General features: G+C 40.2%; 3 protein-coding genes and 2 long non-coding RNA genes across 13 annotated transcripts; 3 read left to right on the top strand and 2 right to left on the bottom strand.

Moving 5' to 3' along the window:
- The first annotated feature begins 40,142 nt into the window (after positions 1-40,142).
- NRBF2 (nuclear receptor binding factor 2) lies at positions 40,143-55,429 on the top strand. Of its 4 annotated transcripts, none has more exons than XM_062633982.1 (4): positions 40,143-40,366; positions 51,115-51,199; positions 52,715-52,755; positions 53,887-55,429. In XM_062633982.1, exons 1-4 carry the CDS (start codon positions 40,313-40,315, stop codon positions 54,601-54,603), a joined length of 897 nt encoding a protein of 298 aa, XP_062489966.1. In that variant the 5' UTR covers positions 40,143-40,312; the 3' UTR covers positions 54,604-55,429. The 4 variants fall into 4 exon arrangements, with proteins under 4 accessions (XP_062489966.1, XP_062489969.1, XP_062489967.1 ...); XM_062633986.1 differs by lacking the exon at positions 40,143-40,366 and adding an exon at positions 40,529-40,823; XM_062633985.1 differs by lacking the exon at positions 52,715-52,755 and having other exon boundaries at positions 40,314-40,366.
- A 7,734-nt stretch (positions 55,430-63,163) lies between these two features.
- On the bottom strand, positions 63,164-227,593 carry JMJD1C (jumonji domain containing 1C). 5 transcript variants are annotated; one of them, XM_062633977.1, is made up of 26 exons: positions 227,203-227,593; positions 172,455-172,619; positions 119,359-119,472; positions 102,331-102,436; positions 97,426-97,550; positions 96,024-96,167; positions 95,721-95,907; positions 93,961-95,633; positions 90,692-90,864; positions 88,176-90,382; positions 85,070-85,271; positions 83,140-83,354; positions 81,975-82,127; positions 79,093-79,182; positions 77,604-77,731; positions 77,207-77,420; positions 76,502-76,716; positions 75,779-76,057; positions 75,239-75,407; positions 74,748-74,838; positions 74,508-74,638; positions 73,243-73,365; positions 72,062-72,201; positions 69,876-70,052; positions 64,418-64,549; positions 63,164-64,069 (listed from the first exon to the last, which is right to left on the bottom strand). In XM_062633977.1, exons 1-26 carry the CDS (start codon positions 227,359-227,361, stop codon positions 63,980-63,982), a joined length of 7,602 nt encoding a protein of 2,533 aa, XP_062489961.1. In that variant the 5' UTR covers positions 227,362-227,593; the 3' UTR covers positions 63,164-63,979. The 5 variants fall into 5 exon arrangements, with proteins under 5 accessions (XP_062489961.1, XP_062489962.1, XP_062489965.1 ...); XM_062633978.1 differs by lacking the exons at positions 172,455-172,619; positions 227,203-227,593 and adding an exon at positions 161,413-161,677; XM_062633981.1 differs by lacking the exons at positions 172,455-172,619; positions 227,203-227,593 and adding an exon at positions 124,541-124,771.
- Positions 227,594-236,062: 8,469 nt separating this feature from the next.
- LOC134171587 (uncharacterized) lies at positions 236,063-237,424 on the top strand. The gene is made up of 2 exons (XR_009967671.1): positions 236,063-237,178; positions 237,269-237,424. It is a non-coding gene; the product is annotated as an uncharacterized LOC134171587 (long non-coding RNA).
- A 4,623-nt stretch (positions 237,425-242,047) lies between these two features.
- LOC134171586 (uncharacterized) lies at positions 242,048-245,615 on the bottom strand. Of its 2 annotated transcripts, XR_009967669.1 has the most exons (4): positions 245,462-245,615; positions 245,142-245,303; positions 244,488-244,615; positions 242,048-242,823 (listed from the first exon to the last, which is right to left on the bottom strand). It is a non-coding gene; the product is annotated as an uncharacterized LOC134171586 (long non-coding RNA). The 2 variants fall into 2 exon arrangements; XR_009967670.1 differs by having other exon boundaries at positions 245,142-245,615.
- Positions 245,616-245,857: 242 nt separating this feature from the next.
- REEP3 (receptor accessory protein 3) lies at positions 245,858-287,822 on the top strand. Its single transcript, XM_062633976.1, has 8 exons — positions 245,858-245,942; positions 268,102-268,174; positions 273,634-273,710; positions 274,222-274,342; positions 275,615-275,728; positions 283,025-283,172; positions 285,645-285,796; positions 286,572-287,822. Exons 1-8 carry the CDS (start codon positions 245,911-245,913, stop codon positions 286,626-286,628), a joined length of 774 nt encoding a protein of 257 aa, XP_062489960.1. The 5' UTR covers positions 245,858-245,910; the 3' UTR covers positions 286,629-287,822.
- Positions 287,823-288,334: the final 512 nt, after the last annotated feature.

Below are 288,334 nucleotides of genomic sequence, written 5' to 3'. Positions count from 1 at the left end.
GGTGCCTTTTATGCACAACGCACCAAAATTATTTCCATGCTTTAAAAATTAACTTACATTTCACTGAAAAATGGAAAGCCTATGGTTACATACAAAGTCCACCTGATTTTGTAGCTTGGTTAAAAAACAGTGACCATGACAATATGGTGATGACATATTAACTCAGTTTTATGATGCACTAAATAGAGCTTGAGTAAACAAAAATAATCATGAAGGGAAAAGTTTAATGCTAAAAAGCATCCAACACAAGAGCATTTTTCCTATTGCAGTTCTCAAAGCTTTTGAGGCTGCAGGGACCACCTGGCCCCAGAATACTATTCACAGCCCTTGGGAGCCACCACCACCCCATCAAATACAGGACTGGGTGCAGTAAATGGACACCATGCTGACATCCCAATCATAAAATCGGCTAGGTTGGAAAAGACCTTTAGGATCATCAGGCTCAACCTTTACCCCAGGACTGCCAAGACCACCTCTAACCCATGTCACTGAAGGCATCATCTTCCACTTCCAGGGACAGCAATTCCACCACTTCCATGGGCACCCTTTTCCAATGCCTGGTCACCCTCTCTGTGAAGAAATTTTTCCTAATATCCAATCTAAGTCTCCCTAGTACAGCTTCGGGAGGTTTCCTCTTGTCCTATCACTTGTTACCTGGGAGAAAAGATTGACCCCCACCTCAGTACAACCTCCTTTCAGGTAGTTGTAGAGAAAGGTAAGGTCCCCCTTTCAGAACCTTCTCTTCTCCAGACTAAACAACCCCAGCTTCCTCAGCCGCTCCTCATAAGACTCTCACCAGCTTTGTTGCCCTTCTCTAGACCCACTCCAGCACCGAGTCCCTTGAATCCCCAGGAATCCCTGGCTCATGTCCTTTGCTGACTGCTGCTCCACTATGCTGGCCATGGGATGGCATGGGAAGGGAAGCACCAAGAGGGAAGGGGTCTTCAAATAGCTATACCATGCCATTATCTTTGCCATTTTCTTAGGTTTCATGAAAAAAAACCTGCAGCCAACCTGGTGAATTTTATCTGAAGCATCCACAAGCCCTAAAAATGCAATTAAATTCTTTCCTATAGTACTTTGTTCTGCATAAGTCTCTAAATCTCTGTTATTGTCTAGGATTTCATTGATTTTTAGAATTTATGTACACCGATAAACAAGTGGTTGCAAAAGACTGAAACAGCTGGGATATAACATGAGTCATATTAATTGGCAAAACATGAATACTGTGAGTGACAAGTGTTTTACAGCCAGGTTTTTCTGACAATGCAGAGTAAGTGCAAAGAAGGGCCAAGACTAGAACTGCCAGAAAAGGCTCCTTCTTTGTGTGTCCCAGGCAACTCCTGGAAGAAAACTCTTGCTGATTGCAAGACCTGGCTCTCAAGGCTTCATCCTGCTTTTAGTCCAAGCCTTCCATTTTGGACTATACAGTTACTCAGGTTTGCAAAAGGCAAAAGACTCATGTTTGCATATGCCCACCCCCATCTACGGAGGTGCACTGGGAGACAAAAATAGGAGGTGCTTCACAGCCACAAACTGTAATTTGGCTCTGCATATGCAACCAAGTAGGTGAGAAATCTCATAGCTATAGCAAGTGATATTGCCAGGTCTTGTGATGTTACTAAAAGCCACGTGTGTTTCGGTGCTTTTCCTCAAGGTGCTGCTCCCTGTTAGAGGTATGTTGTTCTGGAAAAATCCCTACATTCTTTGGTAATGCTGCCAGGCAGCAAATCTGAACTTGGTGAGAAATGTTAGAGACTTTGCAGAAGCTCTGTGGAGCATGCGCAAATAAACCCTCAAACAACTCCTTTTCAAAATCTTACTGTTTTTTTAAGCTTGCTTTTTCTGCCTCCTGCTCCCCCCCTCCCCACCCCCCAGCCTCCCCCCCCCTCCTTGTTTGACTCATGATGTCATCAGAATTGAAAAGATGGTGATGCAGCTTAGAAGAGCAGTTGTTAGCACATCACCTACCACCCATGCCTGCATACTTGGGGTGGACATGGGCCTGTATACAAACTTATGGATGCGACTGCTGGCCTGTCTTATCTCTCCTTCCTCCCCCGACATGTCCTAGCTCAGGCCCCGGGACAATAAAGGGCATGCAGGCTGCTTTTTTACTCTTTGAAACACCCCCGGAGAATCATTCCCAGGCAGAGGAATGCTCACTATGGCCATACCCAGTTGAGCTAGAATAGCAGGTCTGCATGACAAAACTCTTCTTAAAGCTATCCCATTCACCACTGTTATTTACTTGCCTTAGATTTCTTGCCTTTCACTTCCTGCATGTGGAGAAGGTGTGGAGCACAGCCCTTGTGAATCAGGGTAAAAAACACAAAAAGAAGGGCTTTTTACTCAAAAATTAAGAATGCTTTCCGTTAAACATACAACCACCTAAGACCTTGACTGCATTTTCTTCAGGTTTCACTAAGCCTAGCTGTGATGCTCTTCAAGCCATTTCCACCCACAGTTACCCACCCATCCACCCTTTCTTACACATATAATAAAACAAACAGTAAGCATTCAAAAAAGTATCGTTTCACCATGTCACTCAGAGTTACCCTGTCACATTTGTGAGTCTGCCTGTCAGAACAGAGATGCTGCAAGTTTACCTGAATGCTCACAGTCAGTAATTTCATGACTGGAGGCTGTGAATTGCAAATAATGCAAGTACTAAAAATCATAACCCAGTGCCAGCTGCCCTGTAGGAGGGACTATAAACTCTGCAGCCAGAGTAAACAGCAGGATACTTTGAGTGACCACTGCTTCATCCTCCCACACATATCTTATTCATCTTGTCTCCTTTTGATGACATTAAAAGCTGCTCTAGCATAAAAAGAAATATTAATCTGCAAGAGAAATATGAAGAGCAATTTAATACTCAGGCAAGCTAACAGATCTGGAATGATGGCATAGCTGTTACTGTCATCAACCAGCTTTCTAACTGAACCAAAGTTTTGGTAACTTATGATTGTCAAAGGAATACAGAAGTAGAGGAATATATGGAATATTTATATGAATTTTCACGTGACTCAAAGAGGTGCAAAATTAACTGTACTGTATTAGATAGTTGTATTTAAGCCATTGTGCAGAAGACACAAGCAAAGCAAAGCTTGTGTCTCGTTTTCCATGGTTTTGAATATCATCATTCCCCTTTCTCAGAGGTTATTGAAAATCATTACTGCTTGACTTGAAGTGTTGGTGCAAATACAAAGGAGAAATGAGATGCTGAACTGCTCCTACCTTCCAAGCAGCCAGGCAGGTGTTTTTGAATGAATAGCAGAAAGTTCTGCTGCTAAACCTGTAACACGGTTAGTGTGGACACGTAACAAGGGACTCTTTACAAAACCTCTCCACCAACCTTTGCCAAAGAACCAATTCCTCTGTTAGACCAGCACAAATCCAATGACTTAACTGGTCTAATTTTCAGGATACACCAGTAGGATACCCAAGGCAGGCCCACAGTTACCAGCTCAGTTAAACTCTGGTGAGGAAAAAGCCCATGCAATCTTCAGAAGAAACCGAAACAAAGGCTCAGCAGCCAGCCATTGTGGCTTTAACTAATCAGAGAGAAACCACCTGCAGGAATACCCCCTTTTCTGTTTACTCCCAGCAGAACCTTCCAAATGATGATTAATCACTGAATAAACTGAACAACTGACAATGACATAATGACAAAGGGAAGGCAGAGAGGGGCACCAGCAATGGTGGATGTGGCTCAAGCATGGGTGAGTGGAATGGCCAAAGAAGATGGATGGCCTGAAAACGCTTGACACTTAAGTATCTCCTATGTAGCAGGAGGATGGCTATGCTAAAGGGAGCTGCCAACTTCAAGCAAATAATGCTCTGCACAACAAGCTGACACACTTCCTTCAGCTGTCAGCAGCAATGCAGAGGGGCAGCTTCCTCAGGAACAAACTAATGAGGCTTTTAATTGGGATGTGAAGCCCCGATAATAACAGAAGTAAGAGGTACTGTAAATGACAGGATAATCCATTACAGTGGAAAGCATTGTGAATGTTTTCCTTATTATATCCACAGATTATCCTAACTATGTCCCTACTAATTTGAAAAATGATGAATCATAGGGTTCAAACAGGGCTCAGATGAGTCAATTAGACTAAGTAGTGATATCAAAAGCTCATATTTTCTGCACTTAGGAATCAAGCATATTTTGCCTAACAACAAACAAAAATGAGCCGCGTTTTACACTCTCAGTTGACCAAGTCATTAGCAACGTGGAAGAATACTTCTTTAAATTTTCCATTTTTTTTCCAGTGTTCTTGCCCCCATAGAATCCTTTCTGTCAGACGTTTATTAGCAGGAAAAACATTTGCAGGAAATGAATTATTATCTTGCAGCATTCTGCTGATTCCACTTCTAACTTCATCAGTTCAGGGTTAGTTTAGGCATTTCAGCAAATATCAATGTAACGAGAAAACTTTGACTGCTATTAGCCAAACTCTGCACATTCAGTACTCAGACCAAAACTGAGCTCCAGTGTACAACTGGGGTATCACTTTTTCTCTCCTTATGCACAAAATGCTCTCTCTGAAGTTGAAATGCAACTGATGTAAGATTAAGCCTTTGGGACACATTCACCATACATTGTGGTTTGGGCAGTTATTTACACTAATGCAGAATTACTAGGTAAATCTTCACACCCATCAGGAGATACATGGGCATTAAGCACCTTACTGTCTATGAAAACATGGTTGATAGATCACCTGATTTGAAAGGTGCTTTTTACTGAAGAAAGAAAGATTGTCTGGCTCAATGTTGTGTCAGGTTTGCAGTGCGTGAAGCAAGTAGCAAAATTCAAATAATGTCAATAGGAGCACATCCTCTTCCATTTATCTTGTGATTAGCTTTGTTTGATCTCAAGTTTGATCAAGTCTCAGATGCTCTTATTTTAGCTTCAGGTTCAGTTAGAGCATTTTCTATTTTGAATTACTTCACTGAAAGCAGGAGTATCTCCACGTATCTGAAAACTACTGTGAATATTTTTTATATCCCAAAAGGCCTTTTTTTTTAAGGGGAAAACATTCACAAACCACTTCAGCTACTCAGAATATAAATTAAGTCCAATCTCATTCCAATGATGGCAATTTGCATTTTCTCTCTCACTGATTTAACAGAAAACAGACAATAAAGATGAGAGCTACTGCAATGATGCATCTGCACTTCCAGACGTTAGCCTGTGTCAGTATTTTTATAGTATACTTGGCCAATGGTTTAGTAAAATTTAGTTTTCCCTACGATTTTCTATAAAATGTCTCTGTCATCAGATGCAGATTTAGAAATATCTTAGCTTTGAAAAAAGAAAAAAAAAAAAACAACCCAGACATTTAAGGACAGAGACATTTATACAAACACAAAGTAATTTTCTGGGGGCTGAAACCACCATCCAGGAGCCTTTATCATTACAAAACTGGGATCTTGTCAAATTGCCCAGAAAAGGACTTGCTCAGAGTACCTTTCTGTAACAAGCAAAGCAGAGACTATTTCTTCTGTACAATACTCCTTCTTAGAACCACAGGTGGATTAATTACATGTAATAGCATGCATTTCTATGCAATAAGCTTGCAGTTGCCAAATACACAAAACTGTACTGAGAAGCCTTCATCGCTCCACCTTCTCAGTAGTATAGGCATTTTGTAGCTTTCCTGTTTAAGCTGCTTTACAAGAGGGGGGCAGAGAAAAGTGAGAGCATAAACTGTAGTGTAGCATTTAAAGTATGTCTTGGAGCATAGTCATTGCTCAAGGACTAGTTGTATATTCTGCATATGACATCCCAGGTCCAGCTCAGACACTACTCCTTCTGTGGCCTAAGCCCATTTTAAAGACAGGGTTTGGTTCCCAGCCTCACTTATGAACTTTCAGAAATTTTATCTGCCTTTAATTTCCGTGTTACAGGACTGCCAGTACTTCCCACGAACACTGCTACATACCCTGGAAGAGTTCCTGAATCTAAGCGTGTACATCTTCAATTTCATATTTTCATGCTGCCATATTTGTTCCATTCCTCCAGTATATCAAATGCTTCCTCATGACAGCTGTCCTGCATGTTATCACCAGCTAACTGCACAAGCACCTTCATGTTTCACAGTAACTGTTTTTATCAGTCAAAATTCACATCAATTACAATAGCTGGTCAAACTTCTCCATTTGAAACCATTCTTTCCCTTTCACTGGTACAAACAGTCAGTGCTAATTCTCATTGAAGTTCTCCCACATCAACTGGATTCTCACCTCAAACCTTTCAAACTCTCCAGTAATTCCGAGGAGTCTTAACTCTTAACAAGAATTGAGTTTATGAAATCATCTAGAAGTCTTGGACCCCAACATTGTATCCCCCAACTGCTTTGCACAGTCCTTTGTCAAAGGACAACACGTAAATTTGAGGTCATGCAACGTTAAAGGTACAACTTTTCCTACAGAAAGGAATATTTCATTTTCAGCTCTGCCCAGACACTAGTAACTGTTGCCAAATTTGCTAAATATATTTTCTCTACACTGACATCTATTACAGCACAGACTTCTCCGCAGATTTTTTTGAATACCAGCCTATGATCTCTGCCGTCCTCTCTCAGAGACAATCATTATACACAAGCTCACCAGCTGCAGCTTCCTAATGCTATTTTTCTTCACATTCATGCTCCTACATCTGTATTTTTTACCTCCCCCCCCCCACACACACCAGTTCTTTTTCAATGTCTGTTTTGAACAAATATTTTGCTTATTTTCTTTAGATTTTGTATACATACTTCTTTTTATCCAAACAGGATCAGGAGATGAAGATAAAATCCTTTGAGGAAAAGCTTTCCGTCTGTATTTATTCTCACTTGTTATTTTGCATAGCTCTCTTCAGAAAAAAAGTTCTGGTGACCTTTGAAATGTACAGATAATTTAAAAGGGTCAGCCACAGACAAGGTTAGAAAATTTGTGAACAGGCAGGGAAGAGCAGATAATTTGATTTGTTACTGTTCCTTCATTTTCTTTAGATACTTCTTCTCTAAATTCTTACAAAAACATACATCCCAGTGAGTGAGGAAATAGAAGAGAAATAGGAAAGTACAGACAGTGCATTTTCCCTTCTAAATGTTTAAAACTCTTGTGCTGTTTCTTTGCAACAGTGGAGATTGATGTCTTTTTTAGGATAATGCTTCAAGGAACTACATTACAAAAAATACCGGCTTCCTTTCAGCTAGTTCTCTGCATGTGGCAGGATATTGGTAAAAATCAGCAAATTTGGGATGTTAATGTTCAACCAGGTACAGTGAAGGGTGCAAAGCACTTAAAGACAGATCAGCTTGACAGACTCGGCACTCTAGCCTATTTAGCCAGGCATGTACTTCAGTTGTAAGTTGCCTTGTTTAATTAGCTGCTGAGGTGTTCCATCTTCATCCCTACTGCCTCATGCCTCATAGGTCGTAGAAGCAATCACTGCTTGGGACTATGACAGAGCAGGGCTTGATTGTTCTACAAGTTGTCCCATGGATGGGGACCAGACACTGTTCATTAACCATTAACTTTGCAGTTCTTAGCATCAGGTTTTTTTCTTTCAGTGATGCTAAGATAGACATTTCAGAAAGATCTGAAATGTTGTGTAGAAGATGACAGATTGCTTTGTGTATTTTAAAAAGGGCTGATCACAGCAGGCTCTACCACCAGTTTAAGAATGAGAAAAACATAGGGATGGCGGAACTTCTATGAGACTTTTAAAAAATACATACACACACACAAGCACATTTGAAATTAGTATAGAGATGTCTCCATTGAACGTATTTCTAATGAAATACGTATGCAGGTTTAAAGCATACCTTGTTGAAAAACTGCTGCAAAACCAGTTCTTGGCAACCAGAAAAATTCATTAGTCCATAGGTTTATGTTGCTTTTACAGAGGGAAAAAGAGATACTTGCAGAAAAAAAGGTAGAGGCAGACTGCTCTGAACTAGCTGCAGAAACCATGCTGAAGACACATGTGCATCTTAAAATATGTATGTCCTGTGTTCACTGCAAAATCACTTGGAATCTTTTGCACCATTGCCTCTTTCCATTTTGAATTACCACCACAATTTAATTCTCAGATGTTTCAAGAGGAGTTCTGGGAGCTCTGTTTTATGGTATTTAGTTTTCTTTATGAGCTTAGGTTATGCATTTAGGTTATTTTGGTTATTAGTTAGTTAACAGTCTAGACTTTTATACCTATCCTTTGCTCCTGACTCCAAATAACTAACCAATTTTCATTAGTGCCTGTGAAAACACCTTTAGTCCAGTGCTGGCTATTACAGTTTCACAATATGTGTCAGTTTTAACTGTTCAGATTAGTAAGCCTGCTCTCCTGACCTCTGAGCTTTCTTTATCCATCTTTCAAGAAAGCATTGCAGAGAAGGGCACAAGAATCAAGCCCTGTTATTGCCACAAAGGCTTCAAATTTCTTCAACCACTTCAATTTGTGGTTAGGCTCACTGAGATCACAGAAGAGCACAGACCTCTGGTGGTGATGGGCACTTAGTGCTGGGCAGAGATCCACATTTTATGATCCCATTTACGTGGGTTTAGAGCATGGTGGAGCTGACATGTTGATTTATAACAGCCCAAGGGAGATTAATTCATGTCAGAGCTCAGAGCTGAACATGAAAACGGCCAACGTGGTGTTTTAACCAGGCCATGTCAGGTAGGGCCTCCAGACATCTCACTCCTATTGACCAGAGAAATCAAATGACAACACTGAAAAGGTACTCATCTACCTAAAAGGAGTCAGCTTAATTTTCTCAATTTAATATCTCCCTTCATTTGTTTAGGAAGATGGGGATATTGCTCTGCTTCCTCCCAGATGTGTCAATAACTCACCAGACAGCAGGGATGAAAACACTGCCATGTTCAGCTGCCCATCACACACCTCTGTGAGTAGCAGCAGCACCAGCCCTTCAGCTGTCACAGCTCATACCCAGTGTGTCCACTGAAAGCAAACCTATCGAAGAGGATTTCACCTATTCAATTTGTCCCACAAGCCATCAGTTTCACAAGCTTAGTGCTTAGTAACAGCTGTAAGACACTCAAGAAACTACTGCCTTCTGGCATGGCACCTGCCATGCAAGCACTTCCTAGTCATTACATGGCGCACACAGCCCTGTAACTACAGAAGGACCTAAGGTCACAGGTAGGCTATCTGTACAAGTGAGGAGACCCCATTCCCTGAGCTCTTTACTCTTGCCTCCCTAGTCAACAATAACTTGAGTGTACTGAATTTCAGGAACACACTAAAGAATCCTTCCATTTACCAAGCCCTCACAGAGGCAATTTTTAAGATTCTTGAAAGTTTTTGCAAGTTATTTTTCACCTTCCCCCCCTACACACACACTCCCCCCCCCCCCCAGTCCTTTAACTGACACAGAATGAAAGTTGTGTGATTACATGTGCCTGGAAAGGATGGAAGGAGCTATTTTTAACTGTATCACTTGCTTTTAATTCCATCATTCGATTAGACATATATTTTAGCTTCAGGAAACTTTCTTTTCAAGAGGTGAAGTGCCAGCACAGTACACTAGCAGAACCATTAGCTGTCAAAATAAAACAGGCTTCATATTTACAGAACAACAAGATCAACTACACGCAACAGAAATAAGACGGCAGTGCACTTTTGCTTATCGGCAGCTAGTGCAGTGTTTTCTGTATTAAATTTAATAGGCATTTTACATGGGATGTCAGATATTTCTGTCTCTGCAAATAGGGCTCTTTCCTTAAAAAAAAAAAAAAAAGAAAAAAAGAAAAAAAATTAGGTTTCCTGCTGCTTATATAGGGAGATCATTGAGGAACAGCTTAGAACTGCAGTCTTACACTAGCAAAGACTAGGTAGTCATCATTTTTAAAAACAATGTCACAAAAGCTATTTCGACATTGTCACTCTTAAGAATAATTAGTTTCCATCAAAGCAACAGATTATCTGTTCATGTTGTCCACTGGGTCATTACAATGGGCAACCAATACAGATAAATGGTATCTAATCTTTTCTGCTCTTCTATTGGACTGATTGATGGTTATAACTTCTCCAATATTATAAGGCAGAAAAATTATGCTGACATTTAGAAGCAAAAGCACAGAAAGATAAAACTAAGTACAAAGCACATCCAACACCATATAAAAAAAAAAAAAAAGACAAATAGAACAGAAAAACAAATGACAATTAAGCCAAAAGAGAATTATAGAGGGGAACAGCTATACGTTGTGGGTGGCAAGGAGCTCAATTAATTATAGAACATGAAGGGAAATCCAGGCATTTCCATTAGATGTTATTAAAAGACATATTGACTGAGATTTCTTTACATGTTATGCCTTAGAAGAAGACAAAAGGATTTCCCTAGTATTGATTTGTTCCTGGAACTGGTCGACTTTAAGACATGAAGAATAACATAATGAGAGGTGGCTGGGTAGCAAACAAGAATGAATGAATTGCTGCCACTGACACTCATATTTGTGAGCTTCCATATATTATTGCCTTTTTCAATTTAGCATTTTTTCATATTGCTTGTCAGAAACCACTAAACTGCAAGACATGCTCTAAACTAAAAAACATAGTCTTAGAATCATAGAATACCAGGTTGTGAGGTGACCTCAAGGATCATCCGGTTCAACATTTCTTGGCAAAAGCAGAGTCTAGACAAGCTGGCCAGCATCCTTGCCCAGCTGAATCTTACAAGTGTCCAATGCTGAGGAATCCACCACTTCCTTGGGGAGATTATTCCAATGGCTCATTGTTCTCAGACATTTTCCACTTGTGTCCAACCAGACTCTCCCCAGGAGTTACTTGTAACCATTATCCCTCATCTTTTCCATGGGACTTGTTGTAAAAGGGGAATCTTCATCTTGTTTGTTGCCACCCTTTAAATACAGGAACATGGTGGTAATTTCACCGCTGAGCCTTCTTTTCTCAAGTCTAAACAAACCCAGTTCTCGCAGATTTTCCTCATAGATCAGGCTTCCCAGTCCTTTGATCATCTTTGTGGCCCTTCTCGGGACCCTTTCCAAACCTGTCCACATCTTTTTTGTAGACTGGGGAACAAACATGAACTCAGTATTCCAGGCATGGCCTGGCAAGCACAGAGAATAGTGGTATAATGACTTCTTTATCTCTGCTGGTGATGCCCTTATTGATGTAACCCAGCACCCTGTTGGCTTTCTTTGCTGCAGTAGCACACTGCTCACTCATATTGAGCTGCTTGTCCCCCATGTCCTTTTGCACAGAGCTGCTCCCCAGCCAGGTAGATCCCAGCCTGTGCTGCAGTCCTGGATTGTGTTTACCCAGGTGCAAGACCTTGAACTTGTCCTTGTAAAACTTCATGAGGTCCATGTCTATCCAGCTTTTCCTGCAGGATGGCTCTCCTGTTGGAAGCATCTGCTTCCCCACTCAGTTTAGTGTCATTGGCAAACTTGTTCAGGGTACAGCTGGTCCCATCTTCCAGATCACTTATGAAGATATTAAGCAGCTTTGGGCCCAATATGGATCCCTGGGACCTCACTAGTGACAGGTCAGTAGTTTGAAAAGAAGCTATTTACCACCCCCCTCAGGGCACAGCCTGTCAGCCAGTTCCCCCACACACCACACAGATCACTTAGTTCAGACCACACCATAGTTTCCCTAGGAGGAGGCTGTGGGAAACCGCACTGAAAGCCTTGTGGAAATCCAGGTAGACAATGTCACTGCACTCCTCATATCATGCAAGCAGGTTACTTTGACATCGATGGGATCAGGTTTGTCAAGTATGGTTTGCTCTTGGTCAATCCATGCTGGCTTTTCACACTCCCATGCTTCACTTGACTTGTGAAAATTCCCAGGAGGAATCGTTCCATAACTTTTCCAGGGACTGAAGACCAATGGGCGTGTAAATTCCCAGATCCTCCTTTAAGACCTTCTTGTAGAAGGGGGTGACTTAGGTGTCTTCTAGTCTTCTGGGATGTCCCCAGTCTCCACAGCTTCTCAAAGATTACGGAGAGTAGTCTCCCAGTGGTACAAGCCAGCTCTCTTAACACCTCCAGGTGGATATTGTCAAGGCCCATGGATTTGTAGGGGTCAAGCTCCTATAATAGTTCATGTATAAACTACTCCTTCGCTAATGGTGGGTCTGTGTTTGCACCAACCTGGATTTTTGTTCCTGAGGCCTGAGGCTCAAGATCTTTTTAAACAATTTAAAATGTTACAAGTGTTGCTCATACAGGCTGTATCACTCCTGAGGGACAATTACAATATGTAACAGCTAAAGTAATGATATTTTAAATATTAACCTATGCATATCAGGTTAATACATGTTGTAGTTTAAACCCAGGTAGCAACGAAGTACCACACAGCCACTCACACCCCCCACACACACACCTCTTCCTGGGCGGATGAAAAGAAGAACAGAAAGAATGTAAACCCCATGGGTTGAGATGAAAACAGTTTAATAACTAAAGTACAATATAATACTACTAGTAATAATAATAACAATGGCAGTAACAAGGGAAGAGAATATAAAACTAAAAGGGGAAAGGAAAAGAAACCAATAAACAAAAGTGATGCACAATACAACTGCTCACCACCTGACCAATACCCACCCCCACCTGAGCAGCAGTCATTCTCTTTCGGGTAATTCCCCCAGTTTATATATTGGGCATGACATGCTGTGGTATGGAATACCCCTTTTACTAGTTTGTGTCAGGCGTCCTGTCTCTGCTCCCTCCCAGCTCCCCATGCCCCTCCTCCCTGGCAGAGCACGAGAGACTGGAAAGTCCTTGGTCAGGATAGGTGCTACTCAGTGTCGTGGTTTAAAACCAGTCAGGCAGCTCGTTCACTCACTCCCCCCCCCTTCTTTCCCTCCCCCTACTCCCAGAGGGACAGAGAGGAGAATCAAAAAGGATGCAACTCCCATGGAATGAGATAAGAACAGTTTAGTAACTAAGGTGTAACACAAATCACTACTGCTACCACCAATAATAATGATAAAGGAAATAACAAGGGAAGAGAATACAACACCTCATCACCAGCCGACCGATAACTCGCCCCCCCAGCCCAACCAAGCACCAACCCTGCAGAATACCAGCCCTTCTGGGTAGCTCCCAGTTACATCCTGGGCATGACGTGCTGTGTTATGGAATACCTCTTTGGTCAGTCTGGGTCAGGTGTCCAGTCTCTGCTTCCTCCCGGCTTCCCCTCCTCCCTGGCAGAGCATGAGGCTCACAAAGTCCTTGGCCAAAACAAAACATTGATGTTATCAGCTGTGTTCCCAGGACGAAAGTCAAAACACAGCACTGCACCAGCTACCAAGAAGGAGAGAAATGACTGCTACTGCTAAACCCAGGACACTCAGTAACACCTAAAATATTGGTGTGTTATCAGCATTGAGCAACACCTAAAACATTGGTGTGTTATCAGCATTGTTCTCAAACTAAAGCCAAATCACAGTACTGCATCAGCTACTAGGAAGAAAATCAACTCTGACCCAGCTGAAACTAGGACAACACAGATACCTGCAGCTAAATAGCATGATACAACATAAATCTTTGGAATAAATTGGAAAAGTATATGCACGAGTTCCAAAGCCTATGTTTCAAAATGACTAAATTATATCATGTGATATCTTGAAAAGGGAATTTCCCATTGCAAAGTTCTGCTTAAGTCAATATAATGCTATAGATTTTGACAGCAAGTCATTTTGTTTATTTTCTTTAACTGTATCCTAAGGCATTAGGATATACTTGAGTCTGGTTTGTTTTATTTTAAATAGAAATTGTCCAAAGCAAGTCTCTGACATAGAAAAAAATATCATGTTATTTCTCCAGGTACACAATAATTTGGTAATAACTTCTAACTGTAAAAAAATTTGGTACTAGTATTAATTTACAAAAGGCAAGGATTGAAATCTGAAGCTCTAGTGCTTTTGTCAAAGTTCCATAAATGTTACTCTCCAAAATTTTTATTTTTGTTTGGTATGTTTTTTTCCTTTAGGCTATCAAATAACTTCAGGGTTGGGCTAACTATGAGATGGATAAAAGAGATCAGTCTTTCACTTAACCAGTAGTAAATAGTAAGGCTTATCCCACTTCTCCAAAGCAAAAGCAAATCCAAATCTGCTCTGAAATTTGGAGCTAATCTGGGCCGCTAATAGAAGTACCTTTAGAAAAAGCAGAAATTTCAATGTGGCACTGGCTGGAAGGGGCTTGTGCCTTTGAAAAGTGCAATTATCTTCCCATTCTTTTCTCTCTTCTTTTCTCCATGTAACTCCCTATATACATAACCTGAGGGTTTTTTACTCTTTATCACCAAGCACTCCTATGAACTAGAACTTGTGCAAAATCCTGGCTTTGTGCTACCTGTTCAAGCAAATGGGATAATATGATTTCAAGTCTGAGTATTAGCTCTTCCTCTCAATGGCTCAAATAATAATGCTTAAGCTTCTTCAATAAGCCCTCTATTTTTAGGAAATAATGGAATCAGAATAGAAAGACGAAACTTTCCACAAATGAAGACCCAGATACAACACAGATTAAGTCAATCAAAATCCTTCAAGATTTTTTTTAACAATTCACTTTGATTTTTTAAAATCAATTTAAATTCCTAAGTGAAAACTCACTTGGACTAAAAATGTAACATTTAATTTTAAAAATATCCAAAGAAATAAATCCAGAGTTTCAAGCTTTTTCTGTATTTTTTAAACAAACACTGTGATAAGATTATCCTTTCTTATTAAAAAAAAAAAAAAAAAGGCAGCTTTCATATCACACTCTCATTTTCTGGGGAAAAAAATATGAAATAATATTGACGGCTTCTTCTAATAAACAATGGGACCTTTTCTGTCAATTGTGCAAATCAAGGGGGATCTATTATTTATCACTCTACTTGTTATTAGTAAATTTCAAGACATGATAATGCTCTAATGTTACATGTGATATCACTGAGTGAATGAATGCAAAGTAGGAGGATAAGAAACTGTTTTATCTAGTTTTTCTTCCCTTCTGTTGTCTGTTTATGCTGTGACATTTTCTTGTTTTAGCTCTCTTCTGCTTCTTTGGAAATTAAATGAGATACAGTATCTCAGAGACTACTGGCACTTATGGATTAGTGAGACTAGCATAAAATCAATTAGCTAGTGAGGAAAAAAGAAACTAATTGCCTGAATTTAATAAAAAAAAAAATAGAATTATAAAGTGCTAAAAAAAAATCACCAAAGGTGAGGTTTGATAAAGAACAGTGGGCCTTGGAAACTCAAGACAAGAGAAGGTGCAGGCAAAGCTTCTCTCTTGAATTACAGGGACAAGAAGAATGGATCAAGGAATGGTGGGGATGTAATGACATTGACAGAGCAGCAGCCTCCTGTATTCATCCTCACCAGCAATCTGCCAGCTGGCACCAACATTTTCTAAACATATTCAGGATACTCAGAACAAGATGTTAAAAGCAATGTATTGTACTCGGTTTGTACCAGGGAACCACAGACGTATTCCACCTGGATGCCAGAACACTTAAGTCTCGTGTGTTGTGCATGGGAAAACTATATTTGGAAACCCATTCTGACAACTACATTTGAGTTGTTCACTGCCTGAGCTCAGCTTTTATCAGTTTGAAGAAGAATGAATCTATCTAAAGCTCATAAAAAGGAAAAGGGTGTTTGTGCTGTGATGTACCTTTGCCAGCATCTATTCAAGTTTATCACATAGGTACTTAGACTGTGAATTTGGAGATCCTGTGAGAGAAAGAGCTACAAGCATAGGTACGTACTTTCCTATGCAAGTTGTTAAACTAATCTGAAGCTCTAGATTGTCATCTACTTTAGAAAGAACTCTATTTAAGTCTCTGATATACTATTTATTTTGATGAAATGATTTGGAGTTTAATCTTGTACTCAGAATGCACTACTCCACACTGTACTCTGCTTTGTTCAAGTTTAAAAGGTAATTTTGTAGTTTCATCTAAAGGGGTACAAATAAGCAACCTGTAGAAGATCACTACAGAAAAAGCAAAAAAAAAAGCTTTTCTTTTCTATAGATTTAGAGATCCAAATAAAAAGTCACCAGTAAGTCATGTAAAATTCTCTAGGCTGATCACAGACTCCCAACTGCCAAGGAAAATATCATGTAGCAAATTAGGCAAAACTTTTCTTTGCTGTGTCCTGTACAATGGTAAGCAAAACAGTACTATGTGAGCCACACTTCTGATGACTGCATGCCTGGGAAAGACAGAGTTGCAGAAGCAGCAGACTTCACAAGTCTTCATCCTCTTGTTCCCTAGCAGAGCTGATGAAAGGCAATGTAGTGCATTTGTATGTGAGTATCCATGCAGTGGATCATCTAGTCAGTCTTGCCCACAGAGCCCACAGGCTCAGGAAGCATTAGATTCCTATCATCCAGGTTTTCAGGTTAGTATACAAAATACAGAGAGAAGAAGGCTACCAAGACACATCCAGACTGTTTAAATTTAAGCACCTGACTTAAATGCAGTAAGTTATACTCCAAGGGCATCCTTCTTCAACTACATATGCAGAGAATTTGCCTGTCTCGGCTCAAATCTAAGATCCAAGTGGTATATGTGTGTTCCCCAGAGTACCCCAAAAGAAAGACAAGGTGCTACTTACAGCTGCTAGCCACTTGCATAGACAAAGTTGCACCATCTTTTTTCTTTGAGACTCTCTCAGGACAATGGGTCACAGCACTCCCAAACAGGCTGGTAGAAGGACCACAAAGCATGCGGAAAAGGGATTAGCAGTTCCTTCACCTTAAAAGTACTAGCTCTAGGTCCTTCATATAAAGACCTTTAATGGTCCAGAATTCTCTCTGATCCAAATACTTCACGAGCACAGACACCCAGATAGCCCAGGTGAAACTCAGGCTGGCCTAATGTGACTCCAGCTGTAAGTACTCTGAAATATATACAAAGTGAATGCCTGCAGCAGATGGCATGGATATCATAACCTGTAAGGATTTTTTTCACGGGTCAGAATAGTGCAAAACCTGCAATGAGTAATTCACCAACTCCAGCACACCAGTTTACAGGGAGGTGGCTTAGACATAGAGTCCCCGGTACCTCATTGTTTCATCTTTCTGCAGGCCAGGGCAAAAGGCATAAAGAGCCAGTTCTGTGATTTCCTTCTAACTTTGTGAACAAACAGCTCTCTCAAGATCACCATTCCTGCCTTCAGCTAGCACTGAATGTACTGTCATTTGCAAAAGGTCAAGCTAGATTCAACTGTGATTAATTCAATGAGTAGTTTGATTTTTACATTTACTGCCACACTTCAAAGCAAGAACTAAGAACACACTGCAAACACAACTCTTCCCATCAAACTATTCCATAACTTATGATTACAGAAAAAATTAAAGTTCCTTGTTTGAAACCAGATGCGTTTTCAAGAGCTCTTCTACCTGATTTTGTGCCTGCACACTTCAGATGTATCTGCATGCTACATGCTGAGAACAGCTTACATGCTGCAGTCATGGGGGAAACCGTTCCTCAGTTCCAAACTAACAGGCAGTGAGCAAAACCTGACTTTTCAGGTATGAAGGATATAAACATTCCTGAGATAGGAAACTTAAGTGCTTGACTGTAAGAGCAACATGAGACAAAAGGCTAGTTTATTAGTAAATTAAATTTACATAAGACATGCTTAATAACATCTACACCTAGAAATTTTTGAGAAATATATACATTTTTATTGAAAGTGGCCCATTTGAAAGGAAAGATGGTTTTGATTAACATTTCTAAGCTCAAGATAAAAGCCTCCAAAAAGACTTCTAAACAGAGACAGTGGATACTTGAACAGCTAAAGAGCTTTACCTTACCAACCAAAGCAATTCAGGGAAACAAGTGCTCAAATCAGGATTGACATGAGAAAAAAAATTAATTGAAAATTGAAAACATTTATTACTTGTAGCTTCGACTACTCCATGACAGCTGTCTTCACTGAACCAAACTGCTCTCCTTGCAAACAGAAGTATCAGCCATGCAATACTTCTGTGTGTAAGAGACATTTGCTCTTTGCCTGGGAACCCATCCTGGCTGGACAGGGCCTTGAGCAACCTAATCTAGTGGAAGGTGTGCCTGCCCACAGCAGGGGGATTGGAACTAGATTATCTTAAAGTCTTTTCCAACCCTAACTATTCTATGATTCTATAGTGCCTTTAAATGCAATTCACAAACCACTTTGACTCTGGGATGCTGAAAGTCTGGAAGAATGAGAAGAGTGGCAATAGAAGACTGCAGTGATTTTTTATTTTTATTTTTCTCAGGAAAGTAAGATCCAGGTCTAATATTTTAATACTGTATTAGTAGTTCTTAGAACCTTTGAAGAAGTTTTGTTTTTCTATGGTTGACAGACACAGAGAGCAACTGGAAGAACATTGTGTGTAGATGCAAAATGTATCACAAATTGCCACCTAGCCACAGACATGGCATTAAGCAGTATTCTAAAGTGAGATCTGTATCCTTGCATTTCAGTAACTAAAATCTTACCTACTTAGCAAATCTTAATATGATAGAAGTCATTAAGTTCCTCAGGAGTCATCAGTGTTCCCTGAGTAGATGCTGTAAGGTTTTTTAGTAATTATTTTTGCAGTGCTATCACTGGGACTTCAGAGACACTAACACGATCAACCTATGTAACACATTAGTCGAAACAAGCTGTAACATATTCAGGTGTAATTTACACAGAAAAGACAAAAGACTACATCAAAACACTTCATCACTGTTCCCCCAAGTAACTATATAATTCGGAATGTCCCAGAGCATGTTTGCAACAATACATCTACACAGAGAGCTTAGCCCACACTCAATCTCAAACTTTTCTTCACACACCCTGCATAAAAGCCTTAAATCTTAATTCACAGAGCTTGCTCTCTTGCCTGCTGGGAATACTGAACTAAAATTCAGGACTGGGGCTCCTTGGTGTTCCGCATTATGGAAGGTGAATGCAAAAAGTAGCCAGACTTGAATTCTGAGCAGGAAATCCTGCTCATATTTGCTCATTTGAAAATTAGTTCTAAAAACAAAACCTACCTAAATGAACATCTCTGCCTCCCATTCTCTTTCTGTAACTGACTCAGACTCTAGCCTTCCATTTGAGAGGTTCACTAGAGGCTAGAGTATTGCCTCTTTCTTTACATCTGCTGACAGTTACTTTTTTCTTTATCCACTTATTTCAAGCTGTGAAGAATGTCCAGTTAGACATTTATTGCAAGAAATGTAAAAGATACCAGAATTACAGACTGACACATTGCAGGTTATAATTGAAAGACTCAATGGAGAATCTCACAATTAAATAAGAAATACTTACGAAGAAGCAGAATTTGACAAGGTCATTTTTGTCAAAGCATCATATTTGAAGCAGTGGAAAAAGCACTATCCTCGGCACTGGGAAATTTTGTCCAGCAAGATAGAATCTTAACTTTCTTACCCTATGACTGAAATTCTTCAGTTACCTCCACAGAGCTATGCTGCTTTCAGAGCCTGGACAATTTTCAGAATCATTCATTGGCACAGGATCAGTTCCAGCATGTTTTCATTACTAGAATAGCAATACAGACAACTCTCTCCAAACACTGGGGTACAATATATAGGCAAAAGCACATTGCTGGAATTTACCTGGACTAAGTAACTAACCTTTACAATAGAGAATAGGGAGGGCTCCATCCTGGAAAGCCACAAGACATCTCTCCTGTGAGTAGCCACTGTGCTGCCTTGGTACATCCTGGTATCTAGAGACAGGAGCTGCAGGAGAAGCCCTGAGAAAGAAGGGTCTGCTGCGGCTACATACAACCCATCCTTTTATAACTGGGTATCTTCAAGCCCTAAGAAAGACATTTTGCAGTTCTGCAGTTGCTTCCGCTGTCCAGCAGCACTGGCTTTCTCCCTAACCATGAAGAAAGAACAAGCAGTAGGTCTCACATCCTTTGAAGGAGGCTCATTCAGTCTCGCAGAGAGGTAAAAGGATAGGCAGGTCTAAGGTCTTTACTAAAGTGGACCTTGGCCAGTTGCCCCACATATAAAAAAGAAACAGTCAGAACTACAAATTTCCCTCTATATGATTTTGATTACATAGCCAAGAGATAGCTGCTGGGACTTTCTGAACACATAATATGAGCCAAAAGCAGCTTCAGATACATGTACACACGTAGACCATAATAACTTCTTTGCCCTCACCATTTTCTGCAAAGAGACAAGAGCGTTCGATTGCATAGGGCAGATGAAAGTGTGTGACTATAAATGAAGCCAACACCTAACTTGAGTTTGGAACAAGATGTGAAGCTTCAGTCAGAAGACCTCTGGTCTCTCAGGTCTTATATTAAATGCATATTTTAAAGTAATATTTGCTCTTAGCCATCAAGCATGTACACATACACCAATGTCAGAAAAGATCTGATGCTCACAGCTTTAAAACCATGCAGTTTTTCCTGATGGAAGCCTAGCATTCTGTAATGGGTTGCACTGCTGTTAGGGGAGAATATCTATTGTTTTATAGTAATTTAAGTTTCAATGAAGGGTATTTTTTACTCTAGTATCTTTAACAGTCACTATATGAAGTGCAACAGCTTGTCTTAAATTTGCTATTTAACAAAGTGAAAAGATTTCCAGGTATGAGGAAAATGCAATATTATCTGTTATAGATCAAAAAAATAATAATGCTTGTGATAGGATATGACTTTTTATTTTTCACATATTTAAGTCTATATATTGTCTAGTATTGTTTCACTGTTGTCTCATCATCAAGATTAACATTATATCAAACAATGAATTATTCATGAGGTGTGAATAAATGGAATTAGCCTTTCTAGCGTTCACTCTGTAAATCTCATCTTCTGGATAAATGCTTCCCTCCCCCCCCCCCCCCCCCCCCCTTTTTTTTTTTTTCTTTAATGTCTGAACACTAGAAATAATGACCTGGCTTGCAGCCTTGCCAGATTAGCTCTTGTTAGGGTGATATTTTTAGATGAACACAGGTCTCATCAACGAAGAGATGTCAGGTCTGCTATCATTCCTGTTAGCTTCCTAACTTGCAACAGTTTCCCTGTCCATTCCTAAACTCTACCTTCACCCCTACCAGCCATGGTACCTGGAGCTCAGATGATTTGTTGAGCTTGACTCATTATCTGCTGTGTTATAACAGCCGTTAGAAACTGAATGACATTCAATTAAAATGATATTAGCAGCTCAGGAGTGATTTTGTTTAATTTACTCCTACTCAGATGTAAAAACATTAGTGACTTTTTTAATTGGACCTCATAATGTCTAACTCCTACTCAAATGCAATGAAATTAAAGACTTTGGTGGCTAAATACCGCTTAATTTACTCCTACCCATCTATAATGACATTAAAGATGCTTTAGGGTAGATATTGTTTCCAATCATTTATATTCAAAAGAAATCTGAGCTTATAGGTACTATTATTGAGCATATAATAAAATCATACAAGAAATGTATCTATACGGTAGGGGATAGTTGGTTACAAGTAATATTAAAAAGTAATCATTCATTTTTAATGCAAGGATATTAAAAAGTAATGTTAAACACAAGAATTTGTGAAGTTTTCTGTTCTTCACAGCCTCTTCAAGGACACAATCCTTTCCTTTTTTAATTCAGAGTGTGGATTTACATGAAACATTTTTATTAAATTGCACATGGTTTTAAAATCTTTCTTAAGCAGTATTTGTATGATAAATCGAAAGCTGACTTGTGTCATTACAGGGATAGACAGCAAAGCATACTCTTCAGTAATGGGGTTCACTTTGCTCTGTAACGGTGTAATACAGCTTAATGGATTCTTCTAAAGTTCAAACATTTTAGAGGAGCATGTGGTTCTCTGTCACATTTACACCACATCACCTCCCTTTTAAATATGACTTGTCCTATACTGAGTTGATGCTGTTTGTTTCTAATACAGATACCTGCCCCATATTTTGTAACATTGATGAGGCTGGACCATCAAATCCTTCATACCTTTTTTACACAAAAATTCCACTAATTTGGCCATTAGCATATTTCTTTCTCCTCCTTCCCAGCTTTAAAAAGCAAAATCATTATTTAAAATGCCTGCCTTCACTTAGATAATTACTAAAATGAAAAGAATTTAGAAAATTTCACTTACACTGTTATTATGAAGACAAGCCATGCAGGTGACAGATTTGCTCTTAAGATGGCAGAATGAGATTTCTCCTTTAATCTTGCACCCTCATCTAGAGCATGGCTTTGGCGACGTTCAAATGCAAAGGCCTGCTCCAGGTAACTAGCATAAAATGTTGCCAAGGGAGACAGGAGATACTTCTTCCCTCTTGGTGCTACATAGCTAGCACCCTTGTCCTGCTGACTGGTGGGTGATTCAATGACTGCCTTTCATCCTGCTCTTCAAGTGATGATGCCTTATACCAGTTTCTTCCCATTCCAAATGGAACACAAAGATCAAGGCCTTTTGGAAACTATGATGCCCAGTTCATTTCCTGATTCTGAAGCAGGAGCCAATGCATTACTTCTGGATTTCTTGTGTTGCAAACTATTTTAAAATAATTTGCTAGTTTATAATGCTTACTTTACAATAATTTTAAGGTTCCATTGCAAAAAACTGTTTTAAGCCTGGAAAACATTTGCATGTTATTTCGTAATTCATTCCACTTAAATCTGGAGTTTGGACATGGAACGACTAAAAATAATTTTTCCCTGGGTAGAGGCTTGCAAGGGGTGAAGTATTGCAGGCTTGAAACACTGAGGAGCTTCAACACTAACAACATTAGTAACTACATAAGCACTTAAAGTTAAGCACCAGCTAACACAGATCCTTCATGTGCATTCTGCTCTCATCCGAAGCAGGTCACACAATAAAAGGGACCACTCTGCTCAGCTGGAGCTGGGAAGTGTATTCCCTCACATGATTCGTTTGGATACTGTACCCAGGTGAACAGTACTCTGGCCTCGGCCACAGCATCATGTCATGCTCTCTGTCCTGCTCTGTAGCCTGACCTGCAAGATAGACCACTCTAGCAACTTATTCAGTATGAACTACACACCTTCAGATGGTGAGTTCAAGAAATGAGTTCACTGTGAGGTCTTGGGCTCAGAGCATGAGATACAATGAGACTGGCATAGGTATTTTGCTAGAGGAGAACCAGAGCCTCCAACGCTTTACACCCTACATGTTTATGGCACACACACATGGAAGTGTGGTGTCATGACTAAATATTTCAGCAGGTTTGGGAGAAACTCTCCACGACCCCTCTGGTGCCTCTCCTTACTTTAAAGACCAGAAACGGCCAAGCTCCCACAGTGAAGCACTGAATTTGTGCATTGACCTGACACAGGTGTGATTATTTGGGTCTGGACAGGGTCTGCCACCATCCAGAGATCAATGCCTAGTAGGCTGCGTGTGCTACTATATCCCATGTTATAGCTGTGTATCTGCATGCATCTGCACATTTATTTCAGGGCCATAACTACTCCTATTTTACCCTTGCTGACAAGATTATCTAAAACTTGTCTGGGTTGACACATTGGATGCATATTGTTAGTGTTGTGGAGGAAAAAGGGGCACCCTAGCTACAATAGAAGCTCTCAGAGTAACAAGGTTATTACTATAGTTTGCACATGGCTCAGCTATCAACAGAATAAGTACAATTTTATATTAGCCTACTACTGATATTTAGCATATTTACTGTAGGTATGATTAAAGAAATTGCCTCCACTTAAAAAGTGGTCAACAGTGACCACTGAGCATTTGAATTTCTGTTGTCACCACATCTTTGTCTCACCACTTTTTTCTGGCATCTCCTCCCCTAAAGCAATCTCTGAATAACCTATTGCCAATAGGTACAAGATAAGGGAAAGGAAGAACAGCTACAATATGGTGAGTAAAATGAGCATTGATGGATAATGTCTGCAACAGGGAGCACCAATAAAACACTGTAGAAAAGAAGGTGGGTATTAAAAAGAGTGATTAACTGATCAAATGATAACATTCCAGGAACACCAAAGTCTAAAACATGCAAAAATACAAAGGGACTTCTACTTGGCTTTCATGTCTCAGACATGAAAGGAATCATTAACAGAATACAGTTTTCAAAACCTTGCACATATATTAAAAATGACTCAATATCATCAATTCAGGTGCAAAATGACAAATTTCAAGATACATAGCCAAGTACACATTTGTCTGCATGGGAAGCCTCTCAGGGTGCAGCACAACAAAACACAAAGACTCTGATTTAATTGCAGTTTTCTGTGTACTCCCCCTGAAGCCAGAAGCATTTTTGAAGTCAAGGATACTATGATCAAGATGAAGTCCTCTAAAGGATTGAGGCTTAAATGCCTATACTCTGCAGAGATGATTTATATTAACAAAACATTTTATGTTAACAAAGAGCAAGAAAGAACAGATATCGTTAGCATGAAGAAAAAAAAATTATATAGTTGCCCTTTTTTAAGTGGGCATCTAAGATGGTCATATTTAAAATACCAATTGATCTTCATTTAGTTCCCTAACTCCAGTAACATGGGCTATAAGCAGATTACTTCCCATGGAAGGCAGCCTCACCAACTACAGGAAAGAGCAGTCCAGAATGGGCTAAAGAGCATCAACTCTTTGCCACCCCACTGCTCTTCAGGCAATCCCATTTAATCTTGATGATGTGTCTGCAGCACATTTACAAGGCACCCTAATTCTCATTCTTGACCCATTATATAGAGCACTCAAATAGCCTGTATCTTCACCTATCCAACCTCATTTTGTAAAACCATTATTTAATAGACACAACTAATAAACCTCATGCTTATGTATTTTCCAGTTTTCTGGAAAAAAAAAAAAAAAGAAAGATTTCTTTTTTTCTATCTCTAACATCTATTTCTAACATCTTAATGAAATGAAGTGTTTCTGTTGCAACCAGTTCCAAATTGTTTTGGGAAAGAGGAAGATAGTCTGTAATTTTCATGGTGGAAATTTTAATAAACAGCACCCTCAAGAGGATTAGAACTCACTTCCTTCACTATTCGAGAAAAAAAAAAAAAAAAAATCAGTTGCTAGGCTACGATTTTTGAATACAGCCAGAATAATTTCCAAGGGTTATTTAAGGTGTTTAACTACAGAACAGATACTGTGCGGGAATCCATGTATGCACTAATACTCCCAGTCACAAGAGCTACTGTGGTGGCCCCAAGGCATGTGGTTTAGTGTGAAACTGAGGCTTGCCAAGATCAAACAAGCAATCAGTCCCCATTGCGAAATCATCCTTTAAGGAGATGACTTTGGAAAGGGATAAGGAGACAGGCTCCTCTGGGGCTCCTTGTTGCTCTGCACATTTGGGAAAGTCCTTGTGAGAAAAGCTAACACAGAGAGAGGTCTTGTATTTTGTTCTGAGAGTGATGAGTCCCACAGCCATCCCGGCTTGTGAGCTCAAGGCATGAGAGCACACCTAGACTGTTTCCTTATACTACACCAGGATAAGATTCAGACACATGATGTGGACATTTGGGAAGGAAGCATAGCAACTGTACCATATACTGAGTAACAGAGGGACTGACTGGAACTAAGGGCACACTGCCAGTGCCCTTCTGCCCCAGGACAGACAGGATGTCATTAACTGGGGGCAGTGTGAGGAAGATTATAACCTCTGCCCCTGTAAATCTCTGCCTTAGCCAAGTCATCTTCAGAGTCTTGAAGGAGAGCAACCTGTGTAGTATGTCTGGATTTAACAGTAAAATCTTAAAAATCATGTCTCAGAACAGAAATTGGATGTGCTGAGGAACAACCACAATTTGCACAGCACCAGAAAAGTCACTGTGGTGCTTCATTCTACAATATGATAGAGTGCATATATTTTCTTTGCAGAAGTAACACTGTCCAGACGTCTCTTCCCTCTTCCACTCATTCTTTACAACTTAACACATATATCAATACCACTAAAACTGATTTGCTGGCTTCTTAGTGATAACTTCACTGAAAATCAGGTTTTCCAAGAATACCAGAACACTCATATACAGCAGTAATTTACAGACTGAATAAATCTGATTCCCATTTGGGTGTTTCTCAACAATGAGTTGACAATGACCAGGTACAGGCTATTGGGTATTTGATATTAGGTTTAAAAAGAATCTTGCAAAAATAAAGCCTTAAGATTGAAAAGTTAATTAAATAATTCAGAATAATTATTTTACACTTAATATAGTAAACTGATTTCCAAAGGAAGTATGTTTGGTTCTCTACTGCAAAATTGCACTCAGTTATTTAGAATTTTTGGTTTAATTATGAACACTTTCTCTGTGATTACCAATTTTTAGGATAATTTTTATGGATTAAAAAATGTCCTTATCATATAAAAAGTCATTGTGATCTAAGGAAGCCTAAGAAAGGGTAGCCTTCTGTAAAGTAGCCAGATTCATGCCTAATATTGTCTCAGAAAAGTGTGAATTCCTAGAAATGGAGTACTCAGCCAGATACAGATGTGACTGGGACTGTCAGAAAGCACATTCAATTCATCTGCCAAAAGGAAGCAGCTTTGTCAGATCAGACCTGACAATTCAGAACTGTTTTCTCAGTTACACTTTGGCATGAAAAACTATTTTTAAATTACTTTTTTAACGCATTTTTATAGCACTTTTATTACTTTTTTTAAAAAAAGTAGATGCTTTTATTAAAGCTAGAAATGAGATGACACATATATGCTGAAGAAAACTTGGACATAAATAACTCATATCTGATCATTATTCCCTGGAACAAAAATAAATAGCTGCTTATCTGTGATCATGCTACTTGGCTATAGCATTAACTTAGATTTAACTTTCAAGATTCACATTAATGTGAGCTCCACAAATTGTCAGCTATACATACATGAAAGGCTCTGGTCCCATTATTCTGAGAAAATTCATTACCTCCCCTTCTCCCAAGTTTTACTGCCCTTTCTTGGCATGTCTGGCCAATTTTCTGACATGAAAGCCTTACTCAAGCATACCGATTGCTTACTTTACTTGCCATGTACAGCAATTTTTGTTAATTATTTTAAAATCCATATATATATGTCTCTATATACAGGCTACATATGAATAAGAGAGGCTAATACGTAGCAATTACCCCCATCTTCTAACTGCTTTACTAATTTTATTTGAGATAAAAATGGGTAAGAAGTTTCTGCATAAGTCTTAATTAAGATTTCTTTTTCACCTTTCTATAGTAGTATAATATACCTGGATAGAAATACAGCTTAACTTACATTTCACACTCAGACACATTCGTTTTTATGCTGTAGTTAACAAAGGTGTTCATGAATCAGCTGAAAATCTCTAGTCATAGCTGGATGACACTTTTTTTCCAACTAACAACAATCCTCAGTTACAAATGCCAAACAGGAAGAGCACATCTGTGAAAAACAAGCCTCTTAAACTGAACAAATGAATAACAATGATGTGTGGGTTGTGCTTTCTATGCTGCAAACTCTGGGAAGCCCTTCCCGTGAACAGCCATCTGATAACAATTGAAGACGCTTTGGTGTTCCTACTCGCCTCCCACAGTCCTTTGTATCAGCAGCTCAGCAGAGAGAGTCTGACAGCAAGATTCCTTTGTCATTTGAAATTGCAGGTACTGTAACTCTGCTCGGTGCTCCACAAAGGGACCTCTACTGAGTGGCTGTGTGTTTGTACAGAAAAGCCAGAAATTTCTCAATGGATGGTTCTCAATGTGCTGCACAAATGGTTATCTACAAGTTATCCCAAATAAATGGCCCTCTGCTAAGTAGACTCTCATTAACTTGGTCTCCCTTATTTACACACAGCAGCACCCCCATTTCCAAGTAAACAAACTAGAGCCATACAGCACCTATCTAAAGCTTATGCTGTACAAAAGAACCTATGCTGCGCATTCAGCTCCTCTCCCAGTTAGTTGCAAAGGCGAGGAGAACAAACCACCTGTGCTTAAAGGATCATTCGGTTCTCAAATATGGTGCTGAAAACCATAATGTACAAGTCTATAAAAATGGAAATAACAACCAAAATAAAGTTTATCTTCACATCCAAAGCTTAGTGTAAAAGAGCCATTTCCCTGTCATTCTCATAGGCCCACAAGAGAGACACTGATCTGAACGTAAATGTATGAAGTATGAACACAAGCAAATCATTCTCAACTTGCAAGCTGCAGTCTGCCAAGAACAATCCCCCTATCCCTTTTTTGTATCCACAAAATTAAGGAATAACTAAAAGTATTTGCAAGAATTCATTCATTGTATTAGAGACTGCTGCAGAGAGAAAGGACAAGAACATTAGCACTGGTAAATTCACATTGCTCTTTTTCCTCAAGCCCCACACAAATTATTTACTTAATCTGGCAACATAAAAACAAAGAACTGTCAGAACCCCAAAAGGAACCCTAAAAGTAATCCCCTTTGACTCATAAAACGCAGACCTCCCTAGTCCAGAAGAGCAGACTGAAACCATGCAAAGATTCTTACAACAAAAAAAGGGACATACATTTTAGATAGATGTAACAAACACTTTAAATTTTGCAGAAAGTTCCTTTCCATCTCAGCAGAAGGCAAGATTTCAAACACTCGAATGACACAAGAAACAGGATCTTATCTGCTCACTTTCCTTCTTGCCAAAACAGGCTACAGTTTTCCAAATACATGAGACCACATTTTCCCAAACGTTTGAAATCCCAATCACAGGAATCAGTCTGACAATGGTTAATTTATTTGGACTTCTTCTACCTCATCAGCATGCTAGAGCTCCAAGCTGTAGCACAATCTCGGCATTTTTCTCTCCTGAAAAATAGATGTTACTAAGTGGAAATAACTTTAAGTGCTCTGCAGCAATTGTCACATTCCCAAAGATGACTTCTTCTCACTTCTTCATCAAAAATTGAGCAAAATAGAATCTTTCTTGCCTCTTAGGAGTTCCCATCCATGGCTTTCCATGCCTACGCTTGACACCATTTGTCCAGATATAATGAAGATGAAAAAATGAAACATTGTTTAAAGTCACCAGATCGCTGATTTGGATTTTATCCTATCCCAAATTTGTGAATGTGAAGGAAAAGAGCTTGCTTTACAGAAAAGACTGGAAATGCATTTTAGATGTAGTGTGCTATTATAGTGATGAATTGCACTGTCTAAAAGTCAAAGCACAGGTCTCTGGGGTACAGCCCACTGTTCTGTTCCTGCTATCTGAACAAGGGATGTGAGTATCCAGTGATTCTGATTTCACCACTTGTAAAAATGTGAATAAGTAACTGTTTAAAGCAAATGTTCCAACATCCGTTGCCTTAGCATTTGTAAGCCTTTACGTGTCCTAGGCTAGAGAGCATTCACAGAAGCTGAAAGTAGTATTAGTTTAGATTGGATTTTCTGCATTTTTGTCCTCTCGTTCTTAATTTTGAAGAACTGCAATTGCAGTTCATCCATTTAGGCTTACCCTAAAGTCATTATTTGTTATGATGCTGTTCCTGCCTTCAGCTACAAAGAAAATGACTATCCCTACCCTCTCACAGGCAGGATTAACAGCCACAGAAAATGAGTTATGGTTAGTCTAACTGACAGGAGCTCAGAAGCAAATTCATTTTCAGAAGTCCACCTAAGCCCAGGAAAGAATTCTGCGTCCTGTGTCTTCTTAATTCTTTCTCATGGCTATGTAAAGAAAGTACACAATGCATTTTATTTCATCACCAGTCTGCACATTCAAGACATGCTGAGAACTATTGGTGTTAAAGGTAGCGTGTGAACTAAGTGGTGTGAACTAAGTGGTGCAACAATATACAGTGCTTGGGCACTCACATCTTTTTTTTTTTTTAACATAAGCAATGTATTAAAAGTATTGTTGGCACAGGTGGATCATTTTATTTGTAGGTGGAAATATCATTATTTCTCTCTCTGCAAAACTCCAACTAAGCATGGTAGAGGGGAAAAGAGGCTAAAGTTTAGTGAGATTCTTTACAAATACATTTGGACAAAATCAGTAGTGACAAGTCTCATCATTTTTTCTTCAATGCATAGTTTCACCTTCCTTAACAGAATAGGTGCCATATGGAGCTGAATGAGCTTATTTTGGCCGAATTTAGTCTAGAAGATTCATAGATCCTAGCCTGAGTGTTTTTAATGCCTCAGTAGATTGAGAGGTATGCTCATCCACCTTGCTCAGAGCTAAGTTGCTATCTAAGTAGGCTATGACTGCTATGATCTTCTGCCTGCTAGACACTACTGAAGAAATGGCCCTTGAATCAGCTGAAGACAAGACATTGTGGGATAAAAATGTAAACTGGATGCTGATACACTGAGTAGTGCTTATATAGATTAACACCACACAACAATGATCTCCAAGTAGCCTTCCAAAGTGGTAATATTTCAGTTTAGAGATCACTGCACAGCTTCCAACAAAATACACTTCAGAATCACAAGCCATGTTAAAAGAAACACATGGCATTTTGAAGAGGTCTGGGTTTTGAAGTTGTTGTAATGCAAAAATGTACTTATCTACCTGCAGCTGCAGCAAAAAAGTTATAGTGTTCTCCATGGTTCAGAGTAATCAATAAAATGAAAACTAAACAAATTAAATTCTCACAAAAAGTAAAGTAAATAACAAACACACAACAGCTGCAGCTTCTCAACGTGGGACTCTGGAACACACTGTAAGTGCACTTCATGGCGCAGTGAGTGGCTCAGTGAGTGAGCTGTACCAGAAGTCACTGGGAACGTTTAGGTTGTTACAAATGAAGCACGTGCTCTGATCTGTTTTGCATCCAGCTCTGAGCGCAAGTACACACATGACTGAAGATCCACATGTGGACTCCTGTCACTACAAACAGCTCCACTGAGATCCATTACATAATAAAGAATTTCCTACACAGATCCAGGCTGTAGCATCCATGCCTTAGTTGCTTCTTGCCACAAATATCAAGAAAACAATCAAACATCTCTCAAAGTCTACCTGGAGAATGTGTCCTTATGTTACTTCATGAGCTGCAGCCTAAGGATTTAAAAGGTTTTCTTGAATTCTGGAAAGTCTTTATGTTTCATGAAATACTTACTTACAAATACAAACTCAAGTCTTACTGTCTTCCATACCTCCTCTACCAAACTGGAGTAAACGCCTTGCTGGATTAGGTCATATAAAAATTTTGCATGTTAAAAAAATAGATGGAAATGCGTATTATATTTATTTTAATACAATTGTGTAATTTGAGGTTTATAGAGCCATGCATAAAGCATTAGTTATTCCACCTATAACAAAACTGATCTATTAACTCTGACAATATTTTTAGTACATATTTTGTTTAAAAAGCGTTAAGACACATTATGAATCATTCTGGCATCATGAGAGTTACTAGAATACTATATATTTTTCAGGATTATTAATATTTAGTGTCATTCAGTAAATTAAAAAATCAAGTTTAACTAAGGTTAAAAATATCTGATGATACAGTACGTAGATGATTGTAAATGTATATTAATGAAGCTTTACACAATTGACTGGGTATCTTTTCGTTAATCACTCACAAAACCATGCCAAACATATATCAAAGACTTCAGATACTTTTTCATCCAATCTTCCGACATTTCATTATTATGGTTACCTGATTAATGGCTGCAATAATATATGTGGCATGATATGATATGTTCACATTAAATTTTAATCAAATATTACTAAATTCAGAAAACATTAAGTAAATCATGACTGATGAGGCAATATTGCTGTACTGTCATATTGATGGCTAGAGAAATTCACTATGGAGAGTTACAGATTAAGGAAGAGAAGTAAATCTTATGAGGAAATAGAAGTATCTCAAGTTTAACTAGTTGGTTCTTTTAAAATTGCCTTCCAGCCAAAGGCTGAATATTAGATCCATCAAAAGTATTCTAGTGTCCGTAACTGATATGAATGTTTTTTTTCTTCTACTGCAAGCTGTCTCATTCTTTAAAAAGCATGGATTATCATATACTCTGCAGAAGGGCCTTTTCCAAAAGATGATGGCCTGTGTAGTAAAAAAACCCACATTATTCCTCACTGCAGTTGGGAAAAACTTGCCCAATTTATTTAAAACCTTCTTATGATCTGAGAAGCAGGGTGTCACACACATGGGGTACACTTGGTCTGGTCATTTTTACCTTAGTTACGCTATTGTCACTTTGCAGAAGGTAGACAGGAAGACAGATGGGGGTTAGAGTCTGTAGCCTAGATCTGCAAATGGAAGATGGCTTCATCCTGACAAAAAAAGATAATGAGCCTCCACTGCTGCAGAGACCAGCTTTCTTTTCAGCTTTAAACCTGTTCATCTGAAAATTCGGAACTCGTATCTGGCAATAATTCTGTATTTCATTTTTAACTGGCAGCAAGAAAATAAAACACTGAACTGGCTTTTTCCTGCTATGTTTGAAACTGAGAGCTAATTGTATTTATCTATTTACATTTCCTGTTCTAGCGAAAAGTCAGATGGTATTTGTTTGTGTTGTCCTATGCCTACCTTGGACATCCATCTACCCCTCTCCCTGCCCCCATAACTGAAAGATTCAACTTATAAATTCAAGCACTATTCTTTCATTTATATCCAACAAGTTATTTACCCAGAAAATAAATTCCATCTTATGAGAGTTAGATGACCTCTCAGAAGCTAAAAGATGAACCCTGAATACCAATACAGGAGGGAGCCCACCCTAAAAGACTACAACAAAATAATTCAAGCAATAACCTGCACTGAAAAAAAACCCACCTTATTCAATGTGTTTAGAGCTCCTAGAAACAGATATTCTCAGGAGCTAATTCTAAACTTTCAGTATTATAGTGCATGACTGTGCTTGCATAGAATTTCAATCCCATGGTACAGACTAAAGGACTCTCTTCTTTCATCTGTTTGTACCTTAAAAACAGAAATTAAACCAGTCTAGTCACATGACCATCTTTTTGGTAGACTCTGATGCCAATATAACAAATGTCACTGGATCTTATTTTGAGTAGGTAAGTAGTGTACAAGTCCTGCTTAACTGCTTAATTAATTGCATTTAAAAATGTAGTTCATTGCATAGCACTTTCCATGAGACCTTTCCAGTCTATTTGCCTCCTGGTTTCACTTTCAGTCCCTTTTTTTGTCTTGAAAGTTTGTAAGGGGTGTAAGACTGCCTTGTATTATGTGGTCATGGTTACCAGCAAGGGAAATCTCAGTACTAGTGCACTTCACAAATAAATACTACTCAATTCTGAAGCTATACTCTGAATACTAAGAGCAATAAATACTCAACATGCTTAGCTGGAATTTTTTTTGACCACTTGATTTTTGCTAGAAGTCGTTCCATATTAAGTATTTTAAGGGAAAGCATACAGATAATAAAGGGGAAGAGAAAAGGAAATTAAAATATTAAAATGGATACAATGAAATTAATGACCAACAGGAATGAACTGGGAAAGAGCTCTGAGTATTAATGCATCCTGGTAGATCAGCTGAGCTACTGGTTTCATACTGGTTAGATCTGTGGCACAAGGATTTCAGTGAAATACCTTCTTGCTATAAAAATGGATTTGAAATTTTTTAAGTGGGACTTGCTCATAATGTGAACAGTTATGAGAATAATTAAAGTAAATCACTAAGTTATCTTCCTCCATACCGAGATAAGTTTTGTACAGTTACAAGATTAAAAAGCACAAAATTCCTGTGAGTGTAAGACCTAATAAAAATGGAAGAAGACATCCAAACCCACAGCTCTTACCTCAGGCAAACTCCCACTGGTGTTGGCACCTCATGCAATGCAGAGAAGAGTGCAGACACTTCAAACAAAATTGCCTGGAAAGGTTTGATTCACTCTCACTTGATTAATTGAATGAGTATATTATAAGTCAGTCTTGCAGCTCTTGCTTTTCTCAGGAATGGAAACATACCAGAAAAAAAAATGTTAACTCAAGGTGCTCAGTAAACCTGAGATGACAGATTGTGATGTTACCACTCAGGCCTCCAAAAAACTGCTGGCTTCCACTAGAATCCTTTGTTAAAATCAAGGTCCAGCTGTTAAAGACCCAACACAGCCTTGTAGTCTACAGGGTTGTGGCAAATACCAGGCATCTCTCTTGACAAAAGACAGCTTGAAGTGGCCATATTTCTCTGCATTTCAGCCTAAGAGAGGAAATTCAAAACAAACCAGATTTTTTTTTTTTTCCTGAGAGGTGATGTTCATTGAATTTCAAAGAAGAATTTTTATGAGCAAGAAAGGGAATAATCTTCTGTCCAGGCAGAGAAACAGTGCTGTGGAGTTAGAGTCTGAGAGCCAGTATAGAAAAAGAGAAAGAAATCTGTGCTAGTGATGCAAGAACAGTACCTTCATATCCTTTAGGAAAGTAAAGCTGCTAAACAAACCTACTTTTGTCCAAGATTTTTAAATCCCCAGAAACCAAAGCTGAAGGGTCTTTTATTTTTGTGGATAGGACCAGCTGAGAGAAGCATTGTTCAGCTGCCTGTGGTAGCATTTAGGAAGGCAGTTAACAGAAGCAATGATGCAGCACTGGCCCTTTCAAAGACGCATGAGTGGAGCAGCAGATCTGAGTTGGGGAAACAAGGGCAGGTCTGTGGGTTATAGGTGAGAGGGGATTTGCGGCAAGGGTGGGAAAGTGAAGAAAGGGAGGGTGGTGGCTTTACAGGAGTGCTGTAAGAGAGAACATGTATTAAGAAATGTTAGGAAGAAGCTTGGGGCAATGGAGCATGAGTGAAAAACATGGACATCCTCACACTCCCAAATTTGACTTCTCATCACCACTTTCAAATAGCTAGCTCCTTCTAACCCCCATTTCTGTTGTCAGAAATACATCAGCCTTAGTCAATACAAAGGAAGAATTTCATCATTATGCCTTCTTAAAATATCAAAAATAGGAAAGTTTCTGCTCAGCTTAATACTGAGAACATATGAATACAATGACAAACGGTTTTCCGGTATCTTGCACCTGGACAAAGTAATGCAAAGGAATACTACTCAGCCTTTCACCATTCCCAAACTCCTTTACCTTAATTAGTTGTACTGAGCAAAGAAATCACACTATAAATATAATTAGTTACTTGGAACCTGATCTAAAGACTAATGAAATCAGCAGAAAGCTTACAGAGAGAACAAGCTATAAAGAAAATATTAGTTTGATTGCTGTGGGCAAAACTTTCAGATCTAAGCAGAGGATTTAGCTATTTTATTCTGCAAGCAATGAGAAAATATCTTCTTGATTCTAAAACTAAAATAAGAGACCTAATTAATTCTAGAGCACCACAATCATATACATTACTTCTTAATATGGAGGAATCAAATAGCTTCTTTTTTCAACAGTAATATTTTAAAATACATTTAATGTAAATGGCTGTGGTTCTCCTTTTCAGTAAACACATGTGAAGGCATACATTGTGTTTAAATATAATAAATACAGCTAAAAGCATGCATCTGGGTCAATCCTCTGCATGTAATCAGGATTATGAAAATTTAGTTTCTCTTATCTTTCTCAATAAATGGTCTACGTACAGATGACTGGAAATTTTTTCAGATGTGGTCTTGGTTCTGTTCTTGCTTTTTAACCTACCAGTTATTTCTTCCCTGCAAATCTGACTGGCTTCTAATTCTATCAGTTGCTCTGGTAGCTAAGAATAGTGCCAAACTGTGGTTGCTGATTTCTAAGCTGTGCTGAGGTTCTTTCAGAAACAAAATTTTCATGCCAAGGCATTCTAATTGCAAGTTTTTCACCCATTTTAATGACTTGCTCTTCTGTTTTTCCTTTCTGTTTGCTGACCACGTGTAATTTTACAGGAAAAGGTCACAAAGGATCTTAAGAATTCAAAATCCAAACAGACACAAAAGAAGGGGAAAAGGCAGCATGAAAAGGTTTTCATTTAGTTTACACCTTTTTCAAGATTTCACTGTCCTGAACCTTCCAGCTCTCTGAATGAGGTTCCTTCAGTGCCAGTTGTCAAAGCCCTCCCTCATCCACTGCCTTGCCCACAGCCCTTCTCAGGCATTCCCCAGAGGCAACCCAAAGAGACATGGCGCATCTATGAGGAGATCCTGAAATCCAGTTATTCTGAAAAATCTGACAAAAGGAAGGAGGCCCATCAGTCCGATGGCTCTGTACATGTGTGGTGGGAAATTGTCAGAGGCATAGGGGAATCCCTTTTGTTTCAAAAGTGCTTCTTCAAAGAAACAGACATCCCCATCTCTCTTTGAGGAAGGCACTGTGTGGGAGGCTCTGTTGGCCCTCCTACAATGCTGTGACTGAGAAGCCTGTCTTTAACTGGAGCTGAACTGAAAATGCACAGTCCAGATAAAATGCAAAGGCACAAAGAGTAAATAAAGAAGTAGTCAATGCTAAGCAAAGTGTGGGCTGAGGAATTCTGCCTCCTAAGGAGGTGACAGTCAAATGAAGCTGGCTCATCATGTGTGTCAAAAGCAGCATCAGACAGGTAAATAGCAATTCTACACTTCCCTCCTACTCTAAAATTCCACTCTTAAAACACAGGATATTTTAGGAAGCTTCCTGTTGACAGGCACATCCTGCCCAGAATTACATTTTAATAGTTCTTCTTTCAGACAAACATTTAATTTATACTTATACAGTCAACATGTTATTCCCATGAAGTCCCCAGGGAGGAGCAAAATATGCAAAACACAGAAATGGTGGTAATGAAAAATAATCATCCTGTTTTCATTGATGAATTTACAGATAATGTAGTATACTATTTACTATGGTTCTGTTTTCTCTGGAGGGCAAATTTAAATTTCTAGATCAACTCTGTGAACACTCGTAGAAAATGGCAGCCATTTTCAGTCCAGTGCAATGGAGGTTATCACACCATCTGGAATGAATACGTAACATACAGCACTCCAGGATCTTGGAATTTTGGACAAAAAAACTACAAAGTGTCCCAAGACTATTCTCCAAGTAAAGGAGAATGTCTATACAAATTTAGAGTTTGAACTAGCAATAACATCACTATACCACATTGCAACTTATGTTACACAGTTACACAGTTACGGGTTTTACTCACTTTACACAACTGCTTCAGGACTTGGCAACACGATGCTTCTTGAAGGACTAGTGCACAATGATTTTTTCATTACACCACAGCCAAGAAAGTACGGGGGGGGGGGGGGGGGGGAATCACATAATCACGTTAGAAACTGAATAACTTGAATACAGTGTTGCAAATGGCAACATTTATGGTTCTGAAACAAATCCTGCATATCACTAGCACCTTTTAAAACATGAGGTTTTAAAAAGTAATTTTGTCATAGAATCATAGAATAGCCAGGGTTGGAAAGGACCTTAAGATCATCCAGTTCCAACCACCCTGCCATGGGCAGGGACTCCTTACACTAGAGCATGTCACCCAAGATTCCACCCAGCCTGGCCTTGAACACTGCCAGGGATGGAGAATTTACCACCTCTTTGGGCAGCCTGTTTCAGTGCCTCACCACTCTCACAGTAAAGAACTTCTTCCTTATATCCAACCTGAACTTCTCCTGTTTAAGTTTAAATCCATTACCCCTTGTCCTATCATGTTTCTTTTTATTTGCCTGCAATTTTTTAACAGATTTAGATATAGGAAACAAAGTGTTGACACAAGTCAAGGGAAGTGTCCCATTTAAGCATCTGTTAACAGTCCCTGGATGAGAAGAGGCTTCACCAGGTTCCAGGGGGCTTACAGTCTTTGCCAGCCTTGTTGGAGGGACAGTAATGACCGCTGCTGGTCACACGAACAACAGGCACCCTGTAACACATTGGCTTGACTCAGCAACATGGATCCTAAAGCCTGTTTTCTGTTGATACAATATTCCTCACTTGTTTAGCTCCCAATCCACATGTGGTAAATTGGCCCAGAATCATACTCCCTTTTTTGCTAAACATAATGTGTCTCGAAAAAAAATATTAAAGTCCCTCTTATAAACCAATAAATTAAATTACCTTTCCTGAGCCTAAATACTCTTTCCAGGAGTAATGGAAAACATTTCTTAGAACTAGTTTGTCTTATTTCTACAAAAATGTTTGACCTAATGGTCTCTTTTAGCAAATTGGTATGATTTATGGAGAACTGATGAGCACATAGCAAGTCAGCTATGCAGCTATGTGTCAAAAGTCAAATATTTAATGCAAAATTAAAAATTGGATGCGAACGGATCAGCAATACAGTTTAAATAAATGAAGATTATGCAGTTCAGTCACCAAAGATGAAAAAAGTTTAGTAAAGTGGCAAGAAATAACAGCATGACATTGTGCAATTTAACTCCCAGCATAATGTAATATCTAGCATAATACTTAGTAAGATCACCAAAATTTGCTGGTGGTTAATGCAGTATGAAAAAGGATAATCAATGAGCTAAGTGTGTAAGATCTCATGTACAGATGCAAGGGAGTCAGTACATAGTGACACATTAACTCAGTATAACTTCATTAAACATTGAACAACCAAGTTTTGTGCTCAGATGTAAATACCTTTGCCAGACTTTCTGCTATTGTAGCATTACCATAAAGAGAGAAAAAGGCCAGGCAGCACAGGGCTAAAGGTTAGAGAAGGACTTGTTATGAAGAGGAACAGTGACCGAGTGGGATGGTCAAGATGGGAGCTGTACTACTACAGATGGCAGATAAATATTATCTCTTCACAAGTGTGTGTCCATTAACTAAAATGAAGGAAAACACAATGGTGTGGTTCAGCAAAACAATTAAATATTATCATATGTCTGAGTGTAAGTACTGACAGAGAAGCACCAAGTAGCCTTTCTTCTTCACCCTGGTTGACCTATACCTTCAATGACATCTTCATCTATCTACTATTCAATGAGCAGGCTCTAGATCAAAACTTCTCTGGACTATATAGGATCTGACATAGCAATACATAATTAAACCAACTGATAGATAAATTCTTGCAAATGAAAACAGGAACTAGCATAGTGTCTTTTGGAAGCTCCTTGCCTGAAGAGATTATCTTGTCTAACCACATATGTTGGAAAGAAAACTCCCCCCAGCACTCCTGTGTTGCAAAGCTAGTCCCCATAGCACAGGGATAGCCAAGAGCTACAGCAAGTCAGGCCACACAGACTCCCTCAGAGACCCACAGACGCCACTCATGTCTGAGGATCAAATCTACAAAGGGTACAAAAGGAATCCTGGAGTTTGTTTACTTGTTGCTAGCTAGCTTTTTTATTTCTTGCTTTCTAGGTGCCTCATCTTCCCCCCCCCCCCCCATCCTCTTCTCTCTTCTTTTTTTTTAGTTGCCTTTGTTTCCCTTTCAGCCCATAGCTGCCATGCTCCTATGAACTAATGCCAACCTTAGTTCCACCTAAGAAAGTTCTACACAACCCCTTTATGGCTGTTTTCTTTTCTATAGTCTTTATAAGACGCACTGTCATATGGATGAGAATGATCACGACACTCAGGAAGTTAGCCCTTCTTGGCTGATCTTTCTCAAGAAAGTTTATTTTGAATAATTAATACTGCCATATTGTTAGCACATACATGGTGATTTTGGTATCACTGTCATTGTTACCTGTTTTCATATACTGTGCACAGTTCCTGCAGTGAAGAGCCACGAAGGGCAATAGCTGTTTCTTCTCCACCTCATGGAGAGAGCTGAGCTGGCCACCCTCCTGACTAGCTTTATGCCCAGGGCTGAAGTTAACAGTCCGGATGTCATTAACGCGCCCCAGGGCAGCACTGAGCTCTCCCGGTTGGTTTCGCATCATTGCGATGGAAGGGCTCTCCTCGCTGTCACTAATGTCTGTGGCTGCCTTGCCTGACCTCTGATACCGGCACTGGCCTGGCTGCCCTGCGGTGATGGGTACTTCCACCGACACGCCTCATGACCGTGCCGGCTGCTTTTTTCCTCACAGAATTCCCCGTACCTACAGGCCAAAGACCTGCACCTCGCGCAGCAATAAATAAAAGGGGAGGAAAAAAAGGGGGGGAAATCACGGATGCGCGCGGCGGGCTCGGGACCCTGGTCCGGGTTGCGGCTGTGCCGGGCCGCGCGCTCTTCATCTCCGCCTTTAGGAGGCCACTCACCCGGCGCCTCACACCGAGACCCTACTACCCCTCTGGGCACCGGGAGCACCGAGGCCGGCGCGCACCCTCCTGCCGACAGACGGCCGTTGGAGGGGTGGGGCGAGGAGTGGCGCCTGTTGCCCTGGCAACACTGCCCTAATCTCGCGCGACTCTAAGGGTCTCGCGAGTCGCCGCCCGGTGCGGGCCGGGCGGAAGCTGTTGCCGTGTTTACAACCCTCCGGGGCGGGGACGCGGGAGTAGCGGCGCCGGTAGCCGGACCGGGCGGTGGGGGCCGGCGGCACCGGCGGCACCGGGAGCGGCGAGTAGGCCGCCTCCGCGCCCATGTGCCCGCAGCCCCCGCCGTCCATGGAAGTGATGGAGGGACCCCTCAACCTGGTAAGTGCGCGGGGGCGAGGGTCGGGCTACCTGTCAGCCGGTCCTGTTGCCGCTCCCGGGCCGAAGGCCAGTGGCCGTGCCGGGCAGTGGGTTACACCCCTGACCTCCCACCGCTAGGTAACCGAGCGGAGAAGCTCGACTTGAGCAGTAAATAGGGCTCTCCCTGCCCCCCTCCACTTCCCGCAGCACCTGTTCAGGGCTTGTGCCAGGCCCTGCCACAGCGGCACCGGGCCCTGGCCTGCCCGAAGGCGAGTGGGGACGAGCGGCTGTCCCGGACTTGAGGCGGTTTCGGGGATGTGCTGGGCTCGCCGCAGCCCGGTCCGGTGGCTGAGAGGCGGGGAGAAGCGACGGCCAGGCCGCAGAGGGCTGGACGGCGCTCCTGTGGGGCCCGCGGCTGGGGCCTGGCGGCTGTGTGCCCAGCAAAACATGGGCACCGCGGGAGAGGAGGCAGCGCAGGGTGCGTGTAGCGGCATGTTTGGATCGGAGGGGGTGCGGGGAGCGTGTGTTAAGTCTGGGCCAAATTGCAAGCACAAAAGACAAGGGAAGTTCTGGAAGGAAATGTTTAGGTGACACAGGCCATATCTATGTGAGCTTAAAAAAATTTAGAGACCCCCAGGGCCCACTACTGACTAGATGCGTCTTAATTTCAGAAGATGAAATGCTTTAAAGCCTTAAAGCTGCAATTACTCTGCTTAAACCAAATCTCTAAGGAACTTCAACTGAAACACAGATATCTGAAAAATGCATATTCACAGATTTTAAAGTAGCCTAAATTAGTAGGTTTCTGTCAAATAAAGAAGATCTAGGATAAAGAACAGTTAATTCTCTGCTGCCTTAGGGCTTTTATTAAAGCTGTATCTTGACTGTGCCTCAGATGTGGTGACACACAGAGCATTCCCTTAAAAAACTAGTTTTGGTCTAGCAGTCCAGTTAGTCAGGAGCAGCACACCAGGAATACACCTGCCATGCTTCCAAGAATTAGCTCAATCCAGAAAGTGATTAGCCATTGTCATGCGAATCTCAGAGACTTGTGTCAGCTTTTAATCAAAGCTTGTGTGCTCCAGCCCTGATAAATTTTTACGTGCTTCATACAGAGTCAGGTATTTCTGGATTGTACTCTCCACTTTCAGAAAGGCTTGTAAATTTGACATTGCAGAACACCCATGAAATTAGGCCTGAAAGTGTAGCAGAAAGATTGTCTATTTGGATCTGAGCTGATAGTGCAGAACCACTCTGGGTATGTCTGTATTGTAAAACCCTTTTAAAAAGTGTATCTAGTGCATTAGCTTCTAAGGAGAAAATGGTAACTGAATTCTTTAGTCAGTGGCTGAAAGTAGCAACTTTGTGGCAGTATAGTTATCACCAGTTAGTAATGCTTCCTCCCGAGACCCCTTACTAAGGAGTATAGGAGTGACGAGACTATGACTGAAGCCTTGTTGATGATCCTCTGACCATCATAGGAGTGTACAGTTACTACACCAGTCTACTACCAGGCTTACAATAAGATCAAGACACTTCTGCATAATGGATAATACAGGAAAAAAGTTGCTTTATAATACATTGGTACAGAAAATTACAGAGTTGCCTGTGCATACGTGCCTACTGCCTTTTAAGGAGTATCCTGAAATACAAAAACTTGAAACTGCTGCACAATATAGCCATGAATCATCTTGTATAGAAAAATTACCTGTCTTTTCAGGTTGTGTGAAAACCATGAAAATTCTTCATGAACAAGAGCTTGAATGGGTACAGTACTGTAGTTAGAACATGCCTACATTTTTACAAGGACATGAACAAAAGCAACTAGAGTTTTACAAAACTCTCCTATTCACAGCCCCTCTCTGCAGCCGAGTTTGAGACTTGCAGCAGCATTCAGGGAAGGTGCCAACCTCCAATATAAGAACGTTCATATAAGCTTTTAATACTATCCAGTGTCATGCATTTCATGTACTTCTCCTGTAAATCTTTTCTCTTGACCTAAGTGTAGTTCTTGTGGATTGGAAGAGCACAGCCTTTTTCCAAAAATGCCAAACCATTATTCTGATGAGGGGAAAAAAACAACCAACCAAAACCCTAAACTACAAAGTGGTTTTGGGTACACTAATCATTGGGTTGATTTATCTGCTATCGGTTACTTAAGTACAAGACATTTTCCTCCTTTAGTATATCATGCCTTGTTAACGTCTGTGAATTTTTTTTTTTTTTTTTTTTTTAGTTATGGTGTTTTATTAGGATTTGCTACAGTTCTTTGATGCTGCTTTGTCCTGTAAAAGTTGTTCTTTAGTTGTGTATTTGGGCATCTAGTCTTAATTACCGGAAAGCACAAATACTGTCCTAAATTTCTGGAAAGCTGATATGACAAAAAGACACACAAAAAAAAATTCCATAGCAGTTTTGCAGTAGCATGATGTCTCTGTTTCTCTGTCAACATGTATCACACCAACTGCACTTAATGACTTGTACTGATGGCTTTCAGTTTCAGTTGTTTCTCATATATTTGACTATTTGCTTAGCCTTCCTAATTACAGGTGGCAGCTGTACCTTGTTGTATTCTGTTGATTTCAATTGCATTCTTTTTCTATGTTCTGAAAGGTATGTTTCCAGCAAAATAATATTTTATCTTTGTGCATCTGGGCCTTAGTTAGTGCCTTAAACTATGATTTTTTTTTTTTTTTCTTAAGCTTACTGATTTACATATGTAGATAGCACTAGACAAATACTGATTTGCTTTCCAGATCTCTTTAAAAATAATAATAATCTATAACTACAGTGGATTTTGTTTACTGGAAATTTAAGTCATTAAGCTTCAGGTCTAATAACTTCAATGAGAACAGATCTATCTTTTTAGAATTTAGGCTTCAGTTTGTGTTGGTTTTTTTTTGTTTGGTTTCTTTTTTTTTTTTGTTTGTTTTGTTTGTGGGGTTTTGGGGGTTTGTTTCATTTTGTTTTGTGGGGTTTTTTTTTCCCTTTTAAGTTATTATAATCATGCTGAGTCTTAACCCATCTTTCCTTTTAACCTTTCTAGGACTTATGCTATAGTACTAGATGCCGATTTGATTTTTCTACTGAACCAGTGATACTTCATTTAGGAATAAATTGAAACAACTTTTCCAAAATCTGTTGCCATGGGCTGAGTTGTTAGAGCCATGGGAAAGTGTTTTGGGGCAGCTCTGATACCTTAACATTTATTTTGTCTCTTCCCTTTGCCCTTTTTCTTCTTTCCTTCTCCTCCTTTGGGGTACTATATGCTTTGCAGATGAGAAACATCATCTAATCCTGAAGGAATGGTTTAAGGCCCTGATCCTTATGCTTTTACTAATAAGGAAACCAGTTCTTCAACCTTACAAATAAAAATATTTAGGTTGTGCTGTGGAATTTAAAACAGGATTGGACTAAGTACAGTCCCTTCACCTGCAGCAACCATATAGTGGATATCTAGTCCAGATGCACAATTGTTTCACACAGTCCAGTGCCATAAACTGCAATATCTCAACATGTTAACAGATTAAAATTTATTCTGCAAAAACATGGAGGTAAATTTCCTAAGTCTTAGTTATAGGAGCAAAAGGTAAGTTAAGAAGCACAATAGTACACTGCTGACCATCAGAATTTTGAAAGTAACACAGTAAAAATATGAGGCAAATGGTATCAATCTCAAGAAGAAACTAGAAAGGAAACAGGCTTGATGAACAGAGTCTGATAAGCAGGACTTTGTAACTCTGCAGATTTTGCTTTAATACCTCAGTATTTACTAAGGAGTTGTACCACCTCTATGTTTTATTCTTCCTATAAAGTAATAGCACTTTATATGGTTTATAATAAAATGCAGTCCAAAATCTGGTGAATATATATTGCCTACGAGGTTCTTGAACTGTAAGGGAAAGAGCTTGAAGAGCTGTTTTGGTGAAAAACAGAAAGCACAGCCCACTGGCTGGAGTGAGAATAACACAACAAAATGTATATTGCAAGAATCTCATATAGCAGAAGCTTTTAAAATTAATACTCTTAAAACATTGGTAGCAGCCATTCCAGTGCCAGCCGATCAGTGATCTGTTTTATGAAAGAGTTTAAAAGTTAGGTGAATGCTACATCCACATGAGGACAAGATAACAAGCAGAATAAATATGTAATATGGGAGAGGAGGAAGAGATAATAGAATCTATGTGAGTTTACTAGACACCAAAGGATTTAATACATGGGCCAGTGTGTTTAAGACTTAATGTCAGCCTGCACCTCTGTTATGTTGATTCAAAACTAGGAATATTATGTTAATCTACAGAAACATCCACTGAATCCAGTTTGTTTTCTTAGAGGTTTTTGGTTTTTTGTTTTTTTTTTTTTTTAATAAAGCTTAACCTGAAAGCTGTTCTACGTGTTTTTCCAAAATAAAATGGAAAAAAAAAAGAGAGGAAGATGCACTCAATTCTGAACTCAAACTAGAGAAAACAAAAGTGCAGGTAGTGAGAGTGGAAGTATGGTTATAGAGACATACCTAACACAAAGTCTGTTTTTACCACAGTAGTGGAAGCCTTGTCTTGGTTTTCCCAGTAACAACATCATCGTGAGCTATATGGGACCATTCATTTCAGCTAAGGAAATGTAAGCTGTGAACTCACAGAGGCAGCAGCATACCTGCTGAGTAAAGTGACTGGAGGTGCTGAGGTGATGTGTCAGATATTCAGTTGAACAGCCAGATCAGTTATATCCTCTTTGGAAAAGCTTTACAATGTTGTATTCAGTCATATAACTCCTACCCAAGCACAACACAAAACTGTTCCATGTTGCACATATAACAGCTTGCAATAGCTCCCAATTAGTAACATAATTAGCCTAGCTCTGAGTGGTTGACAGAAGCATTATCTCCTCGCTGGTATCTGTGCTGTTTGGGTACCTACCAGCAGTGCCTTTCTGCTGTGTCACACTGGCATCATGTGCATATCGTCAGACCACGCAGTTCAGCTCTGAGTAAGCGTGCCTAACAATTTAAAGACCCAGCTGAAACCTTGACTGAAGCCTTTCTGCCCCACTTGTTTGAAATTGTTGCTCCTGGAATAGGTTGTTTACTAGACCATTTGATGTGATGATTCAATTGTCCCTACTGAGGTGTAACTCGGTTGCTGGAACAGCTTGAGCCATGTGGTTTAGGGCTACATATAGGAGCTGAGATAGTAAACAAAAACAATCAGGGCAGTGGGACTGTTCTCATTTAGCTTATAACTTCCATTTAGCAAGACTTGTGTAGTACCAGCCACAGCACTCTATATGGGGACAAGAAAAGCATTACCAAAGCAGCTGAGAACTATAGATATACAAAATGGCTCTAGCAAGCAAGTTGAAGTATTTGGTGTTTTTATTATATTAAGTGGATGAAAAGGAAGAGAATGAGGTTGATTTGACTATGCAATAGGTAAAAGGATACCACACCTTAAAGAAGTTGCAGGTGATCAGGGAAAGAGCTGCAGCTATGCCTGTATAAGGTTTTGAAGACTCCACCTAACCTGAGCAGGGTGAATGCGAGTTGGTTTCATATCAGATCTCTTAATTGCATTTGCATGGTAAAGAACTCAGACTAACCATTTTATCTTAAATTTGGAGTAGGTTAGGAACACATGCATAGTCAGAGCTAGTCAGTGAATTAATACTGGCTGGCCAAACAACTGGTTGCTTGTCTGCCCATATATTTAAATTCTGTTACTATTGCTTACAAGAGAGTTGAACTTCAGCATCTCTACAGTTCAATACAAAGTGAGTGAGGAATCTGTTAATACTGAGAATACATTCTTGTGAGAGTTTCACATACTTGTTTTAGCTTTATAGTCACACTAACCTGTAATTTACAGTCGAGTCATAATTCTGTCAGGCTTTCAAAGACAAAAAATTGAGCTAACATGTGGCTAGTGATCTTGGTTGAGCAGCCACAACAGGTTCTATCATTTTTTGTTTCTCCTTCAGTCAACTCTTTCTCTGCAGAATACAGAGAGTATTTTTAAGGGGGCTTGCTTCTGTTGATAAAATTGTACATTACCATTTCTTTAGGCTTAGTGGCAAATATATTCCTATTATTTAGCATAAGAAACAGTACAACTCTTTATTATTTATGCTTTTACTGTAGCTGCCTGTAAAGACACTGTTTTCCATAGTCACCCAGAGTTTTATTCATCGTTATTGCACTGATTTAAAAAATTATGGCCAAGTTTATCAGTTGTATTCTCTCCTAATCCAATTTTTCAATACATATGTAGACATGCATGCAAACCTTTCTAAGCTCATTATTTCCTACTAAGAATGGGTTTAGAAAAGTTTTCTGTAACTATAGCAGTGACAGAGTGGTTGTGGGGTGGGGGGAACAATGGTCCACCACCTTATCCTACCTTTTGTGGCCTGTTGCTGTAAATATCTGTGAGGAATATACTTACAACTCTTTTGTACACTATGGAACCAATGCACTGTGCACTTTCTCACTCTTTCTTTCTTCAAAATACATTCTTAGGAAAACAGCCCTGTAACCTTAAGGAAATAAATCCCCAGATAAATCCCTCATCAGTCAAAAAAATACCTTAATCTTTGCTTTCAGCATTAGCAGAGCATAGGTATTGATCCTTTCTGAGAAGGTTAACTGGTATACACAGTCCATAGCATAAAATAGATGTTAGCAGCAAACAGTAGTTTCATTTAAAACATTTACAAACTGTTCTAGTAGGCAGAACTTCTCTGCAGTTAGCTTTTGTCAGGCTCTATCATGTAGCAGCTGGATTTTCCTGCCTTCATTTGTAACTTTTTTAGTAAGGCATTGTAATCTGTGCTTCATAATCATATTAAAATATGTCACTTCCTAGCGAGTCTCTTGCAGTGAACAAGAAGGATGTAAGCTTAACATCTTGTGCAAGGCTTTGTCCAGTGAAGAGCTGTTCCCATTATGAGAACAAACTAAAACAGAACATACACAAGATTGTCTGGCTCAGCTACAGGAGGACTGTTGCAAATTATTCGTCTTAAAAAAAGGGTAGTACGTGTACCCTATTTGAAAATTAGTACTACATTTACCTTTTGAAAATATTGTAGGATTGAGTGTGGTTTTTCCTGTTGCTCCCCTTTGTATAGTAGCTAACAACTGGAATCACAGGGGAAAAGCAGCAGCTGCTTTTTTTTTTTTCATTCCCCAACCTAAGATAGGATCCTTTAAGTTGTAATGGCACACTACCTCTAGAAAAGAAAAAAAAAACTAGCATTTTTATTATTGAGTTTGAGGGGATGGTAAGAGATCTGGTAAGTAGGCCTTACAGCTTAATTTCTCATGGCTTGCAGCAATATCATTGTCTAGTTTATATTGGAAAAAGAAAAAGTTGAGTGTTAAGTTTTGGGCTGCTAAAGAAAGCTCCAGGGAAAGAGGAGACCTGCTTTGCTGTTTTAGAGGATAGCTTGATTCTGTTGCTCAGAGATTACACAGGCAATGATTTGTACTAGTTAGGTGGAAAAAACAAACAGGAGCACTTATCTGTAATGGAGGTACAAACTTAAAGATGCAGGTGTCATCCTTTAACATCTCAGCTACAGCTGGAAAGTTTGGGGAAAGCTCTCTAGCTTTCCTGTTTTCTGTAGTTGATCCAGAGTGGTTCAAATAAGGCATGCACAAATTCCTTATGAACCAAATACATTGGAGCAAGCTAGGGAAGCTTTTTAGCTTGGTCATGCGTCACTCACATCTGCTTCCTCTTACTAGAGTCAAATTATTATACCTGTCCCTTTGCCTACTGGGAATTCCTGCTCATCCGGACTGGGAGGGACATCTGGAAGTAATTGTCGACCTGCTTCCCCCCTTCAATTCCATAGCTTGTTAATAAATTATAATTATTCCTACACCACATCCTACATTTATTTTCAGCACTGCAACTGGAAGAGCGAAGAGAAATCAGATATATAAACCCACTGTAGTTATGCAGCAGCTGTTTCTGTCATCATCACAGCAGCAGGACCAAAGTCAAAGCAGCCCTAATTGAATCTGTTGGGAACTAGCATAGCAGCTCCAAAATTGTTGGTGTAAACACCTTCCTCTAGCATGACATCAGACCAGGGATAAACTTGACAGCCATTTTTACACTTTATGATATAGGACCAATTCTTCCATTGCCAGTTTTATTATGTGATGCAGGCCACTCTGAGTTCAAAATAGATTTACTAACAATGGTTGGATGCTGTGTTGCTAAGTGTAACTGAGCACTAAGAGTAAACCAGCAAACTAGACAAGATGTAGAAGCCTATCCATGATACATGGCTGTTAAGCACCCAAGTACTTCTGTTGCAGCTTCATCACTTGCTGCTAGGAAACAGTACCACTAATTTCTTCAAAATGCTGGTGATGAATAATCTACCATGAAAATTGCAGAAATTCTGTGGTCCCTGCACAATTAACTAATTGGAACAAACACTTGGCAGGGTAGAATAAATGAGCAAATATTTCCTTGTCAAGCTGGCAGGAAGATATACAAACTGAGGAATTCCTCTCCCATGACTGAGTGCGAAACACCTTTCTCACAAGCTGCTCTCTCAGACCGGCTGTCCTGAAACTTGATTTTTCTCAGCTGTGGTTCACTGTTGTTTCCACTGAGGAGGTCTGTCGCTCTGGATCAGAATAAGATGGCCTGACATCTATATATTTTGATGTAACAGCAAGAAAGGCATTTTGATCCTGTAAACAGCGGATCCTAGCTTTCTGTTTTATTAGCAACTCTGGACTGTTGTTTTTGTAACTTTATTCAGTCTAACCCAACGTCTTCAGACTCCCTTCGGCTTCACTGGGAGTTAACTGAGAATGGAAATAATTTAATTGCTCAGTCAAGTAGCAACTATCTTCAAATGTTCTGCATGTGCTTAAGTTATTTGAGTAAGATCATGCTCCAGGAGTTTACAACATATGAAAATAACCTTTGAAAACAATCGGATTCAAATTCTTCTATGCAGAAACTAATAAATGGAACCAGGCCCCTGGCTTGTTGACTTGCTTCATTAGCTCTTCTGTTTCTAGCTACCCTGTTTCCTCCTCTCTCGTTTTTTAGACCTGCCCATGCAGTTAGCAGAAGTAGCTGTATCAGTACTAATTTACTGAAAAATTGTTTTGCAAGGAGCTAGCTCAGGTGTTTTTATGTCTATGACATAACTAATTTGTAACTGGATGAGCTGCCAGGAATAACCAAGGAGATGGCTCTATATGAGCTGATACTGTTAGTTCATTCCCATGGGAAAGAAGTTTATCTTTCTGGCATATGTCAGTAGTAGGAGTCCATAGAAAAATGCCATAAAATAGATGGTTTTCCAATAGAAAAACACTTCCTCTTCTGAGGTTATTAAGACTCAGAGCAGAAGCAGCAGGGAATGCTGACAGTGCTCTGAGGTAAAGAAGAATATAACCAGACTATTTGTTGTGAAGAATCAAGGAGTCATGGGGTATTTTTAATAACACTTCATATTAGCATATGAAGTGAGTTTTAGAAAAGCCAAGGGTCTAAATGCAATGATATAACTGCTAGAGATTGCTTAAGAACAGTTGTTCTGGCATCTTTGGATATGGACAAATGTGCTTGTTTTTATGTTGATCCTAGAACATGTATAACGTGAATCGGTGACTTATATTCACCAAACATCTGAAGTCGGATATGTTTTTGGGTGAAGAGGGGGAACAGAATATGTATGGGTCAGAGACAAAATTACAGAGGCAGGTTTCAGGCTTTCAGCTCTGTTTCTCCTACAGGTTCTGTCAGTACGGATTTGGTAAAGGCTTTCTTGGGAAACAGTAATTTTAAAGGAACAGGCAAGCTTTTCCTTCAGATTCAGAAGTGTCTTGTGTTGTTTCACAGAGTCAGTGCCCGGTACCTGATGTCTGTTTACTTCAAAGTGAATATGTAGTAAAACACTCATGAATACTCTCTGTTACTGACAGTCTTGCCAGTTAGCGATTGTAGCCTTTTGTATTACACAGCTTGTGTTGGAGGAAGTACCGTAAAATTCATGTATTTTCGTAATGACAAAAACACTCGCTTTCATGAATGTTGCAGTGCAGGTTAAGCAGTGTTGTTTCTCACTGAACATATGCAAATACTTGTATCAGTCGTTTGCTTTCAGCAGCATCCTTAGCCTCCATAGTGGTTTACAAATGTAAGTATAGACTTAACTGTTGTACCGCAACAGCATGACTTTGATATCTTTAAGTGTAGCTGTGCTGCTTCCGTTAAATGGTGTAAGCTGCAAACAAAAAAAAAAACAAAGATCTTCTACAGTTTCTTTACCCAGCAGGTAGAGCCTCTTGGGCACAGGGCAGCAGAAAATGTCAAACCATCTGTAAGCTGTAACATATGTCAAATATATCTCATTCTGACAAATAAATTGGTTCTAAATACTTACAGCTTCTCATAACGTCTTGTGGCTCACTGGTCTTTTTACATGACTACGGTAAATGCCTGCCTACAAAGAACAACATGTGCTTGCTGAGGAACAGCTTAGAAAGGATTTTGTTGTGTACAGACCATCTTTGCTGCATTAACAAACTTCAGTTGTTACCTGTGCAGTACAGATTTTTGTAAGGTAGTATTAAAAAAGAAATCAAATTATAAAGCTTGGAAGGGAGTGGGAGATCTGAGCCTAAAAGCCTGAGAAATGGAATCAGTACAGGTTTCTTAGATGTACTGATTATTTTTTAAAACGTGTATAACTATTTGTCAAGTAACTCATTGGCGTAATGCTCTTTTTATTTTAAGGCTCACCAGCAGAGCAGAAAAGCAGACCGTTTGTTAGCAGCAGGGAAATATGAAGAAGCAATTTCGTGTCACAAAAAAGCTGCTGGTGAGTAGGAATTTCTTACATGCCATATCTTAAAACCAGTTTCTATATTTGCATGCTTCATGAAAGTAAATGATCTAATTACTTGCAGAATTTTTATTCTGAAAATGTTAATTTGTTTTTTAGTCCAGATCAAGCACCCTTTTGGAAACATTTTTCCTAATATGAATGGCTAAAGTCACATGTTTCCAAAGTTGTTTTGATTGGTGTGGTTAAAAAACTGTGAAGGCAGTTCTTGACCGACGATGAAGCCAACATGCAGTTGGGAACCTGGTGTAAGCCAGCTTCGCTTTACAGTCTGTATTTTCTTCACTGCTTTCATAGCAGTTGATAAAGGAAATACTTAGACAAATGTTTGCTTGCAGAGTACTTACTTCCCTTTCCTAATGTCTGAATCAAGACAGCTAAGAAGAGGTGATGAGCTCAGCTTTCCCAGAACTGGAACAAAACAGCAAATTACGTTGCAGGCCTTGGCACTGTGATTGACAGCCTCTCCTAAGTGAGACTTCGTGCATTTACCTGTCCATTTAACTAGTCATGCTTAATTATTTGTGTTGGAGTCTGTCAGCTGTATGACAGTGCAACTACTGCTTGGCAGAAGAATAAAGAAGAGGTCTTAATTGGTGCAACAAGTAGGACATTTCCAGTGACAGCGCTTGTGTGGAGACAAAATAAATGGCTGCTCTGAACATCGTAACCTAGATACCAGGTGTTCTCACTTTGCATTCATAAATACTAGAAAAAGCCATAAAATGAGAAACTGATAGTTTCTTTAGTATTTATGAATAGTCAGAGCAATGAGGGATAGCACTTACATTCTAATATGCAGCCTTCTCTTGTTTCCTTCACTCCATATACCAAGGCAAAACCCAGAAATGTGTTGAATATTTCTTGCTTTTCTTTATCTGATGACTCTGTGCCACTATTTTACATCCTTCTGTATTTGGTTAAGAATTCCTTATACTTTGCCATTTTCAGCACTAGCAAGGTAAGTGCTGCTCTGACTTTAAGCCAGCGCATTTTCTGGTTTGGAGAGGAAGTTGATGAAAAGTGGAGAGCTACAGACTATATACCTCTTTGTCAAAAGGCATGACTTCGTAATACTGGCTTGCCATGGGCGAGAGGATTTTACTTACCCCGTTTTGTCTTTAAATGGTTGTATGTTTGAAGTCTGGTCCTTGGCTGTGTTTCTTCTCTTCAGGGGAAAGTTGTTGTTCTGTGACTTTTTGGAAAGGGCTGCTGTCCTTCCCTGAAAAACAAACTGAAACAACCTGAGCTAACAGGATGCCATGGGAAGGGTGTGGTGCTTGTTAAATGATCTTACAGTAATTTTTTCAGACTTTTGAAAAACATCAGGTGTTTCCAGCCACTGTAACTTGGTAAATACTTTGCCTCTGGACTGCTGCTTTTATGTGGGGATTCAGAGTACTGAAGGTCTGAGGCCTTTTCTTAGCTTTTATAGAAATGTTCAGGTTTTGTAACCCTCTCCTAAGTGTTTATCAATTTTTTCTTCTGCAGCATACCTTACAGATGCTATGAAGCTGACCCAGTCAGAGCAGGTGAGACCAAAATACAGCAGATGCCAGAATTTGCCATAGCTCTGTTGTATGCCTGTGTGTTATAACCCTCTTGGGCATTAGCCTCTGCATAGCTGCCTGAACTTGTGTCAGCTGCACCAAGAGTTTTGGAAGTACAGTGATGCTAGCCTTCCTTGAGAGTTTTTCCAAGTTTATGTGGAGCAGGGACGAGAGAACTACTAACCCATCCACAGGTTCTCCTACAATGGTTTCTAGTTTGCAAGGCATCCTCAAGTGGGTGATAAAACTAATTCCATATTTAACTTTTGCTGTGAGGTACTTAGGCTGTTCTGCTGAGGCACAAAGCTGAGCATCTCAGCTACAGTCTGTAATTTTGGATTTATTCATCCTGACTTGGGGACCTCCAGAACAACAGCCCTGCACCTTTCGTTATTGATTACACAAATCTGTCTGTAAATTCAGCAGTCTGCTTCGTACTTTCTTAGCAGCAGGCTTTTAGTTTAGCCAGTATTATCAAAGCAAATGACCCTTGAAGATCAGACACCTGTCTTTCATCCAAAAGGTCATTATTGTAGAAAAATGGAAGCCTCTTACCCAGGTGGTTCTTGTGAGTTACTAACCACCATGCCACCCCCTTCATTAACTATGGCTGAATCATTTGGGACCGTATCTGGCCTTGGAGCACTTTTCTGCTTAGTGTTGGGTGTTATTAATGTCTACACAGATACCCTCACAGAAGCATACACATACTTTGTATTATTTAATTAAAGCATGGCTGTGCATGCCAAGTGACTCCTTTCCTGGTGTTGGTCATAGGTCAATTAAACAACTAGTACCTTCTCTCAGAGATAATGTAGCCTGGTCAGTGACTTAAAAACAAAACCCAAGCAAACAAAAGACCGTATGTTAACTCCTTCACAATTCCAGTAGTTCCTCTAAATTCGTGTGACACATCTGAATCTGTTGCATAGTACAAGCAGCAAGCACTTCTAGTTGGATTTAATATCTGAAAAAACAAAAGCTCCTCCCCTCCCTTGGGCATGCTGTGATGCTGTTTATGTAAATATTTACATGTGTGTAACTTTATGTGTGTGAATGTTTGGGTGGCATTAGGGTTCACCAATTAAATTGTTTAATCTTGTTCTTACTCAGGCTCAGCTGTCACTGGAATTACAAAGGGATAGTCACATGAAACAGTTACTGCTCATCCAGGAGAGGTGGAAAAGGGCAAAGAGGGAGGAAAAGCTGAAAGCCCAGCAGAATGCTGACAAGGAAATAGCTGCACACCTTCAGGCTTCTTATAAGCCATCTGCTGAAGACTCTGATGATCAAAATGTACTGGTTCCTGTTACTCAGAAATACAGTCCTTCCACAGAGAAACATCCACATGATATTCAGGGTGTCTTTGACAGGGACCCGGATACACTCTTGTTTCTGCTTCAGAAAAGAAAGGAGCCGGTGGAAGCATGTATTGGGAGCAAAGCTCCAAAAGACGACAAAACAATAATAGAAGAGCAGGCAACCAAAATTGCAGATTTGAAGCGGCACATAGAATTTCTTGTAGCTGAAAATGAGAGATTAAGGAGAGAGAATAAGCATTTAAAAGCAGAAAGAGCGAGACTCCAAAAATCTCCGGTAGACAAGGAGCTGGATGTAGATGCTGACTTTGTTGAGAAGTCAGAGTTGTGGGGTCTGCAGCAGCACTCAGAAACTACTTCTTCAGCTGCAACTTGGCAAAAGTTTGCCACAACTGCTGGGAAGGCAAAGGACATTCCAATACCCAACCTTCCCCCCCTGGACATCCCATCCCCTGAACTCCCTTTGCTGGAACTCTCCGAAGATATACTGAAAGGACTGATGAATAGTTAAAAACCAGGAAAAATACTCAATGTACTTACTCAAACTTAAGAAAAGGGAAAACCACCAGGACAGTTGTGATATGTGAGGGCAGAAACATCTAACACAATCCTGCTGTTGGAGAAAAGGCATTAAAGCAACTTTGTTACTGTGAAATACACATTATATCTGATCTACTTCATAAAAGTCAAAGGTACCATAATCGGTATAAGGTGGCAAGATCTTTAGTCTTTCTCCCATTGTTTCAAACCAAATGACTGCCTGGAGAATGTTTCAAGTAACAAAATCCTTCAGGGTTTTAAAGTATGCTATATGTAATAGTTATCTATAATGCCATAAATGATGGTGCAGAACCTAACTGTTACGGTTGCCGGTCGGCTGCCACATATTGAAAAAATGCTTTCTAGCATGAATTTAAACTGTGCATTTCGTTATGCATAACTTTGCTAATTCAAGTACCGTGCAATTTATACACCTCCTAGATGGATTTATGTGCCACACTCTATACTCCTGACCATGTTAACCTGAAGTCAGGAGAGATGTTAATTTCCATTCTATGAAGGAACCAACTTATTAGTTCTGTTGACGAGTTTTTTTGGGGGTTATCTGTTTACATAACTAATCAGGGTGCATTGAATCTAGGTATTGGTTTCTGTATAAAGTGACATTGTTTAAAAAAAGAAAAACATACTTAAGGAAAAATGCCCTTTTTGTTTTCAGCGATGCATGAATGGAAGTAAGTCTAGCTGGCAGTATTTGATTGAAAAAAAAATTGTTTACAGCTTAACCTGATTCAAAAAGGATATGAAAATAAAAACCAAGGTGTTTTGACACTAAATGTGTGTTAAATCTCTACAAGTGTTGCAAAGTATAAGTAACAAATTAAGATTTTACACTAACAGTGTTAGTACACACCTACTGCTGAACTTCTGTGTTCATCATCCAGCAAATTCAGGAATGCTGGGATGAATTCAGAGGGCCTTGCCTATATATGACATGGCTTGGCCAATGCCTGGCTTCTAACACCTACAGAGAGCTGAAGTGGAGGAAGCAGCACTTGGTTTTGCTGGGAGACAGGCTCCCTGGAGCTGAATGAATGGTGCCACGAGAGCTGTGCACTCCCACTTGGGGCTTTGGTTCCTGAGCCCTCCTCACAGTCAGCCTCTTTCAGCATGGATCAGCTCCTGCCTGCCCCTAAGCTTCATTAGCCCTAACCGTGTGCTGGAGTGTTACCTGAACCCAGGCTTTCCCAAGTGGAGGCAGGGGGGCAATGTGTAGTGGAGGCATTAGTTAACTCTAGCAGCTAATGAAATGGTTAATGAAAAATGTTGAGTGTTGAAAACTAAACAATTTTAACTTACCTTTGTGCTGTTACAAGGTAAGCTTGCTTTCCAGGAGTACCTTTTTTTTCCAGAAGAGACTTGGAAATGCAGCAATTTTCCTTTTGCTCCCTAGTGCTGTGCCAATTCTCCCCTTACCTCTGTACAGCTGGTGTCTCCTATGCTTGCTTGAAGGAGAGTAGGGACTGGAGTCTAGAAAAAAAGCTCTGGAAACAAAGGTAAGAGAGGTTCATTAGAGGAGGTCCCTTGTGCTGGATTGTATGAGGAAACTAATTTTGCTGGGGGAAAAAAAAGTTATTTTTCGGTTGGAACAGTTTAGCACATGGCTCCACAGAACAGCTGTGATGAGGTGACCTGTTCCAGGTCAGCCCCAGCTCTCACTGCTCCCACAAAAAGGCAAGATACCTTCTCCACTGTCACCTGCCTGGCTGGCTGTTGCAGGTAATAAGACAGCAGTTAGTGAATAGTGGTCGTTATTTGTGTAAGTAAAGCAAAGCAAACGGTATGTGCTCACAAGAAGGAAATAAAATCATTTAAGCACCTATCTATCTCATGTCACTGCCAAGGGCTGTAAGCTACAGACAGACATTTCAGCTGTCTGCAGATAGCAACCAGAGAAGAATCCAATTTTTAGCCTGGCTACCTCTGCTGAAGGGTCAGGATTCTTTGGAGGGCAGGTAGGGGAATTGTAAGCTCTACCTGCTGTTTTTAAGACTGAACTATTATGTCATATATAGCTGCATAAGCAGAACAGCAGATCGCAGGGAAGCTGCTTCCCTGTAGGAAGACAGCCAAGCAGGGGCAAAACTCCACATGGCCACTTTTGAAAAACGTTGTTAAAACTTTTCTCTCTCCTGCAACACAAATGTGTGTTTGTTCTTGCAGTCCTGCCTACTCAACACAACTGCTGCTGAAACCCACCTCTAGGAAGCGTGACTTAGCTCGAGAGTTCCAGTCCCGTGAGTGAGCCAGAAAGCAGAATGGCTGAAACCTTCCCTTTGATAGGACAGGAGCACTGAGGTGCAGTGTAAGCCCTGCTGGTGTTACATGAACCCCAGGAAGGCAAGGTGGAAAGCTGGCCATTTCTGTGTAATACTGAGAGTGTCCCAGAGCTGGAGCAGGTGACACCAGTAAAGAGTCCGACTGTGCCTGGTCCACTGCACTGGTGCTGCTGCTGCACTGCCAGCCTCTTGCCTCCTTCCCTCCCATGCAGCAGCACAGTCATGGGGCCTGCAGAGAGAAAGGTGGGTGGGAGCAGGTAGGGTCACCTCTTTCAGCAGCAACATCCTAGAGCTGAGAATTCATTGAATGATGGATAATCCAGAGTAACTTCCTGCTCCTTCCTGCCTCCAAGTGTTTTCCCTGAACATGTATAATAAGTTAATTACATCTTTCAAATATCCATAAAAAGAAAAGATCCTTGGAGTGTCGCAGAACTACTTTTACAGAAAACAACATTTGAGATACGTTTGAAACAAAAAATGCAAGACTAAAATTACTATCAGCAAGTGTCCCTGAGACTTCTGCCATCTGACCTGCACCAAATAGAGCAGGTGGGGAAGAAAGAGCAAGGGATGCAGCATCCATCTCTGCACTGAATAAAGTTACTTTTCCTTATGAAGTTCCTTACATTCCAGGGAAAAAGCTAAGTGTATGAAATAAGAGGAAATATTTTAGTTTTTCACAGTAAGGAATTACAGTCTGAAGATGAAAGGTTGGTTGTATAGGGAATCCTCGCCACTAGAGGACAAGTTTTATGGATGCATAGTGACAAACGTAAGGAAACGCTTCTCCAGTGTCTGTCAGACGTTAGTTTATGCCTTAACATTTTAGAACTGATTTAAATGACTATCGCCATTCAGCTCGTTCGAGTTTTGGCCTCGGGAAATGATGGAGACGCCCGGTTTAACTCCCCTGCCTCCGCCGCCCGCCGGTCTTGCCCTTCTCCCTCCCGCCTGCCGGGCCGGGGCCTGGGCGCCACCTAGCGGAGCGCAGGCGCCGTGCGCGGCTCCTGCCGGAGCTGCAGGGCCCCGCTCCCGGGCCGTGCCACAGCGGCGGCCTGTCCGCGGGCCTCCGAGAGCCACCGAGCAGGGAGCGCCCCGCGATAGAGCGCGCCGTCCTGCGGCGGGTACCGCGGCAACGTAGCGTTGCGGTAGCAGGCAATGGCAGCCTCAGCTGTGCTGAGGTTAGTTCAACGTGTCTCACCGAGGGCCAATTTTAAACATGGGCCCAGACACTGACTGCTATTCATAGAGTTCACTTTACCGCAACAGCCACTCTTGTCTTGAACACAGAAATACTATCCCTGTCAAACACAGCCAACATACGCTTGGCAGAAAGAGATTGTAGTTACCCAGCCTCTGACTGTGTCTCTGCAGAAGGACAAACCAAAGAAAGGCAACTGAGAAGCAATGTGGAGAGTCTCTTGAGAATAAAACCTGCAGACCGCACCACCCGTTGCTGCTTACAAAGGCAGCTAAAGCCAAAACACACAAGTGTTGGGGTTTGTGTTTTGATTTCATATAAAGCGAAAAGGGGATCTTGTGACCTCGTCCCCTGAGAGCATTTCCATTTTCAGGAGGTCTGGCCCTGAACTCCTTCCCGGTGTCCTGGCAGCAGCAGCAGCAGCTCTTCAGCCATCTGCAATTCCAGTTGACCTGCTTCCAGTGGTGGGGGCTACACCTCACCCAGGCCACCCTTCCCACCAGACAACTGGGCCAGGTGACCTTCCAAGGCCCCTTCCACACCCTGGGCTGTTCTGTGCTCCCACAAAAGCAGGCTCACTAGCAAAACAGAAGGAGACCAAGTACAGCCACAACAGCTGACAAAACCCTCACTGAACTTGACTAAAAAGACAGCAGAAAACAAAATCAACCAGTCTGACTGTTCAAAAGTAACCAGAGTGGTAGCATGGCTGCTACAAATCAAATGTAGGCTGGGCACCATTTGCCAGACCTTTCTGCCTGGGTATGTGGCCCTTGGAGTGAGTTCAGCTGTACAAAGAGAAATTCATTGCTCCCTCCAGACTCATTGCTACAGCCCTCATGTCCTCCACCTCCTTCTCTCCCATGTTTGTTTTACCAGAAGTAACCTAAACTTACCCAGGCTTTGTGTCTTGTAATCACCAGAAGTGCTCCCTCAGGCTTATGTGCTGCAGGATTTCAGGTATCATTGAGATCAAACAGCACAAAATCCTTAGAGCTGTGAAAATACAGGATTTCCTGCCTCAGAGCTACTAAACCCTGCAATTCCACTAAGGAAGCACGGAGCTAGGATAAAACCACATGCTCAGGGACTGGAAAAAGAACCAGGCATCTGTGTCAAGACTACATTGTATTGGTATGGTTGGAAGATACCAGGAACGTTCACTTTGAAACATAACAGCAGAAATCCTTCAGTCTACCACTTAGCTTTAGAAAGGCCCATGTTTAAAATGCAGCTGTTTGTGTGCAACACACCAGGTAAAACATGTCTTCAGTTTGCTGTGAGGCAAGATTTTCCTACTTGCTATATATAGATCATCACTTCCTTTAACCTATGAGAACAAACGCAAGACGTGCAGGGGTTGGTCTGTGTGCGTGGCTGAGGCTGCAGATCATTTGCTCCTTGGTCAGAGTTTCCTCAGCTGCCCTGCATGAGATGGAAAGAAAGGGACATGGTGGTGGAGGCCCCATCAGAGGAGCCCCCACACCACCGCGTGCTCCCCTGCCCTCCTGGGGCACATGTATCATGGGAACACCAAGGGGGGGTGAAGGGAAAGCAGCACTCGGGCTAACAAAGCACAAGTCAGGCAGTGGAAAGCAGGAGCTTTGCTGAGGCAGAGCTGGGGGTTAGGAGGGCAGAGCACAGCAAAGCCTCTGCTCTGTCCAGGAGTCTCCACAGGGAGAGGCAGCTTGTCCATTGCGGATGTGGGGAGAGCACAAACATCCTGCTCAGGAAAGCAGCAGAACAGGGTGATGGTGGCTGTGGAACGAGGAAGGAAGGAAAATTCCCAGTGATGGGCCTGGGGCAGGGAAGGCTGTCAGCTGTGAGAGGGCTCAACAGGATGTCACGGGAGAGAGTACAACAGAACTACCACCTACTGAAAAGGTCAGAGAGCATGAGAACGTAGAGCTGATCAGATGGGGTTCGGTTTACACACACAGATCTGAGCAACTTCTGTGAAGCTGGAAGAGTAAATAGATTTTTAAACCAGACTGTTATAAGCCCCTGCACCTCTGACCTGCGTAATGGGGACCACGGTTTCACTGCCAGCAATTCCAGCAATCCAGTAACATGTGCTTCAGCTAAACGATCTACACCACCACCCATCCATGCTGAAATTCTCCAGGTCATAGCAGCCCTGCTTTACTCTGTGCCAATTACTTACTCTTTGTTAGTTACCTCTGCAGTCACAATAGGAAGAAAACTGTTAGGTTGTTTACTGTATGGCAGTGCAGTGTATGGAGATGATGATGAGGCAGAAAGGGGGCAAGGGAAGTGGTGGGGAAGGGCAGGGCTTGCAGTTTTGGTGCCTTTGAGAAGTGAGCTTTCACAGAATGGACAAAACCAGCTTCATGGACAGCATAGCAGATAACGACAATTTGGTCTCAATAGGGAGGTGGCAAAATATGGTACTGTATGTCATCTTCTTGTTCTAAGAGTTGACAGTGTTCCTGCACTTCATGCAGCTTCAGCTGATCCCATCAAATCCTCTTGACTACAATAAAACAGTTGAGATTGTAGACCAGAAAACCTCCTACAGTCTTTAGAAAAGAAAGATGGGAAAAAACATGTCCAGTAGCACCTCACAGGGCATGGAAATGGTTGAAGGAAAAACTAACCTGAAAATAAAACACCTTCCCACAAATTCCTCTTTAGTCTCAGACATGAGCAATGAAAATCTCAGTCCTGCTGGCAGTGAACACACCACCAGCCCCACTTCCTGCTCTGATTTCCTGTAGTGGAGTGGGGAGCTCTGCTTCATTGTGATGGAGCCAGAGGATACTGAGTAAGCTGAGTTTGCAACACTACATACTTAAAAAACCCAGAATTTTTGTCCTCTCTTAGTGGCACTTGGAGTAGCTGCTCCCTTTAACTCCTTGTGGGCTGCTAATGCCCGCAGCACGCAGTCTTTTCAAGTTGATGCAATAACCACTTTACAGCACTCCCCCATCACACTCAGCTTGTGCCATGTTTTTCTTGTTCACTCGCTTCTGGCTTCTTGCCTTCCTGCCAGTTACTGGGAAACACCGTCACTGCGGTGAGCAGCTTATGAAACCACCCCATAGAGAAGTGCAGCAATTCCCAAAGCGATCTGCAGAACCCATCGGGTTTTGTTTCCATGCGTTGCAAATCCACCAGACATACCCATGAACCACAACACTTCAGAACTGCTCATCTGGTGCAACTACCGTATTATTTACTATAAACTCTACTGGACAAATAGATATTTAAAACTCCAGAATGACTATGGACAAATCATATTCATGCAGTTTGAACTAATACATTAATTCATCTTTGCTGGGAAAGCAGTGAAAGATCTACTTACCCCAATGACAGTGTAACACAATGAGCCACGCTGCTTGAGCCCATCAGTTTTGCTTCTCCAAAATGAGACATTTTGTCTTAAAATCCCAGCAATCTCTCAGGCTTTTCTTTGGGAGGATTCAAGCTGCTTCATGTTTCACCCACATGCTTTTGCAGTTAACAACTCTGACGTACACTTAAGGATTCATCAGCAAAGGTGGCAGGAAAAAGGTCATTAAGGAAGAACTCACACTTGGAAATCTGAATTATTCTCTGCTCAGCAACTCCTTCAGCCACCACCTGAGAAGGGAAGAACCTCTTCAATCTCACCGGCAGACACAGAGGTTTCTCTTGGGTCTGCAAGTGCTGCAGGGTGACAGGTAGCTGCCTGTGCCCTACGGGACCCAGGAAGATGGTGCCAAAGCTCAATCCTGGAAGCAGTGCATGCTGCCTGCTATGCAGTCACTGGCAGTGAAGTACCTGCATGCCTTTGAGAAGAGGTAGAGCTTGGAGCCCCAGGTTTTGGCCAGGACAAGGCACTGGAACGTGATGCTCCCCCAGCATACCCCATGGGAAACCAACCCATTCCCTTCAGCTACAAAGATGCTCCAGCACAAGGAGGCAGCTGTGATGACAGCCATGGCCTGGGCCCGAACAACTGCTCTTTGTGCAGAAGAACAAGGGGGAATACAACCATCCGTGGCAGGAATGCAAGTACAGCAGCCTCAAGAAATTTCACAGATGTTAAAAGCACCTCACCAAAACTCAGTTCAGGGGGAAAGAGACAGCACTTGACAAAAATTCACTCATTTACAAATCCTGAACTTTAAAACAAACAAACAAAAGGTACAAGGCAACTGAAGCCCACCTGTCATTCAGGAAACACGCACTGGCAGCTTTTGCATTGTCAGCCAATGCTCCAACCCTGTGCCACACACAGCCTAAAGGAAGATGCTGTATGGAACCAGCTACAAAGTCAAGAATCAACTGCCAAGCACAGCAACATTAACCCCAAAGTATTATTTACAGCTGCAAATAAATTCCACGTTTTCAAATGAACTAAATAAAAGAACTTCACATTTAGAACCAGCAACTGCTTTTGTGTTTCACTGTTTCTTAAGATAGGGGGCTTTTGTTGGGTTGTTTTGGGGTTTTTGGTGACCCAGAACCCAGCCAGATCTTGTCAGAGTGGGAGCAGTCACCAGGTGACCACACCCTTTCAGACACATCACGAGCTAATGGCTGCACCTAACATTTGGTATAAAAATCTAAACATTTGCACAGTTCTAATAATTTAAATAGATGTATATTTCGAATGTTCAAGCTAACTCCAAGAGCTGGAACTATGCTCTCACATTTAGCATTATTAAACCAGATACAATTTCAAAAAAATCATGCATTATTTTGTGGTATTATTTCAACTGTAAAAAGCCAAGATGCTATAAAAGATTGTTCTATGGCAACTCCTTCCCCTCTTCACACGAAGTAAACACTGGATTATTAAAGGCAGAACGTAAAGGACGTTTCAGTTGTCTTGTCCTTACGGAGAGGTGCTCTGGCTCAGTGACGAGCAGTGCTCACCACTTCCCCTTGCAGTTTCGCCTCAAACCCGGAGAGGGCAGCACACTGCGAGCGTTCCCACGGGAGATGAGGCACTGGGAGCGAGCGACTCACGCTGTCACACGCGGGCCACAAACGTAAAGGACGAGTACCAGGAGACAAGGTCTGATAAAGTCATTTTAATGGAAAATGTAAAACCCCTTTCAACTTCAATGTACAAAGCATGTGTAACACTTGCACTTTTAACAAATTAAAGCAAGCCAATGTTTTAAAAAAATACATCATTGAATGTATATATGTATATATTTACATAGCATATTAAGTTTAATATTTAGCTTTAAAAGTTCACATAAATTTTACCAAAATGAGACAATTTTTTAAATAAATTACACCTTTTGAAAATGTTTAATTGTACACTGAATAGCTTCAATAAAATACTGAAGTGTTTGTATTTAATATCTACTTTATATACTTTATATTTTACAAAGTTTACAATTATTTGGCAGTAATTTTCAGATTATGACATGACTGCTGTGCGGACTCAGCAAGATCCCAAATGCAGGCAATAGCTGGTGTTTGTGTCCTACTCTCACAGTAACTGTCTCAATGTAGTGAAAAATATCTGAATTATTTTAGCAAACTGTACAAGTCACATTTACATTTGATCAACAATATAGCATAGAATTTTGTGGTTTTTTTTCCAAAAATAAATACATCATCTTAGATCTTTAACATTTCACAAACTTCATGTACATTATAATACAGGACAGCAGAATGCTGCTGAATCGTTTGCAAGTCTAACATGTAATCACAGTGGCTGTGATATGAAGCTCTACCGTTGCAGTGTCAGTAACAAGTAAATATGATGACTATTTTTTCTTGGCACTGATGGTTTATGAAGCTTAAATTAGTGTGCATACTGTTCACCTATTAGAGAAAATAATCTCCAGCTGATGTTACCACAAAAAAGCAGAATGCGCTCAGTTTTCATCCATGTCTTCCAGTTCACCTTCGTGAATCTTCAAAGCTCTCACCATTTCCTTAACTGCATGATACAAGATATTTTTAACCTGCGAGAACATTGGACAGATTTTAGTAAGGCCTTCCACGAAGGAACTCTGCAAAGTGACTACATTCAGGATTGAGCCCTAATCATAGTGGATGGAAAAAAACAGGAAGGCTACATCAAGCCAGTGCTAAAGGAAACACCTTCTTACACATTTCAAAACATAATATAGCATAAATAAAACAAGCAGCTCAAGGGGAGAGTCATTTACACCCCAGCATTCATGCTGCTGCTCATTGTTATTCTGTGTGAACAGCAGCAAGGAAGTAGCTCCATGCACTGCTCCGCATTTCAACGAGCCTGAGCATGCCCTGCATTCGCAACAGCTTCCCGAGCAGAATTCATTTCCTACCTGCAGTTTATCATCGTAATTGATTTCTTCCTTTGACAGCCTCAGCTCCTGCGTTAAGTGAAAGGACTGTACAAGATGTTCTGGAGACACAAAGTCTTCAGTTACTTGAACGCAGCTGTGAAAATTTTGCACCTATCCAAAATAACAAGAGGAGACTGATAATTAGTACTTTGGAGTTATTCTTTGGCAGAGATACCCAGGATAACAGTGGGCCTTGAGATCTCTTAAACCACAGGCTTATCAGACTGAAGGGCGTCTCTACACATCTTATGTAAAGAGCAGTTAAGTGCATTCACATTAGATAAGCTAGTTTCTGGCAAAAGGTACACTGAACAACACACATCTGCCTGCGCTTCGGCACTTCTTCCTGTAGTCAGCTCCGACATTCATTCGACATACTCCGATGTGTTGTATTTCACCCTTTTACCAGCTGCACAAGCACTGCTGCCATGTACTACTGCTGCACACCCATGCCCAAAACACTGCACAGACCGACTCCACAGCAGCCTTGCCCTGCAGGACCTAGCTCCTCAGGCCACGGAGGCATGCTGAAAGCCTACACTCCACCAGGCACAACTGCCACATCTGCTGAGAAGGAATTGCCATTGGAAATTAAAGTATTTGAACAAAGGGCAGGTTCAGAAAGGGGGAAGGAGCAGGTTCTGTTTTCTATAAGCACACTTTCTTACTGGTAAGAGACAACTACTGAGAGAAATGGACACCGCCTCCTGCCACACAGGTCATACCTGGAGGACAGGGGAAAGAAAAAGCCATATCCTGGTTGTGACCTCACTACCAACTCCTGTTTGTCCTCTTCAGAAATGTACAGCATCAGGTTTTCATCCCTGAACACTTACAAATTACACGTCAAAAACCTTATCTCCCCAAATCCTAACAACTGCTCATGAACTTGTGCAACAATGAGTCTGCCTCTTACAGAGGCTGGAGAGCCCCTGCCACGCCAGCAAACACACAGTCCCACCCTGCTCAGCACTGATGAAGATCTGCCTATTTTAAGCTCGAGCCTAGCAAACGCTAGTTTTTAGTGCGCACTCAAGAATTTCTATTGTGATACCTGACCTTCAGAAAACCTTTGGGATCTACACAGCTGAGGACACGGCACTTTCCTCTTCAAAAACACTGTCTGAGTCTGCATTTACAAGGTAACCTGCCCCGTTACAGGTGATACCCCAGAGGTAATCCCGAGCTCAACATAAGTGTTGCGTATGGGATTTCTGCAGCCTTGCAGTCACCAAGGACAAAGCAGGGCCTTTCCCCGCTGTAAATCAATCACAACAGAAATGCTTCCTGAGAGGAAGAGGGTTTGTTGGTGTCACACAACCTGCAAAAGGCAGGAAGCCAGGAGCAAGAGAACAGCTGCAGAAGTGCCAGCGCTCAGCTCCCGCCAGCACTCGGGGGATTTCCTAGAGCTTGGCTGAGACACCCCTGCCCTGTGCAGCAGCCAGCTCCAGCCCACTGCTCCCCCTCAGGCTTCTTGCATGCTTCAAGTCTCCACCAGCCCTACTCTTCCTTTCCACCCCCAGCAAATCCCTCACCACTCTTTCACTTTCTCTTGACTGAGACAAGGTTTTACCAATTCCCACCCCCACGCCACCCCCACTGCAGAGTGGGCAATATTTGCTGCCCTCTTTCATTCTGCTGTGCGTTAAACCTCCTTCCCTTCCAGGGCCCGTCTTATCAGTGCGCAAGTCTTTGCAGGGAAGACAGATTTTACCCAGCTGGTCTGGTACTTAACATGGGAATGCCGAGCTGACAGCCCACAGGCAGTTCTATTTATAATAGTTATAATACAAGCTGATACAATGACACACACAAATTAGTATGTTCAGCAATGATTCCCCTGAGGTTTGCAGGGTGAGGATTACAGCACTCCCACGACTGTGCTGGTTCCAGCTGAACAGAGGTAACAGCTTCTCCCCAGCCCATGCCACACAGAGGTGTTCCAGCAGGGCAGAGGAGATCGGTGGAGAGCTGAACAGCTTCAAACCGGGGCCAGGACAGGGAAAGGTGAGTGGGCAGGGAGGAAAGGGACATCCATCCTCGTGGCTGCACCTCCTCACTGCACAGCCATTCCCTCCTGTCCTTACACACTGAGATCAGCCATTTCCTGCATGGCTTAGCTCTGGGACCACGCTCAGCCCAGCAGCTCTGCATGTGCAACACCCAGACCTTTATCCTACATCCTTATCACATCACCAGGATGTTGCATTACCTCCAGCATGTTATTTTACAATATATAATCCTCCTGTTCAGTCAAGATAATGCCACTACAACATTGTAATAACCTGTTCTACTATGAACAGGTTTTGCATGTAGCCTTAACAACACATTTGAATCACCAACTCAAGTATCTCTAGCTTTTAATTTATCACTAAAATACTTCGCAAATTTGGAGCCACCAAATTAAAATCAGAAAGGGCATCCCTAGAGGACAACTGTGATACGGGATGACCCAGTGTGGAGCAGGAGAAAGGGCAAATAGCTCAGAGTAACAGTAAGAAAACCCCTTTTTTTAGCTGGGGAAGTTTCCAAGCAGAGCTAAGGGTTTGCTGTTACAAGCGCCAAAGAGGAAACAAGGCCCAGACACAAAGCTAAGCTCCCCTACTTGTACAGCCAACTAGAAAGAAGAGAAAATCTTAGAGTGCACCAGGCACAGTACATTCAGGGAAGCATCTGCAGAGGAGACCAGTCCAATATCTATTTCTGAGAGCAATTCTTTCCACAAGAGGTACTGACAAGGCTACTCTGACCATCACAGCTCACAGGAGAGACTCTCCTCCCACCCCACCACTGGAACAGTTTGCCTGTTGAAATGATCACAAGGGGGATGTAACTGCTGTTTGGAAGTACACAGGGAAGAAGGGGAAACCTGGGAAGCAAGAGGAATGCTTTATGCTACCATAAAATACTAAGAACAAGGTACTTTAAAAGGCATGAATCCATAGAAGCCGAGGGGAAAAAAAAGTGTGTATATATATGTGTATATATATATATACACGAAATACACACAATCTCCTCCATGTGAGAGCAATAAAATTCTAGACCAGAACTTCAGAAGCAGCAGTGTGACAATCCTAACTGGCTCCAGGACGGAAGTGTCTGAGCTTCAGTATGCAGTGACCACAGGCTGCTGGGCTCCCTAATTCCATCCCTCAGCCTAATTTTCTCTGCTCCACAACATTAACAACAAGCAAGTAAAAATTAAAATGTTATTTTATCACCAAATTTAGTATCAACTCGCATCCAATTTTGATTATTAAATATTCATGATGTGCATGTAAATCTGAAACACTTAACATGTAAACTTAATCTGGAATGCATTCTTGTGCAGACTTATTTTTAAGTGTTTAAATGTGCTTTGTATATACGAAGTGTCGGTGCTGATCCTTAAGGTCAGTATTTATGCATCTCTATATAGAGAGTACTATACAAGTACATGAAAGAACACGATGCTTTCATTTCCTCCTACGTGGCAGATTCACAGGAACTTCTTACTGAAGATGAAAAGGTTCTCAGCTTCACCCACTAAGGTTTAAAACCACCATGTTATTATCCCCTTGGTGCCAGAAGCTAGAGCATTACCACTTCAAATGCAATCTGGAGTTTAAAGCCAAAGAGATAAAGATAGGAGTGGTCTTATTTTTGGTCCTTAAACCTACGAACTGCAGGGAAGCCTGGAACAGTCTTCCTACTTCATGTTTTACCTTCTTTATACCTTTATATGCCACATGCTACACAAAACAAATTTCCCAGTATGTTTGTTACTTTCTGTGGGCTCCTTTTTCACTCTTGTATCTGGGATATCTCCAGGGTTTCAAGAGAACAGAGTAAGGCTGCTGGAGGATGCAACACATGACTCTGGGTGCCCTAACTGATCTAGCCTAAAAAGAGCCAAGAATAACATCAATGCCAGACGTCCTTTGTGAAGCCATGTCAGGACCTGGAGACATGGTAGAGGGAAAGGCAATCTACAACAAACCAAGATCTGGTCACCTGGGTTGTTTTGGGTTTTTTTTTTGGATTTTGTTTTTTTTTTCTTCCTTTTGCCAGAAAACAACTCCAAACAGATCACCCAGGGTTAACATATGACCATGTGAAACCATCTAAAGACTCACTGCAATGACAAAGAAGTCTAGTCTTCTAAGGTATCCGTTCCGTTGCTTTCAATGCCCCACCAACTGACATAGCCAGCAGACAGTGAGGGACGTGTCATTACTACAACTCTTGACATTTTTTTCCCAGAGAAAACCCTACTGCTCTGGTCACAGTGACATGATAAGCCATTGCTTCCTCTCTGCCCAGAAAAGGCAGCGGATGGAAGCCTATCTGCAGATTAGAAACCAAACAGCATCTTCTTCAGAAAGGCCTGGCCTTCCTTGAACCGAGGTGGAGATCAGTGATAAATCTTTAACAGCAAGATGGTTTACAACTCCTACTACAGGGTGGGGATACTCCTCATTCCTTGATAGTCAGCTACCTAATTAGAGGTGCTTGACAGCTGGCAAGACAGCAAGAAAGCAGGCTCTATTTCCTGTTGAAACAGGGAAAGGTTCATGGAGTGAAGAAAGAAATCAATCTAGAACTGCTCCTAAATCATACCTGAGCAACTGTATTTTTTTTCCTCTTTTCACCAAGCAGTCTGCAAACTACGAGTAAAAAATAGATTTAAAAAAACCAAACACCAAACAAAATGAAGCAAACAAACCCTTTGTGCTAGGAGAGGATGAAGCTTGCCACATATTCATACTGTTTTTGGAGAACTGCCCTATTGGCAGTACTTCTTCTTACATAACTAAGAATTAAACCCTCCCAGCTGCTGTAAAGGTGGTATCGCACTTCCTGATGGTGAGGAAAGCTGCTGAAGGGTCAGCGATGACTCCTGGCGATTGATGGATCTTTTGTGTAAAAAGTAACTTAATGTAGACTGGGAAAACAACCTCCAAATCCTGTTACAGAAATGTCTTGTTACACTCAAACTGTTTCTACAATTCTCCTATAGATGAAGACAGAAACAATGACATCCAGGTATTTTTATCTGCTTGGGTTGCTCTCCCTGCTTCCCCTTGTGTTTAGGGTAACTTTCAGTTTAGAATTAAAAAAAATTAAAAATACTAACCTGACTTTGCCATAACGACATCAACTTATTTAGAAATCTGCTAATGAAATGCAGAAAATAGTGGTGAGTAATAGTGTGCTCATTTTCCATTTTAAAGGAAAAAAGGAACAATACAATTCCAAGCACTCAAGTTGCTCTATGTTAGTACTGGCTGGTCATCTATGCAAACAGATGTACCTTATTATAAATACCTATACACTTACCAGTAAGAAAAAAAACCAAACCCTAATTTCAGTACAGGTGTAGTTATGTCCTTGAAAAAAGTTATTTTATTGTATTTATGGTTATTTAATCCTGTGTCTTTAAACGAATGTATGTTACCTGATGCAGTGCTCCTGCTGGTAGAATAATAGCATCACCAAGAAACTGAATAACCGTACAAGTTTTCACACCGTATTCTTCAAGAAGTCTTTGGCGAAGTTTTTTGTTCACATACCAACTCTGATCACGTATTGGATCATGCTCTGGTAAAAGGTCCAGGCCTTGCTCTTTTGCTATCTGGGAGAAGATAAAAGATCCCAAGTCACTTTCAAAAGAAGGTGAACTTTTTGCTGATGAGTTGTAAGCATACCTAACTTTATGAAGCAACACTACTGTGTTCCCAATACCTAAATGAGACTTTAGTTAGGGATTCAAAGGAACCTCAAAAGGAACTGGGAAGTCCCACTGAGCTGAAGACATCTACAGGACTCCCATTCCAAAGTGTAAAATTTTGAAGAACTTGGCAGAACAATCTATTAATAATCAACATGCTTTGTGTGACTTCTTTCATAAAGAAAATAAAATCTGACCTCAAGAGTTCCTATGCTGCCAATTCCTCAAGCTCACAACCTTCAGTTTTGACACCGACACACAACACCAGCTCAGGAAAAGAAAACAACAAAACAGCAGATAGAACTAAGGGTCATATGGTGCTGGGCAACTCTGCTTGAGAATGGGGCTGGACTAAAAGGACTTCAAGAGGTCCCCTTCCAATCTCAACCACTCTGTGACAAGAAGCTATTCTCCTACCATCCTGTCAAGGAATCCATAAAAAGATAATGGACATAAAAAAAAAGAAAAACAACCAACTTGCTGACAGCAGTAGACTTAACTGCAACAACCATCTGTCATCAAGTTAACCACAGAGGAACAAATATTACCCTTAATCTATGGCTAACTGCCAGTCATAGTGACTAAAGATAAAAAAACACATCACTAATCCACCTGTCATGACTCGGGCCAATTACCTTGTATTTTTATTCATATTTATATTAAATATACTTAATATGATGCAGAGCTTGAAACTGTTCTTGTGTTATCACCCTTCTTCTGTACTAGTAAGATACTGAGATTTTCTCTTATCAGCAGGTGAAGTGGTTCAAAGGTCTAGTCATCAACTAATCTCCAATTCACTATTTCAAAAATACCACACCACAAATACGAGGCAGTGGCAGCAAATGACAAACTTTGTTTTACATAGCATCTTAAGTGCTTTGGCTTTGAACCTGCTGCTCTCAGAGTTCCACAGTATCCCTTAATTGCTCTGAAAGAAGAAACTCTGAATAATACCTATCTGTCCACCTATTCCTTTGCATTTGTGATTTTGTTCACAACTCTTTTCCAAAGGGGGAAAAAAAAAGGGAAAAGCCACCATCTACTTTATGAGCATGTACTTTGTGAATGAACAGAAAAGTCTTGCTGTGTAATTCATCACCTCCTGGAATTAGCTTTATTTTATTTACTAATGCTCAATTCTCCCCGCAGTTCAGCTTGCCAAAGAGAAATGTTTCAGTCACCAGAGGACGGCTGCTCTGGGACTGAAACAGTGCCTCACTGTCCAAGAGAATTTTTAGTGCTAAATTTCTCAGGCTCTTCCTGCTCACAGTAAAGACCTTTGGCCTCTGGCTTGTTTATGGACCCCTTTGGTCTAGCCCATTAAAATGTATCGGATTTTTTTTTCCCACAGCAGAAGACAGTGAAGACTTCTTTTCCTTGTGCGACCAGTGATAGTTTGGTATTTCTCTGGTTCATCAGGACTGCCTTCTAGAACATGAAAGCATGCTGAAGACAGGACACAGAAAACAGCTTCTATGATGGTATCTCTAAATTTAATGCCATCAATAGACATTCATCCTACATGGTAATGACCTGAAAGGTTCTGCTGTCTTCCTAAGGAAGAATGCCAAAGGAAGATCTGCACTGCAGCTAATGTTGAACAAGTGTGCTGCTCTTGGATGCATTATCCCCCACTGTTTCCACCTTCACTATGAGCCAAGGCATGTTCTTTGATCTCCTGAGCCTCCAGAGTTTGCAGGCTACCTGTAACTCTTGAGAAGCAAATATGTACCATGTTATACCATCTATTTGTTGATGATGTGGCAGGTCAATTATAACTTAAATGCTAGAAAGCATTTTGCTTCCTTTCCTCCTTTCCCTAAGCACAGGGGTTTGTAGTTTTTGCCAGCCCTCTTTTGATTTACCAGTTACGTGGATTATACTTAGAAAATACATATTATGAATCCAACCTTTTGCAGGAACTCCCTTATCTTGTCAGCATCTTTGCCCGCATAAATGTGCCATAAAGCACCAGGTAATTCACTTGAATCTTTCAACCGCTTCCTTAAAAGGTCATCCAAATCTTCCTCTTCCAACTTCTTCAAAACTCCTAAAATTCAACAAAAATGTTTTGGTTTGTTTAAGTGAGATAGAGCAAAAAAACTTAAACTAAACACCTTCTTTTCAAATTCCTTATGTGAGATTGAGCAGATCAAAGTTTGCTGAATACAACAGAAGCCCCCAGGTTACCTTTCTGTTTGGTGTTTGTACAGAAAATGAACACCAATTAAAAAATATTTTTAAGGTAACTTTTTTACATCTTTGGAATTTGATAAACACATTTTTCCCACCTGAAATAAACAAGCAGGGCTGGCACCAAAAAATTACAGATGAAAAAGGCATTTTCCTGCAGTCAGCAAAAGCAGCATTTTACAGACTGCTCTGCAGCAGCTAGTCAAGAAGCTAGAGCTCTCCCAGTATGCTCAAGTTTGGCGGCAATTAACTCAGTGCACACACAATTGAAAACAACGCAAATTAAAGACAGCAAACCTTACTGCAGCTGTATTAAGTCACACCCAAAATCTACATTTGATGATAATGGAATCAGAGGATGAAAGAGTAAGGGGAGAGAAACAAAACTATTTCAATGATTTAAAGACTGTTTCACATAAGCAATAAACCTCATACAGACAAGCAACATATACCAATTTCAGCTCTCTGGTGCTGAAAAATTACATTACAGTCCAAATCCAACAGAGCAAACACAGCGCATCCAGAGGGAGCAGAATAAACACAAGCTCTGGCAAATACATCATCCTGACATAACTGTTAGAACTACCACAGCTTCCAGAGAAAATTCTTCATCCTGCACTTTCATTAGCTCTGCCAGTACTAGCACAGGAATGGTACATCAATTATAGGTAATGGCAAAAAAAAAGTGAAAGGAGTTTGACATGCCATATCATAATTCATGAACTGCAGTGTATTTTATGAAGAATTAGTATGTGTGCAAATTCTTGAAAGAAAGAAACTTCCAGGTTTAAGATAGTACTTATGGACATATCTTTCATCTACTTCAGAAGAACAGCATCAATTTTAAAAGTGGCAGATCATTCAGTCCACCTACATCTCTTACAAAGTGTACGTTTACCTGATTTGGAAAGTACTCCATTTCCTTTTGCTATGCCAACATAAACAAGGATGTTCACGACATCAGAAACTTCAATATGCAGATTTGTGGTTCCTATATCATGGTCTTTAGTAGCAGCCACACCTATGTAACAGGGTAAAATTAAGATTTGTTATATTGTATATTCACCTTCAAATAGAAATATGCAACAGCAAGAGATTTCTGAAAGTACACTAAACATCACAGAAAAGCATCTTATGTACAGGCAGGATTTAATGTGAAAATACTGAAATATATAAACATGTTTCTGTTTCACTTGCTATTTTTAGCAGAGACCTTGAGATATCTCTTGGCCCAGGTTAACTGTCCCTACGTAGCAGTTGTGTCAGAACAAAGCACATTTCATCAGAACAGTCAGTGAACATTCCCTGATGACTGCGCTCCTTCCCAGCCTTTCAAGTTGTTCGGGGCAGAATGTAAGTACAGTGAATACACATGGTCACTGAATCAATTCAAATTTGTCACTTTTATGCCTGGCTGCATCAGAGCTCTTAATGAGAAGAGATCCTCAAGCAAAGAGGAAAATTAATTTCAGTTCTAATAGGTGAAAACATACACGCTTAAGACAAAAGGACATTTCAGAACCTTAAGTCTTGCAGCAGTATTACATGCAAGTGTCACCAATGAGTCAGTTCTCGAGACCCATGCCTTGATCACTATTGTTAATATGTTTATTTAAAGGACATCTGGAGAACTTTTTAAATCAAAGCCATCACATCATAAATTACAACTAATTTATTGTCCTATTGCAACAATTTGTGCAACAGAACTGAAAAAATGTGTTTGGAAAAGAAGCAGCTGGAAAAGGTCTGAGAGAAACAATCTTTTCTAAACAGGTTTCTGAGTGTATGGCACACCATGCAAATGCAAATTATGAAAAATACACTGAGATTTACGTACAACCAGAATTATGAATACAGTAGCACTTCAGGAAGTATTTTGCCATACAGCATTATTAAAGACAGGATCTGTCTTGTGTAAAAGTAGCTAACAATTCATATGCTTCAGAAGACAGTAACAGCACAAGAAAAGGTAGAAAGAAATGTAGAAACAAATAAAACTCTCACGCCTGAGGTGCATGTACGGTTAATATGCAAGTCACTCACATATTTCTCCTACTGTCAATGAATTATTATCTCCAAGTAAGCCCAGCTTTCTATCAAGCCTAGTAACATTCTACACTTTTCAGGGAAGAGGTAACTGCTACAATTCTAGGGCATACTCACCATATGCACTGCACAGTCTGGGTCCCAAATCTGGACGGACAAAAAATCCTGGCAGATGAGAAGCCAAGTTTAGTTTTCCTTCTGGACTACAATATTCAGGCAAGGGTAAACTTTTTAGTAAGTCCTCATATCTGGAGGAGAAAAGGAAGAAGAACGTAACTGAATTTGTGTCATTACATAGAGAGGAAAAAAAACAACATGGAGATTGATTTAAGGGCGTCTAATATTAAACTCAAATACCTTGCTGGCATCATCGCCTTGAAATCTTCACCAGAAGGCCAATCTTTCAGTTTTAGTAGAGCTGTCTCCCCATTTTTTATTTTCTGCCGTTCTGCAAGCAACATAGAAATTATTCGAAACTAATATACTTGTAGGTGTTTCACTTTAAAATATATAATAGAATTCTGAACCTGTCTGTGAAGTTCTCCATAAAATGTGAGATAATTAATTTTGAGACTTGAGAATGATACAAAACAAGCTCAACTGCTCAAGGAACAATGACATTTTAGTCAGACCTAACTAGTATATTAATCCATCTTCCACTTCTGCAAAGGAACAAACCCGAAGTTTCCATCATATTCTCTGGAAACAGATTACCTAGATCTTTCTCTTCAAATCTTCTTTAGAACTTTTTTAAAGTTTCTTCAAAGCCTCCAGATCCACAAAGAATGTTTTTAACTATTTCTAACACTGTTCAGAATCAATGGAATAATACATTTAAAGTAACGTACTTGAAACATCTTCAAAACCATCCCAGAACTCCTTGACGTTGGTGTTTGAAATAATACTGTCTTTGCAATTCAAGATATCAGCTTGCTGGTTTCCAAAATCTAGACTAATGGACTCAGCTTTCCACAGGCTGAAGTTCATTTTTTTATGCATACCGGACACTAGAACAGGCTGTAAAAATTAAATAAAGTTTAAAAATCAATACTTATCCTTCAGCTAACCTGGAATACAAATACAGCTGAAACACACACTGAAGACCCTGGCCCTGCTGAGCTGTTAACACTTCCTCCAAAAGCAACCATACCCATGATGTCATACACGCATTTTTGCATTTTCAATCTCTGTAATTTTTCACTCATTATTAGCAGTTAACTGAAGTTTAAAACTACACAAGGTCCATATATAGGTTACACCTGACAAGCCTTTGCCCAACGCTAACAATACATTTTCAAACATGGAGTTAGGCAAATTTGTCCTTTAAACACAGCTCTCCCAGAGTTTATACTGAAGTCACTTTATAGACCAAATGACTCAATACCTACCCTTCCTTGTTTCCAGCACTCTTTGAAGAGCTTCCAGTTGTTGCTGTTTTTATGGTCTCTGAGCCACAAAACATGCTTATCACAGATCCATGAATACTGAATGTCACTGTACCGTTTACTGCAGTCATCCTGAATACATTTTTTATCATCCTTTGGCTCATCTTTTATTTCAGATTTTACATTTATCTTTGGTGCTCTATTTGGTGGAATCTTGTTTTCTACTACTGAAGCAATTATGTCATCAAGAATGTTTGGCATAGTCCTTCCACTCTTGCCACTCTATCATAGCAAACAAATGTATGATTAAACAATGTAAAAACAAATAAAGTTCATGCAATTCCTTTGGCAGTAGAATGAAAACATTTCATTACCAATTAGAAGCCTGCAGTTATCTAACTTCCTCTGTAGAAAACAGTATGCGTTCTTACACAGAAAAAGTTAGAAATATACAGTCACTACAAAGCTCAATATATAGGAATCTTCTTTTTTTTTTCATGTTAAGGCTTTACCTAACTTCACAGATATTGTATAAATCCATTATCACTATATATAACAAATATAAATATTAATACAAGTGTGTGCATAAGCACACACGACATTTTAATTATAAATGAGCTTTTAAAGCAATACTGCTATCAGGCTATTTTAACTACAATGTACCAAAATAAATCATAGAGACTTGCAAATCCTGACATAAAATCCATGCATCTTGTCAACACTTACTGCTGTTCCTGTAGAGTAAACCGGAGCAAAAGCAATACCAGCATCTGTAGAACCCAGACGCAGTTTGCCTGCTGTTGTAGTTAATAAATCCCGTAGCGTTGAGCCCTGCTCATTGTTCTGGGATGCAGGAGGAGAGCTTTTACAATTTTGGGACTCCAAATTATCCTGGTCTTTCTCTTCCTTTGAATGTTTTCCAGAAGGACATTCTTTGTTCTCTAAAACAAAAATTATCATTTTAAGTTTACACTGTTGTACTACCATGCAGGCATAGGAACACCACCCATATCCTGTATATTACAGTGGTGGTGGTAATATACTGTAGCACTAGCACTTCATTCACCTGAAAACACACCAGAAGATGAACTAGATCCTTTAAAATACAGTGAAACAGTGTGACCCTGAAAAGGCCACCCTCAGCATTTCAGACATGCAGCTGAGTATCTGTCACAAATGAGAGACGCTGTGGCTGGAAATACTGCCACATCACACATGCATGCATTCCAACAGCGGTTCTTGTGTTTAAGAAGACTCTGACACCACCAGCAGAAGGCATTGCAGTTTCAAGATTAAAATTAAGGGAGAAAAGAACATCATGTCTTCTACTGTTGAACAGAAAACTGTGATTTTTTTCCTAATTCAATTATCTATCTATCACTGGTGCCCCTAAAGTCATGGATATATGACATGAGAGTTTCAAACATATACCTTTCTTTTCTTCTCTGGCTTTCTGCTCTGCAAGATCAGCTAACCAATGCAGTGGTGACTGCGATTCAGGTGGTGTTAACTTGCTGTCTGTGCTTACATCACTCCTTGGACTTGTATTGCCATTTGTCTCGGACTTTTGAGGAGTATTCTGCTGTTGAGACTCAGGCATGCACAGAGAAATTTTATTACTGTGGTTAAGGACATTCTGCAAAACCTGTAAGGAACAAATTTATTTTTAAAAATGTAACTTTCCCTTAACATATGTCAAAGACAAGGTGCTAGTATTTAACCATCATATATGCAAATTAAAATACAATTTCTATCACTCAAAACCAAAAATCCACAAGAATCAGAACACGTGAATGAACTGCAATGTATACACATATTTTAGACTCACCTGAGACACACCATTCATCGCAGGAAGCTTGCCAGCTTGTGTGCTCTGCTTGCTGGTACACTGACAATGGGATTTGATTTCAAATTTTTCTCTAATATTGTGCATAGCATCCAAAAGATCGGTCAAAACTAGAAAAAAAGAAGAAAACCATCAGCAGCTCTCAGTCATTTTGTCACCTTCTTTACAGTACACACACCATGATGCCAAAATGCCATCTTTAAAACTTTTTACAATACAAACTTGTAGAATTGCTAAATTTAACACTCAAAAATATTATAAACAGACTGTCCAGTTTACCTTAAAGCTTGTGCAGAAACAGAAAAAGTCTTTCATTAAATAACTGCACACTACTCTTCTGAATAATCTAACCTTCACTCTGCATTCCTATTGCATGGTGCACACCAAGCAAGTCAGTCATTCATTATTTACTCCTCATTGTTCAATGGGTGCATCATTGCTTCATTTAATGAAACTGTCAAACTACAGACTGAAGTGAGCCACGTCTTGACAAAGAAATTAGTATGTGATTATGCAATTTAAGGCTGTTTGGTAATGGGTATGCACAGAAGAAGAAAACTGAGGTTAGACAGGCAGTCTTCCCTGTGCTGTTTCCAGGTAAGTGGTTCACTTCACAATTTAAAACAGTTTCAGTCTGGAACCTGTTCTGGGGAATGTTACAATCTGAATTTATTATGGGGTCTAACCAACATTCATTTCTTCCTGAACTAACATGCAGAAACCCATTAAAAAAAAAAAAACAAAACAACAAACGACTGTGTCTGTATTTCCAGCTTAAAATAACTTGTGAATTTACTTAACAAGTTTAAGGGCACATCTGAATTTTCTATTCTCTGCATCAATGCTGCCAGAGATCACAAGTGAAGCTGCACTAACAACAACTACACCTACCTGCAGTTCTTCATAAAACTTACTTGGCTTTAAGAAAAAATCTGAATTTAGCTGTGTTTAGTTTCTTTTTGTTTCTTAGTTTCTCATTTATCATGAGCTGCTTCACTGCATTTTGTTCAATCAGATGTCCAACAAAAACCACACATGAATCTTTCTGTTTTGGTGGGTGGGTGAGCAGGACAGAAAACAGTGAAAAGCAAAATCTGTTGCCACATAATGCTCCTTGGCAATACTATTTTAAGATTTTCATTTAACAGCCAAGGTCTGATTTATTAAGTGCATTCTTGGTGTTTTCTTCTGCTCTGGAAAGGTACAAAACAGTCCAAACAAACACCCTTAATTTCTTCACTGCCTATTTCCAAAATCCCTTCAGGTATATGTCAGCATACTCCTCCTTCTCTCTTCACAATCAGTGCCCCTTGCTGGTAACTGCTCAGAGTCACCTGCCTTCCTGCAATGATCTGACAGATTTTGCAGGTTTTTAAATGTAAAATGGGGCATTTCAAGAAACAACTCTGGCCTTTTTTCACAGAAAAGGCCTGGGAAAAAACACATCCTGCTTGTTTGCAGGTGGTCTTACCAGAGCCTGGAATAATCTGTGTTGGCATCAGGTGTTTGTGATCATGAGGCTGTCCCTTCACACACTTCATCCAGGCATATAACTCCTTATCTGCAAAATAGCATTGCCAGTTGTTTTACTTTAGTAAACTAACATTTTTCAGTTTTTAGTTAGAAACAGTTTTCTATACATACTGTAAATCTTCTGTCCTTATACCTTGCATAACAAAGATTTGCATACAAGAGCTACTTTTCACAACGAGTAGTTTTAACAATACTGACATCTGAAATAGCCACATCTGTGGCACAGATCCTTGTGAATAACCTCAGCTTTAAAGTATATTCCATTCACTACATTTACTGCATTGCCAATTTAGCGTAAACTGAAGTCCTTTACAGTTGCTACTGAGGCAGTGAGATTCCCTTGATGAATTCTAATACAGGAAAGAGACTCAATTAGGCTGCTATTGTATAGTTCACTTAATTTGACACAATCCATGCTCAACTGAAAGTGGATGTCTTCAACCACAGGGCCAAAGAAGCAAGAAAGATGGACTTTTAAACTGAATCAATTCTCTAATTTAGCCTACCATGCAGCTGCACCAGTGTTAATGATGGCACAAAGGAGAGAGAATTTGCATCACAGATTCATGTCAGATTAAAGCAACTAGGAAAGCACAAGTCTCTATGTACCGGTTAAAAATTGTCTGTGGCTGCAGAGAGGGCCTAACTGGTAGGAGAAAGAGGCTTCCTATGAAGTTTTAGGAAGATGGCCTTACCAGAAAAATATGAAGTATAAAGATAAGACAAAGGAAGAATGACAGACAGAAATGTCTGGCCAAGCCACTGGTCACCAACCTGCTATGTGATTTTGGGGCAGAAACAGAAATACAGTTTCTCTCTCAATCCCCAGTCTTGTCCCCTATCCACTGAATTGCTAGTTTTTTAAGAGACTCTTCAAACCTTTTTATTCATTTGCTCAGCTGCAGCAATGTAAACTAAGAAGTACACTACAGGAAGCATTTAGCATATTTAAAGCATTATTTTCTTCCACTGCAATAGATGCGCAACATACCAAACGTTCTGTTCAGGTATGTATTAGATTTGTTAGCTATCCTGTAGGTTTTGAAACTCTTAAAACATTGAAACATATGACTGGTCACAAACATAAATCAAATAAAAAAAACAAAACAGCATATACCTACTTAACATATATTATCACTGAAACGTCATAACATGGCATTCCACTTGATGGTGCCATGAACTGTCTGAAGATAACAATGAATGCGTATTCATTCATCCATGTAGTAATGAGAGAAATCATTGATAAGTATCTGAATAAAAAATATTTAAACCTCTAACATTCCTGCTGAAGCAGGGAAAAACCAGTGTATCCTCTGTTACATTTGGCAACTGTAAAAACAACTATCGGTTCCAGGAAAAATGGTGTAATGTAAGGTGCTATTATACAGAAATGGGTGGGTGGTTCTGAACTTTAAGAGACTGCCAAAAGAGAGAGATAGTTCACATGAATCCTACAGCATCATTAGAAATAAAGCCACAGAGAGGGAAGCTATCATACTTCTGCTTTTGCATGTAACGTGAGGAGCAGTAAGGCGAAAGTCTTCCCTGTCAGAGAATCGAAAAGAAGTCTGCTTCTGCATACTGCTTTTTTAAGCTTTTAAGACATTTTACTAAAATTTTCCTGGCTGGTTAACACGCGCGCTATAAAAAGCCTTTGACTGCATATTCCCACTACGGTAAATAATGTTCAGCGTATATCCCAAGCCACGTCAGATGGATGCACACATACACGCACTCACAGACTTAAGCCAGTTGAGAGCTGCTGAAACAGCCTCCAGCCTTAAAGCATTAACAACTGTTCTTGGTTTTGGAAAACACTGACATTAGCTTGCTAGAAGCTTCAGGCTTTAATGGAAGTCTCTAGGAACATCCTATAACTGCACTGTAGGAAGCCTCTCACTGCCACCCAAGGACAAAATGGATGAGTTTATTTATCAAAGATTTGCCATCTAAATATTAAACTTTATTTTACTAACATTTCACATCTGTGACATTATGCTGCTATGACAAACATGGAAATGCTCTTCAAAACAGCATTATACTTGAATTGGCTCCTGGCACAGTGTTAGACTCCAGGACTATGCCAGGGCACAATGCCTGCCACAGAGGGGAAAGCAGTCCTTTCCAACAAGCAGTCTGAGCACCAATGTCACAGTCAAGGGCTGAATGATCAGATGAAGATTCCAAACCATTCCTCCTTTCAATTACAAACAAGCTTGGTTACTAAGAAGTCATAGGTTTGCAAGTTAACCTTGTTACACTTCACCAGTCTAAATCAGACATTTCTATTTAAGCACAGGATAAGCAGAGTACGTGTGTAGGCTGCTGGATCATGAAGCCTCCACTAACACTCATTTTAAATACTATGTGAAGTATTTTTCTTTCTCTTTTTATAATAAAAAGCAGAGTGCTAGGCCAATATGACAAACCATGTACTTCTGAAGGGAAGACTCAAAAACATCACTCAAATCAGGGCAAGTCTTAACAGCAGTGAGTTACTACAAAGTAGGGAGGTGTAATGGAGAGCCAGACTCACAGCCGAAGAACATGATTTAACCTCAAGGGGCAAGGCACAAGCAATTCAAGACAATCCACACAAAAAGGCTGAAAAGCAGACAAAGACCTAAAATAGCCCCCACAGCAGTTGCTTTCTGAATGACTGATTCTACGTTGACTCGCAAAAAAGGAGGCGAAGAGAACTGAAACGCACAAGCAGTAATTTAACACTTAACAGAAAGGCAGTTACACTGGTGGACCGGCAGCTCTACAACAAATGAGAATAAACAGCCTATACAATACTCTAGTTCATAAAGAACTGACCTCTAGAACTTTTTCTCTCCTTTGCCTTGTAACAATCTAGGCAGACCACAAATCCACATTTTTGGCAGACCCAATGAATGTTAAATAATGTGGCTTCACATGCATCACACATCTCACGGACTCCTCTTACTGCTCTCTTCCATGCAATTTTGGCTGAAATACAAAATAAACGGAATAAAACGACTGAAATTTAAATGCAAAGCACAGTATGAATAGTCTTTATAGGTGAAACATTATTTTCCCCTCAGATGCAAATGGGTGCGAGGGGAGGAAAGTGATCCTTCATAAACAGACCATCAACATCTACCCCTTTAGTTGCACGTCTCCATCAAATCTACTATCGATACACTGTAAAGAAATTAAAGCATTCAAAAAGCACAGATGAAAGTAATACAGAAAGAATATTCCTGCTTAACATGAGTGGGCTACAAGTATGACAAACTTCTCTAATATATACTTTTACCCCATGCAATGAGGAAAGCTGGGGTTTTCACCTGACTGCCTATGGAACATGTTCAACCTCAAGGGCAGCCTAACTAGTGAGTTTGGACAGTTAAAGGTCAGTAAGAGCAGAGAGAGAGAGTGTCTGTCCTGGAGACCTGGCAAGTACTTCTGCTTTTCTGCCCCACCTCCTCCTCCTATTGCTTGGAATTAGTGGAGCCATCAGCCTGTTTCCAACCTGCGCCCATCTGCTATGGACCAGAAGGACAGACTAACTGTGGCTTTGGTGAGGAGGAGGTGATGGTGTTAGCACATGTTCTGTGGGACCCATGCTGTCACATTATTCTCCTTTGTTTTGGGAAGGAGACACGTCAGAAACACATTGTTGGCAGCAGTCGGTACCTGGCTCGCTGTGGGCCTTGGCTTGGAGCTCGCTGCTCTGGCTGGAGAGCTGGAGGCCAAGCTGGGAACCAAGGCTGCTCCAAACCCAACAGCAGCCTGGCCTCAGTCCTGGACCAGCACAGCCATCAGCACAGGGAGGGGGAAATAGGCTGGCCCACTGAGGATGATCCTTGCCTCCTACCAACACACTCTCTTACAAAATAGCCTAAGAAAATCCCATGTCCAGTGAAGTGAACTACTCAAAAGGAAGGAGTAAATCACAATGAACACAAACAGCTGAGTACAACTGCAAAACATTTAAGAGCACTTGAGACTGACTTACCGTCTTTTTTCACCCAGGACATGGCTGTTTTCTCAGATGTTACTAACTGACAAAATTTATCACCTATGATATCTAGAATGTATTTAGAAGTTTCTAGGTCCAGTTCATCATCTTCGTAGTTTTCATGTGTCCATAAACTCAGTGCTTCATCATCATATTGATCAGGAGAGGAGAAACCATCTATCCTAACCACTCCATTCTTACTAAAAGATAACCTAAAAATGAAAACAGGTAGTTCAACTGCATGTAACATTACATTCTCTGACTTACAGTTTACTTGCTAATTTACCTTACTGCTTATGTCTTAAAACAACTAAGTTTACCTTTTTAACATCCTGCCATATTTTTTAATTTAAAAATAAATCCTATTGCCAAAAATGGTTTTAAAATTAAGAGTAAGACAGCATGAAAACGAGAGCTAACTTCCTAGGCACATCTTGCGTTCAGTTTGCTTACAATTCTCTAACATTTTCTACTGCTTTAAAATTGCAGACAGGAAAATTATCTTATTTCTCTCTCTCTCCTCTTTTTTTTTTTTTTTTTGCCAAAGTTTGGTTCTACCTATTCCCCACCTTTAATTTTTGGAGTGTCTGTGACAGCAATCACTTTTGTCCTACTGCTCTCATGCTCAGAAAACAGGAGTTCAACACTTTAAGTCTTCCTAAGCAGAACAAATCACTAATAATGTTTTCTGCATCCACTAGTTCCTGATCTTTAAAATAACTGAAGGCTTTACTTTATGCTACCTGGTACCATTCCACTAACCCTGGCTATATTTAGCCTATTTTTAAGCATTTCCAATTATTCCATCTTGCATAATACAGGATACTTCATTATTCATATATGATTATGATAATAGTCAAGGAATTTTACAGCCATGACAGTAAAACAGTCCTGAATTCAGAACTAAGTACAAAAAAATGATACTTATATATTTAATGAACAAGAAGAAATGAGAATTTTTCTGGTACAACTTCCAACTGCTGTGCAATTTTTGTTTACAATTCAAGTCCTGTTGTCTAATTACAATGGAAATAATTAAACTGCTATAAAATTTACCACAATAGATTCAAAACACTTGAATTTTTAAATTCCGTAACTGTGTTTTAAAACATTGGCAAAACTTTCATCACTCATGTTGTCTCCTTTAGACAGGGCTGAAAACCGCAAAACTCCAATACTGCCACATTAGGAGGCAAATATTCTTACACAGAAGGTATTCCGAGTCCAACCTTGAAATGATTCCTGGACTACCACACCAAGTCTTGTAACTAAAGCTTCACTATAAAATATTAACCCCAGTCTTGGGAACAACTGCTTGTCCAAAATGAGATGGATATATAGTGATAACAGCCCACGTGCAAATTAAAGCTGTTCTGTTCTGTCTTGATAGCTGTGTTGTGTGCACCATGTACGTGATGCTGCATCCTGGGAAATTTTCTTCCTGAACTTGCAAGTTTCCTTTGATTAGCCATTAATGTTTAAAAAAGGAGGTCACAACTCTGCTATCCTCAGAAAACTCCCAGAAAACCCTGAGCAGCACTCCCACCATATCCTGGCATCAGAACAATTACAGATAAGTGCAACTCAGTAGTTGTACAACTTGTCCAGAATAACTGAAGCATGCCTTTTGAAAATCCCACTTCAAATGTCAGACACCTGTGTAATGATGATGTGCTGCATTTTCTGCTTGCCTAAGGTACACTGGGCAGATGTTCTGATGTCTTTGCTATAAAGCTTTAAACTGCAATGAAGTCTATCCACAAAAGAAGAAATACAGATGTAAATATTGTTAAATTAGACAGTGTCTTTTATCAGACAGACTGACTGAGCCAGAAAAATCAGACGAGCTTTCAAGCATGCAAGTCTTTTGCCAGTATTATTTTTAACAGTTAAAACACCACATTATCAGGAAAATAGCAGTACTTACCGACGAAAGTAGTAAAATCTACAAAATACTGGGGAGTGAGATGGTTCTTCTCCTTTCTTACTTCTAATTAACCTACATTCTCTGCACTTCTGCAAATTTGGTCCTATTTCAGAGCAAGAATCATCCTGCAAAAAGGACTCTCCTGTTTGCTTCAGCTTCTTTACTTTGCGCCAGTCTTTTAACACTGAGCGAGGTATACCAGCTGCAAAAGTAAGGAGAGTTTCACGTGAGACACTGGCAGCCCTTATTTGCAGAACCCAGCCAGATCAGTCAGTATTCAACATTTCTGAAAGTATATTTGTTACCTGCATAACATATTCCATTATTACTTCCATTTGTCTGTCAGTGCCAAAGTTTAAAAGCACAGCTACCAATTAGACTTAGGCAGGGGCACATTTAACTACCTGATGTGCTACCAGAAATACCTACGACACTCTATTTTCTCTTATATTAGGGTATTGTTCACCTCATACTCCACTAAAACCATATTCAGAATTTCCTTCTTGCAAAACAAATGAAGAAATACAACACACCAAGACAAGAAAGGTTTGAATTCTGTTTCAAGTGAAGATGTATGCAAAAAAGGCAACAATTTCATGAATGGAAGCTTAAAAAAAAAAAAAAAATCCCACTACTTCAAAATCTATTTTTGCTGAGGGTTACAGGTATGATTACAGATGAACACTCTATTAACATGTACCTCCTCTGAACTTAACACAAAGTATCCAGCATAAGGAAGAACAGAATCCATTTACTGTCAAGTCTGTTAGCTTTGCAAGGCTAAGCAGTACAATTCCATTTTCAATATGAAAGTCAGCAGATCTGACACTCAGTTAACACAACCAGCAAATCTATTGAGTAATATGTGCAGTTTTCACATACACACTTTGAAACTGAACCCTGTTGGTTTTTAACCAGATTTTAATTTTAATGACTTTTAAAAGTGGTACAGTTTTGTCTGCAGATAGACAAAGTATCTGTCATTTCATTTACCACTGCTCTTGAAAGTTCATGTCCTGTAAACAAGGATCTGATGTAGAATGATAGAGAGGTCAGGGTGTTAACTTTGGACTTGGTACCTGGGTCCAGATCTGTATTTTACCAGAGATGACTTGTGCAAACTTTGCAAAATGAAAGTCTGCCTATGCCTCAGTTCATGGCCTACAAAATGCACTCCAAACTCATCCGAGTATGACTGTAACTGGATTAAAACTTGAGAATAGAAAAGGCCAAAGTGCAGGTTTGCTAGTCCAAAACCAAGTTTTCTGCCTTGGAACCAGAGACTCTGGGTGTCATCTGGAAGCTGCTAGACTTCAAGCTCTGTGGGCAGGAACTTGGAAGATCCCCCAGGGTTTGCAAGACTGTAAAATGCCTTACTTTGCAGGAGGGAGCCTTGCAGCTCTGAGCACTCTGGCTAACACACAGGCTCCCAGGGCTTTCTGAAACAGCATCAGGACAAAGCAGTTCTCAACCCTGGCAGTATCCAGATACCACCCACATTGTGAAACCACCATCAAGCTCCAGATCCTGAAGCACTTATCTTCAGCCACCTATAGGGAGCCCAGGCAGCCACCCAGTGAGGACCCACTCTTTCCTGAAAGCTCCCCAAGGATGACCATATTTTGTATAAATCTTTGTGGAAAGTCTTTTTAGTAAGAAAATCTCTGACCAGCTCTCAGAAATTACAGCAAAGCTCCCCCAAGATAAACTGATAGGAGTATCTATGTTCAAATATTTAATGGGTCAAGTAGGAGAGACAGAAAGTCCCCATCTGTTAAGATTTCAAAAGGATGGTAAGCATATGTGTACTGCTGCCACGAACCAGTTAATGTGCAGGACACAGGCTGTGTGACTCGCAACATTCCCACCCGCTTCCCAACCTAAATTCCATGAAATAGTTCCATAACTTTTTATCATATATCACTTCTATAGTCAGGTACTGCTAGCCAAAAGAAGTTACTGCCTTCCCTGAACTTAGTTAAGCAATCCTTCTACAATAAACCCACAAAAAAAAAAAAACAAAACAACTTTTGCAACAACGCAAAGGGCAAAGACCTAACATGTTACATGTGCGTATTTAGTTTACTTTTAGAACTGAAACTGAAAAAGACCTTATAGCCATGTTCTCCTTGATCTTCCTTTTAGCTGGGAGGAGGAAAAGTAACAGTACTATCACTGAACCCAAGCCAGAATATCTCAGACAGACTGCAACACTTCCAGCACCAAGTACAACTTAGGGATCAAGTACTCTCAAATACCAGAAAAGTTACTATACGCTAGTCAGTGAAAAGCCAGAGAATGCAATTACAGAAAGCAGTACTCCTTTTCTTACTACCTGCACTTCAAAATTCTTGTGCAAAGTAATTCAATGGTAGACATTCTCAAGAGAACAAAGGCAAGAGAGTAGTCCTTGGAGAAGAATAAATTGGGATAAAAAAAAAAAAAATCTAAGTTCTTAAAATAAAATCTCTCATGCTGGCAGACCAGTTTCTCTTTTCAGACAAATCTAGTTACAATCTGCTACATGCTACAGTATTACATTTAAATTGAATGTATTTCCCTAAATTTATTTATTCCTTAAACAAGAGGGATATTAACATGATGTAATACACATACTAGTTAAAAGTGTGAAATGGCTCTCCCGCAAATCTTTCATTAAATTAACCAAATCATAACAGAGTGGTATCAAGCTCTCAAGGAACTGCCTCTGGCTTCCTGATCAAAAGATGTACTACAGTTCAACAATAGAGAATCTTTCCCTCCAGCAGTGCTCCAAAAATAAATGCATTAGATCTTAAAAAAACCTCAACAAACCACCACATATATATGTATCTCAATGGTAGTGGCACAACTATATGCACCAGTCTGTTCAATTCTGATGGACTGCATAAACCAGTTTACTGCTTAACTGTAGGCCAAGAACCAGTCTGTTAACACATACATATTTCTTAAACCAGGGTATTTCAAATGGCCTCGAGACAGATAAATCTGGACTTACTCATTCACACAAGCATGTTTTTTAACTCTTTTCCCAGGTATAATGTATGACAAACACTGTCAGACTTCACATTAGCATGTCTCTTCCAAATCAGATTAATATACTCACTGCTGTTACTGCCGCTCTGTAACTTCAGCTTGCTTTTTTCTTTGGCGCTCCTGCTAAGAACACCATTCGGTTTTACTTCTTCCTCTGTATCACCTTTTTTTTTCTGCAAATCATTTTGTTTCTTTTTGTAAGTTGGCTTGGGCTGCCGTTTAGTCCTTTGCTCTGACTTACTCTCACTTTCATCAGAGTCTCCGCTTTCAGAGCCAGACTCATAAGTTCGTTTTGCTTTTCTCCTAGGGTGCTTATCTTCCTTAGCAAACTTATCTGCTAAGATTTTGCTATCTATGTTATTTTGCAAATCATTTGATGTAGAAGCTATTAAATTGACAGTACATGGCTTAATAATTTCTGAAACACTGTTCCCTGAATTCTCCTTTTTATTAGTGTTTTTATCTTCCTCAGAATGCCTTGTTAGCCAAGCCTTTTTCAGTTTAGTGTGGTAGTTTGGCTGACTCGTCTGGGAAGTCTGCCCACTGCCTACAGAGTTCGCTTTGTTTATTGTATTACAGACGATAGCACTGTCTAGGGAGAGAGAGGTTGAAAATGTCTGATTTTTCACAGAGTTGGACTCAGTCTCGCTGGTGTTACTACTTTTAAACTGAGCTGCAGCCAACGCTGCCTTGTGCTTTTTCAAATGAACAAAGTCAGTGGAGGTGGAGAATCCTGAGCTTGGTTGAGCTGCACTGCCTGTCTTGCCAGCAGCGGGTGTAACCAGAGGTGGAGTGCTGACCTTGCACTCCTGGGTCTGTGCCACTGCCTGACTTGCTGTTCTCGAGGCAGTACACTCTAGCGGTGCACAGGCCAACACCGTGTTCGATAAGGAGTAAGTCACTTCTGAGCTACCCCAGCTTGACACGCTGGTAGTTGTTGCTGCTGATGTCATGACATCCATCTTGGTACTGCAGATCATAGTTGTGGTAGGGGCGACAGCATGAGGAATGCTGCCTTGCGAGACAGTTGGAAATTTCTTTTCATACCGTGTGCGAGCACTGTCTGAGTTCATATTTGGCAGAATTATTATTCCAGTCTCCCTGGCTTCCGCTGTTTTCAGGCAATCTGCTTGATTTGTCAAAGCTGAAGATCTCTCACTAACTCGATCTTTGGAAGCAGACTGCATTACTGGTACGCTCTCGTATTTCGTGCTAGGAGGACGCACAATAACAGATGCTGTAGCGGACTGTGACTTTCCACTCATTCTTTCAACATGCCAATCCACTTTTTCATTCTTTGGGGCATTATTTGACTTCCATATTTCTGACAAATTCTGTTCAGAAGCACCCTTGTAAACAGTCTGAGCTTCCTTAGGCTCAGGCACTAAAGTTGGTGGTTTCTGCAACTCCTGTATTTTGCTACCACCAGCATTAACGGGCTGAACAGGCGTCAGGGTTGGAGGCGAAAGACTGCTGTAGCTGCTTTCCTTCTTCTCCGGGTTCTGATGCACAGGTGGGTGAAACACAGGGGCTCTATGCAAGGCAGGCATACTCCGGAGTGTATTTGAAGAAGAGACTGACAACTGAGTAGGGCTCCTGCTGTCACTTCTAAAAGAATTTATAGAGTGAGACTGCACTGACTGTGAAAGCTGCTCAGGTACCTTGCTCGCAGAGCCTTCACTTTCTGGTTGGTGCTTAATTAAAGGTGGGGGTTTTGAAAGAGAAGAAATGTAAGAGGGGAGGGTCTGGGGACTAGCTGCTGTTGAAGGACAATTACTTTGCTTATCAACATATGCACTTGAAGCTTCCTTTGATGGGTAGGATCTTGGCGGTTCATTTACAACACTGTTAGACAAGGTGGTGAAATAGTTACTCTGTGGCAAACTCTGTGGAACCGAATGCTTCATTTTATACAGTTCTGACACAGAGCGTTCAGCATCTTTGTCGTATTTTACTGAATGGCTTTTGGGACTTGAAGATAAGGATGTTACCCTGGAGTAGTTCTCTCTCTCCCCCTCAAGTGCTTTTATTTTAGCTGTAAAAGGAGCAACTTCAATACTTTCTTGTAGTATCCTTCTGTGTTCTTCTTTGTATTTGCTCAGTCGCTCCCCAGTCTCTTGCGGCGGCCTTGGCAGCTGGTTCAACACTGGATCTGCAAAATGCCTGTGCACATGGCTCTCCTTTGCTGTCTGTGTTCTGCTTTGCTCTAACTCTGTTTTTACTGCTGCAGTCGTAACAGAACGTAATGGTTCAATAAATGCTTTCCTCTCCAGTTCTCTGTTTTAAAAAGGTTAAGCAGAGGTTAGTCTGAATGCAGTGCAACGTGCTAAACGAAGACCTTTTCTTCCCATGCTCTGAACAAAGTTATCTATTAACACAAAACAAACTTTTCCTTATACTAGGTACAATTTTCAAGTCTTCAGATGACTCATGAACTCAAGTACCATTCCAAGTCAACAGTGCAGTCTATTTTGCAGCACACTGAGAAGCTATCAAAGTCACCCACAAATAAACCAAAGGGCAGCTAGAAGACAACATCAGCTGCTGAAATGTACCCTCTCACACAGAACTGAATAGCAAACTTACTCTTTGTGATGGTCTACCATACTCTTGGACAATGGTGGGCTGGAATGCGCTGCCAGTTTGAGAGGCCGAAGGGGATCTGCACTGGACGGTCTCACAGGAATGTGACTCAGTAAACCAAGGCTGTCAGCTGAGGTTACTGGGGTGGGCTGGTGTAACCATGGGCTGGGAGAGCTCTGTTAACACCAACCAAGCAAAAAAAACTAGAATCAGATTTCAAAATAATCGTGGGACTACAAGAGTTACTGTACTAAGTCCTACCAATGATCACAGGGAAGTAATGTATTTTAGCAACAAATCATACTCAATAAATAGAATTTAACATTTTAAGTCACTTTTTGATCAACTGGAACATCTGACTATACTTCTGCTGGACTTGTGACACAGAAAATAGTTAACACATTTCAGAAGTATTCTTAAAACTGTTTCAGTTTTCAGCATGAATAGTTAATTCTCAAATGGCATCTGAAGCCCATCAAAATTAGAAAACCAGTGGTAGTCAGATGGCACTTGACTTCAGTTACTAGCAAAGACCATCAGCTCTTCAGTGAAATGCAAGAAGTACTTCTTTCAAAAGACAAACATGGTTTAGTGGTATTTCTGGAAAACATTTTCATCTCCAGCTTTATAACGAATCTCAGTGATACAGGACACAACTATCTCTTCCCTGGATGATTCCTCTCCTCCCCCCAAACAAATGATTTAAGTATAATAATCCTAATTAATCTGCATTACTTTGCCAGGCATTTTTATTTGGCATAATTTCAGTAGCAGCACACTATTAAAACCATAAATGTATACGCCTGCCATACTTTGTAGCACTGCAAACACACAGTACGCTATTTTCTGCTGTGTACCTAAATACTCAAAAAGTGGGCAATAGTGACCTCCTCCTTTACACACACTATGATAGTTTTCATTTATGAAACTGTTTTGTACTTTACAACTTGGGTAGGTTTCTACTTCTCTATCTGCTCAGAAACTTGTGTAACAACTCTGCAGAAAAGATAAGAGCAGCTTTCTGTATCTTCCCTCTTTCCCTCTCCCCTTTTGAGACCTGCTCACAAGAAACATGCACGGAGGAGTGGAGAGGCAGGGTCCCTACCCTGCTGGAGTGGTGCTCAAGTGCTAGGGACAAGCCAAGAACAGGCTGGGACAAGAGTGAGTGGAGCTCTCATGCACCACAAAGTGCTTTTCTACCCCTAACTCCTGGCACTTCCCAGAACTTCTTCCCCTCCTCTGCTCCCCACAAGTCCATTCCTCTCCTCACCAGTCTTGACTCCCAGTTGAGAGCTGCTGCAGCAGAATGCAAGCCAAGAGCTCTCATGACACACGCACACACCACAGAATACATATGCAGGTGCTACAACTTTGAAATTCTAATTTCTATACTTCTGAATATTCAAAGCAACCACCTGGGTTTGCACTAGCAGTTTTAGTGCACACGTTTCCTAGGCCAGGAGTTCCCACGCTGTGGCAAGTTCCCACGAATAGCCTGTAAGCTGTATCAAAGTATTATGCAAAAAAGGCCCGTCACCTTCTCCCTAGAGGAGCTGGGGAACAACTGCCTGAGCTCTAAGCATTGCCCAAACAACTCATGACACCACTTGCAACCCTCTATGGCCCAGCCCAAAGACTGGAGCTGCCACAGCCACCTGTGGATACGAGGAAAAGGTGGGCTTGGGGGCATGCTTCCTTCAGCACGCAAACATGGCTCAGCCCTCATAGCTGCTACTGCTGTTGCAGCTGAAGCACATACTCCTTTCTGCAGTTGTGGCATCCATGCAAACCAACTTTGGAAATGCCCATTATGGGATTCTAAGACATATTTAAAAAAGGCCTTCGGTGCGAGAGCCAGAAGACAAGCCACCACAAGACAACTGCCACACATCAACATAATTAAAAAGCTACGTGCTTCGGTATGCAGGGCTGCATACTTCAGGCAGCCAAAGTGAAAACAGTCTATCCTAACTTCTTTAAAATGGACTTCAGCATGGGGTAGAGCAGGCAGCAACATGAAAAGATAAATCCACCTGTAGTTTTCTCTTAGGCTTTTCCTCTCTGTTTCATGTGACTTTATCACATTTTAGATCAAACTGACTTCATATTACAAGGCCAACTCAAACTGACTAACTGGGAAAGACTTAGCCACAATGGTTTGCCCTTTCTAAAGAATGAGGCTGGGGAAGAATAGCTTTCCCCATGATGAAAAAGTAAAAAGTCTTTATAACCATTCAGGAACTTCAGGCTTTGACAGAAAGACTTAACAATCTGGCAGAAGGACAACCGTCAGCGACATGCCTTTTTGTGGTCCTCTGAGAATCTACCCAAATTAGGCCAAGTTGTAAGCCTCTGAAGATCAGTATGCACATGCTCAGTGGAGGTCTGGCTGAAGCTGGCAGTAAAGCCCTCCAAAGTTTCTGTCTGCACTACAGATGCTTCATCTTACAGAGTTTCTCTAAGGTGCCTGCAATGATGATGCCATATCCCAAGCCTCCAGGAGCTAGGAAAGTTTTTCTGCAAAGGCCATGTCTGCCTGCTGAACACCACTCTGCTGCCACACTGGGCACTATGCTGAAAAACACAAACCATTTCTTCTGAGACTTGAGTCGTTATACCCAGCATACAGAGGAATCACCCTGACTTGAATACAGAAGAGTAGAAAGCAGATGGGAAGGTAGGGATGTGTGTCAACAAGGACAGAAGAGGAGAAAAAAATATGCTAAGAGAAGGTACACAGGTAACTGTAAAGACAAGAGAAATGGGTATAACAGCGCAAGAAAGATTTATGAATGCTAGTATTTCTCTTCAGAACTTCCCACTGTATTTAGTACTTTTTCCATCTCAGCCTTTCTCCATTATTTAGTGAGCATACACAAAACTTCACTATGAAGATGCCTGTTCTTCCCCTCCTAGTATTTAACTTACACAATGATTTTCATAGTTTGACATAGCAAATATTTACCCTGTGGACTTGAGGTCCCAAACCAGCTGGCTGACCTCGCCTGATCATAAACTAAAACCAAATATTTTGTCTTTCTTTAAAACACTCAGGAAATTAATCTCTGGAAGAACTCACTACTCACATCTCACGTCCACTGCGAGACAGTGGTTACTAGTGCATTTCCATCCCTAGTTCTCTCCCTCCTTAAAAAACCCACCATCACCATGCACTCAGCGTGACACGAACTACTGAACCTGTACCTAGAAAACCACTTTAGGGAGACATCAGCCCCAGCAAATTATGTTATTAAGAAATGAGCTCAACTTACCCTTCTCAAGGAAGCCTCTGCATTAACAGGAGTTTCTGGGTGGACCCATTTGGAGGAGGGCAGACCAAGTCCTGAGTAAGCATGTGTTCCATTTGGATACTGCCAAATAATTGGATAAAGCCCTAGCTGATTATAGGAAGCAGAAGGATGAGCTTGTCCAAGAAGATGTGGAGACTGGTGTTGTAACATCTGCTGCTGCTGCTGGTGTGCTAATGCCAAATGGCTTAAGCTGCTAGCATGAGCAGTCTCTAGTCGTGGATGGCCACCCAACAAGGAGGCAGCAGGCACTCCAGGTAACACTGCAGGAAGTAGATGAGGGTGATGAACAGAATGGTGAGATGCAGTACTAAGGGGGTGAGTGTTAATAGCGGACAAGGGAGCCTGAGCTGAAGACCCAGCTAGCAGATGGGATGAACCAGTTAATGCAGGATGATGAGCATTTGGATTTAAACAGGTTCGGTGGGATGAGGAATGCAGAGGATAATTATGCTGATGCAAATAAGGTGAAATGTGATTAGTTCCTGTTTCTTGTCCAATCAGAGTGGGGTCCCTGTACACTGTGAAATGTTCATTCTTGTCAATGATAAGAGGACTTTTAGTAGCTTCTAGAGCACTAACTCTAGCTGGAACTGGATGAAAACTAGACCTAGGCAAATCATGATCAGTTTTACTGGCTGACCTTGTTAATCCAGTAGCATGGCTGTTTTGGGAACTAACCTTAGACTTGACAGTATCAGAAGACTGGGTGAATTTAGGCTTAACATCAGGTGACTTTGTTTTAGGATGATCAACTGAAGCACTAGGTTTTGACTTCACAGAATCAGGGACTGGATTTTGTTTATGCAGTTTACTCTCTTCTGCTAGAGAAGATACATTTAATGAAGACATAAATGAGCCATATTGCGCTTTTTCTTTTTCAGGATTTAAGTGTTCGTTTACTGATAACATTTTTACAACCCCAGGTTGTATCAAATCCGTTTTAACAACACTGTTAACCCAACTTTGATCAGCTTCCTGTTTTCTTGCTTCAAGGAAATTTGCATTTGCAAACTGTTGTTTTAAATCGCTGCTGTGAGATTCTATTTTCTGAACTGTTTGCACATCAAAGGTACTTGCAGCATCATCCTGGTTCTCCTTTTCAGAGCTGTTTTTATTAGTAGCATCAACAACACATTTTGGAGTAGGAGGCCTGGGTAAGAACTGCTCATTCTTAAATTCCACTGTGTGATGTTTTTCAGCATTGCACTCTTGAACATGTGGATCCTCAGCATTCTGCTCATAAGGTGTTGGCTGCTCTACTGCATGGAGTGAAGATTTTTCTTGCTGATCTAAGACAGATAACTTCAGTCTTTCTGTCTCTTCATGGTTTTTATCCTCCTGTATCTCATCCCATGGAGACTGCCTATCTGCTAGTGTCTGTTCTACTTCCTCAATAGTTTGGGATTTTCCTTCTTCTCCATTTATCTTTGAAGTGTTCTTGCTTTTTAACTCATTTTCTGAATTTTGCTCTGAGGATGAATCTGTTAATCTTTTATTTGAAATTTCTGAGTCACTGCTCTCAGAGTAATCCGAGATATTGTCTGTCCTCAGTCTCTTCATATTTAGTTTTTTTTCATCCTCTTCAGGTTTTCTTCTTTTACTAAGGAAGTGTTTATTTTTGGTTTTGGGGTTTTCTGTAAAAGATAAAAACATGTCTATTATAGTTTCAGTTTAATATGGTTTTAAGAAGCTCTCCCTCCCTTTCCAATAACTGCTTTTACCTCCTCGACCTATATAATCATATCTATCTTCTTTCATCTTCTCTTCATCAGGCATGCTGCTGTCAGAGCCTTTCCTCTTATTTGGCCGAGTATTCCTCTGTTGCTGGTGAGAATTCTGTTTTGGTGCTGCAGTTTGGGAATTCATTGCTGGTCTGGGACTATTTGCTTGTGCACGTGTATAATGACCCTAAAAATAATTCTGTGATTAATGGACTTAATGCAATCTTAATTAGCAACTTTTAACATGTATTTTTAGTATTTGCAATACACAAAAATACTTAAGTAAAAAGATAAAGTATCTACGTGGACTGCGTTGCTGTTCTGGTTGGAACGAGACCGTCGGCGTGAAGTGATGCCAATATTTTCACCTTTCAACAAAGAGTGAACAACATCATCTAGAAAGGTCATCTGAACCATAGAAGGATCAACATTCTGAGGTTCTAACACCTGGTTTAATAAAAAAAATTTAAAAAAAAGTAATCAGCAGATGTTCAGACACTGTCCAATCTGTATTTTCTGTATTAGTGTTCACCAGTCTATTTTGTGTACTAAAGACTAATTAGAGAAAAGCCCACTTAATCCTGACAAGCAGAACTGACATACAACTCTCAACAAAGGCTGGGAATAGAGTAAAACCAAAGGTAACACAACTGCAATAATTCATTTTTTCCTGCCCCCCCCCAAAGCACACCACCACTTCTTCCCCCCCTTCACTGGACCTGCAGATTTGAAATTAAGACACTGAGCTTGAGTAATCCTTAAACAGCAATTATAATATGCAAATATTTTATAAAATTAATATACTATAAAATATAGCGTGTATATATATATATATATAAATAATGCAGAAGCACATGAAAATAATGCTTCCAACAGAAACAAAAATGCTGAAAGAAAGGAACCAAAATGAACAGAAAGAAGAACTCTAGGCCTGGCAGAGTGCTAACTAGTGAGGGATACTTCAGAAAAACGGAAATGCAAACCAGAACTTCGATCAATGTGTCACTAAGTAAAAAAAATAGTATTTGGTGAAAATGAATTAGAGCAAATTATAGGAAAGAATGCACAAGCATTAGACTAGTCTTAAATTTTTATTGTCACATGTGATTTTGGCAGTTACTTTAAAGCAGATGGGTCATTTGCCATATTAACATTGAGTCATTACTCTGGTCCTCTGGAACAGATTTCTGCCACTAAAAATACCAGTATTAATTAATTTTGTAACAGCAAGTTCAGAAACACAACTAAAACCCACTACAGTAAATTAGGGTTACAATAAATGCTTAATTTGAGAAATTGCAGGCAGTGGGTATTTCAATTGCTTGAGAGAAGTAATCGCTATTGCAGCACTAAAAGACTTCAGCATTGAAAAAAAATTAATTCTCAACAGAGCTGATAGGGAAGACCAGTTCTTAAATCTAGACCGCTTCACTTCAAAGACTTCACTAGCCTAACAGCAACAACAGAGAAAAGCAACACTGTAGGACTGGTATTAATCACATCATTGCACAAACATGATACTTCGGGATGGTTTTAACTGCTAGCCCAATGCAACGTCATGCTGTAGTTTCAGCTCAGTAATAGACTCATCCTGCTGGAACTGAACTACTCAGTGGATTTCAGAGTACCACAAAACCATACTGAGAACTCGCAACATGTAGTTTACTTGAAGCTTGTTTTCCAAGTTATCACATACCAAACTCACCTGGTCATTCATAACAACCATAGTGCGGGTGAAGAGATCATGATGAGTAATGATACCAGTAAACCACTGGGTGGCAGAATCCTGTCTGTACACTCTCACCCTATAACCATTTAAGGAGTAAGGACCTTTAGAAGGGGAAGAAATAAAAAAGCCATTGAGGAATTCAGATTTAAAAAAAAAAAAGTACAAACGGATTTCCCCATTTAGGTTCATAGCAAACACAGCATGCATGGCACAGGCAGCAAACTACAGGTAACTCTGGCACAGGACTGCCTGTGCAATTTACTTTTATTCAGGAAGACATTTTGAAATGCAAATGGTACATTCATGTACGCTTTAAGGACAATTCTGCTAACGTTTTCAACATACAGTTCTCTTATCTAGCTAAATCTTTCTGCAACTGTGATGACAAACGATAGGAAAAGTCCTACCCACTAACAGCAACCATAGAAAAGTAATCTGAAAGGCTAGACTGTGGCAGTAGCAGGTTATACAGAGGCTATTTAACAGGCTAGTCACATGCCCAGATGCTTGCTGGCAAGATTTACATCTTGGTGGTTAGGCTCTGCATCTGCCAAGTCTTTCCCATAAGTGACCACAGTTTCTCTCCATTACAGCAGTCAGAAAGGCAGTGGAGTGATCCTACCCCTGCTATGGCCACACAGAACAACTGAAAACCATGCACACTTTGAAGACTTCAGATACATCAACTCCAAATAAATCCCATACACCGCCCCTTTGCAAAAATTCACCTCCAAAAGCCCATGAAAGTGGGGACATAAGTAAATACTATATAATAAATAAGTTATTTCATAGTTGGCCTGAAGACCCAGAAATTGACATCCAATAATTTTATTCATGTTCAGTGACTCACCTGATCACCAGAGCCCTACATTTCATCACACTTAAGCATTTGTATAGCATTTGGTATGACCAAGCAGCAATGCCACCAAGATCAGTTCCAACTGTGTGGGTTTCACTACTTCCGCAATCAAACCCCAGGTCAGGCATGCAAGAACGGAAGCAAAACCAGTCAGTGACAACCTACAAAAAGCCTAACTTAAACGATTTAAGAGGGCTTAGTTGCTCAACTGCACAGACAAGGACATAATTCCCCTGTCTTTCCTAAACACCATTTTTTCCAACCCCTCTGCCCAGTACATTGAGCAAGCTCAATCATCTGCAGCAAACATGCCAGGGACCTCACAGGTGACGGCTTTCTCTAGTAAAATATTCATATTCATATGACTAGGTCCATTATACTGGCTGCATGAGAAAGCGTGTGATCATAATGACTGTTATTAATGTCAGTATTTGAGAGATCAAGAGAAGTGTAAAAGCGATAATGATTTAGTTGTTTCCAACTGGTCTTAGGGTTTAATTCTGGAACTTTAGCACAGCCTTTTGAACTACCTTCTGCATGTGATTATCTAGGTTTTGGAACAGCTGGGCACAGAAACAACATGCAGTGGCACCCTTCTTTCTCCCACATCCACATCACTCACTACTGAACTGAAACTTTGAGACCTGCTGAACTGTGTAAGCTACTGGCATTAACTCATCCCCACAGCATGTTCCCAGCTGCACAGACAAGGGTCAGAAATGTGCCTGCACAGGCACTGCCAATCACCAATAAGTAGAGGCAGAAAAAGAGGAAAAATCTACAAGCTTATGTCTCACATTCCTAATCTTGGACCAGATGGGGTTCCCATGGGGACACTTTTCCCTAACCCTTACTCCACATGCCCCCCACCCCCCCCCCCCACCCCAATGCCTCCAGCTCAGCTCCCACACTTCTGGCTGCCTGACCCAACCGCATTCTCCATGTCTCTAACTTTTCATGGCTGTCCTAAAGCTCTATCTTATTCAGACAGCCTCACTAAATTCTGCCTGTGTCTCTTTGTGCCAATTTCCTATTCCTATTTTCCTATCCCAGCTCCTCCTCTCTTGCACCCTACTGTTAACTACACAATGATATTCTGTCTCTTGCATAACCAGGACCAGCCTCTCCCCAGCTTCTTGTCTCATTTTAGCATTTACAATTCCAGGCCACTGGCTTCCAAGTCGTTTGCCATTCATCTCGGCTTGCAAGTTCCATCCTTCCTTCTTCATCAGCTTCCAGCTTTTCTTACTCTTCTGCACTGACCCAGTGCCAACTTCTTTCCTCTTACTCCTTGTTCTAATCTGTGTCTGCCCTTCATCCCAGCTGTTATCTATTTTTATAAGAGACTTTATCTACCTTTAAAAGCAGTGGTGATTTTATTTTTTCTTACATGCTGCTGGGATGTCAGAAAGAAGGGGAAAAATTAAACTGTGGTCATACAATACAGAACAGTTCAGGCCCAGCCCAGCCCAGCCACAAGCAGCCATTACAGGAAAAGACTGGCTTTGTCCCCAGTTCATGGGTGAATCATGCTCAGCTACACATTGTTGAAACAGCCTGTGCAGTACTATGAGGAAGTATCTTCAGGGTTGAAGCACACTCAGTGTTTCAAGAGGATTATTACACATGCAGCTTCAGAGATTGTAGTGATAATAAATCTAACAGGAAGAAAAAAAAGTCAAATATTTTAATTGTTAAAAATCAAAGACACTTTACTATGTTCCTTGAACTGGTTTTATTTGTCCCAAAAGCTTTCAACTTGGACAAGTTTGGGAGGAGTTTGTTTTCTTAAAACAAGGAATAAACTACTTCCCTGCCAAACCTACAATCTCTACTGCAAAGCATGCTGCTGTGACTGCAGCCCAAAGAAAAGGTCACAAGGGCCAAGTTTTTTCTTTAGTCTCATTCTTGTAAATTGGACTGGTTTTGACAAAAACTCCCCCTCCTCTAATTTTTTTCAAACATTCAGAACTCAGTGTTAATGCCTGTATCCAATCCTCCTCTTTCTTTTGATAAACTGCTTTTTAACTTTTTTGCAAAGAGTAGAAAATACCAAGATATGAGATGAAGGCTGCAGCATCACAGACAAGGAAAAGGCTGGATCCTAAAAATGCTGTAGAGGATGAAGTAAGAGTAACAGTAACAACCTTAATAGATGCGTCTAGACATGGTACAACTGAAAATGTCACTTTAATTGTAGGGAACTGCAAAATTATAACGGAGAAGATGAAGAAAACCAGACAAGGGAAGGGAGAAGGAAAGGGTAGCATCACTAGATTACAGCAGCTAACACTGCTAGAAGGCTGTCTGTAAGCTACTGACGGGTTTGTGCCAAATGCGAAGTCTCCATGCTTGAAGGGCAGATTATGCCCCAGGAGAACATGACAGCAGGCTCTGCTGGCTGACCACCATCCTGTGGGGCTGAGGTGGGGGCACTGAAAAGGCCCCTGCAGTGAAAGATGCACCACTGCCTGAGGAAGCACATCTCTCCTCAGGCCACACTGTGTCACACAGCTGAACAAACGGATCTGAACTACAGATTCTCCTTAGACAAGACAGCTAGTCTGCAAAGGATGTTTGGATTAGATTCATCTCACCATCTAAAATATTCTTAATTTGTGCACTTCTAAGCACTCAAACATCTGTTTGAGAAATGGTATAGAACCATCTATACAAAGACAAAAATACAGTTCCTGGAATGACAGGATGTAAATGAGTTGTGTGGATGATGGCTGGCAGTTTCATTTAGATGACTCTGGGGCTTTGCTCAAGTATTGATTCTGCAACCAGTGTACAAACAGGCTTTTATAATCATCTTATTATTGTTACCATAACAAAATACAATAAGCAACCTGAATTTCAGTTTCCTTTTCATACAGCCCTAATTTGATTTCACATCACCTCTCAGTCCAGTTGATGTAAATTTCATCAACAGACTATTAACTCATGTTGTACCTGAGGATATTGAGATAAAATATAAAGTTATTAACACCAACATACCACACATCGCTTTTTTCACCATCTTTTCTCTGTGGCCCTTAAGAATAATTGCATCTAGTCAAATCAGAAACTCCACAGAAGACAAGTTTTTTACTGTAACTTCAGTATCATACTTACCATATTCCTTTGGTCTTCTAATCTTACTTTCATCAAAAAAAAAAAAAAACAGACAGCAAGCAAATCTCCACACCATCCTTAGAACACTGCATTATTTGTTGTTCCCCTCCTGATCTTAATTTATGGAATGCCTGCTCAAGCATTTTTTGTCCTAAAACTTGCCTTATTGCTTGCCTGGGGATTTTAACCCAGACCCACAGAGAGCAGTTTCTCCCTCCCTTTGCTAGGAATGCATTTGTAGAGCTGCCTGTCAGTTCTGCAGGAAGTTAATGAATATACTGTGAATGCATACAGTACTTCTACTGTCAGCAAGGTTGAATCAAAATAATTTATTCTAATTCATATTAGTTTTTCTTGTAACTTGTCTCTACAGTGTAAAAAATGACATCTGCATTTGCTGCCACCCTCCAGCACTAGAATCAAGTTACAAAATCGTAACTTATTTGAAAGGCATTTCTCAATCGGGGGTGAGGGTGTAGGGTGGGGATCTGAAAGTATTCTTCATCTGTGACAGAACAAGCACAGACGGGTATCTGAGAAGTTATCACACATGATAGTAATGATAACAGAAAACAGAGCAGTTTTAAACATGCTAAAAGGCGTGCGGTTGCCATTCATACATTTTTCACAACAAACTTTATGAAATACCTACTTTCAGACTAATGATATTCAGCTTTTGCTGTAATCACTGAAACATCAAACAAGTTAGGAACAGTGAAGAAGTCACGCACAGCTTCTTACATGATCTTGTTTTCTTGTATTAACAAATACTTCAAAAAAGTAACTTCCAAGTAAGAAATATATTCTCCATTATAGCACAAATGCTATGGGATGAATCCCACAGAACTAATGGCCTTAAACTAACTAACACAGAATAAAAATAAGACAATATCCCACATAATTACCTTGCATAAAAATCTCCTGAACCTTTTGCTCCTTTACCCAGGCTTTTACCTCCTCATGTAACTGCGGGTTATCCCTGAGAACTGGGTTTAGACTGTCTACGTCGTCCTAGAGATTAAAAAAAGAACCATATGTTATGTTTACTTGTAACATTTCTGTTTAATTTCCTAGATGTATTTTAGAGTACAATATTAAGTAGTTTGGTGCTAATTTTACTGATTGCCTACAAATCCCTGTGTTATTTTTAGAAAAAACTTTGAAGTGTAACATAGTGCTAGAAGTTATTTCATGGGAACACAGTATGTCAGCTCCCGCATGTGGCCAGACTTGTAAGCTATTAATAGGATCACATTTTCATAAATACTGTCTTACTAGAAGCTAAAATTGCCCTCCAAAGACCTCAATGTTTACAGATATGCAGAAAGAATTGCTTAAATAATGGTTAAATTAATCTTAAAAACAAAACCAAAAACCCAAACAAAATCCTGTTTTTCATATCTGTAAAACTTAACATGGACATACTGTGCATAAACATAGATATAAAACCCATAAAGATAACGCATAAGAAAGCTGTATTTTAAGAGAAACTAATATTCTGAAACACCACTACTACTACATTTTCCAAAATGTAGGCCTTTATTACACGCAATTTCAAATAAGACACACACCTTTTTTTCCAGTTCTCCTGGAAAAGATTCTTTTTGACTATTCAAGCAGGACATCATCTGGGAAATTAAGACATGTTTGGTGGCACTGTCCTTCTAAAGAGGAAAAACTAGGTACAAAATCTGGTTCATATCCTTGAAAGCACGGCTTAAATCATTCATCTCTAGACTCTTATAATACCTATTCCTCTATTTCAGAGCAACCTTGCTAGTTCTGCTTTTGAGGCTGTAACAGAGAAATAAAGCTGCACCACAGCCTGGCAACAACTTGTACCGAAGATGGCCTTGGAAATCCATGAGCTGCAGGAACATTCATTTGTACCAAGAGAACTTCAGACAGCTAAAATAATCAGTGGTTCTCCACATACAAAATGTAAAATGTTTTATCAGTACTGCAGCTGAGATCAAGCAATTTCTTTCCTTGATCTCCAACAAATTCCTTGATGTTTCACAATTATTATGAAGAGCTCCAGCCACAGAATACAAAGATACAAGCAACACAGGGAATGGTGCACTGCTGGCAAGCTCTCAAGTGACACGAGCAATTTCTCTCTATTCATCTAGATGAGATTATTCCTCCTAACCCACTGATCACAGGACACCTATTTCAAATTCAAAATTCACTTCCTGACACTTGAAGATTTGCTGTGCTCCATTATGGAGAATGCATCAATGCTTCAGTTATTAGAGAAAATTGCTCTCTTGCCTTATGCTTTTGAAGGCGTTACAGCATCGGAATCAAAAGAAATGGTCAACATTATCTTTTTATTACATGCAAAGTATAACAAAATAGAAGACCAACAAGACCTCTACCACCAAGTTAAAAACAACCATGTATGTATGTTGCTAGCATTATCAGAGGCACATGAGGGTCAACACTAAAATTTATTCCAAGATGGCAGACTAACAATGAGGCAATCTAAAAAGGGTTCTATTTTCCTGTGCAAATCTATTTTTTGCATTGATCCTACATACAGAACCAATACCACCACTGGAAAGAGAGAACGATTTGCCAAGGGAACCCAAAAGATCCAGGAACTGGAGCTGTGTGATGTTCATTTGTCTGCCCTTCTTTTGCACCCTATTCCATAGCAGCTGTATGAGACTTCTGTACCAAAAATTTCCCCTCTCAGATCCACAAGTATTAGATCTAAGTAGCAGACTGAAGCACTGCAACACTGGAAGCCTGGCTGACTTAGAAATGCAGTTAACATGCGTATCTTGCACATTTAGAGTAATTCCTTCTATCTAAGAGAATTTGTATTTTAAGACTATACATATCGATCAGGTACCATGGAGTCAGACCTATTACTCAAAGACGAGCTACAAAAGGCACAAGTGAGGTTGAAGATCCAATACGCAGACTGCATGCAGGTATGACCATGATTACGTACAGGATATCAAAGAGAACCCAGGGTTTTCTAAACAAACACATGAAATATAACATTTACCAGCAATCACTAAAAAAAAAAAAAAAAAAAAGTATTCTGCTTCTAGACATGAACAATAGCTCAACAGAAATCAGTACAGCAAAGCAAAACATAACTGACAACTGAAGCTCAGTATCAAGATACCAGAAACACCCACAGGTTCCTGAAGTCTGAGAAACTCTGGTCTTTTGTGTATATATTACATGTATCTATGAAAAAATAGGTGTGCCATGACTGACTCTTTTCCATAAGTAATTTTACATCTGAACATCTAAAATCCAGGAAATTAATTGTATAATGTGTTAAACTATAAAGGTAATAGCCTTAAGGACAATGGTTTAGCACACATCAGAAACTCTGGCAAAAACAGGGAGACGGGGTAACAAGCAAGGCTGATGACTCACAGTCTCCCCCATCTTAGCACTGAAGTCAAACAGATGACTCTGCTATGCCCAGGCCTTTCCCTTACCCTGTGTTTATATAGCTCAAGAAACAACAACTCTGTCTACGGATTTGAACCTCCTTCCTCCTGGGTGAAGTATCAAGATTGGCAGACTAACACACAGAAGAATTAAATGCCCTGTAGGATTTTCCTCTAGTCTTTTCCTCATTTGAAAGTAGTTCTACTCACAAAAGTATATGGTACCCTCTCCTAGACTAGTTTTTCCACAAGTCCTGGAATACTGCTTCCAGGAAGATGTTAATGCTGGTTTGAAATCCTTGTAGAATGCAAATCAGGATGCAAATAAATGGGATTGGAATTTTCATTTTCAAATTTACTGTAGGAATTTCTTTACATACTTCCAATGGCAGTGCCCCTTGCTCCACAAATTACTATATGCAACACTGAGAAAAAGACAAAAGGAATATTGGCTAGAAAGATATGGTCAAGATAATCCTTCCTGCCCTTCTGTAACAGTCACATGAAATAATGTGACTATCAGAAGCTTTCCAATCAATGTCAAGTTTTTTAGATCCTTGCTCCACTGTTCCTTCTTTACAGACCAAAAGAGGAACTGGAGTAAATTTTCTGTTTAACTATCAAAACAATACTTGAGTCAGCTGCATGTCTCTCTAGGTGGTAATTTAAACCTGCTGGGGACTTACTCAACATCTAGGAATTCCTAAGGAGGATAAATGATTTTTTTTCCAAAGAATTCAGTGTTTCCAAAAAATTAAGTTTTTATATGTTCTTTCTACTGGTGCAAAATTATAGAGCAGGTTCGAAAGTACAGACCATCAGGTTAAGATACCAAGCTGCTCTAACAAGGAAGTGGAAATCTTTGTTCAGAGAAGCGTTTTCAGAGAGCTTATTAGGACAAACATAATTTATCATTCAAAGCCATAGGTGAACGAGTGCAGATCACTTATAATACTTCAAATTCCTTGGAATTCTAAAGACAGTGCCCACAGAAAAACAAGTCAAAATCCTAATACACACAGAATTCTCCTAGTTAAGCCCCATCCACAAACAAAATACTGTCCAAGATACTAAGAGGCATTCTTGGATGAGCCAAACCTGCATGTTGCCCAAAGACCATACAAAGAGTCTTCTGAAAGGCTGAAATGACCACAAGCTCCTTTTCCATTTTGGGCAGCTGGGCATGCCTGTGGAAGGAATGCCTGCAGATTTCCACAGCTCTCTACCTTCCTAACAACACTTGAACTAACGAAACAAGTTGTTTTCTCAGTATTTTAAAATACTTCTCCAAGTCATTCTTCACAGACTTGAGAGGCAGCGAGTTCATTAAATCAAGAGATGAAATCGTGGAACACAGAACTACAACTACAAAGAGGATTCGAGTAGCCACTCTCACCCTCCATCACACAGCCTGCATGCTGCTTACAGGAGGGTGTAGAAACTCGTCAGCTGGGAACTCTCCATTTTCAGCGAAGAGAACCGACGATATGCATTCCAGGAAAACCGGTCCTGGAAAAAGAGCAGCTTTTGGCACTAACAAGGCTTAAATAACAGCCTGGAAGACCAAACTTCCACATACCACATGCCATACATTAGGAACCTGCAAGCATTTATTTGGTAAAGTGCCTTCTTTGGCCATGGTGTCTCTGCATTTGGCTTCAGTGCATCACAGACATCTTTTTAATATCAGTAGGAACTCATTTCAGCTAGTGTTTTACAGGGAAAGACTAAGTAGATTTTGCAGTCCTCGCAAAGGTCAACACCACATTAGTCCTCACCATCTGTGGCTTAATTAACTATAGCTTCCTCTGGCTGCTTAGAGGTTTTCTGGTAATTTAGGACACGAATTAAATGAAAACTAGTACATAAGTGACTTGAGAGTCCCGTTTACAGCATTTACACAGCATGTGCTGCAGAGGAAATAAGCATTTTGTCAGTACTTTAATGGTAGAGGGACCACATTTAAATTCAAACAGTGCAAATGAAGAATTCAGACATCAATGTATCAAAAGAAGAAAACTTTCAGTTTTCTTGTTTCATTAATATCTTGAAATCAGTTTCTATAAAAAACTGAGAGCCCCCTTTTCCCTTTTCTTTTTTCTTTTTTCCCCACCAAATCATTTTTACAAGTGCATGGAACTTCAGCTGCATAGAAATAAAATTTCTAATTCCACTCTGAAAAACAAGGAATAAGGTGAATCAACACATGCCAACTGATTGTCACAACAGTCCTCAGAGAACAGTGGCAGAAGAAAGTACTGGTTTTGAAACCTAGACTGCTCAGAATTTACACTAGACCTCTAATGCCATCATTTAGAAGACTATTTACTCCCATTAAAAAAATAAAAATTACCTTACCTGCACCCAGCCTCAAACATGTATGTGATTTTTACCCCTCATTTAAAAGGGCAATGTGATTTTCTCCTTATTTTCATTCCTTGATAACTAACCATCCATTTCTTTTTTCTTCCTCTTTTCTTTTTCACTGATCCTGTTACCTGACATACCTGATTGTATCACTGATCTGTAATCTCTTCCACTGATTATACCTTTTCAACAAACCTTCAATCTTAATATTGTCCTGCCTGACATCAGAATGAGCAGGGGAAAAAAAAACAAAACAACACGTGAGACAGAACAGTGACGTAAGATATGGGTAGGCAGAACACCAAAGATCTTAAAAAGTTCTATTAATTGGCAGTGTACCTCTGCCATGCTACAACACCTTTTTTTTTTCAAGTGCAAAAGATGAGAAGCAACTAAAACACAGAAAAATTGACAGCAACTAACACCCCCAAAAGTATCAATGGGCAGGTCCTGCCAATGCTACACAGACCACATCAAAACCCTACATGGAAATCACCAAATTTAGCCAAGACTAAAATACAGGTATCTTCTATTGCTTCACAGACACATACACATGCATAGAACACTAATAAACAGCATACTCCTTACTCCTTTCTGACAAGTGAAAGGCTACCCCTGCTGCCACACCACTGCAGCTGGTAGGGCAGGAGGTCAGCGAGGCACTGAAGGCTCCAGGGCTGTGCAACTCCACAGAAGCGCGTAAAGAAATGCTTTTCCAAAGGGGACTGCTCCAGGCCGAACAGTGACCCGATCCAGTGTGTCCCTGCAACACCAGCCAGAAACACTGAGGTTACTGAAGGCTAGAAAGTTTTTTGGGAGATCATAACTTCCCAGGTTACCTTAAACAGCTTTGTCTGAGCTGAGAGAAGAGGCTTAGGCTTACAAGGCAACCCTAGTGCTTTCTATGTAAACCCAACCCACACTTGACCTATTTTCTGCTGTTCTGAGAGCACAGTCACGCTTTACCTCATTCAAACCCAGCAGCTGCTGGGCTACATCTGAACCAGTTAAGTCAAGCTTGAAGGCACAACCCTGACCCCTAAACCAGAAACAAAGTCGAGCTGAGGTCAGCCCTGCTCACATGTGCACAGAGGCACGCCACACAGGCAAAAGCAGGGACGGGCAGAGACGCTCTCCCTAGGTGCAGAGGCCAAGCCAAACAACAGGGATAATGAATCCCTTCCCAACAAGGGGCTCTTAATGCACTGTTGTGACAAGGACAAATGTTTATAGATATTTCGGACCACAAACACTTAATATTAAAGGTTATTTTCAGTGTATGATAGCTCCAACTGTTTCTGTAAGTAGAAAGGTATAACGACAGGGAAAAAAAGATGAAGACTAAAACTTCAGTGATTTTCCAGCTGTCATTAAGCTTAACATCTCTCAGGAAAAACTATCAACAATTTGTATTTTGTTCCCCACTCTTCCCTATACCTAATACTTCTCACACATTCCTACTTCCTCATTTCACCTGTTCAACAATTAAGGAGCTGACGCTAATTTTAAAGTTTTAATTATCATGTTTGAGCATCAGGGGAGCAAGGCTGCATACACCTCTCTAAATCATGATTTGGGGCTTGAAGAAGCATCACTGCACCGGTTAGTTCAGTTCTGGAAGAGTAACTCACACCCGTAAGAATAGGGCTGTGAGTTATTTCTATTTAAAATACTAAAGGTCATCCTATGGAAAATATATTAAAGTTAGGAACATAAATATATGGGGGGGTGGGGGCAGATCTGTCTTGTAGCCTAATATTCTCCCCGATTCCAAGTCACAAACACAAAAACAAAGCTATCTGCCTTCCTGTAAGACTAGCAATGTCTCAGGTGAAATGGGCATGCTGGAAAACTTGCTTTTCACAAGTACCTCACTATTCCTGTATCAGTAAATAAGAATCTAGAATGGAAAGACAAAAGGGAAACAACAGCAGCATACAGAATGAGCATGCAGCAGGTAAGCAAGCAGCCACAAATGGACAAGCAAAACCAAACCTGAGCCAGGCAGACATTGTCACAAAACAAGCGAAAACCTGCTCTGCTGACTTCTACAATAGTTTTGCATTTGAAAATAGAGACAAAAAAAAAAAAAATATGACCCTTATGCTCATGGGTTACAACACCATCTCTTCAAGCAGCTGGGACAATCTGGGTGAGAAAAGCATGATCTCTGGGAGTGCCAAACATATCTTCTAACATCTGATCTAAAGACTTTCCCAAGCAAGCAGCTCCTACAGACAAACCTAGTGGGCTGTCAGTTTCCACTTAAGAGCACATTTGTACTACTTACATTCTCCACATACAAACAAATGAAAGTCAAGTGATAGCGCTGCTCCATGTCCACCCCCTCCCTCATTTTGATGACACAGCCATACATTTGTTTTTCTTCTATTTTCCACTGAATCACATTTCCTTCCCCCTCCTCACTGCAGGCTCCTTATATTTATCACCATCTTCTCAGCAATATGCAACTTTGTCCTAATTTTGCATTTTGTTTTATCTAGTCCTAGGAGAAACAGGGAGGGGTACAGGCCCTACCCCACTCAGTCAGTAACTTCCAAGTCACGTGGTGATACTGGAAAAAGCCTTTGAGTCACTTACCCAGCAACTCAATGCCACTATGGGAAAAAGAAACCTCAAAGTGCAGACATTTCCTGAAGCAAGCAATTACCAGAGTGAAGCTGATGCTAACGAGGAGAGTAGATCAGCAGATTGGAGAAAAATCTTCTAAACCGAAATCCAGACACCCTGTGAATTGTGAACAGCTTTCAGAAGGTATCCAACAACTCCCCAGACCAGAGCAGCTGAAGGACATGCTGAATGGATGGAGGTGTCTAAGCAAAAAGAAGTACATTCTGTTGACTACCATTTGTCTGAACTACTGTGCTGCTAGAAAGGCAGTCGAATGGCCCCAGAAATCAAGCCAAGAAATCAGTTCTTGCTCAGACCGATCATTTTACAGAAGACCCATCCTCCTTTCATCAGGGACAGCAGAAATTACTTGCAGCAGCTTCAACTGCCACCACAAAAAAAAAAAAAAAAAAAAAAAAACAGACCAGATAGTTCATCTCTTATCTCGTGGTTAATTACCTCCATCAAATCTTTTATCAGCTGCATTACTCAGCAACAGTGTTCTTTGACAAGGCTACTGATAACTAAAAGCTTACTGTATTAAAGAGCAAAGGTCTCTCAACTCAAATCTGCAGAAGAAAATTGCAAACCACTATCCAATACCTGGCAGACTGACAACAGCTCCTAGAATCAACGCCACCTCTTAGAAATGTGCATCACAGCATCTCACTCTTGTGAATGACTCTGCTCTGTAATGTGAACTACCACCAACTCAGACTACCAGCAGCCATGGAACTACCCAGTCCCTTCTGCAAATATCCTCAACCCTATTTACAAAATAGGAGCTCTGGGAATATAAAACTTTGCAGCTCCTTTGCCCCTACAACTCATAAGGATTACAAGCAGAATACAAATCCTTCCCAACAATAAAAATAACTAGTTCTTTTGTCAAGAGGAAAGAATACATCAGATATCTTCAAAACATTCTTGAAAGCTGGCTTCAGTGGAGTTTGGTTCACTGAATTACTATTACATTAATGTTTTATTTTCAAGTGGTTTTCCAGGGCTTGTTTGAAAACATATTTCTTAGATTGTTGGCCCACATGCCAATAATATGAAAGTAGCTCAGAATAAACCATGCTTCTCTCATGGTTTAAACAAGTACCACTGTATTTGCACAAACTTTTCAGAGTTAATTTCTAAATGGGATTTAAGGCAGCACTGCACAGAAGCAATACATCTGGGTTGGAAAAAAAATCAGCACATTTTTCTTGCAGAATTTTCTTCAGAAGAAGAAACTTCTCTGTTTCAGGGATACAGTGAAGAGACTCTTCAACTGTCTTACTACGCGTGTGACAGTGAGCCCATCACTGTGCAAACGTGGAAATGCTGCCTCTCCTCCAAGACAGTATCAAAAGCAACACAGCCATCATTGTGTTCTTTTTGCCTTTTTTTTTTCCTGCTAAGAGCACTGTTCTGACCTGCTGGAGCCATTTTTGGAGTTTTCCCTATAAATAACAAGAGGTCTGACCAGCTGGGATGTATATCATATCTGGATTAACACCAAAGTTCTCAACAACTCCAGAGAAAGCAATGGCTGTGCCTTTTATAGAACAGATGAATAATGGTGTCGTGAAGAGGAAAGATTCATTGCTAATCAGGAAACAGGGATATTTCAGTTGCTGCTGCAATAAGCTCTTTGGGGTAAACTTAGGAAAGGCATTCAGTGTTTAAAATTGACACTATGCTCATCAATTTAGCGATATTTTTCCACTGATAAATCTACTAGCACATAGAACCAAAAAATTCCTATTGAAAACATAACTCAAGACTGAATTACACTACTTGGAAGGGGGGAAGCCTGACCGTGTCAAGCACCATACATTAGCCACCAAGTCTTACGCATCCTGAAATCTGCCTTTATTTGTTCTGTCCCGAAGTGGCATAGAGTAGTTAAAAGAAGACAGCAAAAAGGAAGAAAACATTCACACTGGGTAAATACCCCAGCCTCTATGGCTGAAACTATGCTTATAATTCACAGCTAAAATAATAAAATACGGAATAGCTTGTGATGCACAGAAATTACTATGCTCCAAACTCATTTGCTCAGTAAAAACACACTAAAATACTATTCCCTGTAATGCTGGCAGACACACACAAATGAGGGGGGTACAGGGAAAAAACAGGAATAGTTTAATTGCATTCAAAAGACAGGAAATGTTTGCTAGATTGAAGGGGGAGGATCAGTATTTACAAACAATGGTAGCAAAAAAAAACTTCAAGTATATTTAATTACATAGTATACTGCTAAAAAGAAAGTAAGATTGATCAGGAAATGCTCTGTACACCAAGATCTCTATGTCAAAACATATACTACACTTTTTATCAGTAATGTTATTCCAGTGTCTAAGAAAGTAAGATTCATACTTCTTTCTGATTTTAAAAAATTCAAGTTTGGATAAAATTACTTGAGTGTCTCCCCAGATGTTTGGCCTGGAAAAGGAATGCCATATACACACCTGGAACTGCTACAGCTCTCAACCTCTATTCTACAAACTGTAGCTTGCTCGAGTTTGTGGAGCAGTTCTCACAATGCACTAGGCTATAGATTAGTACTTCTACTAGGTATAATTTGAAAAATACATTTTGTAGGAATATGTTATAGAGTAGCAGCCCTGAACAAAGGAATATTGTATCACAGGAAGAAACAAAAGCAAACAAACCCATGCGCACTTCATCGAACAAGCTATTGTGTTTATCATCTCAAGCTAAAGCTTAATTCTGTTAAGAACACATTTCAATGAAACTCAGTTTCCCTCCTATCTGAAATGCAGGAAGGCCTACTCTTTTCCTGGGTAAGCACTCCCATATAATGACTGTGGGGTTTTACTCTGGATGGGTTTGTCAGTTTAGTAATCCCAAGACTGCTTTTGAGAAATACTAACATACTTCAGTGAAAAGGATTCAATCTTCACCTTCAAAGAAGAAACAAGTTTTGCTCTGTCTGTTCTGTTTTAAACGCCTTTTATTTTAACATTACCTCCTACAGTAAAATTGTGGTCAAACCATTTAAATGACCATGATTTTCAAAAAGTTGTAGGAAGAGTAAAGCAAGTTCCTCTACAAGAGCGGAAGGAAACCTGCTGTCTCATGGATTTGATTTACCTCCAATGGACCTCACAACTCATTCCTCTTCCTCCTCATCTACCTTCCCACAGCCCTCAGTAGTTCCTACTACCTGGAAGAGCCACACTATTTGCAGCAGCTATGCCACCCACCTGCTGACTGATGGCCTCCCCTCCATGCTGCCGATTTCTCTAAGGCTTGTCAGATGTGGAAGAACTACACCCCTGCATCAATCCTTGTTGAGAGATTCAAAAAGGTAACTAAAGCCTGTATTTCTTAAAAAAAAAAAAAAAATAAAAATCAAGGTAGAACAGACGGGTACAATTTTATTCCACTTATTTTAAAAGTAAAGACAAAGTCCTTAGGGAAGCAGCTCTTTTTCAAAGGGAGACACAAATACAGCCTTGGGAGAGACAATGTACATCTCCCTCTGACTTCACAAAAGGAGGGTGCCAACCCCTCCTCCCTCTCTTCATGAGCATTCCGATGAAACCCTTTCTGTCCCACGTGTAGCTGTGAGTGAGGACTGGTATGAGTCATCTGACCCACTTCTAGCTGGACTCAGCCTTTTGCTTCCCCCCATGCTGGAACCATACACTTAAACATAGATGTGTTGGTAACAAGCTGTTTAGACCATCACTCTTTATGACACTGCCAGAGAAGCCAGCTGGACTGCTTATGGGTGGTCCAGACACCAGAGACATGGGAAAGAACAGGCAGCTCTTAAATCCGATTTTGAGAAAAGTTAAAGATACAGAAAGCTGTGTGCACCCCTGTTACCCATGGAGGAAACGAAAGCAGAAACGGAGCACAAAACAGCCACGACTGCCAGCTGGCCCTCACCAGGAGTTCCCGAGCTGCTTCTGTCAACCTCAAAGGGTGGAGCCAACCCAAAAGCTCCTGCTGGCCTGATCACTGGAGGTACAAGTTCACAGGAAAAGCATTTTCAGCTGCAGTTGCTATTTTTAAGCCTTAAGTTTAAAGTAAGAGAAGTCTGAAAGATAAGTGCACATGTGATTATGGGATGCTCAAAGTACAGGCAGAGGAATACTATTTATCCCTGTTTCAAGATGTTTATAAGTATTTTTTTTATGGGCACATCACTACTACACAAGCCCTGCTACACAATCAGCTTGCTCTTCATGAGCAAACAATTCACAAAACCCAAAAGCATACAGGGCTGAAATGCCCAATGTCTGCCCATAACAGAAAATGAGAGTATCAGAGCTGCACAATGCTCTTTTCTCAATCCTTACTTCATGGCATGTAGAACTTGAATTTCTAACAGATCAAGTAAGATTAGCACAGTATTAGACTGCTAATCTGAGGTACCTATTTCATGATTAGTGAAAAAGTCTATTATTACTACTTCGACAATGTTAAGGTGTGCTAGACCTGTCAGACCTCAGACATGCAATACATGTTTAGAAAGAGAGCGAAGTACACACGCTGCCATCTAATACCTCCCACAGGGGATTTCCCAGTGCCCTATCTTTACATTTGCAACCTTCATCAAAGAGGTAGGCAGACAGACCTTACCGTTTTGAAACACTAAGGCAATGAGCCTTGTCTTAAAAAAGTTGTTCCAAAGGAGAATGTGAATACAGAAGAACTGAAACATGGGTTTGATTCATTCCTAGCAGGGTTGGGTTTTCGGTTGCATTTTTTGGGGGGGTTGTTGTTGTTTTTTTTTAAACCCAGTATGCATGAGGACTTTTTGAAGACTCTGGACACACTTCCACTTTCTTCCTTGAGTTGTCAAATAGCCTCCTTGCAGGAAGTTTCATGATTGTGAAGGAAATCTGTATTCTTTGCCCTGTCTCAGCTGTGCACATTTGTCCCAGTGCTGTACGGTCACAAATCCTTTAGAAATATATTATCACACACATATGAAATAAATGTGTATGTATTAGGTTATATATTTGGAAATATATACGTATCACGCACCCTGCTCTGCCTGACCCAGACACACAGCTGAAATTCACTGACTTCTTGAGGAAAGCAGAGTCTTTCTGGGTCTTTCCATAAAGTGGAAATAAATACATTTTCAATAAGTGTATTTTATAATGGAAAAGCATAAAATAAACCACTTTGTTATTCTTTATTTGCTTGTTCAAAGTATAATGCAGTTGACTCCAGCTGCTTCAGCCAGTAACAGCAGAATCACACATTTCAGCCCAACAGTGCCCATGACTGGTACTGACAAACACCACCCAGACAAAAACATCACACTGATGAGGTCACATGTACCATATGCTGATCTTTAACACTTTACATCCCCATCTATAGTCCTTCAAGTAAACTACAATGCTTAAACAAATTAAAGCATGATCAGCTTCGCTGCTGCTTAACTTACTACATGTACCATAACAAACACAAGAGCTGTCATAACAGTACAAGTAACTTCTTATTACAGAAACCATTTCAGTTCTAATTATTTGAGTTAGGTCACAGCTGTATTTGTGAAGGCTTACTATCGTTTTGCTTAAAATACTGTATTAACAGATGTATTTGAAAGTGTGTTCATTTTCAGTCTGTAACAGGAGCCACTATAAACCCCACTACATGTTGATTTTTACTTACAAAATATGCATAATATATTGTGAATGCAAAGGAGAAAAATACAAGGATTTGACTTACACATCACATTTCAAGACTACATTTTCTACAGATACTAATCTGACATAGAAAATGCATGTTGTAAATTTTGTCTATCATTTCCTGCAAAGGAATGGAATTTTCATTTCACTGCAAAGCAAAGTACTATGGCAAATGTTCCTGTCTCCTTTACCGTCAAGATCCCCTTGTCACCACCATAAAAAGAACTACATGACTAAACGGTCTGACCATTCCAGATTTATGAATGAGTCACTCCCAGTCCCACACAAGTTCCATGGTGAGAATAACACCATTTATATTCTCTATGAAGCAACAGAGATAAAAGCCACCGGAAACAAGTTGTAGGTTGGTGTTACAGGTACCACACATACAGGATCCAAGGAATTTTTACAGAGAAGGGTGGGATTCAAAGCAGTACACATATAAGGAAAAGTAAAATCAGGTAACATTTATCTGTAAAGAATAAACTTACTGACAAGTGTAATACTTGCTACAGAAAACCTTGCGATGAAAAATGGGAAAAGGCTCATGCAGTGCAGCTCCATACCCTACTCTTAATAATTTCATCTAGCTCTTGTGAAGGTTGTTCAATCTCTTAACAACTGAAACACGTTTGTTTATGCGAAGCGCAGATATGGCATGGGAATCCATGGTTCAGGATTCTCTGAGTCCTTCCAAGGTCTCTTTACTCTTGTTCTGGAAGAACCACTTCTCGTAAGGACAGTAATTTAGTTCTTTGCCTATTCAAACTTTGTTTTCCCTGCCAAGACTAAAAGGATGCCAAGTGTGCTCTTTTCTTTGCCTTGAGCAGCTGTCACCTTTTAATGATAGCACCACCTAATTCATGAAGCCCTTTAGCCCAATAGTTATGTTAAACAGCACTGCATTTTTGATGAGAACTGATCGGAGCAGAATTCATACCAAATGCTTGTCTGCTGCCCATTACTAGTATTACAAGTATACGCAACAATGGAAAACTTACTCAGTAGTTAAGAATTGTATCTGAAGTGAAATGGAGTCTTCCCACACATATTCATCTTTGTTTTGGCAGAAAGGTACTGGAATTTTAGGCACTAACAGCAAAATGCAGTAAAAAGTGTTTTGCTCACCATGGTCTATATGGACTTCATATTGAAAATGTGCAGCCATGAGAGTTTACATCAAAAACTAAACACATTTATAAACATTCAAAGTTAACTCATCTCTGCAAATAATGGCTCCTTAGTTCTGTCTTGTGCTCTAAAGCAGGTTAGCTGTATTCCAGACCAAACAAGGGAGCAAAAAGAACTTCTTTTCTCTTTTTAGAAAAGCAGATTTTTGCAGGAAGTTTACAAAAAAAATCATCTAGGACCTGTTTTGTTGGCAAAGAAAAGGAAAGTTTTCAAGAAAAAAAGGTATACGCAAAAAATACCTTACATTAAGTGACCAAAGGCTAGGAATATAATTTCCAGCATTAACAGAAGAATAACAAGCAAAACAAATGCAGACGATCCTCCCACTTCAGGTATCTTTCAGGATAAAACAGTCTTATAATGATCAAGTTAGTAATTCCACTTAATACACTGCTGGTACATAATTCAGTTAGCATGTTTAAGAAAGTTTCTGTTCCCTCAAGGATATTATCACTTGGTAAAGATCTTATCTGTACAATTAACTTGTAGAACTTTGCAATGAGACAGTGCTAGCACTGCAAACATGTCTACAGGAGGTATTTCTAAAACTTCTTATAACCTTTCAAATAAAGAAATCTTTGCACTATTCATCAGGGAGCTCAATTTTATTATGTTTCTACATTCCATATGTGTGCAATATCCAGTTAAGATGCAAATTTTGGATGCCTTAGTACTTTAAAGGAATCTCTGTCAACAACCTCCTCCTAATGTTAAAACAGACAATTTAGGTCTCTCTTGTCACCAAACTACTTCTGATACAGAACACTAGCCTCCATCTTAGGCTTTAATAGGTACTTGTTTGGTCAATGAGAGGGGGACGAAAACTCCTCCCACACAAAGTTGCTCTCAACATGTCAAAAATGGAGACCAAGAGTTAGGGAGACCAAGCTTGTATCTGGAACTATTTTTCATAAGCTACTGCTTTGTACCAGGATCTGGTCAACACCTCCTTTAAAACTGAAGTGCTAATGCTGTTAAACACAGTATTATTTACTAAGACACTATAAAGCCACTTGTTCACATGATACATTTTCAAAGATGACAGTTTGTAGGCACCTCCCAAATTAAGGTGCTTCTATGTCTAATACTATATCAGTAAATACTCCTTGAAGTGAAAGGCCTAAAATGCATATAGCAGAGCTATGTTACTGCCAGCCAGGCCTGGCAATAGGATTGTTTTACAAAAGGCAGTCCTTCTCATATATTCAACTTGTTTTACTCAGCTCATCTTGCAAGGAACCAAAAGGAGATTGCCAAGAAGAGACCGATTACTATTACTGGAACAAATGTTATCAGAGACATGATCTTGATAAATTTCAGGCAAAGGACAGACGCTAGTGCAAGTATTTGCTTTTTAAAATGCATCTGGAAGATTGTGGCTGGACTCTGAGGGTGAATTTACACTTCACAGCACAGCTGATTTAAGAGGTCACTGCTGCCAAAGGAGGATATCCCACTCTGTGTTGCATCATCCTAACTCCCTCCCTAGAGGAAGCCACAGCACTTGCTGCACCCTGGACTAATCCCCAGCTCAGCTCACTAACATCACAAGCTTTCTCCCACCCCCGGTTTTAAAAAGCAAGGTTGTGCTGGCTTAAAAGGCTGAAGGCACCTAGTGTGGGGTCCAGTAGTGGGAAATGTCCTTTGCGGCAGAGCCAAGCTGTTTGAGCAGCTCGAGCCACAACACGTAACCTCACCTGACAAAAACCATTGAACTCGTTTGGCTTCCCTACCAGCGACACCCAAGAGCACCAGCCCTTCCACAAACTGAACCTCCCTCTCCTTTGCCCAGGATTCTCTCTCAGTCGCTTCTCTTTTTCTAGCTCTATATTTGGTACTGGGGAAAAAAACAACATCTTCGTGAAACAGAAGGGAAGAAGGGGTGTCGGGACAAAATTACATAGCATTTATTCAGGACCATCTGTTATTCCAAGTCTCAAAATACTATTTCTGTACCACCGCAGCGTACCATCCAAGCCATAAGAAAGAATTTATGGCTATTCAAGTTGAAATCAGTTTCAGCAAAAGCTGAAATGTATCAAATATTTTTCTAATGTCAGAGAAAAGATTTTTAAACCTTCTCCTGAAGAGGTGGGGGAGGGAATAATCTCTTGTTCTTTAAATACACATGCTAATATATTAACATGTTTCTAATTAATGAAAAAGGCATTAAAATTAAGGCTACTGGAAATTTCAGCATGCTTAGAAACAACAGCAAAAGAAAGTCTTTTTTTTTCTTTGTAAAAATTCACATTTTCTGCTATTCATTCTCAAAAAAAAAAAAAACCCTAGTAAATCAGATACCACTGTATTACTGCAAAGACCTAGAAATGAAAGCCCAGCTTCAGAAGGGAGGATATTATCTTTCATCTGCTCTACAACTGATGGTACTGCTTAACCTTTAAAGGAGTCAGGTATTTTACTTAAAGGTGGTTCAATAACATGAGTTGCACAGTATTCCTTGACATGATCAGATTCACTAGACTCAGATACAGTATGGGATATAATCTTTCACAAAATGAGCAATAATCTCTGGCAATAATCAATAGGACATTATTCCTGTAACAGAAGTTGACCACAAAATGCACTTAAAGATAATAAACACATGGATTTTAACTAAGCCAAATGTAAAGTACTTATACAGTAGTACATTTCTTACCTGATAGGGCTGAAAGGCACTATCATCAGTTATAAAATCCAGCTGTTTGTCCACAAGGAATTCTACTGCAGTAATTGAATTGTATACACTTTTTCCAACCAAGGGCTTGAATGTCTATTAGGAAAAAAAATTAAAATTAACCGATTAAAAAAAAAAAAAGCTCAGCACATCAAACCTCAAGGACTAAGGAAATACTGATGTAATTATTCCATCAAAACAAGTTAAAACAGAATAAAAATTACTAATTATATAAGAAAGGAGGATTTGGGGGTTTGTCGTTTTCCCTTTGTGCCGTTGGTGGAAAACCAACTAGAAAAGGGAACTACACCATATATTTTCCTTTCCCTTATTGTGCTTGAGCAAGAGCATTTACCACAGAAGCTCGAAGTACAGGAGCACGATTAGATCTTAAACATACAGCTTAGCAGAGAGATCCTCTCTCTGCCTGCAGGACTAGCTAGCGCAGTGGTAATTACAGTAAGGACGCTGAAGTGGAAGCAGACTGCAGATGTGAAACGTCCCGTCGTCCCCCCCCCCCCGCCTTCCTGTTCTGAAATCGTTCACCTTGCCTGGAGTCACCCGTCTCATTTCCCTGCTCTGACTGCTGCTGCCGCCCCCGCTGCCGCGCCTCCCTGCAGCAACCGGCTGCTCCGGCGCAACGGCTCTGGAGGCGACAGCGCTTGGTCCAGGGGCTTTTGCAGTGGGGCCGGGAGGTTTCCTGCCAACATTCCAGTTGGACAACTGGCCCCTCGCCGCCTCCCCAGCACGTGGAAGCAGGAAACCTCCTGGCCCCGCTGCAAAAGCCGGGCATGGGGAAAGGGGAGCAGGGAATAACGGGCTCCCCGACGCCCCCATGCAGGCAGTCTTTGCCCAAACCCTCCTCCCTCGCCCCCGCCTAGCCTCGCCCAGGCGCTGTGGGATGCGGTAGGCGAGTGGGAAGGGAGCCATGACTTCAGTGGATCTGCCCCGAGAGGGGACGAGCAGGCGGTCCCCTCCCCTGCTGGTTGGGTTTCCTGTAACAGAAGCGCAAGGAGAACGTGACTGAGTGGGGATGTACCAAGGGGATGAGTCAGGTGAAAAGGAAATCCCAGCGGATGAAGAGGAGAGAAAATGCCGCTCTGAAGACACACAAGAACAGCAAGAGGAAGGCACGGGTGAACAAAAGAAATGACTAGCAGAAAGAACATGCAGGATATAAGGGGAAAACAAACATGGAGGGACAGAAGAAATAGAGGAAAGTTATTCTATAGGACAAACCAAAAAAAACAGTAATGGGGTAAAACAGGAAAGGAAAAAAGCCCTTTGACATCGATTCTAAATTTAAAATGCAGGAGGAAAAGGCAAAGAGGAGAAGAATTAAAGGGCAGGTCAAACCCCATGAAGCACTGTGCAAATGCTACACTAACACATGTAAGATGCTGCTGTTGGCAAAAGGACATCACTAGCTCACTTGCAACACCCCACAGCAACAGACCCCAAGGACTTACAAGGAGAGGACAGGATCACCAATGCCTGTTTAAAGGTGGGGAAAATGAGGCACAAAGCAATTCTGTAACTTGACAAAAGCCAGCTAAGCAGGACAGGAGCAGCAGTGACCTGCTCCCAGCCAGCCTGCAGGCAGACTGTCAGAAATGCACTCAAGGTTTTATCAGACTTCATTACCTATTTTATAAAGGTGTTGCCTTGCAATTAGGCTAAATCTAACCCAAATCTCTGGAGCTTCAGCTGTGGCACTTACCAAACAAATGAGAGAATACTTCATTGGAGATACATAATACTTTAACAAATCTATCCAACTTTACAAATGCTCAGATGTAATTGTTCTGCATTCTTGTTTCCCTTTCATTCAAGGTTTCACTTCAGCTGTTACCTTTTCTCTCACATAAACAAGGAAAAAAATAACCCCACTCTATCAGCCAGCCAGCCATCTCAACAGGGTGACTAGATGAAAGCACTGGAGGGGGCAGAAGATTATGATAGTATGCTAACTACAGAGTCTAAAGAGTAAATAATTATTTAACCTCTAATAGTTATGAAAGGGCCTTTGCTCTTGCATCACTTTTCTATAATGGATCTTGTATTGCTAATGGTTTGAGTTGAGAGGGTGGAGTTCACATCATGAAATTGCCAAGCATTGGGTGTATGAATCCAAAAGCAGGCAACCTTTCCTTTAAAAAAGTCGATGTTGTAGTGTCTTTCGGTTCTGAACTCATCCCCACAGCTTCAGAAGCACTGTTCTAATTTTTCCTTTCTAACTTTCTGGGCTATTATTCAGGTCAAGAAACATGTTTCCGACTACAAACAACAGGACATACCACATCATTAGCCAAAATGAAACCACGTGGAATGTGGCTCACAGTTATCATTCAGGATTCAGACAGCACTACAGATTAAGGTACTCATAAGCCACTGGTTTATCTTACTGCTGGTATTAAAAGAACTAGTTCCAAATATAGATCTGCGACCGTGATTATTCTGAGAAGAGAAACGTAATGCCTTCTCACTTGCTTTCATAGATCTAAGCCTCTAGGCAGGCCAACGCCCCCAAAATATGCATGTGGAGGATGCAGGCTATCCCACAAGCACAGAGGAAAAATATGTAAATAAATAAAGCAAAACTGCCATGTCACACACCTCCTCATCTGTGGATATCTGCTCAGCTGCACACAAGTTCAGATTTTTCAGGCACTATTAGAAAATATTTCCACTATCAAAGAACAACAAAACCCCACCCTTTAATAAAAGCAGGCCTTCCTGGGAAAGCAAAGTCCAGACTCCATCAGCTCTGGGAGATAGGCAGGCCACCAAGGACAGGAGAGGGATTTGAAAAATCTTAATACAAAAGACATGACCAAACTTCACACCACACATCACGTATGCACAAAGAAAAACAGACTAGGAGCACAACAGGCAAGAGTCAGCTACTAAAGGCAAGCATACGAGGCATGTAACAACATGAAAATAGATGTAAGAAGGTCCAACAAGCTCCTTACAGACTTTCAGAGGAAGACGCTCCCTCTTTCCGTTCCAGAAGTGGAAGACAGCTCCCTGGGAGAATAAAGCTTACTGGCTGAAACCAGGAAAAACTGAACCTCTTCAAACAAAAATCTCTCTTTCAAACTTGCATAAAGCTTCCTTTTACCATCCACATTAACCCAACTCCCTTAAGACCACAGTTAAGCAAAGGACTCAATTTTAAGTGACATCTGACTTAAGCACTCTTCTAAGCAGCTGCTTGGAAAAAATCCCACTTTTTTTCCACCAGATTTCCCTGCTTGGCCAAAGGCAGCTCTGTGAATACACACACACACACACACACTTTGCTCTGCCTCCAAGTTCCCTGATACTGAATAAACCATATTTCTTACTTTGGCCCCCCTGCCATCCATATCCACAGCTCATACAAGAAACAACCTGCCTATGACAGGTGCCCGGCACTGAGACCAAGAAGAGTTGGTTTTGGACCTTCTGGATAATTAAGCAGTTTTTCAGAAAATATTAAGTACCATCATGTCACAGCAAACAATCTCAAAGGTATCCAAAGGCACTCACCATATACTTGCAAACAGAGCAGATTACTCACGGACTGCTTTTCCTAACGCCCAGTAACACAACTCATCTATTTATTTATTGTTTCAAAACCCCCATGGCAACCACAGGCCCCACTTTCTCGAAGAAGCAGTACTGAACAAGCACACAGTGCGTTTTTACCTCAGTCTAACACGATGAAGCAGCTGGGGACGTGGTGAGCCGCCCGCGCGGTGGGAGCCTGAGCAGGCAGTTCCTTGGCACCGGCCAGGGCTCCGGGAGCCACCGCACCCCGGCTGCTGCTGGCTGGCGCTGCCAGGCCGTGACACCCCGGAGGCTCACTGCAGCAAGCGCTCGGGTTACAGCTAAGCCCGCAGCTGCTGTCCGGCTCATCCTGCACGTACCACTGCCTCCCAGGAGGGAGCCTTCAGCCTGCTCGGCTGCGCAACCCGCGCCCCAGCCGCGCATTTCCCTATGCACAGCCACTGCCTTTGCTCTATTAAAAAAACAAACATAAAACAAACAAAAAAAAAACCTCTCACGAAATTTATGCCGTAAAATGAACTAAAAATATAAAAATGTATTCAAGAAAGCTAGTCTTACGCTAAACCCCGTAACATTTTATAGGCTTTCCTCTTTAAACCAAAAAAGAAACCGACAAGATCGTGTAAACATCATTTCTACCTACTATTCAGCAAACTTTTCCACACATTGTTCTTTAGCCTCGCTGGCTAGTCTGCAATAGCGCAAAACCTGGCACCTTTTCATTATGACACTTAATAATTCAAAATAGCTGGCGATGTCTTCCAAGGCCTGTTTGTTGCCATGGTTTGTACTCAAAGGCAGAATTACCGAGTGGAAAAGAGCGGAAGACAAAGCAGATTTGACATAAAAACCGAGCGTCGAGCCTTCTCGCACTCCCTACGGAAAAGCTCGTTCCCAGCCAAGGCGTTACTCCGGGCGGGACTCTCCCAGGCCTTCCCCAGAAGGGGTGGTGGAGGCCGCACGCAGCAACCGGCAGAACGGGGGTGGGGGTGAGCGGCCTCACAGGAAGGCGACGCGGCCCGACAAGCAGGACCCCCAGCACACACGCCCGGCGGAGGCACCGTACGGCACCGCGCTCCGCCTCACCGCTAACGGCTGGGCAACGAGCCCCTGAAGTTGAACAGCCGCTGCCGACCGGCAGAAACGCAACCTCGCCAAGCAATGGGAGCGGGAAATCGATTCCTTCATCTCCGCTCCCCCCGCTGGCTTTCCCCGAGAGCGTGGGCCGCCTCCGCCCGGCTCCCCGGCGGGGGCAGGGACGTGTCCGGTACTCCGGTACTCACAGCGCTCAGACCCACGTTCACCTGCCTCCGGGCTGAGCACAAAGCCGCCGCCTGCCGCGTGCGCGCCCGCGGAAGCCCGCCCGTCACGTGCATCCCTCCGCACATCGCGGTGAAGGGAGCGGGGGAAGAAAGACTCGACAGCCCCGTGAGCCTGGGGCCCCGGAGAAGACACAAAGACCGCAGGGGCCCCTCAAAAAGTTAAATATGTCCGCGGAAGGGGGGGAGGGGAAGAGGCGCGGAGGAAGCCGCGGAAGCGCCCCCCACCTCCCAGTTACGGCTGCGGATTCACCGAGCCCAGCCTACTCCCGCCCCCCCCTCGTACTCACCTCGCTCGGCGGCCCGGCCCGCAGGACCTCGACGCCCGCCTCAGCCTTTGAACTCACAAGGAAAATGGTTCTCGCCTCGCCGCTTCCGGGTCGGACCGGGCGGCCGCGCCGGGGGCGGGGACGGCGGGGCCGGGGGAGGAGAAGGAGAAATGCTCGCCGCCCGCCCTTTGTAGGGCCGGCGCGGGCTAGCGCGCAGCTGGGCCCGCTGCGGAGGCCCCGACGCGTCCCCGCTGCTGGGTCATGGCGCGCTGCCGCCGCTTACATAAGTGCGGTCGCGAGGTGCGCAGGGCCGGCCATGGCAGCGCTCAGCCGGGGCGGGAGGAGCCGGAACGCACAGAGACGAGCCGCCGGCAGCGGAGCGAGAGGAGCACGCCGCGGCAAGGGGCGGCGCTCGGCAGGCGGGGGGACGGGCGGGCAGCCACATCCTGCGGGGCGGAGCCGCGGGCCACGTGTGGCAGTGGCCCGGGCGCGGAGCCGGGACTCCCGGGGGCCAAAAGCCTACCGCCTCCACCAGCGCGGCTAGAGCGCGGACCCTGCAGCCTAGTTCACGGCCCGAAGAGCCGGCAGCGTGGCAGGGCTGCCCCTCGAAAGGCTTTCCCCATCCCTCCCTGGGGTGAGCGTTTTGAAGCCAGCAAACGAGGGCTAGGAATCTGTCCACATTCATGTATCACACACCCCCACACCCCCCAATAAAACCCAAACCACCAAAACCGGAAAGGGAGTGTCAGGGCTGACCTCAGAGCCGAGTCGGGCGCCCAGGGCTGCCCCGCTGCCCTCGCTGCGCCGCCAGGCACGGTTAAAAGCCCCCAGGGGCTGCTCAGCCAAAAGCCTTTCACGAACAGCAAAGCACGCCTCGCCCTGATCAGCAAGTATTACAGCCCGTCAACTGGTGCAAAACGTTCTCAAGCACAATTTTCTAGTTTTTAGCGTACCATCTATTTTATCCTTTATGACCAAAAAATAATACATAAAATATGTTTTCCCATCGTTGACCAGAAGTTACTGTGGCAACAACTGGTTGTTTACAGTTTAGACAAAAACATAAATTCACCTGACTTGTCAGGGGTGGGGGGTAAGGTTAGGGAAGTGCACGGTGCACTCTCTAGTGAGAAAATGGTTTCCAAACAGAAATATAGCAAGAAGACCTGTATGGCATTCCCTGAGTTTAGCTCAAATACACAAACATTGATAGAAGGAGGGAAAAAAAAAGAATAGGAAGTTCTCAAGAGGGGGTTGCAATAGAGGCATTTTTTCCTCCGAACCCTTTAAACATAAACAGCTGTACATTTTTTACTTCACGGAACAGAAAAGAAAAAATACAAAGTATGTAGTTTGCCAAGAAAGCATGAGAATAATGGGGAATCAATGCATGACTACCCCTCTGTTCTCATCTTGAATTACTCCAAATGATGTAAGCTTAAAGGTGTACTGAAATGCTATAAAATACTGAGCCCTGAAATAATAAAATACTTAAGTACAGTTAAAAACTGAAGTTGAACTGCAAGGTTCTCTACCCACCATGGACTTGTCTCCAGCAACTGGATTTCTTTCACAACAGGTTGTGACACTGCATGCACACAGCAGGTCAGGAACCAGGCTACCTGTACATGGGTTTTGTACGCTTCTCAGCCTACGCTCAAGCCACGGAACTGCAGAACTGCGTTTTGTTCTGAAGGGACGCTGGCAGAGGTTGTTTCTTGTATTGATTTTCCCTTTTAAGTGGTCCTGCAGCCCGGCGAGCTGAGGCAGCTGAGCAGCCTTATATGGCTGCAAGGCTGCAGGGAGGTGGCGGTGCCCTCAGCAGTCTCCATCTATTCCTGACCAGCCAAGCGGGACAGTTGCTACTCTCGTCTCCGACACCCCTGCACAGCCCCTCACCAGATCCTCTTGCCCTCAGGGCCAGCCAGAGAAAAGCTGCCTTCTACTGCCAGCAGAGCACAGGCCTCACTAACCCCCCCTGCTCCCCTCAAAACACAGCCCCTGCCCCTACCTGGCCATGGTTGGGCTGCACTTCCTCATCTCCAGAGAAAGAATTCAACATCTAGTGACACCATTTTGACCTGACTTCTTTCCAATTGCTTCTTCTCTAGGGTAGGGGGGAATAATGCATTGTCCACTTTCACCAGTACCAAGACAGGTCATGAAGCAGCAGAAACTAAAACGCATCCTTATCCCACCCCAAAAGCTGTGCCGAAGTGCTGCCCATTCTCTGCCACCAAACAGCAGCAGGGCAGCGTGTCCCGTGAAGGGGGGACTCGTTCACAGACTTGGTTCTTCAGAGGCCTCAGCACCTCTAAGAAATAAAACTTAACCTACCAGTAAAAGCTGACACAAGGAAATATCCTGAAGTCATACTTTACCAAGTAGTCAAGAAATAAAGTGTCTTTTCCAAACTTAATTCTGCACTTGTGTGATCTTCTTACTTAATATCTAAATTTAACACATTATATATCAATATCTAAATTTAAGCACATTTTAGATTACCTCCAAGAAGTACTGAACATCCCAAAGACATCCTTGCTACTACTACCACCGAATTCATGCACTTCTCGTATAGTTTCAGGGGTTTTGTTTCTTGTTTTACCATTTCTCTCAAGTAAGAGTCCAAATACAAACAGTTATTTCAGGAAGGGCAAATGGAGAAATTATGCCTATTACAGAGCACAGCATATACTATTAAACTAATGGTGCTGTGATAGCTGCGTGGAATGTAGTGCAACTGTCAAAGCAGGCAATCCTTAATAATACCCAAGACAGACACTGTTAAAATACAAATCACAAGACTGTCTGGAGGACAGGCAAGTTTGCCCGTTTGGACAAAGCTTTATTAATAGACTGCGACTTAGTAACAAAGAATATTAATACCCACTGCAGCACCACCTATTCATTACCACAGAGGGATTTTGCTGAAAACTCTCAAGTGGCAGCAGTGTGGAATACTAACCCAGCAACTCTTGTTTCCAAGGGTTTCACTTTAAGTCAATCTCAGTAAAAATCCACTAAGTGGGAAACATCTTTGAGAGTATAAAAAAAAATAATGAAGTTGCTACTGGTACAACTGCTAATGTAAGTATACTAAGGTAACATAAAGGGAAGTTTACATCATTATGGCTTGCTAAATTTACCGCAATATATATGTGTGCCTTCTCAAAAAAACACAGATTTGCCATGTAAAGGCACTAACACTCAATTTTGAACTAGAACTTTAAAAATCAGAGCCTTAAGAGTCCCAAAGCCTATGTAAAGTATTCCTACCAAAGCTTTGTTATGACATTTGCAAAATACTACACTTTAAAGTAGCTTATTTAATAGTCACATTATTTTAGCACTGTATCCAACTACTGGTTGCTTCATCTCATAATCAGGCCTGAACTCTGTCAAACCAGCCATACTACAAGCTTGCAGAACAGAGCTGCCTTTGTTCTTTGGCACTGCCAGTCCCCTATGGAATCGGGCAGCACACTGAACTGCACTCCGCAAACAATCCCTGACCTTCAATTACTGTCTTGGCTCGCTGCCACAGGATACATGTATTACACAGTGTGCCCTATTTTGCAGATAATCGCGAGAACTACAGATAATCATGAATATCAACGGGAAAACACAAACATTCCCTTCCTAAAATCGCAATTGTAACTTCAACTACAGCAAAGCGTTCCTCTGGTGTGCCGCAGCAGGACACCCGGCCCGGGCTCAGGCCATGCATGTGAGGATGGCAATACTGCGGGGTTTGTATTTTTAGAGACCGCATGAAAAATTCCAGGTGGCGTACGGCTTTGCCTTCCTCTGCTGGAGGTTTTCGGTTGCGGTTTTGTTTGCTTTGTGGCGGAAGGCATGCCGGGTTGTGCTGGCATGGTTCTGCAAAAGCTGCTCTTTTTCCTTTTCTTTTTCCCTTTTAGAACACTGGCAGGTCTTTCACCCAAGCGCCCTGACACAGAGGCGTTTGCTGGTGCCCAGCAGGGCTGGCTGGGGCCAGGGCCAGCTGCAGCTCTTGTGCCTGCAGGCTGGCTGCCTGCCAGCACCCAGGCCCTGAGTCACTGCCCGTCGGAGAGGCTACTGGCAGGGCGCTGCTGCCAGAAACACCACAAGGACATCAGGAAACTAAAGCACACACGGCTGGGAAGGGGTGGTGGTGAAAGTTCTGCTCTAACCCTCCTTTTGTTTCTTGGCGGCAGTAAACCCGCGTAACTGCAAACCACGCTACTTCCCCACACCTCGCCCGAGGAACCCATCTGTGTGATGCTGCTGGCAAGGAAAGAGCACATGTAAATATTGCGAATGAGTAAATATTTAAACTTCAAAACAAATGAAAGTTATTTAAACCAATCTTCATCATTTAAATTAGCATTTTTCTACTTATCTTCTTCCTGTGTGTGCCACCTTACATTTGCTTAGCAAGCAGAACTTTTTCATAGCGATACTCCTGCAGAAATAATACAGTGTAAGAGCAGAGCTACATCAGTCTCACATTAGTGGAGAAATAAACTTTCTGATTACATATTTTTACAAACCAGCTGAGTTCAAATGGTGTACTTAAGTGCAGAAGCCGAAGTCCAAAGGAGGAATTAATGTGTGTGAAACAATCATTACTACTAAGGCTGCAACAGCAACGTCTAAAATAAACTGTCATTTTTAGGTGTCAGTTCATTGGGCAAATTCTTCATTTAAACTCTACGTTGTGGTTATGGAGGTGGATAAATCTCACTTCCAGACATGTAAAAACCTCACTAGGCTATCTTTAGTAATTTTTCCAAATTGAGAAGCTGAAGACAACAGTGTTGGGCAGCTGAGTTCAATATGGAGGAATATGAGGAACAGTACAATTAATACAGTTGCATAGCAGCACTAACTGATCTTACAGTATATTTCAAATTAATCCAATTTAAAATATAGTTTATATCTTTGCAATACTTTCAGTCAAGTTTCAAAATAACTTTTGTCCTTCCCTGGGCAGGCACCATGGGGTTTAATGCTGCGTGCATCAACGTGACTGTGCAATTTTCTCCATTACTTCATCCCCATCTACTTCATCATACCAGTACCGTAATTTGCAGCTCTGGGAATAAGCTCTGATAGTAAACTTGAACTACTTTTGTGGCTGAATTGGTGTCCCTGCTGCAACAGGAGACCAATAATCATGGTAAAAGAAAGAAGCAGGCACTAAAAATAAAAAATAGTGCATCACTGTAGGCGATAGTATTGCATAAGTTCTCTTATTTTGCATGAGTTTTCTGCTAGTGTTTAAATGATCTGCAAACTTCAGAAACTACAAATTTTGAATGCTGACAAATAATTTCACAGTAAGTTGCTTTCAATCCTTCTGTTTAAAAAAAAAAGAAAAAACAAACAAACACACATACCCCACCCCCACCCCCCCAAAAAAAAAGAAAAAAAAAAACCCCACAACAAACACCAAAAGCCAGAAACCAACCCATCCTTTGTACAAATTTAAGTCATTGTTTCAGGTCTCAGCTACCTAAACAGTATATTTGACAATTGCTGCCCCCAGTTTATTTTCTTCCTAGCCCATTCTACATCTCCCTCTAATTCAGCTTCTGTTAGCAGCCTGCCGCTGACATTTTTCTATTTAGCCTCTGCAGCATGCCATTTACAGATACAAATCCCTGTACTTAGAACCTATAGAACAGTGCTCTAACTCCAGATTTACGTTCAAACACAAAATATTGAGCAGTCTCTCAGGCATCCCTTTGTGAATGTCTGTCATCTCAAGCCTAACATCACTATAACGGATGTATTTTCCTATGCCCTCTCCTTTCATTAGCTGAGCAAAAATGATGTGACCCTGCCACTCACTCAAGTCCAGTAATATCAGTGTCATCTTTAAGTGTGAGCTGCTCTTTCTCACTTCTGGGTCCAAGTTACATGAAATGTCTGCAGATCTTTCTTATAAAGCTTATGAAACATGTGGGTTTGTACTTATCCCCACAGTTCAGAGCACCAGCCTACACTCATCCTGCATTTTGATTACTGAAGCCTACTTTACTCTGGCCTTAATAAACACACACATGTTCAGATCCATTCAAAATGCTGCCACAAACGTCACTGGCCTACAGTGTCCCCTCTACGCACTCTGTCCCCCAGCAGTCCTGTCACATCAAACTGCACTTTCAGGAACAGCAGCTCCCAATCCTGCCATCACTCACTTACCAATTTCAGGAACAGCTTACTGGCAACACTGGTAAAGCTGATCCATTGACATATTTCCATTTTCTCCTTAAAACTCTGCTCTGCTGTACTGACCTCTGAAACCTTGACAATGGCTTGGCCAATGCTTTATGGAAGCCTCATGAGCAATGCCTCCTACTTCCCATCTGCCTGTCTTTGTGTGTCAACTGCCCTTGACTTACTTTCAACTTTTACCTCAGTGGAGAAAAGAACCCTTTTCATTTTGTGTTAGTTCCACAATTCACTGCACAATGGAATTCTGGATTTTCATATGAGTTTCCAAGTGTCACAGCAGTGCGCTACAACAGTCATTAACCTTAGGACTGGATTCTGTCTTCCACAAAGCAAGCACAACAGCTTCAAGTTCATAATGTTCTTACCCACACTCCTTCTGCAATATTCTTCAAACCCTTTTTAACTTGGGTGCCATCCATGTTTTTCAGTATTCACACTTCTTCAGCCTTCTTAGTTTCCATCACAATAATGCCAAACTCCCTCCAACTTGTTTCTTGGCTTTATTCTTTTCTTCCAACCCTATCGCCAACATTCACAATACTCTTGCATTCTTTTCCCCAGACTGACTGGACGTAAAATTCATTTACCCAGCCTCACCTCCAGAAAAACAACCTGATTGAGAACATCAGCTTTAGGCTTCTTACATCCCCTGAATTGCCGCTCTTCTGATTCAGCACCTGACACTGCCTCCCTCTCATACTTCCAACTAACTGAGGTCTATTAGAGAACAGGACTCCACCTTTCAACCTCCCACTACTTCCTGCCCCTCTCATACTACATTCCCATTTGCCTCACTGAAGCTTGTCTCACTTCCTGAGAGTCACCCAGATCTAGCTTTCGCAAGATCCCTTTTTGGTTGTATTCTCCAGAGCTTAAAAACCTGCCTCACTTTTTTCCATCTCACCCCCTATGTCCTTGTTAACTTTCATTTCCAAAACACTATTTTTTCCCCCAATTCTTCTGTTTGTTTTTCACTTCTTCACTGCCACTCTCCTCTTCTCTTTCCTTTGTCTAAGGCATTTTATTCACCAGCTTAGTCAGCCTCCTGCCTCTTAAATGGATTGCATTTTATTGTGCTCTTTTCTATTTGCTCTCCTCCAAAACAACTCAGGTACCTCCTCACCACACAAAGCTTGGATTCCCACCACAGTTCAGGCTCCCTGATTGCTCAGGCTGCTGGCAGGCCCTGCAGTCCAGGGCCGCCTCCTGGAAACAAGCCACTGGCTCCATCTGAGGAGAAACGTGGTGTGGTTCCAAGGGAGTCTCATGCCAGGCATCACTTCCTCTGTTACGGCAGTGGTGAGAATGCACCCGTGCTGATGTTTTCCATTCCCACAGCCCTATGACAGTATCCAAGCAACTCTTGTAGTATCAAATGCTTTGCATATATACCTGACACCACACTCAGGGCAAGCAACATATTCTTAACATCATGCTATGAAATGGTCACTTGAGTAGACTGTAACAACTCAGTTAAGTAGAAAGTCTCTACAAGGAGCGGAATTGGCTCTTGAAACAGAGCTGGGATCAGGAGAAAAAGGTATGCTAAATAGGAGCTGCTGTTTGGAGCTACCTGGCATAACAAAAGCCTCAAAACCATAAAAAAGGTCAAGTACAAAAATCTTGGGAGAAAAAAAAAAAACAACCACCAAGAACAGAGAGCAGTGAGCAGTATTTTAGAACAACACCTTCTGTGGAAGCTGAAAGAGGGAAATACCTGCTTCAATTATCATATGAATGAAGCTGTTACACATAAATGTGGATTTCATTTCTGAGAAGTAAAAGACGCCTTCCTCCAGTCTTTACATTTATTCCCTTTTACTGATAGCAGTGTGCTTTACTGTTTGTCAGGCAGAATAAGAGCCGTGGAATAAGCACATTCAATTTGCAATATATTCAGAATGGGAGTTTTTTTGGTGAACAGTCAAAGGCTACAACTTCTGTTCCTTTCTCCCTCTCTGAGTTCATTGTCTCCAAAAGATTAGAAACCCCATTTGCCAGTTCTGCAGGCTTTCTATCTGGCTATCTCTGGATTCCCTTAATAGGGAAAGGCTATTCAGGGAGGGAGAGGATTACTCATTTTGGATTCAGTGCTTCTGTGCTCTCCTAGTCTCAGCTTGTTGGGAGTGAGGACATACTTGGACATTTCTGTGTTCTGCGATATATCCTGTTCATATCCTGAACATGTACACTTTAAGCATGAGAGTATCTTACCTTAAAAGTAGTATTTTCCTATTTCCAAACAGTAAAACTTATATTAAGTAACATCACTGCATTGTGTTTTAATGATCTCCATAAAAAGCTCCACCTTACTGAGACAACATGCTAGTGTATACTTCTCAAATAAAAATACCAGACTGTTCACCTCACCTTTGTGTGTCATGTAAACAGGGAGAGATACAATCTAGTTTCAGACTCTATACAGAAATACCTTTTAACCTTCTTAAGCAGTCTGTTTTCCTGCTATGATTGTTTTAAAATCATATTGTGACTCTCAAGACATCCCACACAGAGATACAGCTGCTAACACATTAGTTTGATTCCTGACTCTATAGTACACAAGGTTTGGGAAAACTTCTCAAAGACAAAAACTGCACAGGCACAAGCCACTAAGAAGTCGAGGTTAAAAGTTTACACTTGATAATAAAAAGTCTCATGGAACAGACAGGGTTTTAGTCAATATATCCCAGCATCAGGATAATGCTGAAATGATGTTGAAACACCATCAGTCTATCTAGTAAACGAATTAGAAACTAACCTAGATATCATAATGGATTCCCCCTGAAGTGTTATTTTTAGATTCTCACATCTGCTTTCCTACACACTTGTTCAGTAGCAACCTTGGTGGACAAACACGTTTTTTCCTTTCAGGAAAACACAGGACAGATGCTGTTGAAGTACTTCTCTCTGAGATAAAGTTTTCTGCTTTTTTATAAATTCACTCATCTTCAAACCATGACAGCTATGAGTTTAAAGATAAGAACCAAAATTATTCAGATCTTACTCATCTTCTTTCTCTAGTGTCCCTGAAAGGTCACACAAATACACCCCACTTAGAAGTTTCCCACTAAATGTGAAATGCATTTCTTTTCCAAGTTCAAACTTACTATTACATTAGAAAGAGGAAATGCACCCCTGCACTTTCAAATTTGTGCCTTAGGCCTGTATAGTGAATTCAGAATCTTCTGGATCCATTTGTATAGTATATCAGACAATATTTACCTCCAAGAGCTGTGTATAGGACTGATTACACATTCCCTCATTTTTCCCATACTAACGTACAAAACAGTGTTACTAGCCTCCATTATCTACTCCTACTTAGTCTCTCATGTCGGATTGCACTTCCACACTGTGGTTATCCTCATCATCAACCCCTGTATCCTGTTCAGTTTGGATTTGTCTTTCTCCAGCATGGCTGACCAGAATTATGTGTGTCAGTTTAAAAGCACTCTTGGAGGCAGCTATACAGGGATTCTAGAATGCCTCCTCTATTCCAGGAAGACACATTTCACGTGTCCCAGAGTCATACCCGTGATCATCTTGACATAAAACAGCAGGTTCACAATCATCTTTCTGACTTGCTAGAAGGCCTGAACCTTCTCCATGCCAGTGCTTCCACCGTAAACTGGGGGTGTTTAGTCTGGAGAAGAGAAGGCTCAGGGGGAACCTTATCACCCTCTGCAACTGCCTGAAATGAGGAATGGAGCAAGGAGGTGGTTGGTCTCTTCTCCCAGGTAACAAGTGATAGGATAAGAGGTAATAGCCCCACGCTGTGCCAGGGGAGGTTTAGGTTGGATATTAGGAAAAAATTATTCACTGAAAGGGTGATCAGGCATTGGAAGAGGCTGCCCAGGGAAGTGGTAGAGTCACTGTCCCTGCAAGTGTTTGAAAACCATGTAGATGAAGCCTTTAGTGACATGGCTTAGTGACCTGGCTGGACGCTTTAGTGTCTAACCTTTACATGTGTCCAATTTACTAAAGCAGTCCTGGGGTAAAGGTTGGACTTGATGATCTTAAATGTCTTTTCCAACCTAGCTGATTCTATGATTCTATAAGCTCTTGTCTACATTTGCCATCTGCTCCTAAATCCACCACTTCATATGGAGTTGAGATTTGTTCTAGTTTTATTACTTAAAATTTTTCAGGGGCATCTGAGCTGCATAAACGCCCCCTCACCTTCTGTATTAAGGGCTCCTCCTATTCTGTACCATATACAGATTTAATCAAATTTAATCAATTAATCCACACATTTTAGTGAAAGTACTAAGCAAGTCATTCTCAAAATGCATGAGCAACTATGGGTAGACAGATGTATTTCACCACTACACTGCTCCACCTATTTCAACACCACATAGCTAACATAAGACAGTTCCTACCTAATTTACTGTTCACACCATTAATCCCCATCTTCCTCTGATTGTTCATCACTTGACATACTGTGGAATGTATTACAAAAGTAATTGTAATTTTTAATTGCATTTTCTTGCCTCAGAACAAAGCCGACCAGCCTTTTTGTTCAAGTGGGTCCATGATGTAGATTTTCAAAGTGCTGATGGATGACTAGAATAGCCCATGATCAAGGGGAAGGGGAGGAAACATGCAGTACATATAACCAGTCTATATGTAAAGGCTTAAAAGAAAAGAAGGTGATGAGTAAAAGCCACAATGAATTTGAAAATAATACATTATGTCAAAGCAAATTTCCTTTATAACACAGAAGAGCAGACTTGAGAAGCAGATCTATATATCCTGACTTAAAAGTTTTTTGGCACTGCATCTTATGATACTCATGTACACAAGTTAAATAGATTAGACCCAAATGAAACTAATGTCGATGCGTATCAAGGAAAAAGGACTACACAAAACAAAAAAGCCCCAAAACATTCAGAAATCATCACCAGCTCACTGTAAAAATACATTTCTAGAATGCAGTTCCAAAGCCATCCTACACTGGGTCTGCTCTTACTCTATATTTTCATTAGTGACCCAGATGACAGAACAGAGACTACATTTATTAAATTGACAACCAACCAGCTTGGTGAGACTGCAAATTGTATTTGAGGACAAAAAGACAAACTGGGTAAGTGGTCTGAAAGAAAAAAGATGACGTGCAAAACACTGCATGCAGGCAGAAGGTCAACAGCAGAAATACTGAATGGTGAATAACTGGCCAAGGAGAAATTCCAGAGAAAAAGACAGAAGCTAGGTTCAATTTATAAACTGCTATGAGTTAATGGTATCATGCTATAAAAATGCAAACACAATACTAGGATGTGTGAATGTTAGTATAACCTGTGTTCAATATTCAAAAGCCTCATTTGGAATAGTCTAAAGTGAGCAGAATTTTGGAAGTTGTTCCTCAAGACAGGTACATGCTCAAAGAGAGCAATAAAATGAGAAGTTTTGGAAAATACCACGGATGAATACACACTGATGAGACTGGGAGGGGAAAACAGCTGGGTGTGTCTGCAGCTATGAAAACAGGATGCTGCAAGGAATAATTTCTTCATCTCTACAGCAGACACAACAACAATTTTTAACGGTCTCAATTTAGATTAGATGATCTCAAGGTCTTTTTCAGTCTTATGATTCTAGAGTATCTGCAGGGTCACTTACCTCTCCCAAATAAAACAGCAGTGAGAAACACACGTCCAAATTAATGTTACATTTAAGTCTGATTTTATTATGCCATCTGCCTCTCTGCCCAGTTTCTCTGCCCAACAGCACCTACTTCATGGCTTCTCTCAACAGCTACAAACCATTGGTCCTTTAGGTACCAATAATGCAAAGGGAAGAATCTCAAGACCTTGTTCCCTGGCAGCAATACTACGGCACTCTTGAGAGCTCTGATGTACCAGCATCCCCCATCTACACTAATCCCAGCCTGAAGGTTTCCTCTGATGGAGCTGAACAGGAAGAATTGCCTGCAGACCTTGGGAAAGGTTCTGACAGATGCCTGACCTGAAGGCCACACACTGGCCTTCACTGTCTAGGAAAATACTTATTTTCAAAGACAGGTATTAGGTCATGAAAACTTGCTCTTTGAAGCAGGTATATTGTGTTCTACTTCATTGGCTTTCATCTCCCAAGTCCTTGATTTTATTCTATTTTTTTTAATGCCTCCTAAAGTTTTACATATTTTGAGGGCAGACTGACAGTCTTTAATTGGTTGCATAATTCTTCCTTTCCCCCTCTTTAAATTGGCAATGCAATCCAATCATAGGTACCTCCTCCAATCACAGGTACCACCCTTAAGGAAAGATTAGCTAAAATAGTTACAATCAGCACTAATTCTTTCCTAATTTTGAGATGGAAATTTTTCTTGGTCTGAATATTTTACAATCCTTAAATTCCTTCTGGTTGCAGTAATTTCCATTCTCTTATTATACATCTTCCCTTATCCTTTGTATTTTATTATCATCCTAACTGAAAATAAAGTAAAAAATATTTAACATTTTAGTTGTGTATTACTGTTATTCTCTATCTTTCTCAGCATACAAAAGCTTCTTTTTATTAGTTTTCACATCATGTGCAAGATCAAATACAATATTTAGAAACAAAGAAATCAGAATTAAGTCTTCTCACACAAACACACACTGCTTACAGAATTCCTTCATTAATCTTACTATCTATCTATCTTCAGGCTGGCTATTCATACATTTTGGTCTGCAGACCAGGAGAAACCATCCTTAACTTGGGATTCAGTTTCCAGACAAGTTTTACGTATCTGTGAGTTTAAAAGATTGAGTCCTCTGGCTCCTTACACCTGTGATCAGAATATTTAAATTTGACACTAAGATTCAAAACCTAAATTTCAGACCAACTTTCCTATACTTCTCACCTATTTCAAACTTAATCAACTCAGGATAACTAAGGGTGCAATTTGAAGTTCCACTTTATGCGATTAACTGCAAACTGCCACTGAATGGGGAGGTCTTGAATGCCTCACCAGCCCGAAGCACTCAATTCTTCCTCCTCTGGCAGCCTCCTCTGGCATCAGAGCTCGCCCGCCCACCCAGACTGACTCATATTCTCTAGAGTCACCTTGCTGATGTAACTCATGCCTTGGCTGTGCGACTGCTAGGATCAGCTAGACAGGGGCAGAAAGAGCGAAGCCAGCTCTTTCAGCAGCTGATTAAGCATAAAATGAAACTGAATCCTCAATCCAAAATTATTTTCTAGAATATCCTCATTGCTTTTCAAAATGAAGTCTGAAGCAACCCCGATTTCCTGTTGGTTCAGTGAATAGCTTAAGGAAGAAACTTGCCAGCAATCACATCCAGGAGTACCTTGGCTCTATCATTTCGTCTCTGATCTCTACCTGGGAAAGTAAACCACCTCATAACAAGCAGTATTTATCTAACAACACTACAGAGATCCCTATCCCTATTTGATCCTAACCCTGAGGCTAAACAAAGGATTCTTACTCCTTCTGTCATCTTCCTCCAAACTGATTTTGAGACGGTCTGTCATTTTTACACCAAGGTATTCTTTTCTAGCCTACCATATAATTGCTACTGCACAACTTTTGCTTTTGTTTGGTTATTTCTGAACAGTATAGAATGCTTTAATTACCTCTAGTCCAGTTATTAAGAACATTCTACTGTGCTTCTGGTACTCAAATGTTTTATATCCCAACCTCTACCAGAAGCTTGGATTTCTCCATTTTGTTGTCCAGGCTCTCAATATGTATACACAACATTTCTGTTGTTTCTTAGTAACCACATCCCATTATCCAGTGAAACCTCTTCCCTAGCTGCAATGCTTGACAATCATTTTCCTTAATCTTTGAGCTCTTTTCCTTCTCAATTCGTACTAGTCTTCTACACACTGGCACTGCTTCATATGCTGAGACAGAAACAAAGGTTTACACCACAACTCTCTGCTGAGAGCTAAAACTTGAATGGAAGTTGCAAAGGTTGGTCAAAGTTTTTTTCCTTACACTCAAGTTCCCAGCCATTGAAGGAGCCTTCTTCTCTAAAGGCAATTTTTTACAGGTACTTGGGGGCAGAGCTTAGCTGTAAGAGTGATCTCCTCAGGGCTTTCTCCTCCAGGGAACATAATTCCACTGAAGAGCATCAGAACAACTGTCTATTCCTGCATGGTATGCACATGTGTAATCCACCACAGTAGAAAATTAGGCTAATGATGGAGTCTTCCCTTCCCACTCCCACTCAAATCCCTTCAGGATCTTTCTCAGCTTTCTCATTCTTCCTTATCTTCCCATTCAGGAACATCAAAAGGTCCACCAAGAAATCTGCAATTCCAAAGCCACATGAGCCTTAATTCTTGGACCGGATTTAAATTCCAGCCACATCACCAGTTACATCTTGAGCCTTTCCCCCTTTTGTATTTCCCCCCCCCCCTCTTCACTTTTGAACTGTTTTAGTGATTTCATGAATACTATATTTAGTAATCTTTATGAAATCTGTCATTTTCAGGTTTCTTCCACTGCTCCCTTGATTACTAAATCTCTTTCAAGCCCTTCCCTTCAAAAAGGGTGCACATTAAACTCCCTTGATATACTCACCAGTTACATTAACAACTACTTATCAACTGCTTGACTTTTTGAAAGTTCAGCTGTGGTTAGAAGCAAGATTTGGTCTCACGCTGAAGTTCAAATGCTGTCCATAAATTACATTCAAACCAAACACTAGTTACTGGTCCTCAAGAAACAAGATTTACTGCCCAGCCCTCTGGAAAGGGTCCTGTGCTGGCTTTGTTGACCTCTACTAAAAGTTCAGTGCTTTTATAACAAACTGGATGTGTCAAAGATGTCTGCTTTGGCTATTCCCATGGAAATCTATCCAAATTTGGCACAGTTAGAAGTCTCAAATAAATAATAATAATTAAAAAAAAAAGATAAAGAGTTCACAGATGTTTAAGTGCAAAGTTCTTGCAAGCAAGGGGTTGTTTACTTTCTGCTCTTCACAAGTGAGGGCCACGGCCCTGTTGATGAGAACAGAAAGTGTCCCCCATTGCCAGCACCCTGCACTAAAGAAAAGGGAAAATGTAAACTGAGGGGGCATGAAAAGAAAACCACCAGAAGGGCAGGAAGGAGCCAACAGGCACAACAGCTGGTAATGGATAAACAAAAATAGAAAACTCTGTGTGCTACCACCATACATCCCCCTTGGAAGCTGGAAATACACCTAGAAACCATATGCAACGTTCCTGTTTTCCTACCAAGACAACTTACTGCTTTGTTTGTAATTGGGCCAGAAAACCAACCACCCAACTGGTGTGAAAACAGCATTCTACCCTGTGAAGCGCTTGAGTACTAAACGATAAACTGAGGAGTTGTCAGGCTTCTTTGCGCCTCACTACCTTCTCTCCATCACTGAAAACAAGCCTCCTTTGGGACCCTCTTCTCCCTCCCCAAATCGACTGGAAGGAGCAGTTCTTTATTCCTAAAAATACTACCTGTTCTCAACAGCATCAAAGCAGAAATCACCCGTGCACCCTCAGCATTCTCCCCATATGCCATTTTGTTTGACACTGTTCTCTCTCTCCTGGCCTGTACCACTACTAAGTACTTTTGCCATTTGCAAGATATCGCATGCTCATGTGAGGATGAGGAACATTGATTTTGGGTGGGGTTTTTTGCCTTTCAACTTAGTATAGCTCCTGTAATCATTTTTTCTTTTAATTCTCCTAATCATGTTCAATTTTTTGAAACATAACGTAACTGACTTTGAAAATCAAATTATTATTTTTTGGCCCAACAAACCAGGCAGAACTGATACAAAACTATCACTAAATCAGACAATGGCATCCAATCTAGGACTATTCAGAAGTTTGGGGGGGGTTACCCCTATTTAAGATACCCTCAAGCTGTGCTCATTCAAGATATAACGCAAGCAATGAACAGAAGTTTAAAAATGAAGCTTCCCTTTGGTCTTTATATTCTCATATCTGTAAAATAATTTTAAGAACTTCACTCCCTTCCCCACCCCCAAAGTAACAAGAAAAAGCTTTATATTAGCTACGTATTGAGGGCACAAAAAAAGTAAGTCTCACTGACAGGTTTTTATTTTTCTCTGAAAGATAGCTCTTTCAGACCAAGACCCACGAATGGAGCCAGACAACAGGGCAAGCACTAAGTCTCTAGGATGCTTCCCCCCCATTTCATAGTGCTGTAACATCACATGTTGAATTACTCCAGGAGAATCTATAAAATGAATGACCCATTTCTGGTCAAAAATCCCAGCTGTGAATCACAAAGACTATAAAAAGCAAAAAACATAACCTCCCCACCCGCAGTCTGTTCTCAACGGCACAACAAGAAAGAAGTAGGGATGTTTTCCAATTAATATAAAAAGTAAGAACTTTCTGAGAAAGAAGCATAGCTCCTTTTAGAACTACCTGTCCTTATGAAAAATCACTCTGGTATACCTGTATAGAGATGCTTCATTTTTCTCTCCCAGTCACTGTTTAGTCTCTGAAACAGCTTCTCTGTTAAGTTCCTCTATATCTGAGTTATACCTGACTTTCTCTGTAAATAGGCTAATCCTGAAAAGAAAGGGGATGAAGAAAAATATATCTGCAATTTTGAGCTTATTTCAGTAGAAGACGCTTTGTATTAGGTGGCTTTAATAGTGGTTTTAATGATAGAAGAGAATACATACCCAGTATAGGGAGATGGAACAGAGATGCTCTAGCTATGGAAGATCTCTCAGGCTCAAGTACATTTACAAGAATTGTGCCTTCCCCCCTACTAGCAACTTTTTCTGTGCCTTCAGGCTAAAAGATCACTTAAGTAACGTACCGGTGGACTTCAGAAATAAATACCTCATCACTGTAATGAAAAAGAAATGGACCACTAGTTGTCACCACAGAATCTAAATTAGGTTTCTATATTTAGAAATACCACCTTTCTTTTGAGGATAGTAACGTGCTTCAGTTGAAGGGCAAAAGAACTCAGGAAGCTGGTGCAGAAGCTCCTGAACACAAGGATGAGTGGTGAAAGAGAATGAAGTGTACAAAATCTTTATGTAATGACAGTGAGCATTGAACGTAATTGTAACATCAAAATTAAAACTTATCTTGTAGAAGATGGGAGGCATATGAAACTGGAAAGTGAAGTTTAACTAGTTAAGTTCTAGCTCTTTAAAGAAATTAAAAGGACAAAGCTAGTCATTCCATTATCAGCTTTTTACTTACAACCTTTCAAACACAAATGTATTAAAATATCGTAATAACATCAGGTATTTGTTACAGTAGTACTGTTGTAGTTATTAAGGTCTAAGGATGAAGATTGACACTTCTATTTCAGAACTGAGGATTTTGCATTATTAAAGCTTAGCGGTTTAATTCTTTCTGTATCTGTCAATCCAATAAAATATATTAGCTCTTCCACAAACCTCATTCCATCTATTATTTCACAAAAAATGTCGAGGATTTTTCTTCCACTGCATCCCTCCCCCCTCCTGCCTGTTATACTTCAGTTACTCCTTTACTTTTGGTCACTGACACAGACTGGAGAAGGCTGATCCTCTGTAAGAGAAACACAGTGTTTTAAAGTGGATGAGGGAAAATTACTCCTACTTCATTTTTGCCTTTCGTTCTGTCTCATTTTCTTTGTCACTGAAATGTTCCCAGTCTGCATTTATTAAAAATAGTCAAAGTGACCCTAACTCATTTAGTATCGAAAACATTCAGCAACTCCAGATGTTCCATTCCAAATATATCCAAATTTATTTTCATTTCAATTTAACCAGACAGCAGATCCTCTAGGACAGATAATAAGAAAAAAATGCAACTTGCTAAGCAAAGCTGCATTATGCAAAGTGTGATGGACTTCATATCAGAAACTACTCTGATTCATACATATGCAGTAGGAGGAGAAAAAAGGATTAATATAAAATATATTGTATTTAGCCACAAGACTGGAACGTAACAATTAATTAGGCTGGAAGAATGTAATTCCCAATAGTATTCAACATGCACGTAATCTTAACATTCAGCCATATAGCCATGAAGAGGAACTGACCAACTACCTAGATGTTTAAGCATTTAATAGAAGATTGGCAAGTTACTGTCTGCCTCTTGCTAAAATCCTCCTGCCAACTCCTATTTCAGTATAAATTCTTTCAGACATGATAATTTTAGAGAAAAAGTGAAATCTAGCCTTTTTGGTCTCCAGTTTTGCAGCTCTACTTCTTACATGTTAAAAACTTAGATGTTTTTCAAAACTGTTTTCTCTGTGATTCACAGACACATCCCACTGAACTTCAGATTATAAATAGTTTTAATAATATAAAATGCATTCTTTATTGGAGTTGCCATTTTGCTGCATTATCTAGCTTTTGCAGAGGACTAACGTTAGGCTAAAAATTATGTTTTAAGGACCAAAGCAGCTTAATGAGGGTGGGAAAGAGCAAAACATATATATTCATGCAAATGTTGCTGGGGAGGTACTGCGCCAGGTAGACCAGAACCTGACTTTCAGCTGGAGTGCAGCAGGAAGCAGAGACCAGAGGCACAGCCACTCTTCCACACACTGCTTTGTAGCAACATGACTGGAAAGCAGAATCTGCCAGACCACAGTAACTGCTCCTCAGCAGTACTCAGAATGGCGTGAGTACTCCCAGCCCACGTTCAGTGCAGCTGTGAAAGGGCAGTGAATTAGCTTTTTTTCTTTTTCCTTTTTTTTCATCAGCAACATTTTTGAAACCAAACTCTCATTTGAGAGGACACTCCATATCGAAGCTCAATGACCATGAATACTTCTCAAGGTATGCAGCTCAGATAAACATGTTTTAATATATTTTGTCTGTCATTTTAGGAATTAAAGCATGGGCAAGAATTGAATTTCAGACTGAACACGAGTTCAATTAGATCAAGATTATTATTAAGATATTATTAGGAGCATTCAACCCAGATTTTGTATTAGGTGCAATCCAGCCATTTTAGCATTTACTCTAGAGCTTCCCTGCATGTCCCCTGGGAGGCACTGGGGTAAAGGGGAATTCTTGAACATTCACACAATCTGAATTCCGTCAGGTTTTATATATTAGCAGAAGACATCTACTAACAATTTCATTCTGAAAATCAGTACTGTTTTGTACTTTTGGGTCTCTAACATTTACTGAATCATTTGTTAGTTTTTCTGCCTATTGCAGAAACAGGCAGTAGAGCAGAGGAATGCAAATATTTGAAAAGAGAGGCCCAGTTTCAAGATCCTCTTCCATTTGCTTCAGAGCAGTTTTCATTACTCCTCACTCTGATCCAGGAACTTGGACCTCTCTCTCCTACCTCCTGCATCAGCAGAAAAAAAGGGCCAGTTGACCAAACATCCTCCCTGTGAAGGTTTTCATGAGATTTCTCTAGGTTTTCGGAAGAGTTTATTTTGCCAAAAACTGCGTTTCTGTTGGTACCTCAACCATGTACCAATGACTGATGGTCTAATCCACTCTGGCTTCCTAAAAATGAGCTATGCAGCTGGAAACAAAAGTTACTTCTACCTCCACCATATTATTACAGCTGACTGGGGGAGAACCCCTTGCATTAGAACAATTAATATTAATCTCCACAGCACAAAGTACTGAATTCTAGAGGGTATCAGCCATCAACTCTGACGTCCATAGAGTCTTCAGTGAAGGGCAGCATTTAATCCAGAGAAAAAAGGATTTTTTACAAGTCTTGCAAAAGGATTTCCCATGGGTAGTCTGCTTTGACAACAGTTACCACATTGGGACATATGAAATTACTGTAGATTTTCCCACACTAAAAGTGAACCCTACATGACCTTCAATTTCAGAAACATTTGTGTTTGTTAATTAAATGTTCAAATTATCATATTTACAAAGAAAAGGGGTAAAATGGGACCAATCAAAACTTACTAAACTAAGCATTAGCTTTATTCTTTAAAACAGAAGTATACAACAGTATTTTTTCTTCTAGGCACCTCCAAGTTCAAAAAATGTTAACTTTCTAATGGCTAAAGTAATACAAAATTAAGCAGAAGATCCTTACAATTATTAAAATAAAATATCGTGTCAATTTAGCTAGCTAAAACTCATGTATGTGAAAGACTCTCTCCTCCCCCTCCTGTAATAGATGAAGAAAAAATAAGATTAAGATGGGTTATGCATTGAGAGCATTAAGTATGGTTAGATACTTCTCAGAAAAGCACACCTGGAAAAAAGATCCATTCCTATAATAAGAACTGAGCTAATAAGGCTCTGGGAAGAAGTAACCAGATTAATTATTTGGTTTTGCATATCCTCTATAAGTAAACTTACCATAAATATATTTGTATGACAAACAATTGGAAAAAAAAATTACTTTTCCCTCAGATTATTTTTCTTAACTTTATCTACCTTCTTATCTTAACAGAAATTATTTAAAACAATTGTGGTACATAGGGCAAGAGTCTGTCCATAAAATTTACCTACTTGCATTACAGTTGCTCATAACTTAAAGGCATCAGAAGCAGCTGACTGATGTAGCCCATATATTTACATTTCCTTAGAGCCAGACTGAAGAACTGCAGTCATGCCTATGTAAGCCTGCTAGTTTGCTGCCAGAGCGTAACCAGGAACAGAACCCCACACTCCGTCCTGCACAGCGCTGGGAACACAAATCACACACCCACAGGAGATCTGAGCCAGGCATGCTCTTGAGGAGCTCCCACTGTGCTCCCTTCGCCACTGGGAGCTACCACCTGGAAGATGAGGCAAAAGCAGTCCAGAGCAACGACCAGAGTGTGCACAATGAGGCATTGCACCCTGCCCATCTGCCACACTGCTCCCCATCATTTGCTCCAGTAGGCATAGCCTGTGTTACAGACAGGCTCTAATGCTGTTGCTTGTCACTGCAGGGTCACAAGCTGCTCTAGGTTCCTGAAACTGCCTCAGCAGGGGCCCTCATGTTAAACATATCAGCAGCCTCCCCCTGTTTGCAAGTAACAAAAACTCGCATCCTTTTTACCAGTACCCTTTAAACGTGCAGAATCTTTAACCTTATCAGAAAGGCCAGAATCCTGGGCTAAGCTGGTAGGCAACTGCACATTTCTTTTTCCTACAAGAAGTCTTGTGTTGGACTGGTGCTGGCAAGGCTCCCTGAGAAGTCATGTGCTCTGGCATTTACTCTTTTATTGCAGTGTATGGTTTCGCTTAACTTCCCAATCTACTGCTTCTGCTTCTCTGAGGAAGCAAGCAGATGTCCCTGTTATTTATTACATTCACACCACATTTCGGGATTTCATTTCCAAACATGAATGGGTTTGGTTTTGTTTTTTTTTAAAAATGAGATTTGGTCTTCCTCACAACTGCAGGTGTGACGTACCAGACCAAAGCCCTCACTACATCGCCCCTTCACATTTCTTACAGTTCAGAGAAACCTCTTCCAGCCCCGCAAAGGTAATCACCCCGACTGAGAAACCTCAGACACAAGAAACACTGACAGACAAAAGCTACCCAGGGTGTGGCTGAAAAAAAGGCAGCTTTTAATCACAGGTCTCAACATGCAGAGCTGCTATCAAAACATCCACACTTACTATCAGAAAACACAAAGCACACCAGGTGGATGTTTACTTATTGTACATGTGAAAACTTAAGTGCATGATACACTTTTGATCCAGTGCTGATTATCTCAGTGTACATGCTGCAGTAGCCTACTGATGCTCACATGAATTGCACAGCCTGGCTGCTGGCACGGAAGACAGCTTGAGGCTCACCTGAAGAGCTCTGCCTAAATGTCTCTGGATTTGTACTGGAGATAATAAAAATTTGTTTCCCTCCACCATTACATACGTAAAAGCCTAACCAGTGAAAACACGGTATGTTTGAACATTTACACGAGGAGTGGTTAAATGTGGAGGCAGGATTTGGGGGCTGTGTAGTACACCTACTGTATTCCTCCAACGCAGGTGCTCAAATTTATGTGGGAATTTTGAAGTATGTGTTAACAGAGGACTGCTCATGTCACATCTCAGTTTATATTTTATAGCTAAGACTTCAAAGTACTGACCTACAACATAAAAGCTTAATGCATATTCCTGTTATTTGAGAACATTCAGTTCTGAAGACTGCCAGCCAGTGCATATGTGAAGATCACAGAACCCTGAAAACAGCATACAAAAGACTACTCAGGAAGCTTTGTGGCAGTATCATGTACTATCCTGAACTTTAGATTTTTTACAAAAGTAAAAATTGCTTCCTTATATCAATTCTCTCAGTATCTGAGATTTCAAACCTTCTTTTTGTTGCAGCTTTGTTGCAGCTAATGCAATGATCAGGTCAGCTGGTACCTTCTTCAGCAGGCATCCCCACTAATTCTAATTCTTTCGCTTTTTCTGGTGGTTGCAAAGCAGCTGATTGCATACATCTGTTACTAGGGACTGATGGCAGGAAGTTGTCTTCAAGGAGCTTCATTTTTCTCTTCAAGGCACACAGAGCAGCACTGGATAATACAGTAAAACTGAAGACTCTTTCATACAGTTGATGAGGCTCTGTGTGTACAAGGATATCAGGGAGCTGATGAAACACTGGTTTTATCTCTGTGCCTCACAGACACGTAAGTGGTAGCCCTCAACACTGGCTGAGATATGATGACTTTGAACCTAAACCTCAGTAACGGCTTTATTGGGGGTGTGTGTGTGTGTGTGTGTGTGTGTGTGTCTTTTTTTGGTTGCTTGTTTTGTTTATTCCTTGCATTGACATTCAGGCTAGACAAGAAAAGTTACCTTGCATTTCCAAAGCCCAAAATAAACCATATCCAAATGTAGGGATTACATAGATTTCCTGCTGAAACCATAAAAATCACAAACTGAAAACTACGGGTTATTTTGTCTTGGTGTGTGGATTTTTTGTTTGCCCTTCCTTTTTTTTTTTTTTTTTTTCCTGGAATACTTCTAAGTGGTCACAGAAGACCTGGATGAAACTTGTCAGAAAGCCACTCTCAGGTACATGCCATGCTTTGAAGTCTAACAGGAAGTACTTTAAGCTGACAAATACCCACAGCCATGCATGGCAGCTAATGCTACGGAATTAAAGCTGGGATGGTCACAAGGGGACTGGGGAGAGTAATGGGAGTTTACAACCCAGGCAGCTGCTGAAGCAATGCTAATCAAATTCTGATGCTAGTAAGGGAAAAAAAAACTGGGAAGACCCAGAAATGTGATTTCTTTGTGCTGTTAACATCATTTATCCTGTGCTCCTCATGCACTGAGGAGGATGAAATCGCTACAGGGATAGTTGTTCACTTTAATACAGTTAAGGGCACAAGAGGACATAAAGAAAAACTCAGAAGAGAGGCGGAATGGAAAATGGAAGAGCATAATTCCCTCTCTGACCACACATACAGCTCCCTAAACCACATCAAAGGACGTTAAGAAAAAGAAAAACAGAAACCTAAGAGTTAAAAAAGAAGTACTAAAGAAGGTAGCTAACAAAATCTTGTCTAAGTGGCGTATAATAGCAGAAGGAACTGCTCACTACTGTTATTCCCATCTCTTCATAAGAGTATGAGCAGCAATACTAGTTCAGACTAAGTCACTACCTGGTTTCAGCAGTTCTCACACACAAACACACTTTCCCCTCCTCAAGCATGGCAAGGGGCACACAGAACAATCTAGCAGCTACTGGCATATGGTGGTTTATGGACAGACTTCCTGAGTGAGAGTCCGCATCCTATTTAATCTTCCTCTCCCTGAGTCAGCGTAACTGCTTGCCATACCCATGCATATTTTTTACCACCATAGCACAGCATTCAGCAGGACAGTACATATAATAAAGGCAGTACCTTTATTATTCCCTTTGTGAATAAAGTACTTCCTTTTGCTTGTTGTGAACCTGCATTTCTGATGTTTCACTGGGCATCCACTGGTACTTCAAGGCAATTAGTTCTGACATGCCACCTCAACAGAATTCATTGCCATACAAAACTCTACCCCCTCCCCACCCTCTTCTAAGTTAGAGAAGACAAGCCCATTTAAGACTGAGAAGTTAGTAGTTACTCAGTATTTTATTTTGACCCTCTTTACTTTTACAGTTCTACTATACATTCCTTGAGGTAACCAGACTGCATTTACTATGCCAGGTAGACATGCGCTGTTACTTTCTACACCTTCATAATTTTTTGGTTTTGCTTTGTCCTTATACTTACACTTTTTCTATTGCTTGCTGCTACTCAGCTGATCACTACAGCTAAAACCAAGACGGAAACAACAAGCCATAGTTAAGTTCAGTTAAGGGCATAAGATCACTACCCGCTCTTTAGAATGATGCTAAAATGCTGGGTAAACAATCAAGTGTGCATTTAGACTTAGCTATTTTAGAGGGCTAGTGGTTCTCCAGTAGCAAAATATGTGTTTTTTTTTAAAATGCCATCAATGCATTTCTGAATGAAAGAGTTTCACGGAGAGGCTTACGAAGTGGAGAGCTTGTCAGGGGAATTTTTTCATTTTATGGGACTCCAAGTTCATAAAAATTTGTAATTAGAAGTATTTATTTTAGATTAAATCTGATCTACCAGAACACTGTGTATCCATTAGTACTTGACACTGTCAACATTTGAATGAAATCAATGTGCACCTCATTTGGGAGACAGGTACAAGCCAAAATAACAAAACATTTTAAGTTGACAGTATTACTCTAGGGTCCTGAAGCAAGCTTGCATTTGTAGAGATCTATTATTTGAGAAAGAAGGCTGTACTAATGACTGTATTTCTTTTGTTACTGTCAGTAGTTAAAAAGATGGCTTAGATGAACACCTGGAATGCATTTATTTCATGCATTTTATAAAACCTTAAGTAATTCTTGCTGTACAAAAGCCTTTATTTAAATTTACTGAAAAATCTCCAGAGTCTTGCAGACAAAATATTAGAAGAAAGCATTAATAAGGCAAGGCTTATAGGGAGACTATCAAAAGATATAACTATAAAAAGACAGTAGAACAACTGCTGACTTACAACAAGGAAATCCGCAAGCAACAGTATTTTTAGACCATCAGAAATCTGTACCCCTTACCAGAGAAAAAGGCATACTTTCTCCAGTTGCATTATGTTCTTTCACAAAGTCTTTTGTGTGTTGAATCTCACAAGGTGTTAAATCTCACCTTGGTGTCCTACACAAACACCAACCAGAATTCTGAATCATTGCCTCAGGTGAACTTCACATGAAAATACTTCCTGAGGCTGTTCAGAAGGATGTTTGCCAACAAAGCAGCTTGTTAAAACGCGGACTGAGCAGGAAAAAGATTTACTGATATTATTTTCAAGACCATACAACAGACCTATACACTTCAGCAAAGAAAAAATTTCCTTTACGTTTCCTGAACATTTAAAAGACAGCATTTATACAGTTCTAGATTGTAAGAGTTCGGTCTTAATGGCAACAACATCCTATGAAGCCTCTATCAACAAAACCCTTTTGGACAGAAAGGGAGACAAAGGTATTGCAGTTTCTTCTCAAAAAATGGCTTTTAGTATAAATAAAAACTTTTTTTTCTTTTGGGAGTTCAAAAGCATTCTTGGATTCTGTGCTACACTGGCATAAAACAATACAGTGACCTGACTTCAATTCCATCTGAACACACAGCGTTATTGATACACATTTTTATACAGGAGGAAAACAATGTATAGATGTCTTCATAGTTAATGCTTTTTAACCAGAAAACTATTTTGGGTGCTAGAAAGTAGAGCAGAAATTATGTTTTAGGAGTACTAGGAACAAGCCTTATATAACTCTTGAACTAAAGTAAACATTTTAAAAAAGTGACGCTTATATTTAAAAGATACCTATCATTTCTATTTTTATAGCATCAGCAATGGAAGGGAAGAACTCAATTCCTGATTAACATTTAATATAACATGTATCAAGATACCATCTGCTCAGGGTTGGTTCTTTTTGAGGGGGGGGAGTGCAACAAAAATACAGTAAAAATCCATACTCTCGATATTTTACTGAAGTACTTAAAGTACTTTTATGTAGAACAACTAAAAGACACTCTAGATTTTCATCAACTAGGCCTCTGCTATAGTCATTAAAATAGATCTCATATAATGTTCTCTGCCATAATCTACCATGGTAGTTTGTAGAACTCCATAGAAATTTTGTTTTGATCTGTCTTTTACCCATCCTAGCTATTAAGCAAACTTTTCAGGTTTTAGGAATAAGCATGTTCTGGACAATTCCTAGCACTAGACTCAGGGTAATAGGCAGGAGGGAGAATAAAGATGCATCCCCTGCATTATTTTAAAATTGTTAGAAGTGTGAGAATGATGGGAAATGCACAGTGAATCACCAGGCTCCAGGTAAGGACCATCCAACACTGCTGACAAAAAAAACCCAACAACCTAGTGGACCATCTATCTGCTGGATTTTGAGAGATGAGCAAGAAAGAATATTAGGCATAGATACTGCCTTATTTTCATTACATATGCAACTTTAATTTCAATTTTGTTCAGTTCCTCTCAGGAGGACAGGATTGAAAATTTAATCCTCCAGCCTCATCCACACATAAGCAAGCAAAATGTTTTCCAATTTTTCAATGGATGACTTTGCAGCCTGAATAATGGCTTTAAAAGTATGAGTTGTTTCATCTGCGATCTCCTAAACTCAAAACTGAAACCAGTATTACAGAAACTACATCATATGGAAGTATACCAATCCACAGAGATCACAAGTGTTAATTTGAACTTTCATATTTCACTAACCAAATGAAGGGCACGAAAAAGCAGCAGGCGTGGGGGCCCCTGTCTGGAACTATGTGTATTCACTTTATTCTCTCTCCTAAACCAAAATGATAGCCTGAGATGAGGATCTTCCTGAGCTTCCAAGATTGAATACCAAGTGTTTCACTGCTCAGAAGCCAAGCAGCTATGTTCCTCCCAGCAACTGACGAACCAGAAACTCTGGCAGGCTGCCCCAGAACACAAACCCAGAAGACCTTGCTCAAAACCAGCCTACCTCGTCAGATGCCTTTTGAGCTAAGGAGCCTAAAAACCTGTGCTGCAAGGCAACCACAGCAGCTGGAACAGCTTTTAACAGAAGACTGTTCAGACCAGTCCATAGAAGGAGATGAAAGACTGTGTAAATGAGCATAATTATCTGGTAGACAAGTTTTGATACTCAGGATTCAAAGGTTTTATTTTCAGTTCTGAAAGGAAGCATGCTTTTTTAATGGTCAGTCCCAGTTGGCCTCTTTCTGCTTTCACCACTCTTACCAATTTAGCAAGAGAAATTACAGTACTTCAGCTGCTTATCAGTTTTCCCATAATAGTTAAATAAAACTGGGATGAATTGATACACTGTTACTCTCAGAACTTTACTGGACAGGTGGCCACAACCAGAATTAATGCATAATTAATTTCATACTTATGCTTCATACAAAATTCTGGCCTTACATGTAAGAACTATTTACTCAGCTCAAGCAGTAAGCTCACATATAGTATTAGGGATATCAACCAGACTTGTTTTTATATGAAGAAAGTGCAAGCCCTATAGAAATGGACTGGCTAGACCTTGGGCACATTAAAGAAATCTTTCTACCTGTACCTGAGACTCTCACTACCTAGAAATATGACATACTTACACTATTGGGGTTCCCCCCAACCAAAAATATTTTTCTTTTGAAGTAACCACACTTTTTTATTTTAAATCATTTTCTTACAATCAAACAAATAGAGGTTTGTGCTAGAGACACATGTCACCCTGTAGACTCACGATCAGTGAAGAAGGCACCGCGGTGACTCACTGTACCCTCAAATAACCTCCAGACTGTTCTGACAAGAGCTGCAGCAGAACACGCTGGCTGCTGACTCAAACAGATGCAACACGCACGGCCTCATTCCCTCACAGAGCGCAGTGCCTTCTCTGTGCCATTAAATATGATTCATACACAGGACTTTGCCAAAATCAAAAGAACAGATCAACATTAGCAGACAGTAAATTCTAAGTCTACTCCTCTTTGAATATGACTTGCAAATAATCTCTAGTATAATTCTGCATACAGCAAATCGCCTTTCAACCTCAGCAAGGATGTTACAAATTTACCACCTTCAGTAAAAACATACATCCGTCTTGACCATGTAAGAACCCAAAAGAAACATCAGAGATGCCCGACAACCCAATTAAAGTAAATAGATGCCAGTGTTTTGCATGAACTGCTTGCTACTAGCAGACCGTGGTGAAAGCACTGACATCAAAGTCGTTAAAACCACTTCCAAAACACACCTTCAGATTTCATAGAATCTAACACTCGTCTCGACCCTTCAGAAAATGAGCCAGGGCTTTTGGCAGAAAGGAGGACATGTGATGGAACAGCTTTTGAGAAATGCTGTTAGACAGCCTGGCATGAAGCAGTTCCTGTCTTGACAAGAAAGTCAGAGAGAGACAGATTTGGCTAATAATCCCATCCTTTTCAACCAGACAGGATGTGGTTCTACAACAGAAAGACACTATTGATTCCATTAACCTACAGTGCTGGAAACAAGTAATGAAAAATATATTAATTTCCCTGCTCATTACCACCCTCAAAATAGCTGCTACATGCTCACCCATCACTTATAGTATTTTTCAAGACAGTACTGTCATCCAGAGAGAGAAGCATTTCTTATCTCTAATACTTACTTTCTTAAAGAAAAAACAAATCCATGAGTTAAACCAAGACTTTTTATCTGCTTATATTTTTATATATGATTAATTAATCCCTTCCTATGTTATGGCAGACTCTCAAACAAGAAGTTTAACTTTCAGTTTGCAGTGATGTAAGTTGTGGGGTGTTTTTTCTGGTAAAGCAGTAAACTGGGACAGAAAATACATTTTGGGACTAGTACTAACATGGAGATCAACAAATAACTGTGTGAACATTTTACACGACTAAGTTTTCACCAGTGATACCTGAGATCTGTACCATAAGCACGAATATAAAATAGGAAATCATTTTACTCCAGAAAGTTATCATAAAGGATGATGTCAACTGCATGACTGATACATACAGATCTTTAGCACTCCATGGCTTGATAAACAGAAACATCCATTCAGTTACATAGCTATCTGTAGACCTCTTTGGGTTTTTTGGCCTTTCTTCTGTTCTTTTTCAAATCTCTTTCTCCAACTTGTCCTCCATAAATCCAAGATGTGCAAGTCATCATGCTGTTCTGGTATTTAGCTTACTAAGCCTTTTCCTGCCTCTTCCTGTTTTTACAATAAGAACTTTGACAAATTAATACACCCTGCACACTCTAACAAATACCAATTTGCAATGGTCTTGCCATTGAAACCACACAGAGAAACTGTCAAGATGTAGGAAAAATCCCTTCCAAAAAACTATTAACCTTTACAATGTATGTCTGAGACGGTTATTTTCATTGAGTAACTTATTCCCTCCCATACAAATAATGTCTCTCTGTCTGTCAAATTTAGGATGAACAAGAGGCTTAAACATCATGTTCAGCATCACAGGAGCATGTTGGGCTTTATGGTAATATTCAAGCTCTTAGAAGTTCTAGTGAATGCTCCTCCCAGAGATGTAACTCATTCCTGTGACGTGTCAGAGCACAGCACGTTGGGAATTGCACCACCAACCCGAAATGGGATTTTCTGAGGAGTCAGCTCCCATCCCGAGATACCCATGAGCATCACGGAATAGTCACCTGTGACTCACAGCAAGCTAGAGCCTCTGCCAGTCTCTCCAGCTGCACAGGGACAGGGCTACAGATAGGAAGGTTGTTCAAGCAACTGCAACCCACTTCCTTTCACTAAAGGCCCTCCAGCAGCTTGGTTACCAGCCAGACAGCAAAGCTGCAACAAAGGCACATCATCAGACATGGGAAATGCCTGCACTTTAGCCATGGAGCCTGCACCCTTGTGAAGTGACTGAACACAAGCTATCTCCCGTGTGAGCTTCATCCCTTTTAAAGAAGCATGTTCTGGAAGCAGCAGCATACTGCATATCCTGCAAGTTGCTGTGACTGACCATGTACAGGCAATGGTGGAACACAACATTCAGCTTTGAAGTAAGAGCTGTGAAGAGTGACTGAACAACTGAAACATCCTGTCCTCTGAGAATTAATAATGAAGACTACTTGCAGGAGATATTTGTTGTTAACAGTCCTATACTTCACAGAAAACACAAAGCTCTCTGAACTCACTCATGTGGAAAGCACAGCTATAGATGGGTATGCACCCTACACGAGACAGGTACCAGCACCACGAAAACAGCTGAATAACACAAAAAGGGACTGAGGATACAGGACAGAATAAATACCAAATGGCACTCAGGAATTGTAAAGGGAACAAGAAAGAACAAATGGCACAGTGACATGTTGTGTCTACATTTGTAATGTTTTTGGGGTGTTTGTTTTTTTTTTATCTTGTTTAAACTATTATGGCTTTGAGTTTCTTTACAAAATTAAGGTTACTGAAGCTGAATTCTCAGCAGACTGTGGAACCAGAGTTCCCACGAGGGGAGCGTCTTGAGAAGGGAGATTTGAAGCTAGTGAGAAACCTTTAAGAAAAGGTTTTAACAGCGCTTTTTTTTAACACAAAGCTTTAGCAATCAGGAGGTGGCAGAGGACAAGGTGTCTGTACTCTAAGCCCTACACCTGACCTCAAAGTGCATGTTCTACACACTGTTCTGACACAGGATTCATAGCGTGGTCCAGAGGACCTTTTATCTATTACGCCCACAGGAAGACACTCATCGCAGACTGTTACATACATCTGTGAACTTATTCAGAAATCCAGTTAGCCTTTTCTAACACCACTTAAGAAGAGTGTGCCTCACTGCTCAGTTCCTAAAAGTTTAGTAAATACTGGTATTGAAAAGCTTTCTCTATACTACCCAGAGAACTTGTCCAATCTGGCCAAGATGACCTCCCTACAGTCATCAGTCTTGTGAAATGGATCCTTGCACAAGACCTGGCAAAATGAGGAAAAGAACTGGGGATGAAGAGAAGAATGGAGCTAACTAGTGTATCTCTTTGTCGTCCTATGTGTCTGAAGTGAGGAATTTCTTGGCATTACAGAAAAAAAAAAACACGTGATTCCTCAAACCTAGATTATATTGTGAATTTATGAAACAAAACATATCTCTCTCTGGGGTGACCACCACTGCAGTTCCTTCATCTTTGTTATGCAGAAGTAGCATAGGGGATTTCCTGCTTTCAGTTTTTCTTCCGAGAGCCCTGATGAAACCTGTACCTCACTGGTAACCTGGGACTCTACAAACATGCATACTCTTTTCAGCAGCCACTCTTCTATTCAACACCACACCTGGAATCAGAAGAAGGGATTCTCTCATATTTTCTCTGCCATCCAAGAATGGCAAAAATGACAGCATGAAAATATTACCACAAAGGAACAAAAGGAAGAACCCACTGGACTCCATTGTATTCTGATCTGTAGTCTTCTGTGGCAGCAGTAATCCTCCTTTCAAAGGTGAAATAGAGACAACAGCTACCACCAGGTATTCTATGATTCTGTTTATCGCAACAATTAGGATCTATGAGCTCTGGTGAAAGAGCAGAATCATGTGAACTACCTTCATTCTCTTGCATGGAATGAAGAACAGGGAGAACAAAGCCTCCCCCTTTTGACACCAGTGAGCTACTGCAACCGTTCTCTTAATTCAGAGGATGCCGACCTTACATTCTGGCAGTCACTTGCCTGCAGAAGCTATGTTTTAGCATATACCTCACTCTTGCTACAGGCAGGGACTGAACCAGCAACTGCTGGAAACTGAGTCTTACATGCCAACAAATTCAATCCAGACAAGGAAAAGCTGATGCTGAAACAGGAGAAAACCAATCAAAACCACCAGAAGAAACGGTAAACAGCACAAACTACTCTTTCCTCAGTTCTCCTCACACTGAAGTCTTTTTTCTTTGCTCATGAATTCCCAATTCCCTTTTTGGCCCTGTCAGCAGCCTCTTATCCCAACACAAGCCCCTGAGACAGCTCTAAAAGCACCAAGATTGCTTGCACTGTTACTAAACAGCAGCAGAGAATTAAACTAAGCACCAGTCACAGTTTGGAAACCAATATGAGCAGTTTAAGTAGACAACTCTACTGCTTTCACACCTATCCCATTACTGAGGGTATCTCCTTTCAAGCAGCGAGATATAACCTCCTATCTCAAAAAGAAGCAGCACACCCTGGAGGGCAAAGGAAGAAGTAACTGAATCCTTTCTCAGCCAAGCAGCCATCCCAGTAGACAGAGGAGGAATTACAGAGTAATGTATAGTCAAACTCTTGCATTACTGCTAAAATCGTATCAAGATTGGGAATCAGACAAAAAGAGGGAGGGGAAACTCTTTACTATTCTTGTGATTCCTACAAGTAGAAAATCACAAATGAACTCACCTCCTGCCACAAAACTACTCAAGAGAATGACCTTCTCAGTAATCAAACTGTATTTCCAGCCTCCATGGTTGCAAGCTGAGCCTAGAAATATTAACAGGCTGCAAGTCATTCCTTGCATGAGTCTGGAAAAATGACTCAGATCTGCAAACTGTCCTGTTAATCTCAAAGCAGAGCAGCACTGAGTCGAAGCCCATGTGGTGGAAACTCTGCCCTTTCTCCACATACAGCATAAACATGAATTTTTTGCTAATGAATTTCATGACTTGGTTGCAGTTGGGAACAACATTATTTCCCTCACTCTATAATGGTTCCCACTTGCAAACTCATCCCTCAGGGGGTGACTAACCCGCAAGACAGTGCAATAAGCAGTAAAATGTAAGGAACAAAGAGAACACGGGTTTTATCTGCCTGACAGAAGAGAAAAATATGGTCTGGTGCACAATCAGAGCCACTGAAGAAGTAGGAGGGTGGGGGGAGGTTCAGCAAAGGTGGATCCAAGCTACAATCTCTGACACAGAACACCCAAAACACTATTAAAAAAAAAAAATCTGTGCAGAAGAAATTACTTGAAGAGCATGACAAAAATCACTGGCCAAGAACTACAACAGCTGAAAACATACAGGATTGAAAATCATTTTACATATGGATTGTTCAAAACTTATTTCCACTACTCTAATGGGAAGGTTGCTTGAAGATTACATTGCTTTAAAGAAGAAGGAAAAAAAGAAAACTGATTAGCCTTACTTTAGCCTTACTTATTACAGTTAATTTGTGAGTAGCTCATACCTACATGCTCATGTCTACCTTGGAAATAGAAAATAAGCCTCAGTTCTTGATAAATTAACATGACTGGTTTTATGTGCATGCATGGTTACCAATATTCCTTGGCTCCAAACAGTTTTGGATCATGGTTGAAAAGAGAAATTAAATAAAGAAGCAAATCTGCTTTGGCCTAATGGCTTATTTTCCATAAGAAATTCGATATAAACAGTTACTGGGTTTTCTCAATTTACTTTTTATAGTCAAAATGTTATTGCTGGCCAACATAACAACAGTATTCAGAATTTACTGTGTTTTATAAATCTTGCAATGACTTTCCTGTTATTGCCCATTTTCATCTCTCTTCCAGTTCATTTCAAACTAGTGAAAAAGGTCCATATATGTTAAAGAGAAACATTTCCCAATAGAAAGTAACTAGCTATTGACTATCTTTCATAGTCTTAGTGTGCCAGAAATATCCATATTTAAGTAACAGATCCTTACTTTATTACTTAAAGAGCCTAAAACATCAGTGCCACAGTGCAAATACATACACTAAAGCATATGTTAAAATACCATTAATATACAAAAGTAAGTATTTAGAATTAGTACTTAGAATTAGAACAAGAGGTAATGGGTATATCTTAAACGGGAGATTCAGGTTAGATATAAGGAAGAAGTTCTTTACTGTGAGGCTGGTGAGACACTGGAACAGGCTGCTCAAGGAAACTGTGAATCATAGAATCATAGAATTGTTAGGGTTGGAAAGGACCTTAAGATCATCTAGTTCCAACCACCCTGCCGTGGGCAGGGACACCTTACACTAAATCATACCACCCAAGGCCTCGTCCAACCTGGTCTTGAACACTGCCAGGGATGGAGCATTCACAACCTCCCTGGGCAACCTATTCCAGTGCCTCACCACCCTAACAGGAAAGAATTTCCTCTTTATATCCAACCTAAACTTCCCCTGTTTAAGTTTTAATCCGTTACCCCTTGTCCCTGGCAGTGATCAAGGCCAGGTTGGACAAAGCCCTTGGGCAACACTGTCTAAGGTGAGGCATCCGTGCCTGTGGCAGGGGGATTGGAACTAGATGATCTTAAGGTTCTTTCCAACCCTAACTATTCTATGATTCTATGAATCCTGGAAAAGTGGGTGAAGAGTCAGTCTTTCTCCCCTACTATCCAAAATTTGCTTAAAATAACACAAAGACCTGGGACAGGTAGTTTTCTAATTCTCTTGGTAGGTAAGATGTCATACACTATGTTACCAAAAGGCAGGCAGATAGAGAACCAGTCAAATGACATCCAGTAGCATTAATCTCCCCTGTTTGGACATGTGGAACAGCTGCCCTTCCTGCTTTCATTTGTACTTTGTACATGCACTTGTAACATTTAAGGAATTGACATAGGTCATTTTGTCACTCTGAAAGTAAGTTTAGGTTAGATATTTTGAGGAGAATTTGTAAAGCCCAATAAAAGATATAGTGGTTATTCCAATAAATAATCTAGCATGCTATTTCATGCATGCCAATAATGTCATTTGTATTGAAGGAACTCCAAGTACGTCTATCATTAATAGATTGTGCAATTGCAGCAGCCAAAGATGTCGAAATCGACATTCTACAGCAGTGGCAGTAATTTCAGAGCCATGTGCCAAAATATGATTAATAACAGTTCACTGGGTAATTTGATAGTAACACAGGAAAATAGCTTGTCACAGAAAAACCTTATGATCCATTACGAATGCCTTCAAGCCCCCCATAAGCATAACCTTCTAGTAGTATGAATACCACAGTGCTTATATATGCAGGTTAACTGCCAAGATACAGGTTACACACATATATATATCTCAGACAAAAGATCAAAACTATTAATAAGGGAGCATAAGGAAAACTGCATAAATTCTTCCCTAAGGAAAGCTCATCTAAGATTATGCACATCTAAAGGAAACACAAATTGCTGCACATTCAGACAGGCAGCAGAGCTTCATTCCTACCCTACCACATTTTAAAGGGGGACAAAAAGAAGTGAAGAGTGACAGCAGGTGATTCTATACACTAAGACATACTGGCCAGATTTACAGAAATCATCTGCAATCCCTTCACCTACGAATCGAGTCAAACACATTATTCTGCTAGGATTGCACCAGTTTTGACTGATCAGATACTGCTGCTGTCTGCAGCTGCCTTCACCAGCAAACTGGATGGCACTTAGTGGAGGTTCATAGAATTCTGTCTAAGTGATGCCTGACAGAAGTCAGCTTGCCACAAAAGTTCTGATGCAATCGCAAACCCACAACTGGCTTTTATACAACAGGACAGAAGCCAGTATCTTACTATGAAGTAAGAAAACACCCATAAAGCTCTAAGGACTTAATAAATAAACACATTCTGTAATCCTGTTTTAGTTTTACATTATTTCCACTATGACAAAGTTCCAAAAGACATCCTTGGCAATTTAATTGGCAATTTAATTCCTCCACAATAGTCAATAAATTGTCCCAAATATTTCTGATTTTATCCAGATAAATTAATTACACCCCAAGTCTTAGAAGATGACTGCATACAAATATCTATCACTCTACTTTCCAATAAAGGATTAATAGTGAATTCAAACTACCTCGTAAATGCTTCCTAACCAGAGAGTAAACCAGCATTGATTACGTCTGTCCTGAGTAATCTACAGAAGACGACACTCTGAAAGCTGGATGTACTGCCCAGTCTTCAGGTTTAAAACTATCAGCATCTTGCCTCAGACTTCAGTAAGGATATGATCCTGGCAATCTTACAGCAGTAATTTACAGAGGTATCAAGACCTCTTCACATACAATCTACTACTAATACGATTCTGAATGGGAAAGTGGTTTTAGTGAATCTTCAAACTAATCTAAGCTACAGAGACATACCCCAGCATTTCTGTAGTACTTCAGATAATCAAGATATAAAAAAAGAAGTTGACTTTAAATTTCAAAGCAATAAATAAAGTTTTATTAATCATTTAGAGTACCTAAAGTGCTATGAGTACTAAAAGCACTGTAATTTAGAATAGTAAAAGTACTATAAGCAAAACTCTACCTGGACATATAGTAATACTGGAACAAAACAACAAAAGGCTTTAGCTTGGTAACAGAGTGTCAACTAGAATACAGCCTATTCCAGACAAATACACCAAAACACTTAGGAACATTGTTCTCTAAAGAGCCAGCTATACTCTTAAATGCAAAATAAATGAAAAAAATAATCTATAAAGAACATAAAATGATTCTTGTTGTATTCATAATAATATATAGCTTTATTAATATACTTTCAAAATGGCTAAATTCATCAGTGAACTATATGAAGTGCTATTCAGCTCATTTCAGGATTCAGCTAAATGTTTCACTGATTCCAAAAACAGTGATTCAGTAAGCCCTACAAATCAGAATTCATTCTTATTGTGATGGTACTAATATAGTTTGTAGCTATTCAGTATATGCATTTAAAATCCCAGCAAAGTCCTGCAGTGAGATATGTAAGAATTTTTCAAAGCCATCTGAAATTAAAGCCATGAACAGAATTATATTTCTGCATCATTTATTAAAAGAAATTAGGTACTTACCCAATGTCTTAAGATTCAAACTGATGAGAAATTTTAAATTAAACCACTTTTAAATTAAAGTCAAGAGTTTTTCAGAATGATGCATTACACATGACATTTTTTTGCTTAAGCAGTTATATTAAAAAGTGAATATTGAGAGGTTTCATGTAAATTTCTAAAAGTTGCTTAATTAACAGACCAAGTATTTTCCATAAAACCATCAAAATGGAATACAAAAGCAGCTAATAAAAGACCAAAAAGCCTAATAAAATACTTTTTTTTACCCATGACTGCTATAGACCCTAAGACAGTCAGTAGACAAAAAATTAACACTGTATCATAGATTGTGTTAATAATTCACCTATCTGTAAATAAGAAGTCAGACGTACTCAGGGTTAGGTGAGGTCAGCCACGTTTCTCTAGTAAAATATTAATTACTGCTAAAGTATATTATTTTCAAACAAGGACCCATTCCCTAATCAACAGTAAACCATTTTGATAACTTATGAAGTCACACTAATGAATATTTTTCTGACATTGCTTTTGTTTCTGAAGGCTTTATATAGCCCTAAGCTTACAGTTCTTAACATTATTTCACTTTCCAGTATTAAATATATTCTATGTAATAATGCTTCAGACATGCAATGCACACAAAACATCTTAAAGAATTATCGATAATTATTGTTCAAGTAACTTCATGCTTTACTGCAAAGAAAAGCAGATAAAACCCCCAAACATAAAACGAAGCTTCACTGTATGTCCTTTCCCCATTTATGTGAATATTCCATGCAGCAGAGGATAGAAAAACAGAAATGTTGCGAAACCGCAGATATAACCAAGTGGCTGTTTCTCAATACCTGATGAATTTCAAAAAATTAAATGGTATCAGTGTTGTTCATCATTTGGTTAAGAATGACATCATCCTAACAGGAGACACACACTGCGAAGAGAAACACAAATGTCTTCAGTTTAAGTTTTTGCTTTTCCTTTTAAGTCATCGGAAGTATATTTGCCATTTCTAGCCCTTGACTCTATTTCCTGGTTTGGTCAGCAGCTGGAAGGATGTTAATCCAAGGGTACAAGAAAGGAAGTGGTAAAATAATATACACCCATCCCTGGTCTCTGCATGCTCACAGAGAGAATGGATTTTGAATCCACTGCAGACAACTGGATGTGGCATGTAAAAGAAAAGAAATGCCTTTTCTTTTTAATTTTTTTTTTTAAAAAAGAGGATACGAAAACTAATGAGCAGAATAGACAAATCTGTTCCTTCAGCAGCTTCCTCCTCTATACTTCTCTTCCCATCAATGCTCCCAAAATACACAGGCTTCCAATTAGCCTGTGGTTACTGTCTACTCACATCTTAATTCTTGTCATGAGTGGCACAACCAACGTTTCTGTTCTTTAGGTCCAGCTGGGCACACTCAGAGCCACCAAATCTAAGAAGGGCCTCAGAAATGCTGATGAAACCCATGTCAACATAAATGCTGCAACATGGAGTTCAGAAAGTAACAGATGTTCCCATACAAACACACACATGAAAGGAAATGGCAAGCACTTCAGGAGAGTGCTGTTATGACAGTGAAGCCAGGAATAGAGGAAAGAGGACACAGTGGTTTTACTAAAGAGTTTGGTTTTCAGAAAATAAGGAAGTTGGTTTTGTTTTTCAATTCAATGTTCTTGGTATCCCAAATATTAACATCCTTTTCCACACCACAAGGGCTCAAAGGACTAAAAAGTCTTCCTCTATGTCTTCTCCTCAATCCACGGTGTTAATTCTGTTTTTGACTCTAGCAACACAAGATCCCCCACTATCACTTATTTCGCTTATTAAAAATTGTGAAACATCACACCCAATGACAAGACCTGCTGCTACTGCTGCAAGAAGTAGTGAAGTGCTACAAGAAATTACCAGAAGTCAAGGGAATATTATTTCATGGGCACCAGTTCTTGTCGTAGACCAAGGAGAAGCTAAAATACCACAACACAATCATGACATGACAAAAATGCTCTGTGGAGTCACTCCACCAAAAAGGAGACCTAAGAAGCAACAGCTGCCTTGTTTATATGCCAGTAACAAAAAGTCTGGTGGAGCCATAGTATACACTTTCTTGATACCACCAAAAATCTTTCTTCAGATTCTCAGTACTTTGCAAAATGCAGAACTCCCTAACCTAGCAAAATAGCATTTGGCCCTGCCTGCATCATCTTGACTTCATCCAGACATTTATTTCACCTGAAGCTCCTATGTCTCAGCTGTAGAACAGACTCTATTCACACAAAGATGTGTATTTAAACAGTAATGTTTGAACTACTGGAATACTTTTTCAGAAAAGGTGCTTCACATTTTGGGGGTTCTCCATGCTGCTACAAGTTCAAGGTGGACACTGAGACTTCATGGCACATCATACGATTCATGATGAAACCCAGAAGAAGCTGCTGGAATTCTGGGAAAGGAGAACAAGAAACTGATAAAAATCTAATTATGCCTTCCATAACTCATTCAAGTGAGCACGAAGAAAGCAGTACTTCAGTATCGCACAGCTGACAAGTCATTAATGCACAGAAGCAGCAGTGGAGATTTTAACAGTGGGTGGCTTTCAAAATTAGCTGCCAAGTAGATTTGACAGGCGTAAAGCCCAGCTGCTCCACCCCACCACAAGAAGAGTACCAAGCAGCTGCTTCTGGATAGACGCTTTCTGGCACAGCTTTCCTCATTCTGGACTGCTACCATTCAGATGGAGGACAAGTACCATGCTGACATCCTTCCCTCACTGCACAGATTCTCAAGAGGTATAGGTCAAGAGATTTCGGGGGGTTTAGTATTCTTAATAGAGAAGAATGTATTACATATAATGTATATCTTATATATTATATAAAATATACTGTACAAAATAAATATGTATTGTGTGTATATGTCTATATACACCCCCCCCTTATAAATACATACCCCCCCCAAAGAATGTAGAGATAAGTAATAATTTACATAAACAGCAACAAATAGACTGCAAGTAACCAGACTGATGGAGATACACAACAGACACTGCAGGCACTCAGTCATTCTTCCCTTCTGGAAGCTGAATTTCCAAATTACTGTGCTGAAATAACCAACTACATCCACATGCCTATATTCTGCTGACACTGCATCTCCAAAGTTCAGGTTATCCTTCTAGTTTACTGAAGAAGTTCAGATGTTTTAAAGAGCTACAAAGCAATTTTTCATCAGCCCCAATGGAAAATTTATTCTCTGAATGCTTTGTGTGTGTGTGCGCGCAATATCAAAGACTTGGGACTTCCGAGACAATTCCAGAGTATCCAGCATAGCTCTTTGCTTTAACACCTAACGAAAGCATGGAGTAGGCCAATGCTGAAGCTGGGACTGTGAATGCAGTTTAGATACACCTACATTACCTTCAGTCTGGCTGACTAGGGTATCAACAGGAGTATAACAGTACACTGAACCAATACAGGTTTAAGTACCAGTTATAAAATCAGTATGCAAGCAGTTACCCTCCACAGAGCTCCCTGCAACTGTGGCTGCTCTTCAAGTGCCTAGCATGAATATGGAACTTCCAGAAGCTTTAAATCTATCTTTTACAGAAACACATAGAAATTATTATCAGCACTTTGCTGCTATCAGTCTTCTGCACAAGGTGCAAGTGACAGAGGCACACTCAATTGGACATACTTGCTGTAGCCAACAGACGCTAAACAATATCTTGTTTGCATAACCCTTGGAGGACAAGGAGAAATGCTTTACCAGCAGAAAAAAACCCTTAAGTACAGAGACCTCCAGGATACCATGGCACAATAAAGCAGCCTTCTCTAGAGGAGCCGCCAAAATAGCAACTCCCAAACCTGTATGATCAAAATGACTTGTGCTTACTGTTACTTCAAGTCTAGAAAATACTCCGTTTTGTCTGGAATACCAGCACTCCTGTAAATGAATTTGACATTAAAAACCATTTTTAGCATAGCACTTAACTACAAAAAATATTTTATGTGTTTTTTTATATGGAAGCATGCGTTTACAAAACTAACAAAAAGTGTCTCCATCCCTTTGAGGTGCAAGTTTAATAAGAAGAAAGTGAAAAACAAAAATTAAGTACAAACTTGCCATTAGACAACACCCTGAGACAAAAAACTTTGGAACAAACAATGCAGTAGTGTAATGTGCACAGAAAGTACCAAGGCCACATACAAGTCAGCACTGCAGTGAGGCTTTCCACTTCGTCACTCGTTTCCAGAGTGGGAAGCCACAGGACAACACCCAGATTTCACAATGGAGCATCTGGGGAGGCAGATTCCAGTTAATTGCTCCTCATTTGGGACATGTCCTGGGAAGGTAATGGCTTCTGCTTAGAAGGCTGTGTGGAGAGCAGTGGCTCCCAGTAAGCAGTAGTTTAAAAAAGCAAGTGCCAAAGTACACAAGCAGGACATGGTTGAGACGTTTATGTTCTGTGGGAATATTACAGTAACATACTCTCCAGCGAAGTTATCTTTGAACCACCTCCAAGCGCTGTTTCTGCATGTTACTGTCTTTCACAATGCAGCAAAAAATCAGGTCATTTATGCTCTGCTGAGTCAGTTATTTAAATTTTCTCTTCCAAAGCTCTAAAAGTGTCTTAAATCTCTTCCAAGAAGCTGATAGTTTCCAAGCATTTTCTCCTGCTGTATGGATCTCATCTTTATACCATATTAGCATGGTATACATGCACTAGAATTCCAATGCAGGGAATGGAGAAGCTAAGGAAAAAAAAAAAATCGACTATTAGTTTTTGATTGTTTTCCCTGGAAGCTACAGCACTGCCTCCCCTCAAATTCGAAATATCCTCAAAGTTTTTACTTATTTTTAGGACTTGGGAGACTGAGTCTTCTCTCTGCATTGCTTTCCATACACACAGTAATCCTTTGTGAACTTACTTCTTTTACTGCTGGAGTATTTTGAGTGTCTGCTGGGAATTTAATCACAGTATCTGGCAGTATATACCTCTGTTTTCTATTGTGCAGAGAGAAGCGATCAGGCTTCAGTGAAGTAACTGCACACTCAGGGAAAACATTAGCAGTATCTACAAAAACACCTGACTTTGAAGGAGATTAATCTGACCCATGGGACAAACATACGAAAGAGAAACTTACTCAGAATAACTAAAATTAGACATCAAGACAAGGAACCCAGGACAAAAACAAATCCTTTATAACAGTGAAAGAGTCATGATATTAACAGGAATGAAAAAGGGACCTGTTCTACTTTCCATCATCATGCCAAAAATAAAGAACTTGATTTGTCTCAAGAATCTCTGGAAACCCTATAGAAGCTTGTTATTCAGTCTGTACACTTTCTTCTTTAACTGTGACACAAATGCCAATTAACTGGCACTTTAGAAGTATTTGCTTTATAATCCAACACAATCAAGCCAGCTGAACCAGAATCCAGTCAAGCAAAACGATTCTGCAATTGACAGCTGGGACAGAGGGGCAGGGAGGGAGGGGGGAAGAGGCTACATAAGATCAGAGGACAAGTCTATCCTTTAAGTGTCCATGAACACTTCCACCTCCAAATACCCAAACAAGCTGTCAGTACATGAACATATGGCCTCATTCACACCTAACCGGAACAAACGCACCCACTACCACACAGAACAAACCTCATCTCATTTTTCTGCAAGACCTCCTCATTAGCATGATGGTCAGACTGAAGGCCCCCAGTCCCACAGGTGCCACTGGCACTGTCCACCATAAATCAGCTCCAGATTCTCAGTGCAAAAGAGTTAGCCATTGCCAACAAATACCCACTCTTTGTCCCTGGTTTTGTTATAAGCCTGGCTAAAGCTCTATATTGTTGCAGAGCCCTGGACAGATCCCAGGAGAAATCATTCTCAAGCCACTGGTTCAGCAATGACTCCACTTGTTCCGAGACGCAGACAGGCACTTTTTTACTGAGAGGAGAAGATGGAGTAGCTCCTTCAACAACCCAACGTTAGGAGACAAGCATATTCAGGATCTCCTCATGAAATGTACTTTAGTTTTTATACATACACTCTTCAGAAATCCACAGTTGCAGGAGAACCAGCTCTTGCTGCATGACAGCACCAAAACTGGAAATGATACAGTAATCACAGAACTTTGTATTAGAAGAGACATTAGGGAAAATCTGTTTGCTAGCTTTGTAGTACTCACCATTGTCAAGCCAAGTACAGTCTCCATATTCAAACCAACAGAATTAGTATAGATTCTTCTGATTTATTATATATGAATGCATACTGAATTCACAAGCAGCACTGTTATATAGGTATAACAAAACAAACCATTCCCAGTAGAACACAGGAAACCCCTGACCCCTGCATGTAAACTTCCAAGGCACTCAACTCTGCCCTGCCAGCTAAATGGACCATTCCCCAAGTCCTGGCTTTCATCATATTAGACCAAGGCAAACTGTTTCCTCCTTTAACATCTACCCTGCATAACACTGTCAGTTTCTTCCAAAAGGAAAAGGCCACAATAAGGTAATACTTTTCCTTCCCCTCTTCTATAATATTCCTTTCTTGTTGCAAGTGCAGAAGTTTCTCATGCACATTCCCATTCAATGCATTCGCTTTTCCTTATCGTCAATCCCAATCCTTTTCTTCCCAGTCTCTTATATTCTCATAGGTTCTTTTCCTGAAAGTACAAAATTGTCATAATTTATCCATCTTAAGCACTTTTAATCTCAATTGCATTTTCAGTTACCCTTCTTGCCTTATTTTCGTTCCGAGATGATGGAACATGCCCCTTAAATACCTCTCTTAAATGTCTGCTTTTCATTTCTATCTGTAGACCTTCAATGATAAATTTTAATTTCAGCACATTACTGAAGTTTTCAAAATCACCCTCCTCAAACAAAATTATTAGGAAAATGCACTCATTCCACACCTTCCCATGTCTTAAACACAGATGAGACTGTTAAAAAAGTGGACTGCTATGTTTCTACCATGCTGCCCTCACCTATTTAGTCTACCACCTTAGATTTTCTTCCACATTATTCTATTATTCTCTAAATTTGTCTCTAGCAGCTTCTGTCCTTAGTCCTCTCTTTTTCTCCCTCTACACTTTACTTCTAGGTACTTTTATATGCAACTAGAGAGTAATTAAATTCAAACTGACAGCTCACAGAAGCATTCTATTCTGTCCATGTTACAACCTTGCCGCAGTCTGTCACGCTGCCCACACACTTATTTTTATCTCCTTGGCTGCTGAGGGGATACCATTATACTCCTAAGACTTCAGACTGAATTGTATCTATCACAGGCATGATTTTATAACATCCTAGTACCTACACTATTTCTACATAAAGGAGATTTACTCCCCCTAAAATATCCCCACCCCATCATCTCAATTACTTTGGAGTTGTTTCCTGAGGAGTTAACAAATCAATTCTGCCTCATTTTTGAGGTGCTGGTAATTCTCCTATGCATTCACTTCGAGCCATTCACTCTCCTCTTTTTGTATCTTTTTGACACACCCTGTGTTTACCAAACTAAGGTGGCACCTTCAATTTCAACACCTTATCTAGGCTACTTTTCTTAATCCCTTAACATGGAAAGATACTACTCACTTTCACTACCTGCACTTTTTAAGTTTTAAAAATACATACTTTTTTTTCCTATGCCTACCCCTTTTGGCCAATAAGTTTTCTTCCACACTGTCATCTGTAAATCATCTCCATTACGCCACAAGCATTGTTTACTGAACACTCTCTTCCCTAACATTTAGGCTACATTTATGCTGGCACCACTTATCTCCACTGCCATTTCTTTATGCTTCTAGTCTTCTCTTCTATGCTCACAAATATCCCACAGGAAAGGTGATTTCCAAATATCCCAGTCAGGTGGGCAGTCAAGAAGTCATCTCACAAGAAGTATTTGATTACAGCATGACAAGGTAAGGCAGTACACTGCCTCTCTCTTTCACAGACTTGCACACTGGCCCAGAACAAGTAGCTAGACAACTTCATCAGAGTGACTCATACGATGAAGCATGTTGCTGCCAACAGGACTCCAGGCTCATTTACAACTTTTCACCTTTGGCATGCATGAGGCAAGAATACTAAAAGAACTACTAAAAGGCAAGAACTACTAAAAGAAAATCTCATCATGACAGAAACTGGATTCAGGAGATAATATATCCCTGCTCTGTTACCAAGTTTCTAAACAAGGAGAACGAGTTGGTACTTCTGTTTTCTTCATCCTCTCAGCACCTGACGTAAGAGCTTAAAAACTTAAAGCACAGCTACACAAGGTCGATGGACCCTGTGCTTTCAGTAACAGCCATACTTAGGTATTTTAAAACAGCAAACATCTGTGACCAACTTGCATTCTATTTCATTTATAAAGTGGAGATTACACTGTATCGCACAACTGAGTAATAAAAGACATCATTAATTGTGAAGTACGCGGATACTAAACTGATGTCTCCCCATAGAAAACCCCACAGGAAATAACAAGCCTTCTTTGTTTGAACACCGTAAACACAGAATATGTTAACCAAGGAAGAGAGGAAAAGGTGACAACCATCCAAATAAATAAGTACTTTCCATTCACTCCAATAAAGGCAAAGATCCTATGGAAATACTACATGAAATGTACTTAAATATTGCTTTGTTGTGTACATGTTAGCATCCAAAAGAAAGCTGTACCAGAAACTTTTATTTTTGTATTTAATATGAAGACAAGATAGCCAAGTACATGAATAACTGTCTTCAAAATAGTTTACATGCATGGGAAAGATTGAGACTTTTCCTTTAATAACTACAGCACGACTCAACTTTTCCAAAAAGTATGTATAATCACATCCACATACAGGGTTACACATAAAAGTGCAGATATTCCTATTTGCTGTTTAGCAAATGAGATATTTTTTTTTAACCACCTTTTCCATTGCTTTCTCGTTTTTAGGAAGTCTTGCTTTAGGGAAGAAAAAACAAACACAAAAAACAAACACACCACCACTTAAATTTTCATACTCTCATGAGGTCATCTACTACATCAGAGTGTTCAGGCAGTCTTGAAATAAAACCCAAAAGTATTATGGCAATTTGAGCACCATCCCTGTTCCCCAAGGCCTGGTGTGCTCAGTGCAGCTACTGATATAGAGCAGAGGTTTGAGAGGTCTCTGTGGAAGGAATGTGCTCTAACTAGAGTTAATATCCTGTATCCGCACTTTCCCTCAAATACGGGTTTTCTGGAGTGGATAACTAGAGGGTTAGACTCAGAAAACAAATGCTGGAACATTTGTAGGCAGGACAAGTACAAATGCTGAGAACTAGTAATCTTTAACATCTGGAAACTGTGACCTGACAAGCCATTTAAGCCCCACTTTGGACTACATGATTTCAATTTTAATTGTAAAGCAGGAGGCAGATCTTTTGCAACCCTCCCTTCTCACACCTATCAGCAACCTCAAGAACTTAAACATTAAAACAAGAATAACAAATAATTTGTAAGGTGGAGATGGAACGGAGAAAAAAAAGTTTCTACCTTTCGCTGGACCAGCACAAGTCTGGAAAAGTCTCTATAGAGAGAGAGGTCTGACTAAAACACTTTCAGACATTAGCAAAGACATACTTTTAACCTGGGCATGGAATAAGCAGCCAGCCTAGAATTCTTTCTAGAAATACACCCCTTCTAAACCAAAGAAGGATTTCTACCCTAGACGGTGAGATTAGAAGCATGTAAAATAGCAGAGTACTAAAACACTAAGTTCCAAATTGCTAATAGATTCACAATCAAGGACAGATGGATAACTTCAAGAACTAATTACATGACTCCCTACAACTAAAAATTCTTGGTCCAAGGATATACTAACACAAAGCAGAAAATTTGCCTGTACAGGTAAATACATGAAACAGCCTGTACATCCAGAAAGCTAGTTTGTTTTACTCATGCACATAAGCACAAACATGTAAGGTGAGTCAACTAGGAATATTAATGGAAGAGGATCTAAGTCCATCTAAAGCATCTATGCATCTCTTTCCCTGCCAGCCTTTCTTGCACAGCCAGCTTTAAGACCTTCAGAATGACTGTTTCTTGTGACAACATCGTAGAAAGTCTGTCAAGTGCTCAGAGATACGAAGAGGAAGAGAACATTTAAATGAAACACAGATACAGTTAAAGACCAGAGGGGAAAAAAATACCATCATCTTAATTTATTAAAACTGCAAATTTCTAAAAACCCAAGACTGAAGTTACATATACTAAGCTTAATATTAATTCCACTAAGAATTTCCTTCACCATTTTGACAAATCTGTTGGAGCTCCCTTTTACCTGCTGCTCTGTGAGAAATCTTCCCCAACTCCCTAGAAAGTACAAACATCCAATATAGTAGGTTCCTGAAATCTCATCATCTGTTTGGCTGTTCTTGGAGACTTTGACAGCACTACTAGTTTCTTTGGATAAAAAAGGAATATGTGCTTATTGCTTATTAGATTATCTCATCAGCTCCTTAGCATTCATCCGGTTTACCTAAAGGCATGCCAAAACCAGACATAAGCTCCTAGCAGTTCTCTCAGCAGCTTTAATGTTTGGGCATCAATCCAGAAAGAATGAGAGTCATACACAGTCTCATACACCAGGCAAGCAATTAGCACTTTATCGATCTTTGCTCACTTTTCCCATCTTTCTGAACTCTGACCTGAATTGTAGATATGCTCAACTCCCACACTGAAGGTATCACAAGCATAAGGGTTTATTTTTCACCTTAGTTTCAATCCTCCACAGAGCAATAGAATGTATTACTGATAAGTCTATATTTGTAAGATGCATTGACTACGTAAAGTGTCATCAGCTCTATTATGTCTCTCAGAGACTAGTTTTGCAGTGCTCTATGTTGATTCAAAAGAGTGACTATTATCATATCACTCCAATCACAAACATGCTTTATTAGTATTTTGTTATTCTTTCGTTATCCTCATCCCCCTCCACGCTTACCACTTTCCACCACTACTTAAATAACCTAGATGGTTTCCTAAGGACAGAATGAAAGAGATTAAAAGAGTTTAGTAAATGCAATTGCTCAAGTATCTTACCAGTGCAGGCCACTGAATTTGTTTGATCTTTGATCCCTGAGTCTGGCTTGGGTCCTTTCTTTTTGCCCAGACCAGCTGGTACTCCACCAAGAAGGTTGCAAAATCTTCATAAACTTTAACCCATTCTCGCTTTTCCCATTCAAGGTCATCAAATTCCACATATACCTGGGGAAATTTAAGAACAGGAAAGGACATACATTATTACATACACACAGCACGTGTGCATCTACATGCATTTTTGAAAACATGTTTTAAAACTGATGGAAGAGTTTAGTATTACCCATTTTACTATCAGGAACTGAAATTATATAATTATTTCCTGCACTCCAGAAGTATTTATGCTAAAGAGAGGAAGGTTACATTTGCCGAAACACTGCCATTAACTTTGGGTACCTTATCTCACGAATGAAAAGTATAACACAAAGTAGTCCAGCAGTACCATTCCAGTAATACGTAAAGCTATTTTCATATTAGTAAATAAGTTTTAAGAATACTTATCATTCTCAGTTGAAATACTTGTCATGTAATACAAGCCAACCAAATGAACATTGTTTCAGGGGAAAAAAAAAAAAAAAAGAAAAGAAAAAAAGCCATTTGGAACAGAACCAGAAAGGACACCCTGAGCCTGCAGACTCTGCTACTATAAGCAAGCCCAACAGAACGCACCTAACAGAGGCAGCTCAGGTTTTTTTGCCATTTCTGTCCTTGAAAAAACAAACCAACCACCCACACTTTGTTTACAGCTAAATTAATTTGAAGCCAGTTTGCAACTACTTGATCTTGTGCCATCTCTGTCTTGTAGGTTATACAGTTCTACCCAATACATTCTAAGAGAACAATCATACCCTCACTCAGCTGTATTCACAAAGGTAAATATGCCAAACCTTTTGTGTCCTCATGTGAAGGGAAGAGGGAACCTGAGCCGAAATCCAAAAGCCATTTGCATTAGCAAACACAAAACTCTAAAACCATCACATTTCACAATTATAATTCAAAATAGTCAACATAATCAATTGGGTTTTTTTTTCCAAAAGATGAGAAAATTCAAAGAAAAAAACAGCCAGCATTATTTAAAAAAAAAAAAAGTCACTGCTTGTCACACAAACTGGAGAAGAAGGGAAGATGCTTTGCTACCCTCCTGAATTTCAGCTCTCAGCCACACCCAAGGCAACTTCTGAAACCGGAGTTTCTTCCTCTGTCTCCTTCTGTGACAATGACTTCAGTTGATCACTGTCACAGAAATATTCTTCTAACTTTGGTTAATTTTAAGCCTGAAACATACTTCCTTACCTAGACTCTGTCTCACAATTTCCAAAGGTGTACTACGTAGTGTTTCTTCTCATCTTGTCCTTCTCCCTTCTGTGTATACAACTTAAATCTGGACCAAGACTCTCATTCCTGTACCAAAATTCATCATCCCAGTTTTCACCCTATACTCTTTTTAACCCATATTATTTCCATTCTGTTCCTACACATTCCCTTCCTTTTCCCTACCCTCTTTAAAGCATCAGATTAAGAACTTTATATAACTTTATGCAGTTACTTTCTTGTATGCCAACCCATTATTGCATCTCCACTTACAATTTGTCCAAATAAAAAGGAAGAAAGCACTCAGTCTATCCACTTACTTCACCACTTCCCCCTCCAACCTCCACACACTGCTCACTACTCTAACCACGCTATCGTTCACTTGCACACCTGACTCCTTTTCAGCCATACATCTGCCAGCTACTGACACCCAACCTGTCATCATGCACACCTGTTGTCACCAATATCATATTCCCAGCCAACCAGCCTTTCTACCTCTTATCTCACATCTCATCTTAATACACATTTTCTTTCTTCCTGGTCCTAATCACTGGGTCAAGGTAGAGTATGCACCAGTTGTCTGCATTAAATACTGTTCCTTCTTTATTTCTCAAGGGCAGAACTTTTCCTCTGGATTCACCATGCTGACATCTGGAATTTCTGCCATTTGCTTGCTGCCACTCCTCTGACATGTCAATTACACTGGCTAATTCCAGTCATCCCTGCCTCTGCATCACCTTGCTCATCAATGCAGCTACTTTTTTTACCTTTTCCCTTCGCCCATTTCACTCAATGGAACTATCAAGAAACTACTGCTAGTCTTTGTGGTGGTTTTACAATCTGTCCTATAGGAACAGTTTGTATAAAAATCCTCTCACCTCAACAGTTCATTATTACAGCTATTGCCTGTTATTTTAACAAAGCAAGTAGAAAACAAAACTCAAAACTAAAAATTGTAAATTGACACATTTCATTAAAAAGCACTTTTTAATAATTTCTATAAATTCATTTTAAAATACAAAGTGAAGTTACAGAATAATAATTTCTCAATGAAAACAGAGTTAATGGTAAATATAGTAATGCTTTAAAGCACTTACAGGAAAGCACATCCTACCTTGAAGTGATAGAGGAGCCAACAAGGAGAGGTGCTATGCTAGACCCTGTCCTCACCAAAGAGAGGCTGGTGGGGAATGTGAAGTTCCAGGGCAGCCTTAACTGCAGTGACTATGAAATGGTGGAGCTTGAGATCATTAGGGCAGCAAGGACAGAGTGCAGCAAGCTCACTGCCCTGGACTTCAGGAGAGCAAACTTCGGCCTCTGCATGTATGTGCTTGGAAGAGTTCCATCTGATAAAGCCCTTGAGGGAAGAGGCACCCAAGAAAGCTATTAAAGGATCACCTCCTCCAGGCTCATGAGTGATGCATCCCAACAAAGAGGATGTCAGACAAAAACACCAGGAGGCAAGGAGCTCCTGGACAAACTCCAACACAAAAAGGAAGCCTACAGACAGTGGAAGCAAGGACAGGAGGCTTGCAAGCAATACAAAGAAATTGTCTGAGCAGCCAGAGATCAGGTTAGGAAAACCCAGTATAATTAAATCTGGCCAGGGATGTCAAGGGAAACAAAAAAAGCTTCTACAAGTATGTTGGTGATAAAAGGAAGCCAAGGAAAAATACAGTCTCTCTCTGGAAGGAAACTGGACACCATCTATCTGCACCATCAAACACCTGATACTGTCCCACACACTGGGACCCTCCTCCTGCAAATTCCACTCAATTATCCTGGACTGGTCAAATAATTTCATGCTATTATCTGGAAGGACAGCTTATTTGGATAGTCTATAACATGGTGTAAGGCCTCACACAGCAGCAAATAACAAAAAAAAATTAAAAGAAAGAAAAGGAGGCAGCAAGGGGAATCAGTGAATAAACATTTGGAAAAACACAGATAAACCCAAACTGGAGTTAGCAGTTTAGAAACCGCAACACTAAAACATGCTGTATCTTCTGGACACTAGCCAAAACTTGCGGTTATCTGTGATACAATCTAGTGTTTGTGTGCAAGTTTTGCACCCCAAATAAACTGAAATCCGGTGCAATGACAGTGGGAGTTATTGCTGAGCTATCTGCAGAGTCTCCTGGTACTGTATAATTAGATCTTCAAAGGAGCAGTTCCAAGAAAAGTGGAGAATAGAGTGTGGCTCAGAGCCAGTCTGCCATTGCCCAGGGCACCATATTCTTCCTCAAGTATGATACACACACAACCTTACTTGGAAATTACTTCTGCCAGCTTCCACCACATTCAGGTTTCAATGCCAAGTCTATTAGCTATCTGCTGGCTTTTCAAAGTTGATTTTTGAAAGGCAGAAACAACACAGACAAAACAGAGCCCAATCCTTCACCCATTCTGGTTTTTTTGTTTTTGTTATGTTTTTGTTGGTTTTTTTTTGTTAGGAAATACCTAAACCAGGAACATCCACGATGGACTTTTCTAAGGCAACAGCAGAACCTCTGAAGAACACAGGCTTCCTCTTTCTCTGCACACTGACCTACTGCACGGAGAAGAGCAATATCCCAAGCAGCACAGCTTATGAAAGGGAGTAAATAGGGGAGAGGAGAAGGAAAGGAAGCAATCCAGCAACCTACGCCAACAAAATAAAATACAGAGCCAAAGTCAGACCCACTAAGGAGTGCAAAGGCTGAAAATATTTAATCTTTCTTGCTTCACTGATGAAACTCTGTACAGCAAGAAACTCTACAACATTTGCCTCCCTAAGAATGAATGTTGATTTTGAGAGTTTTCAGCCAAATTCTGCTTCCTTGCCTTGTCAGCTATACAGAAGTTTGTGTTCCCAGTGTGGCTGAAATCTTCTTACCACGTAGGCATTCACTTGCATAAAAAGGCGAATTCCCACTGGGATGATATTATATTTATAATTGGCATTAATGTGCTAATTTTGTAGCTCTATTTTCCAACAGGAAGCAGCATAAGCTTTAGCATGTTTTTCCAAGTAAAGCAAGACAACAAATTTATTTCCAATGGAGTCTGCCAAACAACTGCAACAAAATATTGCTGTTTCAAAGCCAAAACAGAACAATAATTGTGAAATTCTCTACATGCAGCACTGTGATCCAGAGTCTTCTAGTCAATTCTACTCCAAATAAATATGCCTGACCAAACAAATTCTGAACCCCTTTAAACGTCACAAAAGCAACGCTGACTTCCAGCACGTTTGACTCAGTGTTGAAAAACACAGTCCATGCACCATCCACTTTCTTGAAACCACCTGAAGGGGTGGATACTGTTCTTAACTCTCCCAGCACTACGGTAGGGCAATGTGTTGCCCATGGGCTGGTTAGTACTGAAGACAACTGCAGCATTAACAATCCAAAGGCTGACTTCAAGTTAGGTTTGCCCTGGCAAGAGCTCCAGGCAATACAGCTACAACAAAAAACTTGCATCATTTTAAGGCAAAGTGATCTCTAGTAACAGGGAAATAGAGTGCTGCATAGCATTTATTTACTAAGTTTTTAACCCAAGATGTCAACAAATTTGTATTTAATTGTATATAATTAATAATAAATTGTTAAATTTTAACAGAATACAAATTCTCTCCCTCCTAAGGGAGGAGTGTACAGTTTCCTCCTTAGCACCTAAAGATTGTTAGCAAAATACTTATTTCTAGGAAGGAAAAAAAAAATCAAGCAATCTGCCTTAAGATGTTCTTAATAAGGCAAAGAAAAAACACTTCTACCTTTGTACCATATCAGATAGTTTTTCATCAACACAAATCTGGCTACTGACTTCAGGGTGATTCCCAGAGTACATCCCACTGGGTTTCATACATAACATTTTTAACTTAAAAGAAAGATACAGAGTATTACAATATGTATAATTATAATACATATATACTTTATACACCGTTTATAATAGAGTTGAGAACTGAAAACTCCAGTGCTAAAAATTATCTGTGGAATTCAAGTCTTTTAAGTTGTCTAACTAAAGAGAGACCTAAAACTCTTAGCATGCAATCAAGCATCAAACACTAGTTGTCAGAGACAATTTCCCAACCTTGTAAGGGATGGCCAGGTAAATACAAGAATGTAAACCTTGCATGTAATTTAGCAGAAATTTACTTGAAAATACACAAGTATTAAAAAGTGTGTTTTAACAGCAATAAATAAAATCTTTCAAAGAGGGAGGGGAGTTGAAGGAGTGCATTTTGTTTGGTATTTAAAACCCATGGTACCATGATGAGAGGGGGAAAAAAAAAAAAAAATCCTGACACCCCCAACTTATAATAAGTAAGAAAAACAGAAACTACATTACAAGATGTCAGGACAAAATTCCCAAATTAGCAAATTAAAACGTAAGTCCAAGTTAGTTCTTCCTCCTCATATTCTCCAGTGTTAACTGCAACATGTACTCTTTAATTCTAGGGCATATACATTTTACAGGATATTTAAGAATGGTTTATTCTTGGCCCAGTAAAAGGGTGTTGGGAATTTCCTGGTTTTGAGAGAAAAATCTACCTTCAGAAAACAAAATCCAAGGAGCCAGGTGAGCAGACAGTGCCTCCCCCTGCTGCCCACAGAGGTGGATGGAGGTGACAAGTCTGGGGATCCCAAACCAAACCACCACCAGCAGCAATGGCAGCTTGAAGTTGCCAGGAAGGTTTCCAGAGTTCGGAACGCCACACAGCTGCAGCAGCTTGCTTTGCTTTGGTGGGCTGTTTTAGTGTTGTGTGCAGCTGAAAATTAACACAAAGTACACTAGGGTCCAAAAACTTTTCTATCCACTTATTGTTACGGATGCTATTGCCAAATATCTAACCGGTATAAACTAAAGTTGTAAGTACACAGCAAATGGATCCAATAAGAGTGAATTTATAAAAATCTTCCATCATGTTCCAAATATCCTTGCCTTCTCAGTTTTTTACAAATTGTTTCTTTGATGAAAGAGGCATTACCCAGCAGTCAAGTCTTTCTAAATATATACTTAATCAAATGCAATCAAAGCACAAATTATTATAAAGCAAAACAGCTACACACAGTAAAATTATTACTGTGTTATACAAGTGCTACCCATTTCCACATGGAAAAGTGGTGAAATAGCAACCAAAGACAGCAGCACTGTTTCCTGTTTAATAAAGGACTTGCAATATTGTTCTGTGCTACTAAAATGTCCCCAGTCCTTCACATCAGCATTTCATAGTCACTCTACATTAAAAAGAACTCATAAAAGAATCATCGTACCCTTTCCTTTATATATGGAAATGCTACATACATTTGCATTTTACAAACTCTTCAAGAAAAACAGTACAGAAAAAGAAAATAAAAAAGGCAAGAGTATTTGAAAATATACTGGCATCAGTTCATACAGCCTAAAACCACCCAGAACAGCTGGAATAATGGCAATATAGTGTTCTTAAACTATTAAATTCTTTAGGATTAAAAGATGAGGTTTATTGCCTCCACATATTCTTAAAAATCGTCAGCATTTTTACTGCAAATCAGACATACATATTCATTCCTAAGTATAAAAATTTCACTTAGGATTTGTAGACAAGAGTATTTACTCTTGACAAAGAAACACAAATGTACTGCATAGTTGTTAGCAGGGGTGAGTAGACACCCACAGTGCCACAGTAAGTCTTCAGAAGCCCTGAAAGTGTTCTTGACAAAACTGATAAAAGTTAATGAATTAGATGTTTCCAACTCTTCCACCATTTAAAGAATATAATAGCCTGCCTCAGAGATCCACCAGCTCTGCATCTAACTCTGGAGCACTAGTTTAAAAAAAAAGCTGTAGAATCAGATGTTTTACATGAAAGACCACTGAAGGCTCCTTAGAAGATGGGACAAATTAGTAGTGTTCATTATTTTATGCTATTTTAACACTTAAAGAAAAAACATGCAGTTGTTTGGACATCTGTTTTGATTATTTGTAGAGCTTGCAAATAGCAACAAAAATTTAATAGCAAAAAAATTAATTTTCTCTTAAATGGAAAGTCCTGCTATTGTCAGATGAGCTGTGGAAGTCAAAAGGACAGCTCCTCAAAGATTAAAACCCCTTTGACACACTCTACTACCATGAAACGTCATACTCATTACTCTTAAATTCTCTCTTTATTCAAAGGAAAATGGAATAAGGCACATTATCCCAGAAGCACTCCTCAGTTATAACCTGGGAAGTTGAAGTGCATGAAAAAAAAAAGTGGCTAGTTCATTACATGCAGGGTATTAAGTCGCTTGTTTTAAAACTGCCTGGAAACCTTTTTTTTTTTATCACAATGGCTCTGGATCTGTCCAGCAGGAGTGGACCGACACTTATTTCTTGTGAACCACTGACAGACCCTGCATAACAGCTGTAACTCCTCTGAAATACAAAGACCGAAGCCCGACAAAACCACTACTCTCTTTACTCTTGTTACTGAGGAAAAAAAAACCTCCAGACTCAGGATCACCTGATCCAGATTTATAAAACTATATAAAGGAGCCTGTATCCTTGCTCGAGACACACAGTGACAGACGCACTTAAGCTGAGCCTGTACTTTAAATGCCAACTTGCTCAATACACTTCATACATGGAAGAATAAGGAACAACCATGCCCTCTCAACAGGCTTCTGAATAAGCCAGAGACACACACGTGCTGGAAAACACGTGAAATATATGCCAGGTGCAGGAGGGAACATGACCAGATGTAGCAAATACATGCTTCAATAAACATGAATCATCAAGGTAGCTTCCTTACATCAAGCTTTAAAACATAAAAAACCAAAAAACACAGAGAGGCCTTAAATAATCATTTACTTCAAGCAAAGAGTAGTCTCAAGATACATTACTGGGGAATAAATACAGAAATTATGAACATGTACAGTTTATGGTTAATTTTCAGATCCTAACTCTGCATTCCCTGAAATTCATGTTTGAGCATTAACAATAAAGCCGCTTTCGCAGAAAAAAATAATACAGAGAAAAATGGTTGAAAACTAAAGAAAAATACCAGTATTATCACAACAGCCTGCTGCAGTCTGTAGCTTGGATTGCTAAGCAACCAGCACATCATATAGAGTACAAAGTAAAATTGCAGGGAAGACGACAAAATAAAAAAGCCTCCTACTTACACGCCTCAATACCATCTCTGAAAAAAATAAAAAAAAAAACAACCAAAATTTAAAACATGCATGTGTTTCATCCCTCAGTTTAAAATGCGTATTCTAAAGACAAAGCTGAGAAAATACAAATGACACTGAAATGCAAGGGGGAAAAAAGGACATCTGTCTTGTATGTGATTTAGAGTTTTAAATGAGTGTCTCAAAAAATCATACAATAGTTAGGGTTGGAAAGGACCTTAAGATCATCTAGTTCCAACCCCCCCTGCCATGGGCAGGGACACCTCACTCTAGACCATGTCACCCAAGGCTCTGTCCAACCTGGCCTTGAACACCTCCAGGGATGGAGCACTTAACACTCCTTTGGGCAACCTGTTCCAGTGCCTCACCACTCTCATAGTAAAGAGCTCGTCTCTGATAAAAAGGTACCCACAGGAGTGCCAAATTTTATTTTAAAACCTATTTCAATAACATATTCATATAAAATATTTGACACACCTATTTTGCAAATTTTTTTTCACAAACTCAGATCTTATCAGCAAAGGCAAGTAACATGCAAACCAGAAATTACATCATGACTGTACTGGACTTAAAGAAACTGAAGTCAAGCAGACCCATTTTAAAAATGTTTTAGATGGCAAAAATATATTAAATTACTCATCCAAAATGAGAAATAGAAATTACTTACTATTTTAAGAATGCACAAACTATTAAATCATTGCAACAGCTAGTTAAAATATACACATACTCAAAAACTTCCCAGTCCTTCAAGACTTGGAAAAAACCAAACAAACATCTTTTGAATTCTCTTTGCCATCACACAACACAAGAAACTTATTTTACCTGAATTTCTAAAAGCAACTGTTCAGAAGCATGTATACTATAGAAAACCTACATACCTAATTTAAAAAGAGGGAATTTTGTATTTGAATCAGACATTTGTGACTTTTGACAAGGAGAACAACAACAAAAAGTTTCTTAAAAATAACCATTTAGCTATTCAGACAGCTAGTTAAAAGCAATTCACATGTGTATATATGCACTTTTTCAATGTCACACTGAAAAGACCAACATCTTTCATTTAATAAGGAATCATTATCGCTAAATCTCACTTCCAAAAAGATATGCTGTTTTAAATCTGTTTATCTCTCATATTTGAAAATCTGACTAAAACAACTGAATGGAGATAAGACCATTTAAAATACTAATAATTTTCTTAAATGTTAATGGCTTTCAGTCAATTTTTATATTTCAATGGCTTGTTTATGAAGATAAAGTTTGTCTAGCAGGTTGTCAGCAGACACACAGCACTACAGGAAGCTGAATTAAAGTGCATACTGAAAGGAGTAGATTAGTTCCTAGTTTGAATTTATGATTTGCTATTGTTCCTCATCCCCGGGGCAGGAAACTTCACCCAATCATCTGACAAGGCATAGTTGTAAAGCCACTCATGAGGAAAAAGGGCAACTTCAGTTCTCCTGGGACAGTCTGAACTTAAGGAGACAACCAGGACATAAGCAGGAAGCTATGATGATTACCTGAGTTTTTCTGATTTCTCACTGCAGCTGAATAGCCCTAACCTGAACAACTGCTTGACGGAATCAACAGAAGTGCTAAAAGCACAGGACTTCCTCCATTTCTACCAAGACAGTCCACTTTGCTATCTTCAACAGTCACCTTTCCAAGGTTGTAAGGACTAACCACCCTCCCAGTATCTGAAGGTGGCCTAGATGGATGGCGGACAGGGACTCCTCATCAGGGACTGTAGCAATAGGACAAGGGGCAATAGGTTCACGAACTTAAAAAGGGGAGATTTAGGTTAGACATATGGAAGAAATTCATTACTGTGAGGGTGGTGAGGCACTCTAACAGGCTGCCCAAGGAAGTTGTGAATGCTCCATCCCTGGCAGTGCTCAAGGTCAGGTTGGAGAGAGCCTTGAGCAACCTGGTCTAGGGGAAGGTGGCCCTGCCTATGGCAGCAGGACTGGAACCAGATGATCTTTTATGCACCAAGTGCCTCTCAGCTGCTCTGTGTATCCACATTGTTCTCTGGACAGCAGGCCAAACAAACCAAGAGAGGGCTTACAAACAATTTCCTTTTTGTCAGCTAAAGCCAGGGATAACAAAAAGGCATCAGAAAAGCTTTAGCATAGCAACAGACAACACCAGAAGAAGCTGGTCAGCAGATTCTTTTTGTACCAGAGACATTTTCTCAAGGCCTAGTTACTACAAACAGCAAGAATTCAATCAGATAACCTTTCACAATTTATTGCTGTTTTTTGATCAGCTTATAGGAATCAAGAGAACTATGGAAAAATATTAAAAGAGTAATCAGGAAACCTAGAGAAAAGTTCATCTACCAAAAAGAGACAGTACATCATATTTTTTATAAATAATTATCAACTACAGAATGGTAACTTCTTTGTTCTGACAGAAATGCAACTTTTTCGCTTATAACGAAGATTATCAACCTTAAGCAACCAGCCAATCAAATAAATTTCATCAAGAACATGAGAAAATTGTAATAATTATATAAATATATATAAAAAAAGAATCTTCGAAAGCATCAAAACAAGAATCCTGAAAGGCAAAAGAAATTTAGTGAAATATTTATCTACTTCATGGATTATCCACTAAAATGTTGGACAGTATTTTCTAGTTGTTTTTCCTTGTAAGAGGACTAGAATATTTGAGATGGGAAGTTATTTTACCATATCAATTACTTTAAAGCTTTACCTCTTTTCAGAGAAGAACAGCTCACTGCCTTAACAGTAATCTGCTGTCCTCTTTCCTCTACCTAACATTCTACCTATAACCAGTCTGTAAACTATTTCTCCCAGTCCTGCCTAAATCACCTCTAAACAGTATAACAAAAGCAAACAGTTTTTAAGTTCTTCCTAGCTAAAGCATAGAGGTATTTCACTTATGCTGTTGTGTCCAAGTTTTAATTTTGGAAATCTGAATTCTTAAAGCCTTCTCCGTTAGTGTTGCGACTGCATTCAGTGCTATCTTGCAAGCTGAATTATTCCTTTGTTGTTTTAGTCAGAGACCACTTCTTACTATCCCAGCTTTTGGGTTTCTATCTCCTCCTTTGAAACTAAATGTCTGTTTCATTCACACAGTTGATCCTTACCTACTCCTTCATACTGGAGAGTCATTACTCAAAAAGGGATTCTCATATAATCTCCCTGATGTAGCTAGATGCTTGAAGACACCTGCTAACAAACGATTCATAAACGAATCTTAGAGAACTCTATTGCTTTCCTGTGGATCAACTGCAGTGTTAGAGAAAAAAAACTAAAATCTGTGCTCACAGGCTGAAGCTTCAAAGGATTTAAACTTTTCAGGTATACATGATCTTCCTTTATTTTTTCTGCTTGATACCAAATTGCAAGGCTAGACTTTATAGAGACGAATTGGGTCATTACAGTTCATAGTACACAAGTGCATAAATGTCAACAAACTGGAATCAAGGTTCATTCTAACACTGAACTGAGGTATCTCCAAGTATTACTAAAGGCCAGAGGAGATTAAGAACCAGGCTGGTGACACATATGAGCAAACAAGACATCAGGAAATATCCAGCCAGGTTCTCAACCTCTTTTCTTTGCCATAATGGCCACTCATTAGCAACATGCACAATTTGGGCCCAACTTAGCCAAACAATTATCTTTACTCAGTGTATTTCAAAAGTCTCCTAATAGTTGCTCCTTTGTGTTAAAAAAGACCCCAGAAAACAAACAAAACCAAAAAAAAACAAACACACAACAAAACACCCCCATGCTAAACTTTAGACACTGATATTGAATTGGGATTTTCTGCACTCTGTTCACCACAGCATGCAAGTCCCAGTCTCTAGGTGCTTTAGCACCCATGCTCTAGAATACTCTAGAACAGGAAGACAATCATTTCAACCCAGTGTTGCTTGCTTTGACCACAAATTCTTTCAGAACTGAGACTATATGTTTACATGATACTAAATGTGATGGAGATCTAGTGACAGTGGTTTTTCACTGAGGTGTTGCAACACAAACCTGCTGCTCTGAACAACTACCCACTTTGTTGTTGCTGCTGCTGCTAAGGATACAGCACAGAAAGGACTGCTGCAAATAAACAGTACTATTGGTGCGTAAAAGCTTCTGGAATACAGGGGTGGAAAGCACTTCAGGTTACAGAAATCATTCACAATACATCCATGAAAACCCTCAACATGTTTGTCTACTAGTGTTTTTCAGAAGATACATTTTCTCTCTCTCATCTAACATTATTTTTCATCCTGCAGCAAAATTACTGAAGTATGTGATAAAGGTCATTCAACTTTTGGTATTTTAAGTATTAACGAATATATTTCAGTATCACAACTCTCCAAACTACGGAGAAACATTTATGATTTGCACCTTGATTGCATTTAAAAAACAAACAAACAAACACCTTACATCATACCCTTTTTTTGTTGTGGTGGTGGGTTTTTTTTTCTTTTTAATTAGAAATTGTCCTACAAGTCTCAAATGTACAACTCTAACAAAGAAATGAAGACAGCGTAATTTTATGCATTTTCTGCTCTCCTAGTAATTTCCTGAAAAGCTCTTTTTAAGGAAGAACAATAGATCCATTGATAACACGAAGAGAACAATAGATGCAACAGATAACACAATCAAACCCTTAAGGCTTAAGCCCAGAAGTAAAGACAGAGGAACAAAACTGTGGCAATGAGTGTACATCAAAAGCTGCTTAATGAACCACGTGAATAACCTTAATTACTGCATCAGCTATCTGTGGGTAACTTACTAGTGAAAAACTCAGACAGACATTCCCTGTCACAACAGCAAGAATAATATTTTTGAAAGGCATTTTAAAGATTATAACAAATTAAAAGAATGTTTATGCACCATGATTTTACAGGCTGTAACTATAAAGGACTGTGCCTGGGATTAAGGAAAAAAAAAAAAGTCCTCTTGCAATTCAAAAATGAATGCTGCAGACAATAACAAAGCATTAATTTAGAACTGCAGATAATTTGCTCACCATCTGTGCAAGTCTGAGACACTAAAAAAGTTTGCTGTACGTGCTAGGCAGCTTCTAATTCTAGAAATGATACATATGATAAATGCTTCTAATGTGTTGACTCAGACATTTACAAAAGTTACTTAAATCCTTTATGGAATTGGACAAATAAAATACTAAGCTTAAAGCACACATGCAAGGACTGGTACTCTTCATCTCCTCCTTTCCCCCCTTTATTTCTCCATTAGCATCTTGCTAATTAAGATCCCCCAGTTCAATCACTGCTGTAGAAAAAAACTGCAGAATAAGTTCTCCCAATTTTTTGCACTCATTCTGTATTTGCAAGTTTATTTTCTAAAGAGCTCTTTGTAACTGTGATTATCACTTAAACTTAGATAAACTGCATTAATATTTGCTACAGAAACCCACTTGCTTACATAGATACCTTTTAAAGATTCTGATTAAAATCCACTTCAAGTTTTGTGAATGAGGAAACATCTTGAAAACTAACAGAAAAACCCATGAACTGCAATCGATTGTACACCTACAGGAAGACTTCTGGAAAAAATTCAAGTAACTAAGTAGGGCCTTTATGACATCCAGAGGTAACTCAAGCAATCACAGCCTTCCCTGAGTGAAACTGCATTTGACAAATTTACTGTACTATGATACATCAGTGCAAGAGAAGATACAGCGTACTTACATCATCGCTGTTCCCAATCCCCTTTGGAATGAGCAACAAAATCACTATTTAGGTTTAGGACACAAGTGTTCCCTTCAGGAAAATGAACACGCTGTAAGAAGGTATTTTTGACTGAAGGAGTCACCAGCTGCAGAACTCTTAGTAGTGTAAGATCACAGAAGTATTCATTGATAAAGAAGGCAATCTGTTTTCAAAGCTTACCAGGGAATGACAACTGAAGTTTCTACCTTGGTTTACCAAATGCCTTCTGCTTCACTGTATGGACTACTTAAGATCAGGATGCTTTTTCTAATGTCTCATTTCCTTGTAAATTGCATGTATAATATACCTTGTGCTAAAATAAACTTACTGTGAATGAGAAAGGAACAATTCATATTCATATGAAACTTCACTTAGCATCCAAGGCAAAAATATAAGAAGGAGATGTCTGTTTTCTACTGCCAACAAACATTAATACTGCAATAAATTATAAGAATACACAACAAACACTTCTGAAAGTAATGTTCATTACTGGCTTTCTCACAGCTTTTGGTACATTTATTTCACTGTGATACAAATATCCTGCACACTGTAATCTATTAAAAGTACTAAGCATAGCCAAGGCCGGCAATAATGCAACTGTGATATACTTTGAACAACACTGCAACATTGCAAATACATATACCAGTATTTCTGTTCAGTGTATGTGTGAAGGGAAATTAAAAAAAAGGTCAAGTTTTTCTCCCATGCATTTCACTTCCCACAAAACCAGAATGACCAAGATGTTTTATTCCCCAGTCACTGCATGGAAAAAAAGGAGGAGGTCTGAATGCCACAGCTAAAACCTATTCTTAAGTCTCTCTCTTTGGATGGACAAATTCATGGGAATCATAAAAATAAAGAAACATACCTGACAAGTTCCACAGCACTGGAAAAATTAAGTGTTCTTGAGCACTGAGACCAAAGGGCAAAGATTTCCAGGCTTTCTAATGTGTGTGGCTTCTCTTATCACCACATCCCTTCCTTCCTTCCTTCCTAACCTTGATTAAAAAAAACCTATGTATTCACAGGATACATTCTGCCTGGGATTCCTCACCAGCAGGACTAGCTGTTCAGCTAAGACTACCCCAAGCTTTTGGTACAGGCTGATTTCTTAACACGTTTTCTGCACCCATTATATCAATTTAAGAAAAAAATAAATCTCTCCCCAACAAAAGCATGTAAGTATGCAAGACACCTAATGCCAAGACAAGATCAACCCTTTTGCAATTATTTTATTTTTAAATTTAAAACCAGAAATAGGCAGCTTAGTCGTGGTATTTTTTCGTATTAAACCTATAATCTTTACATACTTTTTCTTCCCACATGCAACACACTGAAAAACAATTGCAGAGCTCTGAGGAAAGCCAGCACCTGCAGGAAAGGGTTTAATCTGGCAACTGCTGGTGTTGTTGAGTTATTCATCACATAAATCTCTTATTAAGACCCGCCTCTTTCCTGTAGTTCTAACCGTTGCAGTTTGAGAAAAACAGACCTCGTTTCATGCTAAACTCCCACCACTGAGCAGCTGAATCTCCTATATTGCTTAGGATACTGTTCGTGAGAGCAGACTTCACATGGAGTCATGCAACATCCTGTTCCAAGCCAAATGCTCCAGATGGGATATGTTTCACTGCTGCCTCCCCCTCCCCAGCCCATTTAAGTTTGTTCTTTTTGTTTGAAAGCATTTATCCCAAATTGATGCTGTAACAGCATGCTAAAACCGATCTTTTGAGAAAAATACAGACAAATCAAAACTTAGTTAAAATCTGTATGTCTTTACTACCAAAAAAAAAAAAAAATCCATGCCACTTAAATGATCAAAATATTTGTATTAGCTCACCAATTATCAAAACTGAGTATGTAAGAAAACAAATGACTTGATGCAGCTCTGCACTGCAGGGAAATCTGCCTTGTTTCAGAAAGTTTACTAATAATTTAAAAGCTTAACATTGTCACACACGTTACTAATCTAATGGAAGTTCTCATCGACATAAGGAAAAAAACGTCTAGTCCGCTGATCATTCTGAATGCTGGCAATTTCTCAAACATCTGCTAAAGGTCAGATTTCCACTGCATGGAACCAATCAATGAAGCTACACAACGCTCCCAGCACCATTGGAAGTGCCAAACAAAGACCACTGTTTTACATAAGCAAAGAAACTCAGCCTGAAATCTTTCAAAACACTACCAGCAATGTCTTTGCTCCATCCCCACGCAGTACTCGTCTACCTGGCAATGGTTGTTAAGATTTATTCTAGTTTTGCTTTTTATAGAAGAGCTTCTTAATGCCAACCCATTTTTCTGCATTGTTAAACAGTATGTAGCCAATACCACACACAGACAAACGTTACAAAGAGGAAAACGAATATAATATTTATTTAAACAAAAGGGGGTTATATTTATGTGTTAATCACCACAAGTTTCAGAAAACTGAATATTCACAGATTCGGTGCTTTTGTTTCAGTAACTTCAAAAAAAAAAAAAAAAAAATCACCCCTACCAAGTTCTAAAACCCAAGATCTTAGTTTTTAGTGTTAAAAAGCAGCCTGAAATCACAAAATTCTGCCCTAAAATCCTTATTAAGCATTCTCAGAAATATAACCCCAATACCTTAACAAATTAAGGAATTGTTGGCTCCTGCTAAAAACAACATTCTCTATATTTCAACAGCTTATCACACACCATAAAACCAAACACTTTAGCAAGAGCCTACACAATAGAAATAAATGATCAATTCTGATGCTGCTGAAAAGCTGAGCTTGCTCTATTTTTACAGTAAAACATTATTTTATATACGCACAATCTGGTACTGATCTACAAGAAAAGCCTTCTGCACACAGGAGAGAAGGGCCAGTAAAAAGGCAATCCGATGGAATTTCAGGAACCTTTTTTTTTGTGTATGCCACTTGGCGATTTGCAAACTACAACTTTACGCATGTTTTATAATTTGTTGATGATGTTAAAGAAAATCCATTTTAACTTCAGAGCCACTATGGATAAGAAAAAGGAAGCAGAAGCCAGCAGACATTCCAGTAAGTTCAGCAGAAATATTCTGCTATCCTCCTAACTCAACAGCTAATACAGTAATGGTGTGGTTGTGGGGCGTCCTGAATAAGGCAATATCCAGTTAAAACCCCATGATTATTGCTAGGTAATCACACCACCTCACAGTTGATAGCCTTTTGCTGTAGCCCGCACTGCACAATGCTGCAGTGCTTGAAGCTTTGCTCCCAAATCCAAGCTCTCCTTGCTACCACAGCTACCAAATGGCCTTTCAACTCCAGTGCCCAAGGTGAACCTCAGTCCTCCTTGCAGAGGGAACACTCCCCCAACACATCAGAGTGAAACTACCACATCAGGAACCTGTACTACCTGTGGGTCAGAGAAAGCTATCCTGTGTGAAAAGAGAAGACTGTACAGCAGGTCTCATACATGGGAGAAGGGACCAGCACTTCCTCAGCAAGAGCAGACTCAAGAGAAAGTGATGTTTCATGACAGCAATGGCAAAACAACAAAAGCATAAGCTGCTTCTACAAATACCTACCCAAAAGTTTTAACAGCACAATAAAACTTCATATTACCCGAGACACAGAAACAAAGTTACTAAAATGGAATTCAAATTTGTCTCTCAAAGAATAGACCCTTCAGTATTTTTTAATTTATTTTATTAAAGCTGAATAGCAATAGGACTCCATGGTATTTCAAGGAGACAGTTATTTCTCCATACTAGTTCTACTTAATCTTTGAAAAATGTCTTTGGCTCCTTTAAGCTATGTTTTTTCATGATAGTTTTTTGCCACATCTAGATGTCAGTGTTTGGGCTGATCCCAGTTTTGTGGGACACTTAGGGGTATGGAGTTTTGTCATACATAAAAAACAAAGCAGCCCCAAATATGCCTATAAGTACCCAGCTGCCTCCCAACTTCCAGTCATTCAACCATCTCTCCATTCAAAAGAAGCCAAAAAAATGAACAAACATCTCTATGAGATTGTTTAGGGGAAGGTGCAATGACCAATAAAAAGTATCTATCATGCTCTATGTTTCTTCCATCAGGTCTGTACAACTTGCCATTACAAAAAGGTTTCTTCAAAGCATGTTTAGAAGCAGCTTATTTCCCATAAGGGAAGAAGCATAACAACATATGCTTCAATGGCAATTCAGTACAAAGATCACAGATCAGTAATATCCTATACCCATGACAGCTTGCAGAATTTGGGTGCATTTATATGCAGACATTGCCAATTGCATTACTGTATCTAAGCAGAGGTTTTATTTAAAACATATATCGTACTCAAGCAGCAGCCTGGCCAGATGGGAATACAGAATATATATGAATCAACATGACTTACATTAGTACACATCTACACACACAAGTGTGGGAAAGTATTGGCCTGGCACTCCTATTACTTACACTTTTACAGAAGGAAAGACAATGGCATGCTTAGCTCTTAGTACTGAAATGGAACTGTATTATAAACAGTCAGCAGAATTTACTTTTGGAAAAGACACCAAACAGCTTTCCAGTACATGTAGATCCACCTCTACCTTGGAGAGGTTTTAAGCCATTAATGCCAGTTTCCAGAGGTTTTTTTTGATTCCACAGTACTAACCCCACAAAACAACAGTAAGATATCAAGTGCCTGATAAACGTAAACTGCACATGCAGAGTGCACCTACACTACCTTTACTCATTTAGTGTACAGTTTGGATGTTACCCAAAAAATGATGAAGAGAGATGTTAGAAGTGAATTAGAATATCTGTAAAGACCAGGTTTATGAGTGCAGGCTAACTGCCAAAGCATTTACTTTGAACTCCATGTAACCGTGGGTACAAGCACTAAAACCCAGCTTAAGAACATCTGCTCCGAACTGCAGTGCACATCCAGAGCCTTGTCAGCGTGCTCTGCTTTACCCTGTGACATGGGTCACACACTGCTCATAGAGAATCCACTGAGAAGCAAATTATTGAAGTCCTGGATAGCAACGTTCAGAAACACACCCAAGTCGCAGTGTCTCCTTCTACTTGTGAACGAACTGTACTATGGAAGTCACAAATTTACTCACTAAGCAGAGGGAAGAAAGGAAAAAAAAAAAATGCCCAAATGCTGCCTCCAGAAGAAGCTGTACAATGAATGACTAACCCCAAAAAAAAAGCACAAGTAGGTCACCTTTAGATAGACACTACCCTAGCTTCAACAGGTTGGGAAAAAGTTCAGTACTGCAACCTAAGATTTAAAGCTTCTCATCCTGCATAACTACAGTTACACCCTACAGAATTACAGCACTTACTCACCCAGTACTGAATGTATTTTTTTTTTTTAGAAAATTCTTAAAAGTTCACTAGTTCAAAGGATGTAAAATGTTCTTTAAATATGCGCTACCAGAATTGCTCCCCAAATCATCTCCATGTATGTATATTTAAGATTAATATCTTACAGCTTTTTTAGTGAAATGGAGAGGCTATAAGAAGAAATCTAGATTTAGCAGCAATTTTCTCCCATGGTGCTTCAGAGAATGAAGAGTAATGTTCTCCAGAGAACCTCTCAAAACAATTGCCCTTTTTCCACAACAGCTGCCATTTACTTACACTCTCAGAAGGAGGGATACCATAGGCTGCCTCTCAGCAAAGAATAACTGTTACCTCGCTTTCATCCTTTCTCAAAGTCATCATCTATATCCCTACAGATAGGAAGCCACTTTCTCCCCTGGGGGCAATTGGCTTCATTCCCAGTAGAGAAAACAGAAGGCAAGTAGTGGCCATCTTTGTTCGGGCAGTTGTGGCTTCAATCAAACTGAAAAATGAGAAGCTGCAGGCACAAAGGAGGGAAACACGCTTTTAGGATCTTTTCCCCTAAAAATTTATCTCAGTTCTAAACATCCTAAAAAACTGCTGCAACTGAATTAGCTAGCAAAATGGATACACGGAAGGAGGAAATAGGTATGTATGTGAAGCATGAATAAAAGGAAATGAGAAAATTCAGGAGTTCACAAAACATCAAGAATGAAAATAAACTGTGGGTCCTGTTGCCCTGAGTCAGTGAGGTGAAGCAGCTGTAAATCTGTCTAAATCACTCTGCATTCTCCAGTTCCTTTGTGGCCCCAGAATGCATAAAACAGCTATCACATGCCAGTCACTCTGACCTTCTGAATTGTTAGAAGTCTACTTTATTTAACACAGATTCACTTTTTAGGGATTTTCTTTTGTACGAACTGGGTAAGAACACTGCCTACATGGAGTGTGAAAGATGGGTCAAGCCACAGAAATTGCCAGAAGAGAACTACATACAGGCCGAGTCAAGTTACTAATTCAAAATCAAAAGAAGCATTTTATGACTGGGCAAGAGGGGGAGGGGGAACAGACACACAGACAAAACAATCTTTCAAAGTCTAAAATATGTTATTAATTACACTTACCATAATTAATTGCAAAGTCAGGTAAATGCAGGCTTTTGCAAGACACAGGAAATGACACTTCCCTTGAAACTTTCTATTAGAAGTTACTATGTAATTGTCTATTTAAAAATGCTATTCTGAAGTTTATGGTTTTACTACTCCAGTTGTTTCAGTGATGGTTACATTCTTCCCCTATCCTAAATTACCAATGAAATTCTCTACCTTAACTCAGCAGTCCTTAAGACTTTGCTGCAATGTATTAGAACTACAAAGTGTGGCAGGTAGGATTATTCTGCTGAATTGACAGCATTACCATTTCCTGACATTTCAGTGCTTCACTTAGAAGCCTTTAATTACATTTTGCACTGGATTAACAAAGAATACAAAACAATATGAACTGACATAAACGATACTCTTAACTAAAGCTACCAGTATGGTTTTATCTGAGCGACATCAGCAGGTTGCTTCTCAAAATGTTGAAGAAAGTATGAAACTGAAGTGCAAAAAATGTTTCATACCTTCTTCAACATTTTGAGAAGCATGCTAGGCAGCCAGCTAATTCAATGGGTTTTGTTTCATTAAGTATTCTCATATGTAGAATTTGGAACACTCCCCTCCCTTCCCACTTGCAAGCATGTGGATACTCCATTATAAGAAAGTTTAATAGAAATATCAAAAAATAAATCAATTTGAAAAGCATAGTTGCACCCTAATCGATGAATATACAAATAAGCTAAATCTCTGGTTAAACTGTCAGCAGAGACAGCACTGTGTAAAGTTAATTAAGCATGCCATATAACGTAACAATAAGACCAAATAAAATCCTTCACAAGATAAAAAGGAAAAATGGGAAAGAAGAAAAAAAAAAAAACACACCAAAAGCACCAAGGTCCCCAAACTACCAAGGGAACTAAGGGAAAGTCTATACTGCATGTCCTACAGCCAAGCAGAATCCAGAAAGCAGAATATTCATTAGCACTGTTAATGCCAACAGGTACAGCTAAAATTGCCATCATACACACAGTGCCTATTATTTCACTAGAGATTAAATGGGATTAATGTAACATTGTCTGCTTATGCAGATCAGGAAATTAAATTATCACTCTGCATGGTTCAGACAGTACAAAGAATATACTCTTACAACAGATTCACAAATACAATAAAGCCATGACACATTAGGAAAAGGTTTTATTGTGCCCAAGTTTGCAAATGCCAGATCTCACTACTGCTGTGGCAGCTTTGTCCAACCATAATTCACAGACTTTGCAGGGCCAATTTATAACGACTCATACAGATGACAAGTTACCAATATCCGAGAGACTGAATATGGTTGGCATACACTCTAGCAATGGCTTGAGTATAACTGAAGAACATTAATATCTATGACATTTCTTGAATTACTGTAATTGGTATAATCATTATACCCAATTATACCCACAACCTACTAGTGATCAACTCTAAGAATTAAGAGATCTACCCCTTGCAATGCAATGGCTGAAGGGACTTAGCAGTAATCAAACCCAGATTCTTACAGACTTGTAGATGCAAACTTCCAGATGGCAACAGCTACTCACTTTCACAGTTACATAGGCTCATCCACTCAAGTACTTCATCACCAGAAAATGGAAGGGAAGCACTTAAAAAGTCCCGAGATAGCCTGTTTTTTTCATTTTTTAATATGTGAAAGTTTTTGATTCACTGCTGTTCATCCCATATTTGTAAACTATCTCACTGCTTTTATGTTGTGACAATTCCCTCATTCTAGAAAGACAAACATATTCAGGAATGCTTGATAAACAGGTGAGAGTATCACAATCACCCAATCTGACAAGAACACTTGCTTTATTCTTACCTCCCAAAATTAGCACCTTTCCATATTTCATTAAGTAACCAGGCAGCATACAATTATTTCTCAGAGTAGCAGCACATAAACTTACTAATCACTGACAACTTAATTCATCTATCAGCTGGCCTGCCAGTACAATTTCACAGAAGAAATGAGCTGAGACAAAACAGCATCATATGGTCAGCTAAATCTGAAAGTGTGGAGGGAAAAAAAAGAAGAAACAAATCCTAAGAATTAGTATTTCAAGGCTTTTTTTAGGGAGATTGACTCTGATGTTTCAAAGTCTACACTGACAAAATTCTAGCATTCAACACCTAAGAGAAATAAGGGCATGTATGCAAAGAAGGTATACCATACACAGTGATGAAGGGTTTTTGTGGCTTTCATTTCTGCACAGCTCAAGCCCAAGAAGCATTACAGACATATTCCAAGTCATTAAGTCTTACAGAAATCCAATGCAACATTTAAACTTTGCTTCCACCTGCAAGAGAAAGCATCAGAGACCTAACAAAACTAATACTTTACTGGGGGGGGGGGGGGGGGGGGGGGGGGGACCGGGACTGCAGTAACTCACTAAGTGTTCAGTCTCTTGTTTGTTTATGCTGCTATCGTTTCAAAGGTTATTTATTCACAATCTGACAGCTGAGACTTCATGAAGGATGAACAGATTTCACAGTCTGCAGTTCCAATTTGTTATTACATATCCTGAAGTCTCTTGTGATTTTTCAGTAGTAAAAACAGAGTTTCTGTAACATTTTCATGCCTATATACCGAAAATCTACAGCAGTGCCATTCTGAGCCATTTTACCTGGGGTGCAGGTATTAAAAAAAACAAGCAAAATACCATGCACACCTTAATTACATTCTCCACATCACATACATAAACTGCTTTAAAGATTAGTCCTTGCTTCAATGTTTATAGTAATTAAAAATGGCTTTATATAGGACACCTACCACCTCACTTACTGCTGTCTTCCTTTTTTTTTAAGGAACTAATTTTTTTCCCAGGAGCAGATGACGAGTGCGTGGTTTTCTACATTCCCAAATAATATACTCTCACCATATTAATCTGAATTCCCTGTGAAGCTGCAAAATTGAGTTCCCTCCCTCCAATCTCCTACTACATCCTGAAGTTTCTTCCCCTCTCACCCTGTGAGCTTACCTCCACAAGACTATCCCACAGCTTTATTCAGCCTGGTCTCCTAGGGATATGACAGCACATGCTTTTGGCTTATGCACGTGTGACTCCTGCACAACAGGTATGTGACCAAACCAAATCATCACCTGCCGAGATCCCTCTGCCTTTGTATGAAATTGTCAATTTGGACTCCTGTCCACCACTTCAACCATTAGTTTTCATTGAATTCTCTATTAAAAAAACTGTCTCTAGTTATCAGTTTCATGCATTATATATTCACTGAAAATGGCCAAGAAATTCAAGTATCCATGAGAGAAGACAGACAAACAAGACAGAAACATGGAAATATTTAAGCTTTCCCGCCACTGTCCCAATTTTCTTTGCATCTGTCCTAACACCAGGCTGGCAGAAAAAAAGAACACAAACTTGAAATAAACCTAATGAGACAAACTGTTGAAGACCTTTGCCTTTGAAGGCCGCAGGGAGATGTGCCCATCAGTACAGTCCTCCAAAACTGCCAGTAGGAGAAGCTGGTAGAGCTGAAGAAAAAGGGGCACAGAGAGTGCGCCTACATGGTGCAGAAAATCAGAAATTCTTATCTAGCAAGACAAAAGTAAATGAGGTTCTTCAAGGACATGTGGTGGGTTTGTTGTTTTGTTTTTTTTTAACTTTCCGAATAGTCTAGAAACTTCCCCATTTCTCTAGTTTTATCATGGAGAGAAGAAGCAGTTGTTTAATTAAATTAGTACACTTAAAGCAGCAACTCCAGACTAAGCACTTTTAAACATTCAGTATCTACTACACCATGTAGTCTCTACTTTAAACCATGCTACAAGTTGAAATGATAGTAAAAACGAGTTGAAAAATTCAGCATAATACACCTAAATTCTTTCTTTTACTATTTAACCATTTTCCATAACAGCGCATCTACAACCTAGCAACTGCCTCCCACTTCAGTTAATGTTTATGGAGCAGGAAAGAGCAGTGCTTCTCTGCATTCCTGGCAAACTCCTGGCCAGACACCCAAATACTTTTAGAGAGCACACCTTTAAAATTATGATTCTGCCAACTGAAAGGGGGGATGGAGAAAACCACCACATTTTCTTCTCCTGAAGTGTGTGGATATGGTTCATATAACTAATCATTTTCAGGGGGATGTCTATAAGCAGCATTAACACAAGAAAATACATTGGAAAAATAGAACCAGAAGCTCCTGGGTGGGTGATTGCACTTGGCAGGAGAGGCATAAACTCACTTGAAATACTCTTCTTCAAGACATAATCAAACTACTGTAAAACACCAAAACCTATACAAAGGTATATATGTAAGCAGTATTTAAGAGCAACCCAATCTCTCACAGACTCCCCTAACCAATAAAATTCAAGTAGGACCTTTCAAGCAGGGAAAAGGGCTTTTCAACCAACAGCAACAGTGATCCCACAAAGCAAGAGATACATTAATGTGAGGATGAAATGTTGAGTCAACAGCACTTGGGGGTCAGCTGGAACCAAGAGCCCCCATGGGCTGCACCATCACTGATGTAGTAATAGAGGGATCCAGTCATTTTTAAGTGATCACAGTCAGTTCTGACATACTGTCAAGAAAAAAGAGGAGGCACAATGAAAGTAATGATTTAAATACTTTCGGGGGGGGGGGGAGAAAAAAACAACCAAAAGTAGAACAGAACTTGACCATCTGCAGCTACAGCGTCTCTTACAGCCTTTTAGGGGAAAAAAAAAAAAAGAAAACAACCCACAAAAAAAGGACATCTTGTATCATCTAAAGCATATTGCCTCTTGTCAAAAACATCAAGCAGCTAGCTGCTACCAGGTCACCTCATATATATACATACGCACACAAAACAAGTCACTCACTTCCCCCTTCAGCTGCTTAAAACATTTTGAAATGGGTTAGGGGATTGCCTGAGAAAGCCAGAAACTGAGGAGGTAAGGAAAAACAACCTGGCAAGTTTCCTTCTGAAAAGAGTAGTGGTTGTTTACCTAGGAATACTGTACCTACCGAGCAGTACTAGATCCAAAAATACTGCAGTAGCTTGTTGATTTATCTGTGCAGAGATATTTTCATACATTTGGCAAGTCATGACTTGCAGAATAATTCAGCCATTTTGTGAGACTGCCAAAATGGCAAGAGCCAGGCATCAAATTTCTTCCCAACAATTAAATGGGTCAGACAGAAACTACCAATCAACTTTCTTGCACAGAATAAAAATATCCTTAATAGCAATAGTATCATTGAATATGAATATGAAGAAACTTAATTCATTATTAGGTAAAGCTAGCATTTTAGATATCACTGAATTAGGCTGCAAGCTACCCAAGAGCTGAAAGCAAAGTCTATGAAGAGTCTCCTGATAGTTTGATGGCTCTGCAGCTAGGCACAAACACAGGCATGCAATCCTACTCAACAGGAACAAAGGCCTAGAAGACTAGGAAAATATCTATGAATTCTTTTTTTTTAAGTGGAAAAAATTAAACATGTTTTGGAAGGCCCATGATGGAAAGCAGAGCAATCAAGCAGTAAACACCACAGGTTTGGCATGTGAAAAGCAAGAACCATCTTAAAACAGTGAAACAAGATAAATCCATTATACCTGAACAATGTATTTCTGTAACACCGCGTATCCACCTGCAACAGGAAAAGGACTGGATAATGCAGACTTCATCAAAAAAGGACTCTCAATATAGCAACATTTTTATTGTTTTTTTTAATGCTTGCTACGATTAAGGTGAGAAAATGGGCATCTAGAAGTAGATAGCAATAAAAGCAGCTATAGTTTAAGGTTCATTTGTTGTTGGAGATTTTTTAGTTCCCTACTAATAGAAATGAGTTTGCTACACAAACTTATAAACAGAATGGTCTACCACATTTACTAAATAACCCCTAGGGACCTAACTGCTCCCTTGTCAGTAAGTTTAAATTTCTTATACAACGTAACTTAAAGCAAGCAACACAATTATTTTATTGGAGTAAAGAATATCAATTGCAAAAGGATTCTTCAGGTACACTTGTACCGAATTCACAGTCTAGGAATGTACATGAAATCATACAATGATTCGGCAGTTTCAGTGTATCTGCTGAAATACTGAAAAAAAAACATTTTTATCTGCTTCATCTCTGGCAAAAACATTTACACCACAGTGTAATTACTTCAAAGTTATGCTAAAGTAGAAACCACAATTCAGATTACTTTATAGATATGGATCCTACTCATGAATGTACACATTCAACATCAGTTCAGAAAATTCTCTTCAGCAGTCTCCATTAGGGGTCCCACAAGCACCTTCCCCGCCCTCACACTCCCACGCTGAAGCACATAAGGATCAAGGCAAGCCGCACTGGCACACAGGCCCCAGTGCAAACAAAACTAAGCTGCATGAGCAGAGGGCAAGTTGCTGCATTGACAAATACAGAACATTTCTAGGCACAATAGTTATATTAAGTAACAGCTTTTTGTTCAAGTATCCATCCATGTGACTCTCACTTAGCAGCTTGGTTGTGTAGGAGATGGAAGCTAGAAATTCAGCTGAAAGATCAGAGAGCTCTCACTGCATCTGTTCTCAGGGCTTCCATCAGCACATTGTTCAGTTAGTGCATACACGAAGACCACGTAGCCTCCCTCCAAACCTCACCACAGGGACCTCACTGAAATAAACTATGGAGACAAGAGACTTAGCTGAACAACTTCCAATATACAGTGGAGCATTTGTTAATATCATTCATTGTTATGCCGCCTCAATCTGTAATCCACTTCAGTAGCATGTGCCAGGAACCACTGGTCCTACATTCAAAAGAAACAAAACAATCTAGGTATTAAGCAAACAGATCTCATTTTACACAAATACAGCATTTCATATCAGACTATATCATTTTGCTTCAGAGGCTGACAAGCAAGAGTCAGGGACTCTGGACTGAAGAACGGTTCTTAGTTTGTGAAATCTTAAGCATGATTGTTACTCTGTCAAAAATAATTCTATAAACTAAATATCTTGCTGTACAAGGTTTGATTAAAAAGAAACAGTAAGGCTGTTCCAGAACTAGTGAGATTACCTGGGCCTTTAACAGTCCCAGAAAAGAAATAAGATACTAGTTAAGCCAAGACCCACAAGCAACACTGGACCTTTTCTCTTGTCAGAATATGTATGTCTGTGGAAGCAGCGGGTCTACTTGAAGGATTACTCATTTGAGGGGCACCAGGCTCAGTACAGACTTAGAGACTATTTTATGAACCAGAGGTTCTACCACAATGAAGGTTGTCCTAATTTGTCAGTCTCTCCACAGCCATGAAATGTTTCAGATTTAGAACCAATCACACCCACACCTGACCAGCTTTAGACGATTTGCTTACCTCCCCATTGATACAACACTGACCTACACTGCCATTCCTCAGAACATCCCAATTTTCTGCACAAAAGCAGATGGAAGGATCTTCATATTTATACCAGGTTGGTTGTTTTCACAAAAGTTCATGTGAAATTTAATAACCACTGATCAAATGACTGGCAGGCAACTGAAGAGTGAATACATTTCCAATAATTTTTTCTTTGTTCAACATTAAAAAGTCTTACGTTTATTTACATTTAAAAAAATGGCTGATGCACCAGTGCATCCCTTGAAGGTAGTATCCCGTATGTACAGATTTGAATGCATGCAATAACATCTATTTATTGCTGGTCGTGGGTAGCTTGTAAGCTTAGCAACAAATAGCTTTACATTTGAAATGCATCTTGATGGAAATCTTTCACAGCCTTGAAACCCCAAGACCACTGTAAAAATTTATACAGAGCAGGACAGCCGGATTTCCCCTTTTAACACTGACCCTCCAGGTCTCCAGGGAAAAAAAAAAAAAATCACAAATGACTCTGTTTTCTGAGGACAGATGATTCAGGCATCTTCATGTCGATAGATAACTACACCTACAGACTTTGCTACCGACAGATACATAGCTCATAAAATTGTGAGTGGCTTAACCACAAAGACCTACAATGAATTAAGTGCTTCAATCTTTAAACCAAACCAACACATAAAATTTGTTCAAAGTAGAGTTATTACATTATCAGCTAGTATCTCCCGGGGAATACCAAAATACTGCTATAATCAGGAATCTGTCTTTGTAATAATACCAGCATCTGCTACACCAGGATACTGAAGTATTGCTCTGACAATTAACCGTTACCCAGAACAATCTGGCAAAGTGTGCTTTCAAGCTCCCTGTTTGTTTGACAGAGGAATTAGTGATTGCTTTCCCAACAAAATTTGATAAGTACAGCTTAATAATAACCTTTTCTGCCTGGAAAATAATGAGGAGGGGAGGGGGACAGGGACAAGAGAAAAAAAAACAACAAAAACTTACTGACATCTATCTGCCTAAGAGATCAAACGTCTTTTACGCACTGTTGTTTTAATTTCTAATGGCCATAACTGCTAGGAAGAATTGAAGAGTCCTGTAAAGATACTCAAACTCATTGGACAGTATCCAACTGATGTGGTTAGAATGGTGTGATGATGTGGAAACAGAAGATAATGTGGCCCACAGCTCTTTGACAGGCTTTAAAATATCATCTTTCATGGAAAAAACTATTTTAAGCAGCTGATTGGAAGGTCCTAATAAGGCATTTGGGTTGATGTCTACTGCTGTGAGGATTGCACCATTTCTAAAAGAATTTAAGGACGCTTGGCTCTTCATAACAGCTCTTGAAAGTCCTCTATTTAAAGTTACCTACTGAGCACATCAGTCATCTGCATATTGAGAACTCTCAGATCTCAGACAGAACAGGGCTAAGAAACAACTCTGATTAGCCACCTGTTTTACATCACCAATATGACTCCTCTTGTTGGGGCCATAGCTAAGAACAGATGAATAAAGTCTTGATTTACCAGTCAACTTTGAGGGAACCATTAAAAAAAAAGAGCTAAAGCCAGAAATGTAGTTTAAGACCCATAAAAAAGAGAGGCATTTAAAGATCCACCTCCCTGAAAGAGCTCAAGGAAAAAGAAAGATCTCAAGTGAGGTATATTCAAAATTGAGTCACTTCACTGCACAATTCTTACTCAAGTACTGGATTAAGGCATAGGACTGCACCCTTAAAAGTCAGCAGCTTTTTCTTCCCTTTCTATTAATCTGTCTTCAGTGCATAGATAAAAAGCTGCTTTCTCATCCCAGCCCTCCTACATCCTAACTGCATGAATACTAAATTTCCCAGACTTTCTATGGCTGTACATTCTCCCAAGACACAAACCCTCAGTCAGCAAATACACCACTGGCCTCACTCTCTGCTGTGTCTGAAAACTAACAAAAGTACTACTAAATGTAGAGTCAAAGCAGACTTTTTTGTCAGGCATTGAAATATGAGGTGCTGAGAATTGTGATACCAATTAAAGCTGCTCAAAGTAAAAAACAAGCTGCATGTCCTGTTGCTGAATGAAACTGGCTTAGATTAGGGCATGTCACAAGTTAATGCACTGCAAATACATAGCAAGCACTCTCTTGCTGGCAGTTTCAAATACAGTGTGACTGTAATACTGCTGCCTGCTACATCAAAGCACATGCAAACACTCATGACAGAAATCAGGTTTTCTTTATCTCAGCCAATGCAAGATGCAACTTGCAACTAATAGCTCTTTTCTTCCTTTTTCCCTAGGACAAAATTCATAACATGAAAGGCTGTCTCTCCTTAAAGCAAACAAAATCATTGATTACCAGTGATCAAAATGATCATGAATAGCATCCATTTAACCCATCAAAACACCAGTCACAGCACCCTTTCTACACAACATCTTGAAACGTCTCAAAATCCCGATCCACAGAGTTGGAATAGACATGCTGGTTATAGATATTTAGGTTCAAGTTAAACAGGCTTTCTATGACTCCCTGAATTAGAATTCTTTAATTTCTATTCCCCTTAGAGGTACCTTTCTACACAAGGTTCCCTTGCCTTCTGCATTTGTTCCTATATAAATCCACCTCTAAACTCCAAGCATCCCAACACAGAAATGGAGCTGTCCTCAGTAAGAGGATCAGTCTGTAAAATCTCACTGATGGAACTGGCTACGCCTAATTATTTATTACCTATTTTAAGTGGCTCCCAAATGTTTGGGACCTCTGACAACATTCAGTATGTCTTCCACTGAGCACCTTAATCAAATTTAGATTATTTTTCAAATATAGAGACAATGAAGTTTTGCAGACATCTTGCTGCTGGCCCACCAGGGACACACAGTACACTAAACAGCACACTGCCACAGACTAAGCAGCTACTTCTTTCTAGTTGTTCACATGAAACTACATGAAAAAAAACAAGTCACAGTACCCAGTTTACAGGAACAAACCTTCCTGATACACAGCACAATGAAGAGATTGCAACTCTCCGTCCAAGCACTGCAGAACATACTGATATTTTTAAAATGTCCTTTATGCCCTTGTGAACAGCACTATGACAGAGACTTCATATACAATTTTTAATGTGTTTTGTTGGTGAAAACCTGCCAAACTTCCCACGCAAAGGGTATCTGCCAACAGTGACTCTTGATTTAGACAAACTGCACAATTAATCCGTATTGCAAAGGCAATAACTTAACTTTTGAAAATTCTAAATTTTACACTGCTTCTAGGTATAAGAATTATTTTTTTATTTATTTTAAATCAAAGCATCAAACCTCTTTCCACTTAGTTTTCTAAATGCAAATAAGGAACTACACAAGTCACCCAAATACTGATGTAAAAGTTATGACCAACTGGTTGCAAATAAGGTTTTGGAAAGTCTTCCTCTTGACATGTTGTTTTATAAGTTTTTAGTAGGAAAATCTTCTACCTGCAAATACAAATTAAATTTATAAGACTGTTTGCTGTAACAGTATCTTTTTTCTTTAATATCTGTATACAGGACAAGCTATGAATAGTCAATTCCAAAGTCTTATTGATGGCTCAATTTTAGTTTATGTTGTCATGCGTCTAGGGCATGACAATATCACCCATTCACTGCTACCTGAAGAGTTCATGCCAGCTCTGCCCCCAGGCCTTGAAAGAGATGGCCTACCAGTACAAGCAGAAGCAAAGCTGAAGTAAATTGAAACTGAAGAGGTAACAGGCAAGCACAGACGTAAAGAAAAAAAAATAAAAATGTACTGGCCAAGCAGTTTTGGGGACACTATTCAATCAGCAAAAAAATTAACAGCCTATGGCAAATTAAAGCATTTTCCACTGCTCCTGTTCAGGGTTCTGTTATCTTGTCTGTGTGTTTCTCAAGTACAAGACCTTACAATTGCTCTTTTTCAGGGATGTAATCTCTCCTTAAATTACCTTCAAAACAGAAACAGATCACTTCTGCAGTGCTTTTTTTGTAAAAAAAAAAAAAAAAAGAAAAAAAAAGAGGTAGTCTCAAAAGTTGTATTTGTATTTGTGATTTACATGTCTGAGATAAGGATTATGCTAGAAATTCAGATTTCTTCCCCAAAATAGTGTTTCCAAAGACCTTTCTAAGCTACACAAATGATTTCTCTCCTTCCCTGCTCTCTCCTCCCCCCACCATCTCTTGAGAACCGCCTGAAGGCAAATATAATTGGAACCCTGCACTCACTGCAGACATGTCACGAACAAGAACATAATCCAGGGTCATCAGCAGGCTAAAGCTAGCGCACTGCACTGCCATGCAAGATGATCAGTGTTTGGATGATAAGCATGCCAGCATCGCAGCCAAGGCAAGCCTAACAGACCTGAGAGCGGGCAGCTCACATTGTTCTCAAGCAAAATCTGTTCAGACCATCTACAAAACACCTCTGAGAACTCTGAAAGCAATTGTACCTATTCCCCCCTTCCAAGTTAAAAGGATAAAACATAAGGTCCTAAGGACTGGGGGGAAGGGAGAGGTAAGGTTGAAAGCAAGGATCTGCTTACAGCCAGAGAAGAATATCATTAACTATTAATAACAAAAAGGCTGCAATGCAGGCACTTGAAATCTGGTACAGCTTACTAAATCACAACTGCATATGAGACCATTATACTACAGTATACCAGTAATAGCTCCACAGTCCAGAATCCTTACCTTGAAATCTCAGTTTCTGTGAGAAATTCATACATTTATATGAAAACCACACAGTACGTATTTCCAGCAATACAGCACTTATGACGAGAGCTTTCTGAAAATGGGAAAGAAAGAAAAAAAAACAAAACCAAAACCCAACCCTCTTCTAGTTAAGCATTCATTTTAAAAGTAGGTCCTTCTGAAATAGTATGGTTTATGCCAAACGATTTACATGTAATATTCAATAAAGCCTAAGCGCAGATCTTACTCAGTCTGCAGTAACACCAGGGAATGAGAAGAAATGCAAGTCATGCATACCTAACAAAGCTTCTTTATTAGGAAGAAATAATGAGTATGTTTCCTCTGGAAAGAGTCCTGTGAAAGCCAGCTCCTTACACCAAGTGGTTCCAACTTCTTTCCACCTCACTTCAGAAAACTGGCAATCAGTAAGCAGTTAATACTGTATTAATAAGCAAGGCATGGCAGAGAATTTTGCTGAGTGCCAAATGCAGGGAGGGTGGCTTGGTTTGTTTTTTTGTTTGGGGTTTTGATGTCCAGTACACTAGTGGCCTAGGTGGAGCCTTCTATTCACATCTAAGCAAATCAATTTAGCTGATCCCACTTTCTTCCTATTCCCTGGACAGGCATTTCATAGAGTATTGATCTACCCTTTCAGGTGCAATCTTCCTTGGTGAAATACAGAGTAACTGCTGTCTGTTTTTCAGAATGACAGGAAGACAAAGGTCTAAAGAACAGGGGAGAAAGTCTGCAGGAAGAAGGGCTGGATCAAACTAGTGTTTTTATCAGAATATACAGTGGGCAATGCCAGGCATCTCAGAGCTGTGAGGTGACTAAAGAGCAAATCAAATTGGGATGAGAATGCCAGTGCTGAAGCATAGAGGAGAGTTGCAGCTGTTTGAGTGCTGCAGTTACTCACTCATCTTTGCTGCAGCTGGTTCACAGAGCTGGAGTTGTGCGGTCATGTTCCCCTGCTGTCACCCCACACCACACAAGCTCCACAGTGCAAAAAGGAGCTAAAGGACCCAGCCCTAGTGCTGGGCTTCACTACTGACATGCTGTCTTCTCAAGCCAGGTGGGTCTCATAATTTGGAATGTATTTTGTAAGAAGAGCATATTTGATCACAGCCGGCTGTAGCCTGCTAAGCCTCTCAAAGAGTGGAAAAAAGTTGTCCACACAAATAGGTGTTGCATAAAAACAGGAAACAAGAAGGGAAAGAACCATTAACAGAAAATCTTTACTTGCATTCTTAAGTTTGCAAGTAACAACATGGTTTCAAAGTAACCCATACAAGAAATATGGTTGAAACACAAAAATAAAACACACTTAGGGAACTATTTGTAAGTGTCCAGAGGCACACCAAGAAATGTCAGAGTGGAAAGCCAACTGGGACAGTTCTACAACAAAAACTGCAGAGAGTAGAAGGGTGGTCCACTTACTAAAACAGAAGAGGAACAAGAAAGACAATAAATCTTGAGTCACAACCACATTAAAAAAAAAAATACTGTATGTGTTTAAGTGTCAAGTTGCTTCTTTCTGGTGGTTAATTTTATTTGGGGATTTGAATGTTGCAATTCACTATCTCTGGGAGTAAAAATAAAAACTCTGGAAAAACTTTAAATATTAAATCTAAAAAAAAAAAAAAAAAAAAAAATCAAACCCCTTCTTTCTCAGGCCTGAAAAACCAGCCCAGCTCACTGTTTCATTTCTTTTTTTTAGAACAAAAGTTGGCAACTTCTCAAAGTGTTTGCATATTATTTTTTTCCCTTTCACTTGAAGTTAAGCAATCTGGTAAGTCTTCCTCCCACCTTCCCATTCCCACTGAGTTTGGAACTCACCGGGAGCCAAAGCCCAACTTTCACAGACACAGGACACCAAAAGACATCAGTGATTTACAGCATCTTACCATAGCCAGAGACAGTGGATACCTGCTCCTTGCTCTGAGCAATGCGGGTCTGCAGTTTGGCAGGACAGCTTTCTGCCCTTATGGCTGACTAACAGCAGACCACAGCCACTTTCAGAGAAGCTCAGTCCAAATCAGGACCCAGGAGCTGTTTCCACTAAAAGATATGACCACTGCTCACAAGCCAATGCTTTCTGAAACACTGAATTTGCCATGTCAGAGCTTGCAGGCTCCCTCCAGGAAGATCAAATTTGATGTTTCACCCTCACATTCACAGACTGTTTGTCAAAATTTTAACACACCCACAGCAGAGAAATGCAGTCATGCATCCAAACACAAGGTAAAGAAGAACAATAAAAATTTAATGTTTGGCATGGATAAAGAGTTTGTGTTCATGAACTACACTGATCACGAGCTCTACAGTTGATTGTAGCAGGGCAGCACTCTTCTCAGTAATGCAGTGCCAAATTAATGAAACTTTGGGGCACATTAAAAACAGAAAACAATAAAATTATTTTACCCAACATATAGTTGCACTCAAAGAGTTGCAGTCAATGGCTCAATAGCCAAGTGGAAAACAGCGACAAGTGGCAATCTTCAGCGGTCAGTACTGGAACCAGCACCATTAAACATCTTTGTCAGCAACATAAACAACCTCAGCAAGTTTGCCAGCTACACCAGCCTCTGTGGTATAGCTGACACACTGGAGGGTAAGGGATGCCATCCAGAAGGACTCTGACAGGATCGAGTGGTGTGCCTGTGTAAACCCCATGAAGTTCAACAAGGTCAAGTGTGTAAGGCCCTGTACCTGAGTCAGGGCAATCCCAACCACAGCTACAGGCTGGCTGGAGAACAGATCAAGAACAGCCATGAGAAGAAGGATTTGTGGGTGCTGGTTGATGAGAAACTAAACATGAGCTGGCTTCAGTGTGTGCTTGCAGCCCAGGAAGCCAACCATCAAAAGGAGCATGACCAGCAGGAGTGTGACCAGCAGGTCGAAGGAGGTGATCCTGCCCCTCTACTCTGCTCTCGTGAGACCTCACCTGGAGTATTGTGTGCAGTTCTGGTGTCCTCAACATAAAAAGGACATGGAACTGTTGGAACAAGTCCAGAGAAGGGCCACTAGGATGATCAGGGGGCTGGAGCACCTCCCGTATGAAGACGGGCTGAGAAAGCTGGGGCTGCTCAGCCTGGAGAAGTCTCCAGGAGAACTTGCAAATATTACCAGGAAATACTTGACAGGAAAACACCAGATAGTAACAGGTCACTATGACGAAGTCATGACTGGTGCTCCTTACAAATTTTTCTTTTCTTTTTAGCTGCCTAAAACCGTAAATATACTTTATTTCTTACCAACATTAAAAAAAAAAATTGCAGTCAGCAGCCCCGAACTTACATAAATAGAGATAGCTAAGTTTCATAGAAAACTGGAATGACATTCTCCTTCTCTTTGCTATTCATGAAGGCAAGGTGTGTTTGCATGATTCAAGCAAATCATCTGCTGAGAAGACAAGCAATAATGCTGTCTGAGCCACCAGGATCTGAGACTTTTTGATAAAACAGCTTTGCATAACAAAATAATACTCCATCAGACAGCTTTTCATATGCAGAATGCTAATAAACTGATATCCTCAAGTAATTAATTATGAAGACACTGGGCAACAGGAAGTCTCACAGCAAACATGTACATTCAATTTTCACAAAGTTGCTTTGCCCCAGTTTGAGCTTCAGTTTGGGGAAGACATACGCCAGATGAAAGAAGAAACTGAGTTTCTTTCTAACAGGCTGCAAAGTCGTTCCACGAGTTCTCAGCTGCACTCAGCACAGTTAACTCTGAAAACCAAGCCAAACACTAGCAATGGTCATTGATGCTTTGTTTCTTTCAAACATCTCTGTACTTCAACAAAATATTATCCACTTTAAACTTCAGCTACATTATCTTTTGTACTGAAAACCTGTCTGTGGACAGCACTGGAGGATTCCAAGACCCCACAGACTTCTGAATCTGTAAATCACAAGGCTTTTGCTCAAGTACTAAAAGAGCAAGACTCACAATAACATGTCAGAGACTTGGTAGAAGGCAGCAGGGCAGCAAGAGGGGAATCGCAGAACTTTAAATTCACCCTGTTGTGCTTCTCAACAGGAATTACAATGCTATTTTAACCACAATGATTAATCACTAACAAATGAAGATGGATTCACTACTCAGAACCTTCAAATCAAACCTGAATGCCTCTTCTGGAAAACATGCTTGCATTAAATGCATTCTGACAACCAAGCAAGACTATCTACAAAGCTTTGCGGCCTCAATTATTCAAAAGATTGTTATTACTAAATCATCTAAATGGATTATTTTGATTGCCAACAATGCTGAACACTGTGCTATACACTTCACTGATAAGTAAACAGACATTCCTAATATAAGAAATCCAGGTTTTCCTTTTTATGTTTAGCTTTATCAATAAACTAGAACAGAATATACTAGCAAGTGCCAGTGACACAGGATCTGCAGCTGCCTTGCATGTGCCCAAGTAAACTCAAAAGAGTTTTGGTACTTAACTGGCAACAGATTAGCCTAGAGTGCCACATTAGCAAAAGCAACCCTGGAAGAAGAATAGGCAGAGACCAGCTAAGAAAATACTAGAAAGGAGACGGTGATCTGTGAATGTGAATATGAGCAGCACCTGAGCCTTCAAACCCACAAGTTAACCTACAGTTTGTCAAAATTCTCAGTCAATACATGACAACTGGTTAAACTGTTAGCAGGACTCATGGTGAATAAACGGATTAGTACTTAGCACAAAAGATCACAAATGAATTTATGGTTTTGTTTTACTGGGTTCTTTCGCACAAAATACTAAGCTGGCTCCTGTCCCAGTGCTCAGCAGCTACAGTAGCACCAGACAACGACTTGCCAGCACTACCGCCGTAAACACATTCTGCAACAGACATCAAAACCGTGGGATCTTGCACCTTGCACTTTTCAGAATGTAACATTCCTCATCCAACACGATACGTGCCTAATGGAAGCTAAGCAGCCACTGTAATAGTGGAGCTCATTAAAGAGATATTTATAAAGGACAGAAATATTCAGCTGCCAGAGCAGGACATCACTCAGAAAATAATCACTGTGCTATCTGCCCTGATCCAAAGGGAAACCTACAAAATGTATTGCAAAAACTGAAACTGGGAACAAACTTCACTGAATATCAAAAAACATTAATTCAGTAAAGTGCCATAAACCCACTGATTTTACTCTCTTCCATTCACCTCTTCATGTTCCACACAAACTACATGCATTTTTCTTGCCTTAGAAAACACTTATTTTAGCGCTACTTTCACTCCCTCTTTCCCATTGCTTCCATTTCAAAGATCTGGGTGCTGAAAAAACCACCACATACACCAAAACATTTAATAGTAAGTTTCTCTACCTTTAAAGCTTCATTTGGTACATCCTCATACAGTCACGCAGTAATGTCTGTCTTTCAAGGGATCTTATGTTTTCTTCACGTTTGCCAAATCTAGATGTCCTCTTTTCTCAGTTGCCCTTTTGACAGCCTACTTTATATACACACACGATAAAGAGGATACAAAACCTGCCATCAATCCAGTTCATAAAAGCTTTTCCTTACAAAGGTGGATTTCCCCCGTTATAGCAGGTTAAGACAGGAAAACTTCACTGATTCTTCTGAGCAGTGAATTGAATAAAAGTAGAATTTAGGTTTAGTTACTGAACTAGCTTTCACTCCCACTCATGGTTCAGCACACCCGCCTCCAGGGATACAGATGCTGCAACAGAACCTATCCACACAACCAATTCCTCCAACTGTGCTCTTTGACAAAACCTTGTAATAACCATCATTTGTACCCTTCATCACCTAGTGGGTCTACCTTGTTTACCAACTTAAGATGATCTTTTTAGGATGTGGACAAACATATTTTCTATTTTTATTCAAGCACAGAGGAGAAAGATTGAGAACTACGTCTACAGAATGCCTATTTTAACATCTTGCTACGCTACTTAAGGCTATCTTGATTTTTTTCCAGGCACACCCATTTTCAGGGCTCCTACATCTCAGTCTACATCCTTGAATTATTACAACCCACTCTTGTGAGTGGGAGTAGAAAATGGGGGGGGGGGAATATCTTCTTTTACATATTCAACTTTGGCTCTTCTAAACACCACCATTCCTGTAGGCTTAATTAAACACAAAGAAGATTGGGGAGAAAAAAGAAAAAGGCAAAGAAAAAAAGCCAACAAGGGATGACAGAGTCACTGGCTTAACAGCACTCAAATTCTCTGCCAAGACACAAAATTCTTTCTGTTCCTGCATATTTTCCCCAGACACCTCCACCTCCTCTTCCCCGTTAAACTAAACCAATATGTTCACACAGTTAAGCGTTCCAGTAACTTGGTCAATATAAAATATTCATAGAGGCTCCAAATCTATCAAATTAGGGCAATTATTCCCTGCCCCCAATTCAAGAGGCATAAAACCTTAGAGGGCTGGTAAGCACACCAATGCTCCTGCCTCTTCTGGCAACTTTAAAAGGTTATCCTTCAGTGGAAGAATCAAGAACTAAATCATGGGTGCATTTAATGATAGCATGGTTCAGATTTTATCATGTTTCATCACTTTCACAGGTTGGAGATGTTAAAAAACAAGAGGGTGTCGCAAACCCCACTTAACACCTAAAATTTTGTTAGGCAAAACTGAACGAATACAAATCCGAACATACGGAGTATTTCTTCTGTCTTTTTTGATGCAACCCACAGAAGTGATTAGCTTGGCTTGTGACCAATTTGACATCTTGATAAATTAGTCAGTTCCTCACAGATAAAGGATCTGAACTATTACATGTTTAGACAATTCAGGTTAATTTGATTATTACTCAAATTCTCATCACACCCAATTATTCAAACCTCTAAAGTAAAGTGAAAACTAAAAGGTCTTTGCCACACTTACAACAAAACCCAACTCACACCACAATGATATATGAAAAAGCCTGCTGGAAATTCAAGTTGCCACCAGCCCTTGTTATCAAGATGCCAATGACTGTGGGCCTACTAAACCATCAGAAACATTCAAATAAAAGTGATTCCAAAGCCTTTAGGACTAAAAAGCTACTGTTAGTGTTCAAACTTTTTGAGATCAGTAAACATTTCAACTTGCATTAGAAATACTTACCACTTAGTCTCCTAGACTACAAATGGTCTGCACACAGATCAAAAGGCACTAGTATAATCTATTTCAAAAGTTATTTCCTGACTTCATACGACAGAAACAGGAAATATGTGATGAAAATGAAATATACATTCTCTGTACTGGGGAAGGAGGAATCTAGAATGTATTTAAATAGGAGATGAATCAGACTACTTAGGACGACTCTATGGTTAGGGTCACAAAAACCATTTAAACTCACTCCTTGACACTAGCTTTCATATTCTGTACCCTCAAGGACAATGTGGCCAAGATGGGAGTTTTCAGTGTTCATCCCAGTATCAACTCCTCCCAGGTCTTTACCCTCAGACCTGTATTTATGTCTTACCTAGGTTCTTACCATCACTTACTACATCATTTCTTTCTCCTCTGGACTTCACGGAACTCTGGTTCACACATCCTCTCACAATACTGATACACAATAACTGTTCTACTACATCACAATGACAGCATCTGCCTTTTTAAAATAATTTTGCCTCCTTTGTCTATCAACATAACTTATTAGGGTTTGGTTTTAAAGTCTTCAGACTCAGCTACAAAATGCGAAGTCCTGCCTCTGATGCATAATCAAAATCTTTGTCATTGGCTGCTTACAAAAACCAAACAAAACCAAAGCAGTTTCAGCCCGCCACCTTTGAGTTTTATCCTTGGCTACCCTTCATGTTTGACGGATATAACAAATCAGCAGTAGAACTACTTTGTTATCTTTGTTATACGCCTCAAAAACCTCTCCTACCTCTCCTGTCACAAGATTTCCCAAAGGTTAGGTTGTTGTACACAAACAGCACATCATTATAACCTCATTTCAGCTCCTTGTCCTTCCGGATTTCACAAACTGAGGCACAGACGATTTTAGCTCTGTATTTGCACAGCACCTACCACAGAGAGGTCTTGGTCAAAGAGTGTCCTACAAAGTAAACAGAATTGCATGGACACAGAAATGGTAATCTCAGCAACTCCAGCACTGAGACTTGGCAGAAGTTTATCATGCGATTCGCAGTCTATTTACCTAGAACACCTCAGTCTTACCTTCGGACAAACAAAATCACATACACACAAACCCATTTTTTTTAAGTTAATCCTCCCAGTCTTTCAGATCACCTTCAGCAAAAACACACCACTACTTAATCTTTGCTCCATTTATTACCTACAGAAACAAACAGCCAAAAAAACTGTGTAACTGTCTACAGCTAACACAGACAGCCTTGACATATTTTTTAAGATGAGCAATCAACAGATTCCGTAGGTTTGAGCCTTACATAAAAAAATGGAATTTATTGGTTAGCTTCCCTGAGAAAAGGGAGGTTTACTGGAAGTCTTCCAACTGTGACAACAGGACAAGATGTTTATGAGAAGACTGAAGTATTCTGACCATAGAAAGATGCAACAGAGAGATGTGATTTAAGGAGAAATTAAAATACAGTTTATCAGTGGGGTACATAGGGAACAGGAGATGCTAAATAGGACTAGGACAACATCAGACTGAGTGTTTTGCATAGGATGAGATAAGACTAAAAGCAGTGTCAATAACTTTGACTCATGCATCCAGAAAGAACAGTCTAATCTTCTTCTATTTATACTTACGTGACAGTAAGATGACATCTCCCTACATAACACTTATTATTGCAAATTTTCTCATGCTGGCTACCTTGGTGATTTGATATTTCTAACATTAGAAGGTAAGAAAAAACACAGAAGGCAGCAAGGTACATGGGGATGTTATTTTACAGCACTCATTTCAAAGCACCTCCACAATGCCTTTTAATTGGAACGACCATGATATTAACTGCTCTGTGAAAATGTTTAAAGATTTCTTTGTCATTTATTTTTATACATTACAACCTGTAGAATTTTTTTTTGTTGTATCTTCTTCCCCAGATGTGCATCTTCCATAATGCACACATACTTTAAGTTATAAATTGCTGCACATTTGACCCAATGTCACAGGCTGACCACCGTTCACGCTCCTAAACCATTTGGCATGATTCTGCTAAAAGAAGACTTTATTTTCTTCCAGACTATTAGTAACACCTTCCATTAGAGTAACTAAGCAAGTATTTTCCATTTTAAATAATGCTAATAAACTGTTGGGAAACAGTTAAAAAGTCTATACAGAAACAGTCAATAGGGAAATAGAAATTTAACAGCATATATTGCCCTAGTGCATCATTACTGCTCACCGTAACAGCCTTCACCACTACTACAAATGCCATACACCACAGGACCCACAACCCTAACTCTGTTCTCCTAACCATGAATAGAAACAAAGCTGAGCAGAGGTAAAGTCCTGCATGCTCCACAGCTCCACTCTGACAGAAAAGGTTAATTCTGGGGCTCCACTGGTTCAGACAATAAAAATCCTACTGCAGAGTCTGAATAGCCTAGAGGCGGATAAAGCTGCAGTCAGAGTTTGCAACTTAGTAAACATCTGATAAACTAATCCCCATCAAGGATACCTGTCTGTTTAACTGCTCATGACTAACACAATTCAACAGCAGCCTTAGTTAAAAATCAGCTAAAAGGGCAGCCAGCCAAGTGGCACAAACTCAGAGACAACTGCATTAGCACAGACACCCTCAGAACCCCTTCGCTGTGATCCACAGGTAATTGAAACCTACCGCAGTATCAGGAAACATCTCCCTCCATCACAGTATGTATTAGGAAAGCAGTTTGTTAGACCTAACTTTCCAATTCCCATATTATGTTGCTGTATTATTCTACATGGTTCTCAGATAATCAGCCTATAGTTATTTATCCAAGGTGCCTTGCTATAAAGTAAGGTTTGAGTTAATGCTTCCTGTCCTATATGTGCAATCCTGTGGAAGAGTCACAAAAAACCTCAGTTCAACTGCCCTGAGAAATGCCAAAATGACAGCCTTAGAAACAAGAACTACACATGGCCCAAACTATAATCAAACAGCGATACCAGCTTCATGTCTGCTCTCTGACTTGAAATAATCAATGCTGTTTGAGTTTGCTCCCCACCCCCCCAACGAGTTTCAGGAGCCATTAGCTTTCAGCAAAACTCGGAATGTAGGTATTGCACTTCAACATTTAGATTTTTTTCTTTATAGATTTCTTACTATTTCCCTGTGCTCAAGAACAGACTCACTGTTTCAGGAGCAAGAAGCCTTACAGGAAAGGATGCTGCACAAAGAGCCTTCCCTTTGTCAATTTATATCACACGATGTATGGGTTCCTACATCTAAACCATTATGGTCCTCCCTTCTTTCCTTCCTCCTCTGCTAATAGACCCATACACTTTACTTCCTGTATATGCCTGCCAAGTCTTTCCACTGATCAAAAAAAAACTCAAGAACTGATCAAAAGGTTTTTGGGGGGGAGGGAATTCATTCTTTCCCACCTCCAAAAACTGGCCAACTCAGTCCTAAGATCCCTAAGGACCATTCTACACATCCTTATTTTGTCCTCTTCTCAACTGAAGACATACTATTTAAAGCATGGGGGGGTGGGGGAGAAGAAGGTACTGAATGATACAAATGATACAATTGACTTCATCAATTTTGAAGGTACCAACTGAAGAATCTTATTAAGTTCTGCCATTACTTAGGTCTTTATTGCTCATTATTTTAGCAGTAAAGAAACATATCAGCAAACTTAAAACTTAACTTGCATTCTGTTGATCACATTTGAAACCAGTCAGTGAACTGAATCAGCTTTGCCATATTACTGAAACATGAGCCATGCTTAAATGTATCTGAAGCTATTTAAAAAAAAAAAAAAAAAAATCAGAATTGGATAATGGAAAATCCATTTAATGTCCAAAAAAAAGACAGAGAGGGAGGGAAAAAAATGTGCCAAAGCGTACACACACTTCTCACTTTACCTGGACATTATCACAGAAATAAAACTTAAAAAATTAAGTAGTGTCAGCAAACCATTTTTCCAAGCATCAACAGAAAGCCAATCTTTCAATTTTAAAATACAAAAATCTTTACAATGCTTTATGAAAGTACTACTACCAGTTAAAAAAAAAAAAAAAACAAAACAAAAAAAAACCAAACCCACATTTGATGGAATTAGAAAGTAAATTAGTCAGTGAATAATTTAGCAAATGAGGTTTTTCATTTTATATTTTATGTAGTCTTAGGCCCCACACTAAGATAAGATTTTATAAAAAGCTACAGATAACAAAAAGAATACATTAATCTAGATACAAATTTCTAAAGGAAAAAATATGGAAAATCCTGCCTGACCAATTTGGTGGCCTTCTATGATAGGGCTACAGAACTGATGGACAGGGGTAGACCAGTTGATGTCATCTACCTGGACTTCTGCAAAGCATTCGACACTGTCCCACTCGACACCACGTCTCTAAATTGAAGGGACATCAATTTGATAGACAGACAACCTGGTAGATAAAGAACTGGCTGGATGGCCACATGCTGAGTGGCGGTCAATGGCTCAATGTCCAGCTGGAGACCAGTAACGAGTGGTGTCCCTCAGGGTTGGGACCAGTCTTGTTGAACATCTTCGTCACTGACATGGACAGTGGGATTGAGTGCGCCCTCAGCAAGTTTGCCAATGACACCAAGCTGTGTGGTTCAGTTGATATGCTGGAGGGAAGAGATGTCATCCAAAGGGACCTTGACACACTTGTGAGATGGCCAATGCCAACCTCATGAAGTTCAACCAAGCCAAGTGCAAGGTCCTACACTTGGGTTGGAGCAATCACAGGCACAGCTACAGGTTGGGCAGAGAAGAGATCCAGAGCAGCCCTGCAGAGAAGGACTTGGGGGTGTTGGTCGATGAGAAAATGGACACGAGCCGGCTTCAGTGTGCACTCGCAGCCCAGAAAGCCAACTGTATCCTGGGCAGCATCAAAAGGAGTGCGACCAGCAGGTCAAACGAGGTGATCCTGCCCCTCTACTCTGCTCTCATGAGACCTCACTTGGAGCATTGTGTGCAATTCTGGTGTCCTCAACATAAAAAGGACATGGAACTGTTGGAACAAGTCCAGAGAAGGGCCACGAGGATGATCAGGGGACTGAAGCATCTCCCGTATGAAGACGGGCTGGGAAAGTTGGGGCTGTTCAGCCTGGAGAAGAGAAGGCTGCGTGGAGATCTCATAGCAGCCTTCCAGTACCTGAAGGGGGCCTATAGGAACGCTGGGGAGGGACTCTTCATTAGGGACTGTAGTGGTAGGACAAGGGGTAACAGGTTAAACCTTAAACAGGGGAAGTTTAGACTGGATATAAGGAGGAAGTTCTTTACTGTGAGGGTGGTGAGGCACTGGAATGGGTTGCCCAGGGAAATTGTGATTGCTCCACCCCTGCCAGCGTTCAAGGGCAGGTTGGACAGAGCCTTGAGCGGCATGGTTTAGTGTGAGGTGTCCCTGCCCATGGCAGGGGGTTGGAACTTGATGATCTTAAGGTCCTTTCCAACCCTAACTATTCCATGATTCTATGGTAAAAGGTAACAAAGCACTTGAAATATTTTCTATTTACACAAACATAGACATTCCTTTCAGTGAGTAAAAATTTATTATTTCTTTTAAATATCATGCAAAAGGAGATAAGTAACCCATTCATTAGAAAAGTTACCCATCAAATTAAGAGGTGGTCATGACATCGTAAAAATTATTTTCTCCACCAGAGTAAATTGATGATTTTTTTTCTCCAGTTATGGTAACCAAAAAAGGCAGGGGGTGGTAGTGACATACTTCTGTTCTGGCTTGCTAACTGTTAATCCAGGTGGGCTGTCCTAAATATACCTGATCCTTCTATATACTGTCATATTTTAACATTTGTATATAGGCCAGAATGTGATGTATTTTTAGACAATCTAAAACTCATTTAAAATGTTAGGGCTTTTTCCGGGGGGGGGGAGGGGGGGTTAAAAAAAAAAGGAAAACCAAAAACCACCTCAGCAGTATTAAATTAAATATATCCAGAAATATCAGCAGAAAGGAAATAATGTTAAGATACACATCTCCATGACTATAGCCATTTAAGATATGCAAACAAACTGCATGCTTTTTGAAATAATATGGTTCAAACAGACATTTACTTGGACAGGTTTGACAGAACAGACACTGAGTCTCTTGTGTTAAGAAACAGTAAAGGAAAATTGCCAGATTTATACACTACGATAGAGGAGTATGAAGCAGTACAGCAGAGCTATTAAATCATGAGTGGCATGCAAATGGCAAACAAGAGTTAACTGCTGACTTTTATCTCACAACACAGAAAAGCATTTCTGAAACAACAGCAAGCAATCCCGAGTACAATGCACAGTTAAAGGCTGACCCTTTTTTGTCACAGGATGTTGAAGAGTTCACAGGGATTCAAAAAGGTTTCCTACAAATTCATTTAGGAAAAACCCAGCAAGGGCTACAAAACCCAAAGACCTCTGCTGCAGATTCCCTGAGCTTCAAATCACCTTAAGGCAACAGTGAGAAAATGCAGCTATGTACCAGAACTGCAGAGGTATGACAGCTAATCATGGCAGCTCTTAAGATTACAGCATCTCCTATAGCCCAAAAGTCATAGCCCAAAAGTCATTAACATCTCCCATAAAAGCAGCTCATACTATTCCTTGCTTGCATGTACTTGCTTCTGTCCTTGATGAAGACCAAGGCTGTGAAATGAAATCTTCGAGTTTTGCTTCAGGAAAAAGAGGGAAGCAAGAAAAACTACAGAATAACAACAAACTCCAGTCTAAGACTTCACTACTAATTTCCTGTCACTCTTTCTCCAAGATTTCCCCTATAGTAACTGAGCAGTTTAAATCGCCTATTTCCTATTACCGGAAGTTTGTTTGCTTGTTTGATATTGGCTTTTTTTGGTCATTTTGGTTGTGGGGAAAAAATTAAAAAAAAAAAACCAAACAAGCAGCAAGCTGGTGGACTTTCAAAATAAACCATCTTTGCTACTGCTCCTCAAAAATACTTTCCAGTACCTCCTTTCCAGACAAAAGAGATTTGACTTGGGCCACTCAGCAAGTGCTCTGTCTTTCACAGAGGAATCACACTCCAGATTTTAAATCATCATTTTATTAAAGAGCCCTGTTCTCTTTGCAAAAAAGTAAACCCATGGTGAGTCAACCTAACTACTACATCAGCAGTGCCTACCTGAGTTATCACACATAGCAGGAAGTTACTTGCAGAGAAGCCTAGCTGCAATCGTTTCAACGTCTACATTAATTACACTGCTGATCAGAAAAATAAAAAAGATTATATTTTTGCAGAAATATTACATGCAATATTTCACTGAGGCATCAGATGTATACACATTTCACCATATAAATGCCTGTTTCCCCCAAAGCATTTAATTTCACATCTATTCTCCCAAAACTTGCCTTTGCAAAGAAGTATAGCACCAACAGATTTCAAATTATGCTATGGGTTTTAAACATATATTTCCTTATTCAAGTGAAAGAATAAGTTATTTATACTGAATGAATAAGTATCATCAGTTCAACTGCAATACATAATTCCTGCATTAGAGCTGAGCAATCCAAGACAGATTTACTAGTTACAGTGAATGGAACTTCCTAAGATATTTAAGTTAGTTTTCAACTACTTCGTGCAGGCCATGATCCAGAGACATTTCTCCCGGAAATAGTGACAGCTTAAGCTGCACCTACCCTCTGCCATTTGCCTCCAATTGATCCCATACCCCCAGTTGATCCTATAAGCCCCAATACAACTGCTTGAAGTGCCATAGCAGGATCAGGAAACTGGTCAGGGTTAAAAAAAATTAAGCCAGCAGTGCCACCAAGAGAAATGTCTGTGGAACCACAGTCTCCAAAACCTCTAAAAATGCTGCCATGGGAAGGTCAAGCTAAAAGCCTTAATGCTTACCCTGCACCTTCTGTGCCCATGAAGCTCTGAACCGAGTACATGAATTAGGTCAAATCCAGTTTCTCTATGTAAAAGGAGGCAATTTCCTCATGAGCAGATTAAGATGCTCCATTCCACTCGATTCTGAAAGTCAGTAATGGCTGTTTAAAGTAAAATAATGATATTTTAAAGAAAATTACTAGAAAGCAAAACACAGCAAAATCCACAAGGTCCTTCTAGTTCCCCTGCTCTCACTCTTATTACATGAAAGTTAGTTGATGGTAAACCCAGATATCACTAAAAAGAGTAGCTTTCTGGACGAGTCAATATAATGAAGCAATATAGCATTAGTTTAGCTTAGAATTCTCCACTATGTTCAAAGAACAAGCTTGTTACAAGCAGATCAGGCTTCAGACCCTACCTAGTAGGGATAGGAGGGAAACCATCCTTGCAGCAACACTGAATGTCAGTGCCCAAAGCACAAAGGTGGCCAGTAACAGCACATCATAGCAGTGTCTCTTTTGAGACAAACACCTTGGTGTCAACCTGAGGTAAACTTCTCATACGATCAATACTTACTTTGCTCCATCAAAAGCAGAAGCAGCTTACCAAGTCCTACCAAAAGGGAAGGTCAAGCCCCAGCAGAGAAACTCAAGATCACTGGTGGAACTACACATCTCTACAAGTCACTGACACTGGGATCAGAAGAAGGCTGAGCTTATTTTTGGCCAAGTCTTAAAAGGACCACATTTAAAATTCACTCAAATTTGTCATTAAAGAACAGTTCTGCTGTTGTCAAGCAGGTTTTGAGATGTTGGTATGTGCACACAAATAACAGCTTCTTCTAAAATAAGTACTCTTTAAAACTCTTTACAATGGCTATGACCTGCTGTGTGTTGTTTCTTTGTTGGTTTGTGTTATTTTTGAAATACCTCCAAAGATCCACGCAAAGTTCTGGACCAAAACAAGTTTGATGTAATGCAAATCTGGAATAATACACTGCTTGTATGGATGGCATATAAAAGGCAAAAGCGAGTATTTTTCTGATTAAGAAAATACTTGATATATCTTTCTTAAAGCCTCCTGAAACACTTAAGTACAAGATCAAACTTTCCTTTTCCCGTATTTCATCTCCCGCTGCATACTCTGCAACTATGCAGCAAATTAATAAACTGAATAATGCCTAGGTCAGGACACCTAAATTCTGTTTGCAAACTTGACATTCAAATAAACTTTCCTCAAAATCCACCAGTGTTAAGTATGTATTTGCTTGTTGATCTTCATCATATTCAGGATTCTATTAGTATAAAAGCAAAGAAGAGGGAAGGGAAGAGAATAAGCCATTGAATCCCTGTAGCCAATTACATCAGAACACTTGTTTGTTTGATCTTATTGTCAATTACTATGAAAAAGATGCTCTTTCCTGAACACTAACTTCACTTGGCAACTCTGGAAGACAGATGAGGTGACATTCACAGGCACAGGATGACAAGCTCAATCTTATTAGAAACACAGAAAGGAAACAGGAAGTTTTCTTTACTCCTGAGCCAAGAGAAGATTAGTTGACATACACCAAAATTTACAAGACTTACAAGACTCTTGCTGGCTTCAATACTGGTACAGAACAGTAGATACAACTGAAAATTGTCTAAATCCCTGTTGCATTCTGAGCTTCTCCCAATCCTTTCAAACCAAATTCAAAACACATACAAAAAGCATCCTACAACATCCCTCCTCTGGATCCAAAGGCAATATTGATGTGATAAACTCTGGCATGTTTCCAGCATCATCTCCAATCACTGGAGTCAATAACGTGACAAGCTCTTAACCAACAACTTGCCCTTCATCCTTCACCCAGATGCTGGTACAGAAACATGTAGCATTTTTAAATTCCATTATCCACCACCAGACTATGCACAACTAGTTTAAAACTTGTTTCTGTATTTACTTTGTACAGTATTTTTACTAGAGAGTTTGACATCTTCCAGTTTATTTTAAGGTTAACAAGTAAAAGCTGCACAGCATGTACTTCTAAAATAAGGAATGAAAAAAACAATTTAGTTTTTAATCAGATTAGCTCAAATGTATTAAGAACATTCAGTTTCTCCTTACAAGTGGAAAGAAAAAGCACGTTGCACTAGAAATTAATATATGGCAGAAAACAGATGTAACCCACAGAAGTGCAATTCTGTGCCTGTATGACAAAGCCATATGCCATTCATAAAGTTTGGGAATGCAGAAGGTTACAACAATTACAAGTCAAAAAGACTGCACAAGAGCAGATCCACACACAGTGAAAGCAAGTTTAACTTCATCTTTCAGTGAAAAGCTATCTGTGCATGGAGTACTTCTCTAAAATATCTTATTTCCAAATTACCAGCAATTATTTCAAATTATTTTCATGTTATCTAGAATGGAATACTGATTAAGTTTCCACTTTACTGTTAAGTGAGGGCAAATTCAGCTAAAATAGACACACAAAGTCTGCAGACATTCTCTTTAAATGTTTTTAACAGAAATACTGAATTTTTAACAATTCCTTGTTTGCAAATTAGCAAAGATGAGATATTTAAAAAATACAGTTTACCAAAACAGTTAATGTCCTGTTTACTATATCTTAATAATTTTACTGCAAATAAAAATCAAACAGCTGCTTCAAACTATCACTAGTATTTAGTATTTTATGAAGGATATCTAACATGGTGATTTATTGCTATAATGTATTTCCTTATGGACAATTACTGTATGTTACATCTGCCTATCATAAAACATTAAAGACTACCAAAGTACTCAATTCTGTCTTCCAACCCATGAATATCATGGCAGCAAAGTTCCCGCATCAGTAAATACACAGTTACAGATCCCTGCAACTTATAGCTATACTTTTTATTAAGGGTTGCACATCATGTGTTTAGAAACTTATTTCCATTTTGTTTTTCATGTAGAGAAAATATACTGCTGACTATATGATTATATTCAATGTACAACTGCAGGACCATGAAAAGTCACACAACTCTGAAAACTTCTGGTAAGCAAAATCATTTTAATAATTTGGTTTACATTAAAAAAAAAAATTGCTCCTCTAAATAATCACTTCTTAAACACAGTATAAGAGAACACCTCTGCCATTACCATGTCAAATCTCATCAGTAGTGATTAAATACACGTTTTGCAATGTGTGACCCAGAAAGCAATTCTTTTGGGACAGCAAACCCAGGGAGATCATATGACATTGACTCCACCTCTTTCCTCCTGTCCCTTTCTTTATTTGACCACAGTTATCACTGCAATCAGAGAGCACACAGGCTTTTCCAAGCAGTTAGCAGCAGCAAGGCAAAACAGAGTTCCCAGCTTCTTCTAGCAACATTCACTGTTACTTAAGCAGAAAAAGCAGTTATGAATTCTCACGACTAGTGAAACACACACAAATACATGTACATGTTAAACTTCTTTTTGCTTGTATTTTTATTAATAGATACATGTTTTTCATGAAACAGGAATGTTCAGGAATGGAAGATCAAAAGGTCTATCAAGTTGTGACTCAGACCATGAAAATCATCAAGAAAACTCCTGGATTAAATTTTATACATGGTACGTATTGTATAGGTAGAGCAGGTATTTTAAAGCATCTGAAACATTACACAGTGACTAAAAATGAGGCATGGGTTCCAAATCCTAGCAGGAAGTATCTGTCTGTAATGGCAAGTGCATTCATGTTCCAGAAGACCAACAGCACTCCCACCCAGCGACAGTTGTTCTCACCATATTCCTCACTAGCAGTACATTAACAGGAAAGCTGAGGAAGCCAAATTTCAGTAAAATAGTGGAAAACACTTTGACACTATTCTTCTTTAAAAAAAAAAAAATAAATCAATCAATAAACCCATTTTACAATGAAACAGAGACCATATATCAGCTATGTTGCAATCATAAAACATGTAAGTAAGGAGTCATTCAACATACTTCCATGGATTAGGAGAGACCTATCAGGAAGAAGATACTGGATAACTGAGTTCTATATTTTCTTACCACAACAATTTCAATAATTAAAATATTAATTACTTTAGTTATGAAAATCAAAAAGTACACTTAGGAGCATATGAAAACTGGAGTCTTCATTTGCCTGCTCACAAGCAGAAAGCAGCTAGTCCAGCCTTCAAGCCTGGAGTTCCCAATTTAATGAGTAGTTCTATTTACACCAGAACTAATGAAGCTCCGTTTCCTGCAGATTTGCTCTTACAAGCCCTGTGGCCACTTAAGATTAATTATGTCAGTTGCTTCTAACCTTGCCAATGTCTCAGTAAGATCCTGCACCTCATAAAACTCTCTATTCATCCATATGTTCCCATATCCACACTCACGCCTGCACTCATGCTTTTGTTAACACTCAGCTCTTTCTCATGCCTTTAAAGCCACCTTCACATACCATCAGTTCCATCAACTACCCTGTATGGTGCTAAGCAAGAGGCAGCATATGCTGTGGCTGGTTTGAAGCTTGGTACATGCTGGTTGGCCAGCTGGAGACCACCTCTTCGCTTCCAAGAGGAGCACACAAAATGCCATAACCTCCTCACCTTTATGGGGTTTTTACGGGAGGAGAGCTCTCATGTCCCCTCAGACGTCAGCTTTCACAGACTGGGGGAAGATGATCTTTCTCAGACCTCTCCCCACTCTTATATTGACTGAAACTGACTGGGGGGTTCATACTTATTAAGGAATAAAAGACACAAAGACAATGTAATGATACTTTCTTCCAAAGCCAGGATTAAGAGATAACTCGTTTTTGGTTGGTTGCAAAGCATATTGAAAATGCTCACTGCTGCCCTACTCCATTCCTGCAGCTGAGGGCATCTTCTACACTTCTGCAATGTCCATCCACTCAGAGGGACGAGATATACACAAAATTGACAAAAAGTCAATTTCAAAATTTTTATGCTGCATCCTATGGCAGCAATGAAACTGTCAAACGAATTACCATTTCACTCCACTGATGAGTGGCAGAAGGGTCTGAAGCTATTCATAGGGAAAGCCACCTCAAAACAAAAGCCATGAAAGGATAAGAGCAGCACTCATCTACCTCAGACAGTTCACGTGGAGGCAAGGCTAGCTGAAAAAAATAATCTTATCCTCCACTGGGGGCAGGGGAAGAGAATACTCATGTTAACCAGTATCAACTAACAAATGCAAAAGGAGAGCCTAACCCACAGAAACTACCTGTTGCTAGCAGAAACCGTACCATTTCTTCCTCTATCCACTCCCTCTCTGATTTATGCTTGTTCGTGCCTTGGGGACAGAAAACAGGTAACACAAAAAACAAATACTGCACTTAGAGGGGCAATGACGCTCCAGTAGGTAAATTCTAATCTGTGACTCATTAGACCTAGATGGTATTTCCAAAACCTTCCCAGGCTTACAGCACTCCTAGGTGACTAGAAATCTATCTACACAGCATAATGCAGCACTCTGTTGCTAGCTTGAATACCAGAAGGAATATGGCCACAATAGCACCGCACTGCACCCAGGCTGAAGTGCAGGCTGGAGCATTCATCCTGCTCCTCAGGTAGTTTGGATCTATCCAAATAGCACTCTACTACAACATACAAGCATACCCTTAGTCATCCTGCCTCAGAAAACAGCTGTAACACTACAGTTCTTCCTTAAATTACTAAGAACTGTAATGAAAGACTATATGAAGATAAAAACACTCAGTGAAGTTAGGAACAGGAGCAAGTATTTACGACAGACAGTGCATGTTATCCATTTAACGTAACAGCCTCTGAAATGCCTTGGTTTTAATGCCCTTTCTCTGTCAGCTCTGCCCCTAGAGTTTACAAATTATGGCTCTGACTTGTAAATGGTAGTAAACAGCTCCTTAAACCTTACTCAGTGTTTCCATAATTGTATATAGATTCTAGAGAATACTGTCCTGCAAGAACATCCAAAATAGGTTCTAAAAATAAAACATTCTAGGCTATTCTCACATACAACCAAAGGTTGAAAACACAGGGCATTTTATAAACAAGGGCATGAACAGCATGATACTTGAATTATAGTTGGGGGGGGAGGGGGGGAAGGGGACATAAACAGCCCACAATATAGCAAAACAGTAGTATTTCCAGTGTCACATACATTCTGATTCTAAAGCACGGCTTAAAGCCTGGGATGTATGAAAACAAGAATTCGTCATTTTTGCGAATTGCACTTTCAATAAGCTCCAAAACCAGGCAATTGTTTGCTTGATGAGTTTGTAAAAAAGGCAACATTCCACTCCTAACTGTGCTCCGCTGTGAACGCCTGCCCCTCACCAGTAGCAATACGGGCTGCCCAGCGCAATTTGGTGATCCCTTTTTTCAGCCTACGTAATGCCTATTTACATAGTCGTGATATTTTTAAATGTGCGTTCAAAAGCACCAAATAATGTAAAAATCATGGAAGAAGACAGCCACAGCAATACCGTAGCACTCGATTGACCACAAAACTCGCAAAGGAAATAACGACGAAGTTCACGAAGCACAATAAAACTCCATTTTACAGCTTATGCATTCAGAACACTAACCCAAGGAAATCCTGCTCGTGTTTCCCTCCCCAGCAAGAGTGAACAGAACATATCCTGGTTCCTTCGCTAGCCTCCACGCACATTCCTACACCCCTTAGGAAAACAGTGACAGCGGACATAAAAGGAAGGGAAACAATGACATTCTTTCAGTAACAGCTATCACCACCGCGTCCAGCACGTTAGCCCCCGTCGGTCAGTGCTACATGACGACGCTTTCTGCATTCCCCTAGCACAGGCGCATTCGCCCCCAGCCCGAGCACAGCTGCTCCAGGAGCAGGCTGGTTTTGCCTCGCCGGCCACGCATTTTCCCTCTCCTAACGCCACCGCAGCCGGACGCAGCTGCAAGGCCAGGGGCCGCATCCGCACGAGGGGCACGGAGAAGACCGGGGCCAGGGCCGGCGTCGTCCCCCCGAGCCGCGGCAGCACATGCCGTGGATAAACGCGTCTCGCCCCGGCCTCGACCCCCGGCGGCGGCGCGGGCTCCACGTCAGCCGTCCCCGCCACCAGAGCGCTGACACGCATTCTTGCCCCGCACCGCCGCCCCCCGGGCGAAGGGCTGTGTCACGCCGGACCCGCCCGGGGCGTCCCACCGCCCCCCCGCCGCCGCAGGCCCCGCGCCACCGCCTCGGCCCCACCGCAGTCCCCCGGCCCGGCATGGGACGGAACGCGGCTCTTACCGCCAGGTCGGGGCTGTGTGAGTCCCGCTGGGACACAGCACGGATGACCCCGGCCCGCCAGCGCCCGCTCTCCGGCGGCTCCTCGCCGCCGCCGCCGCCGCCGACGCACAGGAACCGCTTCCCCACCAGCTCCGGCCGCGTCTCCACCGCCACCGCCATGGCCGCCGCCGCGCAGGCACCGCAACCAGCCACCGAGCCCCCTGCTCTACGGGCCGCCCATGGCGGGAGCGGCGCGGAGCGGGGACAGGAGAGGGACTCTTCGCCTCAGAGGCGGGCTGAGTGCGCGCCCCTCGGCCGGGCCGGCGCCGCGGGGCCGCTCCGCCGCTGCCTGCAGCCTGACACAAACACCCGAGGGGCGGGAGAGGGCCGGGGGCGCGCACTCCCTCGCTCGCTCGCGCTCTCGTTCACCGACGCGCTGCGGCCCCGACCACTCCGCCCACGCAGCCCACTGCCATGGAGACCGGTACCACGCGCCGTCTCCCTCCGCCAGGCAGCGCGCGGGGAGGGGGCGAACGGGAGCCGCCGCCGCGCGGCAAAGAGTCCGGCCGCGGCGGCACCGGCACCCGGAATGGGCCCGCACCAGCACCCTGCGGCAGCGCCTCCTGCCACCAGCAGGGCGGGCCGGGGGCCTCGGACGTGCGCGGAAGTTCTAGCACCGCAGAGCGACTGTCCCCCGCGGAGGTCGCCTCCCGCCAGGTGAGCCCTGGGCTGTTGCCCCCTGCCCAGCCCCGCGGCGGGGGAGCACGGCTCTCACCTGCAGACCGCGGCGACCGCCCGCTCCCACCGCCCCGTCTCGCCGTCTGCGGCTACCGGCACCTGCACACCGTCCGCCCGGCTCCGGTCCCGGTCCCGCGGCGGGGGTTGCAGACACAGCTTCTGCCGGGGACATCCCCTCAGGTGGCCCGAGGCTGTCCCGCACCCTGCTCTAAGCGTATCGCTCCGAGAGCTCGGGCTGGGGGAACCGCTTGCAGGTAACAGGACGCCCATAATTCCGGCCCTCCACGGGTCGGGAGAGTTCGGAGAGGCGCTGCCCTCATCTGCAGCGCCTTCTTCCCCCAGTTTAGCTTATTAGCTAAACAAAGACAACCATCTAGCTTTTCGTATTGCAAATAAGGCCACGCAACGCTACGAGAATACAGTATTTGTTTGGTCCATCATAAATAAGCCTTTACAGGCTTTACAGACCAAGTAGACATTATTTAACACTGAACGCAAGTGAGCAGAGGACATCAGAGCAGCCACCTCAGAGACTCACATGTACTTCAAAATCGAGAGAGCTCTGGTTATAACACATAACAAAGCTATGTTCTGTAGCAATTGCTATCATCTTACTGTTTTCTGTATTGAATCCTGCAGTCATGCTGTAGTAATGTAGTAATGCTATATTCGCGTTCTGAGAGGTTTTCCTTCATGCTATCTAGAGGTGTAGCTTTCATCACTGGTATCCTTGCTCTGAGGAGAGCAGGTTAATGATCTCTCATCTAGCACTAGAAGGCAAATTTGAATAGTGCATTTTTTTAAAAATAGATTATGAGCCTAAAGCAATAAATCAAGGGTGCAAACTTAGCACATTCCCATATATTTCAGTAAAACAGCTTCTGGTACAAGAGGAGCTAATTAACAGGAAAAAAGAATCATCATTCACCATGACAGGTTTGTTCACAGTATTCTAATAGCTTATAAAACATAACATTTATACAAGGACCTACATCTGCTTGTCAACCCATTGGCAGTAGACTAGGGATGCAGAAGTGTGCTCCTTAGCTGAAGAAGACACCACAGCGCATTTGAGCTATATGAGATCTTCATCCACATGTGAAAGGTAATGCTTCAATCAACCCAAGTCCTGCATTTTGCAGAACAAGCAAATATTAGCTAGGTACAGAGCAGTTATTCATAAAGGGTATAAAAAGAAGTTAACTAAATAAATATAAAACTCTTTCAAATTAGAAAGATTAGATCCCCTCTTGTTTAGCCAAAGAATAGTTTGAGATTACCAAATTATACACTTAAATAGTGTGCAAACCATAATATGAAAAAGTTACCTGATTCTAGATTGAACTTGTAAATTTGTCATGGAACACCAACATGTCAATAAAGTATTTTTAATTTGTTCCAAAAAATCATGTCACAAAGTGATGATACCAGAATCATGTTTTACAGAATCATTTAGTACAGGTTAGAATTCACTAAAGGCTATTGTATCATTTTGTAGTTGTTACCACATTACCTGAAATTATCAGCAAGATCAAGTAACATCAGCCTTGAGGTGTAAACTCCCACGGTTGGCTGCCAGTTCACAGATGCCTGGTGAGAAGGGCAAGACCTTTACCCAGCTCCCTGCCACAACACTGAGCACAGGGCTCCTCAAACAGCTTTCCAGGTAGACCGGGAGAAGAGAGTTTAAGGGAGAGCCTCCACATACTGTCAGGGCAGCTGCACTCCCTGCTCACCCTGCAACTCAGCTTTATTCTTTCAGTTACTAGGTTCTGAAGAGCTTTTGTTACCTGTACGTGCTTTAAGAAGGTCAAAATTCCTGTGTTCAGGTGGATCAGCACACAAGAGACCCACAGGTTGCTGAACACATTTCCCACCTTGGGCAACTTACTTTCTTAGCCTCTGTTCACCATTTCTTCTTTGCTTCTCCCTTTTCATCTTGTTTCTCTGCAAAGTGCTGGAAAGGGGGAGAGTGGTAAGAGTTGAGGACGTGAATAAGTCAGCTCAGAAACCCCAGCTGCAACAGAACATAAGGTAATGGTACTGTGGCCCAAGGCCTGAAGATAATCTAGAGACTAATTTTTAGATAATCTGTGCTCTATCACACTTTAGTAGAATTTCTTCCTTTCTCAGAAGTCTTTGCAGGTATCAAGCCAACACATTAATTCCCCTTTCCTTCTTCCTCTATTTCCTTGATAAGTATTATGCAATGCAAGTATCAAACCAACACATTAATTCCCCTTTCCTTCTTCCTCTATTTCCTTGATAAGTATTATGCAATACTTGAACTGAAAATTCCAAACACCAAAATTCACAGGATTAAAGGATTAGGGATGGTATGAATTGATACATCTTCTTGAGAAAGTGGCATAAGGACACCTCTTCTCAGATTACTCTAAGAAGGCCAGAGGAATCATCCTCTTGGAGCTCAGGGGCAATGCCCAGAGGCAGGTACCCATGGACAACAACAAAACAGAGCTGACATTTTCAGGCTGAAGAAGTCCAGAAAACACCAAAGCAAAATGCCTCAAGGCTGAGCTCCAGGGAAGGAGGGCTCTTCTTTGGAAACAGACTGTAAGGAAACTCCAGCATTGCATTCCTATGTGGCCCCAAGGCAGCTCTGGCAGTAAGTATAGTGAGTGTTCAACTGAGTCACTAAGATTTACAGGTAAAGTAAAAAAGTTCAGCCATCCAAACAATGGAAAAACAACAGATACTAGATATGATCTGCTGGGTTCATCCTCTCACCCAAATTGCATATCAAACTGATGCTAACCACCTGAGCTCATCTGAAAGAGGCAACCAGGTCATCCCAATAGGAAGATGAGTGAAACAAGACTGTGTTCTATACTTTCAAGTGTCAAGAAGAGATTTACATTATTTCAAGAATCACTGCATCTTCCTTTTTTTTTAATATAAGTGAAAAAATATTGATGGTGCTGTTTATATCCTCAACAAACGGCTTCTATGGCTGTAGACCCTACTTCAGCTGGGCATTTAATCATCTGAAAAAGCTGTCATGCATATACTGTATTGACAGCATCCTTAAATTGCACAGATTGCTAAATAAAGGTTTTTTTAGTTGGGTTTTTTTTTTCAGATATTTTCAGTCCCACTTCTCCAAAACCATACACGTTGGTCAGTTGCAAAATTAAGGTCTTTACTGAGAGCTATTTCTAACTTTCAGATTAAAATCCAGCACAGCCTGTACTGACAGTAATTGTACCTTATCCATATAGATAAATACTGCATTTAGAAATAGTTATTTCCACTTTGACAGAGGAAGGCAAAATGAATTGTCACTGTCACAACCCTTAAGCAAATGGAATATTGAACCAGCTCTTCCTAAAATTCTATGCTATATACTTTTAGATATTTTACCTTTCCTTGGGAGATAGCAAACATCAGTTTCCTCTAAAGTCATAATTCCTCAGAAATTTGGAAAGTCATATTTAATACTTTCCAGAGCTCAGCATCAGAAATTAAGAATTTATATTTAATAGAAATTTGCATCATTTGGTTCAAAAAGTTTTCTAACATGAGAATTCATAGCCAAGAGAAAACCAGTTTCTCTCAAACATCAGTTATTTCTACTGCAAAGATAAGGTAAGGGAGTTGGAAATCAAAAGTTATCTTCTACGTTGAATCTAAGGGCTTTTCTTAATGCATCCTACCAAAACTATCTTTCTTAAAAAGAGAATTACTTCAATGGTAAGACAGTCCTTGAGAACTGAATGGGACACAAGGGCTAGTGGGAAAATATGATTAAAGACAGTTATTTAATGCTGGTGCAAATTCTGCATTAAACACCTGGGGGTACAAAGGTAAATAACAGTAGGAGTTATGCTTCATGGGATTATTTCCCCAGCTCTACCACTAACAACCCCCTATGGTGATTTACTATTACTTGCATCACTGGCTACAGCCACAACTCCATCTGGGGGTGTCAACTGGCCACTAACAGATCTTTTCCTGTGTTTTGGCTTTGTCACTTGTAAAAAGACTGTAAATTTACTGTTATATTTACACCACAGGTGAACAGAGCACCCCACCATGCCTGGTATTGCCTTCAGAACTTTCTTGATACCATCCCTGCTGTTGCTGCAAGCACACAAAGGAGAAAGATTTAAGTTGATTGCATTTGCAAATCATTCCAGCCATACCTGCACTAGAAAACACTGCAGTTCACAGGGTGCTACTCCATCAGTGCTTACAATAGTAAGGAGCACTACTGAGCCTCCATGTGATGTTTCACAGTCCTTTTATAGCCTAGAATAGATAAGCACTCACAGCACACTCAAATTCCTACATTACTTTCTGTTCCAGTTAATGATACATCATCAAAAGGTGTCTAAACAAATTTAAAAATTTGGTTTTCAATACATCCCCTTCCTCAGAAGCTTGCTGACATCTTAAAATATTAACCTATCCATATTTCCTCTCCCTTCACACACACACTCCCCCAAGCCCCATAGCATTCCCAATCACGATCACCTGACACTTGAACTGGTAAAACAGAGCTCACAAACATCCCACATCTGTTTTAAATATGCAGTCAGCCAGCTTAGCCCAATGGAGCTGCAAGGGCAGGTTTTCCTGAGCCTTAGGACTTCTGCCCTGGAGCTGCTGAGAGGCACACGTCCCTTGTCCTCTACAGTGGAGGTGGCCACCTTCCTCCACCTTTAACAGGTGCCACTGTTTCTGCAGGTAAGTATTTAACTGCAGCCTGAAGACAGAATGTTATTGGTACAGAACAGTCTTTCCTACTACTGATGAGTTTATGGAACTGAAAAGTAGGGGGTGGGGAAATAGCAATAACAAAGCTGTGAGTCTCCACCTTTCCTGAATATCTACATGCTTAATTTGTTATATGAAACTTACGGACCCTACCTTAGCATTATCAGATAATGTCTCCTTCTAAAACAACTTCTGTGAATTTGCTTGGAGAAAAATGTTCTTAGTTTCTTCCAAACACAGATGGAAGATGCCATTTCCTAGTTGGCTAATGGTCACTCAGCAGAAGTGCAAGTACTGAAAGCAAGGATAATGCACAGGCCAAAGCAGTATAATATTTTTGTGTCTTTTTTTGTGGACATCTTAGTAATGTTAGATATCCATTCAAGTTTCTTCCTTACGTTTCAGCAAGCTGTTGATACCAGCTTGAGGTTTTGGTACTTCTTGGGAACCAGACTGAGCTTTAGGCATGTCTGTTGGCCCCTAACAGAGCTTTCCTGGGACAACACACACTGTAACACCCAGAACAAAGAGCCAGAACTGAGAACAAATTCTTACTTAGCTGAGGGGATCTGGCTACAGAACAGAACTCTAGGAGAGGTCAGGCATATTCAGAGCCTGAGCAGTCTCAGCAATGCTGATGTTCCTGCTGAAAAGGCCTGCCTTTCAGTGGATTGCTCCCAGCATTGGTGCTCCTTTCTCCCGTCAATCTGAAACCATCATCCTTAAAAATGAATTAATCACTTTTCTGGGAACCTTTGCCTCCAGTAGTGGTTCCTCTCACTTGCACCTAAGCTGTATAAAGGCCTGTAAGTGCTTGGTACTGCTGGCAGGGTATTAGGTAGCAGTAATGTTTCGTATACAGAAATGCCTGCTTCTCTCACAGAGGTCTCTAGAGCGCAAATTTTGTGGATTATCCAGTGTGTGAGTGTATTTTTACCTAATGTTAAATGTTCGGTTATTGTTATCGCTCTGTTTTTGCAATTAGTAGGTTTATAAGGTTAGCAGATGGGCAACAGTAAAAAACAAAAAAACAACTCTGAAAATATAAGTAACTGTGAAGGCAGTTATTACTTCTATGCTAAAGTCTGCTAGAATCTTGTAGAAGAGCTTCTTACTGTTTTGGATGAAAGGTGTTGAAGTAGATCACTTTATGAGTAGATACGGTTGCTGATGGAAAAAATAGCACATATTCAGCATTGAAATAAATATAGAGATCTTCTTTGAATTAACTGGGAGCTGGATCATGACACCTTTCTTCATTGGAGATCACTGGTGTATTGTGTAGTAAAGATAAAAAAGTGAAAATGAGCAACTCTGCAACCTTCTATTCCAAGTGTTTCAATCCATCACATGTGTGGTACCATAAGAACCTTCAAACAACTCTAATGTAGGAGGCAGAAGCGTTATAATCTGATTAGTACTCTGTATGTAACTTTCTCAATGTTTATATCAAAGCTTCTTACTTATCTGTAAAAAAATCATTATTAAAAGCTGCATTGGTGCTGCCATCCTGGTGATTTCTTACCTACTAAACTCTAGTTTCTATATGAATTGTGTTGGGGTTGTGCCCCCTTCAGAAGCAGGGACTCTTGCAAATAGCAGCTTTAGACTGAAATCACTTTGGTGTTGATGTTACTTACCCTGACATAACTAATACAGGTTGTGGTTATGGTAAAGAAATTGCTTAGCATGCTGCTACACAATACACACAATAAAAAGCCAATGGGAACTTTTAGGGTCTAGAATAGCTCTAAAGCCCAGGTGAGAAACAGCTGAATTTAGCTATCATTAGACTATGCATTGCTAAGGGACAAAGATTTGACAATGTCACTTATAGCTACTTCCTTGTTTGGAAAAAGAACAAAACCCAGTGACTGGGTCTTTCTGAAACTGAGGTAGAAAGAAAAGCTCATAATCACTTTAAAAAAAAAAAAACCAGAACTTTTAGCTAACTCTTCTTTTTGTAAGGTTCTAGAATAACATTTATCCTCACTTTCTATCTGTCTTAGCCTCACTCTTACTACTCTGCTATCCAAATTCCTTTGCATTTTCTTAATGCAAATTTAGTACTTTCCCTTTATGTTTATATCATTAAACAGAATTGTTTAATATCAGCTTTGTCTAAACCAGTAACTATCACATGTGGTAACTATGAGTTTCTGTGTCAGGAAGGGTTAACAAATTAGTGTTAATTGTGTCCTGCAATTCAGCAATAGCCACTGTCTAACAATTTTTACCTCTTTGGTACAGATTGTCTTAATATTTCATAGTGTTGTATAGCCCAGGATGTAAACAAATTATGTTACAGATTCTGTGATCTTCTTTTTCCTGGCATTGTTATCCCAATTAAAACTCACAAATTTGCTAGTGAGCCAGTAACTTCTTCAATTAATTTACTGTTCTCATTAGGAGTGTTCTAGGGTCTGTCTCGCATTTGTTAAGGCTATACTCAAAATTGGTCTTGGAAAGGGTTATCTGAAAAGGCACAGACATACATAGAGAGATGAGAAGGGAGTTGCTCAGATGTGCTTAGTTCCCAGTAGTTGTAGGTATCTGCATTACTGCTGTTTCCAGTGTAACTAATGCTCAATTACATTTATTTATACCATTATTTTCCTTTTGCATATGGCTTCTGGACCAGACATTTCTATTAATTCGAAGAAATAAGTCTCTTCAAATTTTTATCTATACAGGGACTTAGCTGTTTCTGCCCCATGCTATTTTGTAGTATGATATGCAGAAATCCTAAGGAACAATATCTGTAGACTTATAATATTCCAAAATGTTCTTAATATAACACCTGAAGTAATTTTAGCAAGGTATGTGTAGGTGGTTGCATGGACACAGACCCAAATGCAAATTGCACAGGTATCCAGGAGACCAACAGTTTCAGTGAGTGGTCTGAAGGTGGGCTTGATCTCACTGTTGAGTCCTAAATCCAAGAAACTAATGGATGCCAGTTATGCACTACCCTTCCTATATTTAGATACTGATCATGCTTTAAAAGTAATAGGCCATAATACTTGTTAGCTCTAATATTAGAAGTACCTGATGCGAGGCAAAAGGAAGAATAGCAATTGAAGGTAAATCTCTGCATCTTGGTTCTCTATTTTTTCTCTTCCCTGTTATCTTTTCCCTTTTAATCAAAAAGCTGTTTCAAGGTAACTTTGGTATTACTGAGTTGCAGCAGTAAACTATATGGGATTATTCATTATTTGACCACATCTAAAGAAGGATGACCCCAAATCATAAAACACTGAGTTCCAACTCAGCGCATTAAGAGAATTCAGCATGCAGAAAATTCCCCAGCACAAGCTGATCTGTATCTAAAAGCCCTAGGTGTAACCTGGACTTCAGAAAAGGCCAGCAAGTCATTTCTGCTAGCCCTGTAATCCCAGTGGTGTTATTTACCTGGAGCAGACTAGATGACTGCACAGAGATTTGAGATGATTCAGAAAGGGTGAAGGTCCAAGGCAGGTGGAGAGCCAGCCTACGTGGCTGTACTGATGTCCTAGACTGTGGAGTGTTGCTCTCTTTACAGGAAGAGTCGTCAAACGGCTCTTATTAAACCCATAATTTGTGACTCTTGTATGCCTGAATGTAATGCAAATCTGCTGTTCTTCTTGTTTGAAATTACTGACAACAGAAGACAGAATGGAAGTTCAAGGAAATGGTTATAATAAGCACCACCTCAGAGCCTCATGCTGACTTCAATTTTCTTATGTCTTTCCCTGCTTTGAACTCTCTAACTTCTGTCCCAGCAATTTAACACTTGTGTTTTGTGTTAGGTGAACTCTTTATATAAAAAAAGTCTGAAATTGCATGTTTGGTAGTAACTGTTAATTCAGTTGAGACTGAAGTCATCAATACAAGAGATTTTAGTAGTGCTTACAGTTGTGATGCAGCTCATTGAAAGGGAAATAAAGTAAGGGTAAATATTAATGTCTTCCATCCAGGATTTGCATTAGCTACAAGGCTTGTTCTATGCTAAGGATGAGAGAACTTGAGTATTTGGTTTGTATTTGAGAGCCCAGTGGGTCAACTGCTGAAAACAATAAAGGTGACTTTAATTCAGCCCATCAACACAATTAATTGTTGATAATACATCTTTGTGGAGTTAGTGGTCCAAAGTACTTCAGAGATCACCTGCTGAGGTTCCTGAGTTTTAGGTTGCACTTTAGGGATGGTGCTGGTGGGGTATTTTTTTGTTGGCGATGGTTTTTGGTTTGTTTTTTTTTGGGGTGGAGGTGGATGTGTTTGGGTTTTTTGTTGTTGTTGTTGTTTTGTTTCTAACCCTATGTGTTACTTTGGGTTTCATGTATCTTGGTGGATTGTTTACTAAAACGTGGGAGAGAAAAAAAAAAAGAGCATGTGGAAGAACTGTGTCCATACAGGAATATGGTTGGAAAGAAAGGTACAACAAACCGGCTTCTGATTCCTGTCTTTGAGGTGTTGGATGGTGCCTTTCAGTGTCACTTTTGATGGCTAACAGTTCTTCCTAGCAACTTCTGGGATACAAAAGGTATGCAAAAAAGGGTAAACCTTTGTGGGAAGAAGTTTTGATTTGTCTAGACAGAGCTTCCTTGACATAATGTAGATAATTGCTCCCTAGCCTCCTGCAGACTACCACCTATGAGCAGCTACAGCAGCAGAGTATTTATGCCTGTTAAACCAGAAGTTCTGCCTGTTGTTTTTCCTGCCTTCATCACTTTCCACTGCTATAGTCCAGCTATGTTATACCAGGACATTAAACATTCCGCAAACAGAATGTTTAGACGGGCTCAAGACTGTCTGTGCTCCATTTTTCAGAGTCAACTTTCCTAAGAATTAAAAGGCTATCTGGAAAGAGAAAATGGCAGAGTTCCTACTATGAGACATCTTCAGGCTGCCTTCTGAAGTGAGCATGGAGTAAGAAACTCTGGTAGGGATTTCTAGCAGTGCACAAAATTCCTGTGCAAACCCCCCTCTTCCCCAGAGAGGCTTCAAGCGTTTGATAGTTATTGCTAATGTCTTAAACAGCTTGCACTTGTATTCTAAGGACACAATACTACATAGAAATGTACTCTGTTAGCTGGTGATGTCCTGTTTAAATAACAGAGGAAAGGACTAAAAGGTGACTTCCTTGCTACAGAAGACAGGAAGGATCTTTTTGAGGTAGAAACAAATGGTTTCCACTTAAAGTATGGGACCTGTGGACCAACAGAAATATTTTGCTGTGCATATATGCTAGTTTTAGCAATGCTACATAAGCAAGCAAAGTAACTTTTTCCCATATAACCTTTGTTTTCTTCAGTGCTGACCTTTAGTCACTCTGTATAGTAAAAAGCAAGTACTTGTTTCCTGCAGGGTGGAAATTAATGTTGTCTCTAGAAGCTTTGTAAACTGAAAGTTCAATACAACATAAGGGCTGATGATCCTGTCACTGTTAATCTACCTGCACACTCTGTATGATTGTGCTATAATGTCATAGAAAACTTAAGCCTTGATTTCAGGCCTCAGAACAAGCCTGGGAGGCTTTGCAAGAGGATGGAGGAAGGGAGGGCAGTCATCCTGTGCAGTACTGGCTGCTGAATCCTTGTGCTGCTTGCAGGAATGAGGACACAAGGGTGCTCCTATCAAGCTATGCCTTTGGGGTCACAGTATCACAGTATGCTAGAGATTGGAAGGGACCTCGAAAGATCATCTAGTCCAATCCCCCTGTCCTCCCCAGCTCCCCCTTCCCTGGGCAGCTGAAGATTCCTGGGAAGCTTTGTGATAACCTTCTTAACTTCCAGTGAGGTTAGAACAGCATCCTTGTGTAAGTGCTTAGTAACCTGCATTCTTTAAAGCAAAGCAAGTTTTGCTGTGTTAAAGAAAGACGAGCCCTCCAAGAACAGAGAATATCAGCAAAGCCTTCAGACCAGTGGCCAGGGTATTGAGAAGCAGCACACAAGATGCCCAGATGAAAAAGGACAAACAACTGAATGTGAGCACCCACTAGATGGAGCGATTAAAAGGGGGTAACATTTTTACCTGTATTAATGATAATAAAAGGTAGGTGGCAGATTTACTCTCTTATGCTATTCAAAGTCATATAGAGTTAACAAAAATTTGGTTACAACGTTCAGTACATGAAAGTACTGAAAAAAAAAAAAGTGGGTTACAGCTAGAAATCTACCATAAAGCATTTGGGGACTAGAAAAAAATCATTTAAAGAAGGTTGCAGTTTAATTTGTCAAGAGATGGAAAGGTGATTTAAGCATGCATAAATCCTTGTGGAGAGAAAATGAGTACAAAAGAGCTCTTTAATCTATCACTTAAGAGTATAGCAAGAACCAATGACTGGAAACTAAAGACAAATGCAAAGTTTAAAAGCATGTGCCCTTTTTCCTATAGGGAAAAACAATCCACTAATGAAAATAAAATTAAAAAAAAACCAAATAACAGAACCCTAAAGTTCTGATGCCTTCAAATTAATATCCTTTGTTGGCAGCACTGCTCCTAGAAAATAAAGGTCATCTGCCGCATTAATGATTTCTGAATTTCTGTGTCTTGGGTTTAAGTCAGATGAAATTATTTGATACTCCCTTACAGTTTTGAAAATCTGTAAAATGAGACCCCTTCCCCAATTCGGGGGAGAATGCAGAGAGAGGATAATTCTTGGGAGAAAAGGAACCCAAGCAATGAAGAGACAGAAAACACTGCTCCAAGAAAAAAAAATAAACAAACAGAACATATTGGTCTATAAAACAGCCTCCTTAAATGCATTTTTTGGTCAGTAGTTTTGACTACACCTGTCATTCATAGGACAAACAAGGAAGACATAGTGAAGTCAGCTGGCTGAAGACTAACAGTTGTATGTAGGAACTGCTATCCTGGTTTACAGCAGTGGTCCTCCTGAGTAGCTCTCCCAGCTAATCATGCAGTTATGCCCTGCGAGGGTGGGAGAGGGAGAGAAGGAAACCTGATAGCTCAGTGTCCTTTGGCAGCCTTTTGACTTGCTGGATAATGTATGATGTAGTCCTTCAGCTCTTGGTACTGATTAGGCTCCTCTGGGGCTCTGTGTGGGAGTTTGGGCTCTGCATTTCAATAGAGGTGGATGTAATAGAGAGAATCTAAAGGTGTAGAAAATGTGCCATAAGGAACTTGGCTTGTTTCTTCAAGGGAATATGTAATAGCTTAAGTACTGGTTTCAGTTTTTAAAGTTGCTGCAAAAGGAAATTAACACTTTTCCTTAGACACTTGAAGGAGATGGGATTAAAAGCTCCTGAATATCCTTTAACTCGCTCACTTCTTGATACAAGGCAAAGCTTCCCAGTAGGGTAATGAAGGACTAGTAAACATAGTTAAGAAAAGGTGTGTAATCTCTGTTGAAAGGCTTCAGGAACAGGTAGGACAAAACATCTCTCCAAATGACATGGGGTGACCCTGGTTTTGTTACGACGCAGATAAACTTTTGGTCCTTCCTGGCTGTAAGATTCTTTTCTTTTTTTTTTTTTTTTTCCCCTACTTCTTTTGGGCTGATGGCCATGGGGTGGTGCACTGTTTAGCTGGAGGCTATGACTTTCTGCAAATGGATATTGTGCTGAACAAGGTTCTAAGTGTTGCCAAAGAACGTACATCTCCTCTTGATTCTAAGTAAAATCTATCAACCAGTTTAAAAGGCAAACATTGTTCCCTGATAAAATGCAGCTGGTGTGCATGTGAGCTTAGTCAGCAGACTATAAAATAGCATAAGCTTTCCATAGTGATCAGAAACATCAAAAGCAGAAAGTGTATTTAAAAAAAAAACCAACCCTCCAGCAGATTGTTATAATTATTAAATGTACCACAAGTAGTGATAGAATATAGCTGACTTGATATTACCCAGACAGGAAGAAATAATATAGCTTTGGTCTGTGACTGTATACAGATTTCAAAACTCAGAGAGAGGGTGGATCATCAGATATCAGAGTATGTGTAGCTCATCATTTAAAATGGGTTTGCTATCATAAGAGAGGCATATATTTACTGTAACACACAACTGCAACTTTTGAACAAGTTAACAGCTTTAATGCCACTCTACTTGGGAACAGGGAAAGATTAAACTATGCAAATCTGTTCCGTGAACTGCCTTAATGAGATGCACTGGTGTATAACCCTGGTGTGTGGTTAGACTTACCTACAGAGTAATGCTTGCAAGTTCATGTGCGATACCTGTCAAAAACCTTCCTGTTTAAAACTTAACAAAACAGAAGTAGGGGAGCAACAGGAACAACACTGCTGCTTTATGGGAGTCTCTCAGGTACTCTCAATGATCTGGAAATCAGCTTCTTTGTTGCCTCTGCTTGCCCTTGTGGGGCTGTATCCTGTATGATTTCAACTCCAAATGGAAGCAATAAGGTAGGATGGACATATGACTGCTGCCAGGAGAGCAAGTCTCAGATGGAGCTTTTCTGAACTTTCCCCTTCCTCTTTAGATCACATTTCCTTAAGAAAAAACCTAGGGGAGTGCTCTTAAGTGTCTGCTGAGGAAAAAAAGGAACCGGAGGCATTTAACCCATTGCAACCAGTCTTTAAAAACTGATAAACCAATCAACAGTTGCATGAGAAGCCTTTTCATAGCATGGTGAATTTTCTGTAAAAAAAAAAAAAAAAAAAAAAAAGAAAAAAAACAGGAGAGAAGTACCTTTTTACTATTTGCACTTTTAATCAGATTAATTTGGTTTTGCCTCCTTTTATTATGCTGCAACCAAAACAGGCTAGTGGTGGAGTGATGAAAATTCTTTTGACTTTTTATTGACAGGGCTGTTCTGGATTCCTTTCAGTGCTCTATTTTGGCCTTACCTAGTTTCTCTGACCTATAAGTTGCTGAAGTAATATCTAGATCTCTCTTTTGTCGTCTGGGGGCTGGGAAACCTCTGGGCCTGCTCTTTCATTTGCTACTTTCTCTGCTTGCAAGAGAACTACTATGTAGTTCAGTCATACCACAGTGCCAGCTAGATGCCTTTTTTTAATCTCCAAAATCTGTACTACTAAAGATTAAGATCAAACTGAAATTGTCAGCGCCCCACAAGTCAGGAAACTGGCTTCAATAAACTCTCCTCCAAACCATTAATTTTATATTCCTGTTGCTTTTTTGAGTTTTTGCAGCTATATCTGCTAATGTGAGAGGAAGAAATTATTCAAAACCTAAGGATTTTGCCTATTAATATAGCAAGAAGTAACAATATTAATATAAAGAAGCAAGAGCTTAAAAAGGAACATGACACTGTAACAAAACGTTGAGAACAGTGGTTAAACCTACCAAGTTAAAAAAAAAAAAGCAGAAACACACAAACACCCATTTTAATTTTTTTTTCCATTAATTTAGATGCTTCACATCCTAATTGCACACAAAGATATTTCTGAAAAAAACCCACAAGTTACAGCTTCTTGGTATACTGTCTGTCTCTGGATTTTGGGGAAAAAAATCACTTGAAACATAGTTGTGTTAAACACCATCTAGCTTTGCCATGTTCCCCAGTGAGATGCTGCACTGGGAGGCTGGAACACACATAACAGCAAGAAGTGGTGCCTCCAGAATTTCGCACTAAAGCTTTAGCGGCTTGATTTTCAGAAAATGTCCTCAGTATTGCCCAGTGATCACTCTATGATGAAATTTCATCAAGGCAGTAGCACTACCAGGCTGTGTATCTTGTGATCAGAGCCTACCTTTGCTATCATGCACAGGAAAGATCCATGAAAAGTTAAATAGTGGAAGTTAGCATAAACCATAAATTTCAACTATATTCATTAATAATCAGTTATGAGAATCACACCAGCTTAGAGTATTCTAAGAAACAGTCATCTTTACCTGTTCTGTATTCTGTTGTCTCAACAAATAAACTGAGAATATGGAACAAATAATGTTCCGTATTCTGGCTCCAAAACTGTCTCTGGTATGATTCAGTAACTGACAGAATTCTGTATATTTTTTTTTTTTAAACTGTTCTATATTTGAGATTAATTTAAAACATTCACACAAACCAGCAAAGTTAAGAAAAACCCAGCACTGACTAAGATAGATGAATTTCCAGAAGCAGCATGAAAATGGTACTGTCTCTGGGGAACTCATCCTCCTTGTGCAGGGCACCCACAGTCACCATTGAAAGCTGTCAAAACCTAGCCAGTGTTTTCCTAGATGTTGCACAATTGCTATTTTTGAAGCTACAAAGTAGGAAAAATATTTGTTTACTTCTAAAGGTGAAGGTTAAACATCAGTGCTTATATGCGTACACTGAATTATACCAAAGTTAAAAGAAAACTGATGATAGGTGACCTTTGCAAGTGATTTTCCAAACACTCTTACAACTATTTAAAGCAACTTTTAACTATAGTAAGTGGCTTTGGAGAGGGGGGCTTAAAAAATATCCTATAATGAGAGAGCTGTAAGTCTCTTCCTTATATAAAAATAGACAGACATATGAGTAAGACACCCCAGGTTTGAATAACTACATGGCATGGATTTAATTGTCATGCTGCTCCCTGTGTTTCTGCCATGCAGAAGCATAGATTATCATTCCGTGTGAACTGGAATACAAGGAAGTCCATGTGGCACCCTTCTGCTTATCTGCTGGGGGCCCAGCAAACACCACCCAGCTTCTTCAGCTGAATTAAGTCTCAAAACATTCTATGAAATAAAGTGTAATCTTCATAGCAAGATAAAATACTCTTAGGAGCCACCTGCATTTACCCTTTAAAAAATGCCTCTTTAAATGTAAATTTAGCTTTCTACCAGACACAGTATTGCCATGGCAACAAATGCAAGAAAAATAAACGTCTTTATACAAATTAGAGTGGGTTTTTTTTTCCCTCTTAAACATACTTCACATGAAATAAACTATGCAGCTATGGAATTAATGTATACACAAACTCAGACAGTAAAAAAAAGAGTATCAGTCTTTTTCTGAAATGGTTCTCTGAGATAGAATCAAAAGCACAATTGCTTGCACAAAAGAAACACATTGTGTACTTATGCTATAAACTAGAGCTCTCATCTTGCAGTTTGCTCTACATGCACCGGAGTGCTACAGCCTTCAGCAGAGGACCTGCCTCCGCACAAGTTTACAGAACTGGAGTCTAAAATGTAATCTCTCCTAAGTAATTTATATCTCAAATGTCCTGGTGTGCAAGTTTGCTTTGTACAGTCTACTCCTGGAGAGGTTTGCTATTCGAGGGGCATATAAGTAGCGGTTCAAATTTCGCCTTTCACTGAATGCAATTGAGAAATGCATTCAGGTTAGGTTTAAAAAATATGATTGATGAGTGGTGTACTTTAAATTGCCACAAACAAACTTCTCTATCTCTTTCTGCATCTTTTACTCCCTACAGAGGTTGAGGTAAGAAGACACCCAAGATGGTTGGCATCATTTTCAAGACCCAAATCCCTGCATGGTAAAAATAAACTTTATTTTTATATTATTGTATCCTTTCCCAGGTCAAACTTTAAATGTCACAGTATAGAACTGATAGTGACAGTTTTCAAACAGTCATTGTTGAAATGTTCCATGTTTGTTTATTTACCCTCTTCTTTCTTTCCCAAGTCACTTTTAGCCTTTTGACTGCATCTGTTGTGTTTCAAGGCTGCAGAAGAGTTAAAATGCCTGTGCCTGGATTTTACCTATTTGAGGAGGTGAGGAATTCTGTGCTTGCCTGTGAAACAGAAACCATCCTGTGCTCACCTTGCACCTCTCATTGGAATAAGACAATAGGTTACAAAGATTAAGCTGTTTCTTCTTGCTGTATGGCAGGCAGGAAAACTACATATTATCCTCAAATATATGTAGAAGAACTGATTTCTGCTATATATGGCTATATATTGTGGTGCTAACCTTGGTATGTCATTGACTGTGACAGAGTCAGCAGGAATAGTGTTGAAAACAGCAACCTCTTCTTTCTCTGCCTGAACTGCTGATTGGCATGCTCAGTAGCATTGGCAGCTATTGCTTTGGGCACCACTCTGTTACATTTGTTGGTATGAAAAGAGTAAAGTTGAATGTTTCCAGCAATGGTATGGGCAGAACATTCTACAACCTCCTCTTCAGAGAAAAGATAAAGCAGTCCGTTTTGGAAAAATAATTGTCCCTTTACATGTACAAACAGTTACACATTACATGTAAAGCTGGTATGCAGAGTTGGATTGCAATGGATTAGCTAAGGCATCAGGGAGCAGTCAGTTTCCTCTGCATGTTTTGGCCTGCCAGATCATGAGCTTGACAAGACCATCTAGGCTGGGTCATGCTGTGCGCTGTCTTGCCCAGTGTCAAGCCTTGGGCAGTAGCTGTTAACACGGCATCTAAGGAAGGAACAAATGTAATAAGGCACACTGGCACTACTTCTTCCCACACGTACTCTCCTGTCCTTACAGTTACCTGAAGTTTTGGATCAACTACATGTAGCAGTCTGCACAGCCTATGTAAGGATGTGTCCTTAGACAGCCTTTGGGACTGAGTGCTTGTAAACAAGCATGGAGGAGAAGCACCTACCTGCGGCAGTTCATACGGGTGCTGCAGCCCTGGGGAGCCAGCCGGCTCCACAGCTCTGCTCTTAAAGTGCGGGCTTCAACCAGGTAAAGTGCTGCGCCCTTATCTAACCCCTTCAGCACATGCACAAGAGGCTGGGCATGCTCTGTCCCACAGCAGAGAGACCTGTATGTGCGAAATGAATGTTGTGACACATCCTACAGCAAATAGGATATGAGCGCATGGGAAATGCAAGTAAAAGGCAATGGTAAGGGGTCCCAACCTGCCTTTCTTCTGGAGTTGGTCGCTGCTCCGAAGGGAAGTGATAAGGAGAGAAAGAGTACCTTATTGCACTCTTAATTCACTTTATCTATTCCTTTCTCCTTCGTGGACAGGCCTGGTTGGTGCTGTGCAAAGGCTGTGTTCCCATGGTAGTCTAAAACCAGGCAGCAGTGCTGCAGGGCAAACCCACCGCGCTGGCAGGCCAGCCCCTTACCGGAGCGCCCCTCGGCAGGGCCGGGCCGAGCCGAGCCGAGCCGAGCCGAGCCGAGCCGAGCCGAGCCGAGCCGAGCCGTGCCGTGCCCGAGGGCAAACGCACCGCCCCTGCTCGCCTGCATCCACCCCTCCGCCACTGGCAGAGACTCGCCCCTCTTACCCCGCCCGCACCTCCCGCCGCGCACGGGTCCGCGCCGCCGCCAGGGCGCATGCACGAGCTTGCAGAGCCAATGGGGCGAGCGGGGGCGGGGCCACGCCATTCGGGCACGGGCGGCGGAGGGGCCGCGGAGCTGCTGCGATGGTCTCCTGGATGATCTCTCGGGCCGTGGTGTGAGTGCTGGGCTGCGGGGAGCGGGCAGCTGCGGCGGGAGCGGCTTGTCGCCCGGGCGTGGGCGGGCCCGGGGCTTCCTCCGGTGGGGCTGGGCCGAGGGTGGTGGGAGGGAGGTGGATCTCCTACCGCCTTTCCCCCTTTAACTTGTTCTCCTCTTCCCCCTGTCCTTCTCAGTTGGGCGTCCTGCGCCCGTTGAGCGGCCGTCGGGCCACTGCTGGGCCGCGGGCGACAGAGCGGCCGGGTTCGCCACTCCCGGCGCAGGTGGGGCGGCTTCCTCCGGTGCGGCGGGGGCCGCGTCGGGCAGAGCCAGCTGGGCTGTGGTGAGGGGAGCGGGCGCCTGGCTGAAGTGGCGCGGTTCTGTATCAGCCGACGGCTTAGAGGTGCTGTGTTTAAATAAACTAGTCCGCTTCTAGGAGTTTAAGGAATAGCAATCTATTCCCTCCCCTCTTCCTCCTCTCTCTCTCTCTTTCTCTCTCCCCCCTCCCTGCCCCCCCGAAATGGGCGAGGTAGTGGGCTCTGTGGTTCTGCCCGAGAGTGACGCTTAGGCTTGCCTGGCAGCGGTTGAGCTGTCTGGTGCCTGAGAGGGTCATTTCGCTCTCGGAAGCGCCCACGTAACTAGCACGGGGCACCCAGAGAGCACAGGTTGTCCTGGTCACACCTTGTGTCTTGCTGTAAGGGCATGTTTCCTAGGGCTGTAGAGGCAAGAAGCTTAGGCTGCTGGTGCCTGTCACATAAATAGTGAGCATTGCTTGTAAATTGATTCAGGTGAACCTATAAAATCTGTTTGGTAACTGTTTTTCTCTTTAACTTGTGCCAGAGCTGAAAGGGCTAGGAGAGCACTGGGGAGCAGGAAATGGGTGTCTGTGGTTAGTATAGGTCATCAGCTGATGTAGAGGTAGACTGACAGTGTTACTATTTACTGGTCTGTGTACAGCTGAGTTTTTGGCACCCAAAGGGGCAAACTTCCTTAGGTAAGAAGTACCATTTTATGTGTTGTCCAAGTTTTATGTGAGAAAAGGTAAACTCCAGTGCAGCCTCTAGTCTTTTCTTCTGCATAGTACTGTTCATTCATGAAACTTATGGGTTATTTTGCTCATTTGAATAATATTCCCTAATAAATGTTGAATAATACTTGAGCAGCTGAGTCTTCCTTGTGCTCCTTGCTGAGTAGCTCTGTGACTCTGGGGGCCTCAGTGCTTATTGGGTTGCTTGAGCTGAGATTTGCGGTGTGTGACTTTTTGCTAGGCAAATGAAGTGAATCTGCTCACAAAGCAGTCCAACAAATGTCTGAATTAATGCAAAGTATGGAGCAGAACTGTAGATTCAAAGCAGGGCTTAATAGGGTTTCCCTGTTCTGTTGGTGACAAACATCCCTGTTAAGCTGTCTGGTGTAATTTCATCTGAAAACTTTGTTGTCAGGAAGCCTTCTCATACTGCCACATGCATTTTCCTTCTGTAATCTAGCTACCTACATAAGTAGCAGTCACTCTCCCTCTCCCTGCCCTCCCTGAGATTTGTCAGACAGTTGAAACTTGTGAATAGAGCATCATGTTCCAGGATTGGCAAAGCATGACGTTGGTTTGGAAGAGAGAAGCTGTGAGAAGAATTGCTGTTGGTGTGCATTGTCAATGTGGTCTTCCCATAGCCAGTACACAAGCACTACAGCCAAGAGGCATACACTGACTTTCTGTACATCAAATGTAGCTGCTGAACCTGTTTCTGCTTTGTTATGTAAAAGCACTAACCAGAGAGTTTTTATTTTAACAACTTATTCTGTGTTGATTCTAAGGGTGACACCAAGTTATGACTGGATTCTAGTGAAGTTAGTTGCTTTTCCCCTGAAATGGATTGCTAAGGGTTGTATTTGATTTTTGAGGATTGAGTCCTTTCTGGGCCTAAACCAATAGACAGGGAATGAAGAGAATAGGTACTGCTATCCATGGGTTCACTGCAAGAGGCAATAAAAGACAATGTATTGTGCAGTTCTGTGTAGTTTGGTTTTCGGTTTGCTCTTGGTCAGTCATTTGTGTGCCCTAATTATTTTTGCTAAGAAGGGAGTCCTTGATATTATTTATAAATCTTTTCCACCTTTCTGTGTCCTTGTTTCGTAGCTGTGGGACTTGACTAGTTTTCCAGTGTTCAGCTTCCCAGGAAGGGGAAAGTGTTCAATGAGAACTTGGACGGCTTTGAGACTATTGTTTAATTTTGCTTAATAGGGCAAAATTCAGATGTAAAAGGAAGGTGGGAAGTAGCACAGAAGTAGCTGTGGTGTGATATAAGAGGTTTTAATTTCAGTGGTTTTGAGGCTGTCCTCCTTGACCTTTTTTTGTAGTGTCCACTATGTAATCTTCCTCAATTTTATCTGATTTTCTTCCTGGTCTCTTTCTAGACATACCTGTTCAGTGGCTTTGATTCTCTGACTTGTTTGTCATGAGTTCAGAAGGCATATACAACCTTTTCCTTAAAGGCCATAAGAAAGATAGAAATATTTTTAATCCCTATGTAGCTGCTGGGCCTGGGGTTGTCTCTTACGTAGTCTTGTAGTTTTGGTGTGGTGACTTTCTGTTCTGTAGGAGAGTGATGGATATCCTACATTGTCCGTAGCAAGTCCAAGAAGCCCTGTTGGGCAGCCATCAGGAATACTTATTGTCTAGACTAGTGACTGGAAGGAGTAGCAGTTGTTCAGGCTGCAGCAGGATTCTCCTCTTCTGACTGACCTAGTAATTTTCAGGGCAAAAAGAGCAGCAAAATATTAATTTGTAGGGGTGTCACAGTGCCCTCTGCTGACTTTTGACTTGGGGGATTTGTTCTGACATGCATGTCCGAAGCAAACTTGACTTCTGATTTGAGAGCTTGCAATTTGGGGTTAATCAACTCCCCTAGAATAGTTTAGGTAAAGCTCTAAGGAACTAGGTAATGGAACTACATACAATTCTTAATTGCATTGAATTGTCTCAGAGTTATGCACAGGAAACGGGGAGTCGTTCAAATTCACTGTTCCACATAATAATCTTGGGCAGAACATCTCCTTAATTATTCTTTTTCCCCTTTAGTTTATAGATGCTATTATACTTAGGCATCTAAACATGTGAAATACCTTGTACTAATTGCATGTCTTATTTCGGTCAAGAAGCAAGAGACTTGAAGCACATAATTAAAACATCTCTTCATTTTAGAGCTTTGTGTGTGGGGTGCTGTTGCAGTAAGTAGAGGTTGTTACGAACTCTAAAACACACTGGCTATTGCAACAATTTTCAGAATGATTACTGCAAGGTTTTTCATTTCTTCGCTTCCAAAACCAACAAAGAGATAGTAATTTCTCTCACAGGCTCAGAAAACTTCTCAGAATGGTACAGCTTCTCAAGTTCTTAGTTTTTAACGATGGGAATAGCTTTTTAAAAACTTGTGCTGCCCATCTTGGTAACTTCTAATAGAGCCTTTGCCTGACTTTTAGTCTGCTTTGATTACTCGTTCTTATCATTTGTGAGGTCTGAGCAACTGTGTACATGTCAGTTGCTGAGGCAGTATTTAATAGTAAACACGCTGAGTACTTGTCAGTCACAGCCTGGTATGGATGAGATCAGACTACCCTCTTTGTGCCAAGCAAAGATGTGAAGCATCCTCAATACAAAGTAGATGGCCATTTTGTTCTTGCAATCTGTTAAAGCATGCTGTCTGCTGTAATCTGTTAGCTTTTTTTTTTCTGTCCTCACTTAAAAATGAAAGTTCCCCCATCTGTGATGGTTTGTAACACTCTCTTTACCCCCATGTTTAAGTACATGTTTTTTTTCCAGTAAGGTTGGTCAGTGGTCATGACTGGTGGAAGGGAGGGTTTTAAATGGTCCACAGGAAGATGTATTTGTCATGGGTATTAGTAGTTTTCTGTCTGCTTGTACATATAATGCCTGCCTTCCCCACCCCCATTTTAGAGCCTTGCAAGGAGCAAAAGACGTACAAGTTAAAGATTTAGCAAGTGTTGCTTATTTCTAATATTAGTTTGTAACTGTAACTACAATAAGCGAGTCAAAAGACTGAGGCACACAGGAGGTGACCTGAAGGTAGGTAGTAGTGTTAGTCTCTTTGCCACTTTAGATTGGAGCTGTTTCTTTCATGGTAGTTTCCAAGGCATCCTCCTACTCTACTTTTAATGCCTCTGCTGTTGTTGTTCAGCCATTTCCAGATGTCCAGCTGCTGCTAGAATTACTAGAAATCTGAGAATAGGTGGCTGAAGCTGTAGCTTCAGTACTAATTGGATTGTCATCAGGAGCATCTGGCTTAGTGTGGTGGTGATGTTTTATGTAACTGTATGCTTTGATTGTAAGCCTAGATTGGGTCTTGCTCTTGGAATACAAATATTTTAGTTAGAAAAAGTAAGTACAAAAATACTTGCCCTCTTGTTTGCTAATCAACATGCTGTCTTGAAACACGCATAATTTATCAGATGGAATTAAATAACAATACCACCACATGCTGCATGGATGGAGTAGCTATATACAGCCTCATCTTCAAGTCAGAAGGACCATTTGTGGGAGAGTTTTGACTATTTGTAGCCTGCTTTTCTCCTGGCAGGATGGTTCCAGCTGAAGTGTGAAGGATGTCATATGCTGTTGGATGCTGAATGCCCGCTGGTATCCTTCCAGTTTAAAGGCCCATAAATTGCTGCTGCCCCTGTGGGGGAAAAGGAGTTGCTGTCATAGTGTGAGTGATTGAGATGGATAGATGTGCTGAAATGTCTGTCTCACCACAGAACTGCAAAGATTCAGTCACCATGTATCAGTTATCTTTGGCACTTCATACTATGCTTAAACAGATCTGGCTCATCTGTTTCTGGAATTGGCTGTCCTGCCCTTCACCCTGCCCTATCCTGTCCTCATTCCACTTTTCAGAGGGTCCAAAAGTTGTGTCTCTTTGTCAACCCAAATGAAAATTAGCATGCTTGAAAGAGGTCAGTCTTCTGCTTGTTGCAGTGAGCTGTGTCAGCTCGTGTAGTTGCTAGGTAAGTGCATGTTGAGAATGAAAAGTTGCAGGACAAAACCAGCATTGTTTCTGGCATCAGCATATTAGCAGACTGGTTAACGTGTGCTCTGAAACTATATACTTCACATGCACATTGCTGCTTATTCTTTTTTGTGGTGAAACTAGTTCCAGTAATAACGGTGCAGCTGTTGTAAGCTCTTCTAACCAAACGAGGTGTCAGATTTTTTTAAAGGGTCTTAAATTTTATAGGCTGAAATTTGTAAGCATATGTAAATCTAGGGATTAAGTGTATTGTCTTGTCTGTGTGAAAGTTTAAAAACATTTACATAATTGAGCAGTGAAATCATCAGAGCGCTTCTGTCAAGTAGTTCAGTTTCTCAGTCAGTCCTAATATGTACAGCAAGAAGGGTCTGCTCACTAAACTTGATTGGTAATACCTATTCTGTAAGTAAGTGCAGTGCAAAATGACTGGCTCTGACAAATTGTTAGAAGTAAGTGTCTCTGTTGCCTGCCTAGCGCACCGTTTTTGTAAATTAATGTTCACTATGCAGTCTAGCTGCTCTTTTCTCTCTCGTGTTTTGGGATAGTATAGATTCAGAGCATGCATGGTCAGTGTTAACAGCCCATGACAAGCGGGTGGACTAAAGCTTGCTCAAAACAGATGGAGCACAACTAGAGGCATACTGTGGAGTCTGGCATTCTTTCTTAATGATCTTGGCGTATACTCTGTTACAAAACGTGCTGAAATCCACATCTGTGTCCTATGTATTGTAGATAAAGAAATACCAAAAACTGCATGGTCTGGCACTAAAAGATGTTTCTAATTAAAGCAGACAACCTCCACTCTTGCAAGTCCAACAAACCAATATCTGCTTTGACTGAACATATTTTAGGCTCTTGAGCCTTTCTGCAATTTAAATGGAATGGCTTGTCTTCCCTGGTTATTTTGTATGTAGAGCCAACTGCTACATACAAACATGTAAGGCTGAGGAAGATCCGAAGCCAAATTCTGATATATTAAAAAAAAAAAAATTGTTTTGGCTCAATAACTTTTTAGTCCTTGCTAAGAAATTATTGAAAAATATATCTAAAACCATGTCTGGCAGAAAGTTCTGGTGCTTCATGTGTAAAGAAGTTTTCTCTGACCTTTTTGAACCATTTTATTCTGTTTTTGAAAGGTTGGAATTTCAAATCCTGTACTACTATATAAATTAGGTTTTTAGAGAAGAAAATATTACAGCTGAAAATAAAACGATCTGTTATGAATCTTTCAAATTTTAAAAACCCACCAGAACACAGTCTCACAATTTACTGCTGAATGAATGAGATGAGGTATGTAGTCTAGATAGGAAAGATTATTGCAGGGTTTTTGGTAACCAGTCTGACTTTAAACATGACGGGTCTTGATGGCATTGAAGAACCAATCTGATAAGATACTTTTGGACATACAGGAAAATAAAACATTCCATTGTGGCTAATGCTGTATTGAGCCTTTGTCAGCTGTCTCTTTCTGGTTCCATGTTTCACTGACAAAATAATAGGGCATTACTTCTGTTTCTGTTGTGTCTCACAGCTACTCTGCAAGCATTGACATGGAAGTGGGTTTAACTAGATGAATGCTTTACCTTTGGTTATCATCTTTGAAATATTGCTCTCATATTGCTCCAAGACAGTTGGAACTTGTATTTGGTGTTGAAAACTAAGTGCAATTTCTTTGAAAAGCCTTTAACCCAGCAGTTAAATGCAAGGATTCACAAAGCAGTATTTTTCCTGAAGTGTGTAGTCTGGCATAATGCTTTTCTTCTTTTCTGCTAATAAAGCTGTTGGAACTTGCAGTGGTCAAAGGGGAAAATCGGAAAACAGTTTGTGCTTATGCCTTCCTACCACTTTCTGGTTATTTCCTCCCCTACCCAGTTTTGTAACTCACTGATCAGAGCCATGGAAAGGAGAGTGAGGAAAGTGGTCACTGGGTTAGACATGCCTTGCTTAGTTTTGATAGTATAATAACATTATCTTAAACAGTTGCAGAAAAAAAAAGTTATTTATATATTTTTGTCTTTGTGCTTTTGTTCACTTTTGTCTGCTAATCTTTTTCCCCAGACTAGAGCTTTGTTCTAGAGCACATGGTTTCCTTTATGTCTCAAAGCATGTCTAGTTGAAGTGTATTTACTATTAGAATTTCTAAAGTCAGAAGAAGCTAACCTGTTCACATTTCCCAGCAGCCAACAGCTGAAAGTTTACTTGAAGACAGTATACCCACAGAAACATAAAATACACATTCATTTAAAATGTGTATTTCAGTCATTAGTTTGCTGTATAAGCAGGGTTGGTTTTACTGTTCTACATATAGAACTTTGTTATTTTTTTCTTGAATAAAAGTTAACTTTGAATGCTTGAGACAAAATGGAATTTATGTTTGTGTAAAGGTAATGCGAATCAGGCAAATTACCTTTCACCTTTCTGGAAAAGCACACTTATACTTGCTCTGTATTTTCTGGTTTCTTAGCCTGTTTACATATTACCAATAAAATGTATTTGTTTTAACAGAATTATATAAAAAATGAACTTTTGATTTATTAGTATAGTGTGCATTATCTATATTTAAGAACCAAACCTACCTTTCAAACTAGTGCTAAATAAAAAACAGTAAATGATTTGGGTTCAGAAGGGAGGAAATGGCAATATTTTTTGGCATGGTATATTTGACATTAAGGTTAAGTTACTAGTACAACTATATGAATAAGTTTGTTAGAGATTTAGTGTGTTGTCAGTTCCTGACTTGGTGTCTAACAGCATATTCACAGAGTTCTGTAGGTACTGGTTATAACTGAGGAAACTTGTATACTTGAGAATGACAAGTCCAGATGTTATCTCAGCGGTTATCTGCTAAATACAAATTTCATAGAAGTGTTTTCCTGTGTACAAGTTTGGTTTCTGAATGCTCAAAAGAGGCTTCAGAAGTACCTTTCTGTGTCATAAGAGTTAACAGAATTGTTTGGAAATCACGATCTTTAAGGCACAACCTGAGATGCAAGTAACTTGTGATGGTCAAAACAAAAAACCCCTGTTGTCTGGAGAAGAGGTAATAAAGGCTAATTTTTACTTAGAGTTGATGTTGTGCGGATACACTTTTATTTGCTCAAATTCATGTAAATTTGTAGCATTTTTGGGGGAGTGGCAAGACCTTGAGGCAGGTCTGCAACAACACCCTGAACTTCTAGGAATTGCAGCCATTAAGTAGGAGCTTTCCAGGCCTTCAGCTTAAGACCTTTGCTTTTTTCTCTAAAATCAGCTAGCCAGAGTAATATTCCAGTGTGGCCTGTAGCAGTGTTTTAGGTTTATTTTATTTAAAAATAAAATGCAACTCATATGATGAATGTATGGTTACATGCAGTGTGGCTTGTCTTTCACTTACAAATGGCACAAAAAAAAAAAAGTGGTTTTTCTTGGAACAAGCAGAAGCGATTCTTAGTTGGGACCACTCCTATTTAAATGTCAGTTTCCTAGCTAGTTATTTTGATGTTGATGTGCTCCAAGAATGTTGAGGGAAGATGCTCTCTTCGACCAGCAAATGATGACGTGATTGTAGGTTTTAACTTGTGGCTCGATTTGGGAGGCCAGGTCTGCTGGAGGCTGGTGGAGCTGGTGACAAGGGGAAAAGTGGTTTTGGTAAGAGGCTTGCCAGGCTGGTCAAGACAGCTTTAAACTAGATGTGTTGGGGGAGGGGGGCATCATTCCATCCCAGCAGTCCCAGTCAGTTGCCAGCACCTATAATAAATGCTTGGAGCAATGTAGAGATATTACAGTCGCTCCAGCCAATGAGCCGGCTCTGTTTGGAGCTTGGCTCAGTTGTCTCTATACAAATGCCCGTAGCATGGGGAACAAACAAGAGAAACTAGAGATGTGTGCATGTCTACGGGGGTATGATATAATAAGTATCACAGAAACATGGTGGGATGGCTCCTATGACTGGAGTGTTGGAATGAAAGGTTACAGGCTCTTTAGAAAAGACAGGCCTGGCAGGCAGGGAGGGGGAGTTGCCCTTTATGTTAGGGATAGGCTGGAGAGTATGGAACTCTGTCTGGGGACAGGTGAGCTGTCCACAGAGAGTTTGTGGGTCAGGGTTAAAGGGAATATAGCAATGGGAGACATTACTGTGGGGATCTGTTACAGACTGCCTGATCAAGAGGACTCTAGATGAAGCACTCTACAGACAGACGGGAACAGCCTCATGCTCACAGGCCCTTGTCCTCATGGGCACTTCAACCACCCTGGTGTCTGTTGAAGGGATGGTACGGCCCAGCACAAGCAATCCAGGAGGTTCCTCGATTGTGTGGAAGACAACTTCCTTCTGCAAGTAATAGAGGAGCCAACAAGGAGAGGTGCCATGCTTGATCTCGTGCTCACCACCAGGGAAGGGCTGGTTGGAAATGTGACGTGCCAGGGCAGCCTTGGTTGCAGTGATCATGAGATGGTCGAGTTCAAGATCCTCAGGACAGTGAGAAGAGTGTGCAGCAAGCTCACTGCCCTGGACTTCAGGAGAGCAGACTTTGGCCTCTTCAGGAACCTACCTGCTCAGTAAGGTTCCATGGGATATAGCCCTAGAGGGCAGGGGGGCCCAAAACTGTTGGTTGGTATTCAAGGATCACCTGCTGCAAGCTCAGGAGTGTTGCATCCCAACTAGAAGGAAGTGCAGCAGGAGGGCCAGGAGACCTTGGATGGATAAGGAGCTGCTGAAGAAACTTTGAAGGAAAAAAGAGACTTATGAAAGGTGGAAGCAAGGACAGGTGGCCTTGGGAAGAATACAGTGATGCTGTCCGGGAAGCTACGGACCAGGTTAGGAAAGCTAGGGCCCAGTTAGAATTAAACTTGGCTAGGGATGTTAAAAATAACAGGAAGGGATTCTGTAGGTACATTGTAAATAAAAGATTAGGGACAACATAGGCTCTCTCCAGAAGCTACCAGGAGAACTGGCTATCCTGGATTTGGAGAAGGCTGAGGTTCTTAATGACTTCTTTGCCTCAGTCTTCACTGGCAAATGCTCTGACCAAACCACCCAAGTCTTGGAAGGCAGATGCAGGGACTGTGAGAATAAGACCTTGCGCCCACTGTAGGAGAGGATCTGGTTTGAGACCATCTTAAGAATGTGAATGTGCACAAGTCCATGGGACCTGATGAAATCCCTCTGTGGGTCCTGAAGGAGCTGGTGAATGAGGTTGCTAAGCCACTGTCCATCATATTTGAAAAAACATGGCAGTCAAGTGAAGTTCCCGATGACTGGAATAAGGGAAATATAACCCCCGTTTTCAAGAAGGGGAAAATGGATGACCCAGGGAATTACAGACCAGTCAGTCTCACCTCTGTGCCTGGCAAAATCTTGGAGCAGATTCTCCTGGAAGGCATGCTAAGGCACATGAAAAACAACAAGGTGCTTGGTGACAGCCAGGATAGCTTCAGTAAGGGGAAATCCTGCCTGACCAATTTGGTGGCTGCCTATGATGGGGCTACAGAACTGATGGACAGGGGTGGAGCAGTTGATGTCATCTACCTGGTCTTGTGTTGACATCTGCATGACATCCTTATCTCTAAATTGGAGAGACATCAATTTGATGGATGGACCACTCAGTTGATAAAGAACTTGGTGGATAAAGAACTGGCTGGATGGCTGCACACAGAGAGTTGTGGTCAATGGCTCAATGTCCAGTTGGAGACCAGTAACGAATGGTGTCCCTCAGGGATCGGTGTTGGGACTGGTCTTGTTTAACATCTTTGTTGCTGACATGGACAGTGGGATTGAGTGCTCCCTCAGCAAGCTTGCTGATGACAGCAAGCCCAGAAAGCCAACCATATCCTGGGCTGCATCAAAAGGAGCGTGACCAGCAGGTCGAAGGAGGTGATCCTGCCCCTCTACTCTGCTCTCATGAGACCTCACCTGGAGTATTGTGTGCAGTTCTGGTGTCCTCAACATAAAAAGGACATGGAACTGTTGGAACAAGTCCAGAGGAGGGCCACGAGGATGATCAGGGAACTGGAGCACCTCCTGTATGAAGACAGGCTGAGAAAGTTGGGGCTGTTCAGCCTGGAGAAGAGAAGGCTGCATGGAGACCTCATAGCAGCCTTCCAGTACCTGAAGGGGGCCTATAGGAACGCTGGGGAGGGACTCTTCATTAGAGACTGTATCACAGTATCACAGTATGCTGGAGATTGGAAGGGACCTCAAAAGATCATCTAGTCCAATCCCCCTGCCAGAGCAGGAACACCTAGATAACGTTACACAGGAATGTGTCCAGGCGGGCTTTGAATGTCTCCAGGGAAGGAGACTCCACAACCTCCCTGGGCAGCCTGTTCCAGTGTTCCGTCACCCTCACTGAGAAGGAGTTCCTTCTCAAGTTTAAGTGGAACCTCTTGTGTTCCAGTTTGCACCCATTACCCCTTGTCCTATCATTGTTTGCCGCTGAGGAGCCTGGCTCCATCTCTGACATTCCCCCTTTATATATTTATAGACACTAATAAGGTCACCCCTCAGTAAACTATAGAGACCCAGCTCCCTCAGTCTTTCCTCATAAGGGAGATGCTCCACTCCCTTAATCATCTTCGTTGCCCTGCGCTGGACTCTCTCCAGCAGCTCCCTGTCCTTCTTGAACTGAGGGGCCCAGAACTGGAGTGACAGGACAAGGGGTAACAGGTCAAAACTTAAACAGGGGGCGTTTATATTGGATATAAGGAGGAAGTTCTTTACTGTGAGGGTGGTGAGGCACTGGAATGGGTTGCCCAGGGAAGTTGTGATTGCTCCATCTCTGGTGGTGTTCAAGGCCAGGCTGGACAGAGCCTTGGGTGACATGGTTTAGTGTGAGGTGTCCCTGCCTAAGGCAGGGGGGCTGGAACTAGATGATCTTAAGGTCCTTTCCAACCCTAACTATTCTATGATTCTGGGTTCTCCAGAGTCTCTAGGAGATCAATGTAAGGTGAAAAAACAAAGTTGAGAAAGTAAAAATACAAGTGGAAATCCTTTTTTGTTAATGATATGGTATTCTGAAGTATTAGAGGGAATGAGTCTAGACTGCAAGTGATGGCTGAGGCCAGGATGGGGAAACTCCAGTGTTGTAGCTAGATTTAAGGCTCCTTTCCAAAGCTGAAGAAAGCTTTAGGTTCCAAAAATGGTTGAGGATGCGCACAACTTTTTAGTCTTATTAAAAAAATTGTTTGGAAGGTGCTAGACACAAAGCTAAGATTACTAAGTAGGTAAATAAGAAGGCTAGTAATTTTTTACTTCAGTTTATCACAGCCAGGAAACTAAGTATCAAATACATTATATAACTTTATACCTCATGACAGAATTAAACACCTTGTATTTGTAATGTTCATGTTGCTCTTGTTCAGCACTTCATCTGCTTTAATTTATTGGTGTCTTAGGAGCTCATCAGAAGTATCCTAAGTTGAGAGGATCATGTTGCTCATGGAAACTCTGTGTAGAGGCTGTAGTACCTCTAAGATTAGTAAGCATAAAGAACTTTTTCAAAACCACGAAGCTCAGAAGTGTTATCCTCTGTCAACTACCTGTATTATGTCAACTTTTTTTAAGCTAAATGAAGTTTATGCTGTGTGATAGTTTCTTTAAGCATCCATGGTAGGTTTAGGCTTTCATCTTAAAACTGAAAAAACAGTTGTGTTTCTAATTGTGTTCTTTTTCACCTGCTTCATGGAATAAGCTTATTCATGCAGGTACTAAGTACAAGTAGAAAATACCTGCTGGAACCTGGAGTTGGTTTGATTTTTTTTTTTTTTATTATTTTTTTTTTATTTTTTTCTCAAATGGAAAGTAACAGATTAGTTTGTCTCTCCTGGCATCTTTACTCCAGCTCTTAGTCCTTGGTGATGGTTAAAAGAAAAGCACATATGATTTTCATTGAACAGAGTCATGCCAGGTTCTTTCAAGAGCTGTGTCAGTTCTCAGTGTTCAGTTGTGGTCCTGCCTGATGCCACAGGTGTCTGCTGTGAGACCACAAGTACCTTGCTTCCAGTGGTAAATGGTCATAGCAATATGGGTGAAATCAGGGACTGTTTAAAGTAATGTGAAAGAAGATAACTTACTTGTGGTTTAGGTAAGCGTGAGCAGTTTACTTATGGAAGTAGGCTGGAAATACTTCTCCAGCAGGGATGAATATCTGTGATTGAGCTTGAGTTAAGAGCTACGCAAAATGTTTAAGTTTCCTAATAATGGTTACTCTGTATTGAAAGCCTTCAGTGTTTGCTCTATGTCACATGGAAGTGTTATAGATGCATTTTGTTTCAGCTCCTCTGTGGGGGTGCTGGAGCTTATGAGCTCCCTTGCTGACTGTTCCACACTCCTGGTTGAGCTTAGTAAGTCTGTAAACAGGAAATAGTACTGGGATAGTCAGAGTGCTATTATAGTAGTTGTCAAACATGTATGTTAAAATAAATTAATGAATAGATAGGCATGCAGAGAAGTGACTAAGAGTTTTATAACAATTTTTATTCCTACTAGGTTTTCTATTTTGCTTTCCTGTACTAGCTTTTTGGATTTTTCTGTACTACTGGGTTTGTTGGGCCTTTTGACTTTACATTTTTAACAGGATTTAAGAGCTGTTGATTTTATTTTTTTAATGACATGGTGATGGCTTATGCCCTTCTGTTAAAATATGTAACCAATCCAGCAGCACAAGAGAAGTCGGTCAGTCCTAAACAAGAGGTTTGTACACCATCTCTAGACATAGGCATAGATTTTTCTGGTGGGCTTGATGTGCAGTAGTTTCTCTTCAGCCATTTTTCCACTGTATGTGATCTACATGTGAACAAGAGGTGAATTGTTTCGCAGAGTTTTTGTGCCAGTAATGCCTAGTCACTCTCTGAGAAGAGAGTGACTAGGAGAGCTGTGTTGTTAGAGCACTGATGTAGCTTGTCCTTGTGAAGAGCGGTTTCTAGGCTGACCTGTTAGAGAGGATAGCCTGACTTTTTCTTCAGGAGTTGTTTTTTGGCAGTACCTTGTTCCAGACTGCCACAGGCCGCTGGAAGAGGGCTGTTATGACGTGCATTCAGGAGGTTTGATACTGGGAGAGTGTAACCCAAGGGGACTTGAGTTTGGTGTATATTGTTTACTGACTGAACTGGCCTAATAGTCTGCAAGACACATGGGGGCTGTGAACTGGAAATTCTAAGTTAATTCTCACTTAAAGAGGTAGCCTATCTAATGTGTATTTAGCTGTGAAGGTAACTGTTAGTTAAAGCTGGTCTCTGATCCTTATTGTGTTATGTAGGGTTTTGTAGTAGCAGGTAGAATGAGTAACATGCAACCTAGAAAATGGTATGAAAGTTTCCAGTACTTTCAACTTTTTTTTTTTTTTTTTTTAGTGTATGGGGAAAACAAATGTGAATTCTTAGGAGGATGCATTTATAGGTGAATCCTGCTTGAGATAACAGCAGGAAATGAATTTTTAACTCAAAGAAATCTCTTTGTAGAGGAAAGGGCTAAAGGTTTGAATATTCTCTTGGCAACTAAATCTTGTTTTCTCAGAGAGAAACCCAGTGAGCCTGTGTGAATAAGCTATCAATCTTACTGATGTATCTTGCCTGTAAGTATGTCAGTACTTCTGCACAGATTTCAGTACACAGCATCCCTTACAGAAGATAATTTTTTTCTGATTGTTTTGGTGTGCTCTTTATAGACTTCTTTCTAGGCTCAGGCAGGGCTATTTCTGTACTGACATGCATATGAACTTGAAGAGTATCTGTCAACAGGTTCCCTATTCTGGGAGTAAAGTAGTATTCCATATATGCAAGTGGATAGGATACATGTAATGGAGCCTGAAGCTCTGCATTGGAAAAAAAGCTTAATTGTCTCTGATAAGACTGCTTGCAATTATTGTACTTAGGACTTATTAAATGTTTGTGACAGAGGAAAGTTCAACTTTCTAGTGGGATTTGTAGGAAGGTCACTTTTCCCCTTAAAACTTTAAGGTGATTTTAATGAGTAATTACTTTTGGTTATTTTGTGCTTTGCAAGAATCTGGCAGTTGCTTTGGAGAATTCCAGCTTCCTAAGCTGGAAAGTTAATAGCCTTCTTGCTGTGCTCAAGAATGTGCTTTACTCAGATCTGTCAGAGCTGGGTGTATTCTTTAACTCTCGAGACTTCTTTTCTATGGCTTTGGGGATATTCTGTATGTAAGAATGCTATGAAGATTTTAACAGGCTTGTTTCTGATGGCATTCCTGCCTTCTGGTAACTGTAATCTGGTAAAGGAATTAATGAGTTTAAGCTTGCTACTCTTAGCAGATACATTCTTTTAGTGGGATTTATGTGATGTCTCCTGCTCCTTGCCCAAGGTGAGGGCTGGAAGAAAAAGTAGGATACAGTTTAGTGTGGGGTTCAGGATCTTGTCTTCAGGCTCTCCTGTCACGGTACCAGACTAGCATTTTGCTCTGAATGTATTTGTAAGTACTTGAATACATAGTCTTTTAGTGTAGATTTTGGTTAGTGTTGTAGAGTTGTATGGTAGCAAAAGGGAACTGAATTCTGTCAAGTGCTGGAGAGACAGACTTCAGTTTTGTGTAGTGCCTTTCAAAAATATTCAGGACAAAAATGGCAGGGTGAGGAGAATTGAAAGAATGTAAACCCCACAGGTTTAGATAAGAACAGTTGAATAACTAAAGTACAGTATAATACTAGTAATGATAAAGGAAGTAACAAGGGAAGAAAATACAAAAGCAAAAGGGGAAAGGGAAAAAACAATAAACCCAAGTGATGCACAATACAATTGCTCACCACCAGCTGACTTGATACCCAGCCCAACCTGAGCAGAGATGAGTGTCTTCCAGGTAACTCTCCCTAATTGGGCATGATGTGCTATGGTATGGAATACCCCTTTGGCTGGTTTGGGTCAGGTGTCCTGTCTCTGCTCCATCCTGGCTTCTTGTGCCTCTCCTCACTGGCAGAGCATGAGAGACTGAAAAGTCCGTGATCAGGGTAAGAGCTGCTTAGCAATAACTAAAACATCAGTGTGTTATCAACAGTGTTCTCAGACTAAAGCCAAACCACAGCTTGCACCAGCTATTAGGAATTAAAAAATAACTCTGTCCCAGCTGAAACCAGGGCATACTGACAACATCAGGCTTAACTTCTGCATAGATACTGCAGTACAGTTAAGGCTTTTATACCACAAACAGCTGTGAGTCATCTGTGTTACTTCTGATGTTTTCATGGTGGCTGATCAGCTTTTAGAAAAGCCTCTGTTTGTATATGGCAAGACTTGAAGATGCTTCTATCATAACTTGCAGTAAAGACTAGTATTGGGAAGGGGAACTGGGCATGGTCAGCGAAGTAAGGAAGTGTATCAGATGTTGGTATTTATATTCATTTTGGGGAGGATTCTTTTATTCTCCAACCTGCCAAATGCTGTCAGGTGGTACTTGAGGATGTAGGTGTGTATTTCCAGTGTAGATGGACACATTAGCAGATGTCTGGGTCTGCACCAGTCTGTGCCAAGATGGTCTGTCTGTCAGTGAGTGGACAAATCGGTGTCATCTCTGTTGCCAAATTTGTTAAGGAAAGGGAGCTTAGCAGGGAGATACTTGTCTCCAAAGTATCTTTTACTGAACAGTGTTTCCTGAATGGCTTTTAGTACTAGGGAGCACCTGTGGCCTTTGCCTTTCTGCATTTCAGAGGAACGAAAGAATAAAGTGCCAAACCCTATTTCTTACTACTTGGCAACTCTGGCAATGAGAACAGACTGAAGTCTTAGATGCACTGTTACTCTAATGGCTTATTGTTTTGGGAGTCTGAAAGCAAGTAGTCCCTTTGAAGACTTGGTGGCTTTCATTTATTTTGTTTTTTCCTTTTGTTTTTTTCCTTTTCCCCTTTTTATCATTAGCTTTAGAATTGTTTGCTGTGCAGGTTAAATGTGCTCAGTGCCAGAGTAGGGTTTGTACAGGTGACTGTTTTTTTCAGTTGTCAGTCAAATAAAAACTCAGTTGCTTTGCTTCAAAAATGAGTTTCTCAAATAGTTGTGCACTTTAAAGCTGTTTGAACTGTGAGACTGTAGATTATGTGATAATACAGGCAGTAGGCCATGTTTGTTTCAATACAGCTATATGGATACACAAATACATTGTTTTATTCAGATTTCAAGGCTTTTTGATTTTTTTTTTTTTTCTGTCATTGCATTTTTATTTTAATCTTCTGGTGTATTTGAGAAACATATCTCTGTAAAGGAGCAAAATGTCTGCAGAGGAAGGGGCTGTACCAAAGCTGGAATGCTACATTAGTTGCTGAGTACAGCTGAAAAAGTGAAACAGCTAGGCCTACAAGTGGCAGTAAAATTACATTGGTAAGCAGTATTATTCATATATCTACTAGTAAAATAAAGAGAGTGACATCACACTCAGCTGAAATCTGTTTCCATCTGTGGAAACTGGCCTTGGTTTTGTCTGCTATGTTAGTGCAGTGTGTAGATACTCAGTGTGAAATACAGACTGCTCTTTTAAAAAGAACGCTTTGAGCTTTTAAATTTGGCAATCCTTGGAATAATGGACCATGCTGTACGGTTACTGTAGAAATACATACCAGTGGAGGGATGCACTTATAATGCGTAGCGGTAGGTGTTGCTAACAACATTGAGATTTTGGGGGGCATTGATGTGAATGGGAAAACTACTGGAAGATGCTCCACTGTTGTAGCTATCTGTGTCAATGATAGTGACTGTGTCCAGGCTGCCTGCTCCTGTTCTATGTTTCTGCTTCAGGCAGCTGCAGTGATGTCTCTTTTGCCTGTATGCTAATCTGTCCTGTATAGATTGAGCTTAAAAGTGAATTTGTTGACCTTCAGCTACACTCACGGGCTTTTCTACTGTTAAATTTCCCGGTAGCTTTAACTGAAGTTAGATGATTTTGCCCACGTGAAGGAGGTAGTGATGTCAGAGCTGGCAGCAGCATTATGTCACACTTCAAATGTCAGGTCTGGCAGCTAGGAAGTAAAAGCTTTTGGATACTGGTTCCTATTATTGCTGGCAAAATGTGCTGATGTTTTTCATTTTAGTACTGTCTACACACTTCTAGTGAGGAAGTGACATTTATCCCAACAGTTCTGTGTTACAGCAGTGTTAAACACTAATAAGTCATGATACATTGTGGTGGTAAGTTTTTGGGTTTTTTTGTTTTTTTTTTTTTTCCTTTGTGGTTAAAAAGTGATTTCTAGAATAAAAGTGCTGAGATAGGGATCTTACCGACTCCTGATTTAACCAGTATCAAGTAGCATAAAAACTAAACTACTTGTGGAGAACCCGATACTTTTATTGTGTTTATCTTCTGCTAGTGTTCTCTTTTAACTTGAAGTCATCTTAGCTTAGACTTGTGATTTTCTTTTCTTTTTTTTTTTTTTTTTTTTACTGTTACTGTAATACCCTTTCTGCTTGAGAATGAATTGTTTCCAAAGCAGTGTTTTCAAAATTCTGTTCTGTCCAATTTCTCGTTTCTACCAGATTTGAGAGGGTGGCACATTCAGAGGATAAATTGCAGTTTAAATTTAAAAATATAATTTTTCTCTCCTTTCTCTGTAGAAGTGATACCACTAGGCATAAAAGTGAGTGGAAAAGTACAGACAAAAAAATCTGTTAAGTGAATGATTCAAACTGTTTCTATATTGTATGCTTCATAGCAAGAAACTTACATGTGCAGGCCACTGGTAGCTATTTAAATAATTTTGGACTGTTTTTTGACAATTTGGGCATGTGCATAGATGACCAGTAACTGCTGGCATGTAATTATGCATCCATTTGACAGCTAGTAGTGGTTATGGTGTTCAGGAACCTCTTCTATATCTTTTTGTTGAACAGGTAAGTTTGTTCCCTTTATGAAGTCTGTGTTGTGTTATTAGGATTATCAAGGCTTTCCTTATCTCTGATACTTAATGGTTATAATTTCAGCCAGGAGAACAGGGAAAGGTGAGAGCTGTTAGAGCTGATGGGCTGCTGAACAGGATATTCCACAGGGACAAAAAAAAAACAAACAACAAAACAAAAAACAGAACAAGGGAAGAGCTATTGTCTAAAGAATTTTATTAAAATTAAGGGTGTTTGGTCTAATGTTCCTTCTGTTTCCAGATCTCCTGTTATTTGGGTGAAGTGAGGTTTCTAACCTGTGTTGTCAGGCTTTTCTCGTAGTTGGGAATAAATCCATTTGGGGTTTTCTGACTACTGTTTTTCTTGGCCTTAGGATGAAAGGTCTTTGGATTGTAGTACGGCTGTATTTGGATAGGCTTCTACAGATTAGCTGAACTGGAATTCAAGTAGTCTGGACTCTTTCAGAAGGCATTTCAACATCTGAAACATGTAGGTAAACTCCACCACAGTGGATAGCAGCTTGCCTGTCCATAACAGCTTCAAGATCCATCTTCTGTAAACTCCAGTTTAGTGTGATTTGTGAAATTCTGAGCTTCCAGATCCAGGTTTTAAATTGCTGCTATGGTACACCAGTTATGCTTTTTTGTATCAGTATTGTTTCAAGTAATCTGCAGTGCATTGTCCCTTCTCACTACAGAGGAATCTTACCTTGTGGAGGACTGCTTAAAGTGCCCTTTAGCTTCTCTGCTGCTGTCAGCTATTTACTCTGTTGTATGGGTAAAGGCCCAATGTATGCAGAAGTTGCAAATGTGCCCCACAAGATATGTTTTCATCTAGTCTTTTGTTGTAGAAGTGAATGCATCCTAGAAAAGAGCTATACATGATTAACTAGCTTTGACTCTTACTTATAATCAGGTACTAATTTGTTTATTGTCCTAAAATAAAGCAAATTATTTTTCTTATAATCTTTTTTATTCTTTAAAGGTAAGAAAATATATGCTTCAGTGTTTGGAGTTTTTTCTGAAGTTGAATTTTATAATTAGATAATGAGGAAAATATGAAGAAAACATACACATATTACACATTCAGGAGAGGATGAGGATGTAAATGTGAGGTTTTATGCATTTGACTTTGTCCAGCTTTGAGCTTCTTAGTGCAAAAAAGCTATTAATTTATTTGAGGAAGTTCAGTGGAGGCCACCAAGATAGTCATAACAGATGGCTTCTGAAGGGAGTCTAAATGAGCTGGGCTTGTTCAGCCAGAAGAGAGAATGGAGATTTGTTAACAATCTTATGTAACTTTTTTGAGTTTAGGAGAGCCAGGTCCATTTTCTTGCTGTGCTACTCAGTCAAGAGAGACAATGGTTATAAACTTCTGGTTCTGACTGGATGTAATTGAAACTTCACACTAGGAGGCTCATTAAGCATTGGAACAGGTTGCCCAGAGAGGATGTGAAATATTTCTTTGGAAATCTACAAGACCAGAGTGTCCGGAGCCTTAAGTAGCCTGGTCCAAATCTGATGGTGACTATTGCTTGAGCAGGAGATGGGACTATATGACTTCACAAGACCCTTTCAAACATAGAGGGCTCTGCAGTTCTGCTTCCATAATTTCATCCTCCTTCCTCACTTGTGGCATTTATAGCTTAACATTAGTACCTCTGCCAGTATTCCCCTGCCCCTGCAACAGGCTTCCTCCCATGTGTTTGCCTTGCACTCAAGATGGAGAAATGTTCTCTATGGTATCTGTGATGTTCCAGAAGTTGTCTCACCTTTGCTGTTAGCAATTCCCTACTTTTTTTTTTTCCTCACTTGCATATATAAGTACATAGAGATGACTTTAGTACTCTAAATTGGTTTCCTACGAAGCAGAAAACTTCTACCTACACAGCAGAGTGGTGCTTGGAAAACAGTGTATATCAAACTGATTGAATTCAGATCGCATTGATGTTTTGCATACTAGGGAAGTTCTGTGATAGTCTTTGCAAATAACATCTTGTAGAAGATGGAGGCTGTTTGAGTAGTTGCTTATAAAAAGCCAACAACAACCAAACAGTAGAGTAGGTTACAAGGTCTTAGAATTCTTTTCTGGATTTAACAGTAAAGCTTGGTAGAATCATGCAGTCTTCTGCAATGGCTCTGTAGGTAGAACCACTCATTTAAAGCTACCTGACACAACAAGAAAAACTTAAAATTTAGTTGATTGTTTACTTCAGTAAATTCAGCCATTTGAGTTGAAATCTCACGTCAGGTCTGTCCCAGGTAGGCTCTGATCAAAATAAAACCAACAACAAACAAAACCCCAAACCCATGTGATGCACCTTCATTTGCCGAATGGTGGGAAGTTGAATTACTTAAGAATTACAAATTTTCTTAGATCTCTGGATTTCCCTACAAATATAAATTTCTTCCACATATTTCTGCAGTTTTTTCCTGAGCAAGTTGTAAGTGATGTTGCAAAGATGCAGCCAGACTTTTGTGTAATTGCTGTTTGCTGGAACTAAGGGCAGGCAAGTGCTTGACTTTACAAAATGTAACATCCTGGTGAAATAAAAGGTGGAGATCTTGCATTTGTCAAGGGTATGCCAACTACTGCTGTACAATTTCTCATAAAAACTGTTCCACAAGTCTACATCCAAAACTCTTAACTAGAAAATTCTGTGTTGTAACGAAGTTAGCAGATCTCTTTTTTCCCGATCCTTTCCTTGGTATGGATTGCTTGGCACCCTCTCACCCTCCTCTGCACCTTACTTTTGATGAATTTTAGCAGAAACTTGTTGTCTGAGCAAAACTTTTAATTCCTACTTGCTTCCATTTCCATGTGTTTTTGCTGCGGAGTTCTAGCAAATGGAGGTTAAATAATATGATTAATCTTGTCTTAAAATTGCTTTTTATCCTCTGATAAAAGTAGGTGATTCTGGTTACCTACCTATAGTTGTTAGAGGCTCTTTAAGTCTGAGAACACTACCAGTGTGTAAACAGTCTTTCGGTATGGAGATTGCAGGACTGGTTTTACTTGTGCTGAACCAGAAGAGCTGCTAGTTTTACATTGTCTGCTAGAGGCAGTCTTATGAAACCATTTGTTGTCTTCAGGGCATGTAGCCTCTTTCTGTTCATGTTACTCTATTTTGTGTATTGCTAAACTTCCTCCAAGCAACCTGTAACATTGTGTTTTTTTATTTGTTTTTTTTTTTGGTTTGTTTTGTGTTTTTTTTTTCCAAACTAGAGAATGGGATTCCTTTTTATTAAGTTGGCTGCATCGCCCTAACAATGTATTGTCACTGTTATATACAGTATAACAGATTCTGAATACTCTTTTTTATTTTCCAATAGACTGGTGTTTGGGATGCTGTATCCTGCATATTACTCATACAAAGCTGTGAAGACAAAAAATGTGAAGGAATATGTAAGTCACACTCCTTTTAATTGCTTAATTACATGCCTCCACTGGCATACAACTCTGAAATTTTCGTTACACAATGAAATAAATCACATGAAATCTTTATTTGACTAACTTAGTATTAGATACAACACTTGTGTGAGCCTAGTGTTAATCCTGGGATTTTGTCTGGAGGGCTAAATTTAAGGTAAGGTTTCTCAGACTTTTTCTCACAGACTTTGCTGAAATGTGTCCCAACACAGTATGCTGTGAAACATATAAATATTCCTAGGAGGATTTTTAAACATAATCCTTAAAGCGTTGACTGCATTTCAGTGAAGTGCCCAAAATAATGCACTTTTGGGTGGGAGTGGAATAAAGATTCTCTCGTTCTGCTAACACCTATAGTATAAGCAATGGCAAATTGATTCTCAGTGACCACTTGAAGAATAATATCAGTATAATTGTCATTTTTATAGAGCTCAGTAGGGGATTCAAATCAACCCTAAAAAAGGGTGGCTGTGGCTAATCTATTTTTCCTCAACGAGGAAGAAAAAATGTAACCAGAGAAGGAAAAGATTTGGTTAAGGTGATGTGGAGGAAAGAAGAACAGACAGAAAAGTAAGGTGGAGAAAAACACAATTGCTGTAGTTACTGCAGTTTAGAATTAATCTGTTACATTATTTACTTTTCAGGGTAAGCAATGATGATTACCGCAAGATGTTACCCAGTTGCAGTCACAAGGAGCTTTTAGTCATTGAGTTACTTCCCTGTTTTAAGAGGCAGCCTTTTGGCAACTAACCTATATTCTCTCCTGAACCTTGTTCTTAACTTGGCTTCCTGACTCAGGATGGAGTCAGTGCCATCACTTCAACTTGGCAGCTGTAGCTGTGACCTAATGCTGCTGTCTGTATGTATGATGTCTCTGCTTTGTACGTGGTTGCAGTAGTAAAATGCAGTAGCTGTTGTTGTTCCCCTTGTATGTCTTGCATGTAGTCTGATTGCTCCATCAGGGCTCTAAAGTGTACATTGTATTCATACTTCTGGTTTCTGGATGCAAGCTGATTAGAGCTTACTTGTGCCCATAGAGCTAGTGTGTCCCAGACAGAAGTTTCTGGGAGATTAAAAAAAAAAAAAAAAAAATTGTCTCATGCTTAGTTTACCCTGTCAGGAAGGTATGTAATGCAAAGAATTTTAATAATCTGCTTTTCCTCCCCACTCCCTCAGAAGGGATCCACAGGCTAAGTAGAGGATAGCAGTTTCAAACTCTTAATAGAAGAAAACACTTTAAGAGGTTACCATTATCTCTTGTTATGTGTTTCTTAGGAAAAGAAAAAAAGTTTGTAGAATGCTCAGATTTTTTTATTCTTACCTCTTGTCCAGTTACCTATGACTTAGCTGTCTTTCTTGGGCATTTTAGATATGCTTGTCATTTACACAAGAGCTTTAGTAGAGTCTGGAAACCTATTTTTCCAACTGTGTATTTTCATAGTGTGAAACACCGCTTTTCAGTTATATGTGGTCTTTGAGCAGTTCCTGAACTTGCAGTTGCATCAAAATGTTCATGGGGCTGAGATGAGGGGTAGAGCAATTGATGTCATCTACCTGGACTTGTGTAAAGCGTTCGACACTGTCCCACATGACATCCTTGTCTCTAAATTGGAGAGACATCAATTTGATGGATGGACCACTCGGTGGATAAAGAACTGGCTGGATGGCCGCACACAAAGAGTTGTGGTCAATGGCTCAATGTCCGGCTGGAGACCAGTAACTAGTGGTGTCCCTCAGGGATCAGTGTTGGGACTGGTCTTGTTCAACATCTTTGTCACTGACATGGACAGTGGGATTGAGTGCGCCCTCAGCAAGTTTGCCAATGACGCCAAGCTGTGTGGTTCGGTTGATACCTTGAAGGGAAGGAATGCCATCCAGAGGGACCTTGACACACTTGTGAGGTGGGCTGATGCCAACCTCATGAAGTTTAACCATGCCAAGTACAAGGTCCTACACCCAGGTCGGAGCAATCCCAGGCACAGCTACAGGTTGGGCAGAGAAGAGATTCAGAGCAGCCCTGCAGAGAAGGACTTGGGGGTGTTGGTTGATGAGAAAATGAACATGAGCTGGCTTCAGTGTGTGCTTGCAGCCCAGAAAGCCAACTGTATCCTGGGCTTCATCAAAAGGAGCGTGACCAGCAGGTAGAAGGAGGTGATCCTGCCCCTCTACTCTGCTCTTGTGAGACCGCACCTGGAGTATTGTGTGCAGTTCTGGGGTCCTCAACATAAAAAGGACATGGAAGTGTTGGAACAAGTCCAGAGAAGGGCCACAAGGATGATCAGGGGACTTGGACCACTTCCTGTATGAAGATAGGCTGAGAAAGTTGGGGCTGTTCAGCCTGGAGAAGAGAAGGCTGTGTGGAGACCTCATAGCAGCCTTCCAGTATCTGAAGGGGGCCTACAGGGATGCTGGGGAGGGACTCTTCATTAGAGACTGTAGTGACAGGACAAGGGGTAACTGATTAAAACTTAAACAGGGGAAGTTTAGATTGGATATAAGGAGGAAGTTCTTTCCTGTTAGGGTGGTGAGGCACTGGAATGGGTTGCCCACAGAAGTTGTGAATGCTCCATCCCTGGCAGTGTTCAAGACCACGTTGGACGAGGCCTTGGGTGACATGGTTTAGTGTGAGGTGTCCCTGCCCTAGGCAGGGGGATTGAAGCTTGATGATCTTAAGGTCCTTTCCAACCCTAACTATTCTATGATTCTGTGAATGACACCCATCACAGTGACTTTTCCACAGGCAGGGAATGGCACTGATTCATCAGTGAATTGCCACTCTACTGCTGGTTGGGTTGAATGTCCAAATATATCTTGAAGACAGTCCTTGGCTTTCATCTTCCCAGCTGAGTCAGTTTTCTTTCAGGGAGGTTTAACTGCAGCCTTCCAAATGGCACACCTCTGCTGCCAGCTGTGTAATGGGCCAAGTGCATCTTCCTTTCCAGGTTTATATGTGGCTCAGGAGCCACTTGTTTTTGTTTGTTGGATTGCAAGAGCTTTGTAACAGTGAAATTATTTACTTACCCCTTCCACTGGTAAAAAAACAAACACAAAGTGCAGGTATCTTCACTTGCTGTGTAGGTCATGATGCCACGGATTGTTTAAAGATTTATTTCGGGGTGAGAAGAGTTACTTCTGGTTTTGGTAATCTAAAAGATTTACAGACTTCAGTTCTGGAAATTTGGATCTGTGCCTTTTAAAAGGTGTATTTGTTCTTCTAATTGCCCTGGTTTAATGGTGTTGACTAATATCTTTTGAGGACTTTTTTCACTGTGTTACACCAAAGTGCTGGTAATAAGCCTCTGAAATGTAGTTTCGAAGTCCGAACCACCAGTCTTCTCAAATCCTGGCTTCAAAATCCTGACTTAGAAAGATGTGCTTCAGCCAAAGCCACCAAAGATGAGTTTAACAGTTGAATGGTAGAAAAAGAAGCTTAACAAAACAAATTATAAGCTCTCTTTTGGCATAAAAAGCAGAATTCTATCAAAGCTTCTGTAACTTCATCTTTAAGAGTTAAGCAGTCTGGGCAGTGTCAAATAAGACCTTCTGTTTTCCTTCTTGTTTTCACCACTCTGTATGAAAATCCTGAAAATCACTCGGATTGTTGTCAAGGATACTTTGGTACCTAATGCATTAGTTGTACTACAATATGATCTGGCTTGTATTTTTGAGAATCTTTGCCCAGACTTCAGCGGGACTCATGATCTCATGTGCTCTTCTGCAAAACATTTCTTACTGTTCCTAGCAGCCCAAGAGAAACTTCACTTCTAGTTTTACAAACTGGATAAATAGATGTTGATTCAAGAATTAATAGCATGGATAAAAATATATTGGGGGAGGGGAAGAAATCAGTCTTGCATGGCATCCTAAGAAGTCCATTGCATCATGCTTAGGTTGATGGAGCAAGGGTGGATGTTAATTTTATCTTTGTTCAGGTGTTGACTCTGGTTCATGGAAAGGTCACCAGTCTAAATGCCACATGTCCTGTCAGAGATGACTTCAGCTGTTGTATACCTTGTCTTAGTTTATTCAAGCCTGAAATATCTAAATCCTTTTAGAGATTGAAGTGAAGAATGTCATCACATGACTGAGCTTCTTTTCAAATTGAAATGCAGAAAAGCATTTAAGATAAATGGGTCTCAAGTTGTGACAAAGGAAGTGATTTTTAAAGCATAATGGATGGCTATGAAACAGGCAGCAGTGTAGCATTAGGTTTTGAGTACTTAAGTCCACTTCAAAAAAAGATTGTTTTAAAAGTGAAGATTGTCTAAACAACGTGCTCTGTAGGAAAGTATGTATGTTCCCTCTTTTAAAAGAGAGTACATGAATTCAACAATTACAGAGTTTAATGCTTTGTGGGTATACCAAAGAGTTAGTAGTCTGTATATTACAAATGAAAAGATGGTTTTTTTTGGATGATGTTTTGTTTTGTTGGTTTTTGTTTGTTTGTTTTTACCTGTTTTGATTTTATTCTAGCATAGGTAGTGTTGGAGTTTTAAGAACATGTGGGCGTTCAGTTAGTATGAATAATTAGTGATGGTTTGCACTGACCTGTTTTGGAAATACATTGCACTTGGCCACTGATGTCGTACAGAAGACAAATGCATGGAACTACTACTATAATATTTATTCTGGAAGATGTAATCAGTTTAGGCAATCAGATTTAAACAAATGTTCAAGGAAAACGAATGATTTAGTTAACTGCTAGAAAACAAAACTAGAACCTGTATTTTAAGAGCATTCTCTGATCTCAAAACCATGATGTAGAGAGTAAATCTTAAAACAAAAAAGCATACAAATGTACCCCCCTGAAGCATTAAGATGCTTACATGTGAGCTCTCCTGTTAACAATAATTTTGTGGTTCTTGACGTATGCATAAAATTAAATCTCCATGAAAATGCTTTTTCCTGCCTTGCTCCATGTTAATACCATAATGCTAAGCACACATGTGGAACTTAACTGCAGAGTGTAGCTGAATAATCTATATCGTGAAATGAAAGCAAGGCTACCTGACATACTAATGCTGACTTGCATGTGTGTAGTATGAACATGGATTAGTGTGGAAGAGAGTGAAATATCCTTTAGTGCTATAGTGGGAATTGTGCTGCATACTTGTGATAATATAGTGGTCTTTGCAGTGTATTTTCTTTTCTTATCACTGAAACTTTGTAACGACAGAATAAAATATGTGAAGCCAGCCTAGGTGAGGTTGTGACCCAGCCATTTCACTTAGTTTGTTGTAGTTGCTGCCAATTCTACTTAAGACCAGAAAACCCTTAGGACCTTTGTAAGATTTCACTTCAAACCCAGTTGATGCAGGCTGAGATACTGTTGAATGTCTTGCTCTGACAGCTCTGAACTGACTGTACAGTGTGTAGTGTATTCTGTATAAAGATGAAATCAGAGTTCTTACTGAAGGTGGCGTTTTTATTTTCAGGTCCGCTGGATGATGTATTGGATTGTGTTTGCTCTTTATACTGTTACTGAAACAATAACTGACCTAACAGTCTCTTGGTAAGAGCCTGCTTTTTATGAACTCTGGATGAAACCATACTTGTTTCTCATGTTTTTAATTTGCAATGACTTAATTTTTATAAAGAAGTTGTGCTTGTTGGTAGTCCTTTTTTTTTCCCAGAAAAAGATCTTGGTGTTTGTGAAGAGTAACATCTGTTTTCCAAGATTGCTGTACAGTGTCACTGGAAGTAGGGACTATAAAGCTTCCACCTTTGCTGTAGAAACTGAATAGCAGAATGAAACTCCTACAAGGATGAACTAATTTCTCTGTGCAGGAATGTATAATGTGAAGCAAATATATTAACTGTTCCCATTTATTAAATGACATTGCAGTCAATTAAAACAATTAAATCCATATTTAATTTTTGTCTAGTATAACTTCTTGTATGTGAAGAACCCTATATGTTAACATGTAATTGTGTTTTTTGAAGAAATCTCTTAATGGTGATTAATTACCATGCGTTTTCTTAATGCAGTTGTTGATTTCATGCAACCTTTAACTTTTCTGTAGGTTTCCACTGTACTATGAACTGAAGATAGCTTTTGTTATCTGGCTTCTTTCCCCATATACTAGAGGAGCAAGTTTAATCTACAGAAAATTTCTCCACCCACTTCTTTCTTCTAAAGAAAGGGTAAGAAATTACTTCTTACATTTTAATGCCTAATATGGAAATACCATATGCTGAAGTACTAACTGTTGCTAGATACATTATAAAAGCAGATCAGGATGTTACTGTTTTGCCAGGCAGCATAAACTTGGATTAGCAGAGACAACTGCATATGTCTGTCCATATACATGCTTCAGTTTGACTTGCATGAACAGACAATGTACTACTTTCTATTGACATAGCTTTGTGTTCTCTGGTCTACCTAGTACACTTTGGGAAGCCCAGTTGGGTCGAAGTGATTTAGTTTGACTTTCTCCTGGAATAACATGTGCAGTACTTTGCGCAGAAGCATGAATGCATTTTTAACAGCTGTTCATGTTACCACTTTTCCTAGCGCAACCTAGTAATAACATTTCTCAGGACAAATGACATTGACTTCTCTGTTGTGTGAACTGACAGGATAGGAGGAGAGACTTTCTACTGAGGTTTAAGGGAAGACCATTCAGGAACAGAAAATAGCTAAAGGATATTTAGCTTTAGCCAAAGTATTACAGGGCCACAGATCTGCTTAGCTCTTTTTCCATATCCTGTTTGGATGTGTGGTAAGAGTGATTAGCAAAGGTGGTAAGACTACCACTGGAAAACCTCACAGGACAAAAAATAGCATTTATAAATGTCAGTGCTGGGCTTGGCCTTTATTAGGCAAAACAGGCAGTTACATGATTGCCACTGATACAAACAGTAAGGTCATCTTGACCTTCTGAAGGTTGAACTGTAAACCATTTGCAGCTTCATAAAATAAAGGGATTTTTACCTGTAGTCTTCTACCTGTTGTGAACTACCTTGAAGCCTTTATCTCCAGCTCTAGGCATTTACCACAGCTGGGGATAAGTGTCACGACTGCTTGGTACTTAACTATGTCAGAACTCTGGCTTCAGAAGTTCTCTGTGGGCCAACTCTGCTTTCTAAGGAGCTCTCTGATTTCATGTGAAGCATTTCTTGAAGACCTTTTGCCTTACAAGTTAAGCTTACTCTCTGTAAGGAAGTTGCTATGTAACTGCCAAGTTTCTGTTCTGGGCAAAAGCGATCCATTTTATCTTCTTTGACCACACATCCTCTTTTAAATCAGAGAGTATAAGTGAATGAAACATCAGTATACAAAGGCAAGAGTAATTGTCCTATTAAATACTTTCTTAAAGATACCTTCTGTTCTTTGTTGATGGAAAAATAATACTATGGGGTAATGTGACTCTCTTATGCATAGACCTCTAAAATTTAAGTGTGTTTTGCTTTTAGGAGATTGACGAGTACATCGTACAAGCCAAAGAAAGAGGCTATGAGACCATGGTGAATTTTGGAAGGCAAGGGTTGAATTTGGCAGCAACTGCTGCAGTAACAGCCGCTGTAAAGGTAACTTTCTGCTTGCATTAATTGCTTTTCTCCTTGATCTAAACTGGTGTAATTATACTGAGGATTTGCCATTCCTTAACAAAAATTTTGATTCTGCAAATGTATTGAAAACCTGGAGCACAACTTAAGGGTTGCAGTCCTCTACTCCTCATCCTGTATTTGTTTTTTAAGATAACTTGTAGTTTGTTCTTTGATAATGGGGATCAGTTTACTGTAATTCAAAAGATACCATGGAGATTTCGATGCAGGCTTTTTGTAAAGATGACTTGTTTCTTTTCTGTCTCTGTTATGCTTTCTTGTTTGTAAACAAACTATTTAAAGGATTTCTGGCTTTTCTGCTGTTTTTCTCCGATCAACTTGAGGTAACTCCACATCTGAAGTAAGGCATGAAAGATTGCTAGCACAGATAAAAGTTATCTTGACACAATTAACTTGTTTGCAACTCATTGGCTGAATTATTAAATTAATACACTAAGCATAAGCTTGCATATTACTCTTTAGCATACTCTTGCTTTTTCCACTTTCCATGAAATCATGAAGTAACCTGTCATTGTTCCTACAAAACTCATGGCCTTCAGTTGAATCTCATAGAAAAACAAAATACAAGCTTACAAGTAAGGTTTACAAGCTTACAAGTAAGGTTGTAAACACCCTGTGGCCCACAAAAGGGGTGTAACTTCAGGCAGCGTGTATCCTGCCTAATATTCATTTAAACCAAAACACAAAAATTAAGTATGGAAAGAAGGATTAGTATAATTAGTTAAATGATAGTTTTAAGGTGGTCAGGATAAATTTCTTCCTGGGAATTAATGAAACTGCTATGTTCATAATAACAGGGCTGGAAACCTGAACACTGTTAGTAGATGACAGAAAGCTGGTCTGTGTAGAGGTCCCTGAATGTCAAAGTAGGTACAGCTGGCATTTAACTTGCATATCTGTGCTTGTATGTGAACTTCTTACTTTATGAATCGAAGACATGTCTAAAAACCTACATTTTCAAATGCTATCTCAGAAATGTTTGGAAAAAGTCATGCGTTTCTTGTTTGTCCATTCTCTCTCTTTTTAAAGATATATGTGGGTGGCAACATAAAATGGCACTTTATGGAAGTTTAAAAACATGGATGTAATGAGCCTAAAATACTAAGAATATGATTCAGTTTGATCACCGTTTCTTTTTTGTTATTTGAACTCTCAGTATTGCCTCGAGGCATGAAATAATTTAGAATGGAGTACACCTCTAAAGGAATGAAAGTATTAATAGTGAAAAAAGGCTATTAAAAAAAAAAAAGCACACCCCTCCCCCTTCAACCCAAGCAAACCTAACAAACAAAATCTTAAAGTACTCTACTGGGGAAAATGTTTAAGAACTAGGCTAAATGCTAAAATGCAAATTCTTTGCCAAACAGCAAATTATAATTTATTACAGTATGCACCTGTAATTATCCTTATGTTTTCCTTGTGTCTGGCTGTCTGGCTAAGATTTTTTTCTATTTCTTGTTAATCCTGATGGTGTTACAGAAACATTGTTAAATAAATAACACAAATATCTCCTCCCACTTTCTACTGAAATAATGAGTAACTTTTTCCTGAATGTGTGTGTTTAGATTTCATTGCCATTCAGCTGTGACTGGCAAGGTGCCTGCTCTGTTTGTTAAAACTTGTTAAACATGCTCATGAATATTTGTACAGAATTAGTTCAGTGCAGATGAGATGCTTGGGCAAAACGACCACCACAATACTGAAGACCTAAAATAGACATGATATTTAAACAGTATGAAAGAGGAGACTCTCTCAAAATCTGTATTTTGGCATGTTAAACTTCTCTTTAGCTTGTCATTCCAAAAATCTGAGCGTGACTGCTCCATGCAAGCAAATGGAGACAATGCATGTGTTCCTCATTTTGTTCCCTGTTTTTCGAGAGTTGACTGCTGCCTCCAGCAGGTGAAAAGATTATTCCTTCAGCATGAGCTGGTGGAGCATGCTATAGGATTTCAGGAATGGAATCCTACTAGTGGGATCAGTTTTGATGGGAAGGAGACACACTTTCATAACTTTTCAGGAGCAGGAATGCTTATTCTGACAGATCTTAAATTAGGAGTAGAGAATGTGGGAGGCTAAACACAAGAGCTCCAAAGAAAGCTTCTGTTCACTGAAGTGTCCAAGCAAAAGACATTACAATGTCTGCTTATGCTAACTTGGAGGGTGATAAAATTGCTTGAAATTCTCTGGAATATTTTCAAGATCAGGCGTGGGAAAGAGTTGTTTACTTCAGGGGCTGTCAAAGGAATTAAAAGGCTAGTTGGCTCTGCAGGGGAGGCTGGAGCAGACAGCCAGGTCAGTCTACTGAAATTTGACATAGGTTTGAACCTGCTCCACTGTACTTAAGTTGAAATGTAATTGGCAGGAGTCATGGCTTGTAACTTACATTCCTATACTGATATTTTTAGCTGGCACTAGTTAGCCACTGTTCACGTAAAACTTAGTGTTTCAAAACCTGCTAAATAGCATGCATTAACAAAATAAATTGTGTTACTTATTTTATCATGAACAGAAAACAAATCTTTGTAAAATCCCTCTTCCAGAAGTTTGAGATGAAGTAGGGTCTTGGCTGACTTCTCCTGTTTATTAATAAAATTTTTCTTTGGGATTAAAATAATCAGCAACAAGATGCCTTTAATGACAGGAAAGTTGTTGGAGCTCATTCAGCTTAATAGTATATGGATATGTGGAAATTGTATCTACAACACTTAAGTTCAACTGATATATCTTGTATTTTGATGCATCTGCTTTCCAGATCTTCTGAGGTCCTAGTTACCTGTACATTCCAATTTTTGCCAACACATAAATTCTGACTTTTCAAGTTACTAGCGAAAACTGGTTTCTGTATTACCACATGTGGGACAGCTGCTGATTAAGCTGTGACATGCACTGTCCTTCTTAATGAGGCCACGTGATTATTGTTCATTTGTAAAGTAGTATTTGATGGTGGTGATGATAATATATTTTGAGGGCTGTGTTTCTGCATGTCTTTGAGTCATCCTGGATCTGCTGCCTCTTTGCTGGTTGAATATTAGTCTAAAGGCCTTGTACAGATTTCCTCTCTTCTTCCCACTGAAGGCATGGCAGAGGAAGGAGGTACCTTGCAGCCAGCTGTGGCATGCAGCCAGTATCAGTACGAACAGCTCAGCTCACTAGCAATTCTGCTTTCATCCCTCCTCCCTGCTGGGACTGCCTGGCATGCTGCAGAGGTCATTCACCGGACAGCAGTCCCTCTCCAGATTGAGAGGGAACAGAAGTCATTCCCTGTCTGATTGGATCAGGGAGAGAACAGCTGGGAATGTGGGTGCTGCACACTGCAGCTCTGTAGCCACAAAGCTCCAAGCATTTCTGTGGATGCAGAGTCCATTGAGAACTTGTCCAATGAAGGCAAGCAGCTTTATTCAGTGATCCTGACTCCTGAGAGGGTGCAAGTCCAATTTAAGCAACAAGAAGAGTCCATGCACCAGAGGCTGTGTGGTGTCTGGTTAGAGCAACTTCCCTGGGTTAAGCATATAGACTATAAAAATACATGCTCAGTAACAAAATAGAGAATGGCATTTCATCTATGAGGGTCAGCTGATGAGACTGCATACTAATAGCTTACTAGAGTCTGAGTAGTCTCAAAAGGAGTCTCTTAAGTAGGCTATATTTATAAGAAACTGGATTTAGAAACCTATTACAACTTTAATTAGTGTTTCAGGTTGGTCACTTCTAATGAATGTGGTCTTTCAAAAGTGTTTTGTATGTTTTAGGAAATACTGCTGAATAAATAAGCTCATTCTTTAAGACCTGCTTTTTGTTTAAGATAACACAAATTTTGTGGTTCATCTCTTGAGCATTCACTTACATAGATACTTGAGCACTGAAATTGTTCTGTGCTTTTTTTGCCTGCATTGTAGTTGTGTGTTTGTCTCAATCTTTTGTAGTGTAATTTAGTTGGCAGCCTCTGGGCTGGATGTAGCCTGTTGTGTTTCTTCCTTACTGGTAGGAACTGTTGAAATAATGGGACACCAGTGCAGGAGTGGCCACTGCTCTGTCATCTTCTTGTGAGCAGCATACTGGGGCTCTCTGTATGGCAGGGGAGAGGTGATTGCTGCTGTCATGCCCCTGGTATGAATGTGGATGTGGGAGATCCCCTTTCAGGTCCGCCTGCAATTGGATTGCTCTGTCTTGTTTTGTGGGCAAACATCTTCCTTCCAAGCTCTGACTAGTAACTCTGTCAGCTTTGAAACAAGATACCAGATTTCTTAATGCATTAATATTCTAAATGTGAATGTTACTTTCACATTTCCTGCAGTAGAGGGTATTAAATATTTTTCAGCCATTCATTCTGAGTTGATGGTAATCCAGATCTGGAATGCTTTGTTTCAGCCGAAAGCAATTATCTGCTGCTTCTGAGTATGGAACATCGAAGACTCTTTGTAAATATTAAGTGCTGTATGAGCATAGTGATGTGTTGGGTTTTGTTGCAGCTTTTTTTTTTTTTTTTGTTTTCATAATTAAAACACACAAAACACCTTAAAATGGGGCCTCCAGCTGACCTGCAGTGGTGTGAAGTAGAAATCAATCTTGATTTGGCTAGACTGGATCTTTGTAGGGTTGGGATGGAGACTGCATTCAGGCAGGAGACTGGGGGAGACTGTAGGGAGTACTTGCATAGGATTAGTATAACATGTGACCATGACTGTGCAGTACAGCAGTGGTTATGCAGTCCCTATTCCTACTGTGACTCTTGGGGGGGTGTGTGCTGCATCTCTTATTTGTATATGTATCCTTTCAAACTTCTTAACATTCGCTGTGTGTAACTTGAGTAAAACCTTCCATCCTGGTAAGTAGTTTTGGAATGAAGGGCCCATTGTATGAATCTGTTTCTCCTCCCTGAATGAGGCAGTACACCACAGGAGCTCTAGCCTCAGCAAGAGTGCAGAGTGGTTAAGGAAACAATGTTATTTTATGTCACATAGTTGACTTTTTTTCACCCTCTTCAAAGAATAAAATCCTGTATCCAAAAGCTGCACTGAAAAATAAGACTGAATGTTTCCAGCTTGGATGTAGCCACTATATTTATAATGGAATAGGAAATACAGGCTCATAATGTGACTTCTTAGCATGTTAGTTATTATAATTTTAATTACATTATCTGGTACAATTTCCACATGTCTTTTTGTAGTATGTAACATGATGAATGAACTCGCTTTGCAGCTTCTAGGCAGGTGTATCTTTTTATATTTCTGCTTCTGGAAGAATCGAGGATTATGTCCACACTTAGTGAGCAGGGTTGTGCCTAACTATTTCTATGGATTCTGCTGAGAACCAACTGAATCCATCTTATGCTTTCATAATTGTTCAGTGGTGGAAACCCGAGTCCAGTTGTTTATCTTCACACAGTGGCTGTAGACTGATCAACTGTCTTATGTGTTGTAGCAGATACTGTAAGCTGTTACTTGTTGTCAAAAGAAGCAGTCCTGTCTCTCCAGTTCTCTGCTATAGTATGCTAGCAGCTGACTGTAAGTTCTCAGGCATAGCCAGTTCCTGACTTGGTTTACTGTGCAAATGCTTTTCAATGGAAGAGGTGGATTAGTGGAAGGGCAGGATTCCTGGTTTAAGGCAGGGCAGACCTGCCCTAAATAAGCCCTTTTAGGGAATAAATTTAACTTAAGAATTTCTACAATAGTTTACACACAGACTGTATGTTGTCTGTAGTGCATTTTTACTCAAAGGTGAGCTGTAGTTATGTTCTTGAGACCCATCAGTCATCCTACATGTATGTAGGAAGAACTAGAAAAGGAAAAGCTTCCACTTCTCTCATACAAAAACCTTCTTTTGTTATGGTATAGTGGCAATGTATGAATGGTTTTGCAAGAATGAAAGTTCTTATGGCCTGTGTAGCACACCTAGTTTTACATGCTGTACTAATTACTAGTCATTAGAAAATTAATATGAAGTTCCTTTCCTCCCCCTGCCCCCCCCTTTGGTAGCCGTGTATACTTAAGGAGTATCAGTACTGTCTCTTCACTTCACATAGCTATTTTTAATATGGAATAATTTAGTGTGCTGGTCTACCATGCACAAACAGTTGTTCATGAGGGTGGGAGCAAATGGCTATGGCCAGTGGTGCAAGAACTGCCTTATGCTTGTACTGTTGCAGAGAAAGGTGTGTGGATTGCTGCTGCTGCCAGCTAACATATTGCTGAAATGAGAATTTTCACTTAAAAGCTTCATTTGTAAGAATAAAAGAATGTTGTTTCATTTGTAAGAATGAAATGAAATCTTGAACCCTTGCTCCAAGGAGAATTAATGCACAGGCATGTTAAACTTCTTCTGAAACAGTTACTTTTTTTTACTCGTATGCCAGAAAGGAAAGAATGAAATGGTATTTTAACATGACACTGAGTAATGTGCTTGCACTTTTAGTTGCTTATACAATAAATTAATCTTCAGTGCTTTAGTAACAACATTATCTGGTGTAAGATGAAAAGCTGCTTGATGACCATTCTTTCCAAAGAGGAACTTTCTGTGTGTCCCAGGTAGGAAAGGTGTAAAGCCAATCAGAGAAGGAATACAACACTAATGTCCAAATGTGGTCATCTATTCTTACCTATAGCATTAGATTTTGGGCTGGGATTATGCCAGTATAGCTATGTTAGTATGAGAACCTGATAGCCTGTAGTCCAGGCAGGACCTCTTTGGTTTGTGGTTTCAAGTCTCTGACAACTAGAGCTGTTGTAGTGCTGCCAGTTTCTCAGTTACTTGAGTTAATGTTGCAGAGTGTATTTTTAACACATGCATATTCAGATTTGTGGAGTGTAAAATATGAAATAGCGGATGTCCTTATCTTCAACCACACTTTTAAAACCGGAAGTGTTAAACACACTGTCACAATACCTAGCACTGCTGGAGAAATACCATGTTTGAAGTGAATCCAGTGTTTTTGATGTGTGCTGTGTCCTGGCCCCCCCCCCCCCCCCCATCTCCATTGAAACACTTCCCCTCACCAAAAAGCCTTTAGTTGCTCAGATTGAAGGAGTGAAATGAGACATTTGTAATGAAACTGCTAGTTTCCGTAACCTTTTCATCTAGGAACAGTATACAGTTAAGCCTGAGTTAAAGCAGTAAAGCAAAGGCAAATCTGTTGCATGCTTATGTTAAATGAATTTTGTAGTGCAAAAGGAAGCATGGGCTTAAACATCTTAACCCAAGTGAATAGCAAAGTCAAACCTCTCCTTTGTTTTCAACGATATTGTTACTGTATTTCAGAGTCAAGGTGCCATAACTGAGAAACTGAGAAGTTTCAGTATGCATGATTTGACTACTATACAAGGAGATGAGCCAGTGGGACAGAGACCATATCAGACATTACCAGAATCAAAAAAGAAAACCAGAGCCTCTGCAAGTGAATCTTCAGGTAAGTATCTATCTTTTCTTTTCCTTGCTGAAAGAACAATTTACTGAAGACAGAAGTGAGAAAGCAGAAATACGTTTATTCCTGGTAGAAATGGAAAAGGCCTCTAAGAATTACAGTACACTTAAACAGAGTTGACTTGAGCAAGATATATTGTGACAGTTGAGGAAATTCTCCCTGAATTATTTCCTTATTGCAGCCACTAAATGTGTAGTCGTACCATACTCGTTACTCCTAACTTATGCCAATTAGTGGTGAGAATTCCTTTCCAAAGCTTAATTGGAAGTAAAAAAATATGTGGTTAAGTGGTGTTTCTGTGACAAATGTACAAAAAGTTAACATGAAAATTTATGGAAGGTCAATAAATTTTGAAGAGAAAATTAATGGAAATTAATTCAGTAGGTCTTAATGGTAGGTCAAAATGTGAAATGGCTTGTGGTGATAGGAATAATTAAGGCATTAAGATGTCATAATGGACTGATGCACATCAGTGCTCAAAAGCTGATGGTGCATTGTGTGATGAGCAATATTTTTGCAGAGATACTTTATTATTGGTCTTACTTTATTTTTATATTATCATCACTTTGCTGTTGAGTCTGTGATCTTTGAAGGAAGGTTTCAGTGGAAGGTTGTCAATTGTACCTTCTTAAGTGGTGAAGCTACGCTGTAGTTATTTCCCACAAAAGAAATAGTTCTGTTTCTTTTCTTTTCACCTAAGCCCATCATTTCTTCTCATTCCTCCGTTTTGGGAACGAGTGATGCTTGTAGAGTACAAGGAATTCCAGGAATTGAATGATAGCCCATGGTGTTTCTGAGGAACAAATGGCCACCTGAATGGCCTTAAGCTGTATTGTTAATTGAGCCCAGAAGGTATCCTGTGCAGGTCAGTCTAAAGGCAGGGGGCACTAGCCATGGTGTACAGCCCATGTATTTGTCTGATGCATTAGGGATGATGTCATTGCAGCTGTTTTGCAGGGGTTATTCCTCAGTAAGAGACCATTAGTTATCTATCTGAAATAGCTTGGAAATGCTCAACACTCCATTTAAAAAAAAAAACCCAAACCAAAAGCTAGTAGTTTATATGGTGTAAATAACCACTGCTTGTAAGGTTCAATCTCACATGTCAAAATGTGAGCTTAGAGCTAGTTTGATTGTTTCTACTTCTGGACCTGAATCTGGTGTATGCCTTTTCTGATTTATTAGAGTTTTTTTCAGCGTTAAGGATTTTAAAAAAGGACAAACCACGGACAGAGTTAGGAGCACTGTGTAGCAGTATTTTGGTGCGCTTAGCAGAATGTTGGGTGTTTTTGTCTGAGCTGAGAGGTCCTTTGGAAATTAGTTGGAAAGACTTGGTTGTAGAAGAACATTGATAATAGCATGACCGAACTGCCCGTATGCTCGATCTGAAGAGGGCAGATATGATTTTGATGCATCAGAAGAGGTGTTAGAGATAAAGCAGTACTGGTGTCACAGCAAACATCCTTTAGTCAGGATGCAATTTAAATCTTCCATATTGAAGAAGATAAATTGAAACTGTATTGGAGGCAGAGATGTGTTGTCTCTGCGAAGGCAGAAGATTCAAGTCTCTGTGAAGTAGCTGTGAAGTGTGTGATTGTCATTCCAATTTCAGGAAAAGAATGAAATGGCCAAAGGAAAGGAATCTAAATAAGCCTAAGGGAAACTGGCTTAAGATGAAATGTGCCTAAATGAAGTCGGGTTTGGAGTCTAAAAGGTGTCCCTAAGTGTTACATCTTGTAGGTTTTGGTATGGCCTTATAAAAGGAGGGTTTGGCGAGGGGGAAAGAAACAGACTGCATTTTGGGGGCTTTATGATATGTCTACAATGGGGCTTTCCGGGCTTTTGGACCCCAAGGATCTTCTCAGGACGTGTTTTTTAAGCAGTTTGCGCCCTCTAGTGAGACTCTTTGGTAATAATCTTGATCCTATTTTCGCAGGATGTAAACAACCCTTACTAGTAACTACTTTGACATTGTATCCATCTGAAAAGGACTTTGTTATTAAATAACCAGAGGCGTGCAAGTGGAAGAAAGATCCTATGAATTGTAGGCGGCTTTGGATTGGAAGGGACCTTTAAAGATCATTCTGTCAAACACTCCTCCCATGGGGCTTGTGGCCAAAACCCTTAAGTGCTTGTCAAGATGACCACTGAGGTTTCTGCAGTTCAGTGTAAAGCAGAAGATGGTAGAGAGCTGATGGTTTAAATTTTGACAATTGGGGAACCACTGCATCGCATACCTATGGCACAAAGTGGCTTGTTACTTACAAATGGCAGAATTGTAAGCAACAAGCTCCTGGCAGACAAGGTGTTTCACTGTTTTGAAACAGCTGAGAGACTGACTAGATTGTTTAAAAAGAATAAAGAATGTGTGCTAAAGATGAAACTCCTGGCTTTCTTAGAAATCTAAAAGTTACAGTTACTTCTTCTAAAACATTGTTATAAAACTGTTTTTTAAAGGTTACAAATCTCCACTGGAAAAAAATCCTGGAGATGATAAAACAGATGAAGAGATGGAGGGGACACATTCAGAGGATGAAATGTTTGCTCAGAGAGGCCTTCGAAGAACTCAGAGCATGAAATCTGTGAAAAGTATTAAAGGCCGTAAAGAGGCAAGTATAATCTTGGTTAAGTATTGAGTCTGGTTTTAGCAATGTACCTTGACAATTTTTTTTTCTAAATCTTAGAGGGTTTATCAGGGTTTAACTGGGTTGTAGAATGCTAAATGAAGAAGGAAGTATGTGGTAACAATATCAGAGCTTGGAGCTTTTGTACTTTGGGGTGTTTACAGGAAAAACATGAACAAGAAGAGCTAAGTGAGGAAAAAGGGTAAGTAGATGAAATGGACTCTGTGCTTGTAATGCTGATTTTGGCATCACCAAGCCCAGACTCCAGGAACTGCTTACCTTGAATGGGATGTAGATAGTGATATTGTCATCTGCATTTGCGTGTCTTGATTGTGCACACTTTAAACAACTGGTGCTCAATTGGATTATTGGAGACTCAGAATTTTTTATTTCCCATAGATGTATAGTCTTCTTTGACTTTAAGCCACAAAGAGAAGATTCTATGTAGTAGGTTCTATGTAGATTCAAAGTGCTTTATATTCACATGTGTCACATGATTTAAGGATATTTCAAGATAAATCTCTATGGAATCTTACAAAAACTTTTGGGGTAATTATAGGAAAACAGTAGAGACTTACGTATTTTGCCCAGTTCTGTTGAAACTTTATCATGTTCAGTCATAGGCAGATTCTTTTACTGAAACTGTGGAGTGTCCAAAGCACATTTAAAGATGCTTACTAGATTGGATTAGCAGAAAGGTAAATAATATTTCTGCCTGAAGTGATCTCAACTCTTTGTTTCAATTTCTGTTTTCCCTCAGATACGGTATGGATCACTGAAATACAGAGTAAAGAAGAGACCCGCTGTATACTTCTAAGTGTATTGCACAGTGCCTGCAAGACAAACTGCTGTATTATAATAACTTGAATTCAGTGTGTCAAGTGATAAAGATCTGTGTATGATTCATATAATGACTATATGAATAGATATGGTAGGACTTGGTTTTATGAACCTAAAGGGTCAGATAAAGTGTTACTTTGCTTTTCTGTAACTGCTTGTTGCTTAGACTTAAATCTGGACAAGTTGTAATATGGATTTCAGCACTTCTTAAATGCGAGTTAAATGAGTAACAGGAAACAGTCTTTTTCCAGAGGTACTGAACAGACAAAAATAATTACAACTCCAAATGAATTAGTAGAAGTTGTAAGTATTTGGAACTTGTGAAAATTGAACCCAAAGTGTCCCCAAGTTGACGTGGAAAGATAGGCATACTTGAAATATTTTTCTGAACTACAATTCCTGAAAAGGCTTTTGTGTAATTTAAAAATGTTCAGTTTAAAGGATGGTTGATGATGGTAAGGAAGGGAGAGGAAAGACTAGGTAGATATGGTACATCTGTAAGATTGTCATCTTTTTGCATTGTATTGCCAAGCTTAACAAACTTACATAACACTAATAGGTGCAAACTGAGGGTACATTTAGCACTTTATGCAAAACTGTATAGTTTTGCACACTTACTGATTTACAGCTGCACATGTCATTTTAATGACTTCTTAGGTAGGTCAGACTTATTTTTTGAATGCCAGCAATTCTTGTATTTCATGATCTTATTTTAATTTATCCTGATTGCTTATGTACACTTAGGATGCTGTAGATAATTGCTACTAACAACAATATTATCAGGTGCCTTTCTGTATATTACAAGGCTGTGTGGTTTTTTGTCTGTGTGGGTGGGTTTTGTTTTGTTTTGTTTGTGTCTTTCTTTCTCCTTTACCTAGAGATATGTTACATGATTTAGGTCAGTTTTTGGTTAAAATTGTGGTAAGTAAAACTAGCAGCAGTTCCAATGATAGACCTCAGGGATCTGATCAGCCCATCAGCTGTGTATTAGAAGTCATGCTGACATGAAGTCATATGATAGATATTCAGGCCCTGGTTTGGTTTTACATAGCATTGCTTTAAGAATGAATATATGTATATATTAGAACATGTATGTGTGTATATTTCATATATATGTGGAGTCTAATATTGGCTGTGTAGTACTTTTATTACTAAAGTTAGTACGAAAATATTTACATACAAATAGCCCTTTCTAAAAGACTAGCTAATTTAAAAAGACAGCCATTCTATAACCTAGAGTCCCACAGCATAACTGTTTGCACAGAGATTAATTTTGGAATGTCATTCAAGGCAGACACTTGTCAAAATGACTTTTTGAGGTCCCCTTTGGTTCTATTTTCTGCAGTTCTGAAAATTAGGCTGACTTAGTTTTCTGTTTGACTACATTTCTACTGTGGATTCAGGAGAAAACACTTTTCATAGATAGCATAGGGAGAAATGGTGTTGTTCTTGAAGAGAAAATGATGTGTGACCCTTCTTATCCTTGGATCTTGGACTACAGTGCTTAAGCCTTTCCCCAGGTATGACAGTCATCTGCAAGTCTACTGCAGTGTTTTTCAACATATGCCTAAGGCTTGGGTCTGCCACTGTTTTTGTTTATATTACAGCTATAGCGGGGTCACTGTTGGTACACACTTAATGGCCTGTTAATATATACTGGCTTTTGAAGTAGTCTTCTGAGAA

This window comes from Pezoporus occidentalis, unplaced genomic scaffold (assembly GCF_034315485.1).
Source record: "Pezoporus occidentalis ecotype Australia unplaced genomic scaffold, CSIRO_AGI_Poc_V1 ctg41, whole genome shotgun sequence".
Lineage (NCBI taxonomy): Eukaryota > Metazoa > Chordata > Aves > Psittaciformes > Psittacidae > Pezoporus > Pezoporus occidentalis.
Note: the sequence above shows the minus strand (reverse complement) of the source record. Positions and strands in the feature narration are given on the sequence as shown.

Excerpts from the sequence above, each read along its gene's own strand:
- NRBF2 (XM_062633982.1), top strand. The coding sequence starts at position 40,313 with ATGTGCCCGCAGCCCCCGCCGTCCATGGAAGTGATGGAGGGACCCCTC. Across the intron at positions 40,367-51,114 it reads TGGAGGGACCCCTCAACCTG|GCTCACCAGCAGAGCAGAAA; the intron begins GTAAGTGCGCGG and ends TTTTATTTTAAG. Across the intron at positions 51,200-52,714 it reads GTGTCACAAAAAAGCTGCTG|CATACCTTACAGATGCTATG; the intron begins GTGAGTAGGAAT and ends TTTCTTCTGCAG.
- JMJD1C (XM_062633977.1), bottom strand. The coding sequence starts at position 227,361 with ATGGCGGTGGCGGTGGAGACGCGGCCGGAGCTGGTGGGGAAGCGGTTC. Across the intron at positions 64,550-69,875 it reads CAGCAGGAGCACTGCATCAG|GTGCAAAATTTTCACAGCTG; the intron begins GTAACATACATT and ends TATTTTGGATAG. Across the intron at positions 64,070-64,417 it reads ATTACGATGATAAACTGCAG|GTTAAAAATATCTTGTATCA; the intron begins GTAGGAAATGAA and ends ATGTTCTCGCAG.
- REEP3 (XM_062633976.1), top strand. The coding sequence starts at position 245,911 with ATGGTCTCCTGGATGATCTCTCGGGCCGTGGT. Across the intron at positions 275,729-283,024 it reads CAGTAACAGCCGCTGTAAAG|AGTCAAGGTGCCATAACTGA; the intron begins GTAACTTTCTGC and ends ACTGTATTTCAG. Across the intron at positions 285,797-286,571 it reads GTATTAAAGGCCGTAAAGAG|ATACGGTATGGATCACTGAA; the intron begins GCAAGTATAATC and ends GTTTTCCCTCAG.